This window comes from Salmo trutta, chromosome 34 (genome assembly GCF_901001165.1).
Source record: "Salmo trutta chromosome 34, fSalTru1.1, whole genome shotgun sequence".
Lineage (NCBI taxonomy): Eukaryota > Metazoa > Chordata > Actinopteri > Salmoniformes > Salmonidae > Salmo > Salmo trutta.
In genome coordinates, this window is record NC_042990.1 from 7,094,084 (window position 1) to 7,345,885 (window position 251,802).

General features: G+C 43.4%; 6 protein-coding genes and 1 pseudogene across 8 annotated transcripts; 2 read left to right on the forward strand and 5 right to left on the reverse strand.

The window, feature by feature from the left end:
• Positions 1-36,939: 36,939 nt before the first annotated feature.
• On the reverse strand, positions 36,940-73,324 carry LOC115173424 (syndecan-2-A). The gene is made up of 5 exons (XM_029731476.1): positions 72,873-73,324; positions 42,950-43,064; positions 42,279-42,448; positions 41,225-41,345; positions 36,940-39,261 (listed from the first exon to the last, which is right to left on the reverse strand). Exons 1-5 carry the CDS (start codon positions 72,930-72,932, stop codon positions 39,098-39,100), a joined length of 630 nt encoding a protein of 209 aa, XP_029587336.1. The 5' UTR covers positions 72,933-73,324; the 3' UTR covers positions 36,940-39,097.
• Positions 73,325-80,998: 7,674 nt separating this feature from the next.
• On the reverse strand, positions 80,999-91,477 carry ppp1r36 (protein phosphatase 1 regulatory subunit 36). The gene is made up of 11 exons (XM_029731479.1): positions 91,410-91,477; positions 91,125-91,189; positions 90,851-90,937; positions 90,527-90,657; positions 88,966-89,035; positions 86,770-86,868; positions 86,490-86,630; positions 86,183-86,225; positions 85,487-85,713; positions 82,966-83,160; positions 80,999-81,337 (listed from the first exon to the last, which is right to left on the reverse strand). The coding sequence occupies exons 1-11, from the start codon at positions 91,431-91,433 to the stop codon at positions 81,076-81,078; spliced, it is 1,344 nt and encodes a 447-aa protein (XP_029587339.1). The 5' UTR covers positions 91,434-91,477; the 3' UTR covers positions 80,999-81,075.
• Positions 91,478-91,812: 335 nt separating this feature from the next.
• Positions 91,813-93,783, reverse strand: LOC115173197 (probable thiopurine S-methyltransferase; annotated as a pseudogene).
• A 6,974-nt stretch (positions 93,784-100,757) lies between these two features.
• On the reverse strand, positions 100,758-117,947 carry LOC115173426 (NLR family CARD domain-containing protein 3). Its single transcript, XM_029731480.1, has 13 exons — positions 117,780-117,947; positions 111,935-112,060; positions 111,673-111,789; positions 111,287-111,397; positions 111,022-111,135; positions 110,738-110,851; positions 110,493-110,577; positions 110,148-110,376; positions 107,185-108,973; positions 106,757-106,930; positions 102,698-102,871; positions 102,349-102,395; positions 100,758-101,362 (listed from the first exon to the last, which is right to left on the reverse strand). Exons 2-13 carry the CDS (start codon positions 112,015-112,017, stop codon positions 100,824-100,826), a joined length of 3,576 nt encoding a protein of 1,191 aa, XP_029587340.1. The 5' UTR covers positions 112,018-112,060; positions 117,780-117,947; the 3' UTR covers positions 100,758-100,823.
• An 18,021-nt stretch (positions 117,948-135,968) lies between these two features.
• Positions 135,969-211,529, forward strand: ext1c (exostoses (multiple) 1c). 3 transcript variants are annotated; one of them, XM_029731482.1, is made up of 12 exons: positions 135,969-136,645; positions 144,037-145,384; positions 204,424-204,517; positions 206,496-206,603; positions 207,816-207,935; positions 208,342-208,474; positions 208,727-208,845; positions 208,972-209,067; positions 209,378-209,464; positions 209,563-209,723; positions 210,068-210,293; positions 210,943-211,529. In XM_029731482.1, the coding sequence occupies exons 2-12, from the start codon at positions 144,438-144,440 to the stop codon at positions 211,129-211,131; spliced, it is 2,280 nt and encodes a 759-aa protein (XP_029587342.1). In that variant the 5' UTR covers positions 135,969-136,645; positions 144,037-144,437; the 3' UTR covers positions 211,132-211,529. The 3 variants fall into 3 exon arrangements, with proteins under 3 accessions (XP_029587342.1, XP_029587341.1, XP_029587343.1); XM_029731481.1 differs by having other exon boundaries at positions 135,969-136,565; XM_029731483.1 differs by having other exon boundaries at positions 135,970-136,565; positions 210,068-210,239.
• Positions 211,530-211,640: 111 nt separating this feature from the next.
• zgc:114119 (Med30 domain-containing protein) lies at positions 211,641-221,279 on the reverse strand. Its single transcript, XM_029731484.1, has 5 exons — positions 220,523-221,279; positions 216,602-216,833; positions 213,051-213,209; positions 212,597-212,686; positions 211,641-212,464 (listed from the first exon to the last, which is right to left on the reverse strand). Exons 2-5 carry the CDS (start codon positions 216,824-216,826, stop codon positions 212,369-212,371), a joined length of 570 nt encoding a protein of 189 aa, XP_029587344.1. The 5' UTR covers positions 216,827-216,833; positions 220,523-221,279; the 3' UTR covers positions 211,641-212,368.
• Positions 221,280-235,293: 14,014 nt separating this feature from the next.
• Positions 235,294-240,019, forward strand: LOC115173198 (probable serine/threonine-protein kinase DDB_G0278535). Its single transcript, XM_029731118.1, has 2 exons — positions 235,294-235,389; positions 239,136-240,019. The coding sequence occupies exons 1-2, from the start codon at positions 235,333-235,335 to the stop codon at positions 239,550-239,552; spliced, it is 474 nt and encodes a 157-aa protein (XP_029586978.1). The 5' UTR covers positions 235,294-235,332; the 3' UTR covers positions 239,553-240,019.
• The last annotated feature ends 11,783 nt before the right edge of the window (positions 240,020-251,802 follow it).

Below are 251,802 nucleotides of genomic sequence, written 5' to 3' on the forward strand. Positions count from 1 at the left end.
ATATGCTTCATTACACACTTTAATTTATGGATTCTGACAATGACATTTCAGCTGGAGCTTTTGTCGCGAGAGGCATGTTAATGACAGATCGGTATCTCAATGCATTTCTTTGTCTAAATTACTATGAAGTTCGCAGTGCATACCTCCACAATCAACCTGACATGACAAAACAACTATTTTGGATAAGCCTAAATCAATCTACACACAATACTCCATTATGGCGAAGCTAAAACAGGTTTTTAGAAATGTTTGCTAATTAAAAAAAAATGTTAAACTTAAATATCAGTATTCAGACCCTTTACTCAGTACTTTGTTGAAGCACCTTTGGAAGCGATTACAGCATCGAGTCTTCTTGGGTTTGACGTTACAAGCATTGCACACCTGTATTTGGGGAGCTTCTCCCATCCTTCTCTGCAGATCCTCTCAAGCTCTGTCAGGTTGGATGGGGAGCGTCGCTGCACAGCTTTTTTCAGGTCTCTCCAGAGATGTTCGATTGGGTTGAAGTCCGGGCTCTGGCTGGGCCATTCAAGGACATTCAGAGACTTGTCCCAAAGCCACTCCTGTGTTGTCTTGGCTGTGTGCTTAGGGTTGTTGTCCTGTTGGAAGGTGAACCTTCACTCAAGTCTGAGGTCCAGAGAGCTCTGGAACAGGTTATCATCAAGAATTTTTCTGTACTTTGCTCTATTCATCTTTCCCTCGATCCTGACTAGTCTCCCAATCCCAGCTGCTGAAAAACATCACCACAGTATGATGCTGCCACCACCATGCTTCACCGTAGGGATGGTGCCAGGTTTCCTCCAGATGTGACGCTTGGCATTCAGACCAAAGAGTTCAATCTTGGTTTCATCAGACCAGAGAATCTTGTTTCTCATGGTCTCAGTCTTTAGATGCCTTTTGGCAAACTCCAAGTGGGCTGTCATGTCCCTTTTACTGAAGGCCACTGTGTTCTTGGGGACCTTCAACGCTGCAGAAATGTTTTGGTACCCTTCCCCAGATCTGTGCCTCGAAACAATCCTGTCTCAGAGCTCTTTGGACAATTCCTTTGACCTCATGGCTTGGGTTTTGCTCTGACATGTACTGTCAACTGTGGGACCTTATATAGACAGGTGTGTGCCTTTCCAAATCACATCCAATCAATTGAATTTACCACAGGTGGACTCCAATCAAGTTCTAGAAACATCTCAAGAATGATCAGTGGAAACAGGATGCATCTGAGCTGAATTTTGAGTCTCATAGCAAAGGGTCTGAATACTTATGTAAGTATTTCTGTTTTTTATTATTTGCACATTTGCCCCAAAAATCTGAACCTGTTTTCGTTTTGTCATTATGGGGTATTGTGTGTAGATTGCTGAGGATTTTCTATTTATTTAATCCAATTTAGAATAAGGCTGTAACGTAACAAAATGTGGAAAAAGTCAAGGGGTCTGAATACTTTCCGAAGGCACTGTACTTGGATCCACTTCAATTTTAGACACAGTTCCACGTAATGGAAACTATTATTATTTTAGATTACGTTGCCTTCTTACTTAAATCACTGGTGCTACCCAAAGTATAGAATTGAGTAATAATAATTGGAAATTGTCAAAAACATCTCTTATTCAATTATTTATACCTCTGTCCCTTACAGCCTGTTTGAGTTCAGTTACTATCTATTGTTCCACAGGAAACTTATCTCTAACCCAAACACACAGAAATTGGTTACTAGATAAGCACAAACATAACATTTCCATCATGACACATAATTCCCCCCAAAATGTTTTTTTTTTATATAGGATGAGCCATGACTAGAACAACAAGCTCTCACAGTTTCACGTCAGAATTAGACTCGAACTCAACATTTCGAAGTTGTTCCAAACGTGAAATTTCTAAGTGTTTAAGGTTAAGTTTAGGTATTAACTCTGCATTTTAAGCTTAGGGTTACGTTTAGGCATTAACTCAGAAATCTTTAGATCAGGCATTAACTCTGAATGGTTAAGGTAAGTGTTAAGGTTTGGGATAGGCTTAAAACAAATCACAAAAACAACTTTCTATTGCTGGATTCGAACATGCAAAAACAGAGCCAGATGCTCACGCCCATCTGCCATCCCCGTCCACAATGCTCTAACAAAACCCAAACATACTTGAAGGTAACCGCGCTCACTGTTGCCCCTAGTGGCCAGTTTCCACGTCATCCCCCAACGTCCTCAGACATGGATGGACGTCGAATACTGACTTGTATCACGGGTGACCTGGCTGGACTAGAATACAGTATATGCATGTAAAGTGGGTGAAACACTATGTAAACATTATTAAAGTGACCAGTGTTCAATGACTGAATGTACAGTGTCTTCAGAAAGTATTCGTACCCCTTGACGTATTCCACATTTTGTTGTGCTACAGCCTGAATTTAAAATGGATTCAATTTAGATTTTTTTGTCACTGGCCTACACACAATACCCTATAACGTCAAATTTTGTTTCTAATTTTGTTTTACGAGTTAATAAAAAATGAAAAGCTGAAATGTCTTGAGTCAATATGTATTCAAACCCTTTGTTATGGCAACCCAAAATAAGTTCAGGAGTAAAAATGTGCTTAACAATTCACATAATAAGTTGCGTCAACTCTGTGTTCAATAATAGTGTTTAACTGGATTTTAAATGACTACCTCATCTCTGTACCCCACAGATACAATTATCTGTAAGGTCCCTCAGTTGAGCAGTGAATTTCAAACACAGATTCAACCACAAAGACCAGGGAGGTTTTCCAATGCCTCGCCAAGAAGGGCACCTATTGCTAGACAAAAAAAAAATTTAAAAAAGCAGACATTGAATATCCCTTTGAGCATGGTGAAGTTACAGTATTATTATTTTAGGACCCCTTTAGGTAGTATATATATATATACTGCTCCAAAAAATAAAGGGAACACTTAAACAACACAATGTAACTCCAAGTCAATCACACTTCTGTGAAATCAAACTGTCCACTTAGGAAGCAACACTGATTGACAATAAATTTCACATGCTGTTGTGCAAATGGAATAGACAACAGTTGGAAATTATAGGCAATTAGCAAGACACCCCCAATAAAGGAGTGGTTCGGCAGGTGGTGACCAAAGACCACTTCTCAGTTCCTATGCTTCCTGGCTGATGTTTTGGTCACTTTTGAATGCTGGCGGTGCTTTCACTCTAGTGGTAGCATTAGACGGAGTCTACAACCCACACAAGTGGCTCAGGTAGTGCAGCTCATCCAGGATGGCATATCAATGCGAGCTGTGGCAAGAAGGTTTGCTGTGTCTGTCAGCGTAGCGTCCAGAGCATGGAGGCGCTACCAGGAGACAGGCCAGTACATCAGGAGACGTGGAGGAGGCCGTAGGAGGGCAACAACCCAGCAGCAGGACCGCTACCTCCGCCTTTGTGCAAGGAGGAGCAGGAGGAGCACTGCCAGAGCCCTGCAAAATGACCTCCAGCAGGCCACAAATGTGCATGTGTCTGCTCAAGCGGTCAGAAACAGACTCCATGAGGGTGGTATGAGGGCCTGACATCCACAGGTGGGGGTTGTGCTTACAGCTCAACACCATGCAGGACGTTTGGCATTTGCCAGAGAACACCAAAATTGGCAAATTCGCCACTGGCGCCATGTGCTCCTCACAGATGAAGCAGGTTCACACTGAGCACATGTGACAGACGTGACAGAGTCTGGAGACGCCGTGGAGAACGTTCTGCTGCCTGCAACATCCTCCAGCACGACCGGTTTGGCGGTGGGTCAGTCATGGTGTGGGGTGGCATTTCTTTGGGGGGCCGCACAGTGCTACTCCATGTGCTCGCCAGAGGTAGCCTGACTGCCATTAGGTACCGAGATGAGATCCTCAGACCCCTTTTGAGACCATATGCTGGTGCGGTTGGCCCTGGGTTCCTCCTAATGCAAGACAATGCTAGACCTCATGTGGCTGGAGTGTGTCAGCAGTTCCTGCAAGAGGAAGGCATTGATGCTATGGACTGGCCCGCCCGTTCCCCAGACCTGAATCCAATTGAGCACATCTGGGACATCATGTCTCGATCCATCCACCGACGCCACGTTGCACCACAGACTGTCCAGGAGTTGGCGGATGCTTTAGTCCAGGTCTGGGAGGAGATCCCTCAGGAGACCATCCGCCACCTCATCAGGAGCATGCCCAGGCATTGTAGAAAGGTCATACAGGCACGTGGAGGCCACACACACTACTGAGCCTCATTTTGACTTGTTTTAAGGACATTACATCAAAGTTGGATCAGCCTGAAGTGTGGTTTTCCACTTTAATTTTGAGTGTGACTCCAAATCCAGACCTCCATGGGTTGATAAATTGGATTTCCATTGATTATTTTTGTGTGATTTTGTTGTCAGCACATTCAGCTATGTAAAGAAAAAAGTATTTAATAAGATTATTTCATTAATTCAGATCTAGGATGTGTTATTTTAGTGTTCCCTTTATTTTTTTGAGCAGTGTATAAAGGGTTAAGGTTGAATTTGGTCTTTACTACTATAGTCCATAGAAACACATTGAATAACACATTTATAAATGGCAAAAAAAGACAGTCCAAAAATGTCCATTCATTTGTATGGGTTACCATCAGATGAGTCCAGTAGAGCAAAATGGAGAACACTATCGTGTTCATATTATTTTGTAGGGCAAACCGTTTTCGTTAGAAGACCAATTTTCGGGATCTCTCATGGTCTGACAAACACTGCTGTACCTCGGCCACTTTCTCCGCAGATCCGGAAGGCCAACGTTGGAGGATGAGGTGGATTGAGACGCAGCCCAAGCAAAAAAAACGGATATCTCTAACTTAAATATGTAAAGTCCCCTGTTTAGGGGACTTGTGTGGTTCTGGTACCAGTACCAACCAACATTTTCACTTATAAATTGATCCATAGATCGAAATGGCTTGCATTTCCTTTGTACCTTTGCTCCACCTCTGGATTACCAACCTCTGCCTGACCTGACCCTGAGCCTGCCTGCCGTCCTGTACCTTGGCCCCACTACTCTGGATTTTCGACCCCTGCCTGCCTTGACCTGTCGTTTGCCTGCCCCTGTTGTTACAATAAACATTGTTACTTCTACGCAGTCTGCACTTGGGTCTTACCTTGATTCCTGATAACTATAGCACGTTCAGAGATTGATTTATATCCATTCATCTAAAATAATTCATAGACCTTAAACAAAAAACCCGTTCTGTTTGTCATCGACTGACAAGATTAATATGAGATGAAAGGCTAGTTCCAAACAAGTTCAGGAAGCTAAGCTGGAGCTCTATGAGACGTTCACAGCGATGGAGGCAGACATTTTGATCAAGAGAGACGTTTAGAAAACATTAACATTTATATACAATTATGTATTTTACAGTTACAAGGAAGGTGAAACTTATAGTTAGTCATTTTATAATTTGTTTATACTATATTTAGAAAGCATATAAGTCATTTCAAGTCTTGTTCATACAGTTTTGTTGAATAGGAAAGACATCATATAAAATATTTCATATTGGTATCATATTTGTACTTTGAAATTGAGCATTCGTCCTCCAAATTGACTACACCTCAGCAATTTATAACAATTTTAACCAGAAAGTAGAGATTTGAACCTTTCTTGGAGTATGCAGCATTACTAAACTCAGCAAAAAAAGAAACGGCCCATTTTCAGGACCCTGTCTTTCAAAGATAGTTCGTAAAAATCCAAACATCTTCACAGATCTTCATTGTAAAGGGTTTAAACACTGTTTCCCATGCTTTTTCAATGAACCATAAACAATTAATGAACATGCACCTGTGGAACGGTTGTTAAGATGCTGACAGCTTACAGACGGTAGGCAATTAAGGTCACAGTTATGAAAACTTAGGACACTAAAGGGGCCTTTCTACTGACTCTGAAAAACAGCAAAAGAAAGATGCCCAGGGTCCCTGCTCATTTGCGTGAATGTGCCTTAGGCATGCTGCAAGGAGGTATGAGGACTGCAGAAGTGGCCAGGGCAATAAATTGCAATGTCCGTACTGTGAGACCCCTAAGACAGTGCTACAGGGAGACAGGACGGACAGCTGATCTTCCTCACAGTGTTAGACCACGTGTAATAACACCTACACAGGATCAGTACATCTGAACATCACACCTGCGGGACAGGTACAGGATGGCAACGACAACTGCCCGAGTTACACCAGGAATGCACAATCCCTCCATCAGTGCTCAGACTGTTCACAATAGGCTGAGAGAGGCTGGACTGAGGGCTTGTAGGCCTGTTGTAAGGCAGGTCCTCACTAGACATAACTGGCAACAATGTTGCCTATGGGCACAAACCCACCGTTGCTGGACCAGACAGGACTGGCAAAAAGTGTTCTTCACTGACGAGTCGCGGTTTTGTCTAACCAGGGGTGATGGTTGGATTCACGTTTATCGACAAAGGAATGAGCGTTACACCAAGGCCTGTACTCTGGAGCGGGATCGATTTGGAGGTGGAGGGTCCGTCATGGTCTGGGGCCGTTTGTCACAGCATCATCGGACTGAGCTTGTTGTCATTGCAGGCAATCTCAACGCTGTGCGTTAAGGGAATACATCCTCCTCCCTCCTGCAGGCTCATCCTGACATGACCCTCCAGCATGACAATGCCACCAGCCATACTGCTCGTTCTGTGCGTGATTTCCTGCAAGACAGGAATGTCAGTGTTCTGCCATGGCCAGCGAAGAGCCCGGATCTCAATCCCATTGAGCACATCTGAGACCTGTTGGCTCGGACGGTGAGGGCTAGGGCCATTCCCGCCAGAAATGTCTGGGAACTTGCAGGTGCCTTGGAGGAAGAGTGGGGTAACATCTCACAGCAAGAACTGGCAAATCTGGTGCTGTCCACGAGGAGGAGATGCACTGCAGTTCTTAATGCAGCTGGTGGCCACACCAGATACTGACTGTTACTTTTGACCCCCTCTTTGTTCAGAGACACATTATTCCGTTTCTGTTAGTCACATGTCTGTGGAACTTGTTCAGTTTATGTCTCAGTTATTGAATCTTGTTATGTTCATATAAATATTTACACATGTTAAGTTTGCTGAAAATAAATGCAGTTGACAGTGAGAGGACGTTTCTTTTTTTGCTGAGCATAGTTGTTTTTTATGGCCCTAATGCTAAATAATAACTTTTTGAGATCATGTAGATTACATTATTGATAACATTTAGTTACATTTAACTGGTTTAAATTGATGGATTTTGATGTGGATTTGTTTTATTATGTTACTTAGATTGGTGCATTGGTGCATCAATAGACTCTTAAAGGATTAATTACATTTTGGATGCTGTATCAATTCACCCAGCCACTACAAAGATACAGGCGTCCTTCCTTACTCAGTTGCTGGAGAGGAAGGAAACCGGACACTGAGAGATGAATTCACCTTTCAGCAGGACAATAGCCTAAAATACAATACCAAATCTACAGTGGAGGTACTTACCAAGAAGAGAGTGAATGTTCCTGAGTGGCCGAGTTACAGTTGTGACTTAAATCTACTTGAAAATCTATCCAAGACCTAAAAATGGTTGTCTAGCAATGATCAGTAACCAATTTGAAAAAACTGTTAGAATTTTGAAAAGAATATTGGGCAAATGTTGGACAATCTAGGCGTGGAATGCTCTTAGAGACTTACACAGAAAGACTAACAGCTTTAATTGCTGCCAAAGGTTATTCTACAAAGTGTTAACTTAGGGGTGTGAATCCTTTTTTTTATATATATATTTCTGTATTTAATTTTCAATAAATTTGCAATAATTTCTAAAAACATGATTTCACTATGTCATTCTGGGGTATGATGTGTAGATGGTGAGAAAAACATTTATTTTATCAATTTGGAACTCAGGCTGCAACACAATAAAATGCGCATAGTCAAGGATTATGAATACTCTCTGATTATTATTTTATTTAAAAATATATATATTTAACTAGGCAAGTCAGTTAAGAACATATTCTTATTTACAATGACGGTCTACACTGGCCAAACCAGGAAGATGCTGGGCCAATTGTGCGCTACTCTATGGGCCTCTCAATCACGTCCGGGTGTAATACAGCCTGGAATTGAACCAGAGTGTCTGTAGTGAGACCTCTAGCACTGAGATGCAGTGCCTTAGACCGCTGCGCCACTCAGGAGCCCACTGTACAGTGGGGAATGTAGCATCACTGCAAAGACTGAACAACAGCAGGGTGAGAGAGCTAACAGGATGCTAACTTGAGACCAGTGAAGTCAATTGGAATAGCTGGACAAACACTTCTAAGAGTGAGGGTTCTTTTGAACTCTTTTAGGTTTCAAATGCTGAGTGGAACACTGGGTTCTTATTATGCCATGGATGTGAATCTCATGATTTTTAGGATCATCAGAAAACATTTCTCCAGCATTTCTTGTTCCTACACATGGTCACTGCACATGGTCACGGCACATGGTCATCCTATCGTACAATACATACAATTCAGACCAGAAACAGCCCACTCTCAAACAGGCAAAACATATATGAACTCCAGTAAACCAAAAGCGGAGGCGAGGTGTACATTGTGACACATCACCCTACTGTTTGTAACACAGAGTGTCCACTCTGAAATGTCCCTGGCTCAGCTCATGACAGACTTCATTAGTCTAGTACTTTTCCATTTACCCAAAGTGCTTTTCCTCCCATCCCTCTTCATTAGAAAGCATCTCCGAGTGACATAACACGTCACAAATCTCCTCTTCCTCCCCCCAACACAGCAATGATTAAAAAAGGCTGAGAAGGGAATGGGATGGGATTTGAGTCCCGAGAGCTGGTGTGTGTGTGTGTGTGTGTGTGTGTGTGTCTGTGTGTGTGTGTGTGTGTCTATGTGTGTGTGTGTGTGTCTGTGTGTGTGTGTGTCTGTGTGTGTGTGTGTGTGTCTGTGTGTTGTGTGTGTGTGTCTGTGTGTGTGTGTGTGTGTGTGTCTGTGTGTGTGTGTGTGTGTGTGTGTGTGTGTCTGTGTCTGTGTGTGTGTGTGTGTGTGTGTGTGTGTCTGTGTGTGTGTGTGTGTGTGTGTGTGTGGGTGTGTGTGTGTGTGTGTGTGTGTGTGTGTGTGTGTGTGTGTCTGTGTGTGTGTGTGTGTGTGTGTGTGTGTGTGTGTGTGTGTGTCTGTGTGTGTGTGTGTGTGTGTGTGTGTGTGTGTGTGTGTGTGTGTACGTGAGTATAACAGAAATTCTCTCTCTCACACACATGCTCATTCCCCAGAATAATTAAAGTACATGTGTGTTCTGTCCTTGTGAGTTGACATGAAAAAAACGAACATATTTTTGCACAACTTTTCCTCTTCTGAAATGTAGCAACTGAAATGTAAACAACTGTAATCCTCATCCACATGAAAAGCTAGGAAGATCGGAGACAGAACCGCAGACTCATCCTTGGTCCCCGTTGTGTAAGTGTGTCTGAAGTACGCCCTTATGGTACAGTTGAAGTCGTACGTTTACATACACCTTAGCCAAATACATTTAAACTCAGTTTTTCACAATTCTTGACGTTTAATCCGAGTAGAAATTCCCTGTCTTAGGTCAGTTAGGATCACCACTGAGTTTAAGAATGTGAAATGTCAGAATAATAGCAGAGAGAATGATTTATTTCAGCTTTAATTTCTTTCATCACATTCCCAGTGGGTCAGAAGTTTACATACACTCAATTAGTATTTGGTAGCATTGCCTTTCAATTGTTTAACTTGGGTCAAACGTTTCGGGTAGCCTTCCACAAGCTTCCCACAATAAGTTGGGTGAATTTTGGCCCATTCCTCCTGACAGAGCTGGTGTAATTGAGTCAGGTTTGTAGGCCTCCTTGCTCACACACACTTTATCAGTTCTGCCCGCAAATTTTCTATAGGATTGAGGTCAGGGTTTTGTGATGGCCACTCTAATACCTTGACTTTGTTGTCCTTAAGCCATTTGCCACAACTTTGAAAGTATGCTTGGGGTCATTGTTCATTTGGAAGACCCATTTGCGACCAAGCTTTAACTTCCTGACTGATGTCTTGAGATGTTGCTTCAATATATCCACATCATTTTCTTTCATCATGATGCCATCTATTTTGTGAAGTGCACCAGTCCCTCCTGCAGCAAAGCACCCCCACAACATGATGCTGCCACCCCCGTGATTCACGGTCGGGATGTTGTTCTTCAGCTTGCAAGCCTCCCCCTTTTTCCTCCAAACATAACGATGGTCATTATGGCCAAACAGTTCTATTTTTGTTTCATCAGACCAGAGGACATTTCTCCAAAAAGTACATTCTTTGTCCCCATGTGCAGTTGCAAACTGTAGTCTGACTTTTTTATGGCGGTTTTGGAGCAGTGGCTTCTTCCTTGCTGAGCGGCCTTTCAGGTTATGTCGATATAGGACTTGTTTTACTGTGGATATAGATACTTTTGTACCTGTTTCCTCCAGAATATTCACAAGGTCCTTTGCTGTTGTTCTGGGATTGATTTGCACTTTTCGCAGCAAAGTACGTTCATCTCTAGGAGACAGAACGCGTCTCTTTTCTGAGCGGTTTGACGGCTTCGTGGTCCCATGGTGTTTATACTTGCGTACTATTGTTTGTACAGATAAACGTGGTACCTTCAGGAGTTTGGAAATTGCTCCCAAGGATGAACCAGACTTGTGGAGGTCTTCTTATTTTTTTTCTGAGGTCTTGGCTGATTTCTTTTGATTTTCCCATGATGTCAAGCAAAGAGGCACTGAGTTTGAAGGTAGTCCTTGAAATACATCCACAGGTACACCTCCAAGTGACTCAAATTATGTCAATTAGCCTAACAGAAGCTTCTAAAGCCATGACATCATTTTCTGGAATTTTTCAAGCTGTTTAAAGGCACAGTCAACTTAGTGTATGTAAACTTCTGACCCACTGGAATTGTGATACAGTGAATTATAAGTGAAATAATCTGTCTGTAAACAATTGTTGGAAAAATTACTTGTGTCACGCACAAGTAACCGACTTGCCAAAACTACAGTTTGCTTACAAGAAATTTGTGGAGTGGTTGAAAAACTAGTTTGACTCCAACCTAAGTGTATGTAAACTTCCGACTGTACGTCAATTGAGCGTAAAACAAAACCTGACAAGGACGAGTGTTTCAAGTCATAGTGGCGCACCCATGTCTGTTGTCTACAGCAAACAAAGGTTCCATTCACTCCCTCCAACAATAGACTCATACCACCAGTCCACCTATGAGACTCAGCAGTTGGCAGACATTTTAGAGAAGTAAACTCTACAATGGTACTCCCTGCTGGTTTATGCCCACTGAATGTGGGAAAGGTAAAGTTGAATCATTGGGGCCAAGTGGTAATGACGAGTGATGTTATTTCATACAATGTACTTTCTCTTGAAGCTATGGAGAAGCAGCAATCTGTTCTCTGTATAAGCCTCAAATACAGAGACTTATTGGTGTATTTAGGTCCATTTTGACTTGTCAGAGATACCAGGGATCTTGGTTAACCCAGATGACATCATGGATCTCCGCCAGCTGACCAACCGTTTTTCCATCCTTTCTCAATTTCCTTGAAATGGAGTGTTATGAAAGTAATACCATGAGGGCAGTAAGGGTAACCTAGCAACAGACAGACTCTGTCTTAAGGACTTAGGGGTGTAATCTAGAGGTTACTAACCAATGGTGAGAGTGGGAAGAAATTAAGAGGGAAAGAGAGAGAAAGGAGGGGGATAGAGTTAAGAGAGAAGGAGATAAGGAGGAAGGTGAGGAGAGAGGGGGAGAGAGAGCTCTATAAAGTGAAGAAAACAGAGGAAGAAAGAGAGAGGGCAGAGAAAACAAAAGAGAAAATGAGAAAGAGAATGACAGAGAGAGGAAAGTGACCAGCCACCTTCTGTCCTCACCTCCATTTCCTTTGGCAACTCCTGGGCTAGGGCCTCAGGCAGCTTGGAGTAACTAGTGGGGCGGCCGGCCTCCCATTCCATAACAATCCATAAAAGCATAATTTGGTGCTAATAGGCGACTTTCTGTTTTTATAAGCTGTCGTATTCAGCCGCTAGAACATTCCAGGGCACTTTTTTTTTTAAATACCTTCGCACATAGTCCAAATTTCTCATTGAGTGAAAAGTTACAGTGAAATTGGTGTTACGGTGGGTTCAAGGACCAAAACTTTGCATCATGACAGGTTGTCATAAACGACAAACAAATATAAAAAATAATTTTAAACCCTGGAGTGTTGTGTAAACCCACAACGCATAGGCAGCACACTACTTTACAACGTTTTTTTTAATGTTAAAGTCTGATGTTATGCAACGTACTATTCCCTGGTCTATAATTTGACAGTCTCCATTTTCTTATGAACCAGACACTAAAGCCCTATGATAGATATAGTGCTGACAGTAGGGATACAAGTAACTTATGCAACAAGATCACTTTGCTCATCCACTATTACATTACCTTCCCTGACACCACCAGTGAATCAAATATAAATTACACTCTCAAACATTCTGCCTATAAATTTGCTAGAAAATAATTAAGGATTTCAGGGTGTTTTTTCAAAGGAACAATTGGATATGTGCTGATGCGTGTACACTAATCTCTAGATTAGAGCCACGCCAGTCAAGAAAAAGTAGATACTCATCTATTTTGAGAAGTGTCTAACATCTCCTATTCCACATTTTGTTGTTTTACAGCCTGAATTCAAATGGATGACATTTTTTTCTCTCTCTCACCCAATACCCTATAAATACAAAGTGAAAATGTGATTTTTGAAAAAAAGTGAGACATTTTATGAAAATGAAATACAGAATTATATCAGTAACAGAAGTATTCACACCCCGGAGTCAATACTTTGTAGAAGCACCTTTGGTGGCAATTACAGCTTTGAGTCATCGTGGGATTTGGGTGATCAGCAATCTTCAAGTCTTTCCACAGATTTTCAATGGGATTCAAGTCTGGGCTTTAGCTGGGCCACTAAAGGACTTTCAGATTCTTGTTCTGAAGCCATTCCAGCATTGCTTTGTGCTTTGCTTTGGGTCATTGTCTTATTGGAACGCAAATCTGAGCACCAGTCTTAGATTGTTTGCACTCTGAAGCAGGTTTCCATCAAGGATTTGCCTGTATTTGGCTCCATGCATGTTCCCTCTGTCCTTACCAGTATCCCAGTCCCTTCCTTGAAAAACATCCCAATAGCATGATGCTGCCACCACCATGCTTCACGGTAGAGATGGTGTTAGACAGGTGATGAGCTGTGCCTGGTTTTCTCTAGACATAGCACTTTGCATTCAGGCCAAACAGTAACATTTTTGTCTCATTAGACCACAGAATATCTTGCCTTATAATCTTAGAGTCTTTCCCATGGCTTTTTGCAAACTCCAGATGTGCTGCCTTTTTCTCAGGAGTGGCTTCCGTCTGGCCATTCTGCCATAAAGCCCAGATTGGTGAAATGCTTTAGAGACTGTTGTTGTTCTGGCAGGTTCTCCCATCTCAGCCAAGGAACTCTGTAGTTCTGTCAGAGTGGTTATTCAGTTCTTGGTCACCTCCCTGACCAATGTCCTTGCTCAGTTTGGCCAGATGGCCAGCTCTAGGCAGAGTCAGGGTAGTTCAATATTTTTCAATTTCCCAATGATGGAGACATCTGTGCTCTTGGAAACTTTCAACACTCTAGAAATGATTTGATACCCTACCCTATTCTCATCACAATTATATCTCAGAGATCTACGGACAGTTCCTTGGACTTCATGGTAGTTTCTGCTCTGACATGCACTGTCAACTGTAGGACCTTATATAGACAGGTGTTTCTTTCTAAATCATGTCCAAACTATTTCATTGGCCACAAGTGGACTCCAATTTGTAGTGATATCTCAAGGATGATCAAAGGAAATTGGATGGGCCTGAGCTCAATTTGGAGTGTCATAGCTAAGGCGTGTGAATACTTATGTAACTGAGATATTTCTGTATTTCATTTTCAATAAACTTCCAAAAATATTAAAATTAAGTTTTCACTTTGTCGTTATGGGGTGTTGTGTGTCGATGTCTGAGAAAAAGATGTAATCAATCCATTTTGAATTCATGCTGTAACACAACAAAATGTGGAATAAGTCAAGGGGTATGAATACTTTCTGAAGGTATTGTAAATACTGTTTTGATTTCTGTAGGGAAAGAGAACATTGGATGATTAGGCGACATTATAGTGCAATGGGACAAATAGCAGAGTATTCACTTTTACTCCCACTCCCTCCCACACTAAAACGAAATGTATAGTTGGCAATTACTTACTAGCTTTGCATTACAGAGAATGAGAGCTATGAAATGCATTACCATCATCAAGTGGGTCAGAGTACTAAAGTCAGGACCCAAGGGCAGAGATACACCACTGCAACAGAACCACTTCCTATTGAAACTTTCCAACAATATGATACAATATAACTGGCAGAACAGCCAAACACCTCTCAACTGTTGTCTCACTACAATCAAACGTATAACATTATAAACACTCAAGCATAATAAACAAATCCAATGACAACCCAGTCAAAACAGAAACTAACTTGGCACATTGTTTCTTTGTGTGTGTGTGTGTGTGTGTGTGTGTGTGTGTGTGTGTGTGTGTGTGTGTGTGTGTGTGTGTGTGTGTGTGTGTGTGTGTGTGTGTGTGTGTGTGACGAACGTATCTAATCATTTTCAAAAAACACTTTTACAGGGTTACGGTTAGGGTTCCCATACAGCCATATTTCCATGTTACAGCGCTTGTTTACAGAAAAGAGACGGAAGACAGAGGCGTACCTGTGCTAATTAGCTATCTGCGTCTCCGAACACCTGTGCGTAAACGGAAGACGGACGCCACAAATGTGTTGTCACTGAAAAAACTGTTGGCTGCAACTGTGTTAAAGCCGGTTAAAAAAGTATACAGCAGTGGCGGTCGGTGCCGTTTAAGATGAGGGAGGACGATTATTTTTTGAATCAGAATGGCCTTATTTCTATAGAGCCCCATAGTGGAGGTGTCATACTAGCCATAACATCTAGCAGTCAAACAGGGAAATGGTTCCAATCGTTTTTCAACCATTCATTTCTCCCATAGGGGATTTTTAGGAACACTTAAAATAAGGGCTGTGTTTCGTGTAGGTTTACCCTGGCGTGACGTTTTGATAACCATGTAAATCTCTCTTAGACATGGTGAATTCAATCAATATATTCAGTTCTATTTACTCTAATTAGCATCAAAGTAGACATCATGCAAGACTACAAATTCCTGCAAGCTCCTGCATGTCATCTCTAGCTGACACCTTTGCTAAAAGTCACAGTATTGTGTCAATTCAACTCTTGCACAAGACAGAATTGTCCATTTAAAGAAATGTTGCCAGTTTCTGAATAACTACATTTAGCTGGCATTAGACAGTTAATCCGAAGATTCTTACCTTTGCCTCGATTCGACAGTCTCGTCCACATCATCATGGCATTTGTAGTTATTTATGATAGCCACATTAGCAGCTAATTAGCATTTTATTTCTGGGGGCTAAATACAGGCGTATATATTGATATAAGTCACCTTGTCCAAGAGAGATTTGCACGGTTATCAAAACGTCACACCAGGTTAATCCTACACAAAACACAGCCTTTTATTTTAAGTGTTTCTAATAAACCCTATGGGAAAAAATGAATGGTGGAAAAATGATTGGAACCATTTCCCTGTTTGACAACAAGGTTTTATGGGTGGTACTCTATTACAGCATCATGGATGACCATCATTCATATTCAATTCACCCAGCAAAATGTAACATACAGGTATATGGGTCTAGGCCACGACATGATACTCACATTTTTCCTATTTTTAATTTTTTTAAATTCACCTTTATTTAACCAGGGAAGCTAGTTGAGAACAAGTTCTCATTTACAACTGCGTCCAGGCCAAGATAAAGCAAAGCAGTGCGACAGAAACAACAACACAGAGTTACACATGGAATAAACAAGTGTACAGTCAATAACACAATATAATTTTTTTTTTTTAAAGAGTCTATATACAGTGTGTGCAAATGGCATGAGGTGGTAAGGCAATAAATAGGCCATTGTAGCAAAGTAATTACAATTTAGCAGATCAACACTGGAGTGATAGATGAGCAGATGATGATGAGCAGATGATGGTGTGTAAGTAGTGATACTGGTGTGCAAAAGAGCAGAAAAGTAAATAAAAACAAAATGGGGATGAGGTAGGTAGATTGGGTGGGCTATTTACAGATGGACTATGTACAGCTGCCGCGATTGATTATCTGCTCAGATAGCTGATGTTTAAAGTTAGTGAGGGAAATGTAAGTCTCCAGCTTCAGCGATTTTTGCAATTCGTTCCAGTCACTGGCAGCAGAGAACTGGAAGGAAAGGCGGCCAAAGGGGGTGTTGGCTTTGGGGATGACCAGTGAGATATACCTGCTGGAGCGCTAGCTACGGGTGGGTGTTGTTATCGTGACCAGTGACCTGAGATAAGGTGGAGCATTACCTAGCATAGACTTATAGATGACCTGGAGCCAGTGGGTCTGGCGATGAATATGTAGCGAGGGCCAGCCGACTATAGCATACAGGTCGCAGTGGTAGGTGGTATAAGGCGCTTTGGTATGAAAACGGATGGCACTGTGATAGATTGCATCCAATTTGCTGAGTAGAGTATTGGAAGCTATTTTGTAGATGACATCGCCGAAGTTGAGGATCGGTACGATAGTCAGTTTTACTAGGGTAAGTTTGGCGGCGTGAGGGAAGGAGGCTTTGTTGCAGAATAGAAAGCCGATTCTAGATTTGATTTTGGATTGGAGGTGTTTGATATGAGTCTGGAAGGAGAGTTTACAGTCTAACCAGACACCTAGGTATTTGTAGTTGTCCACGTATTCTAGGTCAGAACCATCCAGAGTAGTGATGCTAGTCGTGCGGGCGGGTGCGGGCAGCGAACGGTTGAAAAGCATGCATTTGGTTTTGTTAGCATTTAAGAGCAGTTGGAGGCCACAGAAGGAGTGTTGTATGGCATTGAAGCTCGTTTGGAGGTTAGTTAACCTCTCTAGGGGAGGTTGGACGAAATCGTCCCACACTATTCAACAGCCAGTGAAAAATCAGAGCGGCAAATTTAAAACCACAAAATGTCATAATTCAAAGTTCTCAAACATAGGACGACACCATTTTATAGATACACTTCTCCTGAATCGAACCACGTTGTCCGATTTCCAAAAGGCTTTACAGCGAAAGCAAAACATTAGATTATGTTAGGAGAGTACATAGACACAAATAATCACACACCCATTTTCCAAGCAAGCATATATGTCACATAAACCCAAACCACAGCTAAATGCAGCACTAACCTTTGATGATCTTCATCAGATGACACTCCTAGGACATTATGTTATACAATACATGCATGTTTTGTTCAATCAAGTTCATATTTATATCAAAAACCAGCTTTTTACATTAGCATGTGATGTTCAGAACTAGCATACCCACCGAAAACTTCCGGTGAATTTACTAAATTACTCATGATAAACATTGACAAAATAAATAACAATTATTTTAAGAATTATAGATACAGAACTCCTTTATGCAATCGCTATGTCCGATTTTAAAATAGCTTTTCGGCGAAAGCACATTTTGCAATATTCTGACTACATAGCTCGGCCATCACGGCTAGCTATTTTGACATCCGCCAACTTCGGGGTCACCTAAACTCAGAATTACTATTAGAAAAATTGGATTACCTTTGCTGTTCTTCGTCAGAATGCACTCCCAGGACTTCTACTTCAACAACAAATGTTGTTTTGGTTCCAATAATCCATAGTTATATCCAAATACCTCAGTTTTGTTTGTGCGTTCAGGTCACTATCCGAAGGGTAACGCGCGAGTGCATTTTGTGACAAAAAATGTCAAAATATTCCATAACCGTACTTAGAAGCATGTCAAACGCTGTTTAAAGTCAATTTTTATGCTATTTTTCTCGTAAAATAGTGATAATATTCCAACCGGGCAACGTTGTATTCATTCAAAGACTGAAGATAAAAATAGAGAAGTCTCGTGAACACGCATCTCCAGTGTCACTGTCCCCAGGCTGACCACTTACAAACTCTGCTCCTATACTTTGCCCAGAGACAGCAGACACCCCATTCCACTTTCTGGCGGCTTTAGAGAGCCAATGGAAGCCTTAGAAAGTGTCACATTACAGCACAGATGCTGTAATTTCGATAGAGATGCAACAGAAGGACAAATTGTCAGATAGGGCACTTCCTGCATGGAATCTTCTCAGGTTTTGGCCTGCCATATGAGTTCTGTTATACTCAAAGACACCATTCAAACAGTTTTAGAAACATTAGAGTGTTTTCTATCCAAATCTACTAATTATATGCATATTCTAGTGTCTGGGCAGGAGTAGTAACCAGATTAAATCGGGTACGTTTTTTATCCGGCCGTGAAAATACTGCCCCCTATCCCAAAGAAGTTAACACAGTGTCCAAAGAAGGGCCAGATGTATACTGAATGGTGTCATCTGCGTAGATGTGGATCAGGGAATCAACCGCAGCAACATCGACATCGTTGATATATACAGGGAAAAGAGTCGGCCTGAGAATTGAACACTGTGGTACCCCCATAGAGACTGCTAGAGGTCCGGACAACAGGCCCTCCAATTTTGCACACTGAACTCTGTCTGCGAAGTAGTTGGTGAACCAGGCGAGGCAATCATTTGAGAAACCAAGGCTATTGAGTCTGCCGATATGAATACGGTGATTGACAGAGTCAAAAGCCTTGGCCAGGTCGATGAAGATGACCTCTTTTATCGATGGAGGTTATGATATCGTTTAGTACCTTGAGCGTAGCTGAGGTGCACCCGTGACCAGCTCGGAAACCGGATTGCACAGCAGAGAAGGTACAGTGGGATTTGAAATGGTCAGTGATCTGTTTATTAACTTGGCTTTCAAAGACTTTAGAAAGGCAGGGCAGGATGGATATAGGTCTGTAACAGTTTGGGTCTAGAGTGTCACCCCCTTTGAAGAGGAGGATGTCCGCGGCAGCTTTCCAATCTTTAGGGATCTCAGATGAAACGAAAGAGAGGTTGAACAGACTGGTAATAGGGGTTGCAACAATGGCGGCGAATAATTTTAGAAAGAAAGGGTCCAGATTGTCTAGCCCAGCTGATTTGTACGGGTCCAGGTTTCGCAGCTCTTTCAGAACATCTGCGATCTGGATTTGGGTGAAGGAGAAGCTGGGAAGGCTCGGGCAAGTAGCTGCGAGGGGTGCGGAGCTGTTGGCCGGGGTTGGGGTAGCCAGGAGGAAAGCATGGCCAGCCGTAGAGAAATGCTTATTGAAATTTTAGATTATCATGGATTTATCGGTGGTGACCGTGTCGCCTAGCCTCAGTGCAGTGGGCAGCTGGGAGGAGGTACTCTTGTTCTCCATGGACTTTACAGTGTCCTAAAACATTTTGGAGTTAGAGCTACAGGATGCAAATTTCTGTTTTAAAAAGCTAGCCTTTGCTTTCCTGACTGACTGTGTGTATTGGTTCCTGACTTCCCTGAACAGTTGCATATCGCGGAGACTATTCGATGCTATTGCAGTCCGCCACAAGATGTTTTTGTGCTGGTCAAGGGCAGTCAGGTCTGGAGTGAACCAAGGGCTATATCTGTTCTTAGTTCTACATTTTTTGAACGGGGCATGCTTATTTAAGATGGTGAGGAAATTACTTTTAAAGAACAACCAGGCATCCTCGACTGACGGGATGAGGTCAATATCCTTCCAGGATACCTGGGCCAGGTCGATTAGAAAGGCCGGCTCGCAGAAGTGTTTTAGGGAGTGTTTGAAAGTGATGAGGGGTGGTCGTTTGACCGCGTACCCATAGTGGATACAGGCAATGAGGCAGTGATCGCTGAGATCCTGATTGAAAACAGCAGAGGTGTATTTGGAGGGCAAGTTGGTCAGGATAATATCTATGAGGGTGCCCATGTTTACGGATTTAGGGTTGTACCTGGTGGTTTCCTTGATAATTTGTGTGAGATTGAGGGCATCTAGCTTAGATTGTAGGACTGCTGGGGTGTTAAGCATATCCCAGTTTAGGTCACCTACAGAACGAACTCTGAAGATAGATGGGGGGCAATCAATTCACATATGGTGTCCAGGGCACAGCTGGGAGCTAAGGGGGGTCTATTAAAGGGGGCAACAGTGAGAGACTTATTTCTGGAGAGATTCATTTTTAAAATTAGAAGCTCGAACTGTTTTGGGCATAGACCTGGAAAGTATGACAGAACTTTATAGGCTATCTCTGCAGTAGATTGCAACTCCACCCCCTTTGGCAGTTCTATCTTGATGGAAAATGTTGTAGTTGGGTATGGAAATCTCAGAATTTTTGGTGGCCTTCCTAAACCAGGATTCAAACATGGTAAAGACATCAGGGTTGGCAGAGTGTGCTAAAGCAGTGAGTAAAACAAACTTAGGGAGGAGGCTTCTGATGTTAACATGCATGAAACCAAGGCTTTTTCGATTACAGAAGTCAACAAATGAGAGTGCCTGGGTACACGCAGGGCCTGGGTTAGCCTCCACATCACATGAGGAACAGAGGAGGAGTAGGATGAGGGTGAGGCTAAAGGCTAGCCAAACTGGTCGTCTAGTGCGTTGGGGACAGAGAATAAAAGGAGCAGATTTCTGGGTGTGGTAGAATAGATTCAGGGCATAATGTGCAGACAGGGGTATGGTGGGGTGCGGGGACAGTGGAGGTAAGCCCAGGCACTGAGTGATGATTAGAGAGTTTGCATCTCTGGACACGCTGGTTATACTGGTTGAGGTCACTGCATGTGTGGGAGGTGCGACAAAGGAGGTATCTAAGGCATGTTCAGTGAGACTAGGGGCTCTGCAGTAAACTAAAACAATGATAATTATCCTAAACAACAGTATAGAAGGCATATTGACTTTTGAGAGAGTCATAAAGCGAGGCATAAAGCAATCACAGGTGTTGATATACCCATCATAAGGTTGCTACAACCTAGCCTATGAATGAAAGTTTGTAACGTAGGTGCACAGGTCGAGAGAATAATTTGAGTTATCAAGGTGACAGACGATGACACATTCAATACCACCTTGCACACTCTTGCCTGCATCTAGCTGATCTAGGGTGTAATCATTAGTCCAGCAGTGGCAAACAAGAGTTTCTATTGGACAAATTCAAGTATGTTTATCCCTGTTTCGTTCATTTTGCTTCCGTTTAAGAAAAGTTTATCAACAGAATCGGAGGAATGAATACACTCCTGATCACACACAACCACAGTTTACATTCATAACAGTCACATACAAGCAGCATGATCACTTTGCGCGTTATATAATTCCTTTTCGCATCTACGCGCTCTCCTCCTCTCACCTTTTCCCTTCGCTTGTGGACTTCAGTGCACAACAAATCAGCTGTCTGTGATGACCAGGCAAAAAACCTTTCTAAGCCAAACCTATCATAACACAAGGCGAGACCCAGATACAGACACAGGAGACAGAGGGTTAGAGTCTTACAATGTTTATTAATCCAAAAGAAGTAGGCAAGAGAATGGTCGTGGACAGGAAAAAGGTCAAACGCCAGATCAGAGTCCAGGAGGTACAGAGTGGCAGAGTGGCAGCTCGTGGTCAAGGCAGGCAGAAAGGTCAGGCAGGCTGGCACAGAGTCCAGAAACAGGCAAGGGTCAAAACCGGGAGGACTAGAAAAAGGAGAATAGCAAAAAGCAGGAGAACGGGAAAAACAATGGTTTACTTGGAAATCATACAAGACGAACTGGCACAGAAAAACAGGAAACACAGGGAAAAATATCCTGGGGAAAATAAGTGACACCTGGAGGGGGTGGAGACAATCACAGGGACAGGTGAAACAGATCAGGGCGTGACAGAACCTTCATATCATAACCGCTTCATTGTTGCCACCACATCAGCTATCGTCATAGTCAACATAGTTACTGGATCTAACGCATTAGTAAACCTGCTAGCTACAGTCATGTAGTACAGTGTACAGTCAGCAAGCAGTTTAGCATTTACACCAGCGGGTCCTGGTGGCAATAAATTAATAAAACCAAAAGCTTACCTTGACTTGGAAGGGTTCCAGTTTTGGATAGCCATAGCCAGCTAGCTAATATAGCATCCCTCTCTGTTTGAGCTGGGTGTTTGTGTAGGATAAACTAGCTAGCTGCATTCTCCAGCTAAGAAAGTGAAAGTGAAAAAAAGACAACAAAATATAGCTAGCTCTCTCTTTCTCTGTCTTGCTTCTTCTTCATTTTTGTATAATTTTAAGTCAACTACTGCTAGCTAGCACCGCAGTGCTAGCTAGCAGTAGCTTATGCTTTCAGTACTAGATTCATTATCTGATCCTTTGATTGTGTGGACAACATGTCAGTTCATGCTGCGAGAGCTCTGATAGGTTGGAGGACGTCCTCCGGAAGTTTTTTAATGTTTCATAATTTACGTTTTTCCGAAATTCACTGAGGAGGATGGTCCTCCCCTTCCTCCTCTGAGGAGCCTCCACTGGTGTGCAGTAAGTGTTTATACTGCATTTGTGAAATTATTTTGATGTGATATGAAAGTAGAGGGCTTAATGTTGCTAGAACCATAACCGCAATTCCCGTTTAGATGGAGTATTAGGTTGTTTTGGCTGCCAGAGCCAATTTGCCTCTAAACATGTAAGGTCTTGGACTATAAGGAGTCATGTTAGGCTCCTTTAGTCCATTATTGGGCTAGAGTAGAACATTATTCTCACACTCATTGAACATAAAGTCTCTGTTTAGGTGATTTCCCAAAAAGAGCAACTCCTGAAAATCACACACCGAGTATGGTATGAAGAAGAACGCAGTTTTTCCCCCTTTCATGTTAGCTTTTAACACTTCTCTTTGACAAAGGTTACGCATAACTTCACAATGCAGTCCCGATTGCCTCTATTTCATGCATTCTTTTGACTTGCCATTCAGAGTGCCTAATGGGACTGTTTTTCATGCACATTTACATGCAAGCCTACACTCGTCAGTGCAAGCTCAATCAACATTTGAGATGGGACTTTTTTGCACAAACACACACCCTTCTTTGATGTCCATAGTTACTGTGAAATACAAGTGACCTTTGTCTGGCTTCACTGGGAGGGAACATAACATAAAACGTTATTAGATACTGGCTTTCGTATTTACTTGAAGAAAAAAAATGTTATTTAAAGCATTATTGAACAGTTTCTAAAACATTTCCAATCAAGATTTGTTCATGTTAATCAACATACATGCATATAAATAAATGTATAAACCATTCATCGCAAGGACCTGTAATCATCATGAACGACAGTAACACAAAGTTTCAAAGCTGCTGTTCTTACCTTTTGTATATTGCTACAGTATTTTACGAACATTTCCTGAAATCCTTCCTGTAAATGTTATTGTACCCTGAACTAAAATCAATCTTAAGAGTTTTAACTGCCAATATTGTTGGTCAGACTTACTTCCTGGTCCTTTAGAATGGACCTTTGAACTTTCATCCTATGCATTTTACTGGATATTAATGGACGGATTCCATTATGCTGAGGGAGGAGCGCTATAACCTGTGCCGCTCTTTAATTTTGTTGACAAGGCAGCATGGTGCATCTTCCAGAAACATACAACACACATTTTCCATAAAATATGTGTTAAAATGTCCGAACGAGATTTCATTCGGAAGGCAGATAAAGCCTTTTTATCAAAAGCAATCACTTTTGCATGGGAAAACACGGAATCCTAATACTTTCTATGCGTGGGCTTTGAACGGGGCACCTGGCTCATGCCCGGTGGCAGTCCGGTTCCAAATCGAATGCAATCAACTTTCAGCCGATGCAAAACACGGCTCCACAGGCGCCCGGGCGAGATTAATCGAACCCCTTTCCTCTCTTGGGCAGAGTGACTTGTAATTGGCTGAAAGTTACTTATAGGAAAGTTTCCATAAAACATATGTACCCTCAGGGGTTATCAACACAGTTTTAAAACTTAACTGCTTTTTATTAATGACCAGTGATTCAAGTAACTAACTAAAGACCCACATTTTATAGACAGTCAAGTGTTTTATTTTTAGTTAATTTACATCTCAAAAGACAGATAAAAAAGGTGCTTGTCTTTCGGAATCCACCAAGGCAAACCCATTAAATTTATATTTCAAACACCCATAGTTAAATCACATTGGTGTTTTACCAATTTTATGCCAACTTATATATAAATGCCTGCCGAACTGCTTATTTGATGAATGCGTAATTGAATAATGGCTTGTTTGCAAGGCATACGGCAGCTCCACAGGACTTAAAATCCTTTGAAATTGCTTTGGCAAGCTGCTCAATGAGAGGAGCAATAAAAAGGGGGAAATAAGTCATTACGGGAAATTCCGCTATATTCAATCTGAAAATACTTTGGAACAGCCTTTTTTCTCTCCACACTGCCTATTTGGAATAAGTGTTGATCTCAGTCATTATTGACCCACCCAGCCATCTCCTAAACTAGCTATTGACTGAGCTAAATAGGTGCAGCAGATCATTCACCCAAGTTATACTGCTCCCAAAGAACAGCTTTATAGTGTGTTACAAGCAATGTGAGTAAAACTACCTTGAAAAAGTCGAGTCACAGAATAGGGTTGTTGAAAATGAAAAGTGAAAAAGCGCTAGTTGTAGCAGTTAGGCAGAGGTAATATGGGAATAATAGTCTTATCTGGGGACGATATCGTTAAACTGAGTATTAAGATGCTGTCGAGTTATACTTCGTGTGAAACTGCATGTTGAATGTGATTGTTATACTTCTATATATTCTCATACCGTCTATGGATGAAATATCGCAATATCGTTATGAATGCATACTTTATGTTCTTCACAGTTATTATCATCATCATGATTACCATCATATAACACAGTATGAATGATAGCCCTTCTTTCATTTAGTTATCTTAGGAACATTCTCACATTCTCCCCTCTCTGGCTGGACGTTAAGTCAGGTTGTTTGTTCAGTGTTCCTGGATAGCCGTGTTCCAAACGAGTGCCTAAACCTTCTGTACAGGCACTCATACAGACAGAGAGAGGGAGAGAGAGAATGCAGAGAGAGATATATATAATAAAAGGTGAGACTAAACCATGCTGCTGCGCTAATGTTCATTCTACACACTGGCTCGGACGCTCCCCAGTCTCCCTTCCACACCATGCAACCAAGTGTTACATTTACACATGCCATCCCCAGCCGGTTAAACACAACATCACATGATGATACGTGGAGCCTAAATGGAGAAAAAAAGATTGCAGAATCCATTACTCGTTGAATTTACTGTACATTTCCTTAGAGATGCATCATATAGTTAGTTGCCTCTCATTGATAACACATATTTACCTCAGTTCAAATGAAAATAAAATCTATAGTCTAAAAAATTATTCTCGATAATGTGATATTAATATGTGCCTTAGGATAGGAATTAATTGTATTTCAACGTATGGGGAGGGGTAATTGGACAGTACACAGCAAAAGAGAGATAGAGAGGAGGAGGCGGAGGAGGCGGAGCAGGCAGAGGAGCAGGGGAGTGATGGAGAGGAGGAGGTGGAGGAGGAGGAGGAGGAAGAGGAGGAGGAGGAGGGGAGAGATGGAGAGAGGAGGGAGTACTGTAAAATAGCCCCTGGACCCACTTTGTCGAGATAACAAAGTGCCACTGCCACAGCACTGTCACCAGAGTCGACGGACAATCGGCAGCACTTTCCCAGAATCCTACGGGGGTTCTATCTCTCTTTTCTGCCTCCCTCTGTCCCAACGACTCAACCCTCTATCCACACATGTACACACCAAAGTCCTGTAGGTAATTAGATGGGTCCTGCGTGCTTAGTTAAGGTTAACACATGATCCATATCCTGATCATGGAGATAGAGGGAAAGAGGGGACGGGAGAGGGAGAGAAGGCGATGGAGAGCATAGCATCTTGGGCGAGACGTAAGGCCCTTTCATGGACAATCATGGCGTACTTCAAAAGCCTTCATCAAAACCTCGCCTGGAAACCAGAAACCCCCTCTGCCTCTATTCTTCTCTCTCCCTCTTTCTCCCCTCTCCTCAGCTACAGTGACAGAAGGTAAAGAGGGAGTGAAGGACGGAGGGAAAAAGAGGAGCGAAAGAGGGAGATAAAAGAGGAGAGAGATCAGTCAGGCAACGAAAGGGGTCTTCGGAGTGGATAATGTATTTTCTTAGGAACTGTTTTCTCTTGTGGTTGCTCATGTATGCCTTTGAATCCTTTCTCATCATCTTTTGTTATGCTCTATGGTTAGGTTACAGAAAGAACAATAGGTGTGCATGAGCTTGAGTTAAGAATTTAAATTGGATCCCTGCCAGTGGTTAAAGATGGTCTGAGCCTACTGTAGCTTGTCTATGTCATATACAGTGCCTTTGGAAAGTATTCAGACCCTTTGACTTTTTCCACGTTTTGTTATGTTACAGCCTTATTCTAAAATGTATATATTTTTTTTTATTCCTCTCATCAATCAATGTAATGAGGTCTGTGTGTAGCTTGTGTAGAGGAGTCAGGCGCAGGACAGCCGATATGAGTAAATAAACGTTATTTACTCAAAATAGTAAAATACAATACAATAAAGCAAGCCCACATAACGGACCGTATAACAGACAAACAATCACTCACAAAAAACCATGGGGGAACAGAGGGTTAAATAATGAACAAGTAATTGGGGAAGTGAAACCAGGTGTGTAAAACAAAGACAAAACAAATGGAAAATGAAAAGTGGATGGGCGATGGCTTGAAGGCCGGTGACGTCGACCACCGAACGCCGCCCGAACAAGGAGAGGGAACGACTTCGGCGGAACTCGTGACAATCAAATCGAATTGGTGTAGACCTTACCGTGAAATGCTTACTTACAAGCCCTTAACCAACAATTCAGTTCAAGAAATAGAGTTAAGAAAATATTTACTAAATAAACTAAAGTAAAAAATAAAATAAAAAGTAACACAATAAAATAACAATAACAATGATAATATACTGTAGGTCCTGGATGGCAGGAAGCTTGGCCCCAGTGATGTACTGGGCCATACGCACTATCCTCTGTAGCGCCTTACGGTCAGATGCCGAGCAGTTGCCATACCAGGCGGTGATGCAACCAGTCAGGATGCTCCCGATGATGCAGCTGTAGAACATTTTGAGGATCTGGGGAACCATGCAAAATGTTTTCTGTCCCCTGAGCCTCTACTTGCCCTTGACCTGTCGTTTGTCTGCCCCCTGTTTCATGAATAAACATTTTATATTTCAAACTGGCTACATCTGGGTCTTATCCTGAGGTATGACACATACATGCGGAGAGATCATCCCTTCCCCCCACTCTGCGTCTCACAAAGACAAGGCGGTTGGAACCAAAAATCGCAAATTTGGACTCATCAGACCAAAGGACAGATTTCCAAGGGTCTAATGTCCTTTGCTTGTGTCTCTTGGTCCAAGGAAGTCTCTTCTTCTTATTGGTGTCTTTAAGTAGTGGTTTCTTTACAGCAATTCGACCATGAAGGCCTGATTAACGCAGTCTCCTTTGAACAGTTGATGTTGAGATGTGCCTGTTACTTGAACTCTGTGATGCATTTATTTGGGCTTCAATTTCTGAGGCTGGTTACTCTAATGAACTTATCCTCTGCAACACATGTAACTCTGGGTCTTCCTTTCCTGTGGCGGTCCTTATGAGAGTGCTTGATGATGACTGCACTTGAAGAAACTTTCAAAATTGTTGAAATTTTCCGGATTGACTGACTGTCATGTCTTAAAGTAATGATGGACTGTCATTCCTCTTTATTATTTGAGCTGTTTTTGCCATAATATGGACTTGGTCTTTTACCAAATAGGGCTATCTTCTGTATACCACCTCTACCTTGTCACAACACAACTGATTGGCTGAAACACATTAAGAAGGAAAGAAATTCCACAAATGAACTTTTAACAAGGCACACTTGTTAATTGAAATGCATTGCAGGTGACTAGCTCATGAAGCTGGTTGAGAAAATGCCAAGAGTGTGCAAAGCTGTCATCAAGGCAAATGGTGACTACTTTGAAGAATCTCAAATATATTTTGATTTGTTTAACCCTTTCACACGTACCATCACACGGGTGTGATCATTCTAGTGGTCCCTGTAGCGCACTTATTTAGAGCGCTTATTTAGAACGGCCAGTTTCGAATGACGCAACAATCAGTATTTGAGCTGGCCACAGAAACATTTAGCAAAAACACAGTCCTTGCAAAGTTATGTCCAGAATGTGAGCAGTTTATTTTTGTATGCAATGTTCAGACATTCACAGAATTATCTACAGCATAACACAATCATCCAAACCGGAAAAATGTAGGCTACATTTGTCCTAGCGCTAACTGAGGAAAGATTTACGTAGCACAAGCGGTCATATTTAGATAACTCTCAGCTGACAAACTACAAAATGAATTAGCTAATAGAAATGGCTATTTATTAATAATCACATCATGGGTGAGCTCACCATTGATCGAAATAATTGAGTAAAACACTCTCTAGAAATTGAAAGTAAGAGAGAAGACAAGATGAGTTTGGTCTGATTATAGTATGCATGTTGAAGGGGGTGTGTCGTCTACCATTGTTGACATTCCACCATTCATTTCCGGAAGTTGTTAAAAAATTTGTGAACCCTCACTCACCTCATTTTGTCTAACAGATGATTACGTGGATCCCAGAATGCATTGTATGTCAACAAACATGGCTCCACACATAGCTAAAATTAGCTAAACTCATCATAATCAGTACACAACCTAATATGTGCCCTTTTACAATCTATGCAAGAATTGGAATGCATGATTTGTCACCGGTAATTGAAAATGTGAATAAAACAGTACATATATAAATAATTACCACACAAAACATTTCATGATTGTGATTTATTGATACTAGTGGCGCGTGCTGGCAGTCAATCACGTAACCTCTGACTCCCACTCTGAGCTATTCAGTGTTGTTGTTTATGTATGTAGCTAAGCTGTAGCATGAGCAATGTCTTTCAAAAGGAGATAATTCACGAATGCGGAAATTCTGGAGATTTAAAACAATTCTGACAATGAGTCTGAAAGTCGGGAATCAGATTCTGACAGTGAGGAGCTGCCCCCCAACCTTGTAGCCATTGAGATCCCTGAATCTGAGGACCCCTTGTCCACTGACGAAGTCCCAGGTCCCTTTGAAGATGCTGGTGCTGATGGAAGCAGACTAACAGTGGATGAAGTACAGGAGTTCTGTGGTAGCTGGAAGGCTGCCAGCCATTTCACCCCTCCTGGCCCTGCTGTTTGCTTTGATGAGTCCCAGTCTGGAGTGCAACTCCCCTTGCCATTTCCATCTGAGGCAGAGTGCTTCAAGTTGTTTCTGACAGAGGAGCTGGTGGGAGACATAGTAGAGGAGACCAATCGCTATGCCTTGGAGCTACAGGAGAAGAGGGAGCCAGGAGTGAGGGGGAAACTTGCTAAATGGGTGACAACCACAATTAGTGAAATGTATACCTTCCTGGTGACAGTCCTTCTCATGGGGATAGTAAAGAAGAACTCCCAAAGAGAATACTGGAACACAAATCCTATGTTTGCAACTCTCTTCTTTTGCCACCCTCTTTTCCTAAGACCACTTCCTAGTTCTGCTGCGATGCCTGCATTTCATCAACAATGCTACTGCCATCCTAAATGACTATTATACAAAATAAGAAATGTTCTTACAAGCCTGACATCAGCATTTGGTCGGGTCTTTGTGCCATACAAGGACCTATGCATTAATGAGTACCTGATGTTAAGTAAAGGTACAGGTTTGGGGTCAAGTTCTTTGTCATGTGCGACGTGAAGACAGGATTTGTCCGGGACATTATAGTTTACCAAGGGTCCACCACTGACATACAACATTATGAGGGGCTTGGGGTGTCCAGGTCCATGGTGATGAGCATGCTGGCTCCTAATCTCAGCAAGGGACACACTTTGTATGTGGACAATTGGTACAGCAGTCCCACACTCTTCCAGCTTCTGCTCTTCCAACAGCACAGGAGCCTGTGGCACAGTCAGGTCGAACAGGAAGGGGATGCCGGCATTTGGATGCAGGAAGATGCAGAGAGGGGAGGTGGAGTTCAAGGAGAACGGTCAACAGCAGGGCAGTAAAGTGGCATGATGAACAAGACGTCCATGTCCTCGCCACTGTCCATACAGCAACCATATCGGCCACAGGGAAGGTGGACCACCTGACGAAAGAGAAAAATCAAACCAGACTGCGTGCTTGACTATAACCTCAAAATGGGGGCAGTGGATAAGGCAGACATGATAAACAGCTTTGTGGAATGCTCTTGGAAAACTACCAAGTGGTATAAGAAGATATTTTTCCATCTGATCGCCTCTGCCCTCAATGTCCACATAGTTCACCACCATCTAACAGGTGAGATGATTACTGAAGAAGGTATTTTTTGTAATTGGACATACAGTTCACATGCAAATTACATACAGAAACTTTGATAGTAACGCAGCCTGGATTTCAAACAGGGTGTCTGTAGTGATGCCTCTAGCACAGATGCTGTGCCTTAGACTGTTGCGCCACTTGGGAGTCGTAAAGCCAGGGTAGCTTCAAAATACAACACAAGCTAATACTTCTCTGACGCAATTAGCATTGTTTTACAGAGCTAATAGAAGAATGTAGCTAGCTACATAAGCACGATTGAATATAACACCATAAAGGTTATGAAATGAAGTTACCTCGCGTGTCCGTGGTTATAAGGAATATAAACAAATATATTATGCTCCATACATACAGTGAGCAACAGTAGAAACAACATACTGAAACTATTATAATGTAGTAAGGCACTTTGATAGAAACGCACACATTTCCAAAGTTCTATTGTTGGTAACGAAAACAATGACTGCGATGCGTGCAACAGACAGAAAATGTGAACACTTGAGTGCAGATCCTGTTCTGACGCGAGATGCGCAAATGTCTGCAGACTTGAACTGCACAAACAATTGCAAAGCGCTTGGGGAATTTTGTCCGGGTCAGAAATGTAAAAAAAGTATTGTCCTCAAAAGTTAAAATGACTACTTTTATGTGAATGAATGAGGAGGCGGAACACACCTCAATTCAAACTGTTCTTAGAAAATAAAAACTTGTTAGAAAATCATTTTGAAATTGACAAGTTGAAAACAGCCTATATGTCACGGCTGTCTGAAGGATCGGACCAAAATGCAGCGTGTTCATATTTCCACATATTTATTTATTCCGTGAAACTAAATGCAATACATTAAATTCTTGAAACACAAAAAACAACAAACCGTGACGCAGAGAAGAAAACACACTACTTAAAAGATAATCACCCACAAAAACAGGTGGGACAAACATCAACTTAAATATGACCTCCAATTAGAGGTAACGAGGATCAGCTGCCTCCAATTGGAGATCAACCCAAACAACACCAACATAGAAATACAAAACTAGAAACTGAACATAGAAATACAAAAACAGACAAAAAAACCCTGTCACGCCCTGACCTACTCTACCATAGAAAATAACAACTTACTATGGTCAGGACGTGACACTATAAATAAAAACAGTGTCACGTCCTGACCAGCAGAGGGTGTTGTTGTGTAGTTTTGGTCAGGACGTGGCAGAGTATGTCTGTGTATGTGTGTTCTGGATGTTGTATTTCTATGTGGGTCTGTGTGGCTCCCGATCAGGGACAGCTGGTTATCGTTGTTCCTGATTGGGAGTCACATAATTAGGAGTATGTTTGTCACTTGGGGTTGTGGGTGGTTGTGCTAACACTGCTTGTCTTTGGTATGTACGTAGCCTGTTAGTCATGTTTGTTTATTGGTTTTCCCGTGGATACTTTGCGCTTATATATTAAAAAGATGAGTATCTACATTTCACCTGCTGCAGTTTGGTCTCTTCAACACGGCTGTAATTATGACAAACAGGCTGCGTGCCTTGGTTTGAGGGCTGCCTGTTGCGTAACAATCACATTCTGGAACGGAGAGAACGTTCTGACATCACGTGCATAAAAAAACTCACGCTGGGGCGACCGCTAGAGATATTCGGAAGTCACGCATGAAAAGGTTAACACTTTTGTGGTTACTACATGATTCCATATGTGCTATTTCATAGTTCTGATGTCTTCACTATTATTCTACAATGTAGAAAATAGTAAAAATAAAGAAAAACCCTTGAATGAGTAGGTGTGTCCAAACTTTTGACTGGTATTGTACATGATGAACGCTTCACAGCAGCGTGTCTTTTCCATTTGGTTTGTAGCTAGCTGCAGCTTGTTTGGTAAGTTGTTGTGTGAAGACACTCCGGGTCACACTGACCGTGTGCAGAAAGTAGTTCATCACAACTTTTTTCTGCTGATCTTTGTTGTTTGTGCCTGCTAAATTCTGGGCAGCAATGTTGTTGAGAGCAGTAGCAAAGCTTTTGCAGTTCTCCATGGCTAATGTTATATCTTTCAAAAAGGCTGCGGTAGCAAGGATTCTCTACGGATACTAAGCAGTTCATGTTACAGACAGAATCATGCTACATGGCAGACCAATCCGAACTCATCTCTCGGCATGTCCAGCCGAGCCATTATCTCAGCCAATCATTGCTAGCGGGAAGGTTCCTCACTTTTTTCGTGGCTAAACCAACTAGGTTCGTAATTTAACAATTTATTTGTTTTATTTATTTATTTACAGATGGCATACACGTTTGTTATTAAGGCACATTAAAGTGCACATGTTCCAGAAGGCATTTCTGCCAAAAAACACATTTTGATAAAATAAAAAAACATTAAAATGCCTCTCCTGTGATGTAGTGAGTGCAACACACGCCTAGCTTCTTGAAACGCGTCCCCCAAAAATTATCAGCATGGCTTTATTTCTATTACAGCATATTGGATAACTAGCATTCATATTCCATTCACCCAGCTCAGTGTAACATTGATAAGTTTAGGCTACTACATGATACTCAAATGTTCACTATACCCATCATGATGTTACTACAACCTAGCCTATGAATGAAAGTATACAACAGGTGCACAGGTCAAGAGAAAAAAATTGAGTAATCAAGGTGACAGACAATGACACATTCAATACTGCCTTGCACACACTTGCCTACATCTATCTGATCTAGGGTGTAATTATTAGTCCAACAGTTGCAAGCATGAGTTTCTATTGGACAAATTCATAATTATCCCTGTTTCGTTCCGTTTGCTTCCGTTTAAGAAACGTTTTTCAACAGAATCGGCGGAATGAATACACCCCTGATCACACTCAAACACAGTTCACTTTCATAGCAGCCACATACAAACAGCATGATCCTTTAAATCGTTGTATAATTAATTATTGCATCTACACGCTCTCCTCTCACCTTTTCCCTTTGTTTCTGGACAACACACCAGCTTTCTGTGACAAGGTGAAAAAACCTTTCCAAGCCAAACCTTCATATCATAACCGCTAACTGCTAGACACAGCCTACATCCTTGTCACCATATTAATTTCATAATCAATATAGGTACTAGAACTAACGTGCTAGTAAACCGGCTACAATCATGCTGTACAGTTTATAGTCAGCATCAAGCAGTTTAGCAGTTACACCGGCAGGACCCGTAGCAATAACTTAATAAAACCAAAATCTTGCCTTGACTTGGAATAGTTCCAGTGTTGGATAGCCATAGCCATGTCAGTTCATATTGCAAGAGCTCTGATAGGTTGGAGGATGTCCTCCGGAAGTTGCCATAAGTTGCCAAGTTGCCATATCATACTAATTTGAGTGTTTCAGATGTACATTTGCTACGTTACGTCTAGTCTATGATACCAGCCGCTGTAGTTCCCCATGACCAGAATTGAAGAACACTGCTCTTTGGTACAGTGTAGTTCCAACACCGCTTCAGATACCAGAACTAGAGGCCTGTAACTTTATTAAACCATGATTACAAAATTACCAAGTTTCAAGTGTGACTTATACAACAAATTCCCATGGGCTCTAAGCTCAAATCCATGACTCTCTCTCTCTCTCTCCCGAGCCTACGACTTAATTAGAATATAATGATTATAAACGGTCCCATCAGAAAGGCCTTAATCAAAACAAAACTTTCATTTTTCAAAATAGGCCTCCAATGAGCTAGTAGTATTAAAAGGAAGCGCACTATCATGTTTCTTGGTAGGGGGAAGATGAGAATGCTGCCGAGCGTGTTGGGCGGATGATGATTTCTAAATCCTATCAGGGGGAACCAAGGTGGCACATTGGCATTCATTATCAGTCAGTGTTTAATCAAGAGCCGGAGTGATTAAGTAGCAAATTGAGGAGCTTGTCATTTCTCGAAATTGAGTTTGTTGTGTGTGTGAGCAAGGGTTATTATTCGTTTCCATCTCACAGCAGTTCTATGAGTAAAGTTCTAATTCTGTTATTTTTACAAGACTAAAGTAGTTTCTTAAACAATTCTGTTTGACATTTGAACCAAATTGGATTGCCAGATTAAAAGCTGCAATATGTAACTTTTTAGGCGACCCGAACAAACTCACATAGAAATGGGAGTTATAGATCTGTCATTCCCATTGAAAGTACAGTAAGCCTAAGAAGTGGTCGATCTGTTCTATGTGCACTATGCTACTCGTGCTTAAATTTAGTTTTTGCATCTTTTACTTTCAGTTGAAAATACAATATTTCTGGTTATTGAAAGGTATATTCCTCAGTGGTTTTAGATGGTTCAATGAGTAAAGGACTTATAGCCAAGTATGTGATACATTTACACCGTCCTCTTCTGAGCATCAGAAATATTCAAAACCCTTGTGTATCAAGCGAAATCTGTAAGCATAATATTGTCATTACCGTAGGTTCATCTGAATACGAAAGCCATTAAAGATTTCAGAGATCACCAACTGCGTTATTCACAGGGTTCTGACACTAAGCGTAGCTTCAAGTAGCTAACTGTTCAAATGACGATGAAAGTCTTGCCTGGAGAAAGACAGTGCATGATATATGTGCTAAAGAAGTTGTTGCGCAACCTTAGATGAAATCATTCACCTTATCCATGCGTTTCTTGTGTCTCATTGGTACAATCAACAGGGAGGAAACAGTAGTTCACCTCCCCACAGGGAACATTTTGCGGGGGAAGACTTGCTTTTCTTTTCCTTTTCACTTCCTCGCCTGTCAAAACCGGAATCCAATGAAGTGTCTCCAACAAATCAACAGCTCTTTCAACTAATTCCTCGCAATCCTGAGAATAAAGAAACGTGGGCAATCGAGAGAAGCGTTCGGACAGCATGAGGGATGTAGCAGCAAAAACAAGAAGTACTATTATGTACTTCAATGGTAGAGGCCTTAGTTTGCTTAGTGTGCTTTAGAGGGTGGCTGTGGTGCAGTCACACACCTTATTACCACATTTTTCGGGTGAAGTATCAGCCCAGTAATGCAGTCATTTAGGTACCTTGCAACTTGGCACAGAACAGCTTAGAACTGAACTCCACTGATGCCTAGTATCCATTCATTCTATCCACCTCTTCTCGGCACAGACGTTTGGCAATGACAAGTGTTGTCCGGTAAGGTTCCTGTGGTGTTTGGTATAGACACAGATCCAATCCTGTAATGTCTGACCCAGTTTGTGGCCATATAGTACTACAGTGCTTTGCAGTGGCCCAGTGGAGTGTCGGTCGGCTGTGTTTGGTTCACTGAGGTGCTACGTCTCCACGCCGGCTGTGGCTTAGCCTCCAGCCATGAGTCTTTATGAGGCTTGACAGCGTGTTTACTTTGGACTCCATTTCCTAGAAGTTTCTGCATGGTTTGGCGCTCACTAACAGTTGATGGCCGGCCTCTTTATTGAATTAGTTCTGTCTCAGAGCATGAGAGAGAGAGGGAGACGTAGTGGTTTTTGTCCCCTAAAAACATCCACCCAAACCCCTTTCCCTAGTCTCTCTCCTATTGAAAGGGTAATGAATTTATGTTCTACACTCTGACATGGACACACACTGACCCTAACCCCAACACAAACATCAACAGAGTCAACCATTCAGGGGGTTATAAATTGTGGTCACACCCAGACACAAAGGCACACAAACAGAAGTGGGGAAACTGGACGGATGTGTAGGGAATGGATCGATCAGTGTTGTTGAGCAAGAGTTGGAGAGAGATTCTCTTATTGGCTCTGCTTTATTCTATTGAGATGCCTCTCTTTGGGAAGTGTCGTACATATATTGTTCTTGGGCAAATATCACATACTTACATGTACTGACCTTGTTCTGTATAGAGAAGCGTATTCGTACAGCGAAACAACACGTGCTTTAACTAGTGATAGCATGGGTCTGTTAACCCATTGATCAAGCGAGCAAAGACACACACAAACATGCCCACGCTACCCACTAATGCGCACACACATCCTCCCTTCCCCCCACTTCTTCCGAGAAAACACCAAAATATGGTGTCTTCCATTTCAACAATTTGAAGCGTCGAGGTCTTCACGACCACTGCTCAACAAAGGCCTTAATAACCCCATTCTGAATGAACTAACCTTGATCACACGCTACAGTAATTGCAGTGTGCTGGAGCTCTAGCCAAGATTTCACCTGCTCTTAATCTCACCATCTATAAGAGATCCGGACGCCTCGGGAACACTATGGCACTACCGTACATCTCTGTGACAGATATGGAAACCAGAGGCAGGATCAATTCCCAGTTAGCACTTTACATCCCCATTATACTCATCTCAATCCAGAACCCATCAGATTAGTTCAGTAAAATGATAATGCTTCATCCATCACTCATAAAGATTAGTCATCAACACTGATAATCCCAAATCAAAGCCCAAACCTTATTTAATGGTTATCGGGTGGTGATATACACCGTGTGCTAATAGATAAGTCATTGATGCTTTTATGGTATATAGTTCATGTTAATCATTACCGAGATATAAGCATCTGTACAATGGCGCCTTGGGAGACCAGTATACCTCAGTCATTGGTTGTGGCCCGAGGGAGAAGAAACAGTGAAGAGAAAAAGACACCGTGATCAATAAAGCCCACACGAGACCGATATTAGGCCACAATGTTTATTCAGTAGTGTTGTTTCAACGTATAGGTACAATACTGTCTGCTTTTGTAAGACTGAAAAAAAGTGACCATTACAGTCATCTGTGCTCACAGAATGCCAGTCATTATCATCATCCTCCTGGTGTAACGTAGGCACCTCCTTACGCTCTCCGAGAGAGCAAGTACATTTCCAAATGGTAGGCACTTTGAAGGTTTAAAACATTTGTGAATATGCATTTATATATATAATATATATCTTTTTGTATACTACTAAGCAATTGGACTCGATGGTCAAGTCTCTAATAAAACAAAAAGCTAAAAAAAACAAAAATGAAGGAAAAGAAAATGAGAGAGTAATGTGGCCATAATGGGAATAAGTTCAAGCAATGGTGAGAATACTGTGTCTTTGGGTTTTGCGTATGCAGTTTAGTACCTATCTTTTCGATGATGATAATATGAGAGAGAGATTGCAGGCAGAAGCTGGAGGGTATAGCAGAAAGGGAAGGGAGGAGGAGGGAATGAGGGAGAGGAGGGGATGCAGGGAGGAGGATGGCCTCATGTGGATGGTTGGGAGATCAGAGGATGTCTACTTCACATTTGTGTACAGCTCAAAAGGCAACTTCACAACCTGTTGTACCTTTCACGCAGAGGTGACCGTTTCAATGCGAGAGGATGGCAACAACAGGTCAATCCCATGGTGTATTTCTCTGTGTCTTGTTCCTGGTAACCAACCTCACGCTCTCTGAGAATCGCTCAAAGGAGAGCTCCTTGCCGCTAAACGGAGGAAGGTGTCATCTGGAAACTGAGGGACATCACTTACGTTTTCTATTAGACTTAGCTCAAGTCAAAATGCGGTGGCTGACCACAACACTTGAAACCTTAGAAAAAAGGATCCAAAGTTCCATTTCCCTCTAACGACTGGATCTGAATCACCGTGGTCCCGCACAGAGCAGACTCTTTCAATGGGCAGTTGGTGCGTATCCAGTAGCACAGAAAAGGCTGCCAGAGACCAGAGAGGATCTCCGGGCTAAACCATCGACACAGGGGAGACAAAAACACTGGAAACACAGTAGAGTGAGAAAAAGGGGAGAGGCCGACAGCTTACATGGAGGAGATGGAGAGAGTGCTGAGGATGAGAGGGAGGAGCAAGGGCAGATGGGACAGGCAGAGTAAACTAGGGGAAAACATTGGGCATGGCAGGGGGCCAATGCCCCAGAGCCAAATTTAACCCCAAACATAGTAAACACTCAGAGCTGAACGAGACCAGCAAAGAAACAATGAGGTGAATGTGCAATATGAGAAGTCGTATGCAATTAAATTACATTTAAAAAAAGCATCCACAAGACATACTGTAAAGTAAGTCTTGTGTTTTTCTTTAGCCCCTGACACATCTTAGCTTTTTAAGACCGATTACTGTGTTTTAACATGTATGCTGTATAAGAAATGGTTTTGACCAAAAGAAACATTGAAAGAAAACAAACAAGACGAACAAAAAATAAATGAAACGCTCAAGTTCAACTAGATTGATTGACATTGTAACCTGAAGGGAGAACATTTACATTGACAGTTATCAGCGTTAATATGAAGATGAAAAAGCTTCATGAAAACTACAAAAGGCTTATATATATATTTTTTTTTTACATCTGAGAAAAAAATATAAATGAATGAAATACACCTTTTAAAGATCAACGCCAGACATGCTAGGACAATATTTTTTTTTATAGGATTGATACAGAATAATTATATTCAATTATTTCCACTTTTAAAACATTTCTTTACAAATACATACTGCTACAGTTAAATAGTAGTCAGCGACTAAAAACAGCTCCTTTGACAGAAGACAGATGCAACAGCTTTTTCTCACCTTAACAGATTTTTTAAAATGTTTTTATATTTTTTTGCCTTTTCAAATAATACACAAAATATTTAAATACACTGAGATATGCCATAAAATAAGCAATGCTTGGCTTTTCATTAAAAAAAAAGAAGAAAATGTCTTAATTACAATACTCTATGCAAAAGCTTTCCTTTATGTAATTTTTCCTCAATTAACTTTTTTCTTTTTTTGTTGTTACAGTATATTTGAACAGGTTTTTTCTCGTTGTCATGGACTGCTATAAACTGTCACTCCGATTTGTCAATCTTCTCACGAGGGGGTGGGGCTTTATGCATAAAACTCCTTGGTTGGGGCCTTCTGATATGCTGCCCCAGAGGGTTTCCTCTCTCCCAGGTCGTAGCTGCCCTCGTCCTTCTTCCTCATGCGGTAAACCAAGAGGAGGATGAGGAAGATGGCGAAGAGGAAGCCAATAACTCCACCCGCAATGACAGCTGTGGACACAGAGAGGGTGAGGTCAGAGGTTAGAGGTCAAAGGCTATTCAGAGGACATTAAAGCTTATAGCATCTAGAGGGGGAACTTTGAATGCACTGAATGCACCTTTCTTACACAACCCCCCCTATCAAGCTACTCAACATTACTCCCAGGACATGCCCTTGTTTCCTGCATGCTAATTATTTACATAGGATTTCATCATTCTTCCAATTATACTTGTATAAAGTTTCTTTACAGCCGTAATCTGTTTTAGGGCTCTTGTGGCGAAACAACCTCCCCTCTGCTCCAGTTTTATTTCCACATGTTGAACTGGCGCCTCGGCCCCATGGGTAAAAAGATATCTGGCACGCTTACAGCCAGAAACCGTGCGGCTCCTCGGTGTGGAGCGGATAAATGTGAATTAGATTACAGACAATTTGAGTTTGTGGGAGCCATAGGGGACAGGATGAGGAAAGGTAGGAGGTAGAGAGGACAGGAGGAGGTTAGCTAGCCAGATCTGTTTCCACCCAGTGGGCCTGGGTCTCCTGAACTCAGAGTTTTACATTACTCTAATCCACAGTATATACAGCCCTGTCAAGGCCAGGGTTTTAGTGGATGTGGCCAACATGACTATAATTGAAAACAGAAAAAAGTAGTTTAGCTAGCAGACAGTTCGAAAAGTCAGGGCCTCACATGTCTACATGACAGGTAATTTGAGCAATTTTGAAATACAATAGTTAGACAAAGTTTTCTACGTTGCAAACTTTGGAATAAACAACAAAATCCAAATGAGCAAAGGCGGCTAACTGGATGGATGTTTGTGGGATATATTTTTAGCACGACTGTATTAACGTCCCCATTTGTCCTCATCCATGTCACTTTTTCACAGTAACTATCAGATGGACGTCAGAACAAAGGGGAACTGAAATGCCAATTCATTTGTAACCCTCGACATGTTTTTCGCCGACACTGAAAGGAAAACAGCATCAGAGAGTGCGATTGCCAGTCAGATCATTTTCCTAGTTTGGATTTCATTAGAAGTGAATTAACACTAATTTGGAGCAAAGTGCGCTATGAACTCTGGAAGGTCCCACTGAAGGGTAGAAATGTATTTTATACATTATTTTCAGAAGCTGTAGAGAACATGAGAGACATGGGCAGAACATCATGATTAAGGAATGACAAGTTGAAGAGACAAGTTGAAGAGACAAATGAGACATGGATTGTGTATGTGTGCCATTCAGAGGGTGAATGGACAAGACAAAAGTTTTAAGTGTATTTTGAACTAGGTATGGTAGTAGGTGCCAGGCGCACTGGTTTGTGTCAAGAACTGCAACGCTGCTGGGTTTTTAACGCTCACCAGTTTCCCATGTGTATCAAGAATGGTCCCACCATCCAAAGGACATCCAGCCAACTTGACACAACTGTGGGAAGCATTGGAGTCAACATTGGCCAGCATCCCTGTGGAACGCTTTCGGCACCTTGTAGAGTCGATGCACAACAAATTGAGGATGTTCTGAGGGCATAAGGTGGTGCAACTCAATATTAGGAAGGTGTTCCTAATGTTTTTTTACCCTCAGTGTATAATAGCAATGTTATAGCAATTATATTACAGATTATTAGGTGTTATATGGCAGAGGATATATGAAGTTGCTGCACAAGCTAAAGATGCAGCAAAGATCCAACCAACAAAACAAAGCCAGACATCCAAACACAGATTTTCATGTCATCAATCTCGGCAGCAGACACACTTTAGCGTCGCTCCAGACCCGGCACCTGACCTACTTCATAATCAACGTTGTAATCAAGAATTCAGGAATAACACGGCAGTGTAATTACCTGATGTGACAGAATTTCCCATTCGACAGCTCACGACCCATAATCAACATTTAGATGTGTAGACACAGGGGTAAAGACTGCACACCGTAGCCTGCGTCGAGTGTGAAAATGGTGAGCCCCTGTGCTGCTGTTGCCGTACATACCTGCCAGCACCTCCGTCCTCTGGAAGAGGTTTTCCGAGCGAACATCGATGGGCTCCAGGGGGGAGCTGAGGGTGCTGGTGATCTGGTTCTTGCGCACGTCCTCGGTGACGGGTACTGGGGGCTGGGAGGAGAGAATGGAAGAATACGATGATTGTATAACGTTTTTTATACAAACATAAAAGCCAGGAGAATGGAAGTTAGAGATGGAGGGATATCATTTATGTACTAACATAGATGCCTGGGTCCATATTTGGGTCTCTAGCCCCGAAACCAGGGCCAAGTAAAAAACACCTTCCGTGTTAACAGATCTGAAAAGACTGGATAGGTGAAAGCAACATGGCAGAAGCCACACTAACACTATTGGAGGGTTTGGTGAAGTCGCCACTGTATTGCTGTCACCTCCCTAGTGTCTTCATGTGTAAAATTGAATGGTAAGGGATTAGGGGAAGGAGAAAGGGACCACAATGGAACCAGGCCAGAAATAATCTAGGCCGACACCCAACACCAAGGGGGGGGGGGGGCAAGAGCTGATGCTGTAGTGTTCTAAAGCGGGAGATTATGACTGTTTGATTCAGTAATCCAGCATAATGTGCAACAAACCAGAGCAACATCAGGAGCCTAGATGGCAGCTTGATCCTTATCCCCAGAGGAACCTCTTGGAGGGTATTATCATCAATGCATTAGAGGGATTTGATGACATGCTATGTCAACGAGTTAAGACTTATGGCTGATTGTTTATACTCTTCATCTGTGGGGAGGTCAAAGAGCATAGATCACTGTGTAGCAAAATGCTCTAATATTAGTGCGTTATTAGGGCTCTATTACCAATGACTACTTTCATGTATAGCATTCCAGCATCAGGGTCAATGCATGTTCAACTGTTATTTTGGGAGGGGAAAGACTCCCACAGAATAGTAGACAATTTCCAATCTTTCAATATCTACCATACGGGGGGGAAAAAGGACTGGTCCTAGGGCAGTTCGGGCAAATGCCCAATGGGCCGGTCCATCTTTAGCTTAGTGGGCCGGTCTAAAAGGTCGTCATGTTCCCTCACCTCTGTTCTGACTGGCTTCCTGGGCTTTTCCCTAGGCAGGTCTTCTCTGGGCGTGTCTGTCTCCACTCTGGGAGTGAAGTCTTTGGTGGAGTCCTGGGTGGGTTCTGCTTTGGGCGCAATGTACAGCGTGCTCACGGTCACCGCCTCCTCGATCACCTCCTCAGCAATGCCTGCAGAGCAAGATGAGGAGATAGCACTGTTGTACTACTTCACCAGCACTCAATTAATTTCAGTTGGTTGTCAGTCTATGTTCGAGTCTGTATCTAAGTGAAATCAGGCTTTTCATAAGTACCTCACGTTCACATTCATAATTCAATCACAACAGACAAGGCCACCTCCGGATATTCTAGAATGGGATTAGGTGAAGGTAAAGTGAGTCTGGTTTCATTTTTTACTGGGAACAGTGTACGCTACAGTTATCAAAGCTCTTTCTTACAGCCTGCTTTGCTTTGGCCATCTGCATGTTGCTAAAAGTTTTGTAAAAAGGGGCTTCAATACCTAAGTAAGACGTCAGTTCTACAGACATGCCCACTCTGGGTGAAAAGCCAGTCTCAATAAATCCTTTGAAAAGACACAGTATACAGAAATTACTTTTTTGTGCGTGCGTGCGTGCCAGCCTGCCTGCCTGTACGTGTCGACCCAGTCAAAGGCTACGGTGACCAGACTCTTACCTGATCCTGACCCCGAGGTAAAGTCGTCGTCGTCCTCAGGGTAGTAGCCCCCGGACCCTGTGTCATCAATGTAAAGTTCATCCACTTCGGAGGACGACTTGGCCGCGTCCGCTATCTGAAAGGGAGAACAACAGAAATCTAGACAAAGTACTGGGCATTTAGTCTGTTCCGAGACCACTTTCCAACGCGCAAGTCCAACATAACTTTCTTATAGTCACCACTTTTGTCTTTGAAATACTTCTAGCAGTGAACACGTTTCTGGATACCACGGTCTGATTGTTTGGTAGAAAGCACTGCGTTTCAATGAAAAGTGAACACTAAAAAGGGCTTATCGCTTGACTCAAAGCCATAGTTGACCCAAAGATAGTTAGTCGTTTCAGCACTACAGTATGTTCTGCCAGGTAGACCTATCGTTATTTGCTTGAACATCGTAGTCCATGTACCACAGAGGGCACTTGTCTCGACAAACCACGCTGGACTATATCACTGTGTCAGAGTCAAACAACCACTCTCTAAACAGATTAGACGTCTAGCTCCGCCCACCATCGTTGCCGGGGTAAAAGTTCATAGAAGCGCGCGCGTGTGTGTGTGCGTTTGTCTTACAGTTTAACGGACTGGCAAATAGAAAAGCTGAAATTGAACAATGCTGTTCGTGTGACTTGCAAAGACATCAATCCCCTCAAGACTATAGAATGCTAGTTAATAAAATGTCATCTATCCTCAATTTCCTTTACAAACAACAACTTCATACAAACTCAGTGAAATTACTGCACAATGGGCAAAACAATGCCATCATTGTCGTGTGTGTGTGTGTGTGTGTGTGCGCACCTTCGTTCGTGTGTGCATTAATTGGAATAGCTAGGTAGGACCCATGGCAACCTCCATTCAACCTCAGTCTGAGTCCGAGTGTGATGTCCCCTCCATACTGATGCTGCTTTAGAAAAGGTGCCACAAAAGAGGGCCAACAATAAATCATCCCTGCTTTGCTAGTGCTTGTGTGGTGGTGGTGGTGCTCGTTGGTTTGGTGCACCAATGTTTTTGTCACGTTTCAATCCTGCTCTTGTGCTGTTCAGCTGATATACCTGGAAATAAATGACCTGGGATCAGTTTTACACTCGTTGCTTTTGCAGAAAAGCCCCGGGGAAGAAAGAGAGCGAGGACTTCCCATAGGAGATGACACATTTCTCAGAAGGAAGCTGTGATACGTAGGTTTGTGTTGTTGTTGTTGTTGTTGTTGTTGTTGTTGTTGTTGTTGTTGTTGTTGTTGTTGTTGTTGTTGTTGTTGTTGTTGTTGTTGTTGTTGTTGTTGGTGTGTGTGTGTGTGTGTGTGTGTGTGTGTGTGTGTGTGTGTGTGTGTGTGTGTGTGTGTTCTAACCATGTGGGGACCATTTCCCACATCCGCACGAGGACAAAGGCTATTTTAAGGTTAGGGTTAGAATTAAGGTTTTGAATGGAATTTTTGTTTCGGTCCTCACAAGTATAGAAGAACAAAACGTGTGTGTGTGTGTGTGTAGGTGCGTTTGCATATGTGTGTCTGTGTCTATGCATGGTTGCCTGTTTTACTTTGACTGCAATAGGTGTACAACTGAGTGTATAAAACTGCGAACTGAGCCTATGGGGATGAGTGTGAACATAGCCCCTAAATGCCTCGGGGTGTGGGGGTAAAGTGTGTGTTTGAAGGTCTGTCTGCCTCTCTTCAAAGAGCAGCCTGACACTCTCCTCAGTCACAAAGGGGCAGGTCTGCGGTGGTGAGCGTTGGTGAAAAGACAGGGGATGATAAAACAGAACAATATCAGCCTCCCCTCCAAAAAGGAGCAATGACTTTCCCAACAGAAAGGCATTCAGGCCAGGGCTGGCTGATCAAAGGATGAATTTGATCAAAGCAACTTTATTTTAACCTCGCTGCCTATTCTGTTTCACCAACCCCCCCCCCCCAGTTCAGTTCACTAGCTGGGTCCACACATCACTATGCATCAGTAATAATACAATTAACGAACCAAAGGATGGAGCCCACAAATCAAGCAACAAAAAAACAGAGCCTAATGAGATAGAGGCAATTGAGGCCACACACACACACTCACACCCAAACGCGCACACGCTCAAGCGCACACACACTCACGTGTGTACCCACATTATTCAACGCAGCACAAATCTAAAGAAAGTGAAACTAAACAACGCCATTGCTATCGCGTGCATGGCACAAAGAGCAAGAAAAGGAGTGCATCAAATCAGATGTTCATTCTGGAGCGGAAATGGTCCGTAAACTCCTGCCTCTTATCACTATTGACATGTTTAACCTTCCAGGAGGACTTGCCTTTGAAACCTTATCCCAAGCTGGGAGTTCAAGCCTGGAACTCCATAACAAAGGAGCACCCTCCTCATAGAAATAGGATTTCTAGAATTAGGCTACTAGTAATTCTATTTCTGTGGCCATTCTCTCACGTGTGAAAACCCTCTTCTCCTTCCAGTCCATTCTATGTTTACTTTCCTTCCGCAGAAAGTGAGAGGCCAGACAGAGCGTCGGGTTCTCTTTCAGCTCGTCAACTCCACTCGTGTAAATGGCAATTAGCCTATTAAAGCAACTGACGTTTAAGATGTGGTAATCGTGTAGTGGGACTCCATAGAAATCACCCTCTGGGTTCTCTTCACAAACAAAGCCTAATCTACACATGCTTTGACTACTACGCACTGGCATTACTTGAGCTCAAGAGATAAAAGGTTTCTTCCAAACAGGCTATTTAAATCGTTTTTCCTTTAGAAAGACTAGGGCTCTAGAGTGCGGACAGACATCTGTTAATGCTTCAAGCACACACACACGGACACACATGCACACATACACACACACAGACTGTGTGCTTGTAAATACACCCCCCCCACCCAAAGTGTTAATGACTAAGTCTGGGGGTCATTGTCCACATCCAGGTATGACCCTAACTAACACAGTGAGAGCTTGCAGATACAAAAAATACAATCCCTCTTCACTTGTATGAATGAATGGGAAAAAGCCCATGGAGAATCCATCCAGCCAGTCAGAGCCTTAGCCGCCTAATCCTTAGCCGAGACCCTAACAAGCAACAAGCAGCACCTAGTCTAGCGCCTGACTGACAGCGAGACTGCGATAACAAGCGGCACCGTGGCTTTTATTAGAACAGAACTACCGTTCCTACTGTCTGTCTGCACCTAATGAACAACTAGTGACCAGCAGGAGGCTTGCTGCTGGATGCAGTGGGTCTCTAGATTACTGATGCTTCTGAACTCCGAAATATAATACACAAGAGGAGGAAGAAGAGAGGAGAGGCAGAAACGAGCGAGAGTGACATAGAAAGAGGAGAGAGACTGGTATAGAAAGAGGAGAGAGAGGGAGATTACGTGCTGCAGTAGACAATCTGTGGCCTGCAGGTTGCTTTGCTAAAAGCTCGTGAAACCGCCAAGCCCATGGCTGGCGGTGTCTGAAAGTCAAAGAGGCTCTCTTTATGGCGTGTGCAGTTAGCTGTAAGCTAGCGCGAATGTGAGGGGAGGTAGTTAGAGTTGGGTGAGCGGCTATGGGTCATGGGGGTAGTGTAGGGTAACTTGGGTGAGCCCTCTTGCCCCGTCTCTAATCCGTGTAGACACATTGCATTCACTTCTTACACGGTCAATGTTATCCCACCCCAATACAGGGGAGACAGGGGACGAAGAAAAAAAAGTGGTCCTCAAAGGTATGCAGTCACACACGAAAACACTCACACACGCATGGGCTCGCACACACAGTAAGGCTTACATCATTGACAGGAGTGGAAAGCAAGAGACAGAGGGCAGACAGTGCCTCAGACATTCGGTTGCTCTGCTCCCGCTCAAAAATATTTCCTTAAGAGAACCACAAGTTAACTACGAGGGCGAGCGAGGACCATTGCAACATAAAGCACTTGACTTGCAATGCTGTCATTTTTCTTAAGGATATTCACTGATGTCAGTCATTGTACCTCACAGTAAGTACAGTGTCCACGCTATATTAAGCCTTCAATGGTCATTTTTCCGTATTGTCCGCTTCTGTAAGATCATTGGGTACCACTGTGTTATCAAAAGAAATCGGTCTCCTCTCCCCAGGATTGGGGAAAACAAAAGTGAACCCTGAAAGTCAATGATTTTCTGAAGGAAAAAAGCCTGAGTGTCTCTTGTGTTAAACAACAAAGTAGTGCAGGTAGATTATCTTCATCTGTAAACTCGGCGAGCCACGGATCCATACGGTGATCAATACTGCCACCACTCTGGCCTGGCCTCCTTCCCATCTCTCTCCCACATGCACGTTTACAAGGTGGCTTTTTTATCGGCCCTGAACGGATGGATGGCTACGGCTTTTCCCGGTGTCGGACCTGGCTGGGAGGAAAGGATTAGAGGTGACTGGCTGAGAGCAATTGGCTTGAGTGGGCTAGAATGGCTGGATTCGAGATGCAGTGTTTCAATAGTGAAGATTTTACGCTTGTTATCGGTTCTGTGGTGTTTAGTGTGTCACTTTTTGTCTTAAGAGATAATGACAACAGCAATGGACTGCTAGGTTAGCACCTGTTGGTGGCCATTTTGTAGGCTAACGCTAGCACATACTAATGCTAAACAAACAACCGGCACGAGCAAGCTGGCTTCGTAATTGATGTTTGTTGGTGAGGATTTGTTTGTCAAATGTAATTGGGGTTGAGAAATTAGTTCATAAAGGCTACAAGTCTACAGCAATGAAGTGGGAGTTCAAACACTGACCCACAAGCTAAGCAAATGGTTGTGGTGGTGGAGGAAAGGAGGGGGAGTAGGGTGGACGGATGTCTCTCCGCGCTCTTCAGAACCTTCGACTTTTATTTCCCTCCTGGGATCATAATAAGAAACAAATTGATGGTCTTTGAGACACTGGAGGGGAGGGGCTGTTACTGCAGGAAGTTGACACAAATCAAACTCTCCCTAAAACCAGACTGTGTGCCCTGGAGCTATTCCCGGAGTGCGGGGGACAGCTTTGTAGCTTGGTGTGTGTGTGTGTGTGTGTGTGTGTGTGTTGACATTTACCACAAAATCCAGGAAACAGAATCTGTTCATCTGGCTCTGTTGCTAGTAGCTCACTTTGCCACATGTTCTTTTTCATCACGCATAACAGCATAAATAATGCATCCACAATAGGGCTTTCTGGTTAATGATTGATTTTTAAAAAAAGTATATAAAGCCTTTATAATCCTAATTGGAATACAAAGACACAGTTAAGAAGAGCTACAAAGACGAGTGTTGACAGTATATCTATGACTAGCTTTTGAACAATTGATCGGCGGTTGATCTGCGATTCCAAAACTGTCACCACTCGTAATGAACTGAATGATGAACACTGAAATGAACCCAGCTGAAGTGCTCCTTTGGAAAGTTCAGGAAGTAATCTAGATGCAATGGCTCCTTCCTGTTTCAAAGCAGTGCCACACTTGGGTTGACGTGGAGAGTTTATAGGTGGATTTGTTACCTTTTCATTTCGCGGTAGCAGTTGGGACTCCATCATCAAATGAATGGCGGGTGCATTAGCTGATCTTTATGTCCTCATAAAGATTGAGTAAACTGTCTGGGACTGTGCTCGAATTAAAACCAGCAGATCTTGCTGCTCTATGGAACTGGATCAGCTCACCACTTACTGCTGGGTAAATATGCTCAGTACTTTGAGAACCGTTTGACAGATCAGTTTCTTTAGTTCTCCACAATGCAAGGACATTCTATACCCCCCAAAAGGCCGTCAAGTTCTGACATGGGGGGGGGCATAAAAAAAATATTCAGCATAAGCTTTGCTTTAGTTCTCCAAACAAACAACGTGTCAAAGTCCAGTCAAGCAGCTCAAACTACCTTAAACTACATCCATATGTGAACAAACACAAGCTGCATAAGCTGGCTGGGGAACCTTTGTTACAGTTTGACCAAAATAAGACCAGGCACAGGAGTTTTCGCAATAATGTCTCACAAAAGAGAACAGAGAGCTTGACTAACTCCGTCCTCACATACACTGACGATTAATCTACCTCAGACTGCATAAATATAACACGAGGCAAGAATCAAAAAGAACCTGATAGTACAGACTGTGCAAAAGAAAAGTATTTTGTCAAAATACTTTTCTTTTGCGCCTGTGCCAAAAAATCCAATGTTTTTCCTACAGATGCCCAATAAGAGACAACATCCTGAGAGGAAGAAAGTCAATTTCAAGGTTTCCAACGAAAACACACGCTACTGATAGCCTGGCCGTGGGACAACAGAGTAAACCTACCTGCCTGCACAATCCTATTTACGCAGTCCAGCAAGATAAAATAATAAGAAATGTGTATTCCATAAATCATAACAAGCCATAACACGATTCACGAGACACAATCATTTTGCAATGTTGCAATATAACATAACGTGCGACATACGTGCCAATTTCGCTGTGGTATCGGTGTGTCAATGTGTGTGAACGCTCACACGCGCTGCGACACATTATGGCTAATTAACTTCATCTCAGAAAAACTCAATATTTTACTCGCATACCAATTAAAGCCTGTCTGCTTGACTCATTCGCTGAGGCACCTGATGAGCCTAATGTAAAGTTAATGTAAACCTTGAGTGAAACAATAAGAAGCAAATGCGGCTCACGTGGTTTCAACATGTAACGTTTTTAGTGAATACCTCAGCTCTATTGCATCTAAGCCGGGAGAAAGTGACAGAGTTCTTTCTGCACACAGCCCTCTCTGGAATCCCAAGTCTACCATTTGGAATACTGCCTGCCCCCGGGTTGGGAATTGGGAAATTCCTCAGCCCCGTTAAACATCTTTTGATACGCACAGGAAACCCTAGATTCTTTGTCAGCTCGGAAACCCAATATGCTGGGAAATGGGCTTCACCTGCGAGTCATTTTTGTGAGGAGGGAAACTGAAAGATTTGCCGCAGCACGGCAGGTTTCTTCCCTCAAGTCACAGTGGAAATAGGAAGCTGTAACAGAGGCAAGGCTGAACAGAAACAAGCACAGGGTGGTTTTAAGTGCTTAGGCCTGTATAAAAACAGGTCTAATGTTCTATAACCCTAAAACCTCTAGCTATAACAAAAAAACAATTGTGTTCAGAAGCATCAGTAATCTAGAATTCCCACATCCAGGAGCAACGTTCTTACTTGACTACCATATGTCAAGTCCACTATCCACACAAATAACACTGGGCCAGTCAAAATGGTGCCCGTGTAAACATGAACGGTAGGTCTCTTCAGAGGGCAGATCTGTGAGAGGAGGATGTTGCTTGTTTAACACGAGTGGGGAGAGGGGAAGGGGCTTAGAAAAGTTTCGACCCTCAGTAAACCACTGACCCCCTAATTGATATCGTCTGAAGTGGAAAAGTACCACGCCGTGTTCGCAAATTCACCATTTTGACCGGTTCTGACTTGTCTGAATGTCGTTGGAGACGCTGTTCTTTCGCCCTGCCTTTGTACCCGCTTAGCGTTCATTTCACACATCCCTGACTAACTCGGCAACACGCACTTCATCACAAAGAAACTTTTTACGAAAGGTTTGAAACAGACCTTCCTTTCGCATTCCAGTTCACCGGAAAATAACACATTTTCAGCAACATCCTTTCCAAGGTCACATATTCATGCAAAGCCCTTTGAGAAAATTAAGGCAATGACTGTTGGTCCTCAAACGTCTCCAGCGAAATTACTATGAGGATGATAGTGGAAGAGCGGTTAACAAAATGTCATCTATTCAGGTTATAGGCACTGAATTACTCCTCCAGCCTTATTCATCATGGCTCATATCACCTAAAGAGAGGTTGATGAGGGGAGGGGGAAAGTGAGAGAGCGTTAAAAAAGGAGAGAGCACAAAAGAGAAAGCAGACGAGGGGGCATTATTTGAAAGCCTCAGGTAAGAGCAATTACTGCAGCCAACACACACACACAGACACGCACACACGCACGCACGCACGCACACACACACAATTCCAACGCCGTCATCAGTTTCACCTTTAATTAATAGCCGGACCAAAACTGTCTCACACGGTAACCTCTACTGAAGCACTTCTGGCTAGAGGCACACTAAAGCAAGATGAGGCCATTTCAGTCACGGGGAAAATGAGCAGGCCTGCCCCGCGGTCGGCTCCATACAATCACGCTGAAGAAAATTAACACTTTCCCAAGAGCTTATTCTCCAAGTCCGAGTAACTCTACCGTGACTCATTGATCTTAATATAACACAGAGCGGATTTCCATTCCTGTAGTGAAATCCCTGGTGGCCGTGTGGGGGGAAATGTTGAAATGTCCTTATGGTCTCAGAGGTAGATTCCACCTTTCTGACTTCACCTGCAGCACATTAATAATCTCTTACTAAGATTTTTAGCCTACAGGTGGAAGAGAGGCCTGCTTTTTAAAGAAAAAGAAAATGAATACTTTTTCTCCCAGGTTGGCAGGTATGCTTGACTATTCTCGATGGGGCCTGCGCACATTAGGGAGAGTATGCAGGATGGATATAGCAGGAAACAGGCCTTGGGTTCTGTTCAAATCGCTCATCTCTTTGGTTTGATATGTAACACTTGGGTACGATTGGGTTCTTCCTGAACACAGGGCTTGCTTACAGCGTGTGCTCCAGATTCGTACCGTTCCGCCCGGGAGCTGTCAGTGACTGAAAGGCATTCCTGCCTGATGAAAAGCTATCGGAGGAGGAGGAATGCTGAGAGGATCTGCCAAGTCCTCGTCTTGGAGAGATAAAACAGGCCTTGGCTTTTTCCTTATATCTTAATACGAGCCAGAGGGAGGGAATGAAGGAGGATGGATACTTTTCACCAAAGATGCATTCCCGATTATTCAAACAATGCAGTAAGTAGAGCAATGTATAATTTGACTTTGACATCGACAATGACTGAACCAAATCCTCCTAACAGTATTCAGTTTCATATTCCAAGGAGTCGATTCAAGGTTTTCGCAATGAAACCAAGTTACGTAAAACAGCAACAAACACCTGGGTCACGGGGGAAGCTGCCCGGCAGACCTTTACAGTACACTGCCTTGGCACACACAAACCTCCAAGCATGCAGAGAGGCACAAACAACTGAAGCGGCATGTGTTCTCACATGTACACAGACACAGGGAAACATGCTCCCCCCCCCGACCCCCCTCTGACCCCTCTATTTGTCAGGGTGTTGGTGCTCTGCAGGGCTCAACAGCAGGAGATGAATGCACCCTTTCAGGTCACAGCCTGTCTGCCATATCCACCATTCCTCTACAAACACAGGTGCTGCTAGCTAGCTACCCCTGGATGAGTAAATTGGGAAGGGGGGGGGTAATCTCTCTGCTACAGCATATATAAGCACTCAAGAGGACCATATGGTATCACCCGGACCCATGTTCTGCACTGCTGACTGCACTTTGTGAACAAAGCATGGGCATGTGCGTGAGAAATTAATTGTACAATATGTATTTTCATGTTTTTTTCCCCCCCATACTGCCCACACAGTAGCATTATACAGATTTTTACATTTACTTTCATTGCCTCTCCCACTCCAAAAGGTATACAAAACATTTAAAACTGTAGATTAATCTAATACCTTCTCAAGGCTGACCTATTTGTATTGCGGGGCTGTATCCCCGTTCTGAGCTTTTCAACAATGGCATGCTTGGAAAGAATTTCAGGCAAAAAAGCAACCAAAGAAGTCACCAGTCACCTCGACCCATGTGCTTCTGCCTAAGCCAGCTATACTAAACCACTATGCTAACTAGCAATACCTCTGATCCATGCCACTGTTGCCATTGTGTCACAAGGCACTTCTCATTCACACTTCAAACAGTCTGCTATCCCCTTCAGTGTGTCAGGATAAAGGCATGGCTTCAATCAGCATCGCTCAAAGCCTTTGTGTTTGGTTCCCCGGGCCCCTAAAAGAGCTATGGCATCCAGGGAGGGGGGCGTGATGGATAAATTAGCTGCTGGTTCAAAGTTTAATTTAATCCAGATTCTAAGCCTCGGCCAGAGTGGTCAAAAAAGTTGCTGTGTGTGCCTTTGTCCGGCTTCCGTCCAGGCTTTTAACCCTTTTCTTAACAGGAAACGCATGAGTTTTTCAGAGCCAGCTCATTAACCCCATGCAGCCAGGAAGGGCTGTGACATGAAAGAGCTCCTAGGAGTGGGGGGGTCAAAGGTGACCTGACCACAATGTCATGTTGTCTTTCTCACAACATAGAGCAGAAAAGTGGCTCGTTGGGGGGGAGCTTTCGTTGTCTCTTCGTAGCCAAGGCGCAATGTGACTTTTGAGGATTTGTTGTCTTTTTATTTGATAACTTATCCAATTTTACAGGCATGGACAGGCAAGTTGAGTTGTCGTAACAAGATTATTTTCCAAATGTGTTAGGTCATAGTATTTAGAGTTTGCTGTCACTTCCAATCTTATTCCTTTCATTTACAGCAAGAAAACTTAAGAACGGACCGGTGGGATGCGAAAAAGTTCATGCTCTTTCACCCACACTCAAGCTCATTTATACATATGGCCTTTTCCCCACCCACTTATCTATTTGTGCAGAAGAAATTATGACCTGCCAAATTCCTCCAAAGCTCAGTCCATCTCTCACTGCCCCACTGCTGCAAATGGGCCCTTATCTGGATAGATATGGGCCATGTGTATGGGGGGTGATTTCACCGCTTCAGTGGCTGATCTGCTTCAATCTTCACAGTGCAGCAATTGAATTCCCATCCAACCCTTCCCTTAAGAGGATTTGTGTTCACGGGAGTCAGGAGGGCACTACACTCTGGGGGGGACGACAGTAGGAAGAGGGTGGGCCGTGAGAGATAGGGAGGGGGAAAAAGAGAGAGATTGGCCAAGATGAAAGATAGAACGACGAGGGAGAGAGGTAGTGGAGATAGAGTTGCCATAGCAGTGATGACTAGTTCCTCTGAGAGCAGTGTGGACCTGTTTATCTGTTAGTGTACCTGAGGGCATGACGATGCTGACTATGATGCTGACTATGAAGAGGAAAATGAATGTTGAGAGGTTGATGAAGGGAGCGGCACAGTCAGTACCGGCAGGGGGAGGAAGAGAGAAGCAGGTGGTGATCCCTGATCCCATTATCCAGGGCTAATCCAGCAGAGCACAAAACCAACGCTAGCACAAAATGTAAAAAAATGACTGGAGCACCAACCCGGGTCTCAGCACAACCTGCAGGGACTGTGATCCAGGACCAGGGGGGTTAGCTGTTTTTTGGGGGTCGGGGTAGCCATGCCCCATCGCTACATTCAAACACTGATTCAGAGACAGATCTAAAGTTTCACACTGAGGCACTTAGCCCTCACCGCAAGCTACGTACACTGACCGCACTACGGAGGTAAGATGGAAACAACAACAGCCCTAAAGGCATGCTCAAGTCAAGTGGCAACATATGAAGAGTGGGAAGGCAAGAGTCATCTAATAGCCAATTAATGAGACAAGGCCCTGGGAGCTGGGCTAGTTACCTTATAGGTTTGCACAGTCACAGACTATTCAACAGTGCATCATGAAGACATATTGAAACATTGACCTTAACCTCAGATTCTCATAGAACAAAGCTGCTCTGAATGATGCCACAGCTTTAAATATGTAGCCTCTTCCTGTTTTGGTAACAAGAAGGTGCAGGGGGACACACTTACAGTACATACTAACCTTTCACACAGTCACACAATTACTGGGTGGATTATCAGTTTAGGAAGTGGCATATGCTGAAGATTAGCTGTTGTAGCCGGGCGTTCGGGGAGCGATTCAGGCCTCGTACACAGGAAGAGATCAAACACTACTCTACAGAGAGGAAGCCATTTGAGTGTGTGTGTGTGTGTGTGTGTGTGTGTGTGTGTGTGTGTGTGTGTGACGCTTGACAGAATACCACCGCTCCGTCCGATTTGGTTTCCATGTTTGTTGAAACAAACCTCTCCACAACAAAAAGGGAGAAAAAAAATCCCCCTCCATGTTTTATGCATGCCAGCTGCTGGGATTGCATTCCTAGCTAATTAACAGAAAAACAATGTAGCCACAATTAGCTCACAAAGCAAGGGTAAACAACTCACACGGTTCTGGACAATATCATCTCCAGCACATTATGTAGACAACTTTTTGTAAAACAGCTGTAACAGAACAGGATTTTCCGGTCTCTGTTTTTTGTATTCCACGCAATAAAGTTATGAAGTCACAAAACCCATAGGCATATAAGCTACCCTCCTGAATATAAATATCAGGGCTTTTACAAAAAGCGGGTTTGCTTGGTTTCTATGGAGCTTTTGTCTGACTGTTCAAAGCAGCGCTCTAGCCCTGAGCTCATATTTGAGAAAGAGGAGGCAATTCATATTCCATTCTGTGGAAACAGAAATAGGTCCTTTACCAGTACCACGTCTTGGCTGCTTTCTCCATCATTAAAGATTGTGTGGCAGAAGGAGCATCTTCACCCCTCTGGACCCTTGGAGAAGCCAACTTTATCAACACAGAAGACACACTTTCGGCCGAGAGGCGCGAACACACATGCACGTGCACACACACGGCCAGAACCTCCTAAATGTACCGTTTTGTTCTCCGTCAGGGACCAGCGATTGTGATCGCTGACAAAACTGTGCAGCTAAAAACAGCTTTAACGTATCTGCCAAATCTTACACTCGCTACGCAGCCCAATTCTATCCCTATGCTGTAGTTCCTGAAGAATGTGCAGTTATGAAATCTGCCGTCTAGCTTTCCCTGAGTTCCTGAAACAACACAAGGCCATCCTGTGCTCCACCATCTGTCTTACTGTCTCCATATGGATGGGTAGAAGATGCTTAGGATCAAGTAGAAGAAGCATTCTGATTGGTCCCATAGACACACCGAGCACCTAGCCAGTGTTTTCATTGGTTACCGGAAACTTCAAGACACAACTTTAGAGCCTTTGAATAGGTCTCAGTAGCTGGTACCCGGGAACACTTTGAAGGCCGGACCTCTAAGCAGGAACAGAAGAGACGTATAGCGCCTTAAAGCTGGAGAGCAGCTAAAAGGGGAGATGCTACTATACCCCACACAAGTACAGATGTCTAGCCTAGACCCCAACAAAACCTGTCAAGATGCCTTATGTGGTCAATAAGTCAAACATAGTGATGTGAAGCCACACAAAAAGGGGAACACAACGCTTCAGAAGATGCCACGAACCCGTGGAACATTTTGAAGAGGTTCTGAAAACTTTGTACCTAATATCAAAGTCCAGGCACTGGTTGGTATGGTAGGTCAGGTCTGGTATTTTACCAAGCCTTGGCACTGAGGAGGAATTATTGGAGACAGCCATGAGGCTTCACTGTCTCTACAGGACATCCTGGGTCTGGAGTCAGGGCAGTCGGCCCTCATTCCAGCCAGCCACTGAATCACATGATTAAACAAATGATCATCATCAAAGTCATCAAGCCTCCCTCCTCCGTTACGCCAGGCTAACAAATGTAAGCATAGCATGAAAATGCCCCGATTCAAATAGCAATGACCTTGGCCCAGTCTCTCCGAAATCAGGGATGGGGGGAAAAAAAACAGGGAGCCGATAATATCAGAGATATGATATACACACACTATCAAAAGGTGACAGATTTGGAAATGCACTTTCCCATGACGTCACGGGGGGCCAAAATTCACCTGACTGTGGAACGCCACCCGTTAGACTCTTGTTTGTTTGGAGGCTTTCCTTGAAATGTTCCTCCCATTAGGACCGTGCAGTCGCCCTCAAAAGGACAGCGAGAAATGGGCGTGTCAGTGGCATTTGCATTTCAAATCAAAATGGATTCCATCTGACACGGTTCCCTAAAGCCTCCTCCCCTGTTGAATGAGAGTGCCCTTGTTCTTTCTCTCTGTTATGGGAGCGCTACGGGACACTGGGCATGGCTATCTGGCTGCGCCAGGTTTACAGTTAGTGTTTAGCACATAGATGGGTGTTAACAGAATGCATTAGTAAAGATTAACGGGCTCGCAGGACCGGTGCATTAATGCGTCTGAGCACGTCAAAGACTTGGTTGAGGTCCATTTTGACCTGCGGTAATTAAAGATCCACCGAATCTCTTTCTGTCTCATCTAGCCGGGCTTTACATTTGACCTGTACTATGTTTGTCCCATTCCATTGATTACTGTTGTTTTGCCCTTTGCTGGATGACGCATTGTCTGTCTTTGTTTGATGATGTAGCCAGGGTTTAGGGCTTTGGACAGTGTGCCTGCCACCGCTGCCCTGGAGAACCAAACTACAGAATATTTTGAAAGAGTCTTTCAATCATGACATCATGGTTGTCTTCTGGATCCAAATTAGAAGACGCAGGAAGCTGTATTCTAAAAACGTCTAGGATTAAGGATGTAGCTATTTTACAAAACACAAAAGGTGAAAATGTCTTTGTACAACTGAACCGAATCTGAATTGGAGGCAATTTTCCTACATGCTAGAAGGAGAGGAAAATAGTAAAAAAAAATTGCTGTGCCTTAGAGAGCAATTATAGGTTTGAAAAGCATTTCCCTACGGTACGGTGTAACTAGACAGAGAACTAAAGTACTTCCTGTTTTTATAAAACTGTTCCTATGACAACCCCTACTCTGCTGAATATTCATGAGTGCGCCATCAGGGACTTTAAATGCAGTACCATTGAATAAAAGAGAAAGGTTTACACATGACCACAGCATTCTAATGAGAGGTGTTATTTTGAAAGCCCCTAACAAATTTCTGTCCATTTCATTATGGAAGTTCCTCAAATGCCTTTGGAATCTGGGAGAATACTCATGAAAACATTAGGAGATTATAAGGTATAATTTGTGGTCCCTAACACACCCTGATTAGAGTGCACGACTTACACCCGGCAGCTGATTCAGTGTTGCATGGAATCAAGCCATGGAAAATAATGGAAACACCAGACATTAAAATACATTCTTCTGCTTGGTGGAGCACAGTACAGGTTTCAATTAGGAGCTTTTTAGAACTGATAAAACGGGCTCGTAAATATGAGTGAGCACAGATGTGTTAAATGCACCGTGTCATTTTCCAGAGCAATCTTGGGAGCGAGATGGAAAAAGTGAAACTGACGTCATGCCTTCATATATCCCCCATCCTTTGGATAACACCCCACAGACGGAGCACATTCCCACTCAGATCCTTGTCTATACAGCAGGACAGGGCCAAAAGGGACAAGGAGAGTCCTCCAACCAACATTTGATTTAGCAGGCAGCAGATATACAACAGCAGACAAGCTTGACCACAAACTATGGAACTGTGAGCCAAGAAGATTTCTGTAACGTTTGGTGTGGCGTGCGTGTGCCCAAGTCTGAGCAAGGAGTTGGAGAGTGTTGTTCAAAGTTTCAGTTTTGACTGAAGTCACTTGAGAGTAATTCCATGGCACCTAAAATATGATTTGAGTGTGAAAGGAGGCCCAGATCACTGAAGCGTTACAGATCGCAAGATAGAAATGTAAAAGGTAATTTCTGATTGAGCCGACACATGCAGCGTTTACCGATAACGCGGGAACGTTGCCTTTAAATGTCTATCACGCTGCCATGCTGAACATCCGCGATATGGATTGAATAAAGCCCTGAGTCTAAATAGCTTTCAAAACATCAACATGAGACAATAGCATGCAATCGATTGTTGGATCATATATTTTTCATTTCAATGAGGGAAAGCATAAATTGCTTTTTGACACAATACAGTCGTTATTTCTCTTGCCAACCCAGATTTCTTGGGGATAGTATCAGGCAGATCTGTGATGCTGTGCTCAAGCCAAACACTTAACTCTCATTACTGTCCTAACTAGCCCAATCCAGTGCCATCCTGCTCGGCACATGGGTCTGCCATCACACCCCCCCCCCCCCCCCCCCCCGCCAAATAAGACGGACTCACACGTTCCCAGCACCAGACATAGGGAGATTTGTTTGCCAAAAGGGAAACCAAATTCACACTTTTCTCTTCCTTGAAAAAGTGTAACCAGGCTGCATGCAGGGTAGTAAATGAAGAAAGCAAAGAAAACAAAGGGTTTTCCCTCTTCTCTTCGTCACAACCACAGAACCTCCACCACAATGAAGGAACTTTCCATTTGCTATGCTAATCAAGACAGAGCGGAGAGAGAACGATTTATAAACAAAAGCTGCTGTGAGTTACTGTTTTCAACAAAAACTTGACATCCAATGTTAAGAAAGATGGCTCCTTACTGCCCCTGCCCCATGCATGGTGGAAGGGGCCAAAGTCAAACCACTATCCATGTGCTGCCTCTCCCCAATGTATTTCCCCCATTCCTAGAAGGCTGGACTGACTGTCTTTTGGAAACACACACAACCTCAGCCTCATGAAAGAATCCCTTCCAACCAGTCGAGAGGCGTGAGGGGGAGAAGCTGTTCCTTTCAAACAAACACACATACGTCCTGCAGATGTTCGCGACGCCGACACAAAAACTCGCTTCTTGAGTGTCCACAAAGCAGAGTGTGTTGCTGCATCGCTCTGTTCTTTAAAAAAAACTACTTTTGCCTTCATTCTTTTCAGCTGTCTTAAAGGGGCTATTCATGCAACTGTTCTCAGGGCAACTCAAGACACAGCGGTAACGACAAGCAGAATCTTAGCTTCGGGGTTGCGTCTACAAATCAGGGCTGCGTGGCTGATGACGAAACAAGAGCACGAGGGATGGACGCCTTCCTTCGGAGGCCCAAGGAGCCTCGGCCTGTAGAATCCATTAGAGATTACATAATGTTTGTCAGATAGGGAGCAAATGAATACACCCCCGGAAGGGGCTTGAAGTAGATTCTGCACACAGCAAGACATGACTATTCCCACTGGTCACTTTAATAATGTTGACGTACTTTTTTACCCACTTCACATGTATATCGTGTATTCTAGTCATGGCTCATCTTATATAACCACTGCTGAACACACCTTTTCTATTCACATACAGTCCATACACACCATTCAAATACATATATATTTATATCCCAGGCTCTGGTCTGGAAGCTAAATTCCTGCAATTCTATCCATTTTGCCATGGGGTTTTGTAATGTGTATTTAAATACTGTATTCTCAACATAGTTCATTCTTTTATTACTACAGTATATTGCATTTTAGTTACACTGCATATACACACCACATATTGATTTATTTCCTGGATTCTTCGAAAATACTGTATCTACTGCTGTACATATCATTCTTAGTATATATTGTGTAAATTGATATGGTGTATATATGTAACGATTGCATTAGTATTACTGTTAGTGCTATGTAGGTGAATAAAATTTGTTACGACATTTCAAAATGTATTGTAAAAAAATATATATATTATTATTATTATTTGTGTACTTGTTGACATTTTACTGCATTGTTAGGAGCTAGAAACATAAGCATTTAGCTGCACCCGCTATAACATCTGCTAAACTGTGTACGTGACCAATAAAGGTTGATTTGATGTGTGGTAGGTTAATTTAAACACAGTCCACAAACTTAGCTTTGGTTTCTATGTGGCTGTATGTACCTAAAAGGCTTCTCCCAGATAAAGACTAGAATGTTCCAGATAGGATGGGAGGCTAAGGAAAGTGAATATTTTGTCCACACATTTTATTTATTTATTTATCATGCCTTAAATTAGAGATGATGCACTTCTTAGCTTACTTGTATAAAAGAAGGATGGATAAAAGCCCTCTTCTACACACCTTAAAAGAGCCTGGTTCTAAAATTGCACAAAGGGTGTACAAATATTCCGGTCAAAATATTCAACAACAAAAAAAGTCGCAAGAATTTACAGGAATATCGATAAAGTTGTTCGGAAATTGTATAACTAGGAAATAAAAAAGGCCTGGCATCTGTGGCTCTGGGCCTGCTAGCGAATGCAGTTTGTGTATTGATGTTGTTACTGTCTTCTTTATGCCGGAGCCAAAGAGCCTCAGGTGATGAGCTGTCAGGGGTGTGGGGTGATCCAGCGGTCAGGTAGCAGCTTGTGCTACTCGGGCACAACATTACTTAATCGGTGAACAAAAAACAAACGGCCAACAAATGAAGCTCTGATGTGCTGTGTAGTTCTATCCATGGATACATCTCCCCTGAACCCCTTGATTTCGTGCCAGTGTTATTTAAGGGCCCGGGATAATAAAGCATACAATAAACATTCAAAAGTACATCATAGACATTTCTTTACAGCTACATAGCATTATTACAACTTAATGTAAGTATTCATGCATTTATGGTGTGCTTATAGATGTGTAATGCTTCATGATATACAGTTTGTAAACAAACCACCTATTTTGTTAGATACAAAGTCCCTCTAAGTGTATAGAATGGAATTTCAGTGGTTCCCCACTCATTGTCCTTGAGTGTCCCAAGATTCCATGGCCAAGGCCATTTCGGAGTTATTCCTTTGAGGTCCTGCTTCAGACACTGACGTGCATCTAGTGCATTGCATGACAGTAAGGGCTCTACTTCATCTGTATCGCTGACGCGTTACAGATCGCAAGATAGAAATGTAAAAGGTAATTTCTGATTGAGCCGACACATGCAGCGTTTACCGCTAACGCGGGAACGTTGCCTTTAAATTTCTATCACGCTGCCATGCTGAACATCCGCGATATGGATTGAATAAAGCCCTGAGTCTAAATAGCTTTCAAAACATCAACATGAGACAATAGCATGCAATCGATTGTTGGATCATACCTTTCAGTGTAACTAAAAAGTAGTGCGCAATACACTGAAAAGGGTGGTGGGAAGGGAATCTCGCCCTGGAGGCAGCTCTGCAGAGTGGCCACTAGCTGGCACAGTCACGAAGTCATAAAACCTTATTTGAAACCTAACCCTAAACCTTAACCACACTGCTAACCCTAATGCCTAACACTAACCTTAAATTTAGACCAAAAAACTCATTTTGGTTTTTATGAATTTTTACATGTGACTCGTTTCAAGAAACTAGGTGTATGTCGTGTGTCACTACTTCACAGGAGAGCAATTTGAACGTAAATAGTTTATCTAAATACGTTTTTTGGAAGAAATGCCTTCTGGAACATGTGAACTTTTATGTGCTTTAATAACAAACGTGTATGCCATTTGTAAATACGAACACAATTGTCAAATTATGAGCCTAGTTGGTTTAGCGATGGAAAAATACAGGAACCTTCCCGCTAACCATGATTGGCTGAGATAATTGATGGGCTGGACATGCCGAGAGATGAGTTCGGATTGGTCTGCCATGTAGCACGCTTCTGTCTATAACATGAGCTGCTCAGTATGTGTAGGTAATCCTTTCTAATGCAGCTTTTCTGAAAGATATCACGAAGAACTGCAAAAGTGTTACTAATGCTCTCCACTTTCTGGAGGACCGAGTTTTGAAATCAGCGGAATGTCCGGTGGAAGCAGAGTATGATAGCTAAGGAGATGGAGAAAATTGTGGCATTTGATTGCAAATATGTGGAGGAAGTCGTAAGAGAACACACAGAAGGATGTTGTATAAAACACCTGTCTTCGGATTACATCTTCAAACTAAGGGCAACTATGGCATCCGTGACAGAGAGGGAAAAGCGTTCATCCATGTATACAGGTAAGAGAGTCTAGCTAACTACAATTTGTCAGAAAGTCGTTTTCATTGCAAGTTAAAGAGTACTGTTAGCTAGCTAGCTAATATTAGCTGGCTGGCTCGTCAGCTAACGTTATGTGTATGATCTGTGTAGTAATATTATTTGTATATCAGAGCCATTTGCATTGCTAGTTATAGCTTGAACCTAGTTGGTTAGATTTAGCTACCTGCAGATTCATGCATTATGAGTTGGGATTTTGGTTAACTGTTTAGCTAGCTAGCCACTATGCAAGTAACCATTTCACTGTACCTTTTACACCTTCTGTATCCTGTGCATGTGACAAATAAACATAGATTTTATTGGATATAGTGTGTTTTTACCAGAGACGGAAATGTGAAGAACAACATGAACTGCATCAAAGTCAAATTAGGTTATAACGTTAGGCCAACGAGACAGTGTCCAAGTTCTAAAATTGCTTTAATTGTCACACTCATAACCGTAATCTATTTTCTGTAATTAGCTTATTTAACTTGTAAATGACAATCTAGCTCTGAGTTTATTTTCCTGTAATAAGACGCTGTCAGCTATATGATATGGTCATTATTTGAACTGGCTAGCCGGCTAACTAAACGTTAGCTAGTTAACAAGCTAAAAAAGAACCAAAACATTGTTTAGAAAGTTTATTTTAGTTGCCTGGTTTGCTACATTGACATATACTAAATTCATTTTCTTGTGTAGATACTTTTTCATAATGAGAACAAGTTTGATGTCGGACGAGACGAGAATAGAATGTTCAAAGGGCCTCCCGAGTGGCGCAGCGGTCTAAGGCACATCATCGTAGTGCTCAAGGCGTGTCACAGCCGTCCGCGACTGGGTGACCCATGAGGCGGCACACAATTGGCCCAGCGTCGTCTGGGTTATGCGAGTGTTTGGCCAGCCGAGATGTCCTTGTCCCATTGCGCTCTAGCAACTCCTGTGGCGGGCCGGGTGCATGCAAGCTGACATGGTCGCCAGTTGGACGGTGTTTCCTCCGACACATTGGTGCAGCTGGCTTCCGGGTTAAGCGAACAGTGTATCAAGGAGCAGTGCAGCTTGGCAGGGTCATCCTTCGGTTGCAGCAACGGAACAAGACTGTAACTACCCATTGGATATCACGAAATTGGGGAGAAAAAGGGGTAAAAAGTCAATTTAAAAACTAAATATAAAAAAATTGAATGTTCATGATGTCAGTGTGACAACTGTCTAGAGACATGTCAATAGACGTACTATATACCAGCCTTTAGTCTTGAAATCTTTGGTTGTTTAGTACACTACTGTACTCATTCTGTTTAGCACATGGCCACAATCCTTAAAGAGATGTGTGGGGCTAAGGCTTAAGAGGGTGTGAACGATGCTGAATGGGTGTAGATAAAGAGCTCTCCAGTAGGCGTACCAAAACATTCAAGGGCCATTTTCTCAAAAGTGGGGTTACAAGTTAATCAACTTTCAAAGCAGAATTACTTACCTAATGTTCCTCAACTGTGAGGTATGATATACCATTTTCTAGCTCTGAGTCTCTAGTTTAATCCAAAATACCATTTCAAATTTTACTACATAAGACTGTAGCAAGCCGGTCGGTCACATATAGCCAATTTTGACTTTCCAGCTGGCCCATCTAGCGGAAATCACTAAGTTCTACCTCCAGGGCAAGATTCATGACAATAAACGTCAACCTTCTAATTAACACATAGATTTGTCTGGTGGTTATCAGCCAAACCACTTGATTGCCATGTCAACAGGGGTGCCAACATTGAGAATCAATGCCACGTGACGAGTTTCATTGAGGCGGATATCTACGCCCCTCACTGCAAGAAGGGAAATACAGATAGAGAGAAGTGATAGATTGATAGGGGAGGGAGGAGGAGGGGGTACATGTCAACCATACATGGTTCTGTAGAAATGAATGTGTGTGTAACGTCTGCTTCCAGCTCACACTCTCAAACACCTAGATCCCCTTAACACAGCTCACTCTTCAGATCCCAATCACCTGAATTCTAATCACCTGTTCACACACCTGTATGTCGTTATCACACACTATTTAGTTCAGTTCTTTGCACCCCATCACTGAGTTATTATTTGTTTTGTGACACGTCTTTCGGAGCTCTGTTTTTCCCCGTAATTTACTCCTCCCGTGTATGATAGTGAGGCAGGCAAAAACTAACGACGCCTTTTGCCTATTCCCTGCCTGTACTGCCTGTACTTTAGCCTATCAGATTTCCTGTTATCTACCTATTGCCTAATCTCCCGGACTACGTTACTAGCCTGTTCCCTGCCTATACTGTTGCCCTTTTGGACCCCTGTGTATGACCTTCAGCCTGCCTCTGGACTCAGCTACATGTCTCCTCCTGGGGTCCTTTGCGATAAACACCTGCTGCGCCCTGCGCTTGAAACCAGCTCTCTGTCTCCCCTCGTGTTCATTACAGTGTGAGCAGTTGGGCCTGTAGTTGTCATGCCCACACAACCATGGATCATAACTGGGTAGGCTACATGCAACCCAAAGGGTCAAAGAAAATGACAGGTTGGGAGGCTCTCTTCACAATTGCCCGACTACAACATTCTTTGAAACAACAAAAATGCACAGTAACATGGCCACTTGTGTTTTTGCAAGCTTTGAGCTTCTCCCCAATCATATCCAATGGAGTGAGACTTCTCCCCAATCATATCCAATGGCGTGAGACTTCTCCCCAATCATATCCAATGGCGTGAGACTTCTCCCCAATCATATCCAATGGCGTGAGACTTCTCCCCAATCATATCTAATGGCGTGAGACTTCTCCCCAATCATATCCAATGGAGTGAGACTTCCCCCCAATCATATCCAATGGAGTGAGACTTCTCCCCAATCAAATCCAACGGAGTGAGACTTCTCCCCAATCATATCCAATAGAGTGAGACTTCTCCCCAATCAAATCCAACGGAGTGAGACTTCTCCCCAATCATATCCAAGGGAGTGAGACCTTGAGTCAAGCAGACATAAGGGCTTCAGGTTTTGAGGCTCATCTTTTAAAAAACGTGCAGTCTGGGAGTGACCTCATGCAAAACTATGACTCATTAAAACACTGATGTCTGAATCAGCTAATTGGACAACCATTCATAGAGAAGCGGAGCCAAGTGACAAGTCTGTAAGCCACAGAGAAAACAGCAGGCACTTGGAATAAGAGTTCAGTTACAGCACCAAGTACATGAAAGACACAAATGCTCACTGATATCCATGCTGGCATTTTAGCCAATGTATGGGATAAACAGTGTGCCCCAATTGAATGACCAAACATGATGATATAGAAACAACATAATCACATAATAGTAAGTTTGGACTTTATCATTTAAAGCATACTATACATATTTCTAATAGGTTGGACAATAATGCTGCTTTTCGACTAACACCAGTGTTACACTAGTGTATACACCTTTATACCAGGGAAATTGTTTTCATAGCTGATGGTGACAGTGAGGACCTGTGAAAAGCAGAATCAACCTCTGCATAATCAAACAGTTGCTTTCTGAAGTGTTAAAGTTCACAATTAGCCATTGTTATGTAAATGAAAGCTGAAAAGTACCAGTGGCCTGGCTTTGGCCCCAAGTGAGAGCAGGTCCACCAGAGCCATGGCGACTCGGGTGAGGCCCGTGTAGATGGAAACAGAAACGTCTGAGCCTTTTAGGGAACACTGGGGGTAACTCCTGTAATGGAAATGCGTCAAACAACTTATCTAGCCCTCACTAAAGTAAACGTAAACATCACAGTATCTTGTTGGGTTGCCTGGAGTTACAGTGCCTTGCGAAAGTATTCGGCCCCCTTGAACTTTGACCTTTTGCCACATTTCAGGCTTCAAACATAAAGATATAAAACTGTAATTTTTTGTGAAGAATCAACAACAAGTGGGACACAATCATGAAGTGGAACGAAATTTATTGGATATTTCAAACTTTTTTAACAAATAAAAAACGGAAAAATTGGGCATGCAAAATTATTCAGCCCCCTTAAGTTAGTACTTTGTAGCGCCACCTTTTGCTGCGATTACAGCTGTAAGTCGCTTGGGGTATGTCTCTATCAGTTTTGCACATCGAGAGACTGAAAGTTTTGCCCATTCCTCCTAGCAAAACAGCTCGAGCTCAGTGAGGTTGGTTGGAGAGCGTTTGTGAACAGCAGTTTTCAGTTCTTTCCACAGATTCTCGATTGGATTCAGGTCTGGACTTTGACTTGGCCATTCTAACACCTGGATATGTTTATTTGTGAACCATTCCATTGTAGATTTTGCTTTATGTTTTGGATCATTGTCTTGTTGGAAGACAAATCTCCGTCCCAGTCTCAGGTCTTTTGCAGACTCCATCAGGTTTTCTTCCAGAATGGTCCTGTATTTGGCTCCATCCATCTTCCCATCAATTTTAACCATCTTCCCCGCCCCTGCTGAAGAAAAGCAGGCCCAAACCATGATGCTGCCACCACAATGTTTGACAGTGGGGATGGTGTGTTCAGGGTGATGAGCTGTGTTGCTTTTACGCCAAACATAACGTTTTGCATTGTTGCCAAAAAGTTAGATTTTGGTTTCATCTGACCAGAGCACCTTCTTCCTCATGTTTGGTGTGTCTCCCAGGTGGCTAGTGGCAAACTTTAAACGACACTTTTTATGGATATCTTTAAGAAATGGCTTTCTTCTTGCCACTCTTCCATAAAGGCCAGATTTGTGCAGTATACGACTGATTGTTGTCCTATGGACAGAGTCTCCCACCTCCATTGTAGATCTCTGCAGTTCATCCAGAGTGATCATGGGCCTCTTGGCTGCATCTCTGATCAGTCTTCTCCTTGTATGAGCTGAAAGTTTAGAGGGACGGCCGGGTCTTCGTAGATTTGCAGTGGTCTGATACTCCTTCCATTTCAATATTATCGCTTGCACAGTGCTCCTTGGGATGTTTAAAGCTTGGGAAATCTTTTTGTATCCAAATCCGGCTTTAAACTTCTCCACAACAGTATCTCGGACCTGCCTGGTGTGTTCCTTGTTCTTCATGATGCTCTCTGCGCTTTAAACGGACCTCTGAGACTATCACAGAGCAGGTGTATTTATACGGAGACTTGATTACACACAGGTGGATTCTATTTATCATCATTAGTCATTTAGGTCAACATTGGATCATTCAGAGATCCTCACTGAACTTCTGGAGAGAGTTTGCTGCACTGAAAGTAAAGGGGCTGAATAATTTTGCACGGCCAATTTTTCAGTTTTTTATTTGTTAAAAAAGTTTGAAATATCCAATAAATTTCGTTCCACTTCATAATTGTGTCCCACTTGTTGTTGATTCTTCACAAAAAATTACAGTTTTATATCTTTATGTTTGAAGCCTGAAATGTGGCAAAAGGTCGAAAAGTTCAAGGGGGCCGAATACTTTCGCAAGGCACTGTATGTCTGACTCCGATAACCAAGCAGTAAACTGAGCTGAGCTGAGCAACGCAACATAACATAACGTAGCATATGGATAGGACTATAGCTAGGTTACTTTCCTGGTTTAGTTTATGAACAGGTCCATAGCCACGGGTCAGTAGTTTTGGGGGTGGGCATTGGGCAGTTCAGCTTAGCCTATTGTATGGCAAAGTGGGGTGTGTCGAAATACACCCACCAGTTGAAGCTCATTTACTGTAAAATCCAACCAGGAAGTGGGAAATCTGAGGTTGTAGTTTTTTAAAGTGATTGCCTTTAAAGTATACAGTGACTTAGGGTTCATTTTGCACTTCCTAAGGCTTCCACTAGATGTCAACAGTCTTTAGAAAGTTGTTCCAGGCTTCTATGGTGAACAGAGAGCGAACAAAGGAAGTTAGAAGTTGTTGACTCAGGAAAGGACATGACTTCATTGGCGCGCGTTCACGTGAGACATTGGAATCGTCCGGTTGGAATATTATTGAAGTTTTATGTTAAAAAGGCCCTAAAGATTGATGCTATACATCGTTTGACATGTTTCTACGAACGTAAATCTAACTTTTTTTACTTTTCGTTGTGAAATTTTCGCCGCGCTTCCTACATTTGGAGTAGCTTACTGAACGCGCAAATAACAAGGAGGTATTTGGACATAAATTATGGACTTTATCGAACAAAAACAACATTTATTGTGGACCTAGGATTCCTGGGAGTGCATTCTGATGAAGATCATCAAAGGTAAGTGAATATTTATAATGCTATTTATGATTTTAGATGACTCCAAAATGGCGGGTATCTGTATTGCCTGCTGTTGTTGTCTGAACGCTGTACTCAGATTATTGCAAAGTGTGCTTTCCCCGTGAAGCTTTTTTGAAATCTGTCGCAGCGGATGCATTAAGGAGATGTTTATCTATAATTCTTTGAATAACAGTTTAATAATGTTTTATCAACGTTTATGATGAGTATTTCTATATAAATTGATGTGCTCATTCACCGGAGGTTTTTGAAGGAAAAACATTTCTGAACATTACGGGCCAATGTAAAATGGGGTTTTTGGATATAAATATGAACTTTATCGAGCACAACATACATGTATTGTGTAACATGAAGTCCTATGAGTGCCATCTGATGAAGATCAAAGGTTAGTGCTTAATTTTAGCTGTTTTTCTGGTTTTTGTGACGCCTCTTCTTGCTAGGAAAATGGCTGTGTGGTTTTTCTTGTCAAGGTGATGTCCTAACATAATCTAATGTTTTGCTTTCGCCGTAAAGCCTTTTTGAAATCGGACAATGTGGTTGGATTAACGAGAGTCTTATCTATAAAATAGTGTATAACACTTGTATGTGTGAGAAATTTGAATGATGAGATTTTGGTGGTTTTGAATTTTCCGCCCTGCTATTTCACTGGCTGTTGAATAGTGTGTCCCGCAGGTGGGATGGTCACGTCCCACATACCCAAGAGAGGTTAAGGAGGCACCCGTGATTCAGCAATGCTGAATCGACAGTGCCTCGGTACAGGCAGGCGTAGTGGAGCTCCGTGGAGTGTTGCTGAATGAACAGCGTCTCTGTCTAGTAGGCAGCTAGAATTAGGCTATTCAGTTTGTGGGCAATTAGTCATTTTCTGGGCACAGTTGAGTAGCCTACAATGCTTATATGAAAACCATAACTGGCACGCAGATCTTTAGAAATTGTAGGATCAATTGTAAATTGCCACTCCTATGAAAAAGAATGCAGACCCCCTGCTATAGGCTATATGAAGTCACCATTGTGGAACGGTGCATACAGTGTACAATGACAGTGTCATTGTTTCGTGCGCTACCCACCAAAATTGTTCCTTATGTGTGCACCCAGCTCATTTTTGTATATGCCTGTCTGCATTATTCACCAGGTAAGGGAAACATTCTGCGAATGAATGAGGTTGCACTGAGAATATTGAAACATTTTGTAGCAACCTAGTAGCCAACGTGGAGGCGGCCATTGGAAATGTTTCACCCGGCCAGCTTGTCTCTGTCTGATATTGTGTTGCCTACACAGCATCTGGGTACTCATTATATACAAAAAAATAGCCCCACATCCACACTATATCTACATAACTTTGTAATATTTTATGATTTGCCAGGAAGATTGATCTGTTAGAATATCAAATGTTTTAATTCAGGAAGGTGGACAAGCAAGACTGATATAGTGAGAGGTTTATTATACCAGAAACAGGTAGGCTACAGATAGGGTGCAGGCAGGCTACAGATAGGGTGCGGGCAGGCTACAGGTAGGGATGCGGGCAGGCTACAGGTAGGGATGCAGGTAGGCTACAGGTAGGGATGCAGGTAGGCTACAGGTAGGGATGCAGGTAGGCTACAGGTAGGGATGCAGGTTGAGGAGGATGATGATGTTGGCCTACAGCAAGAAGTTAAAAAGTTAGCCCAACTAGGTAATCATTAAGGTTATCTCAATTATCATTCTGTCAATGCATGACAATGCAAATGTGGTATAGCCTACAATTGTTATTGTCTTTGTATGCCATAAACATGACGTGTATTTTGGGGAAATGCTCTAAAAAGCAAATTGTTCAGTGGTTTATTTTCATACCAATAGGCCTACATTAAACCAAAATTGCACTAGCCTACTTGGAGAATAAATAAAAATAACAATTAGGCTTACAGCTACCACAGTCTGTATTATAATAGAAATAAAACAGCTTTTGGTTTCGAATGGTCACCAAAAAGGAGGGCTCCCCACCTCCCAATTCCCAATTAAATCAACCCCTGGCTATAAGATTACAACAAGGCTTACAAGGCCAAGTTCAAATGCCGAAACAAAATTCAAAGCAATAGGTGCAATGCCTAAACAGCTGACAGGCAAAGCAAATCTCACTCTCTCTGCCCTCTGCTTTCTAAAAGTGACAGAAAAGGTGCACTACTTTTCCATTACCTTCATAAAAAAATTACCCCCCACACCAAAAAAATATAAATAAAAATAATAATATATATATATAGTACCAGTCAAAAGTTTGGACACAGCTACTCATTCAAAGATTTTTCTTTACTTTCACTGTTTTCTAAATTGCAGAAAAATTGTGAAGAGCTCCAAACTATGAAATAACATATGGAATCATGTAGTAACCAAAAAAGTGTAAAAAAAAAATCTAAACATATTTTAGATTCTTCAAAGTAGCCACCCTTTGCCTTGATGACAGCTTTGCACACTCTTGGCATTCTCTCAACCATCACTCGCAAACCAGATGTGATGGTGTATGGCTGCAGAATGCTGTGGTAGCCATGCTTGTGTGCCCTGAATTCTAAATAAATCACTGACAGTGTCACCAGCAAAGCACCCCCCCCCCCCCACCACCATCACACCTCCTCCTCGATGCTTCACGGTGAGAACCACACATGCGGAGATCATCCATTCACCTATTCTGCGTCTCACAAAGACACGGCGGTTGGAACCAAATATCTCAAATTTGGACTCATCAGACCAAAGGACAGATTTCCACCAGTCTAATGTCCATTGCTCGTGTTTCTTGGCCCAAGCAAGTCTCTTCTTTTTATTGGTGACCTTTAGTAGTGGTTTCTTTGCAGCAATTTGACCATCAATGCCTTATTCACGCAGTCTCCTCTGAACAGTTGATGTTGAAGTGTGTCAGTTACTTGAATTCTGTGAAGCATTTCTTTGGGATGCAATTTCTGAGGCTGGTAACTCTAATGAACTTATCCTCTGCAGCAGAGGTAACTCTGGGTCTTCCTTTCCAGTGGCAGTCCTCATGAGAGCCAGTATCATCATAGCGCTTGATGGTTTTTGGACTGAACTTGAAGAAATGTTCAAAGTTCTTGAAATGTTCTGTGTTGACTGTCCATGTCTTAAAGTAATGATGGACTGTTGTTTCTCTTTGCTTATTTGAGCTGTTCTTGCCATAATATGGACTTGGTCTTTTACCAAATAGGGCTTCTGTATACCACCCCTACCTTGTCACAAAACAACTGATTGGCTCAAACACATTAAGAAGGAAAGAAATTTCACAAATTAACTTTTACAACCTATTAATTGACTACCTCGCGAAGCTGGTTGAGAGAATGCCAAGAGTGTGCAAAGCTGTTGTCAAGGCAAAGGGTGGGTACTTTGAAGAATCTCAAATATGAAATGTATTTTGATTTGTTTAACACATTTTTGGTTACTACATGATTCCATATGTGTTATTTCATAGTATTGATGTCTTCACTATTATTCTACAATGTAGAAAATAGTAAAAAATAAAGAAAAACCCTGCAATGAGTAGTTGTATCCAAACTTTTGACTGGTACATATATATATATATATATATATATATTACTTTCAGGGGGTGCTGCAGAACCATCTGCACCCCTACTTCCCATGGCTATGAATAGGCTAGGCAGTTTAGATAGGCTACATGCAGCAATAGTGTTTATTTGCATTTCACAATAAGATTTAATTAATGGCCAATTCATAGGTTAAAGACAATGCCTCATAAATGGAACCAGACTGGGTTTTATTACCCCCAAAGACCAACTGATAACAGATAGCTTATAAGCACTGATTTGTAAAACTAAGCTCGTTGACATTTCCATCCAGAAAGGGTTCCTCTATTTTTGACCAGCAACCTGCCACGTACATCGAAATTAAAATACTGACATTAAACTAAAACTCTAAAAAGAATGTGTATATGTTCAAAGCAAACTCTGAACATTGTCAACATCGACAAACTTGACGTGCAAGTACAGTAACGTTATGGTTCCCAGACCAAGAAAAACTATTTAAAATAATATTGACTACAGTTCAAAAAATACCTCTGCGCGAAACTGATTTGACATTGCTCTTAAGTTATAATATGATAGGCTACAACGTGTGAAATTCAGGACAAGAATAGGCTGCATTTACAAATGCGCCTAGTACTCCAACGTTACAATGCAACAATCAAGAAAGAGTGGAGTGGTCAAAGACTCGAAGTTGTTCGCTTTCCCGGCTACCCCCTCAAGCAAATCGACATTGTTCGCTTTTAAAACTTACCCTTTCCCCCGAGAGAAAGGCTGTTATGCCGAGGGTCAAAATTATCCAAATGTTCCTCATTATTCCTTCAATAAAATGTGTAGATACGGCAAAACATACAAAATCTTTCTCCTTCTCTCCCGTTCCTCTTCTGTTTGTGACTATCCCCCTCTCCCCTTGCGCCCTCGCGTTTCTCTACTCTAGAACGGAATCCCACCGGATACGTGTTGCGTTTTGTTATTCCTCCACGCACTTTTTCGTACAAAAAAAAAAAAAAATGTAGTTCGAGTCAAATTTCTGCGTAGGACACTTGACTTGGATGTTTCACAGTTGAATCTGGACTTAATAATACCCTGTATTCACTTGAGTATAGTAGAAACGCAAGTTAGATGTTTCCGCTATAACGCGTTAGGATTCGGCCATGTCACACGTAACACAAACTCAACCGCATTGCTGTATGCAGAGAGAGAGAGTCGGGAAGAAAATACAGGTCATATGAGGGAGAGCTCGAGCAATGATTGACAGTAACTCCGACCATATGGGAGCATTGTTCAAGCCAAGAGCTTTGCCTATCTGTACATCATACAGTATCAACGGACTGCCGTCAAATGAATTGGCACCAAATCAAGTGTCCTATTGCTTGCGTCTACATTCATTTGAAGTAATAAACTTCATTGACATGATATACCTTTTAATAGCCTACATAAATGTTCCAGAAAAGTCCAGTTAGCATTAGTCAAGGACAACATGTATCATCTTAATTTGTGGGTTATAATTATCTGCATCTTCTGTCCAATGGAGAGGCATAACAAAGTATTACTTTACTGAAATGACCGTGACAGCTTGAAATTGTAATTGTGCTACCAACTGTTTTTCCTGGGGGCCTCTATAGTCCAATAGAGCAGGTCTTCTAAAACTCGGTCCTGGGGCCCCACCTGGGTGCACACATTTTGTTTTTTTTGCCTTAGCACTACACAGCTGATTCAAATAATCAAAGCTTGATGATGAGTTTGTTATTTGAATCAGCTGTGTAGTGCTAGGGCATGGACCAAGTTTGGGAAACCCTGCAGCAGAGGATCATTTCAAGGAATTTTCCAGTCAGTCCATTTGTATGGTTCATTTCAATGCAAAGTCTCCCCCTACTGGTACAATTCACTCCTAAACGGTAGAGTGATATCATATGGGGTCCAGTGTTAGTAGGCCTACTTTATGAATCAGAATCATATCACGCATAGAATGTCAGTAAATGACAGTTTGAATCTTGAATGACCACTATGTTTAAATTGTGTGACATTCACATACTGTGAATGGCAAACATTGTTTATAACTTACAAGTAACCATGCATTCAATCTTTGTATCAGGTCATATGCTTGTATATTTGCCATCCTCGCTCAAATCAAATGACATTTTATTTCTCACCAGCCTCAAATACAATGGGTGTAGACTACCGTGAAATGGTTGCTTACAAGGCCTTCGCAACAATGCAGTTTTAAAAAATGTATAAAAACAGCAACACAAAAGGAATAAAATACACAACAATTAAGGTTTATACAGGGAGTTCAAGTACCAGATCAATGTGCAGGGGTAAGAGATATTTGAGATAGATACAGTGCCTTCAGGAATTATTCACACCCCTTGACTTTTTCCACATTTTGTTGTGTTACAGTCTGAATTTATAATGGACTCACTATGTGTGCAATAGTGTTTAACATAGTTTTTTTATGACTTCCTCATCTCTGAACCCCACACATACAATTATCTGTAAGGTCCCTCAGTCGAGCAGTGAATTTCAAACACAGATTTAACCACAAAGACACAAAGGTTTTCCAATGCCTCGCAAAGTAGGGCACCTATTGGTAGATGGGTACAAATACATTGAATATCCCTTTGAGCATGGTGAAGTTATTAATTACACTTTGGATGGTGTATCAATACACCCAGTGACTGTCTAGTAATGATCAACAACCAGTTTATCAGAGCTTGAGGAATTGTCAAAAGAATAATAGGCAAATGTTGTACAATCCAGGTGAGCAAAGCTCCTAGAGACTTACCCAGAAACACTCACAGTTGTAATCGCTGCCAAAGGTGATTCTAACATGTATTCAGTCAACGGGTTGAATACTTATCGAATCAAGATAAGTGTTTTTTTTCTCATATTGGTCTTCCACTTTGACATTGAAGTACTTTGTGTAGATCTTTAACAAAAAAATGACATTTAATTCCATTTTAATCCCACTTTGTAGCACAACAAAACGTGGAAAAAAGTCAAACGGTGTGAATACTTTCAGAAAGCACTGTATAAAGTCTTGTTAGTGTGCATAGAGTCAGTGTAAGACAGGATCAATGCAGATAGTCTGTGTAACTAATGAATTAACTATTTAGCAGTTTTATGGCTATTTAGCAGTCTTATGGCTTGGGGGTAGAAGCTATCTCGCAGTCTGTTGGTCCGAGAGCCGATGCTCCCGTACCGTTTGCCCGGACTGTAGCAGAGTGAACAGTCTACGGCTTGGGTGGCTGAAGTCTTTGGCAATTTTTCAGGCCTTCCTCGCCGCCTGATATAGAAGTCCCGGATGGCAGGGAGCTCGGCCTTGGTGATTTACTGGGCTGTCCGAACCACCCTCTGTAGTGATTTGCGGTCGAGAATGATGCATTTGCCGTACCAAGTGGTGATGCAGCCAGTCAAGATCTCTTTGCAGCCTCCTGAGGTGAAGCGGCACTGTCATGCCCTGTTCACGAATGTGTGTCGGTCTGTGGACATGTGTGTCGGTCCTTACTGATGTGGACATTTCTGACCTCCTCCCTGTAGGCTGTCTAATCGCCATCGGTGGTCAGGCCTACCACCGTCATGTTGTCAGCAAACTTGATGATGGTGTTGGAGTCGTGCGTGGCTACACAGTCGTGGGTGAACAGGGAGGTGACTAAGCACACATCCTGAGGGGCCCCCATGTAGAGGGGTCAGTGTGGCGGAGGTGTTGTTGCTTACCCTCACCACCTGGGGCCGGCCCGTCAGGAAGTCCAGGATCCAATTGCAGAGGGAGGTGTTCAGTCCCAGGGTCGCGAGCTTGGTGATGAGCTTGGAGAAAAATAAATATTGTCACATACACCGGAACGCTGAGCTGTAGTCTATGAACAGAATTCTCCCATACAGTTGAAGTTATTAAAACTTGTTTTTCAACCACTCAACCACAGATTTCTTGTTAAGTCATTGTTCTTGTTAAGTCATTTGTCCAACAATTGTTTACAGACAGATTATTTGATTTATAATTCACTGTATCACAATTCCAGTGGGTCAGAAGTTTACATACACTAAGTTGACTGTGCCTTTAAACAGCTTGGAAAACTCCAGAAAATTATGTCATGGCTTTAGAAGCTTCTGATAGGCTAATTGAGATCATTTTAGTCAATTGGAGGTGTACCTGTGGATGTATTTTAAGGCCTCATGTGAAAATTAAAAGAAATTAGCCAAGACCTCAGAAAAAAATTGTAGACCTCCACAAGTCTGGTTCATCCTTGGGAGCGATTTCCAAACACCTGAAGGTACCATGTTCATCTGTACAAACAATAGTATGTAAGTATAAACACCATGGGACCACGCAGCCGTCATACCGCTCAGGAAGGAGACACGTTCTGTCTCCTAGAGATGAACGTATTTTGGTGAGAAAAGTGCAAATCAATCCCAGAACAATGGGTCATATATCGACATAACCTGAAAGGCCGCTCAGCAAGGAAGAATTCACTGCTCCAAAGCCGCCATAAAAAGCCAGACTACGGTTTGCAACTGCACATGGGGACAAAAATCTTACTTTCTGGAGAAATGTCCTCTGGTCTGATGAAACAAAAATAGAACTGTTTGGTCTTAATGACCATTGATATGTTTGGAGGGAAAAGGGGGAGGCTTGCAAGCCAAAGAACACCATCCCAAAGAAAGCGTGTGCGTGCAAGGAGGCCTACAAACCTGACTCAGTTACACCAAATTCACCCAACTTATTGTGGGAAGCTTGTGGAAGGCTACTCGAAACGTTTGACCCAAGTTAAACATTTTAAAGGCAATGCTACCAAATACTAATTGAGTGTATGTAAACTTCTGACACACTGGGAATGTGATGAAAGAAATATAAGCTGAAATAAATAATTTATTATTTTATTCTGACATTTCACATTCTTAAAATAAAGTGGTGATCCTACCTGACCTATGACAGGACATTTTTACTAGGATTAAATGTCAGGAATTGTTAAAAACTGAGTTGAAATGTATTTGGCTAAGATGTATGTAAACTTCTGACTTCAACAGTACGTAGTTATTTCCCCTCTTGTCCAGGTGGGAGAGGGCAGTGTGAAGATTAATTGAGATTGCGTCATCTGTGGATCTGTTGGGGCGGGATGCAAATTGGAGTGAGTCCAGGGTGTCTGGGATGATGGTGTTGATGTGTGTCATGACCAGCCTTTCAAAGCACTTTAATAAATACAGATGTGAGTGCTACGGGGCGATAGTCATTTAGGAACGTTACCTTGGAGCTCTTGGGAACAGCGACCATGGTGGTCAGCTTGAAACATGTTGGGATTACCGACTGGGACAACAGATGCCTTGTCACCTTGCTTCCAGAATTTTTCTCACCTCAGTCTCACTATCAGCTGAGAAAGGACTCTGGCAAACTTCTGAGGAGTTGTATATAACACTCTTTAAATTAGGAGGGCAATAGACCTATACCCTTTAACAGCCAGCACTGTATAACCTTTAACTTTATGAAACACAGTTTGCCTAGCCTCTTTCCTATAATCACAAGAAGGGTGCTCTGCTATTGGTTGTCTGCCTCAAACAGAAATCCCTTAACATCGCCTGTCATTGTTGAATATGGATTGTAATTACAGGCATGGCTAGTTCTTAACAAGAGGGGACATGCTTCAACTGCAAACTATTTCAGAGGGCATAGACTTTAGGACCGCAACGTTTTGTTGGAATGAAATCTGTAGAGGGATTTGACTCCTGCCATCCTGCCTTTCTGGTCAGATCCAGCCCTTATAAAGGAGGAGCCATGAAGGAATCACGCTCCAGCCTCTCTCCAGCGTCCCCCTCCATCCCTGTCCCCTGTGCCCCATCCCCCAGTCTCCTGAGCAGGCTTAGCTCTCGCTCTGGCATCCCAGATTACCCAGCCAATTAGGGTGAAGGCAAAGCCCCTTCTGCCACCGCGGCTGGTGCTGCTGCAGCATGCTTAGTAGCTATGGCCCTCTGCTATGGGAGGTTAGGATGCAGGCAGCATTGACTGGAAGGCTTGCAAGTCACCCTGGGGGAAGAGTCATGGAAGCGGTCTTACGTCAAAGAGGATGTACTGTCTATGTCAATGTGACAGATGACACAGGATTTACATACTGTAGCATGATATTTACTTAGTCGTTACAAATGTCGTGAATGATAGTGATGCATTGAATACATACAATGGTATTTTGGGATCCTTATATATTTTCCCAAGCATTGCGTTGAAACTGAACTGTATACAATAATGATGGATCGATTGTACCGTCTGTATGAGGAAATCCCATTTCATTATATCTCAGACAACAGCTCCACCTGGTGACAAATAATAATAGTTCGAAACACCCAAGCACATTTTTAGACAGTCTACTGGGGGAAACTGAAAACACAGATATCAGAATGATGTTTCAAATGATAGCCCAGAAATGTCAGACAGACCGACACACACACACGGTGTGTGGATAAAATCACTGGGGAAGCCAATTCAGGAAAAAAGCCATATTACAACCTATGTGTTGTGATAATTGCGTTTTTTGCTCTATAAATAATTTTAGTTCATACCCCACAGTGATATACATTGTGAACAAAACACTAGGAACACCTTCTATTTCCATGACAGACTGACCAGGTGAATCCAGTAGAAAGCTATGATCCCTTATTGATGTCACTTGTTAAATCCACTTCAATCAGTGTAGATGAAGGGGAGGAGACAGGTTAAAGAAACGTTTTTAAGCCTTGAGATCATAGAGACATGGATTGTGTATGTGTGCCATTCAATTGTAGTCAACATGGGCCAGCATCCCTGTGGAATGCTTTCGACAGCTTGTAGAGTCCATGCACCAACGAATTGAGGCTGTGAATGAGGGGTGAATGTTATGTACACTCAGTGTATAAGGCCGAGACAACAAGAAGACAATAGTCACACAGTTGGCAGAATCAGTGGTGGAAAAAGTACCCACTTGTCATACTTGAGTAAAAGCAGATAACTTAATAGAAAACGACTCAAGTAAAAGTGAAAGTCACCCAGTCAAATCTAAATATACTTAAGTATCAAAAGTAAATGTAGTTGCAAAAATATACTTAAGTATCAAAAGTAAAAGTATAAATAATGTCTAATTCCTTATATTAGGCAAACCAGACGGCACAATTTTCTTGTTCGTTTTATTGCTAGCCAAGGGCACACTCCAACACTCCAACACTCAGACATAATGTACAAACTAAGCAAACTAAGTCTGCCAGATCAGATATAAATGGTAAAGTACAGTACAGATACACCAATAAACTACTAAGTAGTACTTTTAAGTAATTTTACTAAAGTACTTTACACCACTGGGCAGAATAAATTCAACCACACGTTTGTTTCATCACCAAACCAGAGAGCCATATCTGTCCGGTGAAGTCCACAAAGCACATTGCATGTAACAAACAGGTAGATGACCTACAGCAGGGATGGGCAACTGGCGGCCCGTGGATCAATAAAAATAATAATTAAGAACTCAGTTGAGGTCTCAACTTACTGTTGAGAGTTAGAATAGTAGAATATACAGGGTGCCATTTTGAAAATGTAGTTGCGCATCAGAAGTTTTTCTTTTGTTATGTCAGTCACTGACAGTCACTCAATTAGCCCATGTCAGCTAACATTTTTTGTTAGTATAATGTTCAGCTTTCTAAACTTGTAGTAATCATGGTCGAATTACCAACTGGGGGGCCCACATTGATTTAATTAGTCGCTCTCACAAAAAAAAATGAAATATTAAAAACTGCAAACATTACTCTCCAACCTATGGCAAAATGTGTAGAATTGCAGAAAATGTGATGTAAACCTGCAAAATTTTCTCTACACCCCATGGGAAAATGTGAAGAATTGCCAGAAATGGGTAAATCTTTTCTTTGGCCCATGGCAAAATGTGTATAATTGGAGCAAACTTGCTTTAAAAATGCAAAAAAAATTCTGCGCCCCATGGTCAAATGTGTACAACTGCAGGAAATGAAATTTAAAACTTGATGTTTTGCTTGCAAAATGTCTGACTACTAAACAATTATGGATTTAGAAACAAAAAGTGATATCACAAGTGGGAACAAAAAAAAACAGCAGAGGCCTCTGCTAAGTAAATCCACCATCATTTCAACTTCCAAATCATCAAAAACAATTTAGTCCAATCAACATAAGGTAAATAACATGTGGCTGTTCGTGTGTGTGTGTGTGTGTGTGTGTGTGTGTGTGTGTGTGTGTGCGCAAGTAGAAAAAACAATGATTTACCTTGTAAAGGAACGCCAATGCAATCCTCCTCTCTGTCATACAGTAGGCTACACACTTTTAGTTTTTGTTGTTCTCGACTAGGCTACATGGCTAAAAGGCTTGCCAGCTAGCCTAACTTAATTTCAAGGGCAATGATGAGCCAGCTAGTTAACGTTAGCCTACTACATCTAGTTACATATTGAACTCCCACCCACTCAGACCAGGGGCACAATGTATGAATTTATGGTTGGATCTGAATCACCGTTATAATCACTGGGCGGTACACTAAGTCCACAAGTCCAAATCCCCTTTTTTTCAATACGTTTGATGCAATGAGATTGGTGTGAAGTCAAATCCAAACTAGCTTCCATTGACACTTTTTTTGGTGCTTAGTTTAGCTCAATGCTGATTGGTTATTTTTTATTTAAACATTATCAAGGGAGGCAAAATGCTTGCTAGCTTCTCTTGCTATTAAATTCAATGCTACGGGCAGCAACAATGGCATACTATTTTTGGCCAGACAACATCAGATAGATGGGCTACATATACTGAGGGGCACCATTTCGTTCGATCAGATGCTTTCTCTGGTGAGATACATTCAGCCACATGCAACTTGAAGGCCAATTATGAAACACAGAGAGACTAAAGATACATCATTTTATATGTTTTTGTTCTTTTTTTATTGGTCAAACTTTGGGGGAAGCCTGGCACACATACAGACACGCACATACTCTCACTCTGTGTCTGAGGACACTCCCTCTGTGGTGGCCCGTGAGATGACTGTATTGGCGCGGCTGTGGCTGCCACGTTGGTCCACTGCTGATGCGACAGGTCTCTGAGCCATGAAGGTGTTCTTACTGCTTCGAACATGGACGCCGGAGTCTTCATCATCGTCATCCTCATCATCTTCCTCCTCCTCGTCTTCGTTGTTGGCTCCCTGGGGCATAAGGGTGGTGCAGCTGAACTGGCTCAGAGGCTTCCCCAGAATCCCAAAGCTAGAAAAACAGATTTCAAAGTTCAAAGATACACTCTTACAAAAAAAAGGTGCTATCTAGAACCTAAAAGGAGAACCCTTTGAAGAACCCTTTTTGGTTCCAGGTAGAACCCTTTTGGTTCCATGTAGAACCCTTTACACACAGGGTTCTACATGGAACCCAAAATAGTTCTACCTGGAACCAAAAAGGGTTCTACCTGGAACCAAAAAGGGTTCCCCTATGGTGACAGCCAAAGAACCCTTTTTTATTTTTACACTTTTTTTCTAAGAGTGTAGCAGACATAAGTTCAGGGGTGTGGAAATACAGTGCTGTGAACGTTAACTTCATGTACAAGAGATATTCATACATTTTTGAGGGACAATTCATGTTCAATACAATGTTTGTAGCATATATTATCAGTCTCTTACACATATAGTTTGTTATTTTCATTCAATCTTCTGATATACTTTCTATCCCTCAAAATGTCATGCTTCTGCCTCTAACCCTATGAAACTCTTTTCCACCTTCTCCTCCCTCCTTAATCCTCCTCGGTTCTTGGCCCTCTTCCCTTCCCTCTAAACACCAAGTCACTCGGCTCCGTCATATCCTCACATGGTCTATCCTATCATTGCTATGCAGATGACACAAAACTACTTTTCACATTCCCCCCTTCGACACCCAGGTAGCGACACGCATCTCTGCGTGCCTGGCAGATATCTCAGCTTGGATGTCGGCCCACCACCTCAAGCTCAACCTCAACAAGACGGAGCTGTTCTTCCTCCCGGGGAAGGCCTGCCTGCTCAAAGACCTCTTCATCACGGTTGACAACTCCACAGTGTTGCCTTCCCAGAGTGCAAAGAACCTTGGCGCGATCCGGGACAACACCCTGTTGTTCTCTGCAAACATCAAAGCAGTGATGCAGGTTCATGCTCTACAACATCCGTAGAGTACGACCCTACCTCTCACAGGAATCGGTGCAGGTCCTAATCCAGGCACTTGTCATCTCCCGTCTGGACTACTGCAACACGCTGTTGGCTTGGCTCCCCGCTTGTGCCATCAAATCCCTGCAACCTATCCAGAACGCTGCAGCCCGCCTGGTTTTCAACCTTCCCAAGTTTGCCCATGTCACCCCACTCCTCTGCACACTCCACTGGGTTCCAGTCGAAACTCGCATCCACTTCAAGACCATGCTGCTTGCCTACGGAGCAGCAAGAGGATCTGCCCCCCCCCCCACACCTTCAGACTATGCTCCAACCCTACACCCCAACCTGAGCACTCCGTTCTGCCACCTCTGGTCTCTTGGTTCTCCCACCCCTCCGGGAGGGCAGCTCCCGCTCAGCCCAGTCCAAGTCATTCTCTGTCCTGGCACTTTCCCCCTAAAGCTAGGACAGCAGAGTGTACTTACTATGCCTGTGATATGTGGTTGTCCCACCTCGCTATCTTAAGAATGCACTAACTGTAAGTCGCTCTGGATAAGAGCGTCTGCTAAATGACTAAAATGTAAATGTATATAGCAAACATCTTCCTTCCCTAGCCTGGTCCCAGACCTTGCTAACAGTTGGTGTGACAATGACCATAGGAGTTGTCAAGACAGCACATACAGATCTGGGATGGGGGTATTCCCTCCCTGTGCTATGACTGTTAGCTACCTGACAGAGGCCAGCTGCTCTTTGAGCTCCTCCATCAGGGTCTCTGGGTTATACAGCTTGGCCTGGCTCTGCTTCCTGGGTTTGTAGCGGCGGAACAGATGAGGAGCCTCCTCCCGCGGATATGGCAGCAGGGACACCATGACCGGGGAGCGCTGGGTCACGATCTTACTCAAGGCCGGACGACGCTGGGACTTCCTGGGGTCAAAGGTCAAAGGACGAGAAGCAGAAGACTGAGGACCAATTCCTCCAATTCCAAACTGGCGCCTATTCCCTAGGGCCTAGGCACTAGATATGAATTGATTTAGATTTGGGCATTAGAGCGAAGAGTCATTAGGGGCAATCCTATAGTGGGAGGACAGAATCTCACAAGTAATACTCCAGAATTTCCTTAAGCCAGGAGAAAATAAATGAAAGTAAAATACCAGAGCATGTCATTCTAATAACAAATATTATAAAATATATACAGCTGTACTATTAATCATCAAATATGTAGACAACAGCTGTGAAGATATCAACAAAAGAAACTCCCCACATATAATTCATTTGGTTCTACTTACAGTGAGGGAAAAAAGTATTTGATACCCTGCTGATTTTGTATGTTTGCCCACTGACAAATACATTATTTTAATGGTAGGTTAATTTGAACAGTGAGAGACAGAATAACAACAAACAAATCCAGAAAAACGCATGTCAAAAATGTTATGAATTGATTTGCATTTTAATGAGGGAAATAAGTATTTGACCCCCTCTCAATCAGAAAGATTTCTGGCTCCCAGGTGTCTTTTATACAGGTAACGAGCTGAGATTAGGAACACACTCTTAAAGGGAGTGCTCCTAATCTCAGTTTGTTACCTGTATAAAAGACACCTGTCCACAGAAGCAATCAATCAATCAGATTCCAAACTCTCCACCATGGCCAAGACCAAAGAGCTCTCCAAGGATGTCAGGGACAAGATTGTAGACCTACACAAGGCTGGAATGGGCTACAAGACCATCGCTAAGCAGCTTGGTGAGAAGGTGACAACAGTTGGTGCGATTATTTGCAAATGGAAGAAACACAAAAGAACTGTCAATCTCCCTCAGCCTGGGGCTCCATGCAAGATCTCACCTCGTAGAGGTGCAATGATCATGAGAACGGTGAGGAATCAACCCAGAACTACACGGGAGGATCTTGTCAATGATCTCAAGGCAGCTGGGACCATAGTCACCAAGAAAACAATTGGTAACACACTACGCCATGAAGGACTGAAATCCTGCAGCGCCCGCAAGGTCCCCCTGCTCAAGAAAGCACATATACATGCCCGTCTGAAGTTTGCCAATGAACATCTGAATGATTCAGAGGACAACTAGGTGAAAGTGTTGTGGTCAGATGAGACCAAAATGGAGCTCTTTGGCATCAACTCAACTCGCCGTGTTTGGAGGAGGAGGAATGCTGCCTAGACCCCAAAAATACCATCCCCACCGTCAAACATGGAGGTGGAAACATTATGCTTTGGGTGTGTTTTTCTGCTAAGGGGACAGGACAACTTCACCGCATCAAAGCGACGATGGACGGGGCCATGTACCGTCAAATCTTGGGTGAGATCCTCCTTCCCTCAGCCAAGGCATTGAAAATGGGTCGTGGATGGGTATTCCAGCATGACAATGACCCAAAACACACGGCCAAGGCAACAAAGGAGTGGCTCAAGAAGAAGCACATTAAGGTCCTGGAGTGGCCTAGCCAGTCTCCAGACCTTAATCCCATAGCAAATCTGTGGAGGGAGCTGAAGGTTCGAGTTTCCAAACGTCAGCCTCGAAACCTTAATGACTTGGAGAAGATCTGCAAAGAGGAGTGGGACAAAATCCTCCTGAGATGTGTGCAAACCTGGTGGCCAACTACAAGAAACGTCTGACCTCTGTGATTGCCAACAAGGGTTTTGCCACCAAGTACTAAGTCATGTTTTGCAGAGGGGTCAAATACTTATTTCCCTCATTAAAATGCAAATCAATTTATAACATTTTTGACATGCGTTTTTCTGGATTTTTTTGTTGTTTTTCTGTCTCTCACTATTCAAATAAACCTACCATTAAAATTATAGACTGATCATTTCTTTGTCATTGGGCAAACGTACAAAATCAGCAGGGGATCAAATACTTTTTTCCCTCACTGTATGGAGTACTGACTTCAAGACCAACTTGGCCTAGACCTGACAGCATAAGAGCAAGAGACATGAAACCGTTTACAGAACTGTCAGTCATCTGTCAGATGTTGGGAGATGACATAAAACGGCCTGTCACTCTTATCTGACAAGTCATGAATCTGTCTCAGTCAATCCTATGGTCTGGGAGGTAGATAGACAGCATTCAAGCAGAGATGGCTTTGCAGCCTAAACCATTTTGTTCTTTACTGCAACATATCATGTCAGTCAGTCACTTAGGCTAGTAGAAACTATTGTACGGAAAAACAATTTAAAAAATGACTCAAAATGGGAACTGATAGTCACGCATACACCACCCCAGCCTTCCCCCACTCCCCACACACCTTTGCTCTGGGGCGTTGTGGCTCTGTGTGTGCACTTTGGGCTCAGTCTGTCCCTCTTTGGTGGAGGAGTCCTGGGCCAGGGTGTCCTCTGTGGCATCTATCCTGGTCCTGAGGGCGGGGTTGAAGGTGTCAGAACGCAGCAGGCGCCCCACCTCCTCCTGTATGCCCCTCAGTTCCTTCCTACTGAACGTCACCCACGCCACGTAGCAGAAGAAGCTGTACAGACACTGGTGTAGATAGGACAGATTACAGAGATGAGATGCTACAGTCGCATTTGATGTAGGTCATTTGTTAATATCTAATGCTGATGGCTCTATCCTCTGGAGATAATAATAATAATAATAATAATAATAATGGTAAGGCCTGTTCATTCATTCATTTATTCATCCAGCCATTCAGCCAGTCAGCCAGCCTCCAAGCCAGTAATTCATTCAAGGTACTAAAGCTGCGTCTGGGTCTGTGTCACATCATCCTTTTTTTCTCCAAAATACATTTACAAACATCAAAAAATCTATTCTGGTACTAGATGCAGACACACAGGGTGCTGAGTTACCCGATGAGTTACCCTACACTATACCACCACCTCTGGTTAAACAGTACTGCCTGTCAAAGCAGTAGCTTCTGTCGGGTCAACATCTCCTCTGGAATATACAGTCGCAAAGGTCAAGTCACAGTTCTGTGGTGTTTGGTACTAACCTCATACAACTGCCTGTCTTTGTAGGTCAATGACACACGGCTCCTGTAGAAACAAAGCACTTAAAGTGATAGTTTAACGCAGTAAGTGAAATATTGTGTGCATGGAGGTTAGGCGGCTACTCACAATTTCTGGATGTATTAGATGTTGTGTATAATCTACGTAGATTACTCTGAATATAGGCTTTAACTGTCAATCGCGTTGGATCTAAGGTATTTGCTTAATAACCAAATTAGTATCTATTCCCTTGACTCTTGTCACTTCCCCTCCTTGCCCCTGCAGAGCCAAAATGGCGGCGAGGTGACCGACCTGCCACAGGCCATGTGGTGCTGCTGGGACAGGCCCAGGCCCAGGACCAGGCTGGAGTAGCAGAAGGCCAGCTGCTTCTGGGCCAGCTCCACCTTAGCAAGGGTCTCCGCCATCACCTGCTTCTCTGTGATACTCTGCTCACTGACACAAATCAATACATTATAGAGAGGCAAAGTCATGAGAAACATCAATATATACGAATTAAGAGTCTTAAGTCTATATAAAATGGTAATTAATGTAAACACACGAACACAACCGGCACAATGAGTATGGTACTGACGCCATGAGAGGCTTGGGCTTCTTCTCCAGAGACATCCTCTCAAAGTAACAGGACAGGTAGAGCAGGAGGGCAGCCAGGAAGTCATCCAGCTCTCTGCTCCTAAACACACACACACAGGGCAATGTCTAAGAGCAATCATAATGCCTAGCAATATAAACTATATTGCTAGGCAATATGTCCTTGTTTTGGAAAGAAAAGCACATTTTTTTATCCATTAAAATAACATCAAATTGATCAGAAATACAGTGTAGACATTGTTAATGTTGTAAATTACTGTTGTAGCTGGAAATGGCAGATTTTTTATGGAATATCTACATAGGTGTACAGAGGCCCATTATCAGCAACCATCACTCCTGTGTTCAAATGGCACGTTGTGTTAGCTAATCCAAGTTTATAATTTTAAAAGGCTAACTGATCATTAGAAAACCCCTTTGCAATTATGTTAGCACAGCTGAAAACTGTTGTGCTGATTAAAGAAACAATTAAACTGGCCTTCTTTAGACTAGTTGAGAATCTGGAACATCATCATTTGTGGGTTTGATTACAGACTCAAAATGGCCAGAAACAAATTATTTTCTTTTGAAACTCCTCGGTCTATTCTTGTTCTGAGAAATGAAGGCTATTCCATGTGAGAAATTGCCAAGAAACTGAAGATCTCGTTGTCACAACTTCTACCGAAGTCGGTCCCTCTCCTTGTTCGGGCGGCGTTCGGCAATCGACGTCACCGGCCTTCTAGCCATCGCCGATCCACTTTCCATTTTCCATTTGTTTTGTCTTTGTTTTACACACCTGGTTTCAATTCCCCAATTACATGTTCATTATTAAACCCTCTGTTTCCCCATGGTTTTTGTGCGTGATTGTTTTATGTATGTTCGGTCCGTTATTGTGGGCTCGGTATTACGACATGTTATTGGAATATTTGAGTAAAGTTACTTGTGTTACTCATCTCTGCTGTCCTGTGCCTGACTCCTCTGCACCAGCTACACCCAGACCACTGCACTCGTACAACACTGTGTACTACTCCCTTCACGGAACAGCGCAAACTGGCACTAACTAGAATAGAAAGAGGAGTGGGAGGCCCCAGTGCACAGCTGAGCAAGAGGACAAGTACATTAGAGTGTCTAGTTTGAGAAACAGATGCCTCACAAGTCCTCAACTGCCAGCTTCATTAAATAGTACCCGCAAAACACCAGTCTCAACATCAACAGTGAAGAGGTGACTCCGGGATGCTGGCCTTCTAGGCAGAGTTCCTCTGTCCAGTGTCTGTGTTATTTTGCCCATCTTAATCTTTTATTTTTATTGGCCAGTCTGAGATATGGCTTTTTCTTTGTTTCTCTGTTGATGTTGAGAATGCTGTTTTGCGGGTATTATTTCATGAAGCTGCCAGTTGAGGACTTGTGAGGTGTCTGTTTCTCAAACTAGACACTCTAATGTATTTGTCCTCTTGCTCAGTTGTGCACCGGGCCTCCCACTCCTTTTTCTATTCTGGTTAGAACCAGTTTGTGCTGTTCTGTGAAGGGAGTAGTACACAGCGTTGTACGAGATCTTCAGTTCCTTGACAGATTCTCACATGGAACAGCCTTCATTTCTCAGAACAAGAATAGACTGACAAGTTTCAGAAGAAAGGTCTTTGTTTCTGGCCATTTTGAGCCTGTAATCGAACCCATAAATGCTGATGCTCCAGATACTCAACTAGTCTAAAGAAGGCAAGTTTTATTGCTTCTTTAATCAGGACAACAGTTTTCAGCTGTGCTAACATAATTGCAAAAGGATTTTCTAATGATCAATTAGCCTTTTACAATGATAAACTTGGATAAGCTAACACAACGTGCCATTGGAACACAGGAATGATGGTTGCTGATAATGGGCCTCTGTACACCTATGTAGATATTCCATAACAAATCTGCCGTTTCCAGCTACAATAGTTATTTACAACATTAACAATGTCTACACTGTATTTCTGATCAATTTGATGTTATTTTAATGGACCAAAAACTGTGCTTTTCTTTCAAAAACAAGGACATTTCTAAACTTTTTAACGGTAGTGTACGTAAATGGATGTAGCATAGATTGAAACATAGCCGTAAAGAAAGGTTTGTGTGTGTGTGAAAGGGATTAAGAGAGAGAGACAGACAGATGGACAGACAAAAGAGAGAGAGAGAAGGCAGATATACTGTGCAGTGGGTGCTTCCTTACTTCAACACAGACAGGAAGCAAAGTGGAATGGGGAGCGCATCGTTCTCCTGCAACAAACTGAGTGCCACCTCTGCAACACAGACAGACATACATACAGTGCCTTCAGAAAGTATTCACACCCCTTCACTTATTCCATAATGACAAAGTGAAAACATAATTTTAGAAATGTCTGCAAATTTATTGAAAATGAAATACAGAAATACCTATTTCACAGTATTCACACCCCTGAGTCAATACTTTATAGAATCACCTTTGGCCGCAATAACGGCTGTAGATACGGCCTTATGTTTTAGGTTATTGTCTTGCTGAAAGGTGAATTAATCTCCCAGTGTCTGGTGGAAAGCAAATATATATATATATATATATATATATATATAAATATATATATAAATATATATATATATATATATATATATATAGATGTACTATTGTAAAGTGGTTGTTCCACTGGATATCATAAGGTGAATGCACCAATTTGTAAGTCGCTCTGGATAAGAGCGTCTGCTAAATGACGCAAATGTAATGTAAATGTCTAGGATTTTGCCGGTGCTTAGCACCATTCTTATCCTAAAAAAACGTCCCAGTCCTTATTAACGATTACAAGTATACCCATAACATGATGCAGCCAACACTATGCTTGAAAATATGAAGCGTAGTAGTCAGTAATGTGCTGTAATGGATTTGCCCCAAACATTCCACTTTGTATTCAGGGCAATTTTTTTTCTCAGTATTACTTTAGTGCCTTGTTGCAAAAAAAGATGCATGTTTTGGAATATTTTTATTCTGTACAGGCTTCCTTCTTTTCCAAAAAAATTGAAAAACGTATTTGTGTAAACCAGTGACAAAAAAAATCTCAATTCAATCCATTTTAAATTCAGGTTGTAACACAATTTTATTTTTTTAAGTCAAGAGGTGTGAATACTTTCTGACGGCAAAATCCTAGAGGATAACCTGGTTCAGTCTGCTTTCCAGCAGATACTTGAGACAAATTCACCTTTCAGCAGGACAATAACCAAAAACACAAGGCCAAATATACACTGGAGTTGCTTACCAAGATGACATTGAATGTTTCTGAGTGGCCTAGTTACAGTTACGACTTAAATCGACGTAAAGAATGTTTGTCTAGCAATGATCAACAACCAACTTGACAGACCTTGAAGAATTTTTAAAAGAATAATGTGCAAATAGTGTACAAGTCAGGTGTGCAAAACTCTTAGAGACGTACCCAGAAAGACTCACAGATGTGAATGTAAATAAGATATTTCTGTATTTCATTTTCAATAAATGTGCAAACATTTATAAAAACATGTTTTCACCTTGTCATTGTGGAGTATTGTGTGTAGATGGGTGGGAGAAAAAAATGGATGTAATCCATTTTGAATTCTGGCTGTAACACAACAAAATGTGGAGTAAGTCAAGGACTATGAATACTTTCTGAAGGCAGTGTACATACTGTACATACAAACAGACAGACAGACAAAGGCCATATATTCAACTAATCTGCTGTAAGGATGTGTTCTATAACATAGATCTGTATTGTGTATGACCGACCAACACCTACGTTTCACATCCTGAATGGTCACATAGTCCCTCTGACCCCGTTTTACTGCGGACTTGTAGGCATTGAGTTGAGCAGGACCCACAGTCTTCCTGCTGCTTTGTCCCCCCCTCTTGGCCGATGACTGTGTTTGCCTACAAATAATAGACAGAAAAGTATTTGTTGAAAGAGTTCAGAACACAGTAATGCCCTTAATTATGTGTCAATCAAGGATACATATCACTTGTAATGTAATGAATGCTCTATCTATTAATATCATTGTTAGTTGAACAGCATGGATAGGAAAAGTGCTGTTGGCTTAGGCTAGAAATAAATAGCTAACGTTACCTCTCTGGACGCTTGCTGGCAAGATCTTGAAAATGGACAGGTTTAGTCTTTTTTCTCTTTTCTTTTACCTCCACAGATGTATTAAAACTGAAAATAAAAGGATGAGAAAATAGTTAAATACTTATCAACATGTGCATACTCATTGATCAGTTAATTAGATAATAAAATACATCCATTTACACCCGCAAATAATAGGGCGAAAAAGTTCATCACAAAAATAGCTCCAGAAAGTATTGTAACATTTGCTACTGCTATAGCTGCCCATTAACGTTACCTGGTGAACTCAAGGGCTTGGGTTTCATCATTCCAGTTCCATCGCCCAGGTGGAGGTATGCTGATCTGTCATATGAAATAACCATTGTCATTACTTTCAAATGAAAATCATTGACACGTTCACTTGTTAAAATGTTGCACCCGAGCTCTCTCAGGCAGCTGCTACATCTGTATCTGTTTGTTGTTCTATTTGTAGCGCATCGTGCAATTGCTACATTGTGACATTCACTAAAACTCAACGGCAACATTATGCCAACCTTGCCACATTTACATTTAACAAACGTACCGTTTCCTTTTGTGGTTTCGGCATTTCTCCTTTATATAACTAAGCTTATCTTCATCCCTGAAACCCTCGATATGTTTACTAAAAATGTAGGTCTAGTATCTAGGCAACAGCCAATCGGGTCTATGTGACAGTACGTGAAAAGGGAGAAGCGCAGAATCCAATGCAGTACCTTGGTGTGGCTAATCGGGTGTTTGCAATGAGGTAGCCTATGCATTTCAAGACAGTTCAGAATCATTATAACAATTACCATGGAGTATCTAATGTATCTAAAAGTATCCTTGCCTTCACTATAGAGAAATGTTTTCAATAAGACAAAATATCTATCATACAAATATGATACAAACTAACAATAAAAAGCAAAGGCAATATGTCTGCAATTTTATATTAAAATGGCAGACGTTTCAAAAACACTGGAAATTCAGTTCGTTTTCCATATGAAAGAATTGACTTGGCATATTTCGACATTAGGTCATTTCCAAACTGTCAACAAAGCTAATAACAAGACATCAAATATAATAACAGAACACCAAATATCCTGACAATCATTTTCAATGCACTATTTCTCTCAGATATCGCTCCCTGTAGTCTCAGAGAAGCCCATTAAATCATGTTTGAGGCCTTTGGGGTGAGGAAATGAACTCTCTATGAAGACATCTAAGCCCCATTCCTTATCCTTAACCTCTGGGAGAGCATTTGAAGACTGTATAAGCTTAATACCACAACTCCTCCCTGGAATACATTAAAAGAAAATACCATCAAACTACCTTACCATAATTCTCTCGGACAATATCTTCTTATATTCCATTCAATGACAGATATAAAAAAGGCAGTAAGAGTAATAAAGGTATTATCAATGACAAATGTAATTGTATTAATAAAACTCAATGAAAAGTCTGTTAACTTCCTCATCAGGCACATAAAACGAAGAACCTATAGAGAGGTGTTAAAGAATGATAATGGAAGGTTAATTACATACATGCATACTGTACTATATGTTTGAATCCATATGTTACACTTGCATGAATCTAGAATGAATGGAAAACAAATATAATTTCCGCTGTTATTTCAGGAAATATCGTACCTTTGAACAATACAGGATTGTATAAAAAAGTGTCCAAGTGGTATCGGCAGTCCTTGTCCATTAACGACATGATCAGTGCTGCATACCTGTAGCATACAGTGAACAACAGACAGAACTTATAACGTGTCAAAACAATCTGTGCTTTCCTGTTGAATCACAGAGGGAAGTCCAGTTCATGTGGTCATACTATTCTCTGTCCTGTGGGTTGATGGCCACCAAGGAGCCTCTGTCCAAAATCCCTCCAAACTGACCCTCAATGGCACTGTTAAAAAGCAAACATTCATAGATTTAGAAAACTTGAATGTTACTCTTTAACAGGTAGCCTAGTGGTTAGAGCGTTGGACTAGTAACTGAAAGGTTGCAAGATCAAATCCCTGAGCTGACAAGGTAAAAATCTGGTGTTCTGCCCCCGAACAAGGCAGTTAACCCACTGTTCCTAGGCTGTCATTGAAAATAAGAATTTGTTCTTAACTGACTTGCCTAGTTAAATAAAGGTATACAAAAAAATGGGAGGAAATGGGTTACTGTTCAAATTATCTTTAGCTGGAGAATTTGTATAGGTCACACTGGTACAAGGATATCTTTCCATCTGAGCTCTGTGAAAGGCACATTTTCGGTGAAGGCATAATCAATTTGAAGTGATTACATAGAAGGACAATCAAAATAGATTGGTCCTCAGAATGTCAACTGAAGAGCATCATCTTCCTCATACCTTGTAAACCTTGGCAGTAGGTATAGCTGGGACCACTTCTTCACTGTAGGTCAACTTCTGACCTCCATCTCAGCTATATCCAACAACTGAGTGTCCCATGTCTGCAAGCATATGTATCAACAGGTAGGAGAAGAGAATTCAGTCATGTGCAAGTGCTTGAATAGAACAAAAATATTATTATTTATTTATGTTTTCTTGTTGAATTTCACCCACCTACCATTTCATATCAACAGCTTTCCCACAGAGGGAAGAAAAAACGGACTCCCTTCTGTCCACAGAGAACCTTGTCAATATAGCTCTCCAACATCCTATTAGGGATGCGTTCGTAAATTCACTCTCACTATCTACCCCGATTTCGGAGCACTCTCGTCTGAGTGTGCCAGCGCGCAGAATAACTGATGAATTTATGAACGCACAACGCCAGTTGAATATGACCAGTGTCATTAAACGTCGGCAAAAAAACATTATTAAATTATTGCCAGCAGCACAGTGACAGCCATCAATGCTCTAGAAAGCATGAAATCAGCCTAACCAGTTCTGCAATGGCGAGTAAAGTGGTCAGAGTGAGGTGTTCTCTCATTTGTGTCTAGAAGTAGCAATCAAGCTAGCCAGCTTTACCAGTCAGCTTGGGTGCTTGACTGCCGTTGTGAGGTCAGAACGCTAGGATCAACCCCTACTCCTCTGAACGCTCAGAGAGTGAAACGCTCTGAATTTCCGAACGCCTAGAGCGCACTCTGACCGCACTCTGGCACCCCAGAGTGAATTTACGAACAAGGAGCAATGTTGTACCACTGAAAAACGAAGTGAAAGCCATCTCCATAATTTCACATCTTTTAAAATCACAGTCTGTAATCCCTTGAGCGATTCAGTAGTAGACAATGAGGTATTTACTTGAGCACGGGGTACTGGTGAAACCCGATCTCCCCCTCCTTGCTCCCATTCTCCAAGAGTCCTCACTATCAGGCCGAGCTTCCATTCTGTAATACCTTCCACCTAATCAGACATCAAGAGAATAGCAAATGGATGGAATGCCTGACCCAATCACTCTACCGAATTGAATGGAAACTTTACTGCTGATAGGCTACACTACATAAACACATACCCCAGGCAGCTACAAACAAAGAATGAGTCATCCAGATTCCATTAAGCCATACAATATTATTTATTCATTCATAGTGTCTCATCAAATATTGCATGTGTGAAGCTGGATGATAGTACTATTGACATAAGACAGGAGTAGCTGTATACACGATGAATACAAGAGTAGAGAAATATATTTAAATTAAAATGAATGTGCCTCTACACCTGTATTGAAACATGATTTTTGCCAGAAGGAAATCTTCTGAACCAGCAGTCTTAGCAACCCTGTTCATTATTCATGAACTACTGCAATATAACATGTCTACTCAATCTTTATTACAGTATATTGTACTACTGATCCATTCAGGTAAGCATATTTATAAACAGTTTTTAAAATTGCTTTTTCCCCTAATCAAAAACGAAATCCTGGATCAGTTATATTAATTGAGTCTGGAAATGTGTGACTTTTAAAGTTTACTAATGAGTAAAGAATATGAGTTTATTAATACAATTTTTTTTTTTTAAATCTATTCCAGCATGAGAAAAATGTATCACCCACTTCAAGGTACAGCGTGACACTAATTTCCCCCTATAGAACCAACACAATACAAAATGTGAAACCTAAATAGGAGTCAAAATTGGTTGATGAAATGTTCCATAATTGGTCTTTGGAGTGATGTAATGCACTTTCCTTGAAGAAGTCCAGGCCCCAAGCCTTCTCGTCATCTGTCAGGACGTCCATGAACTGCAGCATCTCTATATCACAGGTCTTTCCTGGAATTAAAAACACAATTACACAATAACCTCATCTCATCTAAATTCCCAAACACATACAGGGCCTTCAGAAATTATTCACACCCCTTGACTGTTTCCTCATTTTGTTGTGTTACAGCCTGAATATAAAATGTATTAAATAGATATTATTTTTGTCACTGGCCTAAACACAATACCCCATAATGTCAAAGTGGAATTAAGTTTTTATACATTTTTACAAATTAATTAAAAATGAAAAGCTGAAATGTCTTGAGTCAATAAGTATTCAGCTATCACGACTTCCACCGAAGTCGGCACCTCTCCTTGTTCGGGCGGCGGTCGGCGATCGACGTCACCGGCTTCCTAGCCATCGCCGCTCCATTTCTCATATTCCATTTGTTTTGTCTTGTTCCATTACACACCTGGTTCTCATCCCATAATCACACTGCGTGTATTTAGTCCTCTGTTCCCCTCCATGTCTTTGTGTGTAATTGTTTATTGTTAGGTGGATATTGTCAGGCGCTATACTTTTGCTATGTTCCGTGTTTTTGGCACATTATTGTTTTTATGTGCTGTCAATTTTGGACCGTAATTAAAGTGCGCCTGTTTACTACACTCTGCTCTCCTGCACCTGACTCCGCCTCCCGTGCACACCCCTAACATCAACACCTTTGTTATGACAAGCCTAAAGAAGTTCAGGAGTAAACATCTGCTTAACAAGTCACTTAATGAGTTGCATGGACTCACTCTGAGTGCAATAATAGTGTTTAACATGATTTTTAACGACTGTCTCATCTCTGTACCACACGCATATAATTATCTGTAAGATCTCTCAGTTGAGCAGTGAATTTCAAACAGATTCAACCACAAAGACCAGGGAGGTTTTCCAATGCCTTGCAAAGAAGGTCACCTACAGTATTGGTAGATGGGGAAAAATATAAAAAGCAGACATTGAATATCCCTTTGAGCATGGCATTAATTACAATGAATCAATACACCCAGTCACTACAAAGATACAGGCGTCCTTCCTATCTCAGTTGCCGGAGAGGAAGTAAACCGCTCATGGATTTCACCGTGAGGCAATGATGACTTTGAAACAGTTACATAGTTGAATGGCTGTGATAGGAGAAAACTGAGAATGGCTCAACAACATTGTAGTTCCTCCACGATACTAACCTAACTGACAGAGTGAAAAGAAGAAACCCTGTACAGAATAAAAAATATTCCAAAACATGCATCCTGTTTGCAATAAGGCACTAAGGTAATACTGCAAAAAATGTGGCAAAGCAATTCACTTTTTGTCATGAATACAAAGTGTTATGTTCGGGGTAAATCCAATACAACACATTACTGACTACCACTCTCCATATTTCCAAACATAGTGGGGGCTGCGACATGTTTTTCAGGATAAAAAGTAAACGGAATGGAGCTACGGACAGTCAAAATCCTAGAGGAAATCCTGGTTCAATCTGCTTTTCACCAGACACTGGGAGATGAATTCACCTTTCAGCAGGACAAGAACCTTAAACACAAGGCCAATTCCACACTGGAGTGAGAGAATGCCAAGAGTGTGCAAAGCTGTCATCAAGGCAAAGGGTGACTACTTTGAAGAATCTCAAATATAAAATATATTTTGATTTGTTGAACAATTTTTTGTTTACATATGCCTTATTTCATAGTTTTGATGTCTTGAATGAGTAGGTGTGTCCAAACTTTTGACTGGTACTGTATATTGTGATAAACATTTTAAATACATGTAAGAACAAAAATAGAAACGCAACATGCAACAGTTTCTATGATTTTACTGAGTTACAGTTCATATAAGAAAATCAACCAATTGAAATAAATAAATTAGGCTCTAATCTATGGATTTCACATGACTGGGCAGGGGTGCAGCCATGGGTGGGCCTGGGAGGGCACAGGGAGCCAGGCCCACCCACTGGAGAGCCAGGCCCAGCCAATCAGAATGAATTTCCCCCCACAAAAGCGCTTTATTACAGGCAGAAATACTCCTCAGCACCTACAGTACCAGTCAAAGGTTTGGACACACCTACTCATTCCAGGGTTTTTCTATAATTTGACAATTTCTACATTGTAGAATAATAGTGAAGACATCCAAACTATGAAATAACACATGGAATCATTTAGTAACCAATAAAGTGTTAAACAAATAAATATATGTTGTATTTGAGATTCTTCAAAATAGCCACACTTTGCCTTGATGACAGCTTTGCACACTTTTGGCATTCTCTCAACCAGCTTCATGAGGTAGTCACCTGGAATGCATTTCAATTAACAGGTGTGCCTTGTTAAAAGTTAATTTGTGGAATTTCTCTCCTTCTTCATGCATTTGAGCCAATCAGTTGTGTTGTGACAAGGTAGGGGTGGTATACAGAAGATAGCCCTATTTGATAAAAGCCCAAGTCCATATTATGGCAAGAACAGCTCAATTAAGCAAAGAGCAACTAAAGTCCATCATTACTTAAAGACATGAAGGTCAGGCAAAGTGGAACATTTCAAGAACTTTGAACGTTTCTTCAAGTGCCTCGCAAAATCCATCAAGAGCTATGATGAAACTGGGTCTCATGATGACCACCACAAGAAAGGAAGACCCATAGTTACCTCTGCTGCAGAGGAAAAGTTAATTAAAGTTAACTGCACCTCAGATTGGAGCCAAAGTAAATGCTTCACAGAGTTCAAGTAACAGACACATCTCAACATCAGCTGTTCAGAGGAGACTGCTTGAATCAGCACTTCATGGTCGAATTGCTGCAAAGAAACCACTACCAAAGGACACCAATAAGAAGAAAAGACTTGCTTGAGCCAAGAAACACGAGCAAAGGACATTTGACCGGTGGCAATTTGTCCTTTGGTGTGATGAGTCCAAATTTGAGATTTTTGTTCCAACCACCGTGTCTTTGTGAGACACAGAGTAGGTGAATGGATGAGCTTCACATGTGTAGTTCTTTCCGTGATGCATGGAGGAGGAGGTGTGATGGTGTGGGGGTGCTTTGCTGGTGACACTGTCTGTGATTTATTTAGAATTCAAGGCACACTTAACCAACATGGCTACCACAGCATTCTGCAGCGCTATGCCTTCCCATCTGGTTTGCGCTTAGTGGTACTATCATTTGTTTTTCAACAAAAAACACACCTCCAGGCTGTGTATTTCACCAAGGAGAGTGATGGAGTGCTGCATCAGATGACTTGGCCTCCACAGTCATCTGACATCAACTCATTTGAGATGGTTTGGGATGAGTTGGACCACAGAGTGAAGATAAAGCCATTAACAAGTGCGCAGCATATGTGGGAACTCCTTCAAGACTGTTGGAAAATAATTCCTTGTGAAGCTGGTTGAGAGAATGCCAAGACTGTGCAAAGCTGTCATCAAGGCAAAGAGTGGCTACTTTGAAGAATCTAAAATCTAAAATATACTGCTCAAAAAAATAAAGGGAACACTTAAACAACACAATGTAACTCCAAGTCAATCACACTTCTATGAAATCAAACTGTCCACTTAGGAAGCAACACTGATTGACAATAAATTTCACATGCTGTTGTGCAAATGGAATAGACAACAGGTGGAAATTATAGGCAATTAGCAAGACACCCCCAATAAAGGAGTGGTTCTGAAGGTGGGGACCACAGACCACTTCTCAGTTCCTATGCTTCCTGGCTCATGTTTTGGTCACTTTTGAATGCTGGCGGTGCTTTCACTCTAGTGGTAGCATTAGACGGAGTCTACAACCCACACAAGTGGCTCAGGTAGTGCAGCTCATCCAGGATGGCACATCAATGCGAGCTGTGACAAGAAGGTTTGCTGTGTCTGTCAGCGTAGTGTCCAGAGCATGGAGGCGCTACCAGGAGACAGGCCAGTACATCAGGAGACGTGGAGGAGGCCGTAGGAGGGCAACAACCCAGCAGCAGGACCGCTACCTCCGCCTTTGTGCAAGGAGGAGCAGGAGGAGCACTGCCAGAGCCCTGCAAAATGACCTCCAGCAGGCCACAAATGTGCATGTGTCTGCTCAAACGGTCACAAACAGACTCCACGAGGGTGGTATGAGGGTCCGACGTCCACAGGTGGGGGTTGTGCTTACAGCCCAACACCGTGCAGGACGTTTGGCATTTGCCAGAGAACACCAAGATTGGCAAATTCGCCACTGGCGCCCTGTGCTCTTCACAGATGAAAGCAGGTTCACACTGAGCACGTGACAGAGTCTGGAGACGCCGTGGAGAACGTTCTGCTGCCTGCAACATCCTCCAGCACGACCGGTTTGGCGGTTGGTCAGTCATGGCGTGGGTTGCATTTCTTTGGTGGGCCGCACAGCCCTCCATGTGCTCGCCAGAGGTAGCCTGACTGTCATTAGGTACCGAGATGAGATCCTCAGACCCCTTGTGAGACCATATGCTGGTGCGGTTGGCCCTGGGTTCCTCCTAATGCAAGACAATGCTAGACCTCATGTGGCTGGAGTGTGTCAGCAGTTCCTGCAAGAGGAAGGCATTGATGCTATGGACTGGCCCGCCCGTTCCCCAGACCTGAATCCAATTGAGTACATCTGGGACATCATGTCTCGCTCTATCCACCAACGCCACGTTGCACCACAGACTGTCCAGGAGTTGGCGGATGCTTTAGTCCAGGTCTGGGAGGAGATCCCTCAGGTGACCATCCGCCACCTCATCATGAGCATGCCCATGCGTTGTAGGGAGGTCATACAGGCACGTGGAGGCCACACACACTACTGAGCCTCATTTTGACTTGTTTTAAGGACATTACATCAAAGTTGGATCAGCCTGTAGTGTGGTTTTCCACTTTAATTTTGAGTGTGACTCCAAATCCAGACCTCCATGGGTTGATAAATTGGATTTCCATTGATTATTTTTGTGTGATTTTGTTGTCAGCACATTCAACTATGTGAAGAAAAAAGTATTCAATAAGATTATTTCTTTCATTCAGATCTAGGATGTGTTGTTTAAGTGTTCCCTTTATTTTTTTGAGCAGTGTATATTTTGATTTGTTTAATTAACACCTTTTTGGATACTACATGATTCCATATGTGTTATTTCATAGTTTTGATGTCTTTGATGTCAATGTAGAAAATAGTAAAAATTAAGAAATGTCCTTAAATGAGTAGGTGTGTCCAAACATTTGACTGGTACTGTAGTTACACAACACCATTAATTTAAATGCATATTCTTATCAAATAAATTCAACATTTTGAACATCGCTTCTTTCATCTGTTTTATTAACCTCATTAGTATGTGACAATTACATTACATTCAGTGTATTGTGTTCATACAGAAGCAGGATTGTTGCGTCAACAATTTTACAAACAGGCTACGGTCAACAAACACATTCTGTCATCTATTTACATATCTAATAATCATCTGTTAAAGATGCAGTCCAGGATCGTAAGCACAACAAATTCGCAACATATTGTACGAATTAAATTCGTAACATCATACGAATTTCAAAAAATATGTACTATATGTAAAAAAAAAAAAACCACACAACATGCAACAATTTCAATGATTTTACTGAGTTACAGATGATATAAGGAAATCAGCCAATTGAAATAAATCCATAAGCCCTAATCTATGGATTTCACATGACTGGGCAGGGGCACAGCTAGCAGTAGGCCTGGAGGGCATAGGCCCACCCACTGGGGAGCAAGGCCCAGCCAATCAGAATGAGTATTTTTTTCTCACAAAAGGGCTTTATTTATTTTTTATATTTGAGTGAAGCATAACCCATCATGTCACCCAGTTGTGTTTCAATAGGAGTGTGACTTCAGTAGGCTATCTGACACAGAGAAACTGAGGATTTGGACCAACTGACCCCAAACCCAGGATACAGGGGCTCAGTGAATGTGGTGTGGAATGTGTGCAGGTGGATCAGTGTATCAGAGAAGGTACCATACATGTAGAAGGACAGCGTGCCGGCCACCCAGTCCAGATATACTCCTACTCTGTGAGAGCCGGAGGAGGTGAATGTTCTCTCATTATTGTGCTTGGCAGTGTAACCTTTATCAGAGCAGAACAGACACCAGGACTTGTCATTGGCTCCAAGCACACAGTCATTATGTTGTCCTCTCCTGCTGATTCCTTTATATGCAACTCCTATCATAGCCCATTTCCCACTCCACTCTACCTCCCAGTAACAGCGCCCAGACAGACCCTCTCTACACAGCACCTGTGGATGGTCCTGAAATCTCTCTGGGTGATCAGGATACGGCTGACTCCCATTCCCACATGCCAGCTTTCTATTCACCTCAGACCAAGAGAGGTTTCTGTGTGATGTGTTTGGGTCCAGTGTGAGCTCAAACGCATCTGAGGGATGGGAACAAGACACAATATTACAAATGATCATCATTCACATTAGAATGTTAACTCACTTTTCACTTATTCATACATTTAAAGTCGATGTTTCTAGGTATTAAAAAGGCACAGTCAGGGTAACTTGAGACGTGTTGAACGATCATATGTTATACTGTATGGTAATGTAAAACACACTTATTCCCAGTAATTACACACACTCAAACATGGTTGCACACATGAACACGTACACACACACACTTCTAACACAAACACATTTTTCTCACTCTCAATGACGTATTCTCAATGTCTAAACTAGTAACACTTGTAACAAAGCCAGTCTTACATTTAAAACCTTTCAATGTGCATTCATTTTATTGTAGACATCTTTCACCACACAACAATTGATCCAAAATATAAATTTACTGTCAAATATAATGAGTACATTAGTTTAATCACCAAAACATAACATAATGATATCCTCTCAATTTAGTTATTTTAACAACCAGTTAATCCTATAGAACAAAATGTAAGATACATGTTTAAAAATTGCCCTTTGAATGTAGTATGCTTCAGTACTGTACATATCATTACATTACATTACACTATTTTCGCATTAGGCAATACACTTGCACTGCCCATGTAAAATCTATAGGTTTACCAAACGTTTAAGGGATCATCAATTAAGAGCAGTCAGATTAAGTAATAGTAAAATGTATTTTAACAAAAAGAGAAGAGAATCATATTAAAAGTAATGTGCACATTTAATTGTGAAAGGCAATTACTTTATATGAACATGTATTGCAATGTGAAACATGTATTTCTAGATGAAATACTGTTTGGTGTAAAAGTGAATATGATTTTGTGTTGTCAATTGAACTGTGCTTAGTGTTTTGAAACACCTTCCTTCTTGATGACCTGTTTTGAGTTTTGTAGAGTTTGAGAGTTGCGAAAACTAAGATTTATTTATAGGCATATTCTTCACAGCAGTTAACACTCACATTTTCTAAGCCCAGGTTTCATTGTGTGTTCTCCACCATGTTCCACACTGTAGGGGTGAGCAGAAGAACAGACAGTCATTGAGTGATACACGTACACACACACACACACACACACACACACACACACACACACACACACACACACGTACACACACACACACACACACACACACACACACACACACACACACACACACACACACACACACACGCACACACACACACGGTCAACATATAACTGCTTCCAAGTGGTGGTAAGAGTCTTTGGCTTACAGTAAATTATGATAACTAGCCTGATAACTCAAACAAGTCTGATATGAACATGGATTGACAGAAATCCTCTACATACTTGAGTCTCTCCAGTCTGCAGTGTGGATCCTCCAGTCGAGCAGAGAGCAGTCTGACTCCTGAGTCTCCTGGGTGATTGTAGCTCAGGTCAAGCTCTCTCAGGTGTGAGGGGTTTAACCTCAGAGCTGAGACCAGAGAAGCACAGCCTTCCTCCGTGATCAGACAGCCTGACAGCCTGCAAATAGTTTTAAATCATTTCAAAATCACTTTGGTATTTTTTGGTGGTGAAGTGGCATTATATTGTTTTCAACCTTTTCAGATATATCACTGTCCCTAAACCTTCCATATTCTTCCATAACCTTCCATATTAATATATGGATGTATCATTATTAAAAATGTACAATTATTGAAGTATTGCTTGTAGAGAGAAAAATGTATATTACAAATATTTGAGTAGACTGACCAGACAAATTTAAAAAGCAGTATCAGTCAAAAGAAAGAAGGTGAGGTATCAGATTTAGATTGTATTGAGTAAACCAGGGCTGCCCAACCCTCTTCCTGGAGATCTACTGTCCTGTAGGTTTTCAGTCCAAACCTAATTTAGCGTATCTGATTCAGCTAGTCTTGTTGAGCAGCTAATAAGGTGTTAAATTAGGGTTGGACTGAAAACCCACAGGATGGTAGATCTCCAGGAAGAGGGTTGTGCAGCCCTGGAGTTAACAGTCCACACTATATGGATTTGAACAGTGAAGCTAGGCTCTGTACTCCAGCATTTTGAATTTGAGATAAAAAGTTTAATACGAGGCGACAGTACAGAATGTCACCTTTTATTTTACGATATTTTCATACATATCTGTTTTACCATTTAGCAATGAAAGCACTTTATGTATCTAGTCCGCCCATTTGAAGAAGTCATACTGTACAGAGCCTTGCAAAAGTATTCATCCCCCTTGGTGTTTTTCCTATTTTGTTGCATTACAACCTGTAATTTAAATAGATTTTTATTTGGATTTCATGTAATGAACATACACAAAATAGTCCAAATTGGTGAAGTGAAATGAAAAAAATTACTTGTTTCAAAAAATTCAAAAAAATAACAAATGGAATAGTGGTATTGGTATGTGGTATTTTATTAGGATCCCCATTAGCTGTTGCAAAAACAGCAGCTACTCTTCCTGGGGTCCACACAATACATGAAACATAATACAGAATGACATAATACAGAACAGTACGGCGGGAAAAAAATGTATGAAATGTATGTATTCACTACTGTAAGTCGCTCTGGATAAGAGCGTCTGCTAAATGACTAAAATGTCAAATGTAAACTGTAACAAGAACAGCTCAAGGACATAACTACATACATTTTTTAAAAGGCACACGTAGCCTACATATCAATGCATACACACAAACTATCTGGGTCAAATAGGGGAGAGGCATTGTGCCACGAGGTGTTGCTTTATCTGTTTTTGAAACCAGGTTTGCTGTTTATTTGAGCAATATGAGATGGAAGGAAGTTCCATGCAATAAGGGCTCTATATAATACTGTACGTTTTCTTGAATTTGTTCTGGTTTTGGGGACATGCATATGTATTCACCCCCTTTGCTATGAAGCCCTCTAAATAAGATCTGGTGCAACCAATTACCTTCAAGAAGTCACATAATCAGTTAAATTGCACACAGGTGGACTTTATTTAAGTGTCACATGATCTCAGTATATATACACCTGTTCTGAAAGTCCCCAAAGTCTGCAGCACCACTAAGCAAGGGGCATCACCAAGCAAGTGGCACCATGAAGACCAATGAGCTCTCCAAACAGGTCAGGGACAAAGGTTTTGAGAAGTACAGATCAGGGTTGAGTTATAAAAACATATCCGAAACGTTGAACATCCCACAGAGCACCATTAAATCCATTAGAAAAAATGTTAAAGAATATGGCATCACAACAAACCTACCAAGAGAGGGCCGCCCACCAAAACTCATGGACCAGACATTAATCAGAGAGGCAACAAAGAGAACAAAGATAACCCTGAAGGAGTTGCAAAGCTCCACAGCGGAAATTGGAGTATATGTCCATAGGACCACTTTAAGCCGTACATTCCACAGAGTTGGGCTTTATGGAAGAGTGGCCAGAAAAAAAGCCATTGCTTAAAGAAAAAATAAGCAAACATGTTTGGTGTTCGCTAAAAGGCATGTGGGAGACTCCCCAAACATATAGAAGAAGGTACTCTGGTCAGATGAGACTAAAATTGAGCTTTTTAGCCATGCGCAAACCCAACACCTCTCATCACCTCGAGAACACCATCCTCACAGTGAAGCATGGTGGTGGCAGCATCATGCTGTGGGGATGTTTTTCATTGGCAGGGACTGGGAAACTGGTCAGAATTGAAGGAATGATGGATGGCGCTAAATACAGGGAAAGTCTTCAGGGAAACCTGTTTCAGTCTTCCAGAGATTTGAGACTGGGACGGAGGTTTACCTTCCAGCAAGACAATAACCCTAAGCATACTGCTAAAGCAACACTCAAGCGGTTTAAGGTTTAACATTTAAATGTCTTGGAATGGCCTAGTCAAAGCCCAGACCTAAATCCAATTGAGAATCTGTGGTATGACTTAAAGATTGCTATTCACCAGCGGAACCCATACAACTTAAAGGAGCTGGAGCAGTTTTGCCTTGAAGAATGGGTAAAAATCCTAGTGGCTAGATGTGCCAAGCTTATAGAGACATACCCCAAGAGACTTGCAGCTGTAATTGCTGCAAAAGGTGGCTCTAAAAAGTATTTACTTTTTTTTTGGGGGGGGGGGGGGTTGAATAGTTATGCACGTTCAAGTTCTGTTTTTTTGTCTTATTTCTTGTTTGTTTCACAATAAAAAATATTTATCATCTTCAAAGTGGTAGGCATGTTGTGTAAATCAAATGATACAAACCCCCAAAAAATCCATTTTAATTCCAGGTTGTAAGGTAACAAAATAGGAAAAATGCCAAGGGGTGTGATTACCTTCACAAGCCACTGTAAGTATTGGACAAATGAACTTGTAGTATGTATTAAAGTAGTCAAAAGTTTAGCTTGTGACTATACAAACTCATTGGATGCATTTGCAGTTTGTTTCGGTTGTGTTTTGGGTTATGTTTTACCAAACTGAATGATGAATGGAGTAAATTTGTTTCTTAACACTAACTAAAGGAATTCAAATAACGTCATGATTTAGAAGAATCATGAATGAATCATGAATAATAATGAGTGAGAAGTTACAGAGGCTTAAACCATTCCAAAACATTCCATTGTTTTAACTGCTATATTGTATTTACTTTGCCACTATGGCCTATTTATTGCCTTTACCTCCCTTATCTCACCTCATTTGCTCACATTGTATATAGACTTATTTTTCTACTGTATTATTGACTGTATGTTGTTTTACTCCATGTGTAACTCTGTGTTGTTGTATGTGTCGAACTGCTTTGCTTTATCTTGGCCAGGTTGCAGATGTAAATGAGAACTTGTTCTCAACTTGCCTACCTGGTTAAATAAAGGTGAAATAAAAAATAAAAACAAAACATGCTAACCTCAGACATTTGTGCCTCTGTAACTTTGTCATACATCATTAATCATTATTCATTCATGTTTATCCATAATCATGGTAGCATCCACATGAATGTAGAAGTGTTCAGAACATCTTACATTCTTAATCACAATAAAAGTGACACAAGACATTATTCACCATTCGGTTTCTATTCGGCAAAACATAATCCAAAACACAACCAAAACAAACTGCAAATGCATCCAACAAGTTTGTAGTCACAAGCTTGATATAATCACCAAGTGCAAGGAATATGAGATTAAATACTACACTTTTGACTACTTTAATATACCAAATGTGAATTTGTCCAAATACTTATGACATCTTCAAATGGGAGGAGATACATAATAAAGTTATTTTATGCCTAAATGGTAAGATAGATATGTCTGAAATGCCCCTAAAAGAAAGTGTTATTCTGTACTGTTGCCTAATATCTTAAATCCAAAATGCTGGAGCATAGAGACAAATTAAAAATTTAAGCCTGGTAAACACATGTGGATCCAGTGAACAGTTATCACATATTGACTAAAAATATGAATACTGACCTCAGAGTCTCCAGTTTACATTGTGGATTCTGCAGTCCAGCAGAGAGCATCTTCACTCCTGAATCATTCAGGTCATTGTTACTCAGATCCAGTTCTCTCAGGTGTGAGGGGTTTGACTTCAGGGCTGAGGCCAGAGAAGCACAACCTTCCTCTGTGATTCCACAGTCTGACAGCCTGACAGAGAGATCGTCATAATTTCACATCGACAGTGTTAATTTTACATGAGTAGTGTAGAAGTAGAAAGGCATTTGGGTTATTCTCTCGACATATAGATTCATCTTCCGTCTCCTAGAATTGTATGGTCATATTGTTACACTGATGCGAACATCAATGTATTATTCCATAGGTTGTTCAATAGTGCATATTTTTTTCTAAATAGAATATTTTATGATTAATACTTAAATGTCATTGTACCAATATGTACTCACAGGGCTGCTCTGGAGGCTTTGACCACTGGCAGCAGCCTCAGAAGACCTTCCTCTGATTTGGAGTATTTCTTCAGGTCAAACACCTCCAGCTCCTCTTCTGAAGTCATCAACACAAAGGCCAAAGCTGACCACAGTGCAGGTGAGAGTTTTTCATTGGAGACATTTCCTGAGCTCAGGTAGCTTTGGATCTCCTTCACTAGAGAATGGTCATTCAGTTCTTTCAGACAGTGGAACAGATTGATGCACCTCTCTGGAGAGGGATTCTCCCTGATCTTCTCCTTGATGTACATGACTGTTTCTTCATGGCTCTGTGGGCTGCTTCTTGTCTTTGTCAGTAGACCTCGTAAGTGCTTATGATTTGACTCCAGTGAGAGGCCCAGAAGGAAGCGGAGGAAAAGATCAAGGTGTCCACCCTCACTCTCCAAGGCTTTATCCACAGCACTCTTGTGGAAGTCAATTGCAGGTACCGGTATGTTTCTGAACAGAAATGTTTTGAAGATGAACTGTGGTTTGGCTATTAGATTCTCATTGTCATTGCTGAATCTGAGAAACACATATACAGCAGCCAGAAACTCCTGAATGCTCAGATGCACAAAGCAGAACACCTTGTCCTGGTACAGCACACACTCCTCTCTGAAAATCTGTGTGCACAATCCTGAGTACACTGAGGCTTCACTGACATCAATGCCACACTCTTTCAGGTCTTCTTCATAGAAAATTAGATTGCCTTTCACAAGCTGTTGAAAAGCCAGTTTTCCCAGTGACAGAATGCTTGTTTTATTCCAGTGTGGACTTGTCTCTTCTTTCGCAAGATACTTTTCATTTGTCTGTTTGATCTGAAATACCAGGAAGTGTGTGCACATCTCAGTTAGAGTCTGGGGCAACTCTCTCCCTTCTTCACCCATTTTCTCCAAAACTGTGGCCGAGATCCAACAGAAGACTGGTATGTGGCACATAATGTAGAGGCTCCTTGATGACTTCATGTGTGAGATGATTCTACTGGCCAGGTTCTCATCACTAAATCTCTTTCTAAAGTACTCCTCTTTTTGTGGATCATTAAACCCTCGCACCTCTGTAACCTGGTCAACACATCCTGAAGGGATCTGATTGGCTGCTGCAGGTCGAGTAGTTATCCAGAGAAGAGCAGAGGGCAGCAGATTTCCCTTGATGAGGTTTGTCAGCAGCATATCCACTGAGGTTGACTCTGTGACATCACAACAGCTCTTGTTCCTCTTGAAGTCTAGGGGCAGTCGGCACTCATCCAGACCATCAAAGATGAACAGAACTTTGTACTTGTCATAGTTGGAGATTCTTGATTCTTTTGTTTCCATTGAGAAGTGATTGAGAAGTTCAAACAAACTGTGTTTTTCCCCTTTCATCAAATTCAGCTCCCGAAAAGGAAGTGAAAATACGAATTGGACATCCTGATTTGCTTTTCCTTCAGCCCAGTCCAGAATGAACTTCTGCACAGAGACTGTTTTTCCAATGCCAGCAACTCCCTTCGTCAGCACAGTTCTGATAGGTGTGTCTTGTCCAGGTAAGGGTTTGAAGATGTCCTTACATTTGATTGCCGTCTCTGGTCTTGCTTGTTTCCTGGTTGTTGTCTCTATTTGTCTTACCTCATGTTCATTATTGACCTCTCCATTTCCACCCTTTGTGATGTAGAGCTCTGTGTAGATCTTATTGAGTAGTGTTGGGTTCCCTTGCTTAGCAATACCCTCAAATACACTTTGATATTTCGTCTTTAGATTAGATTTGAGTTCCCGTTGGCAAATCAAAGCAAGCTCACCTGAATAAACAAGAAGCACAGAGGATATTCAAAATTGGAAGAATGGAGTTAAACATACATATGTTTGGTCAAAACAAAACAAATCCCGGAGATCCCACTCTGTAACTTTCTGTGTCAGTTAAACACAGTTCACAGAACAACATATTAAAATATGAGAAGAATTGAAGGGGGTATATTTGAATTTTCATACTTCCCGAAATCATATAATAAATGTACATTTACATCTTGCATATTGAAATGTTTTACTCATTTTAGAACACACAATGAGGTTTCAAATGACATCTTGTGCCACATATAGATCAACAGTTATGGTGTATTGCAATGCTCCTGGGTAGGGCCAAAATGTAATAAATATGCCAACTTTGATTCATTCTTTCTCAAATATGCTTTTAAATACAAATATCAAATATATGTCAACAATCCTTCCTCCAAAGGACCATTCTATGGATTACATTTCATGACCAACCAAAAAAATCACAGCCCGTGAGGAATCACCCACATACAGTGTCTTTGCTTACATGAAGTAACCTGCTTAATGCTTACACATATATAAAGTTAAAAGGTGTTTTCCATCACTCTGTACTTCAGATCACACAGGACACAGTTCTCAGAGGTCTCGTGACAAACTGGCACAAACTCTGTGTCCGGACACCATGGAGATAGAAGTCGCAGAACTCTCAATAAGTCTCACTGTTCTTCTCATTGTTTAATAGAAAGTTGTATCAGCTTCTTATCAACCAGCATTTGTAATGATGCATATACATAATTGAGAATGTGTATACGAACTTGAATGAAGAAACATCCTTTTGTACTATGCATTTGGTACTGCGCCCTTGCATCTAAGATGTAACTTGCTCTTGTATCTTGCATATTGAATGTAAATACATGCATCCATAAAAATTCCGGATGAAATTTGTTACTTTGGCCCAGCATGGCCTCGAGTCTCCTCTTTCACCTGCCAAGTCAACTTATCGAGATGACAGGTCTACATAGGATTGTGTTATAAATTAGTCAAATGTAATCATATCCCCTCTTAACTGCCTGTATAAATGCATGAATGTTTTCTTTATAAGTTAAATTAATGCACACAACACATAATTGAGTTATAATGCTATGTACAGGTTTTCTACATCCTATAATGGACCAATCAACAGTAAAGGCAGACAGCTCTTACTTTTCTCCAGTGTGTCAGCAAGCTCCTTCTGGTTCATGTTCCTCAGGACGTGAAGTGTAATCTTCAGAGCCCCCTCTCTGGCACTGCACTCCTGCTTCTCATCTTCAGCATCCACCACTTCCTCATCCACCCGCTGACTCTCAAAGCCTTCATGGAGATCTGAACTCAGCATTGTCTTGAACCTCTTCAGCTCTTTCTTCACTAATGTCATGATATTCTGTTCAAGCAACTGAAATAGACAAGCTGAAGAAGTTCATATCAGAATCAAATCACACATTTCACATTACAAATTCATGAATGACTGACCAATCAACTTTACAAAATGTATATAATAGGACCACATACACTGAATATGAAGGACAGGTCTGTTTGATGAGTCTGTGTAGACTGACCACTGAGAATCTCTGATTCTGATATCTCCTGTTGGTCTCTGTGGACAAAACATGAGCTTACATCTGTACATTCAGCATGCACACAGAAGCAATAATACATAAGAGGGTATGCATTAAATAATTGCAACGATGTGATGTGGTCAAGACTCGTACTCTCAGTATATCATTACATGAATCTGTAAAACAATGATATCTCACATTTGTTCAAAGGAAACAACTCCATCTCTGAACCTAAAAGGTGGATCCATAGACTGGTCACTCTTCATAGACACACAGCTGGGTGCCGTGATGGCTGGTCTCTCCTGCTGGACCCTGACAAAAATACAAAGAGACCAAAGCAACTTTAATATAGTAAAACTTTGGTAGTAGTAGCTGTAGCAAAATACTCCAATGAGCAACAATAAATCAGTAGTGTTTTTAACACAATGACAAAGTTGACATTTTGACCAAATTAACATCAACCAAGTCATATTGGTTCTTACCTTTCTACAGTAGAAATGTTTTCCTCTTTAAATGTGAGAGGTGGTTCCATAGACAGGTCATTCTTCATGGACACGCAGCTGGGTACAGGCGAGTCTAGTCTCTGCTGCTTTAACCTGTCAAAAGTACAAAGAAACCAGTCAGTTTGTTGTACTCACAGAGACTCATCTGGTTGGCAGGAAACATCAAGGAAAAGGACAATCAGTATGAAATAGAAAATGTCACGTTCATTCTCCGTCTTCTGTATGTTCTATTAATAAAACACACCGTTGTTCAATGGAAACTTCTTCTCTGAACATGATAGGTGGATTCATAGATTTGTCACTCTTCATGGACACACAGCTGGGTACAGGGGAGGCTGGTCTCGGATGTTCGATCCTGACAAAAGCACAAAACCCCTCATTCTTCAATCAGAAGTACAACATGGAACATAAATATAAAAAACACAGAGATATTTTGTTGCATTTTCTCTCTCTTCGTTCTAGTTCACTTTTATAGTTCTATCTGTTCTCTTAACACGTATGGACCCCAAACTTAATCCAGCATCTGACCAGTTACACAAGACTTGAGTTCTGGGTTAGAGTGTTGTAGACTAATTGACCAAGTTGACATTTTGGACAAATTTACATTGACCAAGTCCAATGGCTTCTTGCCTTTTTTCAGTAGAAAGGTTTCCCTCTTTAAACGTGAGAGGTAGATCCATAGATTGGTCACATTTCATGGACACACAGCTGCATACAGGGGAGTTGGGTCTCTCCTGATGGATTGGGCTTTAACACAACAGAGACATACCTTCAGTCTCTAATATATTTTGCCTAACGAAAATGTGAAACAATTTTGTCACTCTTTAAATTGCACACGCATGCACACACACACACACACACACACACACACACACACACGCACGTGTCCTACCTCGTAGCTTTAGTGTCATGTACCCCAGAGAGACTAATGTTAGAGGCAGTGCCCGCCTCCTCTCTGTCCCCAGAGAGACTCATTTTAGAGGCAGTGCCCCACTTCCCTCCTCTGTAGGTATCAGACCTACAGTAGAAAACACACAATGGAGAGTGACACACACTTCCTGGATCAAAACTCATACTGTAAAGACTACAGAGACACAATGTCTGGATCAGAACCAAACAGAAAATAATGACACATATTACCTTGAGCAAACCAATACCCATCAAATAAAAACAAACATGGACAGAAATCGTGTTTTGTTTTTGCTCTTCAACTATCAGCCAATTTACTGATAACCAAGAACAACTGATTCACTTCCTTTTTGAAAAAATGTTAGACTGAGTAACTAAACTGAAGTAGCAGCACTTACTTCAACATCCATGTATTCATTCTCTCCGCTAGTAGATACACAGACTTCCAGTCATTGCGCTAATGCTAGTTAGCATTGGCTTGTGAAACTACCTCGCTTCATTTATTGATTTATTTATTTAACCTTTATTTAGCTAGGCAAGTCAGTTAAGAACAAATTCTTATTTACAATGACAGCCTAGGAACCGTGGGTTAACTGCCTTGTTCAGGGACAGAACAACAGATTTTTACCTTGTCAGCTCAGGGATTTGATCTAGCAATCTTTCAGTTACTGGCCCAACACTCTAACCACTAGGCTACCTGCCGAGAGATATAAATGGTATCCAAGAGTACATCTGACTCTGGGGAAGTAGATAAAGGGCCTCAGTGCCAAAATCCCGAAGTATCCCTTTCATCTGAAATACTGTACTCTATTTTCTCTGTTCCAATTGCATGAGAATGCACGAATCTATATACTGTACAGTGCCTTCGGAAAGTATTTAGACCCCTACACTTTTTCCACATTTTGTTACGTTACAGCATTATTCTAAAATAAATTGATAAAATAAAATAAAAATCCTCATCAATATACACACAATACCACATAATGACAAAGCGAAAACATGTTTTTAGAAATATTTGCAAATGTTTTATATATAAAAAACAGAAATACCTTATTTACATTAGTATTCAGACCCTTTGCTATGAGACTCAAAATTGAGCTCAGGTACTTCCTGTTTCCACTGATCATCCTTGAGATGTTTCTACAACTTGATTGGAGTCCACCAGTGGTAAGTTTAATTGATTGGACATGATTTGGAAAGGCACACACCTGTCTATATAAGGTCCAACAGTTGACAGAGCACGTCAGAGCAAAAACCAAGCCAAGAGGTCGAAGGAATCATCCATAGAGCTCCGAGACAGGATTGTGTCGGGGCACAGATCTGGGGAAGGGTACCAAAAAATGTCTGCATTTTTGAAGGTCCCCAAGAACACAGTGGCCTCCAACATTCTTAAATGGAAGAAGTTTGGGACCACCAAGACTCTTTGTAGAGCTGGCCGCCCAGCCAAACTGAGCAATCGTGGAAGAACGGCCTTGGTCAGGAAGGTGACCAAGAACCTGATGGTCACTCTGACAGAGCTCCAGAGTCCCTCTGTGGAGATGGGAGAAACTCCCAGAAGGACAACCATCTCTGCAGCCCTCCACCAACCAGGCATTTATGGTAGAGTAGCCAGACGGAAGCCTCTCCTCAGTAAAAGGCACATGACAGCCCACTTGGAGTTTGCCAAAAGGCACCTAAAGGACTCTCAGACCCTGAGGAACAAGATTATCTGGTCTGATGAATCCAAGATTGAACTCTTTGGCATGAATGCCAAGCGTCATGTCTGGGGGAAACCTGGCACCATCCCTACGGTGAAGCATGGTAGTGGCATCATGCTGTGGGGATGTTTTTCAGCGGCAGGGACTGGGAGACTAGTCAGGATCAAGGGAAAGAGGAACTGAGCAAAGTACAGAGAGTTCCTTGATGAAAACCTGCTCCAGAGCACTCAAGACCTCAGACTGGGAACAAGTCTCTGAATGTCCCTGTGTGGCCCACCAGAGCCCGGACTTGAACCTGATCAAACATCTCTGGAGAGACTAGAAAATAGCTGTGCAGCGACGGTCCCCATCCAACCTGACAGAGCTTCTGAGGATCTGCAGAGAAGAATGAAAGAAACTCCCCAAATACAGGTGTGCCAAGCCTGTAGCATCATACCCAAGAAGACTCAAGGCTGTAATCGCTGCCAAAGGTGCTTCAAAAAGCACTGAATAAAGTGTCTGAACACTTACGGTATCAGTCAAAAGTTTGGACACACCTACTCATTCACGGGTTTTTCTTTATTTGTACTACTTTCTACATTGTAGAATAAAATAACACATATGGAATTATGTTTTATATTTGAGATTGTTCAAAGTTGCCACCCTTTGCCTTGATGACAGCTTTGCACACCTGTGGGTTTCCATGAGCATAAAACTCTATTATTTCAAAGCTTCTCCACCATTTTACCAGATGTTTACTGATAAGACTGATTTATTTCCTCTTTGAAAATTGATATCTGTCAGTAACTAAGCAGATAGCAGTTCTACCACTACTAATCACCCATTGGGCGCAAACTGGTTGAATCAATGTTGTTTCAATGTTTTTTTATTTTTTTAAATGTAATTTAAATGTTTATTTCACCTTTATTTAACCAGGTAGGCCAGTTGAGAACAAGTTCTCATTTACAATTTGGACCTGGCCAAGATAAAGCAACACAGAGTTACACATAAACCAACGTACAGTCAATAACACAATAGAAAAATCTATGTACAGTGTGTGCAAATGTAGAAGAGTAGGGAGGTAAGGTAATAAATAGGCCATAGTGGCAAAATAATTACAATTTAGCATTAACACTGGAGTGATATATGTGCAGATGATGATGTGCAAGTAGAGATACTGGGGTGCAAAAGAGCAAGAGGGTAAGTAATAATATGGGGATGAGGAGTTGTGTGTGCTATTTACAGATTGGCTGTGTACAGGTACAGTGATCGATAAGCTGCTCTGACAGCTGATGCTTAAAGTTAGAGAGGAAGTTATAAGACTCCAGCTTCAGAGATTTTTGAAATTCGTTCCAGTCATTGGCAGCAGAGAACTGGAAGGAAAGGTCTATAACAGTTTGGGTCTAGAGTGTCTCCCCCATTGAAGAGGGGGATGACTGCGGCAGCTTTCCAATCTTTGGGGATCTCATACGATAAGAAAGAGAGTTTGAACAGGCTAGTAACAGGGGTTGCAACAATTTTGGCTGATAATTTTAGAAAGAGAGGGTCCAGATTGTCTAGCTCGGCTGATTTGTAGGGATCCAGATTTTGCAGCTCTTTCAGAACATCAGCTGTCTGGATTTGGGTGAAAGAGAAGCGGAGGGGGCTTGGGCAAGTTACTGCAGGGGGTGCTGAGATTATGGCCGGGGTAGGGGTAGCCAGGTGGGAAGCGTGGCAGGCCTTAGAAAAATGCTTTTTGAAACTACCGATTATTGTGGATTTATCGGTGATGACAGTGTTTCCTATCCTCAGTGCAGTGGGCATCTGGGAGGAGGTGCTCTTATTCTCCATGGACTTTACAGTGTCCCAAAACTTTTGGGAATTAGTGCTACAGGATGCAAATTTCTGTTTGAAAAAGCTAGCCTTAGCTTTCCTAACTGACTGAGTATATTGGTTCCTGACTTCCCTGAAAAGTTGCATATCGCGGGGGCTATTCGATGCTAATGCAAAATGCCACAGGATGTTTTTGTGCTGGTCAAGGGCATTCAAGTCTGGGATGAACCAAGGGCTGTTGGTCTTAGTTCTTAATGGGGCATGATTATTTAAGATGGCGAGGAAAGCACTTTTGAAGAGTAACCAGGCATCTTCTACTGACGGGATGTGGTCAATATCCTTCCAGGATACCTGGGCCAAGTCGATTTGAAAGGCCTGCTCGCTGAAGTGTTTTAGGGAGCGTTTGACAGTGATGAGGAGTGGTCAGTAGACCACGGACCCATTACGCACGCAAGCAATGAGGCAGTGATCGCTGAGATCCTGGTTGAAGACAGCAGACGTGTATTTAGAGGGCAAGTTGGTCAGGATGATATCTAAGAGGGTGCCCATGGTTACGGATTTAGGGTTGTACCTGGTAGGTTCATTGATAATTTGTGTGAGATTGAGGGCATCTAGTTTAGATTGTAGGACAGCTGGTTTGTTAAAACCTGTTAAGGACAGACGTTCTGCTAGTGGAACGCCGTTCCGCCTGCGGAACCCCTAGCCAATAGCCAATGGCATCGCACAATGCGAAATACAAAACCAACTAAAATACCACAATTCAATTTTCTCAAACAATCAACTATTTTACACCATTTTAAAGACAAGACTCTCGTTAATCTAACCACATTGTCAGATTTCAAAAAGGCTTTACAGCGAAAGCAAAACATTAGATTATGTCAGGAGAGTACCCTGCCAAAAATAATCACACAGCCATTTTCAAAGCAAGCATATGTCACAAAAACCAAAACCACAGCTAAATGCAGCACTAACCTTTGATGATCTTCATCAGATGACACTCCTAGGACATTATGTTATATAATACATGCATGTTTTGTTCAATCAAGTTCATATTTATATCAAAAAACAGCTTTTTACATTAGCATGTGATGTTCAGAACTAGCATACCCACCGCAAACTTCCGGCGAATTTACTACATTACTCACGATAAACGTTGACAAAATACATAACAATCATTTTAAGAATTATAGATACAGAACTCCTTTATGCAATCGCGGTGTCAGATTTTAAAATAGCTTTTCGGCGAAAGCACATTTTGCAATATTCTGAGTAGATAGCTCGGCCATCACAGGCTAGCTAATTTGACACCCACCAAGTTTGGTGCTGACTAAACTCAGAATTACTATAAGAAAAATTGGATTACCTTTGCTGTTCTTCTTCAGAATGCACTCCCAGGACTTCTACTTCAACAACAAATGTTGTTTTGGTTCCAAATAATCCATAGTTATATTGAAATAGCTCCGTTTTGTTCGTGCGTTGAGGTCACTATCCGAAGGGTGATGCGCGGGCGCATTTCGTGACAAAAAAATGCAAAATATTCCATTACCGTACTTCGAAGCATGTCAAACGCTGTTTAAAATCAATTTTTATGCTATTTTTCTCGTAAAATAGCGATAATATTCCAACCGGGCGACATTGTATTCATTCAAAGACTGAAAGAAAAACATGGAGTCATCTCGTGGACGCGCATCTCTAGTGTTATTGTTCCCTGCCTGACCACTCACAAAAACTCCTGGAAAACCTAGGCGTTGAGTGACGATGAGAGGTTTTGTCTCTAGAGGCACCATTTAAGCCAGGTGAGGTCACCGCATGTGTGACGGATGGAACAAAAGGACTAGCTAAGGCATATTGAGCGTATTTTGAACACAGACAAACCTTGTATAAAATATTTTCAATTTGTACCTTTAAAACAATGTTAGATCTTCAACGTAATATCCACATCAGATACCCTTTGGTCTCCCATCCAGTTTTAACCAAGCCCTGCTTAACTGTAATATTTGTCACTGACTATTACCAATGTGCTATCGTGAGAATGATTGTTGAGAGATCTCCATTTAATAACAAAAATATTTACTGTAGCTATCAAAGTCATTCCACAAAGAGTAGGTTTAGCAAAGCAAATTAAATGTGACCATACTTTATCACTCATGCTGTATATCATCAATCATGCTATTTAGGCCTATATAGCATTTGCAGCTATTGTCATCAACAGCTATTGCTTAAATTAAACACAGAATTAAACTAAAAATAGACCATACAAATGTAATGATATTTAGTGATGTTAAATTGTGTTTGGTTGTCAACAGAACCAAATATTAACATTTGAAGGAGATTACTTACTTTATTATTTTCTTCTCTCACGATAATTTTTTCTCTATCCTCTCAAAATGGAACCTGAATAAGAACAAATGTACTTTCGGTTTAAGCTCACCTGTCTTCCCACCCCACCCTGATAAAAGAGTGTTGTATTGATATCAAACATTAGATGGCAGTAAACACCTGTTCTAACTAGACTTGTTTTGTAATTTATTTTTCTTTATTTTTGCAGTTAAATCTGTATACATACAAGAAGTATACAAACAGACAATGATAACATATGCTAGGGGTACAACTAATTACAGATTATACAAAGACCTTAAAAGATACACACGTATTGATTGTTTTAACAGCTTTCTTATTAGTATAATGTAGAATGGTCTTAATGTATTGCTCAAATTCCTTATAGAAAACATGGAAGGGTGGTTTTTAATTAGTGAATTCACATTTATGAATATTACATTTTTCTATTAGCACAATTAGATTTATGATGTAAAATATTTTTTCTTTATCCTTATTATAGTTAAGGTAACCGAGCAGCACATCCTCCCATAAAAAAAACAAAAGTAATCAAGAATATTAACAATGATAAAACTATGAATATCTTGCCATATTTTCTTTACATGTAGACAATGCCAAAACAATTGCAAAACTGTTTCTGGACGCTCAACACAAAAAGTACACTTACTGTTAATGTCTTTTTTGAGTTTCTTCAGGTAATGATTAACAGGGTAATACCTATGGATCATTCTGAAAGTGACCTCTTTGACCTTGTTAACAAGCAGGTATTTGTGTGGTAATAACCAGACATTTTTCAACAAATATCATTGATGAATGTATTCCAGTAAGTTGTGACATAAGGAATGGAAACAATGAAATAAAGTATGTATAGATCTATTGTTCTGAGGGAGCAAGGAGAAACACATTTTTCCTATTGGAGAGTCAACTGGATTAAGCGAGGGTAGGTCAAGAAGGTGAGGCCTGGTTACACCTCTAAACAACATGAGAATTCCAGATGAAATAGCATCAAAGACTATGACAAACTCTCCAGGTGTAACAAGGATATTGTAACAAGATAATGGTCTCTCTTCCACCCGTTACGGGGTCTGAGACGCCGAAGCCTCCCACCATTAGCTCTGACAAATTGAAAACCCTAGTCATTGGCGACTCCATTAACCGCAGTATTAGACTTAAAACGAATCATCCAGTGATCATACACTGTTTACCAGGGGGCAGGGCTACCGACGTTAAGGCTAATCTGAAGACGGTGCTGGCTAAAGCTAAAACTGGCGAGTGTAGAGAGTATAGGGATATTGTTATCCACGTCGGCACCAACGATGTTAGGATGAAACAGTCAGAGGTCACCAAGCGCAACATAGCTTCAGCGTGTAAACCAGCTAGAAAGATGTGTCGGCATCGAGTAATGATGAGCTCTACAGCAGAGTCTCACAACTCAATCGCTGGTTGAAAACTGTTTTCTGCCCCTCCCAAAATATAGAATTTGTAGATAATTGGCCCTTTCTGGGACTCACCCACAAGCAGGACCAAGCCTGGCCTCTTGAGGAGTGACGGACTCCATCCTAGCTGCAGGGGTGCTCTCATCTTATCTATGAACATAGACAGGGCTCTAACTCCCCTAGCTCCACAATGAGATATGGTGCAGGCCAGGCAGCAGGCTGTTAGCCAGCCTGCCAGCTTAGTGGAGTCCGCCACTAGCACAGTCAGTGTAGTCAGCTCAGCTATCCCCATTGAGACCGTGTCTGGGCCTCGACCTAGGTTGGGCAACACTAAACATGGCGGTGTTCGCCTTAGCAATCTCACTGAATAAAGACCTCCTCCATTCCTGCCATTATTGAAAGAGATTGTGATATCTCACATCTCAAAATAGGGCTACTTAATGTTAGATCCCTCACTTCCAAGGCAGTTATAGTCAATGAACTAATCACTGATCATAATCTTGATGTGATTGGCCTGACTGAAACATGGCTTAAGCCTGATGAATTTACTGTGTTAAATGAGGCCTCACCTCCTGGTTACACTAGTGACCATATCCCACGCACATCCCCGCGCATTCCTAACATTTACGATAGCAAATGTCCATTTACAAAAAAAACTGCATTTTCGTCTTTTGAGCTTCTAGTCATGAAATCTATGCAGCCTACTCAATCACTGTTTTCAGGCCTCCTGGGCCATATACAGCGTTCCTCACTGAGTTCCCTGAATTCCTATCGGACCTTGTAGTCATGGCAGGTAATATTCACATTTTTGGTGACTTTAATATTCACATGGAAAAGTGCACAGACCCACTCCAAAAGGCTTTCGGAGCCATCATCAACTCAGTGGGTTTTGTCCAACATGTCTCCGGACCTACTCACTGCCACAGTCATACTCTGGACCTAGTTTTGTCCTGTGGAATAAATGTTGTGGATCTTAATGTTTTTTCTCATAATCATGGACAATCGGACCACCATTTTATTACGTTTGCAATCACAAACAAATGATCTGCTCAGACCCCAACCAAGGATCATCAAAAGTCGTGCCATAAATTCTCGGACAACCCAAAGATTCCTAGATGCCCTTCCAGACTCTCTCCACCTAAGGACGTCAGAGTACAAAAATCAGTTAACCACCTAACTGAGGAACTCAACCCCTAAAAACAAAAAACATTTGTCATAAGAAACTAGCTCCCTGGTATACAGAAAATACCCGAGCTCTGAAGCAAGCTTCCAGAAAATGGGAACGGAAATGGCACTACACCAAACTGGAAGTCTTCCGACTAGCTTGGAAAGACAGTACTGTGCAGTATCGAAGAGCCCTCACTGCTGATTGATCATCCTATTTTTCCAACTTAATTGAGGAAAAGAACAATCCAAAGTAAATTTTTTATACTGTCGCAAAGCTAACTAAAAAGCAGCATTCCCCAAGAGAGGATGGCTTTCACTTCAGCAGTGATAAATTCATTAACTTCTTTGAGGAAAAGATCGTGATCATTATAAAGCAAATTACGGACTCCTCTTTAAATCTGCGTATTCCTCCAAAGCTCAGTTGTCCTGAGTCTGCACAACTCTGCCAGGACCTAGGATTAAGGGAGACACTCATGTTTTTTAGTATCATATCTCTTGACACATTGATGAAAATAATCATGGCCTCTAAACCTTCAAGCTGCGTACTGGACCATATTCCAACTAAACTACTGAAAGAGCTGCTTCCTGTGCTTGGCCCTAATAAACCTAATAAACGGCTCTCTATCCACCGGATGTGTACCAAACGCACTAAAAGTGCCAGTAATAAAGCCTCTCTTGAAAAAGCCAAACCTTGACCCAGAAAATATGTTATATTTTAAAAACTATCGGCCTATATCAAATCTCCCATTCCTCTCAAAAATGTTAGAAAAAGCTGTTGCGCAGCAACTCACTGCCTTCCTGAAGACAAACAATGTATACGAATCGCTTCAGTCTGGTTTTAGACCCCATCATAGCACTGAGACTGCACTTGTGAAGGTGATAAATTACCTTTTAATGGCGTCAGACCGAGGCTCTGCATCTGTCCTCGTGCTCCTAGACCTTAGTGCTGCTTTGATACCATCGATCACCATATTCTTTTGGAGGGATTGGAAACCCAAATTGGTATACACGGACAAGTTCTGGCCTGGTTTAGATCTTATCTGTTGGAAAGATATCAGTTTGTCTCTGTGGATGGTTTGTCCTCTGACAAATCAACTGTAAATGTTGGTGTTCCTCAAGGCTCCGTTTTAGGACCACTATTGTTTTCACTATATATTTTACCTCTTTGTGATGTCATTCAGAAACATAATGTTAACTTTCACTGCTATGCGGATGACACACAGCTGTTGTAACGGCCGTCGTTAGAGAAAGACCAAGGTGCAGCGGAGGATGTGTTCATCTTGAATGAATTTTTTTACAAAAAGAGAACACTTGACAAAATAAACAAAATGACAGCCGACAGTTCTGTCAGGTACTAACAACGAAACAGAAAGCACTAAACAGAAACATAGAAAAATGAACATAGAACGCTCACCCAATGTAACACCCTGGCCTAACCAAAATAAAGAACAAAAACCCCTCTCTATGGCCAGGGCGTTACAGCTGTACATTTCGATGAAACGTGGCGAAGCCCCAAAGTTGCCCTCCCTGGAAGCCTGCTAAAAAGCTTTTGTTATTGTATGGCAAAAACAAGACTACTATTTTCGCTCCAAAATTGTGCGTCTCTCTTACTGTGTGCGTCTCTCTTACAATGTTTCAATCACTCAAAATAAATCAAAGCTGTTGATTTATAAGTGGATGGCGGCAAACGTTCTAGTTTTAACCTCGGACAAAACAGATATGCTTGTTCTAGGTCCCAAGAAACAAAGAGATCTTGTGTTGAATCTGACAATTAATCTTGATGGTTGTACAGTCGTCTCAAATAAAACTGTGAAGGACCTCGGCGTTACTCTGTACCCTGATCTCTCTTTTGACGAACATATCAAGACTGTTTCAAGGACAGCTTTTTTCCATCTATGAAATATTACAAAAATCGGAAACTTTCTGTCCAAAGATTATGCAGAAAAATTAATCCATGCTTTTGTCACTTCTAGGTAATTTTTTAATTTCACCTTTATTTAACTAGGTAGGCTAGTTGAGAACAAGTTCTCGTTTACAACTGCGACCTGGCCAAGATAAAGCAAAGCAGTGCGACACAAACAACAACACAGAGTTACACATGGAATAAACAAGCATACAGTAACACAACAGTAACACAATAACAATAACACAATAGAGAAAAAAGTCTATATACAGTGTGTGCAAATGAGGTAAGATAAGGGAGGCAAGGCAATAAATAGGCCATAGTGGCAAAATAATTACAATTCAGCAATTAAACACTGGAGTGATAGATGGGCTGAAGATGAATGTGCAAGTAGAGATACTGGAGTGCAAAGGAGCAAAAAATAAATAACAGTATGGGGATGAGGTAGTTGGATGGGCTATTTACAGATGGGCTATGTACAGGTGCAGTGATCTGTGGGCTGCTCTGACAGCTGGTGCTTAAAGTTAGTGAGGGAGATATGGGTCTCCAGCTTCAGTGATTTTTGTAATTCGTTACAGTCATTGGCAGCAGAGAACTGGAAGGAAAGTTGGCCAAAGTAGGAATTGGCTTTGGGGTGACCAGTGAAATATACCTGCTTGAGTGTGTGCTACTGGTGGGTGCTGCTATGGTGACCAATGAGCTGAGATAAGGTGGGGCTTCACCTAGCAAAGACTTATAGATGACCTGGAGCCAGTGGGTTTGGCGACGAATATGAAGTGAGGGCCAGCCAACGAGAGCATACAGGTCGCAGTGGTGAGTAGTATATGGGGCTTTGGTGCGAAAACGGATGGCACTGTGATAGACTACATCCAATTTGCTGAGTAGAGTGTTGGAGGCTATTTTGTAAATGACATCGCCAAAGTCAAGGATCGGCAGGATAGTCAGTTTTACGAGGGAATGTTTGGCAGCATGAGTGACGGATACTTTGTTGCGAAATAGGAAGCCGATTCTAGATTTAATTTTGGATTGGAGATGCTTAATGTGAGTCTGGAAGGAGAGTTTACAGTCTAATCAGACACCTAGGTATTTGTAGTTGTCCACATATTCTAAGTCAGAACCGTCCAGAGTAGTGATGCTAGTCGGGCGGGCAGGTGCGGGCAGCGATTGGTTGAAGAGCATGCATTTAGTTTTACTTGCATTTACGAGCAGTTGGAGGCCACGGAAGGAGAGATGTACGGCATTGAAGCTCGTTTGGAGGTTTGTTAATTAACACAGTGTCCAGAGAAGGGCCAGAAGTATACAGAATGGTGTCGTCTGTGTAGAAGTGGATCAGAGAATCAATAGCAGCAAGAGAGACATCATTGACGTGTACAGAGAAAAGAGTCGGCCCGAGAATTGAACCCTCTGGCACCCCCATAGACTGCCAGAGGTCCGGACAACAGGCCCTCCGATTTTACACACTGAACTCTGTCTGAGAAGTAGTTGGTGAACCAGGCGAGGCAGTCATTTGAGAAACCAAGGCTATTGAGTCTGCCGATAAGAATGGGGTGATTGACAGAGTCGAAAGCCTTGGTCAGGTCGATGAAGACAGCTGCACCGTATTGTCTCTTATCGATGGCTGTTATGATATCGTTTAGGACCTTGAGCGTGGCTGAGATGCACCCATGACCAGCTCGGAAATCAGATTGCATAGCGGAGAAGGTACGGTGGGATTCGAAATGGTCGGTGATCTGTTTGTTAACTTTGCTTTCGAAGGATAGATATAGGATAGATATAGGTCTGTAGCAGTTTGGGTCTAGAGTGTCTACCCCATTGAAGAGGGGGATGACCGCGGCAGCTTTCCAATCTTTGGGGATCTCAGACGAAATGAAAGAGAGATTGAACAGGCTAGTAACAGGGGTTGCAAGAATTTTGGCTTATAATTTTAGAAAGAGAGGGTCCAGATTGTCTAGCCCTGCTGATTTGTAGGGGTCCAGATTTTGCAGCTCTTTCAGAACATCAGCTATCTGGATTTGGGTGAAGAAGAAATGGGGGAGGCTTGGGCAAGTTGCTGTGGGAGGTGCAGTGCTGTTGACCAGGGTAGGGGTGGCCAGGTGGAAAGCATGGCCAGCCGTAGAAAAACGCTTAATTAAATTCTCAATTATTGTGGATTTATCAGTGGTGACAGTATTTCCTAACCTCAGTGCAGTGGGCAGCTGGGAGGAAGTGCTCTTGTTCTCCATGGACTTTACAGTGTCCCAGAACTTTTTGGAGTTTGTGCTGCAGGATGCAAATTTCTGTTTGAAAAAGCTAGCCTTTGCTTTCCTAACTGCCTAAATACACTTATTAGACAATTATAGGAAACTGATTTTCAGATTTTAAGTGTGTGAATACGTAGACATAATTAGGATTATTGTGTTAATTAGTATTACGTAATAAGGAACTGGCAGTATATCTGTGTGTCTCCCTCTGCTTTCTTCGTACCTCCACTGCACTCGTCCCTGAGCTGCTTCTGCTAAGCCTAGCATCCTTTCTCACGGCACTGGTACCAGAAGACCAGGGGACCACACTGCCTGTACTGAGCTCAGCAACAACTTAGTTGTGAATGAATTAACACATTTATTAGATAAAGAAGAAAAAATATATTTTAGATTTTAGATTCTTCAAAGTAGCCACCCTTTGCCTTGGTGACAGCTTTGCACACTCTTGGCATTCTCTCAACCAGCTTCATGAGGAATGCTTTTCCAACAGTCTTGAAGGAGTTCCTTCATATGCTGAGCACTTGTTGGCTGCTTTTCCTTCACTCTGCGGTCCAACTCATCCCAAACCATCTCAACTGGGTTGAGGTTGGGTGATTGTGGAGGCCAGGTCATCTGATACAGCACTCCATTACTCTCCTTTATGGTCAAATAGCCCTACATAGCCTGGTGTGTTGGGTCATTGTCCTGTTGAAAAACAAATGATAGCTCCAATAAGCGCAAACCAGATGTGATGGCGTATTGCTGCAGAATGTTGTGGTTGCCATGCTGGTTAAGTGTGCCTTGAATTCTAAGTAAATCACTAACAGTGTCACCAGCAAAGCACCCCCACACCATCACACCTCCTCCTCCATGCTTCATGGTGGGAATCACACATGTGGAGATGATTCATTCACCTACTCTGCGTCTCACAAAGACATGGCAGTTGGATTTTGTGACTGCACTTGAAGAAACTTTAAAAGTTCTTGACATTTTCCGGATTGACTGACCTTCATGTCTTAAAGTAACAATGGACTGTTGTTTCTCTTTGCTTATTTGGTATTTTACCAAATAAGGCTATCTTCTGTATACCACCCCTGCCTTGTAACAACACAACTGATTGACTCCAACGCATTAAGAAGGAAAGAAATTCCACAAATGAACTTTTAACCAGGCACCCCTGTTAATTGAAATGCATTCCAGGTGACTATCTCATGAAGCTGGTTGAGAGAATGCCAAGAGTGTGCAAAGCTGTAATCAAGGCAAAGTATGGCTACTTTGAAGAATCTCAAATAAAATATATATTTTGATTTGTTTAACTTTTTTGGACACTACATGATTCCATATGTGTTATTTCATAGTGTTTATGTCTTCACTATTATTCTACAATGTAGAAAATAGTAAAAATAAAGAAAAACCCTTGAATGAGTAGGTGTGTCCTGAGGCCCATTGTCCTGCCATTCATCTGCTGCCATCACCTCATGTTTCAGCATGATAATGCACGGCCCCATGTCACACGGATCTGTACACAATTCCAAGAAGCTGAAAATGTCCAAGTTATTCCATGGCCTGCATACTCATCAAACATGTCACCCATTGAGCATGTTTGGTATGCTCTGGATCGACTTGCACGACAGAGTGTTCCAGTTCCTGCCAATATTCAGCAGCTTCACACAGCCACTGAAGAGTAGTAGATCAACATTCCACAGGCCACAATCAACAACCTGATCAACTGTATACGAAGGAGATGTGTCGCGGTGCATGAGGCAAATGGTGGTCACACCAAATACTGACTCGTTTTCTGATCCAAGCCCCAACCTTTTTTGGGGGGTCTCTGTGACCAAAAGTTGCATGTCTGTATTCCCAGTCATGTGAAATCCATAAATTAGAGCCTAATTCATTTATTTAAATTGACTATTTTCCTTAAATGAACAGTAACTAAGTAAAATCATTGATGTTACAGATAGTTAGTTGAGTATTGGTCTCCATTGGTCTCCATGATAGATAGTGGTGTAAATCAGTTCCTAATAAATGACAAGTAAAGATTACATCATGTGTCCTCCAATTATATGCCGGTCTATTTAAGATATTACAAAATTATTAAAATAATTGTCGCTGGGACCGATTTTTTTTCTCCAGCACTCACAGCCAAAGATATTAACATTTTATATTCATCCAATGTCTGCCATGTTTTTGGATGATGTGACGATGTCGTCGCTGCTCGCGTCACTCCCTGTGCGCACTGAGTCCTAGTACACATGTGATATTGGTCCGTTTAAATCGGATGCAACCGGGATATAGATGTCCATAAATCGGCGTATGCGAACATAAGTAGATTACCTTGAAATGAATGTTCGGACATCTTGAACGCAGTCTCCAATTCTTATTATACCTCAGTGATTGTGTCCCGTCTCCTTAATCTTACATGGTGTCAGAAGTAAAAACTATGACGTTGATTGCCAATCTGTCTCCTGAAACTAGCTAACATAATGTCATCGTCAGTGAGTGTGGACATTTACAAGCGAAAGGGAACCAGAGATGTTGTGCAAACGAACAACACTTTTATACATGTTAGCTGAAGTCGTGAGGAAGCCCAGCAGCAGCAGCATGTGTCTGTCCACAGGCTGACTGTGTGTGTGGAGTCTTGGTTGCTAGGCAAAGCCGGGCCCTCACGGAGCAGCACGGTGGTCACTAGCTTCCAAAGCCAAAAAGTCATAATTATGGATAAACCTCGCCCAGTTCTATAATTTCTCTTTTTAAAATTGTCTTTGAAACCTAACCCTAAATGTAATCTTAAAGAGATTCTCCTATAATTGTGTATACTTTTTAGCCAGTAGTTCTGAAAGTAGCGCTCACGAGCCAAAAGTGGTCCCCGAAAATTGCGTACAATCTCACATATGTGCAGATTTGTGCACCCTTACATTGCTCTCTCTCTGCTCTGGTTGCATCATGTGCATCTTGCGAGCTGTCACTCAAATGGAGAGGGGCTGAAGCTCATTGTCTGAAACTAGAATTGCTAGGGGGCTGGCCCACGTGGTGGAAAATGTAGGGAAAATGGCCTAGCACAGATCCAGAAAAAAGGTAAAACAGTAATTCTGCATATAGATTATGCTTATGAACTACAAATTGACACATCCAGCCCAAAGCGTGAGGTTTAAAAAATACTTAGTAATCGTCAAAGCTCCAGAGCATGTCTTTAACCTTAACCACACTGAAACTTATGCCTAACCCTAACCTTAAATTAAGACCAAAAAGCTCATTTTTGTTTTCATGAAATTTTATGATATTTCCAATTTTGACTTTGGGCATTGGAATCTAGTAGAAACTGAGCAGAACAGAGGGACAGGAGAGGAGGAAAAAAACACTAGGAGGAGGAAAAGTTTCTCTGCAAGCGGAATAAAACAAAACAAAGATCGAAATGGCAGTGGCAGTTGTACATATAATCAACGAATCAATAAAATGTATTTAGAAAGCCCTTTTTACATCAGCAGATGTCACAAAGTGCTTATACAGAAACCCAGCCTAAAACCCCAAACAGAAAGCAATGCAGATGTAGAAACACGTTAGCTATAATTCATCCAGAGCCCTTTGACTTCTCAAACACGGGAGAATGGCCAAGATGGATGAGGAGATTTGAGAGGTTTCGTATGGCATCAGGGCTGAATACAAAAGCAGAAGAATATCAGGTGAACTCTCTTAAATATGCTATGGAGGATGCCGCTGATGATATTTTGGGAGTATCAATGGACTGATGCAGATTAAAATACAGTGCATTCGGAAATTATTCAGACCCCTTGACTTTTTCCACATTTTGTTACGTTACAGCCTTATTCAAAAATGTATTTTAAAACGTTTTTCCTCGTCAATCTACACACAATTCCCCATAATGACAAATACCTTATTTACATAAGTATTCAGACCCTTTACTCAGTACTTTGTTGAAGCAGCTTTGGCAAATACATTCGCTAAATTTTCTAAAAAACAGTTTTTTCTTTGTCATTATGGGGCATTGTGTGTAGATTGATGGGGGGGGGGGGACAATTTAATCCATTTTAGAATACGGCCGTAACTTAACAAAATGTGTAAAAACTAAAGGGGTCTGAATACCTTCCGAATGCACTGTAAGTATGATGCAGAAAAAGGAGCATTTGAGCAGCACTGTGTACAAATTTTAAAAAAGATATTTTTCAGAGAGCTTAATTCAACATGAGATGTCAAGATGAGGGAGAGAGTGCAGAAGGCATTCCTCACAGCCGTACACAGGCTGGCTGAGCACGGTAACGTTGGAGTGATCAAAGAAGAACTGACAAGAGACAGAACTGTTGTTGGAATAATAGACTGTCAGAGGCTGTCAGAAAAGCTACAGTTCCACTCAGACGTGACACTGGCAAAAGCTATTCAAAGAGTCGGACGAAGTGAAACCGTAAAGAAACAGCAAACATTACCGCAAAGAAATTCAGTTAGAGGAGTAACCACTGCAAATGTGGATCCCATTAAAGCAAAATGGAATAAAATTCCAACAAAGTGCACAGACGACATACAAAGGGCAAAACAAGACGTGAAAATCTAAGTGAAAAGGAGTGCAAAAGATGTAGAGGAGGACGAGAACATAGATGGAAGGACTGTCCAGCCAATGAGGCTGACTGTAGAAAGTGCTGCAAGAAGGGACATTATGCAGCTGTTCTGCTCAAGCTGTATACACAGTCACACAGGCGGAGCCCACCACTGAAGCACAAGACCATGCTTTCCTAAGTGAAGGGTCCTCGGAAGGTACACAGCAGTGGATGGAGAAAATTCATCTGAATGGGGAAGACATCAGCTTCAAACTTGACACAGGAGTAGCTGTGACGGCCAGATACTTCAAACAACAGCATGATGGCAGTCTGGTGAGACCAACCAAGATTCTATACGGGCCGGGGGAAACAATCTGCTTGCTGTGAGTGGATGCTTTAACAGCAAGTTGATAGCAAAAGGGCACAACAGAACAAGAGGTGTACATCGTAGCGGGACTGACACAACCACTCCTAAGCTTACCAGCCATAGAGGCCCTACGGTCAGTACGCAGAATCAAAGAAGTGACGCGACTTCACTGCCGTCTATCCGTCGGACTTTCAAGGACTGGGGAAACTCCAAGAGTCATACAAGGTAGAGCTCCACAACGTGTTCCGTTCCACTTGAGAGAAAAAGTATATAGAGACCTGGGCAGGATGGAGAACATGGATGTCATATACATGAGCAAAAGCAATTGGTTTTCTACCTAAAGTTGCAACGAAGATGTGATCCATTGAATAAACACAAGAGACTAGCAAAATGGATAAAAGGGTGTGGTGACAGTAGGAGGAACAGCAGCATCTGGTGGGCAAGACTTTGTACTTTCACACCAATTTATTCTAAAGAACACAAGTGACTTCAGTGGCTAATTTCTCTGAACAGAGGGAAAAAAACATCACCAGATTCACAGGGATAAATTCATATAAAGGTTGAAGAAGCAATACTCCAAGCAGCAGCACCATACTACTAGTCAGACGTAGATAACTGATACTGTACAGTATACTAGTTGTTGGGGTGGGCTTAGTGTGAGGTGTGGGGGTCTGTGGGTGACTTTTGATCATTTTATTGGATTCCTCACGTCTTACTCATTGTAAGGAAGAATTATGGTCCAAATCAGATGTTAGGTACTATATTTATTGAAGACTATATGAATCCTATTAATGAAAATGGCCTATTTGGGTGCAATCTATTAGCTTAATTTCTCAGAGATCAAATTATATTTCAACAAAATAATGTTTCAGGAATGCCAATCTTATCTGTTTTTAACTACAGAAACTATTTCAGAGCAATCTGAAATAGTGGGTGACGTGGCTTGCTGAAATGACATGGAATGGCAACTGCTCGGTATCTAACCGTAAGGGGCTACAGAGGGTAGTGCGTACGTCCCAGTACATTACTGGGGCCAAGCTTCCTGCCATCCAGGACGTATATACTAGGCGTTGTCAGAGGAAAGACCCAAAAACTGTCAGAGACTCCAGTCACCCAAGTCATAGAGTGTTCTCTCTGCTACCTCACGGCAAGCGGTACAGGAGCGCCAAGTCTAGGTCCAAAAGGCTCCTTAACAGCTTCTACCCCCAGTCCCTCCCTCCATTTGTTTTGTACACTGCTGCTACTCGCTGTTTATTATCTATGCATAGTAACTTCACCCTTACCTAAATGTACAAATTACCTCGACTAACCTGTACCCCCACACATTGACATGGTACCGCCTGTATATAGCCTTGCTATTGTTATTTTATTGTGTTACTTTTTATTATTTTTTACTTTAGTTTATTTAGTAAATATTTTCTTAACTCTTTATTGAACTGCACTGTTGGTTAAGGGCTTGTAAGTAAGCATTTCACAGTAAGGTCTACACTTGTTGTATTCGGCGCAAGTGACAAATAAAGTTTGATTTGATTTGAATGACCCAGCAGGAACGTCTCACACTCAATGAAAAGTGTGAGTTTGTCAAGGATGAAATCATTCTCTTGGGTCACAGGGGTTCTGCTTTTAGGGCTCCTGAGTGGCGCAGGCACTGCATCTCATAGGCACCGCATCTCATAATAGAGGCATCACTACAGACCCTGGTTCGATTCCAGGCTGTATCACAACCGGCCGTGATTGGGAGTCCCATAGGGCGCACAATTGGCCCAGCGTCGTCCGGGTTAGGGTTTGGCCGGGGTAGGCTGTCATTGTAAATAATAATTGTTTTCTTAACTGACTTGCCTAGTTAAATAAAGGTTAAATAAAAAAATTATAATTCAGGACCGGAGCCAGATCCCAACAAGGTCGAGGCAATCAGGGAGATGCCGGGGAAATCAGTGTAAAAGGAGCCTTTGCTCGCCATGGAGTTGTTGAGACCATAGTTTCAGACAATGGACCGCAGTTCCCCGCAGAGATCTTCCAAACTTACGCTCAAGAGAACAACTTCATGCCACATCACAAGCAATCCGCTGTACCGCGGAGCATGCTGTACAGACCATCAAAAATCTCTGGAAAAGAGACCTGGACCAAAGCATAGCGCTGTTGGTGTAGCTAACCACACCATTGGCACATGGATTCTCTCCAGCACAACTGCTCATGGGGAGACATCTGCGCACAAGCTTACCAATAACAATTACCAAACTGCTTGCCAAGTGGCTGGATGTGCAGGCTTTCTGCAAAATGGATGAGGAAAGAAGGAGGAAGCAAGCAAAGAATTACAACCAACACCACTGCTCAAGACCACTACATGAGCTCACATCTGGACAGAAAGTGTGGATCACTACAGAACAAACTCTGAGAGCAGCCACAACCCCAAGATCCTACTAGGAAGAGACTGACAGGGGCGTGCTCAGAAGAAACAGAATTCACCTTCATTCTGCACTCGAACACCTTCTTGCAAGACTGCCTTCCTACATATCCCTTGGCTACTAAGGTTCTGCTATTTTAGAGAATGCAACTGAGAAAATGTATGTTTTTTCCCATTCTTAAACTGACACTGATGAGTGTGTCTGATGTGTTTGCAGATCATCAATTATGGATCAAAGGAATGAAATCCAATCTCATTCATATAAATTAAGCCTTTTGTGCTTTGAAATATAATTTGTGTTGTGCTTTGAAAATAGGATTAATATCATAACAATTACTGATTAAATAATATTATAAAGCTAGGCAATTATTTTGCTAAAAGTGCAAATTCATTTCAGGTTGCTTAGATGTTTTTTTTTTATCATTTTTTTTATTTTGTTCTGCCTACACCTTGAACACATAAAGGTTTATTGTGTGGAGTAAGATGCAGCCAGTGCATTTGGGAATCCTAAATGTACTTTGTTTCCATTTGGAGTGAAAGAATCCTGGAATCACATTGAAACTGTGACAGATGCTGCTGCTAATCCACAGACAGCCTGCACGGTGTTGCGCAATGATCTCAGTCCTGAGAGATGGAAGATAGGAGATAGGCTAGCTATGATGCCATCATAGGAGCAGCCCGTTGACAGAGCAAGCAGGTCACCCATGATACAAGTCAGTATTCGATGTTCATCCATGTCTGAGGACATCGGGAGATGACATGGAAACCAGCCACTAGGGGCAACAGTGAGCGCTGTTACCTTCAAGTAGACTTTGGTTTTGCTAGAGTGTTGTGGGCAGATATGGCGGATAGGCAAAAGCATCTGCCTCTGGTTCAAATCCAGCAGTAGATAGTTGTTTTTGCTATTTTTCTTTTAAGCCTATCACAAACCTTAATCCTTACCTTAACCATTTGGAGTTAATGCCTAACCTTACGAATTCTGCGTTAACGCCTAACTTAATCTTGGAACGACACAGAGGAGTAACCAAGCACTTCGAAATTTGACATTTGGAACAACTTTGAAATTTGATGTTTGAGAATCATGGATGAACATCTAGTTCTGACGTTAGCCTGTGAGAGCTTGTTGCAGGACAGAAAACACAGAGCAGCCTCACAAAGGAGTGAAAGACTGTGAGTAGTTCAATCGTTTGAACACAAGGAGGCACTAGGTGCATAGAAAATGACCAGCGTTTGTGTAGGCTATGTTCACAAAGAGACCACCTTGATCATCTTACTCATATGAGCATACAACCACTTCCTTTCTCTTCATTTTGATTGGTAGCAACTCTATACCGGTGGCGTACAGAAAACGTAATTGACATTGTAACATGGCCGGCCTAATTAGGTAATAGCCTAAATTATGAATCGTGTGTGCTGCAATGAACACCAAGTGTGATAAAATATGTAATTACTGAATTAGTTTTGAGTGTTATTTAAATGGCGCGAGATAGGCTAGTTGTTTTTCAGATTTTTCATTTTCCATCCTCTTAGCTTCCTGCTCAAACTAGATTATTATATCACTGACAAACTCAGCATGAATCTGTCTGTGATATAATGGTTTAGAGATTTAAGCAAAGTTAATCTTGAACCCAAATCAATTGCCGACATATCGAGACCGTGGGACTTTAAGGTTCAATCTATTTTGGTCAAAAATGACTTATTCACAAAGAGTTGCTCTTTAGGAGGTACTTCACATGTGAGTATGTCCCATATGTGAGATATGTCAGATATGTGAAAATGTAAACTATCAAAATAAAGAAAGTCGCACACTCCATGTGTAATCTCCCAGCAATTTAATGAGTATTTACCAATGTTTCAGGCACAGTGATGCCGACTTTCTTTATTTTGATAGTTTCTAGTTTATTCGTCGTTAGTCAGCACCTCCACACTAACTATTATTCTGGGTATGTGCCAGCACATGTTTTTTTATCAGATATGTGAAAATGTAAATCATCCCAATGAAAAAAATCTGTGCAAAAACTTTGGAACTTGGTACTATAAGGTTCTATCTACAATCCAATTACACAATGCTGGGTTGTCAATACAAAATTATTGTATATAAGTTATGTACTTATTGAGTCATGAAAGAGGAACACGTCCCAAAATAGTTCTGAGATCTGGGACTTGAAAAATACTCATTATCTCAAAACCATATATTTTCCCGATAGAGCCTTATTCCAAGTCTTTGTTTATTCATAGGTTCTGGTTGTCTTTTGCGATTACTTAGATTTTTTTCACCACTTTTTCAGAATAATGGCCATCACTTATTAAAGGAAAACTCCACCCAAAAACAATATTTTGGTATTAGTTTAATTAATCCATTGTTGATGTAGTCCCAAAATGTTTTGCATGTCAGCAATCAAGTTTTCAAGATGTATAACTTTTAAAATACAGAAATACAGCCAGTATGATGCATGTTGCGTGTTTTGCATCATATGTTGCAAAGTGCATCATACCGGCTGTATTTCTGTATTTTGAAAGTTATATATCTTGAAAACTTGATTGCTGACATGCAAAACATTTTGGGACTATATCAACAATGGAGTAATGAAACAAATACCAAAAGATCATTCTTGGGTGGAATTTTCCTTTAAGCTCTTTATGGTAAAAGCAAATAAATAGGCTACATGTGCATTTGAGCATGGTTAAGGCCAACTGGAGAGACATTTTTGTGTTTGTCTTTTTCTATATTTATATGAAAACCTACATAGGAGTATTTCACCAAAATTACAAACATACCACCTTTTTATTGATAACTAGCAAGTCATTTACTGACTTTGGGTGTCAGAGACCAGAAAAGGTGTCATTTTACTGATCCAGAGCTACGCTTTAGCAATGTTGCTAGTTCTCTATAGGATATAGTGTAATTGTCATTTTTATGAACTATCGATTTAACAAATGTGTGATGAACATTAATAAGTATATTTGATGATGGGATTAGAAAGAATGAAGGGTATTCTCTTTATTTAATCATTACATGTCTGTAATAAGTTTAACATTCTGTGCCAGGTAGACTTTTATGGCTGAACCCAGGTGCGTTTGCACCCCCTTAAAAAACGGATTTACAAACGTCTCAGGATTTTGATGCTCTGCACTTAAGGTACATTTAAGGCGAGGACCGTAATGGTTTATGAAAGAAAAATTCACTACAACATCTGGGATGTGATAACTTTGACGCTCAATATCTCAGAGCTATGCTTTGCACAAATATAACCTTGTAGACCCATGGTCACGAAATGTAGGGGTTCGCTTCAAAGTCGAAGCCGTTCTGTGTGCGTAATTCAGAGGTTCCAAAGGCCTCCAGTTGCGCGGAACCGCTGGCCAGATGTGTGTATTTTCTTTAAATAGCCTACAGCTTTGCGCGGCTGAGGTACATCGGCGCATCGAGAACCAATCACAAACGCAGGGGGCGGGTTGTCTTTGGAACGTTGTGTATGTTAAAAATGGACAATTTATCGCAGATATCCAAATTCCGGTATTGCAGGATAACGTGTGCGTGCATGCGGAGGTGATTTGCAAATGCTTGGCCGAGGAGTGAAAAGGAAATCGGCTGAGAGGAGAACTGCGCTTTGTTTTGCCCCCCCCCCCCCCCCCCCCCCCCCCCCCCCAGGTGAGGGTGAGTTCTCTGTCGGGAGAAAGCAGGCGGAGCGCACTGGTGATGTCGGCAGCCCATACCCGGAGATAGAGTACTATGTCTGTATTTAGTCTGTTCAACAGCCTACATCAAGGACTGCATGTTGCACTCCGGAAGTAATGGGATTATTCTCAATCACATAGTACTGTATATGGACAAGTGTTTATAGGAAATGTGGTAATCCTGCATGTGATGTCGTGCTCAGTGTCCAAGGGCATTGTGCCTACTGTTCAATATTAATGTCATAAGGGTACGAGCATAGCCTACGGAGTCCGGATGCTCGGCTCAGTCTCATACTATCACTGTTGACATATTCTACGAGTAACCTATGAACCCAACCGAAGGCAGCGCATTTGAATGATTGGTCTATTTGTAGCCGCCTCGATTGTTTATTTCCCCTGTGCATTGTTTCAGTAGCTTCTACCGAATTGCATCAACGCCCTCGACACACTCACGCTCACATAAAGGGAGTGCACTACGGGAATGACACTTGTCGTGACCCAGGGATAGGCTGCAGTCTATTTCTCATATAGGCTAAAGTACTGCTGTCACGTTGAATATTCACTGAGAGTGAATCACACGAAATAATGTGCTAATTTCCTCTCTGCAGAGAAAGCGTGCCGTTTAATGTGGCTCCAGGTAGTGCGAACACCCAAATTATGCCACTGTGGAGAGTGAGAAAACTGTGATTGTAAATCGCAGACATGGGCGGAGGGAATCGCCGTGGTGATTATTATGGACGCGCCCGGTGTGTATGTTTGCGCGTGTCAGTCGTGTAACACAATCATGTTATAGAGCTCGTAAATCGAGAGGACCGCCAGTGCATCAACTACATCGATGTATTGATCTACTCTCGTGCGGATAGAAAGGACGCTCAATTTGTATGCGAACACATCGTGCCGCTGTAGCTAGAGGAGCGTCAAGAGAACAGAAGCAAGCAAGCAATGACAGATTTTGTTGACAACTATTGCTGACAACTCACGAAGATTACCGACAAGGACTAAATACTTGCTTTTGAAAGTGGATGAGACTGTCTGCCTGTCATTTCCGTAGGACCACAATAAGTACAGGTAACAACACAATAACCTATCGGTTAGAGCGTTGGGCAAGAAACCGAGAGGTCGCTGGTTCGAATACCTGAACTGACAAGGTGAAACATCAATCTTGAGCAAGGCACTTAACCCTAATTTGCTCCAGGGGCGCCGTACTACCATGGCTGTCCCTGTAAAACAACACATACTGCACATACGTATGTGACAATATATGTTGTTTTTTTACTCTTACGCTGTTTACTGGTTTTCTGAGGGATAGAAATATGTAAAACATGAAGGTTGAATGCTCTGCTTCAGAAATCATCTAATATGGGTGTAATTTTGCATTTGCTGCAATAGAACGATGGCATTCATAAATGACTTGTTAAATCTATTAACATAGCATTATGCATGACCGTGTGTGTCATAGAAATGCCATTGGCACATTTTGAGTTGTGATGACCCTGTTTTTCAAGGATGGACCCTCCGAGATGCCTTTCTTGCACACTTAGATTGGATACACTGACAGAGCTATAAAAACTCAGTATCCCCAATTTCAAGTGAGGTGTCACAACCAATTGAGTTGTGAAGCATTTGGTTGGCAAATATAAATGGTGACAGCCCCTGAAAATAATGAATTTATGGTATTGACTGATGAAGTGCAGCCAAGGACGGGGACCTGGTCCAAACTGACGCCCCATAAATAATTAGAACTCAAAACACGAAACCTGTGGAATGATTTCACATTCACTGTTACCAAACAGTAATAGCTTTAACGCTAGCTGAGGGATGGGCCTGGAGAAGTGCAACCACTCTCAAATTCATAGACTGCAAGGATTGATATCTAAATTAGTTTGAACCATGAAGCTATACAGTGTTTGCATTTACATTGTTTACAAACATTGGAGTAAAACAAGCTTATATAATGGGTTCTGATGAGGAATGACAGTTGAACTAAGCTCATGAGACGAGTTATATTCGTCATGAATCAATACATGTATATCATTCATTTGTAAGTCCAAAAACTGATATAGCAGACTCTAGATTCTCTTTCAGAATTCTACATACTAGTTATTATTTATCCTGATTAGGAGAACGTGGTCTAGTAAAGGCGTAGAAAGAATCTTTATGATGATTCTTTCAATCTGGACTAGTCTATACTGTATGACTCAGCTTGAATGTGATACCATGGTATCTAGAGATGTGGATAGGTGATTGAAAGTGACTCAGATCTCTGCTGCTCTGACAAGGATGTCGGACTCATTGCATCATTCACACTTAATATATTACCTTATTTTGTGTAGTGAAGGACGGGGTACATCACGGCTGCAGGCTGGCTGGTTCTTGATAGGTATCATAGTGGAGGAATCAATGTTTGAATTATATAATTGCTGGGCACTGCCGTAACAAATCACGGCACCCCCATAAAACACTGGCATCTCATAGGCATAAAAATATTATCTTTTGTCCAGGACACTCTTACACATCACTCCTTAGAGTCCAACCACATGGATAAGCATTTTATTTTTCCCTGGACTCATCATGATGTAGTCGTGAAATTGTCCTTTAGACCTGATCCAACATTACGTTTTACTTTCATCCCCTTGGTCAAGTTTTTTTCTCACAATAATCTGATCCCAGATCTGCATATAGGGGGCATCTTCTGCTTGAGCCCCAAGTACAGTGTATTCGGAAAGTATTCAGACCCCTTGACTATTCTAAAATTGATTAAATAAATTGTGTGGAGGCAGAGATCTGGGGAAGGGTACCAAAACATTTCTGCAGCATTGGAGGTCCCCAAGAACACAGTGGCCTCCATCATTCTTAAATGGAAGAAGTTTGGAACCACCAAGACTCTTCCTAGAGCTGGCCGCTCAGCCAAACTGAGCAATCGGAGGAGAAGGGTCTTGGTCAGGGAGGTGATCAAGAACCCGATGGTCACTCGGACAGAGCTCCAGAGATGGTTGTCCTTCTGGAAGGTTCTCCCATCTCTACAGCACTCCACCAATCAGGCCTTTATGGCCAGACGGAAATCCACTCCTCAGTAAAAGGCACATGACAGCTTCTTGGAGTTTGCCAAAATGTATCTAAAGGACTCTCATACCACGAGAAACAAGATTCTCTGGTCTGATGAAACCACGATTGAACTCTTTGGCCTGAATGTCAAGAGTCACGTCTGGATAAAACCTCTCACCATCCCTACGGTGAAGCATGGTGGTGGCAGCATCATGCTGTGGGGATATTTTTTCAGCATCAGGGACTGGGAGACTAGTCAGGATCGAGGGAAAGATGAACGGAGCAAAGTACAGAGAGATCCTTGATGAAAACCTGCTCCAGAGTGCTCAGGACCTCAGACTGGGGACAAGTCTCAGAATGTCCTTGAGTGGCCCAGCCAGAGCCCGGACTTGTATCCGATTGAACATCTCTTGGAGAGACCAGAAAATAGCTGTGCAGCGACGCTCCCCATCCAACCTTACAAAGCTTGAGAGGATCTGCAGAGAAGAATGGGAGAAACTCCCCAAATATAGGTGTGCCAAGCTTGTGGCGTCATACCCAAGAAGACTCGAGGCTATAATGGCTGCCAAAGGGGCTTTAACAAAGTACTGAGTAAAGGGTCGGAACACTTATATTTGCTCAAATTTAAACAAAAAAATGTTGCTTTGTAATTATCGGGTATTGTGTGTAGATTGAGAGGGGGGGGGGACAATTTGATAAATTTTAAAATAAGGCTGTAATGTAACAAAATGTGGAAAATGTCAAGGGTTCTGAATCCTTACCAATTTCCCTGTAGATCGCATGATAAGTTGTGTTTCATATCCTACATGCTCTGCTGTGTGAGCAGCACTAGTTGATGGAGAGCTAGCAGCCCTAGTTCTTCCAACCCATCTTGTATGTTTGCTTAATCAGCCCTTGTAGCGTCGGAGTGAGAGCAGCATATTATTGAGACGCAATTAATCAAGCCAGGTTGTAATTATCATTGAGTTCTCAATTGAAGGCGGTGGGAGGCTAGGCACGGGTCATTCAGGCTAGAGGTAAACATCTTATTAACGACGTAGGAGTCTCTCACAGACTCTCACCACATAGGGCAACAAGGTTGTATTGGGTAGAAACACACAGCTATCAAAAAATATCCTCATAAAAATACCAGGGCTTAATTAGGTTTATGGTCATTACGGTCCTCAGGTAATCTCTACTAAATGGAACAGTTCCACACTACTAGCTCACTGTAGACAGAAAGGAACCCAATTTCGTAACAGCCTTGGTCATGAATAAAACATGTGTATGTGCGGCCTCCATTGTAAAGAAACAGAGCAAATAGAATCACCTAGAAGCCCTTAATGCCTGGGTGCTTGGGCGTTGGTTGGATAGTTCCTGTTTTCCCTTTTTCCCAAAAGCACTATCTGAGATGACTGCAGTCAAACATCGACCACAACCTCAGTCATTCCTGGTCAGGTCTTCCCCACATACACACACACACACACACACACACGTCCCCACAAGCACACACGTCCCCACAAGCACACACGTCCCCACAAGCACACATTGCATGGCACATTAAGACTAGGACTAGGAGTGGCCCTTGGAATTGCCGCTACGGTTCTCCGGCCTCTAATGACAGAGTCCAGCGCTTAATTTTAGTCTGGCTTCGCCTCTCACCTCAACGCAAGATATGTTTTTCTTCAGGAACAATTTCCCTGGACTAACGTGTGTCCAGCTTTAGTCAAGTGACAAACGTTTTGTGTGCGTACACACACACACACACACACACACACACACACACACCCACAGAGCCTTACTAGCTGAACACGTTGGCAGAACCAGCCTAACAAGTAGCAGTTCAGGATTTGAGTCTCTGTGTGACTTTGTCACGCAGATAGACACTGACTCGGGCATGCCAACTCTGTTCGGAAAGAATTGAGTTACTATTTTAAAATCGGATGCCGCTGATCGAGTGTCTATTTATAGTCTACTTTATATACCTATGCAAATCATCTCCGACAGAATAGTGCCATTTCCCCATGCACAGAGGAAATAACTACTTCCTTCAGAGTCCAACGCAAGCTCATTTCAGTTTTATCAATGCCTTCATACATATTCCCCACCCTGTTACACTTCTGTATTATTGCATCTGAGTAGCGGTCGACGGTTGCTGTAGCAGTCGACAGTTGCTGTAAACACAATTCCATCTACTGCTGATTCAATTGCATTTCCTTCAATAGCTGCAGAGAGACGAGTTTAGTCTTGTGGGAACAGCAGGCAAAGTTGAGGGTAGGCTGTCTTCGAGGTCCTGAGAGAGGCAGAGGAGGGATGGATGGATGAGGTTTGAGCAGGCCGCCGGTCCAGCTGTCACCCACACTGACTGAAGCTTGTGAACCAACAACAAACCCAGAGTTAAGAATGCATGGGAGGTAGAGAGGTCAGGGTGAGGAAGGGAACTTGGAGTTTGTTTGTCTTGCTAATAAAGAGATTTCACAAGGCACCTGTAAAGTTTACGGTGGGGCTTTTAATGCTCAATGCAAACACACAGGTGACAAGTAGAAGTGCTGTGTATAAGCAAACATTGATTAGTCAAAGGAAGGAGTCGCTGTATATTTCACTCCCTACTGCTTTGACGACCCATCGACTTCCTTGTGTGTTAGCCTTCCCACAATGCATTGCAGTATCCTCACACATCTCAAAAGTTCTTCTTATTTGAATTCACTACTTACCTGAAAAGGCAAGTCACAGTCATATCAAGTATCCCCCAGAGATACCTTACTCTTTCAAGTCTCATGCCTTCTAGTGTGACAAATTACTGAAGAGTTTTCGAGGCTGCTTTGCCTGTATTTGGTTGTTAGACGGCTTCCACACCTTCTTTCACCCCATTTCTCAAGGCTAAGTTGAAATACTTCACAGATACCTTCTTGAGTCTGACATCAACATATTGGTGGTGGAACTAAAAACAAATCCATAACCCTTCTTTGCCATATGTGTCAAAGCTTCCTGTCAGACCAGTGATCAACCATACAAAAGATGGAAGGAAGGAAGGAAGGAAGGAAGGAAGGAAGGAAGGAAGGACGCAGTCTAAGAGCTTCCAACCAGAACCCTAAAGGTTCCCCTCTGTCTGAATCCTGTACTTTCCCTCAGGCTCCTCAACGCTCCTCAACAGGCCATGTGGCCTTTCTCTGCTAGGCCCCATCATACTGATCCATTTATCATTGATCTGTGACAGTGGAGCCACATACTCTCTTAGCAGGCTGTGTAACTCCTTCTCCAAGGTGTGTGTGTGTGTGTGTGTGTGTGTGTTTATGTGCATTTGTGTAAAGGCTGTTACTGGCTAACCTAAGCCCAGACATGCCCTGGGTTTGTATTGGCCTACATTCATTAGCGCTCCCAGCGCTAATGGGTTTTCTGTGTTACTATGGTGAATGCCATCTATTACTACGGTGCTGTTTTCATTTACACAGTACAACAAACAGGATGGCGATTGGGGTTCTATCGTTGCCTTGCATAATGTTGATAATGGGGATTACTGATAGATGTGGAGGGGATAGTTGACATTTCCCTGGTTCTTTGGTGGCAGTGTGGGATTAAACCTTTTGGTGTCTTTCGTTTTGGGAAAATATCTCGGTATTAGTTGGAGAAGAAAGTGAGAATCTATCCTTGTCATTACCATCACCCTCATCATTACCATCCCCCTAAACTACAAATCATCAGAGACCTTATAGTGCTCGGGTCAGGGGTGGAACCAAAATGTTTTTCCAATCGTTCCGAGGAAAATCCCTATATCTTGGGAACAAAAAAATGACATTATTAACCGACTATCAAGATTTCAGAATAACGTTTTTGTTCCGGAACACTAGAGATCACTTTCGTTCCGGGTTCTTTTTCCGTTCTTCAAAATCGCTTGTTGGTTCTGTTCCCTGAACCGGTTCCAACCCGTAGCTCGGGTTGCCTTTTTGTTGTTGTCAGACTGGATATATGTCTTAGCCGTGTGAGAGTATGCTGAGGTAGATTGAGTTTTACTTCAGCAGGAGAGGCAGGGGATATAAAGCAGAAAGGAAAATCAATGTCTTAACTAAAGGAGCTGGTAAATTATTGATGAGGACTATGTAATGGGATCCCTAGTGTCTGTTTCCTTACAACTTTGTCTGCTTGCCACTGTGCTGTGGGAGAGGAGCTTGGCTGAGCCAAAAACCAACACCCAGAATCTCTATGGCTCTCAGTGAGCTCACTGAGACTACCTAATGTGTGCACACATATGTATGTATGTATGTACATACATACATACATACATACATACATACATACATACATACATACACACACGGACACACACGGACACACACACACACACACACGGACATATACACACACAAATAGTCACGAGGCCTGCATACAGACACCGCCTGACTTACATATGGTTGCACATAAACACAGTTGGAAATGTATGTTTCAGTAGTCATTCAAAGGTAATTCTGTAGTATCACAACACACTGGTCTAATGAGACAGTGCATTATTGATCAATATCACCCGTCTGTATGGAGCATGATAACAGGAGCAAAATGAAGGGGGGCCATCAATTCTACATGGATGGAGAAGGTAGAAGAATGTGAGGGAGAGGTAGAAGAAAGGGAGGGAGGGATGTAGAGATGGGGAGGAAAAGAGAAAGTGAGGGAGAGCAGGTGAGACCTGAAAGCTGTCTTTGTGTGGCGGCTGGCAGTAGGAACACTGGTCTGCTCTGTGAGGTGTTCCATACACACCACACACACACCCCCACTGGGGAGTTATGGGGGGATGCTTTGGCAAACATACCGGGTTGATGTTTTCAAATGTAACAAAAAGCCACTCTCTCCCCACCCCAAGATTAACAGACATTACACCGCCATAAAGTGGCTCTAATTTCCCTTACTTTACAAATCTCCCTTTCAGTTGCTAAACAGCTACCCGTCTTCCCCTCCACTGCATCTCAGCTGTATCTGACGCTGTTCAACCAGAGCTTGGAGTACATGATAATATCAGAGCTGGCTTCTTGATGTTCGGCATACTGAAACCAAAAACGCCACAGTTCCAGGACTGGATGTCAGTGGCATAACCAGACCAAACATTCCAACTACTTTGACCCTTTTCAAATATAGAGTGGTGGTATGTTTAAACTTTGAGAGTCAATGTTTTTTTTATATATGTCTCACCAGAACTGTCTGCTATCCGAACTGAACTGAGCGAGGTCTGTGTTTTGAAGAGACTAGATTTCATCTTCAGTTCAACTCGGGGGGTTTTATAGTGAATTGTTCTGTGAATGAAATGACCACCGCTGTGCTAATTTACACGCTTCATGCTGATAGTGTATGTTTTGGTTTATACAGTATATCGGCATGTTGGTATAAGCGTGAGTTGTGCATTACATAATGGTGGGAGACGGTGTTCCTTGACTTGTTAATGTGCATAGTGCTGCTGGGCTCTGGCTGTGCTGTTAAGTGCTCCTCGGGTTGTGTACTGAGTTGTGATCTCGTTTATTTGCGTCCTCAGGAGAGACCCGGGAGACAGCGGGCGCCATGAGGCGGCGAGGAGGGCTTGAGAGAGAGGAGACATCGCCCTTCATCATCCTCAGCATCGGGCAGTGCAGGAAGTGCACACACTCGCCACAGAGACTGTCTAGCAAGAGACAGGCTAACAGCACCCGAATCTGAGCGAGAGAAACCGGAGCGAGTGGCTTCAACATCCATTTATTTATCCTCAATGGGCTCAAACTGGACGGGACCAGACTTGGAAGTGGCGATGTCCAAGTTACCACATGGTTCTATATTGGACCCTCCTTGTTAGACCTTCAAAACGACTCGCCCACCGCTGTGAGGCTTAGAACTGAGGGGCAGAGAGAGGAAAAAGAGAGAGAAGGAGAGTGATAGAGAACGAGAGACACTCTGGGCCCCATGCAGGCACGTAAGAAGTATGTCCTGCTGGGGCTGTGTGCTTGCTGCTGGCTGCTGCTCTTCTACTGGGGAGGCGGGGTCCAGGTCCGTCTCTTCAAGCTGCTGGGGCGGCCGAGGGGCGAGGTGGTGCGTCCCTGGCCCAACTGGACTGACCGGGCCTTCCTGCCGGGCTATGCCCAGCTGGAGGAACTCCAGACAGGGCCGGGTTCCGCCGAGTCCCCCAACCAGCGTCACCAAGCCTGGACGGGCATCTATAAAGACAGTCGCTGTCGCATGGAGACCTGCTTCGACTTTACGAGATGTCGACGTAGAGGGCGGGACGGGTTTAGAGTATACGTCTACCCGTCGGAGAAGGGCGAGCGCGTGTCGGAGAGCTATCGGAAGATACTGACATCTATAGGCGAGTCGCGGTACTACACCACGGACCCTCGCGAGGCGTGTCTCTTCGTTTTGGGGATTGACACTCTGGACCGAGACCAGCTCTCGGGGCAGTTCGTGCCCAACCTGGACGATCGTATCAAAGGTTACCCGCTCTGGAACGAGGGACGGAACCACCTTGTCTTTAATCTGTACTCGGGCACCTGGCCCAACTACAACGAGGACCTGGGCTTCAATATTGGCCAGGCCATCCTGGCTAAAGCCAGCCTCAACACGGAACACTTCAGGCCCGGGTTCGACGTCTCCATCCCCTTGTTCTCCAAGGAGCACCCCCAGAAGGGGGGCGAGAGGGGCTGGTTGGTGCGAAACACGGTGCCCCCACGCAGGAAGTACCTATTGATGTTCAAAGGGAAGCGGTATCTAACGGGCATCGGGTCGGACACCCGTAACGCCCTGCATCACATCCATAACGGGAAGGACATCGTGTCCCTCACCACATGCCGTCACGGGAAGGACTGGGAGAAACACAAAGATGCCCGCTGTGACCATGACAACCTGGAGTATGAGAAGTAAGTCAGGATTTGCCATTCTGCCCCTTAGGTACATAACTTCCAATTCAGTTAGTCACTCATTGACATCAATGCATGACTAAGTGAAAATTCGACTTAAGTGGAAGTTAGGATTCTCCCCTAAGGGAAGGTTATTATTGTGAGGTGGTGTCATAACTTGTGTTCAGTTTCATCAGGAATACACTTTGGGCTTGTACTTGTATTGCTTTGTTTGTACTTGTTCTGGGCGTTTATTGCGGCCCTTAGATTTTGGGCTTTTATGAGTTTGATTTTCTCTCTCTCATCTAAACTGAGGTCTCCTTCTGGTTATTTTCTCTGGCTTTTACAGTTACTATTCCAGTTATCATGTTAGGATGATTGAGTGTTGGTTACGTGTTGTGTTAGATTTAAAGTACAGAGTGTGGTCCTGGCTGTGTAAGGTCTTGGTGAAGAGTTTACACGCCTTAAAGCAAGTCAACATCCAAAGACCAATAGATTGTCCAGAGGCCAATAGAAAACGTTCTGAAACATCCTGAGAAGTGTATTTATTCATCCATGCGTAGAGGAGCAGTGTCACAATGCAAAGAGCGGGATTGAGGAGAGGGAAAGTTGACTGGAATAAGAATAGCAGTTAATTGGGTAAGAATAGGGGGAGGCTATCTTTTCATGTAGCTTCCAACAAAGTACACCAGTAATCTGGTCCTGGTCGGTTACCTCTAGAATAAGGGAGAGGAGAGAGTGAGGGGAGGGACTCGTCTTACCCAGTAATAGCAGTTGTAATCTGGCCAGGACATAGCTACCTTTCTGGGTTGTTGACATTGGGCTAGTGGTGAAGGAAAGGGGACGGAGCTCCCACTCAATACTGTATGAATGAGCTCATTTATTCCACACATAACAAACGGTCTGCTTAGACATCAGGGGGTGTGGGGGCTTATGTGATATGATGGCGGTTTAGATTTGGATATGGTGAGGGGTTAGATAGGGGTGAGAGACAGCAGTGTGTAAGAAGAAAAACAATATATATATATATATATTTCCAAAGTGGGAGAAGAAAAAAAGTGCTAAAAAAATATATATATATTTTTTTTTTGCACTTTTTTTCTTCTCCCTCTTTGGAAATGGGTTATGGACGGAAGGGGGACGGGGGCTCCAGTGTGAGTTGTGAAGGGGTGCAGAAGGATGTTGGAGGCGGGTGATGGTGGGGGCTGGGCATTACGCTGACCTCTCTCTGACTCTCGTATCCCGAGGAGTGGGTGGGCTTTTCGGGAATAACATGAGAACCATGCATGGAAATGGAGTCGGAATGAATGAAACGAAAGCATTACGATATATAAACGTCCCATGAAGCTGAAGGATTCTGAGAATAAGGTTAGGTAGCCACTCCCACCCTCATGGCCCTCTGTCCCTCTCTCTCTCTCTCTCTCTCTTTTTCCATCTCTCTACCTCTTTCTCTCAATGCCCCCCCTCCCCCAAATGCCTTTCCTCCTCTCTCTGTTTCTCCTGTCCTCCTTGGCTGTGGGCTCAGGCAGGCTGCAGCCTCTTAACAGGTTGTACCAGGTTAATGAGCCCATGCATCTGGTCCACCAAGAGATTAACCCAGGAGGACCTGCGACCACACAGGGTAAGGGGGAGAGAGAGACCTGAAGGGGAGTGCAGGACAGGCAAGACATGGGGGTTAGATAGAGGGAGGGAGGGACGAAGAGGGGGAGAAAGAGAGAGAGGCAGACAGCAGGAAAGAGAAGAAGAAAAGGTAGGAAGGGGTAACGGATTGGGGAGAAAAAGAAAGGAGAAGAAGGTAGGACTTCAGGCAGAGAAAGGACCCAGAAAGAATGAGAGGCCAAGAGGGAGGGTGACAAAGCGAGAGAAAGAGGGAGGGAGAGAGGGGGATACTTCAGGCAAGGGAGAGGCTTTACCGCAGCTTAATGGCCTAGTTTCTCTTTTTTTCCTACTTTGGAGGATTCCTTGAGAAAGGAAATAAAAACCTGCATTGTACAGTGAATCTAAATGAGGGAGTGTGTGAAAAGAGAGGAGTGGAAATGAAGCAGGGACTTTCAGGACACACACACACACACACACACGTGTGTGTGTGTGTGTGTGTGTGTGTGTGTGTGCGTGTGTGTGCGTACGTACGTACGTACTAGTAGAATACTTTACAGAGTTGCTTTAGTTATAGTTGAAGCACTGAGGTATAAGTATCAGGGACGTGGGGGAGGGGGGTGTAATGGCAAAAGGATGTACCTCTCCATTCAGCTTAAACGGATGTTCCCATGACGACGGCCTTGCCATGTGGAAGACGGTGTCAGAGCATAGGCCATTATTCATGACTTAAAAAGTACTCGAGGAGAGGGAGAAGAGGAATAAAAAGAGATGAATAAAAAGACCACTGTTCGCTACTGCAGTGCAGAATATACAGTAACCTTTGTACACTGTAGATACAGTACAGTAATATACAATATATACATAAATACACTACATGGCCAAAAGTATGTGTATACATGCTCATTGAACATCTCATTCCAAAATCATGGGCATTAATATGATATGGAGTTGGTCCTCCCCTTTGCTGCTATAACAGCCTCCACTCTTCTGGGAAGGCTTTCAACTAATGTTGGAACATTGCTGCTGGGACTTGCTTCCATTTAGCCACAAGAGCATTACTGAGGTCGGGCACTGATGTTGGGCGATTAGGCCTGGCTCGCAGTCGGCGTTCCAATTCATCCCAAAGGTGTTTGATGGGGTTGAGGTCAGGGCTCTGTGCAGGCCAGTCAAGTTCTTGTACACCGATTTCAACAAACCATTTCTGTATGGACTTGGTTTTGTGCACAGGGGCTTTGTTATGCTGAAATAGGAAAAGACCTTCCCAAAACTGTTGCCACAAAGTTGGAAGAACCGAATCAACTAGAATGTCATTCTATGCTGTAGCGTTAAGATTTCCCTTCACTGGAACTAAGGGGCCTAGCCCGAACCATGAAAAACAGCCCCAGACCATTATTCCTCCTCCACCAAACTACATTTGGCACTATGCATTGGGGCAGGTAGCTTTCTCCTGGCATCCGCCAAAGCCAGATTCGTCGGACTGCCAGACAATGAAGCGTGATTCTTCACTCCAGAGAACGTGTTTCCACTGCTCCAGAGTCCAATGTCGTCGAGCTTTACACCACTCCAACCAACGCTTGGCATTGCGCATGGTGATCTTAGGCTTGTTTTCAGCTGCTCGGCCATGGAACCCCATTTTCATGAAACTCCTGACGAACAGTTCTTGTGCTGACGTTGCTTCCAGAGGCAGTTTGGAACTCGGTAGTGAGTGTTGCAACCGATGACAGATGATTTTTACGTGCTACGCACTTCAAGCACTTCGCGGTCCCGTTCTGTGAGCTTGTGTGGCCTACCACTTCGCGGCTGAGCTGTTGTTTGTCCTAGACATTTCCACTTCACAGTAACAGCACTTACAGTTGACCGGGGCAGCTCTAGCAGGGCAGAAATTTGACGAACTGACTTGTTGGAAAGGTGGCATCCTATGACAGTGCCACATTGAAAGTCACGGAGCTCTTCAGTGAGTCCATTCTATTGCCAATTTGTCTATTGAGATTCCATGGTTTAGTGCTCGATTTTATACACCTGTCAACAACAGATGTGGCTGAAATAGCAGAATCCACTAATTTGAAGGGGTGTCCACATACTTTTGTCCATGTAGTCTATATAGTACAGTAAAGGACATCATTATTACATGCATATTGCATTATAGGAATTAGGAATCTGAAATAGTTGTGATATTTCTATAAATGAACTGAAACTAGGCATGGCCCTGACATAATAAGAGGCTTGAATTGTTCTGTAGTTAGTGTTCCGACAGTTCGACCATGGGTGTGTACTTGAATGCATGCTTGTGTAAGTGTGTTTTGTTTGAATGGGTGGATTTGTGTGTTGTGTGTGTGTGTGTGTGTGTGTGTGTGTGTGCATGCGTGTTTCTGTGAGTGCGTATGTGTATGCCTTCGTGTGTTTGTGTGCATGTATAATAGTGTGTGTTGGGATGTTGGCAGGCCCCAATAAGAAATCCTACACCCCACTGTAATTAGGGGCTGTGAAATTGTACCCCTGGAGAGCATGTGGTGTGTGCGGCTCGTGTTCCAGTCCAGAACAAACTCCTCTGTTTGTGTCTCTGTTTAAAAAAGAAAAGGTGAAATGAGACAGAGCATTCTAGTTCTTTCTCTCGCCTGTTCTCCTTTCATTTTTCCTCTTCCGGTCCTGCTCTCTGTCTCCCACACTCCCGTCTCTCTCCCTCTGTCTCTGTAATTTTGTTCTTGACCTCCATCTTGACTCTCTCTCCCTCATTCCTTTTCCCCTCTTCCAGTGTCTCTCCCACACTCCTGCACTCCCTTCTCTGTCCCTCTCTTTATTTAGTCTTCCTGTCTTCCTCTTGAACTCTACTCTTACTGCAAGTACTTCTTCCCATCGGTCTACTCCCACTTTTAGATTTTTTTTCTTTTTTTAATCACCGCCCCTCCCTCTTTTTAACATTCAATCAATCAATCAATCAAATTGATTTATAAAGTCCTTTTTACATCAACTGATGTCACAAAGTGCTGTACAGAAACTAGCCTAAAACCCCAAACAGCAAGCAATGCAGGTGTAGAAGCACGGTGGCTAGGAAAAACTCCCTAGAAAGTCCAGAACCTAGGAAGAAACCTAGAGAGGAACCAGGCTCTGAGGGGTGGCCAGTCCTCTTCTGGCTGTGCCGGGTGGAGATTATAACAGTACATGGCCAAGATGTTGAAACGTTCATAGATGACCACCAGGGTAAAATAATAATAATCATAGTGGTTGTAGAGGGTGCAACAGGTCAGCACCTCAGGAGTAAATGTCAGTTGGCTTTTCATAGCCGATCCTTCAGAGTCCAAAACAGCATGTTCGGGACAAGGTAGCACATCCAGTGAACAGGTCAGGGTTCCATAGCCGCAGGCAGAACAGTTGAAACTGGAGCAGCAGCATGACCAGGTAGACTGGGGACAGTAAGGAGTCATCAGGCCAGGTAGTCCTGAGACATGGTCCTAGGGCTCAGGTCCTTTGAGAGAAAGAAGGAGAGAGAATTAAATTCACACAAGACACCGGATAAGACCTGAGAAATACTCCAGATATAACAGACTTACCCTAGCCCCCCGACACTCAAACTATTGCAGCATAAATACTGGAGGCTGAGGTTTAATTTATTTAACAGCATTGCTGTACTGAAAGCAATAAACACACACACACATCCTGCCTACACTTCCAACACTTATGCGTTTACTCATCCCCCCCCCTGCCTTTTTACAAGATGGCATAAGACACGCCAACCAAATGTCATGGGAGGGATTGAGAAGGTCTTGCCCTCTCTGAGTCAAAGAGGGTCTCATTTAATTGAACTAAAAAGAGAGGTGGACCAGTGATCTCTCTATTGCTCTACTGCCCCCTATCAGTAAGCTGACCTCATAGCACCCAGTGGTGATGCCAGGTGGTTGCGTGTTAGTATGTCTGGTTGCTTCTCAGATGGTTGTCTATTTTGTCTGGCTACACTGTAGTGGTAAACACATTCTTTTGAAATGCTAAACAGAATCAGTTATGCTTGGCAAAAAAAAAAGTGACTTGTTTGCAGTCCCACATTTGTATATTGTGTTACCTTTTATAAATGTTCTGGTAAGAAAGACTTACTAGCTCTACTGCCTCACAGTCCTTGGCTAATTGTTTAGGTCTTAAGCAGACTCCCCCCCCCCCCCCCCCCCCACTCTTTGCATTCAGCTATCCCTCTCCTTTGGACCTGTGTATATTGAGTGGGAGAGTCCAGGTTGTCAGGTGTCTCTCAGGTTCCTGATGTGGAGCCGTCTGGCCCCGGGGGCCCACGCTGTCTTACCACCAGCCGACGCGGGGGCCCTGGCTCTACTAGTGTGGATGTCCTTAATGGGGGCCCATTCACCGGCCTAATCGGGCTGTTTATCCAGCTGGGCCAGCATCACGGCGATCATAGCGAGAAAAGCCCCCGGCGTCCTCACTCCCTTTTGTCCGAGCCAACTGGAGCTGAAAGCCTTTGACAATATGGGAGAGACTAAAGGAGATGGAGAGAGGGAGACTCCTGCCTTGTGTCGATAAGACTCTCCTTCCCTTCTCTCTCTGTGTTTTGCTTGTTTACCCGTTTTGATAGCCTCCACTTGACTTTGTGAACCCACAACTCTGTATCCAGAGATTATGGATGGTAGGGATTAGGGAAAAGGGGATATGTGAATCTAAGTGCTCCTTACGCTGTATGTTTAATGTTCCATACAATTAGGTGAAGTTAACCTTCAGCAAGTCTTGTCTTTCAGAAATGTCAAGACAAAAATAGAATACATTTCTTAAATATACATGTAAAGGTGTGTTCATTAGTCTTTTTTTGTTTTTTTCCGTCTGAGGGAAAGGACTGCTTTAAACCGTTTGTCTTAATGTCCCATTGGGTGGCTTGAGTCTTTGACAGACGGCTAGGGGCGTGGTTCAGAGTCTATTCACTTATATATACTGCTCAAAAAAATAAAGGGAACACTTAAACAACACATCCTAGATCTGAATGAAATAAATAATCTGATTTAAATATTTTTTTCTTTACATAGTTGAATGTGCTGACAACAAAATCACACAATAATCAATGGAAATCCAATTTATCAACCCATGGAGGTCTGGATTTGGAGCCACACTCAAAATTAAAGTGGAAAACCACACTACAGGCTGATCCAACTTTGATGTAATGTCCTTAAAACAAGTCAAAATGAGGCTCAGTACTGTGTGTGGCCTCCACGTGCCTGTATGACCTCCCTACAACACCAGGGCATGCTCCTGATGAGGTGGCGGATGGTCTCCTGAGGGATCTCCTCCCAGACCTGGACTAAAGCATCCGCCAACTCCTGGACAGTCTGTGGTGCAACGTGGCGTTGGTGGATGGAGCGACACATGATGTCCCAGATGTGCTCAATTGGATTCAGGTCTGGGAAACGGGCGGGCCAGTCCATAGCATCAACGCCTTCCTCTTGCAGGAACTGCTGACACACTCCAGCCATATGAGGTCTAGCATTGTCTTGCATTAGGTGGAACCCAGGGCCAACCGCACCAGCATATGTTCTCACAAGGGGTCTGAGGATCTCATCTCGGTACCTAATGGCAGTCAGGCTACCTCTGGCGAGCACATGGAGGGCTGTGCGGCCCCCCAAAGAAATGCCACCCCACACCATGACTGACCCACCGCCAAACCGGTCATGCTGGAGGATGTTGCAGGCAGCAGAACGTTCTCCACGGCGTCTCCAGACTCTGTCACGTCTGTCACGTGCTCAGTGTGAACCTGCTTTCATCTGTGAAGAGCACAGGGCACCAGTGGCGAATTTGCCAATCTTGGTGTTCTCTGGCAAATGCCAAACAACCTGCACGGTGTTGGGCTGTAAGCACAACCCCCACCTGTGGATGTCGGGCCCTCATACCACCCTCATGGAGTCTGTTTCTGACCATTTTGAGCAGACACATGCACATTTGTGGCCTGCTGGAGGTCATTTTGCAGGGGTCTGGCAGTGCTCCTCCTGCTCCTCCTTGCACAAAGGCGGAGGTAGCGATCCTGCTGCTGGGTTGTTGCCCTCCTACGGCCTCCTCCACGTCTCCTGATGTACTGGCCTGTCTCCTGGTAGCACCTCCATGCTCTGGACACTACGCTGACAGACACAGCAAACCTTCTTGCCACAGCTCGCATTGATGTGCCATCCTGGATGAGCTGCACTACCTGAGCCACTTGTGTAGGTTGTAGACTCCGTCTCATGCTACCACTAGAGTGAAAGCACCGCCAGCATTCAAAAGTGACCAAAACATCAGCCAGGAAGCATAGGAACTGAGAAGTGGTCTGTGGTCCCCACCTGCAGAACCACTCCTTTATTGGGGGTGTCTTGCTAATTGCCTATAATTTCCACCTGTTGTCTATTCCATTTGCACAACAGCATGTGAAATTTATTGTCAATCAGTGTTGCTTCCTAAGTGGACAGTTTGATTTCACAGAAGTGTGATTGACTTGGAGTTACATTGTGTTGTTTAAGTGTTCCCTTTATTTTTTTGAGCTGTGTGTGTGTGTGTGTGTGTGTGTGTGTGTGTGTGTGTGTGTGTGTGTGTGTGTGTGTGTGTGTAATGTATGTAATGTATGTATGTGTCTGGTGTTAGGGTTAAATTGGTATTTGAAAGGGGTGGATTTAACCCCCCAAACTGGGTTGACTTTATACTGTGATTTTCCACTTTCTGATTCAGAATACTCCTCCTTACCTGCCTCCTTTTGAGGTTGGTTGAGCCCACTTCAGCTGCGTCCCGACTTCAGTCAACACCTGTTAGTCGACAGACAAGTGGACAGCTTTTTATAAGGGGGACGACTTAATTTCACCTCATACCATACTGATGACTGACAACCAAGTTAGGATTATGCTAACTGATTTATTTAGCTAGCATCTTCTCAACATGACATGAGCTACGGAGGACCCCTAGGATCAACAGTAACCACGTATCCTTAGCACTTGATACAATTGCACCCAATAAAAAAAACACTTATATAAAAGGGTGTGGTAGTACCTACTACTGTGGGCCAAACCCAGACAATCTACCCTGGCCCAGGTACCTCCTATAGGCAAACTAGGAATCTACTGAACACCATGAATAACTCAAATAAAATCAAAATGTATTTGTCACATGCTTTGTAAACAGCAGGTGTAGACTAACAGTGAAATGCTTTCTTACGGGTTCTTTTTCAACAATGTAGAGTTAAGATTGAAAAAAAAAATTAGAAGGTGACAAGGAGAAATAAATTCAGTTAATAACGAATAACAATACCGTGTAAAAGTAACATGGCTTTTTACAGGAAGTACCGACTCGATGTACAGGGGTACGATGTAATTGAGTTAGCTATGTGTGTATATATAGGTAGAGGTAAAGTGACTAGGCAACAGGATAGATAATAGACAGTAACAGCAGTGTGTGTGTGTGTGTGTGTGGTGAATGTGGTTGTGGTGTCAGTATGCATGGTGTGCTATGTGTGTGTTGGGATGTCAGTGTAGGTATGTTTGAGTGTGTGGCTAGCCTGAGTTCTACTGTTCATCTCTTATTTAAGGATAGCCTGGGAGCTAGCTGAGGCCGGTTTGGTGTCTCTGCTACACCTATGATAAATGAGACCGACCGGATGATGCTCCCAGCTGCCCGCTCTGGAACTGTCTACTGGGTATAGACCGTTTAAATGCTATTCTGACGCTTGGCTATATGGGCTCTTGGGACGTTATTATGAATAATAGTTAGGTGGGTGCTTACATTTGCCCTATTTCATGTACATGCGTGTATTATATACATGAGTGAATTGGAAATTAGTTTTTTGCATATCCGACTCCCCCTGAGATACTCTCAGAGAGCGGGGTCACGGCCAGGGATCAGCCATTATTGACTGGAGCAATTAGGGTTAAGTGCCTTGCTCAAGGACACATTGACAGATTTTTTTTTCACCTAGTCAACTTTGAGATTTGAACCAGTGACCTTTCGGTTACTGGCCCAAAGCTAGGCTACGCTTCTGTGCTCAAACTAGCACTTGTATAGTTCTCTTCATGTTGTCCTATAGAGGACCACTCATTGCTATGATATGTATTTGAACCCGGAGTTAGACCTATATGCTTTGTTACACTGTGATCCCTGTACCTCAGTTTGCATGTTGTTTTCAGAGAACATTTGAATTGCTTTACTCTCTGCCTCTTGCCTTTTTACATACTACACTCAGCCAACACACTCTGCCCTTCCCACTGCCTCTACACACCACCTAGCCTATTTCAGTCATTTCCTTCACTCTTTACACACTCTTCCCTCTGACCCTACATTACAAGCAGTCTCCACGATCAACTTCCTAGCCAACTCCATTCCTAGGACTATCCTTAGCTTGGTATCCACTACTATTACTACTGCTGCTCCTTCACCCAATACCCATGTCTCCGGACCCACACCCACCCCTCATATCCCACTCTCACACCCCAGGTCAGGTTACCCACACCCTGGCCAGATTGCCCATCCTTGTCCCTGTGTTTCCAGCTGTCCCCTGGTTGTCACCCCTGTCCCCGTGGACCCACCAGCCTGTCCGGTGTAGTCAGGCTGGCAGGGCTGCAGTAACCAGAGCCTGCTCCTCTCTCTTTCTGTCGCAATGACTCTCTCTCTCTTTCTTTCTGACACCCTCTTCCATTATTTCGCTGTTCACGCTCTCTCCTGCTATTTTCTCTCGGCTTTCAGCTTCTCTGCCCCATCTCCCTCTCTTTCTTGTTCTCTCTTGCACTCTTTGTTCCTCCCTTTCTCTTTATCTACCCCATCTATTTTCCCCTGCTGTCTCTCCCTAGATATCTGTCTCTGCCCTGTCTTTCTTTCTCTTAATTCCTCTCTCTCCCTCTCATCTTCACACACACACACACACTCTCTCTCTCTCTCCTTCTTTCCTCTCTCTCTCTTTCCTCTCTCTCTCTCTCTCTCTCTCTCTCTCCTCTCTATGGCTGTAATGTGATCAGGTGCAGGGAGTGAGCTGTCTCCACTCCAGTAAATGCATTAGCCCTGTCTCCTCTCCCTGTCCACTAGCTAGACTACTCTACTGGCCCCAGTCAAACCCCAGTGTGGCTGGACGGCTGGGTCACAAGGCCAGAGCCATTCCAGGAATGGACTTTATCGCTTCTGCAAACACACACACGCACACATACACAGATGGGTAGATATAAATGTGTGCATACACACACATATGCCCCTAAGCAGGAAAATATACATGTAGGTGAACAAATACACACACACACACACACACACACAGACAGACAGACAAATATGCATGTGCGCACACACGTTTGTTTTACTATCCTTTTGGGGTCCAAACAATTGATTCCCATTCAAAATACTATTTTCCCTAACTCCTAACCCTAATTGTAACCCTAAACCTAACCCCTAAGCCTAAAATTGCCATTTTCCTTGTGTGGACCGACGAAATGTCCCCACTTTTTTCCCTTGTTTTCCTAGGAAAACCAAAAACACACACTCCATCACTGCTCCTAATAGGGTGTAAGCTGACAGACAGAGCCAGACTCCCTCCGTCAGCACAGTGAGTCTATATTCATTCACTAGCTTCACTGTGCGCTAGAGACGAATGAACTAGAGCGAATCCATAGATCCAATAAGCCCACTGATCTATTGAGAAACCCTCTCTGGAATGGAATCTGGGAATCTATATTGCATGGATCCGTTTCCTGCGGAATGGATTAGATAGCCATAGCGTTAGGACAACATAGCGAGCAGGTTATCAGTTTGCCACTACTGCAGTGGTAAGCATTTAGGTAATGTTGTTAGTGCAGCATATAGCATATATTGTTTCCTGGTTCTCTTATCAGCAAATCACCTATTCAAACCTGATGTTTTAGCCTGTAGCATTTAGCTTCAGTGGAAGCACCACAGTTGTATGCAATGAATCAAGAAGATTGAATAAGAATGTCTTTGGGAAATACCAGAGGAGAGAGATACAGTCTTAGTTAGTAACTCATACTTACAGTAGGGTGGGAAGGGAATAGCTGTGCTCGCTGCTGATTGGCTGGTGCCCTGCCTGTTATCTGGAACGTCTCTGTCTGCACATCTGTCTGTCAGGAGAGACGGAGTGGGGATACCAATCCATCAAAAGGTGGCTACGAGCTCCACTCAGTTGAGCTACGTGTGTGGATGGGCCAGCAGACTATCCGTTGCGTTCCACTCAGAGAGGAAGTCCGCCTTGTATAGTGTATATCCACCAGGGGGCTTGGGAGCAAGAGTAGCTTACCAAGCAAGAGGGGTCAAGCCACTCTATTTGACTCCAGCTAGCAATGACATTTGAACTTCCGTGTTATGTGCCTGTTGACAAATGCTAGCTACATGTCAGGCTAGTCTGCTGTTCTATGCTTTACGACACTACTTTTTAGCCACAGAAACAAACATGTCTCTTTTTGATTTGAACTGCAACAACTACTCAAGAGAAGAAGAAAAGACTGAGAAAATGGCAAGTTCTTCCACTGAATGCTACAAGAGGGGACAATGACGAATACACGTCTCTTGTCCAACCTATGCGAAGCATTGACGAGAAAATACATTTTCAAAACATTCGGATGTCGGTTTGACGACTTGCTTCAGTGGCTTGCATCTCGCACAGGAGAACTCAAAGCTCTCCAGTAAATGCTGCAGAAATGCTGTCTGTGACCAATCGTTTTTTGGCGAGTGGAGGCACACAGCAAAGTATCACTACGAGTTCTAACTTATACAGTGGCTTGGGAAAGTATTCACACCCCCTGGCATTTTTCCTATTTTGTTGCCTTACAACCTGGAATTAAAATATATTTTTTTTGGGGGGGGGGTTTGTATCATTTGATTTACACAACATGCCTACCACTTTGAAGATGCTAAATATTTTTCATTGTGAAACAAATAAGACAAAAAAACAGAACTTGAGCGTGCATAACTATTCACCCTCCAAGTCAATACTTTGTAGAGCCACCTTTTTCAGCAATTACAGCTGCAAGTCTCTTGGGGCAAGTCTCTAAAAGCTTGGCACATCTAGACACTGGGATTTTTGCCCATTCTTCAAGGCAAACTGCTCCAGCTCCTTCAAGTTGGATGGGTTCCGCTGGTGTACAGCGATCTTTAAGTCATACCACAGATTCTCTATTGGATTGAGCTCTGGGCTTTGACGAGGCCATTCCAAGACATTTAAATGTTTCCCCTTAAACCACTCAAGTGTTGCTTTAGCAGTATGCTTTGGGTCATTGTCCTGCTGGAAGGTGAACCTCCATCCCAGTCTCAAATCTCTGGATGAGTGAAACAGGTTTCTCTCAAGAATTTCCCTGTATTTAGCACCATCCTTCAATTCTAACCAGTTTCCCAGTCCCTGCCGATGAAAAACATCCCTACAGCATGATGCAGCCACCACCATGTGCGGATGGTGTTCTCGGGGTGATGAGAGGTGTTGGATTTGCGCCAGACATAGCATTTTCCTTGATGGCCAAAAAGCTCAATTTTTGTTTCATCTGACCAGAGTACCTTCTTCCATATGTTTGGGGAGTCTCCCTCATGCCTTTTGGCAAACACCAAACGTGTTTGCTTATTTTTTTCTTTAAGCAATGGCTTTTTTTATGGCCACTCTTCTGTAAGGCCCAACTCTGTGGAGTGTATGGCTTAAAGTGGTCTTATGGAGATACTCCAGTCTCCGCTGTGGAGCTTTGCAGCTCCTTCAGAGTTATCTTTGGTATCTTTGTTGCCTCTCTGGTTAATGCCCTCCTTACCTGGTCCGTGAGTTTTGATGGGCGGCCCTCTCTTGGCAGGCTTGTTGTGGTGCCATATTCTTTCCATTTTTTAATAATGGATTTAATGGTGCTCCGTGGGATGTTCAAAGTTTCGGATATGTTTTTATAACCCAACCCTGATCTGTACTTCTCCACAACTTTGTCCCTGACCTGTTTGGATAGCTCCTTGGTCTTCATGGTGCCACTTGCTTAGTGGTTTTGCAGACTCTGGGGCCGTTCAGAACAGGTGTGTGTGTGTGTGTGTGTGTGTGTGTGTGTGTGTGTGTGTGTGTGTGTGTGTGTGTGTGTATACAGTGAGGGGGAAAAAAGTATTTGATCCCCTGCTGATTTTGTACGTTTGCCCACTGACAAAGAAATGATCAGTCTATAATTTTAATGGTAGGTTTATTTGAACAGTGAGAGACAGAATAACAACAACAAAAATCCAGAAAAGCGCATGTCAAAAATGTTATAAATTGATTTGCATTTTAATGAGGGAAATAAGTATTTGACCCCTCTGCAAAACATGACTTAGTACTTGGTGGCAAAACCCTTGTTGGCAATCAGAGGTCAGACGTGTAGTTGGCCACCAGGTTTGCACACATCTCAGAAGGGATTTTGTCCCACTCCTCTTTGCAGATCTTCTCCAAGTCATTAAGGTTTCGAGGCTGACGTTTGGCAACTCGAACCTTCAGCTCCCTCCACAGATTTTCTATGGAATTAAGGTCTGGAGACTGGCTAGGCCACTCCAGGACCTTAATGTGCTTCTTCTTGAGCCACTCCTTTGTTGCCTTGGCCGTGTGTTTTGGGTCATTGTCATGCTGGAATACCCATCCACGACCCATTTTCAATGCCCTGGCTGAGGGAAGGAGGTTCTCACCCAAGATTTGACGGTACATGGCCCCGTCCATCGTCCCTTTGATGCGGTGAAGTTGTCCTGTCCCCTTAGCACCCCCAAAGCATAATGTTTCCACCTCCATGTTTGACGGTGGGGAGGGTGTTCTTGGGGTCATGGGCAGCATTCCTCCTCCTCCAAACACGGCGAGTTGAGTTGATGCCAAAGAGCTCCATTTTGGTCTCATCTGACCACAACTTTCACCCAGTTGTCCTCTGAATCATTCAGATGTTCGTTGGCAAACTTCAGATGGGCATGTGCTTTCTTGAGCAGGGGGACCTTGCTCAAGCTGCCTTGAGATCATTGACAAGATCCTCCCGTGTAGTTCTGGGCTGATTCCTCACCATTCTCATGATCATTGCAACTCCACGAGGTGAGATCTTGCATGGAGCCCCAGGCCGAGGGAGATTGACAGTTCTTTTGTTTTTCTTCCATTTGCGAATAATCACACCAACTGTTGTCACCTTCTCACCAAGCTGCTTGGCGATGGTCTTGTAGCCCATTCTAGCCTTGTGTAGGTCTACAATCTTGTCCCTGACATCCTTGGAGAGCTCTTTGGTCTTGGCCATGGTGGAGAGTTTGGAATCTAATTGATTGATTGCTTCTGTGGACAGGTGTCTTTTATACAGGTAACAAGCTGAGATTAGGAGCACTCCTGTGCTCCTAATCTCAGCTTGTTACTCCTAATCTCAGTTTGTTACCTGTATAAAAGACACCTGGGAGCCAGAAATCTTTCTGATTGAGAGGGGGTCAAATACTTATTTCCCTCATTAAAATGCAAATCAATTTATAACATTTTTGCAATGCGTTTTTCTAGATGTTTTTGTTGTTATTCTGTCTCTCACTGTTCAAATAAACCTACCATTAAAATTATAGACTGATCATTTCTTTGTCAGTGGGCAAACGTACAAAATCAGCAGGGGATCAAATACTTTTGTGTGTGTGTGTGTGTGTGTGTATATGTATGTATATATATATATATATATATATATATATATATATATATATATATATATATATATATTATCATGTAACACTTAGATTATACACAGCTGGACTTTATTTCACTAATTATGTGACTTCTGAAGGTAATTGGTGGCACCAGATCTTATTTAGAGGCTTCATAGCAAAGGGGGTGAATGCGCACGCACCACTTTTCATATGTATTTTTTTTTTTTTTTGAAACAAGTCATTTTTTTTCGTTAATTAGGCCTATTTTGTGTATGCACAGTACATGAAATCCAAATAAAAATCCATTTAAATTACAGGTTGTAATGCAACAAAATAGGAAAAACGCCAAGGGGGATGAATACTTTTGCAAGGCACAGTAAATTAGGAATCTCAACTGTTTGTGTCGTAAAAGTGTGCCAAGCTATCTGGACAGTCCTGAAGGAGGATTTTGTTGCTTATCCCTCCGTGGTACAATGGGGAAAAAATCTGCAGAGATTTTGGGGATCGTTGGAATTATCCGTTTTGTGCAGTAGCTGTCGGAGGAAAACATTTTAGGATCTGAGATCCAGCAAACTCAGGCAACGATTTCTACAAAGGTTTTTTTCTCAATGGTCCTGGTGCCAGTCTGCGATGCAAGGAACTGACCATATCAAGGTAAGATACGCTAAATACATGTGACTATATACATATGATGTGAAATATATACCAATATAGACATTTTAATGATATGCCTCACATAAAAGTGATCAGGCATCCCAATAAGAGGATGGGGGATTATGTCCAAACAGGCTACACAATTGTTACAGTACACGTTTGATAGCCTTCATGTTACTGTTCAATAGAAACACTTATTTTATTCAAAGGTTCTTCTGGCCTTGACGACACCAAGAAGATCTTCAACTACCGCCGCTCGAGCTGCTTTGGGTTCCTTGGTGCAAGACGGGAGATCCTGGGACGAGCCCTTGATATTGCCCCGGAGAAATCTGAGACCATTGTGAAGGCCTGCGTGGCCCTCCACAACTACCTTTGCACCACAGACACATTAACACGGTACATCCACCGCACGTTTGACCACTCCACACACACTGGGGACCTGCTTCCAGGAGAGTGGAGACAGGTGGCACAAGGGGACACCAGCTTCCTGGACCCAAGAAACATGTCGGCAGACAGGGCAACCAGAGTTGCTATAGACGTGCACAACAACCTCAAGGACTACTTCCTCACACCAGCAGGTCAGGTGTCTTTCCAGGATGCTGCTATCACGCGTGGCACCCTACTGTACATGTTGGAGTGTGGTTTAGAAAACAGGTGCACACAAGTTCTCTTCTTCTGGTTGATGACGGTTTGACTCACGTGAGTCTCACACTTGGTTTTGCGGTTTGGATGTGGCTGCCAAATCACAATAAAGAGTACTATGATGACTAACTTCATCCTTGTTTTAGTTTTTTATTTTTAAAAAATTGTGAGGCTAGACCCTCAAGACATTTACCAAACCTTGTGTTATGTGTAGTGGCCTTTCACCTTCCTGCTATAGTAAATGGGTGTGTCCAGCTGTAGACAATAAGGACAAACACCCCAAGACATGAACCTAATCCACATAGCTCATGTACAAAGCAGTACAGGTGTACTGAGTGACTGATTCAAAACAGTACAAATAAGCAGACAAATACACATGTAGTACTTTTAGATATTTATTTACTGTCGCAAGTGGGAAATTGTTTATTATAATGCACAGGTGAAAAGCGTGATGACCTCCCCCCCCCCCCCCCCCTCCCCAGAGGGGGCTGAGGTGATGAACCATTTACATTTACCAGCCCGAGAAGATGATGAATCAAGGGGCGATAAACCACCTGTAGATGGGCCCTCAGAGCTGAGCTCCATCTCTGGACTGTCCAAAACACCACCCCCTCCAACACCTACAAGCAGATGGCGAATACGTACATACCGTATCTGGCATATTGGTGTCTGTCTGACAATGTTTCACGTGAACGAGAAGCCAATCCAGCCAATGCAGCAGCCACACTCCTCGTCTCCTTCACCCTTTTCAGATTGCGAACATACCGGACCCGAATCTTTCTCCATGTTTCTTTGATATCAGTATCGGTGTTCAAATTTCGTGATATCTCCTTCCAGCTGTTGTCTTTTGCTTTCTGGTCTGAATACAACCCCATCGAACAGTTATAAAGGTTCTTGTATTGTCTCGCCAGCTCACAAAGACGCTCCCCCAAACTGGACATAGACATAATAGCGTTTAGCTATCTCAAAATAAAAATCACAAAAAAGGAAGCTTGCAAGTAGTAGAAGCTAGGTAGCAGAACGTCCATCTCTTCTGTATTTATACCAGAAGGGATACCGGAAAGGATGTGATGGAGACACCGGGGCGGGACTTCCGTTGCAAAACTCACTCAATACTGCCCCTCAGTCTTCGCAAGGAAGGATATGTCGGGTCTCAATTTCCAGGTAGGAAAAAAATAGAGTTCAATGGCAGAGTGTATTACAAGGAGCCACCCCTTTTATGACGAAAAACGACATTGCAACACTGCGCTACGCTCCGTCGGCCATGTTTGCACATTGTCCGTAGACCCCTAGGGAGGGAGAGGGATAAGGAGTGTGTGAGAGACGGAAAGAATGAGATAAAATAGAGCAATAGGATGTGCAAGTGTGTGTATGAAAGAGAAAATGAAAGTGTGAGCGAGAGAAGAAGAGAAAGTAGGCCTGCATGAGTGTGCCAGAAGGAGAGAAATAAATACTGTCTGCTCTTTCTTTTTCTTTCTCATCTCCTCTTCTCCTTACGGTAATGGAGCATTGATCCTTGCTGGGAAAGATGCAGCTACAGTACTTCCCTGCTCTTTAAACCCGGTCTCTGCCTAGCGCTAATTGAAGTTTGTTCTTAATGCTCCTGCTCTGATGCTCTCCCTGTTCTCTTGACTGGAGAGGAGACCCCGGTGAGAAAAATGTTTAACCCAAACCCCACTCCTCTAATGTAGGGGTGCAAATGAAATCAGCAAAGCTGACAATCCAGTTTAGGAGTGGTAGAAACAGAGTTTTTAAAAAAAATAAATTTAAAGTTAGTTCTAGTGAAACATTTTGATTTGCTAAGAATCGGCACAAACAAACCTGTTAAAAAAACTGATCCAGGTGAAACTTCAAGTCTCCATTTCCTTTGATGTCAATTTCACGTGCCGTTTTGATGTTATGGGAAGCCATACCTGTCAATAGCAGAAAGTGGGTTTTGATGAATTTATCAAGAAAGACACCATGGCCACTTGAATGAAACGGACTGTGGTATAATGCTTTAGCTTCAGTGAGACTATGGGTGTTTTGTGGTTGTCGTCGGAGACTTTGTTTATTATGGTCTGGCTCTGACTGAGGCGTGACATTTGAAAAATACTACATGTAAATCGTCTCTGTGGTGACCTTCTCTTTGCTTAGCAGCAGCAGCTCTCAGACTGGAGCTAAATCGGTGTCGGCTGAAAGAAAATGGCTTTCTTCTTGATGTTCTGTTTTCTCATCTGATAGGGCTAGGTGGGAAATGAATGACATAAGTCCTATCTAACAGCCCCTTTCCCTAGCCCTTGTCCCATTGCAGATCTGCAAGAATTGAAAGGTATAAGCAACAGTGCTTACATCTGTCCAATACTTTCAGATCTGCCAACATGGAAGGGGAAGAAGGAGCTTGGGGTTGTTTTCCCACCGACCGGGCCATACTATTTCTATTATTCCTATTCAAATGATGATTTGTCATATGCATTGCAAACAACAGGTGTAGACTAACAGTGAAATGTTTACTTATGGGCTGTTCCCAACAATGCAGGGAGAAGGAAAATAGAGAAATAATAGAAAAGTAATACCACGCAGTAATAAATGCACAATGAGTAACGATAACTTGGATATATACCCGGGGTACCAGTACCGAGTCGATGTGCATTGGTATGAGGTAGATACAGTATGTGTATATATAACTCGGAATAAAGTGACTAGGCAACAGGCTAGATAATATAATTGTATTTATATTGGTTCTGGGTGTTCTGCCCCCTGCAAGACTCAACTCTCATTGGCTCAGGGCTGGTTCTGTGCATGCCCGTCAACTTGTCAAACTTAATGAACCACTAATCTCTCATCTGTCAGCTAGAAGGCGAGAGTTGGATGAACTTCAAGCTTTTCTCCTCTTTGTACTTGTTCCCAAGAGCTTTAGAGACCCAACCAGATAAAAAATGACGCCCTCACTCTCGAGCGCCTTTTGCGAACATCAGCCGAGACAGGAAATTGAGAGTGGGGTCGAGGAGAATGACATGATGTGGTAATTTTCAAACATGGGAAAGAGTGAAAAGAGTGGTGGGAAAGAGTGATGGGCAGCGATGGAGGAATGTAATGCATTTCCCTCCGTTGGATCCAGAGCGCTGTTGAAGTCCTACATCAATAGTCAGGCGGGCACATCTCAATAGTAGAAAGTAGCTTCCTCACTTTGTCTTTGTATTCTTTGCTTTTTTAACAAAATGCACAAGTGACACACGAGTCATCCTAGGTTTCCTTCACATTGCTTTGACCTAGCCTTTGTTCTCAGATGAGTCCAGATCAAGGAGAGGAGACGAGGGGAGGAAGCCACTTTAGACTATTGAGATGCACCCCTCCTGTATGTATTTGAACTCTGTGTTCTTTATACAGGAAGGGTTAAGGAGGCTATGCTGGGTCATGTTTGTGTAACCCTCACACACTGGTCTGGGGTCAGTGTTAAAGAGCCACATTTGGACACACTGGTCAGAGAGTAAAAGCTTTGGTCTACTAGTATCCATATACTAGTCAGACTATGGCGTCATAATGGATGTGCATATTTGGTGGAGTTATGTTATTCATTACTTTGACAGTAATACGCTTAGCAAGCAAGGGCACGTATATCATTAGCTCTTTTGTATTCATATTATCGGATTGAATATTTAATTGGGAATGTACTCCGTAGCACGTAGTATAAAGACTAGCACATTCTGCAAGACAACAGTTCTTTAATGATCAGATACCATATCCCCCAGGGTCTTTCTCTTCTATCCATCCTCCCTTTCATCCACTCCCCTTCCTCCCAAGCCCATCCTTCATTCTCTCTCCTCCTCAGCCAAACATCTCCCATCCTCCCCCTCCCTCTTTCCCTTCCTCCAACGTCTCTCTCCTTCCTTGTCCCTCACTCCTTCCTTCATCCCACTATCTCATCATCCCTCCATCTACCTCTTTCTCTCTCTCTTCATCCCTCATCTCCCTCATCTTCCATCCCTCCCTCCCTCTCTCTCTCTCTCCCTCTCCATCCCTCCTTGCCCACCTCCCCCCTCCCTCGTTCTCCCCGTGTGTTATCTGAGATGGCCGTTCGTACGTCTGTGGCCCAATTACTTGTAAACAAACAGTCAAACAACACCCCCCCCCCCACCCCCGAGCCTCCGTTGCGCCTCGCGCTGTGCTTCACCTGAATCCATTTGAGTCTCTCCTATCACCCTGACCCTCTGATTAGAGAATGAGAAAGTGTGTGTGTGTGAGAGAGAGGAAGAGAGAGCTGTATCAGAAAAAAACACTATCTCTGTATCAGCCGGCCAACATGCTTTATAAGGTGTTATTCTCACTCTACCTGCAGTTTTAACAAGGCTAGCTGTTTTTACTGTGCTAGCTGTTTTTACTGCGCTAGCTGTTTTTACTGTGCTAGCTGTTTTTACTGAGCTAGCTGTTTTTACTGCGCTAGCTGTTTTTACTGCGCTAGCCGTTTTTACTGCGCTAGCCGTTTTTACTGCGCTAGGTGTTTTTACTGCGCTAGGTGTTTTTACTGCGCTAGGTGTTTTTACTGCGCTAGCCGTTTTTACTGCGCTAGCCGTTTTTACTGCGCTAGGTGTTTTTACTGCGCTAGCCGTTTTTACTGCGCTAGGTGTTTTTACTGCGCTAGCCGTTTTTACTGCGCTAGGTGTTTTTACTGCGCTAGCCGTTTTTACTGCGCTAGCCGTTTTTACTGCGCTAGCCGTTTTTACTGCGCTAGCTGTTTTTACTGTGCTAGCTATTAACAGTCATTAGTGTTTGCATGTGCACATGCGTATGTACGTGCATGCATGTGTGTATTTGCGTGTATTTGTGTCTCTGTGTGCGTGTTAATCTTAACCAGATCTGTTTGGGCACGCTCTCCTGACTCATTGCCCCTTCCTATTTCAATGTCTGTCAGGGGGCTTGTAAAAGTAAAGAGAAAGTAAGAAAGAGAAAAGAACTAATGAGTCACTTCTAACTACCCGCCCTCACCAAGTCCCAAAGCAGCGCTTCTGAATTCTAGGCATGCACCAGACTAGAGCCGGATTCAGCAAGGTAAACCGGAGGCTAGCGAACAAATCTGAAGAACGGTGCCGTATGCTTATGAGGGGTTAGTTTGAAGTAGTTTGAAGAGCCGGACGTCACGGTTTCGCTCCACCTTGTTTGAAAGAAAGACAGCTGGACGGGTTGAGAAACACTCGAGAGGAGGGAAAAAAGAGGCAAGGAGGGTGGGGTGTTGTGGGAGGATAGCTTCTCAAGGATGTGTTTGTGTCTGTCTGATTGAAGTGCCACATCTGAAGAGGTGCTATTAGCTAGAGAAGGCCACTGAAAGCTGAAAGAGAGATGCTCTCTGCCAGACGTTTATGTTATACTGCACACTGGAGTTGACATGCTACTGAGGGCTTTTTGTGTGTGTGTGTGTGTGTGTGTGTGTGTGTGTGTGTGTGTGTGTGTGTGTGTGTGTGAAAAAGATGAGTGGGTGGAATGGGGCTAAGGAACACGGGTGCTCTTTAATTCATGTGCGTGTGTGAGCGTTTGTGCTCGTTTCCATTTGTGCGGATACGAACGGTGTATGCTTTTGTGTGATGTCCGCGTGCACGCGCGTGTGTATGTGCGTTTGCGTGTGATCATCCTCCCTGGAGATGTGGTGGAGGAGTGCAGCCCAGCAGGAGCGTTCCTCACTCTGGTTCCTTGGTCTAATTAACTGTGCTACTAATTACAGCACCATGCAACCAGGAGGACTGCGTGCGCGTGTGCACCCGTGTTTGTGTTTAGCAGGAAGATCTGTCTGTGTGAAAGATCCAGATAATGTGTTTGTGTCTCTCTATGTAAAAGTGTAATAAAAAGCATGAGATGGCGCACACCCCAAACAGTTGGTAGAGGTGCTGACTAACGGCGAGTAAACTATAGGCGCCCAGTCATTTATTGGGTAAACAACCGGCGTTTCGGCATCACGGTGCCTTCTTCAGGGTGGTGTGGAAGTGTGCCCTGAAGAAGGCACCGTGATGCCGAAACGCCGGTTGTTTACCCAATAAATTACTGGCCGCTTGTATTTCTATAAAAAAAAAGCTTGATAAGTTGTAGACTCAAGGACGGAGATCCCAGATGCTGTCATATTCAAGTTGTGAGATACAGATGTGTTTATTGTAATGGCTTTTCATAGGTTGGCAATGGGTTGAATAATAGAGCAAGCTGTTACAAGCTATCAGGACGGGGGGGGTGTGTGTGTGTGTGTGTGTGTGTGTGTGTGTGTGTGTGTGTGTGTGTGTGTGTGAGGGAGAATGAAAGGCAGATTCACTCTGTGATGTGAAGAGCATATACTGTATGTGTTGCAGTGGAGGCTGGTGGGAGGAGCTATAGGAGGACGGGCTCATTGTAATGGCTGGAATGGAATAAAAGGAACGGTCTTGAGCTTGTCCTCCTATAGCTCCTCCCACCAGCCTTCACTGATGTATTGGGGATGGGCACGGTCGCTAGGCAATCGAATATCCGGATATCCGAACTGACGTCACTATTTGATTTATTAGGATCCCCATTCGCCAACGCCAGTGGTGAAAGCCAGTCTTATTGGGGTCAGAGTATTTTTCGAACACTTGAGTTATCACACTTGAGTATTCAGGCCTATTTTTAGGCCTATTTTAACAATGAAACAGCTTTGTATAAATTAAATTAAATTGTCCATGGATTTACCATGACATTTGAAATGCTTAATTTAATAAAACAATCTTAAGCATGTAGTGTTTACGTACGCATTGAGCTACTGTTGCTTCAGACATTTCTAACACCCCTGGCATTTCTAAGAGCCTAGCCCATTTTATTTTTCTCCAGGCCCCCACACTGGACCATTTTATTTTTCTCCAGGTCCACATTATTAGCCAGATAATAATACATTTGTGCAAAAAACCCAAGTTAGACTGGCCCACTAGGTAAAAATGGACCAGCCCATCTTGCATTTGTCCCTGTGTGTGTGTGTGTGTGTGTGTGTGTGTGTGTGTGTGTGTGTGTGTGTGTGTGTGCCTCTAGGTGTGAGCTTATTGTCAGAGACAAGCACTTAGCCATCAGACTGGGACAGATGTTTGAGTGGCTGCGGGTTGGCACGGTAACCATGGTGATAATGAGAGGGGGGGCTTGGTTAATTGGCATGTGTGAGCTCTCTCTCCTGTCTCTGTCTGTCTGTCTGCTCTCAATGTCACCTTTTACCCCCTGAAGAGGTGCTCTATTCAATGCAGTGTGTGTGTGTGCGTGTATGTATGTGTGGGTGCGCATGCGTGTGTGTGTGCGTGCGTGGTGGAGACAGGATGGGGGTAGCTAAATGAAGATATGTCAATCAAACAGAGTTTAGCTGTGCAGGATTATATATCCTCACCTTTTGCACAGATACACACACACACACACACACACACACACACACACACACACACACACACACACACACACACACACACACACCTGAAAGCAGTCTTGCGCACGTGCGCACAAGATTAACACACATACCATCACACGTGTCCTATATCACATTCTTAGCATACTGTCGCTGTCTGATGAAAACCTTTTCATAAAATGTTTGACATGTATTGAAAGCAGTAACTCCCTTCATGTATTGAAAGCAGTAACTCCCTTCATGTATTGAAAGCAGTAACTCCCTTCATGTACTGAAAGCAGTAACTCCCTTCATGTATTGAAAGCAGTAACTCCCTTCATGTATTGAAAGCAGTAACTCCCTTCATGTACTGAAAGCAGTAACTCCCTTCATGTACTGAAAGCAGTAACTCCCTTCATGTACTGAAAGCAGTAACTCCCTTCATGTACTGAAAACAGTAACTCCCTTCATGTACTGAAAGCAGTAACTCCCTTCATGTACTGAAAGCAGTAACTCCCTTCATGTATTGAAAGCAGTAACTACCTTCATGTACTGAAAGCAGTAACTCCCTTCATGTACTGAAAGCAGTAACTCCCTTCATGTACTGAAAGCAGTAACTCCCTTCATGTACTGAAAGCAGTAACTCCCTTCATGTACTGAAAGCAGTAACTCCCTTCATGTACTGAAAGCAGTAACTCCCTTCATGTACTGAAAGCAGTAACTCCCTTCATGTACTGAAAGCAGTGACTCCCTTCATGTACTGAAAGCAGTGACTCCCTTCATGTACTGAAAGCAGTAACTCCCTTCATGTACGGAAAGCAGTAACTCTCTCCATGTACGGAAAGCAGTAACTCTCTCTTCATGTACTGAAAGCAGTAACTCCCTTCATGTACTGAAACCAGTAACTCCCTTCCTGTTTTGAAAGCAGTAACTCCCTTCCCAAAACAAGATGTTGTTTTGTCATCCTGTGGAAGTACTGTGAAGGATATGATATTTGGCAAGTTATTTTCTTGACTGCTGAAGCCTGATTTTGCAAAGGGAGTTACAGTAGCTGTTGGCTTGTTTGTGTTTCATTGTTTTGTAGAAGGAAGTTTGGCAATGCAAATGGCCCTTTGGGGATAATGAAGTCTCTAAGCTGTTGGTGTATTGGTGCTGTGTAGGCTGAGTTAGAGGTTGAGGAAATGGGTACAGGCAGGCAGTAGTTTTCTGTATTAGTATTTAAGTCCTATGTTAGGAGAGGGTGAGTTGTCTGTGTGCCATATTACCAGTAGTTCTGTGTTAGGGGTGGGTAAGGGGAAGATTCCACAATGACGACACTTAGAAAATTGATTAGTCCTTTTTATAATTAATTGTATTCATATTTTTAGATGCACTTTATAATTTCACCTTTATCTGTGTGCCAAACCAAGAGTAGATGTGTAAGAGTGGGTCAGTGGTTGGCATACAGTTGTTGTGTAGTTTTGTGTATTGGTGCTATGTAAGGCTAAACGTTATGGGATGGATAAAGTGAAGCGGGGTAAAGACAGTTGTTGTTGTTGTGCTTGGTGTTTACAACCAGTCTCTGGGCTGGATGAATGTTCTAGACAGCCTCTGGAGCAGGGCCAGTCTGGCCACACTGGGCTCTGTGTGTGTTGGAAAGGCCATTCTGTGGAAAAGCCCAAAACAGGACAGTTACTCAATAAGGCTGCAGGCTGCATGATGTGGCTCTGACTAGAACGTGTGTGTGTGTGTACAGAGACAGCACCTTGTCAACTCAACACAACCTTCACAGACCATTCTAACCCCATTCCCACAGTATTTGGTAATGGGACAGTTACCGGCCCTTAAAGGGATGATACAGTGATAGGAGCAGTAAGTAGCCCTTTAAGGTTCAGTCCGGTTATAGGTCAGTTAATGTTCATAAGTTAGTAGCTGGCCCTTAACCTCAAGCAACCAAAATGTGGGCATAATTATATTTTTGTTAAAGGAATGGTCAGTGATACAGGGCAGGTAATGGGGCAGTAGCTGGCCCTTAAAGGGACGGTCCATTAAATAAACAGTACCAGTCTCTCCTCTATAGGGGGTGGTCACAGGGTCAGGTCACACACTATAACACAGGATAGGAATTCCACTGAACAGCGTGATCCAAGGGAGAGCTAAACATTCCACACGTTCCTATGGGAGGGTGTGATGTGTGATGCATGTTGAAATCAGAGGGGTCACGCGGAGTAGAATGCCATATGATGGGTGTCCGATGCTATGTGAAATTGGTCTATTTTGATGTGTGAGTGTGATGTACATCAGCCTACTCTGTTAGCGGATATAAAGGGTATAATTGTGATTCGGAGGAGGGTGTTCAAGTGTTTGGGCAAGCAGAAAGGGCATTAAACATAAACATTGAGACACACAGGCTCCTGTGATACTGCTTCCCTTGCCGTGACCTCTAGTCTCTGCAACTTATCTGTCCAATCACTCTCAACACAGACACACCGATTCCACATGATCCCAACACACACAGAAGCAGCAGAAGGCCATTAAAACACATTCAAGAAGGCACATACAAGCCTGCGGGTTCACCTCAGACAGACCTGAGCGTTACCTAAAGCAGAACTCCATGATACCCCAAGTCCCCTACGGTGCAAAGGTAATCACCATCACCTGACCGAGCGAATAATCTGGCAACTCCACGAGCATGTCAACTAGGCTGCATTAACATTCAAAACAGGAAGCTTAGAATACGCGAACAGGGGATCCATAGAAATAGAATTCTAAGTCCACTGATGTATTTGTGTACTTTTCTTTAAAAAAAAAACTGTTCATATGTGATTAGTTTTTCCATTTCCCATGGCAAATGTAAAATAGCACGTTGGACCGTATAATTCCAAGGTCTCAACTATTTGACGTTTTTCATCTTAGCCACATACTGTGTACACTGTCCATAATCACAGTGTACTTTATAATGGCAAACGGAGAGATTCTTTACTCCCAAGAGTTTGTAGTGTTGCAGTTGGGGAAATATGAGATCGTAGGGGTTAAGAAAAGCAAAGAAAAACATAATCCGTCTGATATAAAAAGACTCCACCCTATTTCAGGAAGTTCTTATGTAGATTACTTGCATATTTTAAGGATTTAATCAAGACCCACAGTGCAGCAGTGTCTAGTTTGTCTTCTACGTTGGCGTCTAACAGAATAATCCACGCACGCACACACTGATCTATCTTCACACACCAGCTCAGATGGATGCACAATCACAGATCTGTGGAAGCCCACATACACGTATCTGTACTGATCCACACACACACACACTTCCGCACTGAGACACACACACACACACACATACACTCCCTACCTCCCAGGGGAGTGTGTCAGGGCCCTAACTGATTAAAGCTTGGCAGCGGGGGCTCTGTCAGCATCATAAAACACAGGCAGTTGTGTAGATGATCTGCCACCCATTTCCTAGGTGATATATTCTCTTACGTGTACATCTGCTGAGAACAGAGTATTCTCTCTCTCTACCTATCAACCAAGAGGAATGACTCATGTCGATGACCCCTAGACGACAACCCATCTGCTTCGTGCCCATCACATACTTTCTTTTTGACCTCCCTCCTTTTCCCTCTTGCTCTCCTATTCCTTTCTCTGCTTCTCCCATGTTTGCATCCATTATCCAATAGGATGTTATTTTGTCCATGCAATAATAGGTGAAATGAGAACAAGGAAACAAGTAAACGTATATATTGCTCCGGTAATAATCATTCTTTTGTCCGTTTGATATTTACTACCGCTGAAATTGGACAATGGTCCACAATTCAGGGCTATTGATTTAGTATGGTTTGTATCTGTTTTGTACTACCGGAAATATACAGCTGCCTAGCTCTCTAGCTTACACCCAGACACTTTAACGTCTATATTGACTCCGAGTTGTTGTTCATTGAGCAATGTCTCTGTTAAAGAAGCGACGGGAGATCATGTAATCTAACTCATTATGACATTAAAGGCAAAACTGATCCTAGATCAGCACTCCTACTCTGAGATGCTTGATGAGCACTGGCCCTGGTTTGTGGAGTAGTTGACTTGAGATCGAGAAACAAGACTGAATTCTCTCACATTAGGACCATAATCCTCTCAGAAAAGCAACAGCTCATAAGTGGTGGACAACTGGACACGATTCTGAATCAAACGGCACGCAACTAAATGGGAGGATAGGAGCCCAAGAGAGCGAGATTGGGTGAGGGATAGAGAGCGGTGTAAAAAGGGAGGGGGGGGGGGGGTTCATGTAAATAGTCCGGTGGCGATTGTATTAATTGTTCAGCAGTCTATGGCTTGGGGGTAGAAGCTGTTGAGGAGCCTTTAGGTCCTAGACTTGGCGCTCCGGTACCTCTTGCCGTGCAGTAGCAGAGAAAACAGTCTATAACGTAGGTGACTGGAGTCTCTGACAATTTTATAGGCTTTCCTCTGACACCGCCTATTATATATGGCAGGAAGTTTGACTCCAGTGATGCACTGGGCCGTACGCACCACCCTCTGTAGCGCCTTACGGTCAGATGCCGAGCAGTTGCCATACCAGGTGGTGATGCAAACGGTCAGGATGCTCTCGATGGTGCAGCTGCAGAACCTTTTGAGGATCTGGGGACCCATGCCAAATCATAGATGTTACTGATGAAAAAAAATTGGAATGAATAGTAGCTTTATCTTATTTCCTTAAAACGCAGCCATTCTATTTTCTGTGTGTAGTCATTAACGTTGGGGTCAACTCCAGTCAGGAAGTGAATTGTGTATTTCTTTTTTGTTTCAAGGGCTAACAATGCTTGACTTACTGTATAAGTGGACTGGACCCATTTGACATGAATTGGCGTACAAGTAGACAGAATTGATGGGTATTTTCACATTGTAAATAACGTAGAAACATTTACCATGTTATCACTATGTACCTAACAGGGATGTTGAATTATTTAATGTTTTTTCTTAATGAATACATGGTCAAAATAGTACTACCTACAGTACCAGTCAAAAGTTTAGACACACCTACTCATTGAAGGGTTTTTCTTTATTTTGACTATTTTCTACATTGTAGAATAATAGTGAAGACATCAAAACTATGAAATAAAACATATGGAATCATGTAGTATCCAAAGAAAAGTGTTACACAAATCAAAATATATTTTATATTTGAGATTCTTCAAAGTAGCCACCTTTTGCCTTGATGACTTTTGACTGGTACTGTATGTCATGTGGTCATGGCTTGTTTCCTTAGTGTACAACTTCAAAGCGGCAGTCAGTCAACTCTGTTATACTGTACCTGTGGATGGGCGTTCCATCTTCCGTCAATGACTATTGGTACAGCTGCTCACGTATTGTTCTAAATGTATCTTTATTTGTTTAAGGCCAAAGCAGGTCTAATGAATAGTCTTTCAAGCCGGTGGAGTCATTGACTGATCTATTATTGCCAATGTTTATTTATCTACTATTATCTATTATCCTCTGTTGGGTTAGGCCTATAGGTGGTCTGCTAATGATGACAAGCCTGTTGACGTTTCTCTGGTTTGGTGTGGTGTGGCTTTATGGGTGAGTGGTTTTGAATGGAGTGTGTAGGGAGGGTGGCAGACAGCAGTTGGTTTCTCGCAAGATGAGAGACTAAAAAGCGTCTGGCTTTATTATTTTTCAAGACGTTGGACACACACACAGGCTAGACTGAAAAATACACACACACACACACACACACACACACACACACACAGCCACTCCACGGGGTTTTAACGTGTGAGCATGCAACACCTATTTATTTGCGAGCTGCACGGAAAAAAACTGTCGTTGATGTGTAAAGTCATTGTAAATTATTCAACACCATTTCCTTCACCTAAAAGATAGCTTATTTTCTAAATCTCTCTCAACCTCTCCATCTCTTCTCCCTTTCCCCATAAGAGTTTTTTTTTAAACTACAGATGGTCTGCTTTTTCATTTGTAGTCTCCAAGTCTGTGACGGACATGAGAGGGAGAGCGTTTAAATCTCATGGAAAATGAAAATAGGAAATGGAGGGAAACAAACAGGCAGTACAGCCCTCGCGCTACACACACACACACACACACACACACACACACACACAACTCCAACACCATCATCATTCATTTTGCTGACGACCTGATGGTGGTAGGCCTGATCACCAACGATGATGAGACAGCCTATAGGGAGGAGGGTCAGAGACCTGTCAGTGTGGTGCCAGGACAACAGCCTCTCCCTCAACAACAGCAAGACAAAGGAGCTGATCATGGACTGCAGGAAACGGAGGTCCTAGCATGCCCCCTTTCACATCGACGGGTCTGAAGTGGAGCGGGTCGAGAGCTCCTCGTGTCCAAATCACTAAGGATCTATCATGGTCCACACACACCAACACAGTTGTGAAGAAGGTGTGACAACGCCTCTTCCACCCTCAGGAGGCTGAAAAGATTTGGCATGGGCCCTCTGATCCTCAAAACATCCTACAGCTGCACCATGAAGAGCATCTTGACTGGCTGCATCACCACCTTTTGGCTAGGGTTCCTATTTCTCTCTCCTCTCTACTTCTCTTTTTCTCACCCTCTCCCCCCTTCAATTTGATTGCATTCCAGCACACTATTGGAATGAGTGGTAAACACTGGCCATTGCCAAAACAGTTGATAATGAAACAATCTTTCAGTCCCTCTTCAACCTCCTCCCTTATTTTTGCCCTCCAAGCAGACCTCCTAATCTCTACCATAGCTTTCTCTCTTCTTCTTGTTTTTGCCCTCCCTCCAGCCCGTTCAAATCAAATCAAACGTTATTTGTCACATGCGCCGAATACAACAAGTGTAGACTTTACTGTGAAATGCTTACTTACAAGCCCTTAACCAACAGTACAGTTGAAGAAAAGAATTAACCGAGTAAAGTAATAAGAAAAAGTAACACAATAAGAATAACAATAACGAGGCTATATACAGGGGGCACCGGTATCGAGTCAGTGTGCGGGGATACAGGCTAGTTGAGGTAATCTGTATATGTAGGTGGGAGTGAACTGACTATGCATAGGTAACTGCTGCTACTTGCTGTTTGTTTGTTATCAGCAGTGTACAAGGGGGGGGGGGGGGATTCATTGTAAATTGTCCGGTGGCGATTTTATGAATTGTTCAGCAGTCTTATGGCTTGGGGGTAGAAGCTGTTGAGGAGCCTTTTGGTCCTAGACTTGACGCTCCGGTACCGCTTGCCGTGCAGTAGCAGAGAAACAGTCTATAACTTACTGGGCCGTTTGCACTACCTTCTGTAGCGCCTTACGGTCAGATGCCGAGCAGCTGCCATACCAGGTGGTGATGCAACCATTCAGGATGCTCTCGATGGTGCAGCTGTAGAACCTTTTGAGGATCTGGGGACCCATACCAAATCTTTTCAGTCTCCTGAGGGGGGAAAAGGTTTTGTCGTGCCCTCTTCACAACTGTCTTGGTATGTTTGGACAATGATAGTTTGTTGGTGATGTGGACACCAAGGAACTTGAAACTCTCGACCCGCTCCACTACATCCCCGTCGATGTTAATGGAGGCCTGTCCGGGCCGCCTTTTCCTGTAGTCCACGATCAGCTCCTTTAGTCTTGCTCACATTGAGCGAGAGGTTGTTGACCTGTCACCACACTGCCAGTTCTCTGACCTCCTCCCTATAGGCCGCCTCATCATTGTCGGTGATCAGGCCTACCACTGTTGTGTCGTCAGCAAATTTAATGATGGTGTTGGAGCCGTGTTTGACCACGCAGTCGTGGGTGAACAGGGAATACAGAAGGGGACTAAGTACACATCCCTGAGGGGCCCCAGTGTTAAGAATTAGCATGGCAGATGTGTTGTTGCCTACTCTTACTACCTGGGGCGGCCCATCAGGAAGTCCAGGATCCAGTTGCAGAGGGTGGTGTTTAGTCCCAGAGTCCTTAGCTTAGTGATGAGCTTCGTGGGTACTATGGTGTTGAACGCTGAGCTGTAGTCAATGAACAGCATTCTCACAGAGGTGTTCCTTTTCTCCAGGTGAGAAAGGGCAGTGTGGAGTGTGATTGCGTCATCTGTGGATCTGTTGGGGCGGTATGCGAATTGGAGTGGGTCTAGGGTGTCCGGGAGGATGTTGTTGATGTGAGCCATGACCAGCCTTTCAAAGCACTTCATGGATACCGACGTGAGTACCACGGGGTGGTAATCATTTAGGCAGGTTACCTTCGCTTCCTTGGGCACAGGGACTATGGTGTATGTTTGAAACATGTTGGTATTACAGACTCGGTCAGGGAGAGGTTGAAAATGTCAGTGAAGACACTTGACAGTTGGTCTGCACATGCTTTGAGTGCACGTCCTGGTAATCCGTCTGGCCCAGCGGCTTTGTGAATGTTGACCAGTCTAAACGTTTTGTTAACATTGTCTACCAAGACGTTATCACACAGTCATCCAGATCAGCTGGTGCTCTCGTGCATGCTTCAGTGTTGCTTGCCTCGAAGCGAGCCTAAAAGGCATTTATCTCGTCTGGTAGGCTCGCGTCACTGGGCAGCTCGCGTCTGGGTTTCCCTTTGTAGTCCGTAATAGTTTTCAAGCCCTGCCACATCCGACGAGCATCAGAGCCGGTGTAGTAGGATTCAATCATAATCCTGTATTGATGCTTTGCTTGTTTGATGGTTTGTCTGAGGGCATAGGGGGATTTCTTATAAGCGCCTGGATTAGCCTCCCGCTCCTTGAAAGCGGCAGCTCTAGCCTGTAGCTCGATGTGGATGTTGCCTGTAATACATGGCTTCTGGTTCGGATATGTACATAGTCACTGTGGGGACGACGTCATCGATGCACTTACTGATGAAGCCGATGACTGAGGTGGTGTATTCCTCAATGCCATTGGATGAATCACAGAACATATTCCAGTCTGTGCTAGCAAAACAGTCCTGTAGAGTAGCATCCGCGTCATCTGACCACCTCCGTATTGAGCGAATCACTGGTACTTCCTGCTTTAGTTTTTGCTTGTATGCAGGAATCAGAAGGACAGGGTTATGGTCAGATTTGCCAAATGGATCGTGGGGGAGAGCTTTGTATGCATCTAGGATTTTTTTTCGCCTGGTTGCACATGTGACATGCAGGTAAAAATTTCATAAAACTGATTTAAGTTTGCTTGCAATTAAAGTCCCTGGCCACTAGGAGTGCCGCCTCTGGGTGAGCATTTTCTTATTTTCTTATGGCCTTATAGAGTTGGTTGAGAGCGGTCTTAGTGCCAGCTTTGCTTTGTGGTGGTAAATAGACGGCTATGAATAATACAGATGAGAACTCTCTTGGTAGATAGTGTGGTCTACAGCTTATCATAAGGTACTCTACCCGAGGCGAGCAATACCTCGAGACTTCTTTAATATTAGACATTGCGCACCAGCTGTTATTGACAAAAAGACACACACCCCCACCCCTCATCTTACCAGAGGTAGCGTCTCTGTTCTGCCGGTGCATGCAAAAATCCCACTAGCTCTATATTGTCCGTATCTTCGTTCAGCCACGTCTCGGTGAAACATAATATGTTACAGTTTTTAATGTCCGGTTGGTAGGTAATCTTAATCGTAGGTCATCAATTTTATTTTCCAATGATTGCACTTTAACAAGAAGAATGGAAGGCAATGGTAGTTTACTCGCCTCCGGATGCTCAGAAGGGTGCCCGATCTGCGGCCTCTTTTCCGGCGTCTTTTCTTCACGCAAAAGGCATGGATCTGGGCCTGTTCCAGTGAAAGTAGGATATCCTTCTCGTCAGACTCGTTAAAGGAAAAAGCTTCTTCCAGTCCGCGGTGAGTAATCGCTTTTCTGATGTCCAGAAGTTATTTTCGGTCATAAGAGACGGTAGCAGCAACATTATGTACACAATAAGTAAAAAAATAAGTTACACAAAATGCAAAAACAAAATACAAAATAGCACAACCTTTCGCTGGTTGGCATTTATTGGGATGACTCATATACTAGAGGCAGCTTTGTAGGGTAGTCACTAAGTCACAAAATCTGGTTTTTAACCTAACCATAACCACACTGCTATCCTTATGCCTAACCCAAATTTTTACAATATACAGTAAAGCCTATTTTGACCGCTGGCCCATGTAGTGGAAATTGGGAGCTCTGCCTCCAGGACAAGATTCATCCCAATAAACGTCAACCTGCTTCCCTTTTCACAATATCTATCTCTCTGTATCTCTCTGCCCCTCTCCACCTTTGTACAGACCACAGGAGGCTGGTGAGGGCAGGACGGCTCATAATAATGGCTTGAATGGAGTGAATGTTTTTTATGTGTTTGATGCCATTCCATTTATTCCGTTCCTGCATTACTATGAACCCATCCTCCCCAATTAAGGTGACACCAGCCACCTGTGATACATACACCCCCCCCCCCCCCCCCCCCCCCGCCCCCCCAATCTCTTGCTCCCTCACCCACGCTGTCTCTCTTCCCTTTCTCCCGGTCCCCCTCTCCCCTCCTCTCCACACCCCCTAATATTTGTCTTTCTCTTCTACTCTCTCGTCACAGAGAGACAGGACTGTGCTTTTGCCCTGCACTACACTTTAGCCTAATGGACAGCTGTGGTCTCATTTCTATACATAACATCCCATGATGAAATTTCTCAAACTCTCAGCTCGGTGTGTGTGTGTGTGTGTGTGTGTGTGTGACAATGTACATTTATAATAGTGTGTCGTTTTGTGTGTGTGCTGGGTTGAGGAATGTCTAGGTGTGTGTGTCCGTGTCTAGGTGTGTGTTTGTGCTTGTTTGAGGAGTGAGTAATAGTGCTAAGGGATCAACTGGTGGTCAGGTCGTATCAGTCCAGATTATAGAGCTTAGTCCCTTTTATCCACATCTCACTGTAATTAACAAAGAGAGACTGAGGGAGGGAGGGAGAGAGAGATGCTCAGCGTGAGCTCCTGATTTGTTCCTCGCTCTTTTTTTATGTTTTTAAAATGAGATAAACACTCACGTCTAAAAAGAGTTCAAGACAAAAAATAATGAACAACAACTCTATTCAATCAGAAAAGGGGAAAAAAGTTACTTTGCGCCTCAAATTAAGAAGTTTTGACTCTCAGTAGCTAGCTAATGTTACGCAACAAAAACCTTGCCAGCAAGCTAACCAGCGAGCCAGAAAAAGCAAGGGGAGTTAATGCAACTACATCAAACGACCAAACTACACATACACCACATGACCAAAAGTATATGGACACCTGTTCGTCGAACATCTAATTTCCAAATCATGGGCATTAATATGGAGTTGGTCCCCCTTTGCTGCTATAACAGCCTCCACTCTTCTGGGAAGGTTGTCCACTAGATGTTGGAACATTGCTGCTGGGACTTGCTTCCATTCAGCCACAAGGGCGTTAGTGAGGTCGGGCACTGATGTTGGGCGATTAGGCCTGGCTCACTGTTGGCGTTCCAATTCATCCTAAAGGTGTTCAATGGGGTTGAGGTCAGGGCTCTGTTCAGGCTAGTTCTTCCACACTGATCTGGACAAACCATTTCTGTATGGACCTCATTTTGTGCACGGGGGCGTTGTCATGCTGAAAAAGGAAAAGACCTTCCCCAAACTGTTGCCACAAAGTTGGAAGAACCGAATCAACTAGAATGTCATTCTATGCTGTAGTGTTAAGATTAACCTTCACTGGAACTAAGGGGTCTAGCCTGAACCATGAAAAACAGCCCCAGACCATTAATCCTCCTCGGGTAGGTAGCATTCTCCTGTATCCTCCAAACTCAGATTCAGAGTTGGTGAAATGTGATGGTGAAACGTGATTCATCACTCCAGAGAACGCAATTCCACTGCTCCAGAGTCCAGTGGCAGCGAGCTTTACACCACTCCAGGCAACGCTCAGGTAACGCTTAGCATTGTGCATGGTGATCTTAGGCTTGTGTGCCTGCTGCTTGGCTGTGGAAACCCATTTCACGAATCTTCCGACAAGCAGTTCTTGTGCTGACGTTGCTTCCAGAGGCACTTTGGAACTCGGTAGTGAGTGTTACAACTGAGGACAGATGATTCGTACGTGCTACACGCTTCAGCACTTGACGGTCCCGTTCTGTGAGCTTGTGTGACCTACCACTTTGCGGCTGAGCCGTTGTTGCTCCTAGACATTTCCACTTCACAATAACAGCACTTACAGTTGACCGGGGCAGCTCTAGCAGGGCAGAAATTTGATGAACTGACTTGTTGGAAAGGTGGCATCCTATGACAGTGCCACGTTGAAAGTCACGGAGCTCTTCAGTAAGGCCATTCTACTGCATGGCTGTCTGCTCGGTTTTATACACCTGTCAGCAATGGGTGTGGCTGAAATAGCCAAACCTATTCATTTGAATGGGTGTCCACATATTTTGTGTGTGTGTATGTGTATGTATATATATATATATATATATATATATATGTGTGTGTGTGTGTGTGTGTGTGTGTGTGTGTGTATTTAACCCCTTATTGTTTTTAGCAAAAGGATCCTTGGTATGACCTTCTTAAAAAAATTCTATATAGCTTAGTAGAACCCCACCCCCCCTTCCCCCGGCTTAGACAGGGCTTCGACTGTAATGGGTTAAGGAGAGAGCAGAGAGAGAGAAGAACACCACCAGTGGCACGCCCTCCCACGAGAGACTCAACCAGCACTACTCTCACCACCCAAAAAGGCACATCCAGCACCTCTCTTCCCACCATAGTGGAGGACACGCCCCAGGAGGAGAGCGACCCCCTCAGTGCAGAACAGGCTCAGGCCCTCCTCACCACCATGAGCTGCCATGAGGGACGAGTTCACCAGACTGGAGGGGGAGGTGGTCCTGCTCAGGGTGAGGGGGAACAAACAGCCACCAGACATCCACACCTTAGAGGAGCTCCTAACCAAGGTGAGGACAGAGCAGGACAGCAGCCTTGCAGCACAGCTGAAAGAGGTTCAGCAAGAGAGAGACGGACTCAAGAGAGAGCTGGCTGATCTAACAAAGGAGGTGAGAGAGCTACACAAAGACAGGGAGAGCAGTAGTAACGAGCCGACCACCCTACGAGAGGAGCTGCAGGAGAGAAAGAGAACAGAGGACATGCTGCAGGAGCAGCTAGATCACAACTCCGTGACTTGCCCTCACACAACATTGGAGCCCACCCCAAACCAATCAGGCATCCCAAGCCCTGCCTGCTGCACGCCTCACCCCAGCTCACAGAACAGCATCCCGCTGACCGCGGCACCGGCACAGACCAGCCCGAACACCCACCAGCCCCAACTCTATCCCCTCTAATCCAGAAGACACACTGGCTGATATCGTCCTGTTGATGAACCAAAATGGGAAGTTTGTTCAGGTGAATAAACGTTTCCCTAGACACAAAAGGTGTGGTGCCCGACAACGCAGAGTGCCATGGAGCTGCTTGAAAAGGCCCTGCTCGGGTCGCCAGGCCACATAATCATACACACCGGAAGCAACGACCTGCGTGCTCAGCAGGAGAGGGTGGCGATTTCACTACGAGGAGTGAATGAGAAGGCCTCCGGAATCTTCCCCAACTCAAGGATTGTGGTTTCCACCCTTCTACAGAGGAAGGACTTCCACCCTGCCACAATCCAAACAATAAATGCCAGCCTCTCCCGGGACTGTACCCTGCGATCCAATGTACACCTGGCCCACCATCCCACCCTCCATTTGGACTGAACCCTCCACCCAGGAACAGAGGAGCAAACAGCCAGCGCAGCACAGACCACACCAGCCCAGCTTCAGACCCCTCCAGGCGAGGCCTACCATCCCCCTCTCCCCCACCGCAGATCCACATCTGGAGGAGCCACGGCCCACCAGGCAGAGCTATGCACAGGCTGTGAGAAGAGCAACTGGCCCAGCCCCCACCAATGAAATGAGTGACATTAAACACATGCTCACGCGTGATTGGCCGGGGTTCATGGTTAGATGAGCACAACTCCACCATCCTCACACTACATCCACCCAAGTGGCATGACACAAATGTTATCTGGGCTAGCAGCATACCACCCTGCATCCCACTGCTGGCTTGCTTTTGAAGCTAAGCAGGGTTGGTCCTGGTCGGTCCCTGGATGGGAGACCAAATGCTGCTGGAAGTAGTGTTGGAAGGCCAGTAGGAGGCACTCTTTCCTCTGGTCTAAAATAGAATATCTGAATTCCCCAGGGCAGTGATTGGGGACATTGCCCTGTGTAGGGTGTTGTCTTTTGGATGGGACGTTAAATGGGTGTCCTGACTCTCTGTGGTCACTAAAGAGCCCATGGCAATTATCGTAAGAGTAGGGGTGTTAAACCTGGTGTCCTGGCTAAATTCCCAATCTGGTCCTCATGCCATCATGGCCACCGAATCATCCCCAGCTTCCAATTGACTCATCCCCCCCCCCCCCCGTAACTATTACCCAGGTCGTTGCTGTAAATGAGAATGTGTTCTCAGTCAACTTACATGGTAAAATAAAAATCTTAAATGATAACTCTTACTATCCACATGTAATTTGTTTAACGTTAACTGAAAAATCCTATTTTAATAGTTCTTGTTGGATTGTGAGTGTCTATCTCATTTTGAAGGTAAAGAAAAAACTGTTATGAATGAATTGGCAAAAACATTAGAAGAATCTGCAGCACCTGGTCTCACCCAACGCAACACTGAAATCAAGTGTCTGCTGTATGCAGATGATGTGGTATTGCTGTCTCCCACTGATATTCCAAAAGAGGTCCGGAAGTCAGGAGCACAAATATAAATTCTATTTGGACACAGTTCTATTAGAACACACCAGACACTGCACGTATCTAGGACTAAATATCAGCAACACAGGTAGCTTTCCCATGGCTGTGAACGAGCTGAGAGACAGAGCAATAAGAGCGTTCTATGCCATTAAAAGGAACATGAAAATTTAAATTCCAATTAGAATCTGTCTCAAAATATTCCAATCAGTTATAGAACCAATTGCTCTATATGGCAGCGAAGTATGGGGTCCACTCTAATAATGAATTTACCAAATGGGACAAACATCTAATCGAAATACTGCATGCAGAGTTTTGCAAGACTGTATTGCAAGTGCAGAGAAAACCTCAAAATAACTAATGTAGAGCAGAATTGGGCCAATACCCCCTCCTTATTCGAATTGAAAAAAGAGACATGAAATTTTACAACCATCTAAAAACAAGCGACCCTGGAAAATGTCATCACACAGCCCTACACTGAGTGTACAAAACATTAAGAACACCTGCTCTTTCCATGACATAGACTGACCAGGTGAAAGCTATGATCCCTTATTGATGTCGCTTGTTAAATCAGTCAGTGTAGATGAAGGGGAGGAGACAGGTTAAAGATGGATTTTTAAGCCTTGAGACAATTGAGACATGGATTGTGTTTGTGTGCCATTCAGAGGGTGAATGGGCAAGACAAAATATTTAAGTGTCTTTGAACGGGGTGTGGTAGTGGGTGCCAGGCGCACCGGTTTGTGTCAAGAACTGCAACGCTGCTGGGTTTTTCACGCTCAACAGTTTCCTGTGTGTATCAAGAATGGTCCACCACCCAAAGGACATTCAGCCAACTTGACACAACTGTGGGAAGCATTGGAGTCAACATGGGCCAGCATCCCTGTGGAACGCTTTCCACACCTTGTAGAGTCCATGCCCCGACAAATTGAGTCTGTTCTGAGAGCAAAAGGGGGCGATGTAACTCAATATTAGGAAGGTGTTCCTAATGTTTGGTATACTCAGTGTGCAATGTCAAGAGATAAAAAGAAGAGTCCCTTCAGCCAGCTGGTTCTGAGGCTCAGTTCACTAATCCGAACCAACCCCATAGAGCCTCAGGACAGCACTCAGAAAATCTGGCCCAACCAAATCATCACAGAGCAAAAATAAAACACCTATTGGAAAGACACCACAAAAAAATCGAAGTAAACTTCAATGCTATTTGGGTCTAAACAGGCAGACTACCTGACCACTGAGGCAGATAGAAAACTGAGTAAAACACTGACTAGGTACAGACTCAGTGAGCACAGTCTGGCCACAGAGAACGGTCGTCACAGGCAAACCCGGCTGCCCAGAGAGACAGAACTGCATTTCCTATTACACTGTGGCATTTCCTATTACACTCTTACATAGACTTAAGAGAATCTTTCTTTCCCAATATTATAATTCAGTACACAGAATTGGCAACTATAAATGATGAAGAAAACATTTTGTAATTATTAGGTGAAAAGCCAAAATGTGCCATCCCGCCATAACCTGAGGGACGGACAGTAAAAAGTACAATGTAATGTCAATAATATTTGCCATTTTGTTTTGTTCTGGCTTTCATACCATGCCATGTGTCTTTTCAGTCATGTTGAGACTGGTCTACTACTATTGCTTTAATGTATTACTATTGTCATTAATATTGTTGTTGTAGTTGCTGTTAATGGTAAGCCCATTTCCACTACTACTATTATTATTGATGCCTTATTGCTGTTGGTCCCACCATTGTTGTTATACGTGAACTTTGACAATGTAAGTTATTTAACTTACCATATCAGTAAAGTCTACAGAATTAAATTGAGAGTGAGAGATGGGGAGAGAGAGAGAGATGGAGGAGAATGAGAGAGAGAGACCGAGAGAAATGGAGACAAGTGTTAAAAGAAGCTCACAGATCACTGCACCTGTACATAGCCCATCTATAAATAGCCCAAACAACTACCTCTTCCCCTACTGTATTTATTTATTTATTTTGCTGCTTTGCACCCCAGTATTTCTACTTTGCACACTCATCTACTGTCAAATCTACCATTCCAGTGTTTTAATTGCTATATTGTATTTACTTTGCCACCATGGCCTATTTATTGCCTTTACCTCCCTTATCTCACCTCATTTGCTCACATTGTATATAGACTTATTTTTCTACTGTATTATTGACTGTATGTTTGTTTTACTCCATGTGTAACTCTGTGTTGTTGTATGTGTCGAACTGCTTTGCTTTATCTTGGCCAGGTTGCAGTTGTAAATGAGAACTTGTTCTCAACTTGCCTAAATAAAGGTGAAATAAATAAAAAATAAAAGCAGGCCCCCCCCCTCCCTCCACACATACACAGAGAGAAGAGAGTGGATTGTGTGAAATGACAGGATGGACTGTGTATTTGTGTACATGTGGATGTAAGTACTATGTCCAGAACAAATAGCAGTGAGGCTATGAACTAAGCTCTGTGTGGTTTCTACTAGAGAGCAGCTGCAGTTCAAGACCTCTATAATATCCTAAGTTATGGGTATATTATACAGGCTGGGTGGGATCCACTGGGAAACTGGGCTGGACATAGGTCTGCCAAACAGTGGTCAATCGCTCTTTACCATCTACAGTATTTAGATCAGAGGTTGACATAAAACATTTGTGCAATTCATGTTGTCATACATTGCCTGTACAATATAGCTTATCTTTTATGCAGGAGTTCCTGCACTTACGTTTTGCTAAATGCACTGTATTCAAATGATAAAATGGGTACATTTATGCAGTGCTAAACATAGTCTCAAATGGCTTTACTTCATGTGTAGGAGTAATTAAGTTCATAAACATCCAAGGGTCACATTTTACATTCATTTGCACATCCACCACTAATATGGATGATAGACAAAGTTATATTGTATAATATATGTGTGGATACTATCCAATCCAATATAACTTTATTATCCCTCGTGGAAATTGGCTACGTTTTTATGTTCAAAAACAACACAGAGAAACAGAGCAATTAGCATAGCTCTTAGATAAACGAATCACAGGGGAATAGCAGGCACTATCAAGAAATACCACAGCTTCAAAAACATCAAGAGCAGATATGCTAGAGACTACCCACGGAATTTAGCTAGCTTTGACACTATCACATCTCCATTCCTTCTTACATGTTGATCATTATCCGTGTTCAATAAATACACTGAACAAAATATAAACGCAACATGTGAAGTGTTGGTCCCATGTTTCATGAGCTGAAATAAAAGATCCCAGGCATGTTCCATACGCACAAAAATATTGTTTCTTACAAATGTGTTTACATCCCTTTTAGTGAGCAATTCTCCTTTGCCAAGATAATCCAAACACCTGACAGGTGTGGCATATCAAGCAGATGATTAAACGGCGTGATCATTACACAGGTGCTCCTTGTGCTGGGGACAATAAAAGGCAACTCTAAAATGTGCAGTTTTGTCACACAACACAAGGCCACAGATGTCTCAAGTTTTGAGGGAGTGTGCAATTGGCATGCTGATTATAGGAATGTCCACCAGAGCCGTTGCCAAAGAATTAAATGTTCATTTCTCTACCATAAGCCGCCTCCAATGTCGTTTTAGACAATTTGGCAGTACGTCCCACCAGGCCTCACAACCGCAGACCACGTGTAACTATGCCAGGCCAGGACCTCCACATGCGGCTTCTTCAACTGCGGGATCGTCTGAGACCCACCACCCGGACAGCTGATGAAACTGTGGGTTTGCACAACCGAAGAATTTCTGAACAAACTGTCAGAAACCGTCTCAGGGAAGCTCATCTGCATGATCGTTGTCTTCTCCAGGGTCTTCGCCCGACTGCAGCTCGGCATCGTAAGCGACTTCAGTGGGCAAATGCTCACCTTCGATGGCCACTGGCACGCTGGAGAAGTGTGCTCTTCACAGATGAATCCCGGTTTCAACTGTACCGGCTAGATGTACCGTGTGTATTGCGTCGTGTAGGTGAGCAGTTTGCTGATGTCAACATTGTGAACACACTGCCAAATGGTGGCGGTGTGGTTATGGTATGGGCAAGCATAAGCTACGGACAACGATTGCATTTATCGATGGCAATTTGAATACACAGAATTACCGTGACGATATCCTAAAGCCCATTGTCATGCCAATCATCCGTCACCATCACCTCATGTTTCAGCGTGATGATGCACGGCCCCATGTCGCAAGGATCTGTACACAATTCCTGGAAGCTGAAAATGTCCCCGTTTTTTCATGGCCTGCATACTCACCAGACGTCACCCATTGAGCATGTTTGGGATGCTCTGGATCGACATGTACGACAGAGTGTTCCAGTTCCCACCAATATCCAGAACTTCACACAGGCCACAATCAACAGCCTGATCAACTCTATGCGAAGGAGATGTGTCGCACTGCATGAGGCAAATGGTGGTCACACCAGATACTGACTGGTTTTCTGATCCATGCCCTTACTTTTTTTAAGTTATCTGTGACCAACAGATGCATATCTGTATTCCCAGTCATGTGAAATCCATATATTAGGGCCTAATGAATTTATTTCAATTGAATGATTAACTTATATGAACTGTAAATCAGTACAAATCTGTGAAATTGTTGCGTGTTGCATTTATATTTTTGTTCAGTGTAAATAAATCATTATGATAATTTCCCTTTTAGATAAGGGAATCAAATTAATAAAAATAGATAAAGAAGATACGGTCTAAGCTCTGATATTTTGGCTTGCTGTTGTTGTTAGCCTCGTCTTAGTCTGAAGATGCATTGAGTAATATATCAATCATAGCGACAACGTGTGTGTCAAGGGAGGACTTGGACAGAAGCCAGACAGACGGAGCGATAGATAGATGGGAGGGAGGAACAGAGGGAGGGAAAACAGGAGAGACAGGCTTATCTGTCTGGCTGCTGCAACTGTCGCACAGGGGATGGGGGGGTGTGTGTGGGGGGCATCCATAGAAGATACAGACATACTGTATACAAGATCGGATTAAACATCGGCACACACCGTGACATGTGCCCGCACACAAAGACTTACACACAGTAGCAGATGATGCACTAACATAAACAACCTGAGCATAAACATGCACCTGTCACTGAGTAATAATGCACAGCATCCTATTGGCATTTTCCATTTGCAGTGGAAGCGGAGATATTCTCTCTCTCTCTCTCTCTCTCTCTCATATATATATATGAAAGAGGATACTTGGAGAGCTTATTTCTCTGCACATTGAAACCTTAACTGCCTATAAAATCTTCCTCTGTCTCGCTCTCTCTCTCTCTCTCTCTCTCTCTCTCTCTCTCTCTCTCTCTCTCTCTCTCTCTCTCTCTCTGCCTCGGTCTCTCCAACTGTATTATCTTAGGAATGTTCTGTGAAGGGTGTAACCCTGATCTTGACCCACAGCCATCAGATATAAATTGCTACAAAATGTCTCCTTCTCACACACGTCATATTCCTCTCTCTAGTTTTCTATTCATTGCTCTGTCTCTCCTGCAAATTCTGTCTTTCTATCCCCTATTTCTCTCCCTCTCTTTATCACTCATTCCCTATTTGTCTCTCTTTCCTCTGTGGGTGGTGCTGGGGCTGTCCCAGAGGCATTAACAGCTGGCCACATCCTGTGCTCTCTCTTTCTGTCTCCCCCCTCTCTCTCTCTCTCTTTCTGGGAGCAGAAATATCCAGTCCTACTGCAGTATGGAATATGAATGGAGGCAGCACTGTGGGCTGTAGTGACATATGTAGACTGAACAGACAGTGCATGGTTGGAGTAGGAGTAGTACTTCTCAGACTGTATCATTACTAATACATTCTGCCATTGTTGCAGTGTGGCAGGGACAGTGCTATGACTGTCGTATGTGTTAGGATTAACGTTAAAGTCCATATGAACTGTATGATGAGTGTAGAAGTACTGTATGACAGTGGTGTGTGTGTGTGTGTGTGTGTGTGTGTGTGTGTGTGTGTGTGTGTGTGTGTGTGTGTGTGTGTGTGTGTGTGTGTGTGTGTGTGTGTGTGTGTGTGTGTGTGTGTGTGTGTGTGCTTGCTTGCATGGTATGTGTCTCAGGGTTAGCCCTTCAGTTTGTTTTGTGTTCGCTGAGCAGAGCATGCACGGTATTGACTATTTAGTTAACCCATACTGCCTGTCAGACACACACACGTCACTGACATCTGACCTTTGCACGTTGCTAGTAAGAAATGTGGTGTGGAATTAACTGACCAGCAGCCGCTGTCAATCAACTGGTCGTGCCCCCCTCCATGTGTGTCCATCTGTATCGGCTCAATACTATCCCCCTTTATTCTGCTTCATTACCTTATCAATGTTTCATATGGGGACCGTGACCACAGAGAAGGGAAGAGAGGGAGCGAGTAGGATGGAGGGATGGGGGCGAGAGGAAGGAAGGAAATTTATAGAAGAAGATGGCGGGGAAGAGAGAGGGAAGATGGAGGAGGAGAGGAGAGAGGAAAAATAAGAGAGGGAAGAAGAGGGAGAAGAGAGAGGGAAGAAGAGGGAGAAGGGGGAGGAAAGATGAGGGAGAAGGGGGAGGAAAGATGAGGGAGAAGGGGGTGGGAAGATGAGGGAGAAGAGAGAGGAAAGATGAGGGAGAAGAGAGAGGAAAGATGAGGGAGAAGAGGGAGGAAAGATGAGGGAGAAGAGGGAGGAAAGATGAGGGAGAAGAGAGAGGGAAGATTAGGGAGAAGAGAGGGAAGATGAGGGAGAAGAGGGGGAAGATGAGGGAGAAGAGAGGGGGAAGATAAGGGAGAAGAGGGGGAAGATGAGGGAGAAGAGAGGGGGAAGATGAGGGAGGAGAGAGGGGGAAGATGAGAGAGGAAAGATAAGAGAGGAAAGATGAGGAAAGATTAGGGAGAAGAGAGGGGGAAGATGAGGGAGGAGAGAGGGGGAAGATGAGAGAGGAAAGATAAGAGAGGAAAGATGAGGGAGAAGAGAGAGGAAAGATGAAGGAGAAGAGGGAGGGAAGATGAGGGAGAAGGGTGAGGGAGGATGAGGGAGAAGGGGGAGGGAGGATGAGGGAGAAGGAAGATGATGGAGAAGAGGGAGGGATGATGATGGAGAAGAGAGAGGGAAGATTATGGAGAAGAGAGAGGGAAGATGATGGAGAAGAGAGAGGGAAGATGAGGGAGAAGAGAGAGGGAACATGAGGGAGAAGAGAGAGGAACGATGAGAGAGAGGAACAATGAGGGAGAGGAAAGATGAGGGAGAAGAGAGAGGAACGATGAGGGAGAGGAAAGATGAGAGAGAAGAGAGAGGAAAGATGAGGGGGAAGATGAGGGAGGAGAGAGAGGAAAGATGAGGGAGGAGCGAGAGGAAAGATGAGGAAAGATGAGGGAGAAGAGAGAGGAAAGATGAAGGAGAAGAGGGAGGGAAGATGAGGGAGAAGGGGGAGGGAGGATGAGGGAGAAGGAAGATGATGGAGAAGAGAGAGCGAAGATGATGGAGAAGAGAGCGGGAAGATGAGGGAGAAGAGAGAGGAAAGATGAGAGAGAGGAACGATGAGGGAGAGGAAAGATGAGGGAGAAGAGAGAGGAAAGATGAGAGAGAGGAACGATGAGGGAGAGGAAAGATGAGGGAGAAGAGAGAGGAAAGATGAGGGAGAAGGGGGAGGGAAGATGAGGGAGAAGGGGGAGGGAAGATGAGGGGGAAGATGAGGGAGAAGAGAGAGGAAAGATGAGGGAGAAGAGAGGGGGAAGATGAGGGAGGGGAGAGAGGAAATATGAGGGAGAAGAGAGAGGAAAGATGAAGGAGAAGAGGGAGGGAAGATGAGGGAGAAGGGGGAGGGAGGATGAGGGAGAAGGGGGAAGGAGGATGAGGGAGAATGAAGATGATGGAGAAGAGGGAGGGAAGATGATGGAGAAGAGAGAGGGAAGATGAGGAAAGATGAGGAAAGATGAGAGAGAGGAACGATGAGGGAGAGGAAAGATGAGGGAGAAGAGAGGGAACATGAGGAAAGATGAGGAAAGATGAGAGAGAGGAACGATGAGGGAGAGGAAAGATGAGGGAGAAGAGGGAGGAAAGATGAGGGAGAAGGGGGAGGGAAGATGAGGGAGAAGGGGGAGGGAAGATGAGGGAGAAGGGGGAGGGAAGATGAGGGAGAAGGGGGAGGGAAGATGAAGGGGGAGGGAAGATGAGAGAGGAAAGATGAGGGAGAAGAGGGAGGGAAGATGAGGGAGAAGAGAGGGAAGATGATGGAGAAGAGAGAGGGAACATGAGGGAGAAGAGAGAGGAAAGATGAGAGACAGGAACGATGAGGGAGAGGAAAGATGAGGGAGAAGAGAGAGGAAAGATAAGGGGGCGGGAAGATGAGGGAGAAGGGGGAGGGAAGATGAGGGAGAAGGGGGAGGGGGAAGATGAGGGGGAAGATGAGGGAGAAGAGAGAGGGAAGATGAGGGAGAGAGGGAAGATGAAGAGAGAGGGAAAATGAGGGAGGAGAGAGACGTGGGCGAGCTCACACTTAACAAACAGACCTTCATTCGTACACGACCCACAATACCATAGTCACTGTGCTGCAGACTTTTTAAACATCATTTTGGTGATAGCCATACAACAGTAAGCCCTGGGCCTCAGCACGCCGACAGAAGCTGCCGTGCTGTGTGCACGGGCACCATCTGTGTACCATGTTTGTGTTGTGCGTGCGTGTTGCGTGGTGTGCATTTGTGTGTGTGTGTGGTCTGCCTGGTGTATGTCTGTTGAGTAGAGAAAATACATATAGATAGAAACAATTTTTAGATGTGAGTGTGCGTGTGTTTATGAGAGAGTAAAAGATACCGACAGAGGACATCGAAAATGAGATGTGTGTGTGTGTGTGTGTGTGTGTGTGTGTGGACGTGCATGCAGGCGGGAACAGTGTGTCTGTTGCCACGACTGCTCAATTAGATCCTGTTTTTCTCCAACATGGATTTCCGCCATATTTTAAGTTTAATATTTAATAACCTCAGCCCCCCCCTTGGATACAGGGGATCAGAATAGCATCTGTGAGGCGTTTGCAGACCACATGTGCATGCACACACATACAGAGCGCAAACAGAATACGCACCTCACACCGGTACACTTTATTACGGCACACTGCAGTGCACAGTGTCACAGTCTGTACGTAGGCTTTACTTCCTGTGTTACACACATCATGCACAGGAGGTTGGTGGCACCTTAATTGGGGAGGACAGGCTCGTGGTAATGGCTGGAGTGGAATGAATGGAATGGTATCAAATATACCAAACGCATGGTTTCCAGGTGTTTGATGCCGTTCCATTTGCGCCGTTCCAGCCATTATTATGAGCCGTCCTCCCCTCAGCAGCCTCCACTGACATCGTGGTTTCCCTGGACTATCTGCACTGACTCTATGCACACTCACAATACTATATTTACAGACACTATATACACACTGACTCTCTCACACAAAACCCACACACATTCACTACATACGCATGTGCACACACACCTAACACACGCGCTAACTGACAACACAAACACACACACAACGCAAACACACTATCAAGATAAAGGTAAGACCCAGATGCAGGCCGTGTCGAAGTAACAAGCAACAGGGGCAAAGGTACAGGACGGCAGGCAGGGTTAGGTCAGGCAGAGGTCGGTAATCCAGAGGTTGGGCAAAGGTAGAGGACGGCAGGCAGGGGCAGGCAGAGGGGTCAGGCGGGCGAGCTCAGGGTCAGGACAGGCAAGGGTCAAAACCAGGAGGACGAGAAAAGAGAGACTGGGGAAAAGCAAGAGCTGAATACAAAAATTGCTGGTTGACTTGACGAACTGGCAACAGACAAACACAGAACACAGGTATAAATACACTGGGGATAATGGGGAAGATGGGCGACACCTGGAGGAGGGTGGAGACAATCACAAAGACAGGTGAAACAGATCAGGGTGTGACACACACTCATGCTGCTGCTGCTACTCTGTTATTTATTTGACTCTTATTATTATCTATCCTGATGCCTAGTCACTTTACCCTGCCTTCATGTACATATCTACCTCAAATACCTTATTATTACCTATCCTGATGCCTAGTCACTTTACCCTGCCTTCATGTACATATCTACCTCAAATACCTTATTATTATCTATCCTGATGTCTAGTCACTTTACCCTGCCTTCATGTGCATATCTACCTCAAATACCTCATACCCCAGCACATTGATGTGGTACTGGTACTCCTGCTACTTGTTGGGAAGGGCTTGTAAGCAAGCATTTCATGGTAATGTCTACAACCCGTTGTATTCAGTGCATGTGACATATAAGATCTGATTTGATCAGCAATCCACATGGACCTGCTTTCTAAGAGTAGTAAGGTGCCCAACATGTAATAGGGATCGGTACAGTGATCCAAATATTCTAATATCCGAACGGCTGTTAGTATTCCATTACTTGGGAGAGCTAATTTAAAAAAAAAAAAAATGTAAGAAATAAATCTGACGGTTTTTATGAGCGCACCCCATAAAAAAAGAAGCCCCGGTAGCCTACACACGTTTCACAAGTGTAGCTTGCTGTTATTGTCTGTCATTCAGAGCAGCGCTACAGTCCGAGGCTCCATGTAAAGCAATTGTGAGATTTCTAATCAATGCAAAATGGAATTCAAATAACAGAATAAAGTTGGCTAAATGAGAAGGGGTAGGCTACAACAATCAGCGAACAGGTAGGCTGTTTCATATGGAGGAAGTTGTTGTAGACAGGCTTTAAAACACAAGTGCATTATGGGTAACGTAGTAAGTTAACTTTCGTTTTTGATGCAATTGTTGTGGTGGCGGAGATGTAGCCAAACTATGAGCCACACTCTTTTTGCTCCGTTAGACCACTAGTTCATTTTGTCATTCAGACTACCTCACGTGGTGTACAAGTTTAATAAATGTCAACTACGTCAGTGGAATTCCAGACTAACTCGTCATTAGCGGCGGATAAGATCCACAAATGTGGGAATTGCCCGGCCCTGGAGCTAGCAAGTGAGGGCTCCCCTGAGCCGTCCCGACTACGGTCTGGAGGCGAGGCAGGAAAGGTAACACTGGGGGCTCGTCCAGGATTTATCCTGCCAGCATCGTTGAGTTATTCACATTATACCGGAATATCAAAGACAGAGAGAGAGAAAAATAAAAAAAGATTCAGACTTTCACGAGGTAACGGCTAACGAAGTTAATCATCATTGTTCAAGTAGTGGCTGACGTTCTCAATAAAGTTGTAAAATGGCGGCTACACGCATGAAATCTGTTATTACGAGAAAGAATTGACCTGAGGATTCAACATGCTACTCAAACCCAATCATATTGCTAACTACAGTGAATGAAGACGCATTCACAAATCTCATTTGCCAACTGGATGAACGAATTTGATGTTGCAAATGCTAACATTAACTGCAATCCAATTTTGCCAAGTTCAGATGTAGCTAATATGCAGCCAGCTGCAATTAATATGGCTGACTCGTGCCTTGAGTCAAAGATGTCTCCTCAACGGCCAAGGAGAGGAGCAAATCCATTCAAGTCTCGTGAAAAACAGAAATGTGGGGTGGGTGACAGTGGAATCGAATCACAGCAAAGTCACAACCAAAACTATGCCAGCTGGCATGCTAGATGCTCACCTGAAAATTGTATCTCTGGAAATGTGTTTCAACCAACTACTGAAATGCCGTATACTCCATGCACTAAACCTTTCAACTCTGCCAACCACAGACTCTATGCAGCAAGTACACCTGTAGATGCTGCTTACTCCCATTACTCATGCAGGACGCCAGCAGCTCTGCCCTCCACTCCAGCCATGCATCCTGTGTAAAACCACCACTCACAGTTGCAGGACACCCATCGATGTATCTGGCGTGTGATGCTCTGCCCACTGAAGGTCATGAAATGTGCTGTTATGAAAAACGAACAGTCTCACCCCAGGCGAGCAAGATCCAGTTCACATTCAGGCATCCCCGGCGTGTACATTATGATATCTCATCTGACAGTCAGGACGAATACGCTACTTAGAAGCAGAGGATCCCCACACTACGACCAGGTCAATTTGATGGTTAGGGCTCATGGAAAGAGGTATATATTCTTTTAGACAGTGGGGCACAGAGAAATGTGCTGCCTTGGCGCTGTTACAACACCATTCACCCAGATGTTAAACCTCCAACTCCAGCTATCGACTGCATTCTCAGCAGGGCATTGGTCCTGTAAATGTCAAAGTCTTTGGAGAAGTTCACCTGCCCATTCAGGTTGGTACAGTGAGTATTAACTTCATCGTTGCAGACGTGGCGGAGAGTATACCGATGCCATCCTCGGTCATCCATTCCAGGAGCAGTCACGGGGAAGCCTTGATTTCGGCAGGCTTAGGATTGTGCTGTTTGGTGAACAGGTGCCCTACTTCAGACCGAAGGTGAATGTCGTAAGAATAGCACGCACAGCCGTTTTCAAATCAGGGTGTGAGTACATCGTGCCGAGGAACGCACACTTCCGTGAACCTGTCAGAGGTGACGTGGTGCTGAGCCCAACTAAAGGATTCATTGAGAAGCATAGGCCAATAACCAAATCCCCATCAGGCTTTACAACCCAGGAACAGAGTCAGTGAAAGTAAAGAAGGGCGTTATCGCCAGAATCCGTTCGGGCAGCAGATGTTGTTCAGCCCACTGAACTAGTCTCGTCTCCCCAGCGGTTTCTTCTCACTTACAGTAGGTGTATGCGGAGAGCTCTGCTGCACTAAGTACAGACGAACAAGGCAGGCTGGCTCAACTCCTTAGTGCCTATGGGGACGTCTTCTCTACTGCACCCACTGATCTTGGTCGCACTGGTCTTGTACAGCATGACATTCAGAAACCGTGGCGGATGGCACTGGAAAAGTAGCTCAATGCAGACCAGCAAATTCTTGAAACTGGAGTAGCCTCTCCAAGCTACGGCAGCTGGGCTTCACCAACAGTCATGGTACGCAAAAAGGACCAGACATACCATCAATGTGTGGACTACAGGGCCCTAAATGAGTGTACTGTTAAGAATGCATATCCACTTCCCCGTATCCAAGACACTCTAGATACCCCGTCGATGGCCAAATGGTTTAGCATGGACTTAGCGTCAGGCTACTGGCAGGTAGAGCTTACTCCCAGGGCCCGTAAAGCGTCCGCTTTCTGCAGCAGGAAGGGCCTCTATGAGTGGAATGTGATGCATTTTGGGCTCTGTAATGCACCAGCGACGTTTCAACTGCTAATGGACCGTGTCCTGGCCGGAATGCAATGGGCGACCTACCTAGTATATCTAGATGATATCATCATCCTGGGAAGGGATGTCACGGAGATGCTCCAATGCCTGGCAGTGTTCTGTCGGCTCGCCAAGCCAACCTGAAATTGAAACCCTCCAAGTGCTGTCTCTTCCGCCAACAGGTAACCTACCTTGGACACATCGTTTCCGAACACGGCATCGCCACAGAAAATTCGGAAAGTCCAAGAATGGCTCCAGCCTACCTGTGTTTCAGAAGTCCGTCAGTTCGTCGTTCTGGCCTCGGACTAGCAACAATTTGTCAAAGATTCTGCTGCTGTAGCCAAGCCCCTTCATGAGCTTACAGAGAAGCATGCTCGTTTCCGGTGGACGCCAGAGTGCCAGGTGGCGTTTAAAGAATTAAAGAAGCTACTCACCACCACGCCCGTCTTGGGCTCTCCACTCGACAACGGCGACCTCATCCCTGACACAGATGCCAGCAACTTCAGCATTGGAGCCGTCTTGTCCCAGATGCAGGACAGTGAGGAACGCGTACTAGCGTATGGGAGCCGGCGGCTGTCCTCCACCAAAACTATTGTACTACACGGAGGGAACTACTGGCAGTAGTGGAGTTCACTACACACCTGCTCAGAAGACTCTTCATTGTGCACATTTACCACAGCAGCCTTTGGTGGCTCATAAGGATGAAAGAACCAGAAGTTCGACTAGCGAGGTGGCACGAGAAGTTTGTGGAGCATAACTTCAAGGTCATACATTGTCCAGGACGCCACCATGAAAATGCTGACGTCCTGTCCAAGAGGCCCTGCCGCCAGACTTACCCCTGCATTATACAGGACCCTACCCAGAACAATGACTGTTTCAGGCACCAGGAAGTGCAGTATGACCTTGGCCCCAGCATAGCTGATTACGCTCTGGAAGCTACTTTATGGAGCTCCGCTCCGTGGGGATAGGAGAAGACCCCATCCTACAGCCTGCACTCTTTGGAGCTTCTGGAGCTGCCTTCGACATGGAGTCATCGGCGTGGGTCATCGGGACAGTGAAGATGACATGTCGGACGTGGAAAATATTTGCCTCACCGACGCAAGTGACACTGTTCTCTTCCATGGATGGACTACTGAGAAATTACGTCAGGCTCGGATAGCTGACTCTGACATGGGCACCGTCAAGAGACGGCTCGAGGAAGTACAGGAACGCCCATCGTGGGGGGATGTCGCCTTTCGGGCCAGCGACTAAGGCATATTGGAGCCAGTGGAAGAGACTTTATGTCAAGGACGGCATTCTCTTACGGCACTTCTACTGTACCGAAGGCGCAGTGTTTTACCCACAGATACTCCTACCTCATGTGTTCCGGACGGACATCGTGAAGCAGATGCACGACAGCCCTGTAGGCGGTCATTTTGGCGTGGAACGCACACTTGCCCGACTGCAGACAAGATACTACTGGTACCGAAGGAGAGTGGATGTCACACTATGGTGTCGTACATGTACCAGCTGTGCCGCTAAAGCCAGACCTCCGAGGAAGCCCCAAGCACCTATGGGCACTGTCCGCATGGGAGTACCTATGGAGAAGATCAATGGCGATCTCATAGGCCCCATGAACGAGAGAGAACGCTACAATCGCCACATATTGGTGGTTCAAGACTATTTCACAAACTGGGTACAAGCTCATACATTCAAGTGCATCCATACCACGTGCACACACACTGGTAGACAAATGCATTCATGCGTTTCACACACATAAAGAACATTTAGATATTAGATCACGGTAACTTACTGTATATCCCACACCCATGATAGGCATTTGAAAAACGCTCACACGCACACTTAACGTACCCCTGCAAGCAAACATGTACGCGCGCACAGACGTACACACACACACACTCAATGGGTCATGACGATGGAGTACAGAAGGGAGACATGCTCCATGTCCCGTTAGCAGACAGAGAACAGTCTGTTAATACTGGCCCTGCTCCACACACACACACAAACACACACGTTTTGTTCTTCAAACCTCGTGGGGACCTAAAATTGATTTCCATTCAAAATCCTATTTTCCCTAACCCCTAAACCTAACCTTAACCCATAAACCAAAACCCTAAACATAATCACTTACCCTAACCCTAATTGTAACCATAAACCTAACACCTGAGCTTAAAATAGTGTTTGTCCCCACGAGGGAGAATTTTCCTTGTTTTACTATCCTTGTGGGGACTTTAGGGGACTTTAGGTCCCCACAAGGATAGAAGAACCAACACACACACTTACTCACTCATTCAATAGGAAAGGAAAAGAGAGTGAGAGAGTACGACAGAGAGAGAGAGAGAGAATAACAGAGAGCGAAAGAGCCTGTTCGTTTGTTCTTGGAAACAAACTGCTGTTAAATGATTTATTTGTTCCCTTGCATTAAGTAAATTCCCTCATTAAAAAACAGCAGCGAACAAATCAGCATGACCCAGAGTGGGATGAAGTAGGTCGCCAGCGACAGGCTCACTCCACTCCCACCACATGCTGGGGAGAGCTCGAGCTCTCTCTCTCTCTCTCTCTCTCTCTCTCTCTCTCTCTCTCTCTCTCTCTCTCTCTCTCTCTCTCTCTCTCTCTCTCTCTCTCTCTCTCTCTCTGTTTCTCTCTAATGGGTAAGTGGCTATACAAGTACATCCAAACAGACGTTATACACACTTGCATGAGAAATAACGCATATTAGCTCGTATCCACTAACTGTCGGACAAAGCCTCCGATTTGAGAAGATATAAGCGTGTACTGTACATAAGCACACAGACAGAAACACACGCACACACATATGCACTTGCACGCACACACACACTGCAGTTTCAGCAGAACTGGCTAAGCTCCGTCAACAGGTGGAAAACAGGACAACATCGTAGTATAGCAGTGGCAAACGGAAAACGATGCACCCTTTCACTACCCTAATTCTCTAGGGTGTTTGTGTACATCATGTGGTTGTGTTATTTGTGTGCGAGGGTGAAATCTTGTGTGTATGTATGTGTGTGAGCCTGTGTGTGTGTGTGTGTGCTTGCTGGTGGATGTTTGCATACATTATGTGAATGTGTGTTGTGCTGCAAGTGTTAGTTTGTGTGTGCACATTTCCGTGTGTGAGCGGATTTGTATGTATGTATACACCACAACCTTGATAGTGACACTCATACAACAGTTCCCCGAGAAACTCACACCAAGATCCCAATCAATGCTAACATCAGCGCCTGTATCTCATCACTCACAGAGTGGTAAATAAACAACGGTCGGTACAGTCGAGACAGAGACAGACTAGATTAGCGGCGGCCATATTTTATGCTTGAGCGTGTAAACAAGACTGTTGCCAGCAGAGCAGGAGAGACGAGGATATAGGAACTCTTTCATAAGAAACGTGTTTATTTACTTAGAGCAGTGAGCAACATGATGGGCTGTTAAAAAGGTTCCACTGGCTTGATAATAGCTTACATTTCTGAGGTATTTTTTGCTGGGTTTCAACGTGTTTTACATTTAGAGGGTTGGGCTTGTGGGGAGGTCACCTGAGCTACCAGAACTGTGAAGGACCCACCTGGGTGATGCATGGTACCCATTTTGTACCAGAATGCACTCCAAACATTGGCAGCTTGCCACAGTTGGTTGGGAACATTGGGTTATTTTGGTAGCTCTGGGGGCATTTCTAATGCTTACTATGCACTGATTTCAGATCACTCTGTCAACTCCCATCATAACCTGAAAAGTTAATTTCCACCCTTAACAACTGATTTATGATCAATTCGCTCTACCCACAGCCCTAACCATCTTAATTACGAACATAACAACACAACTGCCCCATACCAGTTCTTAACACAAAACCACACTCACCTTAACCCAGAGGGGATGCTGGTGCCTGAACAAGTCATGACCTTTCACATCCAAAACATTGTAGGAATGATATCCATTCAGATGCCAGAATGACCACAAGTATAAACATACATAGAGAGCCAATACACTACAACACTCCCTACCGAGTTTCAAACTGCCTCTGGAAGCAACGTTATGGTCTGGGACTGTTTTTCACGGTTCGGGCTTGGACCCTTAGTTCCATTGATTCTAGACGATTCTGTGCTTCCAACTTTGTGGCAACAGTTTGTGGAAGGTTCTTTCCTGACAGCGCACAAAGCGAGGTCCATACAGAAATGGTTTGTCGATCGGTGTGGAAGAACTTGACTGGCCTGCACAGAGCCCTGACCTCAAACCCATCGAACACATTTGGAATGAATTGCTAATGCTCTTGTGGCTGAATGGAAGCACATCCCTGTTCCAACATCAAGTGGAAAGCTGTTATAGCAGCAAAGGGGGGGGGGGACACGACCAACTCCATATTAATGCCCATGATTTTGGAATGAGATGTTCAACATGTAGTGTATGTTGCTGGAATGGAGCAACTCATTGTGTCAAATGTTTTGAGATCTGTATAATGCACGTCAAATAAAGTTGGATTGGATTTGATTAAAAGCCATACGTTCCATTCCAAGGCTATCATCCCCATCTGCCTATACCAGAGAGAACAAAGTATTTCACTTTTTGACCACTAACTCAATTATAATCCCACACCATTAACCTTAACCATCTACCCTTACTTATACTTTGAAATTATGAACATAAACAGTTCATGTACCATCTTAGTTGGCAATATTGCCACTTTATATCATGGTTTCTAGCATGGTTTTCTAACAACAGCCTCAAGTCAAGTCCTGAGAGGAATGTGTACAGAATATGGGTAATGTTAAGTTGCAGTTACAGTTGGATTTGATAGAATGTCTTTCGGTGTGACTGACTGACTCCTTTTTAAAATACAAACTATAGAAGCTGACCCTGTGTGGGTCAAACCAATAGAGACGTTTGTTTTTCTTCCCAAAACACAGTCCATGTAGTTCATGCAACAGTCAGTGGCAATGGAATGGTATAGCTAAGATGTGGCCATGTCTTCCTGTTGGACTCCAACACAAACACAATAAATCAAATCAAATGTATCTATATAGCCCTTCTTACATCAGCTGATATCTCATAGTGCTGTACAGAAACCCAGCCTAAAACCCCAAATAGCAAGTAATGCAGGTGTAGAAGCACGGTGGCTAGGAAAAACTCCCTAGAAAGGCCAAAACCTAGGAAGCACGGCCAGGTGGACTGGGGACAGCAAGGAGTCATCATGCCAGGTAGTCCTGAGGCATGGTCCTAGGGCTCAGGTCCTCTGAGAGAAAGAAAGAGACAATTAGAGAGAGCATACTTAAATTCACACAGGACACCGGATAAGACAGGAGAAATACTCCAGATATAACAGACTGACCCTAGCCCCCCGACACATAAACTACTGCAGCATAAATACTGGAGGCTGAGACAGGAGGGGTCAGAAGACACTGTGGCCCCATCCGATGATACCCCCGGACAGGGCCAAACAGGCAGGATATAACCCCACCCACTTTGCCAAAGCACAGCCCCCACACCACTAGAGGGATATCTTCAACCACCAACTTACCATCCTGAGAGAAGGCCGAGTATAGCCCACAAAGATCTCTGCCAAGTCACAACCCAAAGGGGGGCGCCAACCCAGACAGGAAGACCACGTCAGTGACTCAACCCACTCAAGTGACGCACCCCTCCTAGGGACGGCATGGAAGAACACCAGTAAGCCAGTGACTCAGCCCCTGTAATAGGGTTAGAGGCAGAGAATCGCAGTGGAGAGAGGGGAACCGGCCAGGCAGAGACAGCAAGGGTGGTTCGTTGCTCCAGTGCCTTTCTGTTCACCTTCACACTCCTGGGCCAGACTACACTCAATCATAGGACCTACTGAAGAGATGAGTCTTCAGAAAAGACTTAAAGGTTGAGACCGAGTCTGCGTCTCTCACATGGGTAGGCAGACCATTCCAAAAAAATGGAGCTCTATAGGAGAAAGCCCTGCCTCCAGCTGTTTGCTTAGAAATTCTAGGGACAATTAGGAGGCCTGCGTCTTGTGACCGTAGCGTACGTGTAGGTGTGTACGGCAGGACCAAATCGGAAAGATAGGTAGGAGCAAGCCCATGTAATGCTTTGTAGGTTAGCAGTAAAACCTTGAAATCAGCCCTTGCCTTAACAGGAAGCCAGTGTAGGGAGGCTAGCACTGGAGTAATATGATCACATTTTTGGGTTCTAGTCAGGATTCTAGCAACCGTATTTAGCACTAACTGAAGTTAATTTAGTGAAGTTAATTTAGCATTGCAGTAGTCCAACCTAGAAGTAACAAAAGCATGGATAAATTTTTCTGCATCATTTTTGGACAGAAGGTTTCTGATTTTTGCAATGTTACGTAGATGGAAAAAAGCTGTCCTTGAAACAGTCTTGATATGTTCTTCAAAAGAGAGATCAGGGTCCAGAGCAACGCCGAGGTCCTTCACAGTTTTATTTGAGACGACTGTACAACCATCAAGATGAATTGTCAGATTCAACAGAAGATCGCTTTGTTTCTTGGGACCTAGAACAAGCATCTCTGTTTTGTCCGAGTTTAAAAGTACAGAATACAGAATTGTATTATGTAACAGATCCAGTTATTCAGAAAGCCCTTTTTACATATACAGGGCTATACAGAAACCCAGCCTAAAACCCCAAACATTGCAGATGTAGAAGCACGTTGGCTAGGAAAAACTACCTAGAAAGACAGGAACGAACCAGGCTCTGAGGGGTGGCCAGTCCTCTTCTGGCTGTGCCTGGTGGAGATTGGGGTAAGGAAAGGGGGATACCTAGTCAGTTGTACAACTGAATGCATTCAAATGAAATGTGTCTTCTGCATTTAAACCAACCCCTCTGAATCAGAGAGGTGCGGGGGGCTGCCATAATCGGCGCCCGGGGAACAGTGGGTTGACTGCCTTGCTCAGGGGCAGAACGACTGATTTTTACCTTGTCAACTCGGGGATTCGATCCAGCAACCTTTCGGTTACTGGCCCAACGCTCTAACCACTAGGCTACCTGTCGATTTATACAAATACAGATTGTTCTTCAAGATGTTCAAATGTTAGTTCGGTAGATGACCAGCAGGGTCAAATAATAATCACAGTGGTCGTAGAGGGCGCAGCAGGTCAGTACCTCAGGAGTAAATGTCAGTTGACTTTTCAAAACCAGGGTCGAACAGCATATTGAGTGTGTGTGTGTTTGCTTGTGCGTGTCTCATTCCCCAGCGAGAATTTTGCCCAAACACTATTGAGTAGGTCTTTTTACAAAAGACTAATGTCAATAGGACTCTCTTGACCCTACCGTAATAGTCTTTTGTCTCTATGACCTCTTGTCTTCATGGTCGAAATGGAGCCTTTGTAAAAGTGAATGCTGTTCCTGCCGTAAAAGTGCGAGCAGAATTTGTTTGTCCTCCAACACTAACTCTCCATCCCACTTTCTTTCTTTCTTTCTTTCTTTCTTTCTTTCTTGCCTCAGGTTTGATTACCAGGAGCTGCTCCACAACTCCACCTTCTGCCTGGTTCCTCGGGGGCGTCGCCTGGGCTCCTTTCGCTTCCTAGAGTCTCTACAGGTAGGATGCTAAATACGGATCACAACACCCTAGCATGGTCCTAGAAGAATGCCAAATACACTGGCATGGTCGCAGATATGTGATTTGTTTGTGCCGTCTTGCCCAACTCCTATGACCAACTCCTGGGACCAAGCTACGAGTACGAATACACCTCTGAACTAGCAAGATTATGCATTGACGTGTATTGCGTTAGCAGTTACACTATTAGTATCATAGCCACACTGTCGTATGAAGATCCTTATGTGCTCTAGCGTTTTAAGGTTTTAAGGTTTTAAGGTGTTAACCATCATGGTGGTGTTGAGTGATTTGCAAAAAAAAAAGGGGGGGGTATTTAGTAAATATAACATTGAAAGGGTTTATCTTTCATCAAACTCAGCTTCAATAAACCATGTAGTTAAAGAAATAATGATATGGTACAAACTGTGTGGAATTACCACCCATGTTGATGTTTTGGTGATGGTGCCGTGTTCATGGTTTTACCTACCAATGAACCTCCCAGACTTTTGTGTTCCCTGGCCCTCTCCCTCTCTTTCCTTCTCTCTCACTGAGTCTCTCAATGGTCCGGAAGCTTTCATAGGGTTGCCAGCCTGCCACACTGCTGATCTAAGCTGAATGGGCAAATCCACTGAACGCAGGGCTTGGCAGGGAAGCTCACTCTCACACAGCTAACTCATTCCTCCTCCGCACTCACTCCCCCGCTCTCTCCCTCCCCTCTATTCCTCTGTCTCCTTTGCTTTTCCATTCAGGCCAGTCTGAGATTTGTAAGATCTCCTTTTACTTTTCGTGCCAGCCCACAAAAGAACGTGCAATTACCAGTGTGGTAGGAAACTTACTGTCTGCGTTCCAACTCTTGGTGCACACAGACACACATGCACACTAACCCTGATGCTCCTCTCTTCATCTCCCAATGTAAACAACCAAGAAACAACAACACACATATGCCCACATGCTGAGCTGCACTGGGATCTAGACAGGGGAATACTTCTTAGTCAGTCCGCTTCACAGCACCATATCTCTGGGGAAGTGGCTCAGGCGAGCCCCAGGCTTCACGTCAGCTCTGGAGGCCTCAACATCTGGCTTGACCCTGTTACCTGGAGCGTAGCCTAGCGTATCTGAGCGTCGTCTGCATGGCTGCCTTGGTGAGGGCTGGTCTCTGGTGAGGCAACTAGTGGAGCTTCAAACCGCCAGAGGGGGAATCTCAGTCGGAGTCGTCTGATCTCAGTCTTTAGCTGGTTCTGGCTGCTCTCTTGCGATTTAATTAGAAAAGTAAATAAAACCATCAACACCCAGGACCGCAGCTTGGAGGGAGAGGGAGGGAGAGAGATTGAAGGAGGGAGCTGAAAAAAAAGAAAAGTAGAACAACATCAAAAACCTGGCCGTCAGTAAACAAGGGGATACGGCAACATCAAACTCAGCTTAAAAAAAACATGATGTATTATATACCCCTCCTCTCTCTCCATTTCTCTCTTTCTCTCGACATCCTCTCTGTGTAGTGTACTTAATTAGCAGTCTAGGGGTCTGTTAAATCTGTGTGTGTGTGTGTGTGTGTGTGTGTGAGAGACGTAGCAGAAATGTGATCTCTTTTTCTCTAGGGCCTCAAGGGGCTCCTGGGACTGGCAAGATAGTAGCTGTGACTCATGCAACCTCCCCACGAGAGTGACACACACACACACACACGCACACGCACACACACACGTCATCGATTTCATTATCTGCTCAGACTGCCTTATTGAAGTACCAGCTGCTACTATGGTGGTATGTGTCAGAGACGAAGACCGGAAATCTAGACGACATATTTATATTGAAAAATGGCCTGTCTACCACAAGCAGAGCAGATGAACAACGGTAGCTTTACCACTGACCGTGTCCGTTTATGTTCTTGTCACGCTGACCCACCCATTTCCCAGGTGATAGATTCTCTTACGCGTACATCTGCTGAGAACAGAGTATTCCGTCTATTCTCTCTCGCCGTCTCTAGGCGGCGTGTATTCCGGTGTTGCTCAGTAATGGTTGGGAGCTGCCCTTCTCTGATGTCATCCAGTGGAACCAGGCTGTCATAGAAGGAGATGAGCGATTGCTACTGCAGGTAACACACACACATGCGCGCATGCGCGTCTCGCACATTCACAACAGGTCTGGAATCGATTCTGTTTGCTCGCATGTACACACACACACACTCCTCCCCCTCACACACACACGTGCCCCGGTGGTTAGGGATTTAGAAATGTAATTTTGAGGGAATAAAGCTGGTGACAGGAGGTTGAATGGGTCCAAGCACATCAGAGAGTCAGGAGACCATTGAGAGGTGAATCTCTCTTTCAGATCTAGAGATGTGAGCGAGATGAGATAGGAAAGGAGGAGGGAGGCCCTTTGCTTCCTCAGGTCCCGATCATTAGAAGAGCTGGTATACGGTAGACTAGGTTCTAGGTGGAGTCAACAGGTTACCTGACTGGCCTTTTAACACCACTGTAGACGATGCAGACTTCCCTGCTGGGCTAACTTGATTTAATTCTAATCAAATCACATGGCCATTTAGCGGATGTTTTTTATCCGAAGTAATCGCCTGGCGTAGGCTTACAGGCTAGGTGAGTCTACTCGGTACGTTCCCTATTTCTTCAGCTAGCCGACACATTCATAGTAGTTTAGTTTAGGAGAATGAACGGGGTGCATTTGGGCTATTTTCATATGGTGCCAATGGAGCGACCCCTTTTACTTTCCTCTACTAGAGCCTAGTGTCATCATGGAACATGGAACCTGCCTGAAATGTTGGTTTCAGGTAAGCCATGTGCTGTAAACAGATGTAGGTGAGCTAGGATAGCTGCCAGGCACCTTTCCTGAACCCAAGCTCTCCCTCTTGCAAAACAATACCATTGATAGGGGATTTGACTCTGGATTGGTTGAGATAATGTGGCTAGTTCCTGATCACTTTCCCTGTCTTCCTCCATAGTAAAGGTTATTGACAGTCAGTGGGTTGAGTCAAGAGCTAGGGGCTGTTTAAGTGGTTCAAAAGGTTTACAGGTAAAAAAATTTAACATACTGTAAGAAAATGGTATTCTTTTACCAGGCAGTGTAGAGAGCAGTGTCGTTCTCTGAGGTACATTTCATCCTGAAGATTCTGATTGTTTTATCGCGTTGAATACATAGAAAAGAGAGCGCATAGCAGGCAAGGTCTATCTCGCTCACCTTTGCTCTCTCAACCCTCCTCTTTCTCAACTTGCACCCCCCCTCCTCTCCTCGCTCAACTTCCACCCTCCCTCTCTCTCTCTCCCTCCCTCCCTCGTCTTCCTCTCTCTCCCAGGTCCCGTCTACAGTGCGTGCGGTGGGAAATGAGCGGGTCCTAGCTCTGAGGCAGCGGACCCAGATGCTGTGGGAGGCTTACTTCTCCTCCGTTGACAAGATAGTCCTCACCACACTGGAGGTAGGTGATGAGTCCTGTTAATTAAGCACCAAACGGTAGAAAACGGACTGAAACAGTACCTGGCTATTGTCCAGTGCTTGTTTTTGTTTTCCGTTGCATTTTTTTGTCGTTGTTGCTGCGATGTGCTCTAATGAACATGACCCAGGAACTAAGAGAGAATGGATTCACCTCAGGTTCATTTGTATGGGACCGTTTTGGATTGGGTGTTTTGTTCTTATACTGGCACCAGCTGGTCAAAGTGAGGAAGTGCATGTACTTAAGATTGCTGTGTTTGTATTCTTGAGGTGATTACTTCAGTTTTACACACACAAAGTTGGCCAGCCCATATGGACATAGATAATTCAGGTTTGAACTAATGGGTTCATCAGGGCGTTCTCACCTTGTCATCGCTCTCTCTCTCTCTCAGATAATCAAAGACCGGGTGTTCTCCCACATCTCCAGAAATAAGTACATGTGGAACGCCTTACCAGGAGGCCTGCTCGCCCTGCCAGAGTACTCCACTCACTTGGCCCACTTCCCCTTCTACTACCTGAGCTTAGGTAGGGAACCACACCAGACTGGACCGGTTCAGACCTACCTGACTAGACTGGCTCATCCATATAATCATATCTCATCTATAGGGTCTCCTATGATAAAACAAAAATATATATTTCATAAAGTTTATAATCATTAGTATATAAAGCAAATGTAATATTTGTCTCCTACAGTAAATATGTTACTTTCAAATCTGAAACACTGTAGAAGGCAGATAGTAAAAGTAGAAACTCCTCCCTCCTCGTTCCTTCCTGCAGGGGTCAGTCCAGGTCAAGAGTTCACCGCCATCATCCATGCCGTCTCTCCATTGGTCTCCCAGTCTCAGCCAATCATGAAGCTGCTTCAGGTGGTCTCCAAGTCCAAATACTGTTCACAGGTGAGTGTGTTTTAGCGTGTTGGTGAACAAGAGGTCATAGGTAGCAAATAGACTGCTCCATATTGCTTCATTAAGCCTATTAACCCTTATACTTATTGTGTCACACTCTATTCCCTCCCCCTCTAGATCATCATCCTGTGGAACAGTGAGAAGCCGCCGCCCCACAGGAGTAAATGGCCACCCATGCCTGTCCCCCTCACTGTGACAGACGGCAGGAGGAAGGTGAGTGACAATGGCGTTGCCAAATCCCAAGTAAGGCTACAGGAGGGGCAGAATGACAGTCATTCCTGTCTGTCTACCCCCCATAACCACAAAACACACTGAATCTATGGGAGTAAAATCCTTCCTTTGTCACTGCTTGTCATTCACACATCCGTGACATTGACTCATCCTCTCTCTCCCCGTACCACAGACCTCAGTGGAGCGGACAGTGTCCCTGTCATTCCTTCATTTTCCCCCACACACAAACCAACCACTGTCAAACTTAACAAGGAATGGAAATGACCATCTCTCGATCCCCCTCTCTCTCCAGACCAGCAGTCGTTTCCTGCCCAACGTGGCCATAGAGACAGAGGCAGTGCTGAGTCTGGATGAAGATACAGTCCTGCTGACCAGTGAGGTATGACCTTCCTATACAACTATAAACTGTGGTAGAAAACACACACACACACACACACACACACACTACCCATGTAACTGTGTTCACTCTTCCCGCAGGTGAACTTTGCCTTCTTGGTGTGGAGGAGTTTTCCTGAGCGTATTGTGGGCTACCCCCCTAGGAGTCACTTCTGGGACCCGGCGAAGCATGCGTGGGGGTACACCTCCAAGTGGACTAACGAGTACTCCATCGTTCTGACGGGAGCAGCCTTCTACCACAGGTACTGTAACCATAGAATCCATAGGACGGGACTCCCCATTCAAGTTAACCAGGGTTAGAGGTTCCAAGCCCTTTCTATGGATTGTGTTTCTATGACTACCATCATGTACAGCTGATCAGTTGATCTACTGACACGCAACAGAAAAACATAGTAAACCAATTAAGATCATTAAACAGATGGTCTATGAGCCGTGGCTACTACTTGAGGTCACTTGAAGGCCTTACATTTTAGAAGAATGTATTTCCAGGCTTAATGTACAGTTCAATATCCCAACCAACAACTATTTCCTTGCCATTTTAGTGATCACCTTGTTATCTCTGACCCTTCCATTTCCTCTCCATCAGGTACTATCACTACCTGTTCTCCCACTACCTGCCCCCCTCACTGCGGGCGCTGGTGGACCGCACTTCCAACTGTGAGGACATCCTCATGAACTTCCTGGTTTCCTCCGTCACCCACCTGCCACCAATCAAAGTGGCCCAGAGGAAGCAGTACAAGGAGCTGCCCAGCCCACAGGTGAGGCGACACCCATCGATGGTGAATTTGACCAATGAGCTGCCCAGCCCACAGGTGAGGCCACTCCCATCAGCTGGATGTCTGACCAATGAGTTACTTATTGCTGTAGTTGTGATACTGTATATAAAGCATAATATTTCTCCAAAAAAGTTGGTTACATTACATTTTTCTCAAATTTTAAGATCAACCAATACCAGAATGACTTGATAGACCGCTTATTAACAAGGGTTAGACAGAGTTCAACCTGTTAGAGATGTATTTTTACACAACAATAATCATTAAATCCCTCGCCACAGATAGTTATTGCTGCGTAACAATAACTTGCCCCGGTTTATTTTTGTAAAGATCAGATCATCCCAGACCGTATGTCAGCCTGTATGTCACAGTGACGGTTATCTCGTCCTACTCTGTCAGACTGGAGATAGGAACAACCCTATTTGTATCAGACGTGAGATCAACTAGCCATCGTAATTGTAGCAGTTCCCTAGTTTTCTGACAGGCAATATACTGTACAACACCCTTATCAGCCTATAGATAAGATTGAGAAATTGTGACACCAGTAATTGTCTACGGTATACATTCCCACGGTAAACAGAACCATAATTCCATTTGTACATCCCTTCTGTACATTAATGTTGTGTGTGTACGACGACCTGGGTTTCAAACTCGCCCTCTTCTCTCTCCACATCTTTCATCCTCCTAGGGTACGAAGATGAGCGCTCCGTGGGCCAACCCAGAGCACTTTACCCAGAGACAGGAGTGTGTGAACAGCTTCGCCAGATGGTTCGGCTATATGCCCCTGGTCCACTCCCAGTTCCGCCTGGACCCCCTGCTCTTCAAGGACCAGGTGTCTGTCCTGCGCAAGAAGTACAAGGACCTGGAACGTGCGTGACAGGGACCGAGACAGAAACACTGTGTGGAGGCCTGGCGGTTCAATGTAGACAGACCCTGGTGATAAAAGGAGGGAGGGGACCTAAAGCTAAGAGAGACTCCGCCTCCAGGGGTCTGAGACAACAGGCTATTGGAGGAGTAAACATATGATGGAAGCCTTATGTCCTCTGTGATTGGTTCTCCATCGATGGGTGAATGAACACTTGAAGATGTCATTCACTCCCATTGCAGTTTGAATGGGACAGAATTTCATATCAAAGGAAGGCGCCGAGAGGACAGTTATTGGTGCAGTGAACTCCAGCTGGTGTATTTCTACAGTACATTGGCGAGTTGAGAATGTCGCACAGCGATTGGTTCATTTCACGTAACTGTCAGACCAATAAAAACAGTGCAAACGGCGGTATTCGACACACGTAGACTTCTGACATCACAAAGCATTACTTCAACTGCATTCACCAGACCCTTAAAAGTAACAAAAAGGCAAAGCAGACATTTCTCACAAAAAAAATCTGTTTTTCCAATGTATTTATTTTGTAGAAAAAGACTCCGTAACCTAGTGCTTTCTCCGAGATCCTGCGCAGTGTACAAAAATAGATTCACACGCTTGACACTTCCTCAGCATGCAAGGTTCTCAACCCTTAAGGTAAGCAGGTGGGTGTTGCCCAGCACTCAGGAAGCTAACCACAATAACAATGCTAAGACACACTCAGACCTGAGATAAATAGCTGCCAGTGGCTAAGTTGTGATGAGATCCCATTGTCTTCAACTCAGTTTACAGGTGACAGTCACTAGTTGGGACACAAAGAATAAGGGCAGGTTAAGCTGATACTAGATCAGCCTTTTGTGCACTGAGTGAACTTCACAACACTGAATTCAAGTTTATTTAGCTGGTCCTGAGTCAGTGCTTACCACTAAAAAAAAAAAGGCAGGAAATTCAACTGAGGCTTGGCAAGTTTGAACTCATATCGGAGTAAAAAAAAAGAAAAAAAAAAAGATACTGACAGCACAAAACATTTGTAGTAAAAACCGTTTAAGTAAACTCAGTTCATTCAATGTCTCTGAAAGCACCAAACTGTAAAGGTAGATCACCAAAAGCTTCTAGCGGTCTGTCTCACACAAGTACAACAATGGTTGGAGGTACTAGGGCCTAGAGTTTTATGGGTCAGGAAAAACCCATGGCCCCTAGTGGGAGGGCATCGTGAAGTGCAGTGAGGGAGAGGGTGAGTTCATCTGTGATGTCATTTCCTGAGTGTCAGCATGGCGTTGACATCCCATAACAGGTTCCTCATCTGGTCCATCAGAATCTTCATCTCCTGGTTTTTCTGCCTCATCTTCTGTGGGAGGGACCATGACACAGAACCCAATCAGAATCAAGGAAATCTAACATCTCTGTACTAACTATTGGTTGTCATCCAACAAACGATATTGAATCAGTGACATACAGACGAAGTGGACACGTCACAAACCTCCAGCACTTCTTGTCTGTCCTGGCTTACAGCCGGACTGCAGGGCTCTACTCTCACAGGGGCCATCTCCTCTCTTAAATATGGCACCAGCTGGAAAGACAGACATGTGATACACTAAGTTCATCACATCGTTGGCACACATCAAAACAACTACAGGACAATATACTGTCAAAGGTGACAAAGCACAGACAGACAGACAGAAAAACAGGTAGAGCTTGTGTATAGCCAGAAAGACAAAACGTGCCTGATTCACACTAGAGGGCCGACCCGAATCGTACTGTGCTGGCTCGGATATTTCATTTTTCACATGATCCATACCAGCATGGTTCCAGCAACTATGGTGAATGCATAACCAAGCCAGCCCAGTACAGCTTGGATAGGCTCAGTAGAGCGAAAGGGTAATGGAGGATTTTTTTTTATTTTTTATTTTTACATAGATTTAATTGAGCCCTACCTCTGAGGGTTCTTCCTGCAGGTCAGAGGTCATCTCCACACAGCGCTCGTAGAGAAGGCGGAGCTTGCGAAAAAGCAGAGCCAGCTGACGGAGGTGCTCCTGGAGTTTCCCGAAGCGGTCCTGATACACAGCCTGGCTCTGGGTCACCCCGTTAGGCAACTGATAGATGGGGAAAGAGGGGGGACAACCACAGAATGACGCTAACTAGTGTGTGTATCTTTTTGAACGGCAGTGTGTGTATGCATGTTTGTAATATACACACACACAATCAAAAGTTTGGGGTCACTTAAATTTCCATGTTTTTGAAAGAACAGCACATTTTTTGTCCATTAAAATAACATCAAGTTGACCAGTAATACAGTGTAGACATTGTTAATGTTGTCAATTACTTTTGTTGCTGGAAACGGCTGATATTTAATGGAATATCTACAGAGGCCCATTATCAGCAACCATCACTCCTGTGTTCCAATGGCACGTTGTGTTAGGTAATCCAAGTTTATCATTTTAAAAGGCTAATTGATCATTAGAAAACACTTTTGCAATTATGTTAGCACAGCTGAAAACTGTTGTCCTGATTAAAGAAGCAATAAAACTGGCCTTCTTTAGACTAGTTGAGTATCTGGAGCATCAGCATTTGTGGGTTCGATTACAGGCTCACAACGGCCAGAAACAAATAACTGTCTTCTGAAACTCATCAGGCTATTCTTGTTCTGAGAAATGAAGGCTATTCCATGTGAGAAATTGTACAAGATCTTCAGTTTCTTGGCAACGCTATGTACTACTCCCTTCACAGAACAGTGCAAACTGACTAACCAGAATAGAAAGAGGAGTGGGAGACCCCGGTGCACAACTGAGCAAGAGGGCAAGTATTAGAGTGTCTAGTTTGAGAAACAGAAGCCTCAAGTCCTCAACTGGCAGCTTCATTAAATAGTACCCACAAAACACCAGTCTCAACAGTAAAGAGTCAACTCCGGGATGCTGGCCTTCTAGGCAGAGTTGCAAAGAAAAAGCCATATCTCAGACTGGCCAATAAAAAGAAAAGATTAAGATGGGCAAAAGAACACAGATGCTGGACAGAGGAAGATTGGAAAAAAGTGTTATGGACAGACAAATCTAAGTTCGAGGTGTTCGGATCACAAAGAAGAACATTCGTGAGATGCAGAAAAAATTTAAAGATGCTGGAGGAGTGCTTGACGTCATCTGTCAAGCATGGTGGAGGCAATGTGATGGTCTGGGGGTGCTTTGGTGGTGGTAAAGTGGGAGATTTGTACAGGGTAAAGGGGATCTTGATGGCTAACACTCCATTTTGCAACGCCATGCCATACCCTGTGGACGGCGCTTAATTGGAGCCAATTTCCTCCTACAACAGAACAATGACCCAAAGCACAGCTCCAAACTATGCAAGAACTATTTAGGGAAGACCGTATGGTACGTAAGAATTGCCCATCAAGCCAATCCAACTTGTGGGAGGTGCTTCAGGAAGCATGGGGTGAAATCTCTTCAGATTACCTCAACAAATTGACAACTAGAATGCCAAAGGTCTGCAAGGCTGTAATTGCTGCAAATGGAGGATTCTTTGACGAAGGCAAAGTTTAAAGTACACAATTATTATTTCAATTAAAAATCATTATTTATAACCTTGTCAACGTCTTGACTATATTTCCTATTCATTTTTCAACTGATTTCATGTATGTTTTCATGGAAAACAAGGACATTTCTAAGTGACCCCAAACCTTTGAACGGTAGTGTGTGTATATATCACATACACACACTACCAGTCAAAAGTTTGAACAAACCTACTCATTCAAGGGTTTCTTTATTTTTATTATTTTCTACATTGTAGAATAATAGTTAAGACATCAAAACTATGAAATAACACACATGGAATCATGTAGTAACCAAGAAAGTTAAAACAAATATAGTTTATATTCTTCAAAGTAGCCACCCTTTGCCTTGATGACAACATTGCACACTTGGCATTCTCTCAACCAGTTTCACCTGGAATGCTTTTCCAACAGTCTTGACGGAGTTCCTACATATGCTGAGCATCGTTGGCTGCTTTTCCTTCACTCTGCGGTCCAACTCATCCCAAACCATCTCAATTGGTTTGAGGTCGGGTGATTGTGGATGCCGAGTCATCTGATGCAGCATTCCATCACTCTCCTTCTTGGTCAAATAGCCCTTACACAGCCTGGAGGTGTGTTCGGTCATTGTCCTGTTGAAAAACAAATGACAGTCCCACTAAGTGCAAACCAGATGGGATGGCGTATCGCTGCAGAATGCGGTGGCAGCCATGCTGGTTAAGTGTGCCTTGAATTCTAAATAAATCACACAGTGTCAGCAAACAAGGCACCCCCCACACCATCCCACCACCTCCTCCATGCTTCACGGTGGGAACAACACATGCGGAGATCATCCGTTCACTTTCTCTGCATCTCACAAAGACATGGCAGTTGGAACAAAAAATTGAATTTGGACTCAGACCAAAGGTCAGATTTCCACCGGTCTAATTTCCATTGCTCGTGTTTCTTGGCCCAAGCAAGTCTCTTCTTATTATTGGTGTCCTTTAGTAGTGGTTTCTATGCAGCAATTCGACCATGAAGGCCTGATTCACGGAGTCTCCTCTGAACAGTTGATGTTAAGATGTGTCTGTTACTTGAACTCTGTGAAGCATTTATTTGAGCTGCAATTTCTGAGGCTGGTAATTCTAATGAACTTGTTCTCTGCAGCAGAGGTAACTTGAGGTCTTCCTTTCCTGTGGCGGTCCTCATGAGAGCCAGTTCCATCGTAGCGTTTGGTTTTATCAACTGCATTTGAAGAAACTTTCAAAGTTCTTGAAATGTTCCACATTGACTGATCTTCATGTCTTAAAGTAATGATGGACTGTCGTTTTGCATTGTTTTTTGAGCTGTTCTTGCTATAATACAGACTTGGTATTTTACCAAATAGGGCTATCTTCTGTATACCACCCCTACCTTGTCACAACACAACTGATTGGCTGAAACGCATTAAGAACAAAATAAATTCCACAAATGTACTTTTAACAAGGCACACCTGTAATTGAAATGCATTCCAGGTGACTACCTCATGAAGCTGGTTGAGAGAATGCCAATTGTGTGCAAAGCTGTCATCAAAGCAAAGGATGGCTACTTTGAAGAATCTCAAATATAAAGTATATTTTTGGGGTTACTACATGATTCCATATGTGCAATTTCATAGTTTTGATGTCTTCACTATTATTCTACAATGTAGAAAATAATAAAAATAAAGAAAAACCCTTGAATGAGTAGGTGTGTCCAAACTTTTGACTGGTACTGTATTTATATATACACACTATAAACAGTATTATTTTGAATCTCTATGGGGGGACACACGATGAGACTGACAGACAGCGCATCATTCTTTAATTAACCATTTCATCAGGTGAAATATTTCTCCCCAAACCCCCATAACAGAAGACATTTAAATGAGACACGGATTTTAATACATATGACGTGAAAGCATAATGTATAAAATGTATGTGTCGAACCTTTGGGAAACACTGGCATTACCTGTGTGGCTCGTGTGATCTGGAAGATCTCCATGGTGCGTGTGACGATGTCCTGGACGGTCTCCTGGCCGATACGACAGAGGAACACAGGGGAGATCTCTCTCAGGGCTCCCTGAGGGAGCATGGGAGGCTGGCCGGGGCCTAAGCCTGGGGGCAGGTGGGACTGCTGCTGCTGGGAGAGCATACCAGCCAGACCAGGCCCCTTTTGAGGTAAGGGTGTAGCCATATGGGACCTAGGGAGGGGAAGAGGGACACAAAGGGGAGGAAGGGAATGGGGAGGGAGGTCAAAGGGCGAGAGGGGGTGTGGCACAATGGAGATCACAGGTAAGCAAGCACTCATTTGAAAAATTTGCACAAGAAGCTTTTATCAAATATAATAATCAAAAGGATACTGCTTTACTTAACAAAATATTTGTTAAACCAAGCTAAAGATATTTGGGGGAGGCATTAACCCGTGTGGCTCAGTTGGTAGAGCATGGCACTTGCAATGTCAAGGTTGTGGGTTTGATTCCCACGGGGGACCAGTTCAAAAAGTATGAAACTGTGGGATCTGGATAAGAGTGGTCTGCTATATGACTACGGGTATTTTCACACTTGGTCTCTTTCAGACAGTTCGCTTAATTATTGTGCACTGTTGGAACTCGGCCCCTCAAAAGAGCCACAAAAGCGAACCGAACTCAGACCACCTCTCGAGATGGTCTCAGTTTGGTTTGCTTTTGCAGCTCTTTTGAGGGTTCAGAGTTCCGTTCTGTTTCCTTTTTTAGGGCAATTAGAACACAAAGCTCCCCAGGTTCACTTGTCATTATTCCCGCACCACACACTAGACTACTGCAACACCGTTTCCCCTGCCATAGCCCCTCACACTAGACTACTGCAACACCGTTTCCCCTGCCATAGCCCCTCACACTAGACTACTGCAACACCGTTTCCCCTGCCATAGCCCCTCACACTAGACTACTGCAACACCGTTTCCCCTGCCATAGCCCCTCACACTAGACTACTGCAACACCGTTTCCCCTGCCATAGCCCCTCACACTAGGCTACTGCAACACCGTTTCCCCTGCCATAGCTCCTCACATTGGTGCCACAAAAAAAGAGAGAAAATTATGATGAGCAATGTTGCAGAAAAAAAACATGATTAGCAATTGTCAGGGATGCACAGAAATTCTAAAATGCAAGGAGTTTTCAGTTCAGATTATTTGTTTGCAATATGTGATCTATAGGCTAAGAGAGCTTCATAAGCTGTTTATTCAATTGTGGGGGTTGAATAGTGTGAAAAGAGAACATATTTGGTGAGAATCACAACATAGGGTACAAAATCCATTTCAGCTCTTAAAACCTGTTTGGGATAGGGGGCAGTATTTTCACGGCCGGATAAAAAACGTACCCGATTTAAACTGGTTACTACTCTTGCCCAGAAACGAGAATATGCATATTATTAGTAGATTTGGATAGAAAACACTCTAAAGTTTCTAAAACTGTTTGAATGGTGTCTGTGAGTATAACAGAACTCATATGGCAGGCAAAACCCTGAGAAGATTCCCAGCAGGAAGTGCCCTGTTTGACAATTTGTAGTCCTTCTGTTGCATCTCTATCGAAATAACAGCATCTGTGCTGTTACGTGACACTTTCTAAGGCTTCCATTGGCTCTCTAAAGCGTTCAGAAAGCGGAATGACGTGTCTCCTGTCTCTGGGCAAAGTACAGCAGCAGAGTTTGTAAGTGGCCTGCCTGGGGACAGTGAGACTGAGATGCGCGTTCAAGAGACTTCTCAATTTTTTTCTTTCACTCTGAAGGAATACGTTGTCCGGTTGGAATATTATCGCTATTTTATGAGAAAAATAGCATAAAAATTGATTTTAAACAGCGTTTGACATGCTTCTAAGTCCAGTAATGGAATATTTTGACATTTTTTGTCACGAAATGCGCTCGCGCGTTACCCTTCGGATAGTGACCTGACCGCACGAACAAAACGGAGGTATTTGGATATAACTATGGATTATTTGGAACCAAAACAACATTTGTTGTTGAAGTAGAAGTCCTGGGAGTGCATTCTGACGAAGAACAGCAAAGGTAATCCAATTTTTCTAATAGTAATTCTGAGTTTAGGTTGCCCCAAACTTGGTGGGTGTCAAATTAGCTAGCCTGTGATGGCCGAGCTATGTACTCAGAATATTGCAAAATGTGCTTTCGCCGAAAAGCTATTTTAAAATCTGACAGCGTTTGCATAAAGGAGTTCTGTATCTATAATTCTTAAAATAATTGTTATGTATTTTGTCAACGTTTATCATGAGTAATTTAGTAAATTCACCGGAAGTTTTCGGTGGGTATGCTAGTTCTGAACATCACATGCTAATGTAAAAAGTTGGTTTTTGATATAAATATGAACTAGATTGAACAAAACATGCATGTATTGTATAACATAATGTCCTAGGAGTGTCATCTGAGGAAGATCATCAAAGATTAGTGCTGCATTTAGCTGTGGTTTTGGTTTTTGTGACATATATGCTTGCTTTGAAAATGGCTGTGTGATTATTTTTGGCTGGGTACTCTCCTGACAATCTAATGTTTTGCTTTCGCTGTAAAGCCTTTTTGAAATCGGACAACGTGGTTAGATTAACAAGAGTTATCTTTCAAATGGTGAAAAATAGTCATATGTTTGAGAAATTGAAGTTATAGCATTTTTTAGGTATTTGTATTTTGCGCCACGCGATTCCACTGGCTTCTATGGGCTTGGTTGGACGCTAAGTCCAACCAAGCCCATAGAAGTTAAAGGGACGGTAGCCTACATTGGGTGTACAATTTTCAATAACAGCATTATTTAATCTGCAATTATTCTTCTGCTATTTACTCTGTTACCAATAATATCTACAAGTTAAAAGTATCTTCTGATTACAATTATTATGATTCATCTTTTAACTAAATGCAATCGATTAGCTTTCAAAATGTAAGTAGGTATATGGTATATCTAGCTGTCCAATAACACATTCTGACGGAATGGCTTGTCCTGCACTTTGTAAAAACCTAGTGTATTGAGTGAATGTTGGGAAAAAAAGATCTTGGTTCCTTTCTAAACAGAGCAATGTGAATGCAAAGATGACTCGGATCACAAAATAGGCAAAGTGAACTGGCAAAAGAGTTGAGTCCTCATTTAAAGGCAAGGTCAGCTTGAATACAAAGAGAACAGCTCTTTAGCTTTTTTTTGTTACCAGAGTTCACTTTAAAGAGGACTGAGAACAGTTATTTTATAGAGGACTATGTCAATGTAATTAAAAGCACCTTTGTTATGCAAGCTACTAATTTTCTAGCCCAGTAATAAACTAAATGAGCTTAATGTTACTCATTATGATCCAAGGACCATGCATGTTCTGTTTAAAGGAGAATTGGCTCTGGAAGCCAAAACAGCCAAATTCTCCATCTACACGTGAATCGATTATCAAATGCGGTACTGTTTCTAGAAACATATAACCCTGTGCTTTCATATCACATCAAAAAATAAATCTCACAAATTCAAAATACACACCGTTTAAACTTTTTTTTTAATGATATGCGCGGAGAGGGGGGGGTCATTAAGGAACGTTAGAAGGCGGGGGGGGCGTTCCTGCCGATTGGCTGCAAATGCACACTATTGAGTACCGAAGACGACTTAGTTCAACGACTCCTATGTGTAAAGTCATGGGACAGAGGGCTACTAAGCTAACGTTAGCTAGTTATTCACGAAATAGAAACGTGTGTAAATTAGTTGCATATCAAAGAAAATCTTGAACTGTCTAGACTTGGATAGCGTCGAGTCCCGCCTAGCTATATTAAACAAGCGGAGTGATTGTTATGTTAGCCATAGCTAGCTATTTAACGTGTTAGCTTGCTAAAGGATGAATGAAATACTATGAATCATGCTATTGGAATAAAAATACATGAACTTACGGTGTAAAATGGTGTCCTTACAATTGTCAGCTGTGATTTATCGTAGCTACGTGTCTGGTTTATTTGTAAATGTGTTGTTCCGACGACTCAACAACCTCTTTCAAACAAGACGACCGCGTTAGCTTGTCAAACACGTCACTTCCGGCTTCTGTGGCACTGCAGTAGTACATTTATCCACTAGGGGATAGTAAAAGCATAGGGAGCAACGATGGGAGTGACAGTCCCATATTTTGAATTTAAGGCAAACCATAATAAATCACAATTCACAAGCTCAGAATTGTCCTACAACAAAATGTGTCATCTCATTCAATAAGACAGTGGAATAAAGACATATACACTTAAATTCAGCAGTACTATCCGCAAATAAAATGATTATTCTATTAATGTCACAAGTTATAGCACATATCCCATTACTTTGGCCCTAAACGATCCTACACCAGGCCCATCTGCCTGGGAGGAAGGAACCCCTTTCTCAAAACTTCCTGTAGATCTTCTTGACGAAAATATCTCACATCCAAATATTTCTCTGCTGCTGCAACTACATAATCTATCTTCTGTGATTTTCCACTCTATCAGTGCAGTGCAGTTGATCACCATAGCTATAAACGCAAGAAATGCAACTTTACTAAAGCTCATCCTCTCTGGCTTGCTCCCCTCAGGCATACTCATTGGGGGCCTCCCAGTCGACTCACTCACCCTTGGGCTATCCTCTACTCTCTTCACTGCCTCAGCATAGGAAACTTTCTGCCCTACTCAAACTCTGGCAATCTCAACCGCTCTCTCTCTCTCTCTCTCTCTCACAGGGCACTTCGGATCCCCAGCTGCATGGGCACCCCCACAGTTGACACACAGTGCTTTCTCTATCCCAACTGTACACTCCCTCTGACTATGCACTCCTGCACCTTTCTCACATCATGGGATCTCTCTTCTACACACTGCTGCAACATGTCCGAATCCTTGGCACCTAAAGCACCAAAGTAGATGCCCTAACTGACTTGCCAAAACTATAGTTTGTTAACAAGAAATTTGTGGAGTGATTGAAAAACTAGTTTTAACGGTCTCCAACCTAAGTATGTAAACTTCCGACTTCAACTGTACTTACAGTTGAAGTCGGAAGTTTACATACACTAACCTACACATCTACTTTGTGCATTACACAAGGAATTTTCCAGCAATTGTTTACAGACAGATTATTTCACTTATAATTCACAGTATCACAATTCCAGTGGGTCAGAAGTTTATATACACTAAGTTGACTGTGCCTTTAAATAGCTTGGAAAATTCCAGAAATTATGTCATGGCTTTAGAAGCTTCTGATAGGCTAATTGACATAATTTGAGTCAATTGGAGGTGTACCTGTGGATGTATTTCAAGGCCTACCTTCAAGCTCAGTGCCTCTTTGCTTGACATCATGGGAAAATCTAAAGAAATCAGCCAAGACCTCAGAAAAAATTGTAGACCTCCACAAGTCTGGTTCATCCTTGGGAGCAATTTCCAAATGCCTGAAGGTACCATGTTCATCTGTACAAACAATAGTACGCAAGTATAAACACCTATGGACAACGCAGCTGTCATACCGCTCAGGAAGGAGACTCATTCTGTCTCCTAGAGATGAACGTATTTTGGTGCGAAAAGTGCAAATCAATCCCAGAACAACAGCAAAGGTCCTTGTGAAGATGCTGGAGGAAACAGGTACAAAGGTATCTATATCCACAGTAAATCGAGTCCTATATCGACATAACATGAAAGGCCGCTCAGCAAGGAAGAAGCCACTGCTCCAAAACTGCCATAAAAAAGCCAGACTACGGTTTGCAACTGCACATGGGGACAAAGATTGTACTTTTTGGAGAAATGTCCTCTGGTCTGAAACAAAAATAGAACTGTTTGGCCATAATGACCATCGTTATGTTTGGAGGAAAAAGGGGGAGGCTTGCAAGCTGAAGAACACCATCCCAACCGTGAAGCACGGGGGTGGCAGCATCATGTTGTGGGGGTGCTTTGTTGCAGGAGGGAGTGGTGCACTTCACAAAATAGATGGCATCATGAGGAAGGAAAATTATGTGGATATATTGAAGCAACATCTCAAGACATCAGTCGGGAAGTTAAAACTTGGTCGCAAATGGGTCTTCCAAATGGACAATGACCCCAAGCATACTTCCAAAGTTGTGGCAAAATGGCTTAAGGACAACAAAGTCGAGGTATTGGAGTGGCCATCAAAAAGCCTTGACCTCAATCCTATAGAAAATGTGTGGGCAGAACTGAAAAAGCATGTGCGAGCAAGGAGGCCTACAAACCTGACTCAGTTACACCAGGTCTGTCAGAGGAATGGGCCAAAATTCACCCAAATTATTGTGGGAAGCTTGTGGAAGGCTACCCAAAACATTTGACCCAAGTTAAACAATTTAATGGCAATGCTACCAAATACTAATTGAGTGTATGTAAACTTCTGACCCACTGGGAATGTGATGAAAGAAGTAAAAGCTGAAATAAATCCTTCTCTCAACTATTATTCTGACATTTCACATTCTTAAAATAAGGTGGTGATCCTAACTGACCTAAAACAGGGAACTTTTACTAGGATTAAATGTCATGAATTGTGAAAAACTGAGTTTAAATGTATTTGGCTAAGGTGTATGTAAACTTCTGACTTCAAATACATTCTCAAAATAAAATAGAACTTGTTTTACTTTTTACTTCTTTAGATTTAACTATAGTGGCTGCAAGTACAATAGAGAAACCATTGCAAGTGCGCAGAAAGTGTTCACAGTGACTATAAACAGATTACCTTCGGCCATCAGAATTGCAACCAATGCTCCTTATAGGGACACATCATTGCACTCCATACTCCTCTGTAAACTGGTCATCTCTGTATGCCCGTCGCAAGACCCACTGGTTGATGCTTATTTATAAAACCCTCTTAGGCCTCACTCCCCCCTATCTGAGATACCTACGGCAGCCCTCATCCTCCACATACAACACCTGTTCTGCCAGTCACGTTATGTTAAAGGTCCCCAAAGTAAACACATCCCTGGGCCGCTCCTTTTTTCAGTTCGCTGCAGCTAGCGACTGGAACGAGCTGCAACAAACACTCAAACTGGACAGTTTTATCTCCATCTCTTAATTTAAAGACTCAATCATGGACACTCTTACTGACAAAAAGGCATTTGCATTGTGTCCCGCCACCCACCAACCCCTCTTACTGCTACTCTCTGTTTATCATATATGCATAGTCACTTTAACCATATTTACATGTACATACTACCTCAATCAGCCTGACTAACCGGTGTCTGTATGTAGCCTCGCTACTTTTATAGCCTCGCTACTGTTATTTTTCACTCTTTTTTACTGTTGTTTTTATTTCTTTACTTACCTATTGTTCACCTAATACCCTTTTTGCACTGTTGGTTTGAGCCTGTAAGTAAGCACGTGCGCCGAATACACCTGTTGTATTCGGCGCACGTGACAAGTAAACTTTGATTTGACTTGACAGTTGTGGCTGCTTCGGGTGATGTATTGTTGTCTCTACCTTCTTGCCCTTTGTGCTGTTGTCTGTGCCCAATAATGTTTGTAAGATGTCTTGTGCTGCTACCATGTTGTGCTGCTGCCATGTTGTGTTGCTGCCGTGCTATGTTGTTGTCTTAGGTCTCTCTTTATGTAGTGTTATGGTGTCTCTCTTGTCATAATGTGTGTTTTGTCCTATATTTTTCTTTAATTTTTAATCCCAGCCCAGCCTTTTGCCTTTTGGTAGGCCGCCATTGTAAATAATAATTTGTCCTTAACTGACTTGCCCAGTTCAATAAAAAATAAACCTTGTTAGTAACAATAGTTAGCCATGCAAATCAGCACTTTAAAAGGCAGAATTTGCTTTTGACCTGCCCCACCACTCTCATGGTTTGCAGGAACTTGTGCACGCTAATCACATGAACACATTTTGAGAATGCTTCAAGTGATATTGTTTGTATTTCACTTGAGTTCATGCACCATATCTTTGTAAAAGGAGCTCTACCACACCTTTAGGGAAGTTTTAGGGCTTGTTCATGAGAAAGCGAAACTTACTCCAAGCAATCTGCCACATCTAAGACAAACAAACCAATATGATCCTATTCAATTAACAATTTACTTATTGCCGTTGGCATTTTTCCATATTTCTTTATGTTTTTTTCACAAGGTGAAGTTGTGTTTATGGAAGAAACAAAACTTAGTTTTCCAATCCCTCCCTCCTCTCTACCTCTTATCTTCTTTCTGCATTTCACTGCGTCAGAGCAAAGAGCAGTACATTGTTTTAATTAGCTAGATTCTGATAGCTTTATTGACATGATAAACCTGCCAATCATACACTGTAAATAGGAGCGTGTAGGGCAGAGAATCAAAAATATAACATAGATGTAGACAGTAGCATACTACAATTTTACCCATTTACTCAAAAAGAAGGCATTTCAAATTAGCACCATGATCTACACTAACACTACCTACATGTACATATTACCTCAATTACCTCGACTAACCGGTGCCCCCACACATTGACTCTGTACCGGTACCCCCTGTATATAGCCTCGTTATTGTTATTTTACTGCTGCGGTTTAATTATTTGTTACTTTTATTTTCTATTTATCTATTTTTTACTTAGCACTTATTTTTCTTAAAACTGCCTTGTTGGTTAAGGGCTTGTAAGTAAGTATTTCACTGTAAGATCTACACCTGTTGTATTAGGCGCATGTGACAAGTACAATATTATTTGGTTTGATTTGAAGACCCCTGTTAACATGCCCCAAATATCATGCATATTAATTAAGAGAGTGGGAGTTTAAACTTGGTTTGGTCCATGGAGAAATCATACAACTCATTTCCCTCCATTTCTCACCTGTCGCGGTGGAACACCCAACTGCCCCAAGGACACAGCAGAGTCAAAGAGGGAAATGCCTTTTTTTCCGGTAACACCCTGTACTTACACCGAGTGTGAAGGCACTGTTGGACAATGCAAAGGATTTGTAGGAGATCCTTATCACCTGCCTTATCATCCCACACATTTCCTGTTGTAGGCCCCTTTTATGTCCATGAGAGAGATAAGCCAAGGCTCCTATCATAGTAGAAGCAATAATTGTAGCAATCGAAATAGCCACTGGTGCTACTACTGATACAGTAGATCTCTAATGGGCTTTAAAGTGACTATGCATAGATAATAAACAGAGAGTAGCAGCAGCGTAAAAGAGGGGTCTGGGTAGCCCTTTGACTAGCTGTTCAGGAGTCTTATGGCTTGGAGGTAGAAGCTGCTAAGAAGCCTTTTGGACATAGACTTGGCGCTCCGGTACCGCTTGCCGTGCGGTAGCAGAGAGAACAGTCTATGACTAGGGTGGCTGGAGTCTTTGACACTTTTTAGGGCCTTCCTCTGACATCACTTGGTTTAGAGTTCCTGGATGGCAGGAAGCTTGGCCCGTGCTACCCTCTGTAGTGCCTTGCGGTCGGAGGTGGAGCAGTTGCCATACTGGGCAGTGATGCAACCAGTCAGGATGCTTTCGATGGTGCAGCTGTAGAACCTTTTGAGGATCTGAGGACCCATGCCATATCTTTTCAGTCTCCTGAGGGGGAATAGGCTTTGTCGTTCCCTCTTCACGACTGTCTTAGTGTGTTTGGACCATGATAGTTCGTTGGTGATGTCGACACCAAGGAACTTGAAGCTTTCAACCTGCTCCACTACAGCCCCGTCGATGAGAATGGGGATGTGCTTGGTTCTCCTTTTCCTGTAGTCGACAATCATCTCCTTTCTCTTGATCACGTTGAGGGAGAGGTTATTATCCTGGCACCACGCGACCAGGTCTCTGACCTCCTCCCTATAGACCGTCTCATCGATGTCGGTGATCAGGCCTACCACTGTTGTGTCATCGGCAAAATGGATGATGGTGTTGGAGTCGGGCCTGGCCATGCAGTCATGAGTGAACAGGGAGTACAGGAGGGGACTGAGCACGCACCCCTGACTGGCCCCGTGTTGAGGATCAGCGTGGCGGATGTGTTGTTACCTACCCTTACCACCTGGGGGCAGCCCTTCAGGAAGTCCAGGATCCAGTTGCAGAGGAAGGTGTTAAGTCCCAGGGTCCTTAGCTTAGTGATGAGCTTTGAGGGCACTATGGTGTTGAACGCTGAGCTGTAGTAAAATGAATAGCATTCTCACATAGGTCTTCCTTTTGTCCAGGTGAGAAAGGACAGTGTTGAGTGCAATAAATCAAATCAAAATCAAATAACATTTTATTTGACCAACAATTAAGTTTTAAGAAAAGTAAAAGTAAAAGAAAAGTATCTCTTATTAAAAAAAGTAAGAGATAAAAATAACAAATAATTAAAAGCAGCAGTAAAAGAACAATAACGGGGCTATATACAAGGGGTACCGGTACAGAGTCAATGTGTGGGGGCACCGGTGTCAAGGTAATTGAAGAGATTGCATCATCTGTGGATCTGTTGGGGCAGTATGCAAATTGGAGTGGGTTTATGGTTTCTGGGATGATGGTGTTGATGTGAGCCATGACCAGCCTTTCAAAGCACTTCATGGCTACAGACGTGAGTGCTACGAGTCGGTAGTCATTTAGGCATGTTACCTTAGTGTTCTTGGGCACAGGGACTATGGTTGTCTGCTTGAAACATGTTGATATTACAGACTCAGTCAGGGACAGGTTGAAAATGTCAGTGAAGACACTTCCCAATTGGTCAGCGCATGCTCGGAGTACACGTCCTGGTAATCCATCTGGCCCTGCGGTCTTGTGAATGTTGACCTGTTTAAAGGTCTTACTCACATCGGCTACGGAGAGCATGATCATACAGTCGTCTGGAAGAGCTGGTGCTCTCATGCATGTTTCAGTGTTACTTGCATCGAAGCGAGCATAGAAGCAATTTGGCTTGTCTGTTAGGCTCGTGTCACTGGGCAGCTCGCGGCTGTGCTTCCCTTTGTAGTCTAACAGTTTGCAAGCCCTGCCACATCCAACGAGCGACAGGAGCGTTGTAGTACGATTCAATCTTAGTCCTGTATTGACGCTTTGCCTGTTTGATTGTTCGTCGGAGGGCATAGCGGGATTTCTTATAAGCTTCCGGGTTAGAGTCCTGCTCCTTGAAAGCGGCAACTCTACCCTTTAGCTCAGTGTGGATGTTGCCTGTAATTCATGGCTTCTGGTTGGGGTATGTACGTACGGTCACTTGGGACGACATCATCGATGCACTTATTGATGAAGCCAATGACTGATGTGATGTACTCCTCAATGCCATCAGAAGAATCACGGAACATACTCCAGTTTGTGCTAGTAAATCAGTCCTGTAGCTTAGCATCTGCTTCATGTGACCACTTTTTTATTGACCGAGTCACTTTTGCTTCCTGCTTTAGTTTTTGCATGTAAGCAGCAATCAGGAGGAAAGAATTATGGTCAGATTTGCCAAATGGAGGGTGAGGGAGAGCTTTGTATGCGTCTCTGTGTGTATCCCATTAGCGGGGTCGATATGACGAGAGCCAGTGAAAGTGCACGGTGGCAAATTCAAAACAACAAAAATCTCATTATTAAAATGTCTCAAACATCCAAGTATTATACACCATTTTAAAGATAAGATTCTCCTTAATCTAACCACATTGTCTGATTTCAAAAAGGCTTTACGGCGAAAGCAAAACATTAGATTATGTTAGGACAGCACCTAAACAAGAAAAACCACACAGCCATTTTCCAAGCAAGGAGAGGCATCACAAAAACCAGAAAGTCAGCTAAAATTAATTACTAACCTTTGATGATCTTCATCAGATGACACTCCCAGGACTCAATGTTACAAAATACATGTATGTTTTGTTTGATAAAGTTCATATTTATATCCATAAACCCCATTTTACATTGGCGCGTGATGTTCAGAAAATGTATTCCCACCAAAATATCCGGTGAATGAGCACATCAATTTACAAAAATACTCATCATAAACGTTGAGAAAATGTACAACAGTTATTGAAAGAATTATAGATATACTACTCCTTAATGCAACCGCTGTGTCAGATTTTAAAATAGCTTTTCGGCGAAGCACATTTTTCAATATTCTGAGTACAGAGCTCAACCATCAAAGGAAGCTATACAGATACCAGCAAAGTTCTGGAGTCAACTAAACTAAGAATTAGTATTATAAATCTTCCCTTACCTTTGCTGATCTTGGTCGGAATGCACTACCAGGACCTCTACTTCCACAAGAAATGTTATTTTTGTTCGAAATACTCCATATTTATGTCCAAATACCTCAGTTTTGTTCGTGCGTACAGATCACTATCCAAAGGCATAACGCGTGAGCGTAAAACAAGATACAAAAAGTCAAATAGTTCCACCATTCATAGAAACATGTCAAACGATGTTTACAATCAATCCTTAGGGTCTTTTTTAACATAAAACGTCGATAATATTCCAACCGGACAATAGCGTATTCATTACAAAGGAAAAAGAAGGAGAGGAGCGCCAACGTGCCTGCGCAGTAAACAACTCACTGGTCCCAGGCAGTCCACTGATAGACTGAGCTCCAATTCTCTGCCCAGTAACAGGAGACGCATGAAACAAGTTTCTAAAGGCTGTTGACAGCCAATGGAAGCCTTAGGAAGTGCAAAATGACCCCACAGACACTGTAGTTTGAACAGGGATTAGATAGAAAAACTACAAATCACTTCCTGGTTGGATTTTTTCTCACGTTTTTGCCTGCCATATGGGTTCTGTTATACTCACAGACATCATTCAAACAGTTTTAGAAACTTCAGAGTGTTTTCTATCCAAATCCACTAATAATATGCATATCGTAGTTTCTGGGAGTGAGTAGGAGGCAGTTTACTCTGGGCATGTCAGTCATCCAAGCGACTCAATACTGCCACCATCCATAAGAAGTTTTAACATGCTGGTAGAAATGAGGTAAAACTGATTTAAGTTATGGCTGTATACAGCTCATTGAGTACGGTCTTAGTGCCATCATCGGTTTGTGTTGGTAAATAGACAGCTACAAAAAATATAGATGAAAAGTCCCTTGGTAAATAGTGTGGTCTATAGCTTATAGCTTATAGCTTATCATGAGGTACTCTATCTAAGGCAAGCAAAACCTTGAGACTTCCTTAGAATTCATGCACCAGCTGTTGTTTACAAGTATACATAGACCGCCACCCTTTGTCTTACCAGAGGCCGCTGTTCTATCCTGCCAAAAAAGCGTAAAACCCGCCAGCTGTATGTTATTCATGTCGTCGTTCAGCCACGACTCGGTGAAACATAAGATATTACAGTTTTGAATGTCCCGTTGGTAGGATATACGTGATCGTAGTTAGTCTATTTTATTATCCATTGATTGTACATTGGCTAATAGGACCGATGGTAAAGGGAGATTACCCACTCACCGTCGGATCTTTACCAGGCACACAGACCTTCGTCCCCCGATATCTCTGTCTCTTTCTCCTGCGAATGATGGGGATGAGGGCCTTGTCGGGTGTCTGAAGTAAATCCTTCCCATCCAACTCGTTAAAGAACAAGTATTCCTACAGTACGGGGTGAGTAATCTCTGTCCTGATATCTAGAAGCTCTTTTTGGTTAGAAGACTCGGTGGCAGAAACATTATGTACAAAATAAGTTATAAATAACGTGAAAAAATACACACAATAGCACAATTGGTTAGGGGATCGTAAAATGGCAGCCATCTACTCCGGCGCTAGTTTGTACCACTCTCATTGGTTTCTAGCAGTGGTGGAAAAAGTACTCAATTGTCATACTTGAGTAAAAGTGAAGATACCTTAATAGAAAATGACTCAAGTAAAAGTAAAATTCACCTAGTAAAACATTAGAGTAAAAGTCTAAAAGTATCAAAAGTAAAAATCATTTCAACTTCCTTATATTAGGCAAACCAGACAATTGTTAACTTTTTTATTATTATTTATGGATAGCCAGGGGCATACTCCAACACTCAGACATAATTTACAAACGAAGCATTTGTGTTTAGTGAATTGGCCAGATCAGAGGCTGTAGGGATGACCAGTGATGTTCTCTTGATAAGTGTGTGAATTGGACCATTTTCCTATCAAAATGTAACAAGTACTTTTGGGTGTCAGGGGAAATTTATGGAGTAAAAAGTAAATTATTTTTGTTAGGAATGTAGTGAAATAAGAGTAAAAGTTGCCATAAATATAAATAGTAAAGTAAAGTACAGTACATATCCCCCCAAAAAACTACTTAAGTAGTACTTTACACCACTGGTTTCCAGTCAAACAATTCTAATGTTAAACTGTGACTAAGGACACAAGTCTTGAGTTGTTGACTTTCCAGGTACTTAGACTATACTCGACTGTAGGTGACATGTTTCTTATCAGTGCGAAACATTACAAAAGCGAGGACATATCCTGAAGAACTTCCTGCTTATCCAAGCCTGAAACTATATTTAATGCATAGTAAGGAGAGTTATTGGTCAGGAGCGACGTTCAGTTTGCCAAGTCACAGTTCATTTCATGTCAACCTCTTCTTTTTACAAAAAAACCCCAGATAACATTATGCACATGTCTAATGATGTTTTGACGAGAATTAAGTTACTATCTTTGCTATGATTGTGGCTTTTTGTTTCTTCTTGAGGTCAAAATGATCCCAATTGGTAGTCCATGTATGTAAAATATGTTGGTAGTGTAGTTCTAAAATATGATGCTTTTAAAATAATACATAACATTCTAATCGTAAGTTGCTCTGGATAAGAGTGTCTGCTAAATTACTTAAAGGTACATTTTGAAATTTTGAAAATGCCTCAAGTCATATTTGTTTGTATTTCATGTGAGTTCCTGCAGCATGTCCATGTAGAGGGAACTCTAGTGCCACACCTTTAGGGAAGCTTTAGGGATTGTTCTTGATTAAACGAAACTTAGATCTAACAGATTAGAGTAAGACAAACCAACCAATCTTTATGACTCTATTAAGTTAACAATGTACTTGTTGCATTATCATTTGGCATTTTCTTCCTTTTTGCTGTTTTTTTTCACATGGTGAAGTTTCATATATGGAAGAAACAAAACTTAATGTACCAATCCCTCCCCTCCTCTCTACCAGAGCAAAGAGCAGAAATTGTTTCAATTACAGTAGATTCTGATAGCGTATTGACATGATAAACCAGGTATTCATATGCCGTAAATAGAGAATCCAATATATGAGATAGCTACAGACAGTACTAGATACAATGGTCAATTCACACAAACATTTTAAGACTGTATATTTTAAAATAACACTGTGATTTACACTAACCGATTGGAGATCTACTGTAGTATAATCAGTGGCATATTACCAGTAGCAATGGCTACTAATATTATGGTATGAGCAGTGGCTTATCACTCTGATAGACTTAAAAGTGCCCTACAACAGGAAATGTGTGTGGTCTGATAAGACAGGTGATAAGGCTCACCTACAAAGGCACAGGCGTCAATTCAACTTCTATTCCACGTTGGTTCAATGTAATTTCCTCCCGGGTGGCGCAGTGGTCGAAGGCACTGCATCGCAGCGCTAGCTGTGCCACCAGAGATTCTGGGTTCGAGCCCAGGCTCTGTCGCAGCAGGCTGTGACCGGGAGGCCCATGGGGCGGTGCACAATTGGCCCAGCGTCGTCCGGGTTAGGGAGGGTTTGGCCGGCAGGGCTATCCTTGTCTCATCGCGCACTAGCGACTCCTGTGTCGGGCCGGGCGCAGTGCACGCTGACACGGTGGCCAGGTGTACAGTGTTTCCTCCGACACATTGGTGCGGCTGGCTTCCGGGTTGGATGTGCATTGTGTCAAGAAGCAGTGCGGCTTGGTCGTGCTGTGCTGTGCTCTGCTGTGCTGTGCTGTGCTGTGCTGTGCTGTGCTGTGCTGTGCTCTGCTGTGCTCTGCTGTGCTCTGCTGTGCTCTGCTGTGCTGTTGACCTTCGCCTCTCCCGAGTCCGTACGGGAGTTGCAGCGATGAGACAAGACTGTAACTACTACCAATTAGATACCACAAAATTGGGGAGGAAAAAAAGGGTAATAATAAATAAATAATATTTAAAAAAAAGAAATTACACGGAAGAGTACAATGCATCAAGTCTGACACCAACAGGATCTTGAACATCTTCAAGAGCCTTCCCTGTAGCTCAGTTGGTAGAGCATGGTGTTTGCAACGCCAGGGTTGTGGGTTCGATTCCCACGGGGGGCCAGCACAGGAAAAACATATTTTTTTTAATGAAATGTAAGTCCACTACTGTAAGTCGCTTTGGATAAGAGTGTCTGCTAAATGACTAAACTGTAAACTGTTCTATCCCCAAGTAATACGACTGATAAATAGCTACACTGAGTTAACCATGTATCTTTACTGACCTTTTATTTCAATCTTTGGACTGTCTCTATGCCCACTCACACACACAAAAACACAACATTTGCTTACGCACACATAATATGCACATATATTTATACTGACTCTACACACCAGCACACCCACTCACATACAAGCTGCTGCTACTCTGTTTATCTTATATCCTGTTGCCTAGTCCCCTTACCCCTATACAAACTAACATGGTCCAAGCACACCAAGACAGTCGTGAAGAGGGCACGACAAAACCTATTCACCCTCAGGGGACTGAAATGATTTGGCATGGGTCCTCAGATCCTCAAAAGGTTCTACAGCTGCACCATTGAGAGCTTCCTGACTGGTTACATCACTGCCTGGTATGGTAACTGCTCGGCCTCCGACTGCAAGGCACTACAGAGGGTAGTGCTTACAGCTTACATCACTGGGGCCAAGCTTCCTGCCATCCAGGACCTCTATACCAGGCGGTGTCAGAGGAAGGCCCTAAAAATAGTCAAAGACTCCAGCCGCCCTAGTCATAGACTGTTCTCTCTGCTACCGCACTGCAAGCGGTACCGGAGTGCCAAGTCTAGGTCCAAGAGGCTTCTAAACAGCTTCTACTCCCAAGCCATAAGACTCCTGAACATCTAATCAAATGGCTACCCAGACTATTTGCATTGCCCCCCCCCCCCTCTCCCACTCTTTTACACCGCTGCTACTCTCTGTTGTTATCATCTATGCATAGTCACTTTAATAACTCTATCTACATGTACATATCACCTTGACTAACCGGTTCCCCGGCATATTGTCTCTGTACCAGTACCCCCCTGTATATAGTCTCGCTATTGTTATTTTACTGCTGCTCTTTAATTACTTGTTACTTTTATTTCTTATTCTTATCCGTATTTTTTTTAAACTGCATTGTTGGTTAGGGGCTGGTAAGTAAGCATTTCACTGTAAGGTCTATACCAGTTGTATTCGGAGCATGTGACTAATCAAATTTGATATCTACCTTCATCCCTCCAGTATCTTTGCACATGTAAATATGGTATTGGAACTGACTCAGATATTTCCTGTATGCTTACGTAATTACTTAATTGTGTATCTCCTATTCTCTTTTTTTGGTCCAAAATTCGTTGTCATAGTATCAACAATCGACATTACAATTTTGAGTAAACCAGTGGGAGTATCAAATTAGTCCAGTCAGTGTTGGTTTTTGTGGTCACATTCCAATTCATGTGGTCTGGCTTATCTTATCTCCTCTCTCAAATCCAGGCTCAGTCACTGTTGGTTTTTCATGGAGGTGATTTAAGGTTAAACACTGAATAGAAAGAGAACAGAGGTCAGTCGGTGATGAAGTTTGCTGACTTTTTTATTAGTGGTCGAACACGTCAGACAGATTGTTGGCCTGCACAGTAGGGGGCCGCTTCCCTGCCTGGCACAAGAATAACTAACACCTGGCGGTGTGCGCGAAGAACTGCCGCTTCTCTGGAAACAGGTATTACATACATCCGAGTCTAATACCCATTTCAGACAGAAGATGTGCCATATTACCTGTAAAAAAATGTAAGGTGCCAATGTTTATATGACCCGCTTTCAAACCGCCTCTTATTTACCCCTTTCTTGCAGGTATATATACCCATTTAATACATATTGGTGGGTAACTGGCAAATTGGGAGGGGTGGGGGGTGTTGTTAAACCATGGGGGCTATTTGCAGTTAAAATTAGGGCGCTGTTAAACAATATAAGTGTTAATGAATTTACCTGCAAAAAAGCTAGGAACCATTCACACAGACCCAATACCTGTATTTTGGTTACAGGGTCTGTGAAAATGCAGGAATCATGACTAGTTTTTTAGGTGGATTTTAATTTGACATGTTTTTTTTATTTTTATCCCCTACCTCTTTCAGATATACCAAAAAGCAGGTCAAAAGAAGCATGAATGGTACATTTGTGGAAACGTTGTCTGTGTATTAAAGGGGTATAAGTCCAAATCTAACAGTTGTCTCATTCGAACCTCCACTACCACCAAAACAATAAAGCCATATATACTGTCATGCCCTCTTCAGTCCACAGAAAGTTTCATGACTGCAAGAGAGAGAGAGACACGGGTCTGACTAAAACTGTGGTACAGATGCTCACCGTGTAGACGAGGAGATGCTGCCTATCTAGTCAAATCACATTCATCTTCTTTAGTGTCCTCAACCTCAGCTACCCCCCCTGGGCTATGCCATGTTATGTTCACGACACATCACTCATTTGCTTACTTTTTTTTTTACATATCAGGCACATTTCAGTATCTGCTCTCTCTGTATCCAAACCCGAATGGAGCGAACTGGCGTCAGTCCAATTACCACTTGATTACCGTGACGTTAGGCGTCCCTAATTGCCTCTCCGTTCGTGACTATGAAACATTATTACTTTCGGGAAACTGGTAGCAGTATAAAAAGCCAGAGAGAAGGTCAGACTCTGCCACATAGCCAGGGGGAAACCGCTGAAGACCGACTGGGAGAGAGATGGGGACGTTTGTACTGTTTGCCTCTCTGGCCTTTCTGCCATTGGTTCTCATTGAGGTAGGTGATGCTGTGTACTGTATCTTTGTTCCCCTTTAAAGGCACTGGTTGGCACACAGTTTCAAGCAAGGGCTATTCTATTACGTAGCAAAAATATATGGAATTTGTCTATTTAAATGTGTGTTTGCAGTAGCTAACCATAATCCTTTTAAATTCACATTGACTTTGCTTATGTTAAACATAGCAAACAGAAATGAGCTGTCCACCAGCTGATGTTTCTTTGCTTAGTCAAAGGTGTTCTGTTTTCATTTTTAGTGAAGGGTACAGTATTATATTACAAACCCAAATGTAGTATATAATAATAATAATACTATACTATAATAATACTATATGACAGATGTTTTTATCCAAAATGAGCATACATTTTACATACGGTTTGTCCTGGGAATCAAACCCACAATCTGGTCCTGGCAAGAGCCGTGCTCTACCTACTGAGATACAGAGGGCCAATGTGTTTAGTAGCCTAAAATGTATTATTATAGGTAATGTTGATGAATGACATGACAGGATAGCATAAATATATACTAAGTCCTACTAACCATACTTATTCAATGACACTTTGGGATTTTTGGCAATGAGGCCCCTTTACCTACTTCCCCAGAGTCACATGAACTCGTGGATACCCTTTCAATGTCATTGGGCCAGTAACCGAAAGGTTGCAAGATTGAATCCCCGAGCTGACAAGGCAAAAATCTGTCATTCTGCCCCTGAACAAGGCAGTTAACCCACTGTTCCTAGGCCGTCATTATAAATAAGAATTTGTTTTTAACTGACTTGCCTAGTTAAATAAAGGACAAATACAATTATTCAGAACCTTTACTCCGTACTTTGTTGAAGCACCTATGGCAGCGATTACAGCCTCGAGTCTTCTTGGGCATGACACTACAAGCTTGGCACACCTGTATTTGGGGATTTCTCCCATTCTTCTCTGCAGATCCTCTCAAGATCTGTCAGGTTGGATGGGAAGCGTAGCTGCACAGCTATTTTCAAGTCTCTCCAGAGATGTTCGATCGGGTTCAAGTCCTGCTCTGGCTGGGCCACTCAAGGACATTCATAGGCTTGTCATGAAGCCACTCCTGCATTGTATTGGCTGTGTGCTTATGTAACCGATGTGAAATGGCTAGTTAGTTAACGATGCTTCGTGGGGTGTCAGTCGTTGATGTGTGCAAGGGTCCCTGGTTCGAGCCCGGGTTGGGGCGAAGAGAGGGACGGAACCTACACTGTTACACTTAGGGTCCTTTGACCCAGTCTAAGGTCCTGAGCACTCAGGAGCACATTTCATCAAGGATCTCTCTGTACTTTGCTCCGTTCATCTTCCCCCCGATCCTGACTAGTCTCCCAGTCCCTGCCGCTGAAAAACAGCCCCACAGCATGATGCTGCCATCCAACATGCTTCACCATAGTGATGGTGCCAGGTTTCCTCCACACGTGACACTTGACATTCAGGCCAAAGAGTTCAATCTTGGTTTCCTCAGACTAGAGAATCTTGTTTCTGTTGGTCTGAGAGTCCTTTAGGTGTCTTTTGGCAAACTCCGAGCGGGCTGTCCTGTGCCTTTTACTGCGGAGATGCTTCCGTCTGGCCACTCTACCATAAAGGCCTGATTGGTGGAGTGCTGCAGAGATAGTTGTCCTTCTGGAAGGTTCTCACATCTCCACATCACATCTCAACTCTGTAGCTCTGTCAAAATGTCACCATCGCGTTCTTGGTCACATCCCTGACCAAGGCCCTTCTCCCCTGATTGCTCAGTGTGGCCATGTGTCCAGCTCGAGGAAGAGTCTTGGCGATTCCAAACTTCTTACATTTAAGAATGAAGGAGGCAACTGTGTTCTTGGGGACCTTCAATGCTGGAGAAATGTTTTGGTACCCTTCCCCAGATCTTAGCCTCTACAGATAATTCCTTCATCCTCATAGGCTTGGTTTTTGCTCTGTCATGGACTGTCAACTGTGGGACCTTACATAGACAGGTGTGTGCCTTTCCAAATCATGTGTAATCATTTGAATTTACCACAGGTGGACTCCAATCAAGTTGTGGAAACAGGATGTACCTGACCTTAATTTTGAGTCTCATAGCAAAGGGTCTGAATACTTATGTAAATAAGGTTTCTGTTTTTTATTCTTTTGAAATTTCCAAACATTTCTAAAAAACCTGTTTACACTGTCATTATGGAGTATGATGAGGATTTTCTTTCTATTTAATCCCTTTTAGAATAAGGTTGTAATGTAACAAAATGTGGAAAAGGGGGTCTGAATATTTTCCGAATGCACTGTAAATAAACATGACAATATTAATATCATGCATATCAGCAATATTTAGGTTACCTAATGATCTGGGTTGCAGTAAACATGTGTTCATCCCATAGAGGTATGTGTTCAACCCAGAGCTAGACAGCACAGAATAAGAACATAAACGCTCTGGACACTAGTGCTTGTTCTGTTATTTATACAATTAACAGTAGTTGGTAACTATAGCATTTAAGGTATTCTAATCAATCAGATAGAATGAGGAAATCTAGGCCTCTGCATGATTGCTAAATAACTGATAGCTCTGAAGGATGAAATGCTATTAATAACCAATCAAGTCAACAGTTCCCTGTCACCAATCTATCCTCTCCCTCTGGTGTCTGTTTGTGTACGGGAAATCTCCAGTGAGAAGAACAAAGAGATAGGACTTATCTGCAAAAACAAAACAGACTACTAGATTAGACCAGATGAAAAGCAGAGGAGACAGGGAACACTTATGTAACACAGAGTACAGACTGCAACTATCCGCCACGAGAACTGGAGCCATATGCAAAGTAAGTGTGGCTGGTGCAGTCAAGTAGAGCCATGTGTGGTTGACCTTTTGTGGCATAGCCATGAGTCATTGTCGACCTCTCGGAAACAGTGTGGGAGGACTTAATCTCTGCCATCAGACAATTGGAGTTAAGGCCACCATACACAAACTACGCAAACACAGCATCGTTTTCACACTCCAATTTGGCAACAGACCACACTCATTCACACAAAGGGTGTAGTGGTCTTAACACAGTCCAACCCTGTCTCACACATCACCATAGAGGATTGAATTTTTGTATTATTGTACCTTTATTTAGATTTTATACATTTTAGTAATTTAGCAGACACTCTTATCCAGAGCGACTTACAGTAGTGAATGCATACATTTCATTTCATGCATTTTTTTTGTACTGGCCCCCCATGGGAATTGAACCCACAACCCTGGCATTGCACACACCATGCTGGTGTTGCAAACACCATGCTCTACCAACTGAGCCACAGGGAAGGCGAGGGTTTAACTAGGCAAGTCAGTTAAGACCAAATTCTTATTTACAATGACGGCCTACCACGGCCAAACCCTAACTCGGACGACACTGGGCCAAATGTGTGCCGCCCTATGGGACTCCCAATTACGGCCGGTTATGATACAGCCAGGAATAATGGATGATTCGTGTGGGAATTAGTTTAGTGCACTTTCATCAGCGCGTCTTTTCTTGAAATGAATCAACGTAATAATTAATGACATAGACGTGAAATCTACAAATGATGATTGACTACTGGCCATGATGATGTACGTTACGCCATATGACGACTGACATTACATTTAGATACATGACCATTCATGTATCAGGACATACCGAATATAAGGGTATTATAGCAGAGCATTTCAATGAGCTTTTTGCTCGTTGTTTGTTTCATGAGTTATAATAATATGTTATCTGATATATCTTTCTCCTATGATCTTTGACAGGCTACCAACATAACTACCAGCACAACTGTTACTCCTTCAAACATTATAACAGTACCAGAAACCATCTCATCAAACCCAGTCAGCAACCAACCCTCAGAGAACAACACGTTTCCAATGACAACCTCCAATAACAACATCAGCAGTAACGTTACCATGGGACCTCCTACCGTCTCCAACCATACAACAACGACCGCCACAACCCTTGGTACGCAGTCTACACACTCTACTCTAGTAACCACCACGACTACCACAACCAATGTGTCCCTGCAGACCACTGATTATACCACAGCAAACCAGAACGACATAACTGCTGCCAACCATACGTCGCCCACACCTAATGGAGGCACCGCAGCCCTGTTGGGCTCTTGCAGTCTCCTCCTGGGGTCCCTGATCGCCATAATGATCCAAATGGTATAGGAATAAGAACAGAGCCCTGTGGAACACTTTACTGGAAGAATACACTACTTCACAGTCATTCACTAACAACTGATAAAAAAGATTGTCTGTGTACAGTTTCACAGGTGCAGGCTTAGTAATAGTAAGTAATAATAATGAAGGTGATATATAAAGGTGTTAATTGTATTAGGTGAGCTGTGTATACTATTCATTAGGCATGGACATTGTATGAAGGAGCTATGAAGATGCTTTGGGACTGAGACTCTCAACAGACTGATCAAAATGACAAGCACTGAGCCCTTCCCCTATTTTCACCACTACCAATGACTGGTCCCTTCAATCTTATAAAAAGACCATGAACATGCATATCACCATATGCAAAATGGCTGAAAACATCATCACTAGCACACGCTAAAAATATATATATAAAAATGTTTGAGTGTACTGTAGTTGTAAATAAAAAACACACTTGTTAAGTAGTACCATTGTACTGTATTGTAGTACCATTCAGTTTTTTTTTCATTTTGAAGTAAATACTAATTCTGGCCTATTTTATGTGGTAAATACGACTGCCATTTAAAGGGGCGGTACACCAACCCCAAATATGGCTATTTCTATTAACAAAAAGTGACTCATCCATTGATCTTGAGAGAAAATGACCAAAAAAATGATTTATTTTATTACCCCACAGCCAGCATTAGCATCTCTGCTAGTGAAACACTGGCAGTGAAAGGGCCTATGGCAGAATGCTTTAAAAAGCATGCCTAAATCCTCAGTCACTTCAAACCAAATGTTATTGCAACCCAAGTACCATAACAAGTTGCACATAGAGAATATTGGATGATATTAACATTTCCAGTGACGTGAGCCTACCAGACGAGCTAAATACCCTCTATGCTCGCTTCGAGGCTAGCAACACTGAACCATGCATGAGAGCACCAGCTGTTTCAGACGACTGTGTGATCACGCTCTCCGTAGCCAATGTGAGTAAGACCTTTAAACAGGTTAAATTTCACAAGGCTGCAGGGCCAGGCGGATTACCAGGATGCGAACTCAGAGTATGCGCTGACCAGCTGGCAAGTGTCTTCACTGCCATTTTCAACCTCTCACTGACCCAGTCTGTAATACCTACATGTTTCAAGCAGACCACCATAGTCCCTGTGCCTAAGAACACCAAGGTAACCTGTCTAAATTACTACCGCCCCATAGCACTCACATCTGTAGCCATGAAACGCTTTGAAAGGCTGGTCATGGCTTACGTCAACACCATTATCCCAGAAAGCCTGGACCAACTCAAATTCGCATACCGCCCCAACAGATCCACAGATGAGCAATCTCTATTGCACTCCACACTGCCCTTTCTCATCTGAACAAAAGGAACACCAACGTGAGAATGCTGTTCATTGACTACAGCTCAGCATTCAACACCATAGTTCCCTCCAAGCTCATAACTATGCTAAGGACCCTGGAATTAAACACCTCCCTGTGTAACTGGATCCCGGACTTCCTGACGGGCCGGCCTAAACATGGGGGCCCCTCAGGGATGCGTACTTAGTCCCTTCCTGTACTCCCTGTTCACCCTCGATTGTATGGCCGCGCACTACTCCAACACCGTCATTAAGTTTGCCGGTGGAAGGCCTGATCACAGGCAACACTTCTCTCCTACAGGGAGAAGGTCAGAGGCCTGTCAGTGTGGTGCCAAGACAACAACCTCTCCCTCAATGTCAGCAAGACAAAGGAGTTGATCGTGCACTACAGGAAACGGAGGGCCAATCCACATCCATGGGGCTGAAGTGGATCAGGTCGAGAGCTTCAAGTTCCTCTGTGTCCACATCACGAAGGAATTATCATGGTCCACACACACCAACACAGTTGTGAAGCGGGCATGACAACAACTCTTCACCCTCAGGAGGTTGGAAAGATTCGGTATGGGCCCTCAGATACTCAAAAAAGGTTTACAGCTGCACCATTGAGAGCATCTTGACTGGCTGTATTGCCACTTGGTATGGCAACTGCTTGGCACTGGACCGCAAAACTACAGAGGATAGTGCTTACGGCCCAGTACATCGCTGGGGCCGAGCTTCCTGCCATCCCAGACCTGTATACCAGGCAGTGTCAGAGGAAGGCCCTAAAAATTGCCAAAGACTCCAGAAACCTCTAGCCACCCAAGTCATAGACTGTTTTATGACTGTTCATAGACTGCTACCGCATGGCAATCGGTACCGATGCACCAACTCTGGAACTAACAGGACCGTGAACAGCTTCAACCCCCCCAAGCCATAAGACTGCTAAATTGTTAGCCTGGCTAGCTATTGATTAGTACATTCGGAAAGTATTCAGACCCCTTGACTTTTTACACATTTTGTTACGTTACAGCCTTATTCTAAAATGGATTGAATAGTTTTTTTCCCATCATCAGTCTTCACACAATATCACATAATGACAATGAAAAAAACAGGTTGTCTTCTTGGGTATGAAGCTACAAGCTTGGCAAACCTGTATTTGGGGAGTTTCTCCCATTCTTCTCTGGAGATCCTCTCTAGCTCTGTCAGGTTGGATGGGGAGCGTCGCTGCACAGCTATTTTCAGGTCTCTCTAGAGAGTTGGGATCAAGTCCGGGGTCTGGCTGGGCCACTTAAGGACATTCAGAGACTTGTCCCAAAGCCACTCCAGCGTTGTCTTGGCTGTGTGCTTAGTGTCCTGTTGGAAAGTGAACCTTTGCCCCAGTCTGAGGTTCTGTGCGCTCTGGAGCAGGTTTTCATCTGCACTTTGCTCCATTCATCTTTGCCACAATCCTGACTAGTCTCCGAGTCCCTGCCACTGGCTGGTTTTCCTCCACACATGACGCTTGGTATTCAGGCCAAAGAGTTCAATCTTGGTTTCATCAAACCAGAAAATCTTGTTTCTCGTGGTCTGAGAGTCCTTTAGGTGCCTTTTGGCAAACTCCAAGCAGGATGTCATGTGCCTTTTACTGACGAGTGGCTTCTGTCTGAAACCCTACCCGTTGTCCTTCTGGAGGTTTTCCCATCTCCACAGAGGAACTCTGTAGCTTTGTCAGAGTGACCTCAGGTTCTTGGTCACCTCCCTGACCAAGGTCCACACTGTATTGTTAGGGGATCTAAAAAACCACGGTCAATCAGTGGGAAATGTAATTTAGGGCAATATCGGTAGAAATGTTACAAATAGGGAGGTTCAGGACCCTCGTAAGACATCATAGTACACTGAACAAAAATATAAATGCAACATGCAACAATTTCAAAGATTCTACAGAGTTACAGTTTCTATAAGGAAATCAGTCAATGGAAATATATTAATTAGGCGCTAATCTATGGATTTCACATGACTGGGAATACAGATATGTATCTGCTGGTAAAAAATGTTTTTAAGTAGGGGCATGGATCAGAAAACCAGTCAATACATGGTGTCACCACCATTTGCCTCATGCTGTGCAACACATCTCCTTCACATAAAGTTGATCAGGCTGTTGATTGTGGCCTGTGGAATGTTGTCCCACTCCCCATCAATGGCTGTGCGAAACTGCTGGATATTGGAGGGAACTGGAACACGCTAGAGGTTGACCAATTGTGATTTTTCAACGCTGATACCGATACAGATTATTGGAGGAAATCTGCTTTTTTGGTCCTCCAATAATTATATATACAATTACAAGCCGCTGACAATTACAACAATACTGAATTTTATTTTAACATAATATAATACATAAATAAAATCAATTTAGTCTCAAATAAATAATGAAACATGTTCAATTTGGTTGAAATAATGCAGAAACACAAGAAGAAAAAGAAAGTAAAAGTGCAATGTGTGCCATGTAAAAAAGCTAATGTTTAAGTTCCTTGCTCAGAACATGAGAACATATGAAAGCTGATGTTTCCTTTTCTCATGAGTCTTCAATATTCCCAGTTAAGAAGTTTTAGGTTGTAGTTATTATAGGAATTATGACGCGTCGACTATTTCTCTCTATACCATTTGTATTTCATATACCTTTGACTATTGGATGTTCTTATAGGCACTTTAGTATTGCCAGCCTAATCTCGGGAGTTGATAGGCTTGAAGTCATAAACAGCGCTGTGCTTCAAGCATTGCTAAGAGCTATTGGGAAACGCAGTAAAGTGCTGTTTGAATGAATGCTTACGAGCGTGCTGCTGCCTACCACCGCTCAGTCAGACTGCTCTATCAAATATAAAATCATTGACTTAATTATAATAAACACATAGGAAATACGAGCCTTTGGTCATTAATATGGTCAAATCCGGAAACTCATTTAGAAAACAAAAGTTTATTCTTTCAGGGAAATACGGAACCGTTCCGTATTTTATCGAACGGGTGGCAACCCTAAGTCTAAATATTGCTGTTACATTGCACAACCTTCAATGTTATGTCATAATTGTGTAAAATTCGGGCAAATTAATTACGGTCTTTGTTAGAAAGAAATAGTCTTCACACAGTTTGCAACGAGCCAGGCAGCCCAAACTGCTGTATATATCCTGACTCTGCTTGCACTGAACGCAAGAGAAGTGATACAATTTATCTCGTTAATATTGCCTGCTAACATTAATTTATTTGAACTAAATATGCAGGTTAAAATTCGGCCATGCCGATTAATCGGACAACCTCTAGAACACGCTGTTGTAAACGTCGATCCGGAGCATCCCGAACATGCTCAATGGGTGACATGTCTAGTGAGTATGCAGGCCATGGAAGAACTGGGACATTTTCAGCTTGCAGGAATTGTGTACAAATCCTTGTGACATGGGGCCATGCATTATCATGCTGAAACATGAGGTGATGGCGGCGGATGAATGGCATGACAATGGGCCTTAGGATCTCGCCACGGTCTCTGTGCATTGAAATTGCCATCGATAAAATACAATTGTGTTCGTTGTCCGTCATTTACGCCCGTCCATACCATAACTCCACCGCCACCATGGGGCACTCTGTTCACAATGTTGACATCAGCAAACCGCTAGCCCTCGACGCCATCCATGTTGTCTGCCAACTGCCCGGAACAGTTGAAACCGGGTTTCATCTGCGAAGAGCACACCTCTCCAGTGTGCCAGTGGCCATCGAAGGTTAGCATTTGCCCAATGAAGTCGGTTACGACTCTGAACTGCTGTCAGGTCAAGACCCTGATAAGGACGATAAACATGCAGATGAGTTTCCCTAAGAAAGTTTCTGACAGTTTGTGCAGAAATTATTCGGATGTGGAAACCCACAGTTTCATCAGCTGTCCGGGTGGTTTGTCTCAGACCATCCCGCAGTTGAAGAAGCTGGATGTGGCAGTCCTGTGCTGGCGTGGTTACATGTGGTCTACAGTTGTGAGGCCGGTTGGAAATACTGCCAAATTCTCGAAAACAATGTTATCTGGCAACAGCTCTGGTGAACATTACTGCAGTCAGCTTACCAATTACACGCTCCATCAAAAGTTGAGACAACTGTGGCATTGTGTTGTGTGACAAAACTGCACATTTTAGAGTGGCCTTTTAATTGATCGCAGCACAAGGTGCACCTGTGTAGTGATCATGCTGTTTAATCAGCATCTTGATTTGCCACATCTGTCAGGTGGATGGATTATCTATGTGTAAAAGACATAGACTTACATAGCATTAGCATTAATTTAAACAGATAACATTATTCTCTGTAGCATCAGATACAGTTGAAGTCGGAAGTTTACATACACCTTAGCCAAATACATTTAAACTCAGTTTTTCACAAGGTTTGGCATCGTGCATGCTAATCATAGGCTTGTGTGCGGCTGCTCGGCCATGGAAACCGATTTCATGAAGCTCCCAGCGAACAGTTCTTGTGCTGATGTTGCTTCCAGAGGCAGTTTGGAACTTAGTAGTGAGTGTTGCAATCGAGGACAGGCCATTTATACGCCATTGTTGCAACTAGATGTTTCCACTTCACAATAACAGCACTCAGGGGCGCAACTTTGTCCCCCCCACATGATGAAATTGCATTTTTGTCCCTCCCAGTTTTATCATTGGAATGTAATACAAAACAAGGCGACGGTGTGCTTTAGGACCATGCGGACGCCTCCAAGCGGTTGGGTAGGCTGTGTCCCCCCAACTTCTAAAACCAAAATTGCAGCACTGACAGCACTTACAGTTGATCGGGGCAGCTCTAGCAGGGCAGAAATTTGACAAACTGAGGTTTGACAAACAAAGGTGGTATCCTATGACAGTGACACGTTGAAAGTCACTGAGCTCTTCAGTAAGGCCATTCTACTGCCAATATTTGTCTATGGAGACTGCATGGCTCTGTGCTTGATTTTAAACCTGGTGGCCAACTACAAGAAATGTCTGACCTCTGTGATTGCCAACAAGGGTTTTGCCACCAAGTACTAAGTCATGTTTTGCAGAGGGGTCAAATACTTATTTCCCTCATTAAAATGCAAATCAATTTATAACATTTTTGCAATGCGTTTTTCTGGATATTTTTGTTGTTATTCTGTCTCTCACTGTTCAAATAAACCTACCATTAAAATTATAGACTGATAATTTCTTTGTCAGTGGGCAAACGTACAAAATCAGCAGGGGATCAAACACTATTTTCCCTCACTGTATGGCTACCTGACTCTTTCTGCGGTCAACAACGCTACATTATATTCCCTCCCAATTTCCAGTAAATGTAATTAAGTTCACAATTTATAGTGCAACTAGTTTCATATTACCTTGAATTGGGCTTATCAATTTAAACATTTTATTTGAGTATGTACTGTGTTTTGAGTGCTATTTTATCATCAGTTATGATGACATGTTTTCCTTTAACCCTCACACTACCAACTGGTGTTGTTTTGACCCCAGAGGCATACTTTTGATCAAGGTCATTTATTAAATTATTTCATGACTTCATCAACTTTTTACTACTAAATCTGTCACAACATCGATGGAAGGTGGCGCCCCTCCTCGCCCGGGCGGCGCTCGGCGGTCGTTGTCGCCGGCCTACTAGCTGCCACCGATCCTCTTTTATTTTCTGTTGGTCAGGTCTAGTTTAGTTGGCACCTGTTTAGTATTAGTTCATTAGTGGGGGAGGGTTATTTAGTCGTTCTGTGTAGGTTTGTTCTTTGTGCGTGATTATTTTTCGTCATTGTGTTTGTTCTGAGGTGCAGGTGTTTTTTCCCTCTGCCTGTGGGTATTGTGGCAGCGTGTTTTGCACTGCGTCCCTACGCTGCGTGCAGGCTGTTATTTTGGGCATTTGTGTTGCTTTGCCCTGCCTTACCTGTTTTCTTGGCAACGTGTGGATTATTTATTAAAATTACGTGTGTTCACTGACTTGTGTCTCCTGCGCCTGACTTCGACTCACCTGCTTCCTTGAGCACAGTGACAGAATCACGCACCACCGATGGAGTCAGCAAGAGCCGCAGCGCCGACCCCAACACTCCGCCACCCTTCATCGTCTGGGCAACACCATGGACCAAGTATTGGCGCGCCTGGAGAGCTTGGACAGAAGCGCTCCCAACCCATCTAACGCGGCTGCTCAACAGCCAGTGCCACCACCAGCGCCGACAGCACTCAGTACCAGCGGGGTTAAACTCGCGCCCCCGAGGGAGTACGATGGGACAGCCGCTGGGTGTAAGGGTGTCCTACTCCACCTGGAGTTGTACCTGGCGACCGTCCGTCCTCCTCCCTCGGGAGAGGAGAGTGTCAGCGTCCTCGTCTCGTGTCTCACGGGTAGAGCCCTGGCATGGGCCAACGCCATTTGGGACAGTCCGGACTCAGCCAGGGACCACCTGAGCAATTGTTTCACCTGAGACATGAGACGAGGAGCGCGCAAGACTTTGCCTTAGAGTTCCAGACCCTGGCGGCTGAAGCGGGGTGGAATGAGAGGGCCCTGATAGATCACTACCGTTGTAGTTTGAGGGAGGACGTCCGCCAGGAATTAGCTTGTCGGGACACCACTAGCACCCTGGACCAGCTGATAGATCTGTCCATCCGACTGGACAACCTGCTGGCCGCCCGCGGGCGTCCGAACCGGGCCCTGCTCGTTCCACCTCCTAGCCCTCCTGCTCCCACCCCTATGGAGATAGGGGGGGCTGCAGCCAGGAAGACTGGAGGGGGAGCCCTCTCCTGCACCCACTGTGGTCACAGAGGGCACACTGCCAACCGGTGCTGGAGGAGCTCGCCCGGGAGTCCAGACGGCAGGCAGAGCACTCCTTCGACATCTCAGGTGAGTCAGCACCCGTCTCACCCAGAGCCCCCTGTCAGTCACATGTATGTGTTAGTTTCCTTCCCTGAATTTTCCTCTCACTCCCGGTTTAAGGCGCTAGTCGATTCAGGTGCAGTGGGGAGTTTTATGGACCGTGGGGTCGCCAGTAACTTAGGGATTCCCCTGGTTCAGTTAGACCAACCCTTCCCCGTGCACACCTTAGACAGTCGACCACTAGGGTCAGGGCTGGTCAGGGAGGTCACTGTGCCACTGGTCATGGTAATGCAGGGGGGTCATGAGGAGAGTATCCGTCTCTTTCTCATTGATTCCCTGGCATTTCCGGTGGTGCTAGGGATCCCCTGGCTAGCCACTCACAACCCTAAGATTTCGTGGAGACAGAGGGCTCTTAAGGGGTGGTCGAAGGAGTGCTCGGGCAGATGTTTAGGGGTTTCCATCGGTGCGACGACGGTGGAGAGTCCAGACCAAGTCTCTACCGTGCACATTCCCTCAGAGTATGCCTATTTGGCTATCGCCTTCAGTAAAACGAAGGCGACTCAATTACCACCCCATCGACGAGGAGACTGTGCGATAAACCTCCAGGTGAACGCTACACTTCCCCGGAGTCACGTGTATCCCCTGTCTCAGGAGGAGACAGTGTCTATGGAGACATACGTCACTGAGTCCTTGAGGCAGGGATACATTCGTCCATCCAAATCACCCGTCTCCTCAAGCTTCTTTTTTGTGAAGAAAAAGGAGGGGGGGTTGCGCCCGTGCATTGACTATAGAGGTCTAAATTCCATCACGGTGGGGTTCAGCTACCCGCTACCTCTCATCGCCACGGCGGTGGAGTCATTTCACAGGGCGCGCTTCTTCACGAAACTGGATCTCAGGAGCGCGTACAATTTGGTGCGTATCCGAGAGGGGGACGAGTGGAAAACTGCATTTAGTACCACATCTGGCCATAATGAGTACCTGGTCATGCCGTATGGATTAAAGAATGCTCCCGCCGTCTTCCATTCCTTTGTGGACAAGATTCTCCGGGACCTGCTCGGTCAGGGTGTGGTGGTGGACATCGACGACATTCTGATCTACTCCACCACCCGCGCCGCGCATGTGTCTCTGGTGCGCAAAGTGCTTGGGCGACTGTTGGAGCATGACCTATACGTCAAGGCTGAGAAATGTGAGTTCTCCAAACAAGCCGTCTCTTTTCTTGGGTATCGCATTTCCACATCCGGGGTGGTGATAGAATGTGACCGCATTTCGACCGTGCGTAATTGGCCGACTCCCACCACGGTGAAGGAGGTGCAGCAGTTCTTGGGGTTTGCCAATTACTACCGGAGGTTTATCCGGGGCTTTGGGCAGGTGGCGGCTCCTATTACCTCACTGATGAAGGGGGGCCCGGTGCGGTTGCGGTGGTCGGCGGACAGGGCTTTTAGTCGGCTGAAGACTCTGTTTACCGATGCTCCAGTGCTGGCGCACCCGGATCCCTCTTTGCCATTCATAGTGGAGGTGGATGCGTCCGAGGCTGGGGTGGGAGCCGTGCTATCACTGTGCTCGGGCGCGCCCCCCCAAACTTCGCCCCTGTGCTTTCTTCTCTAAGAAGCTGAGCCCAGTGGAGCATAACTATGATGTGGGGGACAGGGAGTTTCTGGCTGTGGTAAGAGCCCTGAAGGTGTGGAGACATTGGCTTGAGAGGGCACGACACCCTTTTCTCATCTGGACCGACCACCGTAACCTGGAGTACATCCGGGCGGCAAGGAGACTGAACCCTCGTCAAGCCAGGTGGGCAATATTCTTTACGAGATTCCAGTTTACAATCTCGTACATCCCAGGTTCCCGGAACACTAAGGATGACGCACTGTCTCATCTCCATGACACCGAGGAACGGTCCACCGATCCCACTCCCATACTTCCAGCCTCCTGCTTGGTGGCACCGGTGGTCTGGGAGGTGGATACGGACATCGAGCGGGCGTTACGGGCGGAACCTACTCCCCCTCAAGGTCCCGTGGGTCGTAAGTACGTCCCGCTCTGTGTCCGTGATTGGTTGATCAGGTGGGCGCACACGTTACCCTCCTCGGGTCACCCAGGGATTGAGCGGACGGTTCTTAGTGGGAAATACTGGTGGCCCACCTTGGTGAAAGATGTGAGGCGCTATGTCTCCTCCTGTTTGGTGTGCACCCAGTGTAAGGCTCCTAGGCACCTGCCTAGAGGGAAATTACAGCCCCTCCCCGTTCCACAGCGACCATGGTCCCACCTGTCGGTGGATTTCCTCACCGATCTCGCGCCGTCTCAGGGGAACACCACGATCCTGGTCGTTGTGGATCAGTTCTCTAAGTCCTGCCGTCTGCTCCCTTTACCCGGTCTTCCTATGTCCCTGAAGACCACAGAGGCTCTATTCACCCACATCTTCCGTCACTACGGGGTGCCTGAGGACATCGTCTCTGATCGAGGTCCCCAGTTCATGTCCCAGGTGTGGCGGGCGTTTATGGAGTGACTGGGGGTTTTGGTCAGTTTGACCTCAGGTTTCCACCCCGAGAGTAATGGGCAGGTAGAGAGGATTAATCAGGATGTGGGCAGGTTTCTGCGGTCCTACTGCCGGGACCGGCCAGGGGAGTGGGCGAGGTTCGTGCCATGGGCCGAGATGGCCCAGAACTCTCTCCGCCACTCCTCTACCAACCTATCACCTTTCCAGTGTGTGTTGGGTTACCAGCCGGTCCTGGTGCCCTGGCATCAGAGCCAGACAAAGGCCCCTGCGGTAGAGGACTGGGTCCAGCGCTCTAAGGAGACCTGGAACGCCATTCAAGAATCCATTGAACAGGCCAGGGGACGACAGAAGGAGAGCGCAGAACGTCGCCGCAGTGAGGCCCCCGTGTTTACCCCGGGGGAGAGAGTCTGGCTCTCGACCCGGAACCTGCCCCTCCGCCTGCCCTGCCGGAAACTGGGTCCGCGGTTTGTGGGGCCATTTAAAGTCCTGAGGAGAATAAACAAGGTGTGTTACAGGTTACAGCTTCCCTCTTATTATCGTATTAACCCCTCATTTCATGTGTCTCTCCTCAGGCCGGTGGTAGCTGGTCCGCTGCAGGACGCTGAGGTACAGGAGGTCCCCCCGCCCCCCCCTGGACATTGGGGGGGCCCCGGCGTACACAGTCCGGTCCATCTTGGACTCCAGGCGCCGGGTAAGGGGACTGCAGTACCTCGTGGACTGGGAGGGGTACGGTCCGGAGGAGAGGTGCTGGGTACCGGTGGAGGACATTTTGGTTCCACAGCCTCCATCTGGATTGCCCTGCGCCTCGCCCTCCGGGGCGTCCTCGAGGCCGGCGTCGGCGTGCTGCGGGAGCCGCGCGTCAAGGGGGCGGGGGGGGGGGGGGGTGTACTGTCACAACATCGACGGAAGGTGGCGCCCCTCCTCGCCCGGGCGGCGCTCGGCGTCGCCGGCCTACTAGCTGCCACCGATCCTCTTTTATTTTCTGTTGGTCAGGTCTAGTTTAGTTGGCACCTGTTTAGTATTAGTTCATTAGTGGGGGAGGGTTATTTAGTCGTTCTGTGTAGGTTTGTTCTTTGTGCGTGATTATTTTTCGTCATTGTGTTTGTTCTGAGGTGCAGGTGTTTTTTCCCTCTGCCTGTGGGTATTGTGGCAGCGTGTTTTGGGCTGCAGGGACCAATTCATCATTCATTCTGATCTTAACTCCAACCCTCCGATGTCCACAGATTAACCCATCTTTCCCAGTATAATGGCATTTTCCTTTTTCCTTTTATACTGAACAAAAACATAAACGCAACATGTAAAGTCCCATCACTGAAATGTTCCATACGCACAAAAATAATATTTCTCTAAAATGTTGTGCACAAATTTGTTTACATCCCCGTTAGTGAGCATTTCTCATTTGCCAAAATAATCCATCCACCTGACAGATGTGGCATATCAAGATTAAACAGCATGATCATTACACAGGTGCACCTTGTGCTGGGATCAATAAAAGGCCTCTCTAAAATGTTCAGTTTTGTCACACCACACAATGCCACAGTTATCTCAAGTTTTGATGGAGCGTGTAATTGGCATGCTGACTGCAGGAATGTTTACCAGAGCTATTGCCAGACAGTTG

Coding starts and splice junctions, on each gene's coding strand:
- ppp1r36 (XM_029731479.1), bottom strand. CDS start 91,433: ATGCCGAAACCACAAAAGGAAACG. Junction 90,658..90,850: donor GCCAGCAAGCGTCCAGAGAG/GTAACGTTAGCT, acceptor TATTATTTGTAG/GCAAACACAGTCATCGGCCA. Junction 86,226..86,489: donor CACCACATGGCCTGTGGCAG/GTCGGTCACCTC, acceptor TTGTTTCTACAG/GAGCCGTGTGTCATTGACCT.
- ext1c (XM_029731482.1), top strand. CDS start 144,438: ATGCAGGCACGTAAGAAGTATGTCCTGCTGGGGCTGTGTGCTTGCTGC. Junction 208,846..208,971: donor AGTCCAAATACTGTTCACAG/GTGAGTGTGTTT, acceptor CTCCCCCTCTAG/ATCATCATCCTGTGGAACAG. Junction 209,465..209,562: donor CAGTCCTGCTGACCAGTGAG/GTATGACCTTCC, acceptor CTCTTCCCGCAG/GTGAACTTTGCCTTCTTGGT.
- LOC115173424 (XM_029731476.1), bottom strand. CDS start 72,932: ATGAGGAACATTTGGATAATTTTGACCCTCGGCATAACAGCCTTTCTC. Junction 42,449..42,949: donor TACCTCGGGGTCAGGATCAG/GTAAGAGTCTGG, acceptor CTTGCTCTGCAG/GCATTGCTGAGGAGGTGATC. Junction 39,262..41,224: donor GAGGACGGAGGTGCTGGCAG/GTATGTACGGCA, acceptor CTGTGTCCACAG/CTGTCATTGCGGGTGGAGTT.
- zgc:114119 (XM_029731484.1), bottom strand. CDS start 216,826: ATGGCTACACCCTTACCTCAAAAGGGGCCTGGTCTGGCTGGTATGCTC. Junction 212,687..213,050: donor TGCAGGAAGAACCCTCAGAG/GTAGGGCTCAAT, acceptor CTGTCTTTCCAG/CTGGTGCCATATTTAAGAGA. Junction 212,465..212,596: donor ACAGACAAGAAGTGCTGGAG/GTTTGTGACGTG, acceptor TCCCTCCCACAG/AAGATGAGGCAGAAAAACCA.
- LOC115173198 (XM_029731118.1), top strand. CDS start 235,333: ATGGGGACGTTTGTACTGTTTGCCTCTCTGGCCTTTCTGCCATTGGTT. Junction 235,390..239,135: donor TGCCATTGGTTCTCATTGAG/GTAGGTGATGCT, acceptor GATCTTTGACAG/GCTACCAACATAACTACCAG.
- LOC115173426 (XM_029731480.1), bottom strand. CDS start 112,017: ATGAGTCTCTCTGGGGACAGAGAGGAGGCGGGCACTGCCTCTAACATT. Junction 110,578..110,737: donor GTTGTTTCCTTTGAACAAAT/GTGAGATATCAT, acceptor TTTTGTCCACAG/AGACCAACAGGAGATATCAG. Junction 102,396..102,697: donor TGCAGACTGGAGAGACTCAA/GTATGTAGAGGA, acceptor TCACCCCTACAG/TGTGGAACATGGTGGAGAAC.